This window comes from Protopterus annectens, chromosome 1.part0 (genome assembly GCF_019279795.1).
Source record: "Protopterus annectens isolate FY-2018-M chromosome 1.part0, PAN1.0, whole genome shotgun sequence".
In the NCBI taxonomy this organism is placed as follows: domain Eukaryota; kingdom Metazoa; phylum Chordata; order Ceratodontiformes; family Protopteridae; genus Protopterus; species Protopterus annectens.
This window is the reverse complement of record NC_056725.1, coordinates 144,337,123-144,625,480: the sequence shown is the minus strand read 5'-3', so window position 1 is coordinate 144,625,480 and position 288,358 is coordinate 144,337,123.

The following is a 288,358-nucleotide window of genomic DNA, read 5'->3' as shown; positions in this document are numbered from 1 at the left end:
CTTTTTCAAGGTTAGTATACTGTGTCTCTCTCTAACAGTGACACAGAAGTGATACCCGGGGTAAACCTATGATCTCCCATCCACTCATCAAGATTCCTCTTGAAGAGAGTCAATGAGGGACTCTGCCTAACCTGGACTGGGATTTTATTCCAGAGTGAAGGGAGCCTCTGGGTTATGAATCTGTCGCTCCAGCATGTCCTATTTATTTCAGTGCTGAGGTTCAAGTCTCTCGAGCGCATAGCTCAATGGGATTTGGATTTTCTGAGGTGCAGCATGTCCATTAATTCCGGGTTGGACATGGCTTTATACATCAGGCACAGATCGCCTCTGAGCAGGCAGTATGCCACTGAGTAGAGCTGGAGTTTCTTTAACCGGGCAGCATATGGCATCTGTTTGAGCCCTTTGATCCTCTTGGTGAGGTACTTTTGGGGTCTTTCCAGTTGCTGGAGGTGTCTGGTAAGGTACATTCCAAAAGGGGCATTGTACTCAATTATGGGCCTGATGAGGGATGAGTAAAGAGGCACGATGACCTCCCTTGATCTAGATGTGAATCCCTTCATGATTAGGTGGGCTATATAAAATGTTTTTCTAACCACTTTGGCCACGTGGTTGTCAAATGAGAGATTGCTATCAACTTGGGTCCCCAGGTCCCTAATTACTTCTTCTGTACTTAATGGATTACCACCTATGTGGTAATTTGTGGGCACTTTGTTTTTGCCAAAGGGATGACTATACACTTTTTGGCATTTAGCTTGAGGCCATGGCTCTGGCACCAGTTGTCTGTTTCTATGAGACCCTTTTGGAGGATGCTTGTGTCGGCTGGAGAGTCGATTATGGCACCCAGTTTGCAGTCATCTGCAAACTTGGTCAGCCACAGTCCTTCCGTGTTGGCCTGTACCTCCGAGAAATATATACCAAACAAGAGAGGTCCCAGGACTGAGCCTTGTGGGATGCCACTTGTAACTGGTTTGGAGTCTGACATGGCTCCAGCAATTCTAACCATGTGGGTTCTGTCCTTGAGCCAGTTTGCAACCCATCTAGTGACATAGGGGTTTATATTTAAGCTGGTGAGCTTATCTATAATGCCCAAGTGGGGTATTGTATCGAAGGCTTTTGCGGGGTCCAGGTAGACTGTGTGGACCACCTTCCCCTCGTCAATGGCCTTGGTGACTGTTTCAAAGAAATCGAACAGGTTTAAGAGGCAGGATCTGCCCTTAACGAAGCCAAACTGGGTAGGATCCAGTGTCTGTAGGTTCCCAATATATTTATTTATGAGGTCCATGATGATCCTTTCCATAGCTTTGCAGACCAAGCTAGTCAGGCATATGGGGTAATAGTTTCCAGGATCCGTTGAGGCACCACCTTTGTGGATAGGAACCACTGTTGCTGTACACCACTCTTTGGGTACATATCCTGTAGTAAGGCTGAGATTGAACAGTAGTTTTATGTTTGGGTTTAGCTCTTCTTGGAGTTCATGTAGGACGCAGCCCGAGACACCGTCTGGTCCCATTGATGCTGTGTTTTTTGCTTTGGAGAGGGCGGCTCTTACCTGAGCATCTGAGATGTCAGGGGGGGCAGCACTCTGCTGGGATAGATATTTGCCCTTTTGGTGGGGGCAGAAGTTTGCGCTGAACCTGTCAGCTAGGATGTTGGCAATGTCTGTGGGTTCGGTGTATTTTTCGTCATTTTGGACTAATTCTGAGCATATCTGGGAATTCCCACGAGGTTCCTGACATAACTAAAGAAAGCCTTGTGATTATCCTTAGTGTTCTGTGCAATTTTTCTCTCAAAGCTGGCCTTAGATGATTTTATGAGTGCCCGTAGTTTTTTGCTAATACTGATCAGAGATGCCTTCCCTTTCTGGGATTTTGCTCTATCATGTAGTAGCTTCCTCCTTCTATTATATAGTTTGTTTATGGCTGGGGTCCACCAGACAGGACGTCTGCCTTTGGAAGATTGGGTCTTGGTTTTATTTGGGATTGCATGATCCATGCATTCCTGAAGGTGTTCATAGAAAGCGTTTATAAAGGATTCTGTGGTCTGGGCCATATTTTCCACAGGCCCGGGGGCTTTGAAGGATTCCACCTCAGTTTTGAGGAGTGTTAAATTTGCTTTAGAGAAGTTTTTCACTGTGGTTTTCTGGGCAGGGGGTGGGGTCGGGATGTGAATATCCAGTGAGATTAGTTTATGGTCTGATCTTACCAGTGAGGGATACACTTCTGGTCTGGAGCATAGAGTCCCCATGTTGGTGATGATCAGGTCCAGTATGTTTTCCCCTCTTGTGGGAGTGGTAACAAGTTGTTCCATAGCATTTGAGTTTATAAATTCTAGGAACCTTTGGGCTAGAGTGTTGGAGCTAGATTAATGCTCCCAGTCTATGTTTGGGTAGTTGAAGTCACCCAATATAATGGTTTTTGGAGAGACCTTCATATTTTCCAGTGTTCTCAGGAAGGCTGAGTGGGGTTCCTGGGTTTGGGAGGGTGGTCTATAGCAGGCTTCAAAACTGGAAGGCAGTTTTACCCACTGTTAGTTGCACATGGATAGTCTCTGATGCTTCGTGCTGTGCCACCAACCTGGAGGTGTGGGTATCTTTGACGAATATTGATACTCCCCTCCTTTTGTGGTTCGGTCCAAGTTTTGGGGCCGAAAAGCATGGTATGAGGTATAACCTGGTAGTGCTGGGGTGCTCTCGGGAGCCTTGAACCAGGTTTCTGTTACTGCACAGATATCGATGTTTTCCATGCTAAGGAGAGCTTCGTGTGCGTGCATCTTGAGGTTTAGACTTTTGGTGTTGAGTAGCATTACTCTTAGTTTCTTATCCCTTGTGATACCTATGGAGGTGGGTTTGTCTTTTGAGCCTTGCCTAAAAAAGGCACTATGGGGGTAGCAAGAGCCTTTGCCAATATCCGAAAGCCCAGGGGTGACAGGTGCAAGCCATCCCTAGCAAAGCATTGTCACTTGTCGAGCATGTCATCCCAGGCTGACAGGCATTGGATCCCCCTTGAATGACACCAATACTTAAGCCAATTGTTGAAATTGATCATCTTGTCTTCATATTATGGCATCATTCTTAGTGAGGGTAAAATGCTACTCAAGGTCAGGGTCATACCGGCCTGGGCTACATGCTCAGAGAGCTCCTCTATGTCTCTTTTCATGTAGTCCAGGGAGGTACGTCTCAGGTCATTCACACCAGCATGGACAATGACTGTCATATTTGTATTTGCCTTGGAGTTACCTGAGTGCTTGTGTTATGTGACGGATCCTAGTGCCCAACAGGCAGCTCACCATGACCTTCTCCTTGTTCAGCCTGGTGAGCGGGATGGCAGTGTGCCTGATGATAGAGTCACCTATTACAAGTGTATCAGGTGTGTTGTTTAGCCTTAAGGGCTGTGACTGTTTGGCACATTGGTTTTGTGAGCTATGTGTTGCACGTGTTTTGTTTTGGGATAGCGGTTGCTTGGGTGTCTGCTTTGGAGGTCTCTGCTGCTTAGGCAGATTTTTATTTAGAGCCTCCAAGTATGTTTTTGTGTGTTTATGTGTTTGGTTTGCTGTCGTGGTAGGTCTATGTGAGACTGGAATTGTAGTAAGTGTGGTTTCCTTCTCCTCCTGACTGGTTACGCCAGTACTGAGTTGGGAGAGCTTAGCCTCCAGTTTGGCTATATGGTTGCATCTCTCACATGTGTTGGAATTTGTTGGGAGGAGGAGAGGGTTGTCTGTATACATGAGGCAGTTGTAACATTGCCTCAAGATTCCAGATTCACCAGCTGGACCGAGAGGAGATTGACAACTGACCTTTGGACATGCTAGAATAGTATTGGGAATTCCTTTATAATTGAAAAAAGGGCCAATGGGGAACAAGGTACTCAAGGGGAGTTTGTGAGGGTGTAGTGCTTTTAATTTTTTAGTGCTGACTTAGTGAGCAAGTGCCAGGTAACTTAAATGCAATGTGTTACAGGTAACTTAAATGCAAAAATGACAAACAGTAACTTTCTTTCAAGTGAAACAAGGAAATAAGTACAGTAAGCAATGCAGATTTCACTAGGGATCCACAGAAGCGCTGAAAAGCCGGGTTTTAGGTGGAATTAGCATTTCAGGGAAATAACAAGCAAACAAACAACAAGCATACAAACAAAGCTAGATTCAGCAGGCCTGGATCTAGTCTATGCTACAGCAAACAAGGTGTACCAATTTCAGTAAGAAACAGTTCAAATATGCAGGCACTATAAGCCTTTAACCATAAATTCCCAGCTCAGAAGGGCAGAGTCCAGCCTCTCCTCCCACAAGAGTGCAGACCACAAATCTTCTTAATGTAACATAACTGGCCTGTAGCCCAAGTGCTTAAACCAGAACTAATAAACTTTTAGAATAACAGACACTGAGCCCTCAATCAGCAGTTCCCAACTTAGAAGGATGTAAGCTACCTGTTCTGCCACTACAGTGCAGACCACAAACCTTCTTAATGTAAAACAACTGGTCCGAAGCCCAAGTGCTTAAACTAAAAGGCTTAGAATGAGTTACACCAAGCAGTAATAAATACAATTGAGTACTTTTAAGATGACAGAAAAGCAAAATAAAGTACGAATAAACACAAATACTAAACTAAAAGGCTTAGAATGAGTTACACCAAGCAGTAATAAATACAATTGAGTACTTTTAAGATGACAGAAAAGCAAAATAAAGTACGAATAAACACAAATACAGTAAAAGCAGATACATTTTTTTTTTTTTTTTTTTTAAGGACCACTATGGGCAAACAATCTTGCCATGATTTACTGCACTTCCTAAAGCTGCCTGCAGCAAAATAAGTGCTCATTCCTAATTTTATTTTTTTTACTCTTGTCTGCCCTCATGGGGGCAGACATTGCGATTCCTTTGGAAAGCTAAATCTGTCTCAATGCAAAGACTGTGAGAACAACTAGCCCTACAATTTGTTGTCAGACTAAACTTCCATTGACTTAGAATGGACCACCTGAAAAAAAAATGCCAAGTTTGAGAGTCTGCAGCTTATGTGTCATTGACTGGTATGTGCTGAGTTTTACAAATGTTGTTCCTATTGAATACTACACATTTTCTGAAAGAAACTTGCAAAAGTGTCAACAAATTACTGAAGTAAAAAAGACTTTTCATAAGGAGCAGTTTTGCAAGTTTCAGTTCCTGGCCAAGTTACTCCTCCCATCTCCCTTCCTTCAGTGGGCTATAGTCTCACATTTCAGGCTTGGGTAGATTCAACTATTTTGTCAGCTTTGCATGACAATAAACATAAAAAAACACAGCCTGGTGTGCCACTAAAACTGTTCTCTTATATGTCTCTTCACTTCTGAATAGCATTTCCCCAGGAATAAAAAAAAGCACACACATCAGTCCAGAATTTGGGCCAATCTATCCATTTCTTATTGTGCACAGTAAAACATTCAATTTATAATGCATTCTGGCTGCTGACATGGTTATCTTTACATAGTTCTCTTATAGCATAACCTGAACTTATGGTATTCCATGCCAAGCTTTACAGCAGTTCTCAGTTTCTTAACAATGACCTCCCAAGCCTCTGATGTTACCCAGTACTTTGTCAATATACTGTAAATACATAGATTAATACAAATATTTGTGCACATATGACATGTACAATAATACACACATACCATCATTAAAACAAGATAAATGCAATATAAATCATATCAATATAGTTATGATTTCTAGTTTATGACCCTGTTTGTCTATGGAAACTTCTTTTTGAATTTATGTTCAAGCAGTTGTATATTTGTTGTATATTATCTTGTTTGTTTTTCAATATTCTAACCACTGTGTATGCTGCATCAATTGTAAAACTCTGATTTTACTCCTTTTATATTTTCTATGCTCTTTGTACAAAACAGCTATGTTTGTATAATTTATTTTTATTATTTTTTATAATTGTTTACTATGTATCTGGAGCTTTTCTCCCCCAGCCTCCACTGAAAATGGTCATCTTGAGTCCAGTCAGACTAACCTGGTAAACAAATGGAAAATAAATAAAATATACTAAGAAAATCAATCAATATACCAAGAAAAATCCAAAACTTAAGAAAAAAAAACACAGAAGGAAGGAAAATGTTTCCTTGATGCTGTCATGAAAATTTCACTCGCTTATTCAGATATTATGGGCAAACATGTGTATATATATATATATATATATATATATATATATATATATATATATATATATATATATATATATATAACATATATATTATAACATATATAGTATATTAGGCAAACCAACGTACCCAACACACTAGTCATAGGTGACTCTATAGTCAGGCACACTGATGTCCCACTTACCAGGCTAAACAAGGAGAAGGTTACTGTCAGCTGCCTGTCAGGTGCCAGGATCTGCCACATAACCCATGCACTCAGGTCATTGTCCATGTTGGTATGAATGACCTGAGACATGCCTCCCTGGACTACATGAAACGAGACATGGAAGAGCTCTCCAATTTTGTAGCCCAGGGAGGTATGACCCTAACCCTCAGTAGCATTCTGCCATCCCCAGAATGATACCGCAGTACAAGGACAAAATTATTAACTTCAACAATTGGCTAAGCTTCTGGTGTCATTCTAAGGGGATCCAGCATCTGTCTGCCTGGGACGACATGGTCGACAGACCATGATGCTTTGCCAGAGATGGCCTGCACCTGTCGCCTATGGGATTCCGGATACTGGCTAAGGCTCTTGCCCCTATAGTGCCTTTTTTAGACAAGTTTCAAATGTAAGTGGAACAGGCAAGCAAAAACTGAGGGTAATGCTACTCAATGCTAGAAGTCTAAATCTCAAAATGCACTCACTCAAGGCACTCCTTAAAATGGAGAACATCGATACCTGTGCAGTGAGTGAAACCTGGTTCAAGGCTCCAAAGAGCACCCCTGCACTACCAGGCTATAACTCATACCACACTTTTCGGCCACGTAACCTGGACCAGAACACCAAAGGCGGAGGTGTGCCCATATTCATTAAGGATATCCACACCTCCAGGCTAGTTGCTCAGCATAATGCATCCGAGGTTATCCAAATGCAACTAACTCTGGGCAAAACTGCAATCCAAATTGTAGCTTGCTACAGATCCCCCATCATACTCTAGGATTCCCACTCCTCTTTTCTTGATATACTGGAAAATATTAGGGTTCAAACACCCTAATAATGGGCGATTTCAACTACCCCACCAAGGGCAACAATATCCTAGACCTAGTCATTACCAACATGAATGACCAGTGTTCCACACCCGAAGTCAACTCCTTGTTGGTCAGATCTGACCATAAGCTAATCACCCTAGATATCCACATCCCACCCCCACCCCACATTAAGGAAACCATGGTAAAAAATTATTCCATAGCCAACTTCATGCTTCTTAAGACAGAAGTGGCGAACTTCATGACACCCATGCAGATGGCCAATACAGTTACGACTGCTGAATCCTACACAAATGCACTCTAAGCACTTACATGAGTGCATGGATTGTGCTGTCCCAAACAGAACCAAGAAGGTATACTCCAAAAAAAGGAAGCCAATCTGGTGGTCCTATGCCATAAACAAACTGTACAACAGAAGGAAGAAACTGTTGCAAAAGAGAGTAAAATCCCATGAGTGGTGGAGCTCCCTAGTCAGCCTCAGTAAGATGCTGGGATCCCTTATAAGAGCATCCAAAGCTAGCTATGAAAATAAAATTGCCACTGATTCGCCACAAAGCATTCTATACCTATGTCAAGAATCTCAATGGCAACATCCAAATCTGCTCTGAATTACAGCACAACGTCATGAAAATTACAGAACCAACTGATATTGCCAACATTCTGGCAGATAGGTTCAGTGCTAACTTTACCACCCTCTCACACCCTAAAGAGCCCATATCTATACAGGAAGAATGCAGAGTCCCTGTAATCACAACGACACAGGTAAAAGCTGCACTCTCTAAAGCCAAAAACACAGCATCCATGGGACTAGACAACATCCCAGGCTGCGTTTTACATGAACTTCAGAATGAACTGGCTCCCCACCTAAGCACCATGTTCAATCATAGCCTCACATTAGGCTTTGTGCCCACTGAATGGCACACAGCAACAGTTTTTCCACTCCACAAAGGGGAAGCCACCACTGATCCCAGGAACTATCGTCCTATTAGTCTGATGAGCTTGGTATGCAAGGTCATGGAATGTATAGGTTCATAGGTAGGTACTAGGCTATCAGCCCTGGGGGCCTATACAAGCCCAACCAAAAAGGTAACCTGGCTTTTGCACCCAAGAAAATTATTTTCCTGTGCCACTGTCGAGTAGAGCCACAGAAGTGATCTCCAGGGTGAATTTCCTATTACCCATCCAATCATCAAGATTTTTCTTGAAGAGTGCTAATGAGGAGCTCTGTTTGACATAGATAGGCAGTCTGTTCCAGAGTATGGGAAATCTCTGGGACAGGAATCTATCCCTCCAGCATGTTCTGTTTATTGTGGTGACAAGGTTTAAGTCCCTAGAGCATGTAGCTCGAAGGGATTGGGATTTCTTTAAGTGGAGAATGTCCAAAAGTTCTGGGTTTGACATAGCTTTGTATGTTAGGCAGAGATCACCTCTGAGTAGGCGATATGCGACGGAGTAAAGCTGGAGTTTTTTAAGACCGTCTGCATAGGGCATCTGTTTGAGGCCGGTAATCCTTTTTGTGAGGTATTTCTGTGGCCCAGTTGTTATAGATGTCTTGTGAGGTACATACCAAAAGGGGCGTTGTACTCTATAATGGGTCTAATGAGTGATGAGTAGAGGGGAACAATGACCTCTTTTTTCTGGATGAGAAACCTTTTGTGATGAGGTGTGCCATGTAGAAGGATTTCCTGACTACTGTGGCGATGTGATTATCAAAGGAGAGAATACTGTCCACCTGTGTCCCAAGGTCTCTTATCACACTTTTGGTCTTAAGTATACTACTGCCTATGTTGTAGTTCATGAGTACAGAGTTTTTACCAAAGGGGATGACAATGCACTTTTTGGCATTGAGCTTGAGGCCAAGACTAACCAGGCATCTGTCTCAGTGAGACCCTTTTGTAGGATGTCCACATCATTAGGAGTTTTGATTATGGCTCCTAGTTTGCAGTCATCTGCAAACTTCATTATCCAAAGACCTTCTGTGTTAGCCTGTACTTCAGAGAAGTAGATATCAAACAGGAGAGGACCCAGGACTGAATCCTGTAGTACTCCACTTGTCACTGGTCTGAAGTCAAATTTGGAGTCTGCTACTTTCACAGTGTGGGTTTTGTCAGTGAGCCAGTTGCCAACCCATCTTGTGACATAGGAATTTATACCTAGTTTAATGAGTTTATCTATAATTCCAGAGTGGGGGATGGTGTCGAAAGCCTTGGCAAGATCTAGATAGGCTGTGTGAACCACCTTACCCTTGTCTATGGCTTTGGTGACTGCTTCAAAGAAGTCTATCAGGTTTAGGAGACATGATTTGCCTTTTACAAACCCAAACTGGGTGGAGTCCAGAGTTTGGAGATTACCAATGTGTTTGTTTATAGTTCCATGGCCTTGCAGACCAGGCTCGTCAGGCTAATGGGGCGGTAGTTCCCAGGCTCCATGGTGGCTCCCCCCTTGTGGAGTGGGATAACCATCACTGTGTGCCATTCAGCAGGCACAAAGCCTGAGGTGAGGCTATGATTGAAAAAAAGTAAACAGCCTCTGCAAGGCTCGAACCCAGGACCCTGCACACCATAGTCAAAGTGATTTACCACTAAGCCCTGTCAGATATCATCATGGAACTCAAACAAAGACATTGGTAACCTCCAAACTCTGGACCCTACCCAGTTCGGGTTTGTGAAAGGCAGATCATGCATCCTGAACCTAATCAACTTCTCTGAGGCGGTCATTGAGGCTAAGGTGGTTCACACAGCCTATCTTGACCTCACCAAAGCTTTTTACACCATCCCCCATTCTGGAATTATAGCTAAACTCACCAAACTAGGTATAAAACCCTACGTCACAAGATGGGTTGCCAACTGACTCACTGACAGAACTTACACTGTAAAAGTTGCAGACTCCAAATCTGACATTAAACCAGTGATAAGGGACCTCTCCTGTTTGGTATCTAATTCCCTGAAGTACAGGCTAACACAGAAGGCCTCTGCCTATCGAAGTTCGCAGATGACTGCAAACTAGGAGCCATAGTAGAGTCCCCAAATGATGTGGACATACTACAGAAGAGCCTCACTAAGACAGATGCCTGGTGTTAGAGCCATGGCCTAAAGCTCGATGCCAAAAAGTGCATTGTCATCCCCTTTGGTAAAAACTCTGTACCCGTGAGCTACCACATAGGTGGTAGTCTACTTAACAAAGAATGTGTGATGAGACCTTGGGACCCAGGTGGACAGTAGTCTCTCCTTTGATAATTACATTGCCACAGTAGTCAGGAAGTCCTTCTACATGTCACACCTCATCACAAAAGGGTTCTCATCCTGGAAAAAGAGAGGTCATTGTTCCCCTTTACTTGACACTCATTAGACCCATTATAAAGTACAACACCTCTTTTGGAATGTACCTCACAAGACATTTGCTGCAGCTGGAAAGGCCGCATAAGTACCTCACAAAGAGGATTACTGGCCTCAAACAGATGCCCTACACTGACCATCTAAAAAAACTCCAGCTTTACTCCACAGCATATCGCCTACTCCGAGGTGATTTCTGCCTAACATATAAAGCTATGTCAAACCCAGAGCTGTTGGACATGCTACACCTAAAGAAATCCCAATCCCTCTGAGCTACACACTCTGGGGACCTAAACCTTGTCACCACAATAAACAGGACATGCTGGAGAGATAGATTCCTGTCCCAGAGACTTCCCATACTCTGGAACAAGCTACCCATCTATGTCAAGCAAAGTTCCTCACTAGCACTTTTCAAGAAAAATCTTTGAGTGGATGGGAGATAGGAAAATATATACCGGGAATCATTTCTGTGGCTTTGCTCGAGAGTGGCACAGGAAAATAACTTTCCAGGGTGGCATAAGCCAGGGAAACTTGTTGGCTAGGCTTACTTAAGCCCTTAGGCCGATAGCCTAGTACCTACCTATGAACCTATTATTAGACTAAATACAATATTATGTAGCATTGAAATGTGCTGACATAAGGGTGACAGTTCATTATTTACCCATAAAGCAAATGTCAGAGTGGAAAAGTTCAAATAGTGGATATAGAGGAGGAGGGGAAGAGAAAAAAGAGTGTGAAAAAGTATTTGTTAGAAGTAATAATTAGGGTAGATATGGGAGGCAGGAGAAAAAATGAGTAAAAGCAACATTACAAGTAAGAGAAACGAAACCAAGCAAAAAAAGAAATAACATGGACAACAAGATTTACTGTGTGTGTGTGTGTGTGTGTGTGTGTGTGTGTGTGTGTGTGTGTGTGTGTATGTATGTGTGTGTGTGTGTGTGTGTGTGTGTGTGTGTGTGTGTGTCTGTGGTGTAAAAGAACTATAAAGCAAATCTGCACTGATACCTGCTTGCTGCCCTGCTGAGGGGGACATTTGTGCATGTGCAGTGGACTGGCTCCAGTAGGAAAGGATGGCAGCATAACTCTCAGCATTATAGAACAAGAAATCTGGACAAGGCCATAAATAATAGGGGACAAAGGCCCAAAAATGGGACAATTTATAAGTATTGCACTTACAAACTTAGAAAGTTGATAAACAGGTTTTACATTAGAGTGAACTTTCTTAAGGATATGAAATCTGAAAATCAAATGCCTATCAACTTTCTGACTTCAGTGTTTAATGATTTGCCAGTGATTTGACAGAAAACTGCAGTTTTATGAAAAACAAAAAATCTTGACTTTCTGCAAAAATCTGTGCTGTTGAGAGATATGGATGGGAGTCTTGAACCAACACCCATCAATCATTTTCATTTGTTTGCCAAAGCCATTACAGCAGTGTTTTGCAGAGAGGTGGTAAAAGCCTTAAATTTGACTGGTATGTTGTGTGGGTGTGGGTAGCTGTGTTTGTGGAAGGTGGAAGTGTGCCTTTGTAAGCGTGGTGTGAATGTTATGGATTATGAAATGGAGAGATTAAGAGTAAAATTGTGCTCAGTGAAGTCCCTAGGAATTCCATCACTGCTTGATTCAGACATATACATTCCCCTGTGCTTGTCAGTAATATGTTTGAGTGCATTGTTTTGGAGTGTAGTTTCACTGCTACAGCTGCTGCTACTCTTTCAATACAAGTATCTGCTTTGGAAGTTTCTCCAGGAGTCTGTTGCTGAGAGGATGAGAGACATGCTACAGGTATACAACTAAGACAAACTAGATAAAGCAATAGTAAGAAAAAGTACTAGGTCACATCAGAGGCTTGGGAGGTCATTGTTAAGAAACTGAGAACTGTTGTAAAATGTATCATTAAATACCATAAGTTCAGGTTATACTATAAGAGAATAACTATGTAAAGATAACCATGTCAGCAGCCAAAATGCATTATAAGTTGAATATTTTACTGTGCACATTTTAAATGGGTGGTGGTCAAGCCAGCATGTAAAACTCTACTGCCAATCATTAGCGGACCGGAGTTAAAGCCGAAAGACACACACACACACAGACTGGCCTAAACTCTGGACTGATGCGTTTGTTTTTTTTTTATTCCTGGGAAATGCTATTCAGAAGTGAAGAGGCATAGAGACATACAAGGGAACAGATTTAGTGGCACACCAGGCTGTGATTTATTTATTTTTTTTGACGTCTATTGTCATGCAAAGCTGACTAAATAGTTGAATCTAGTAAAGCTGGAAATGTGAGACTGTAGCCCACTGAAGGAGGGCAGATAGGAGGAATAACCTGGCCAGGAACTGAAACTTGCAAAACTGCTCCTTGTGAAAAGTCTTTTTTATCTCAGTAATTTGTTAACACTTTTGCAAGTTTCTTTCAGAGAATGTGTAGTACATCAGTAGGAACAACATTTGTAAAACTCAGCGCATACCAGCTAATAACATATGAGCTGCAGACTCTCAAACTTGGCAGTTTTTTTCAGGTGTTCCATTGGTCTAGTCTGACAACAAATGGTAGGGCTATTTGTTCTCAGTCTGTGCATTATGGGACAGATTTAGCTTTCCAAAGGAATCACAATGTCTGCCCCCATGAGGGCAGACAAGAGTAAAAACAAAATAAAATTAGGAATGAATACTTATTTTGCTGCAGGCAGCTTTGGGATGTGTAGTAAACCATGGCAAGATAAAAAAATATATGTTTTCTTCATCATTTGCCCGTAGTAGTCCTTTAAGTGGAAAGAGAGAAAGGAGTAGCAGAAACTAAGCTGATTGTCCTTCTCAAATGTTCTCCCTGTACTGGGTAGAATGAGGTAATGACACTAGACTGGGAGGAGGGTCCCAGATCATATTTACACTAGGGGCGGGCAACTGCAAAGCCACCAACTATAACACTATACCAACAGGGAGGGAGGGTGGGAAACAAACTGCAGAAATGTTTCTCACACCTGAAAAGCAGCAGTGAGCCTTTAAATGAAAGTTTTAAACAGCTAAAGGAGCCTCTAGAAAAAAAAGAGTTTAACTGCAACAAGTTATCAGAAACAAACAACCCAACAAATGCTTAATAAAAGTGGACAATTTCCATCTGTTCCACAATTCATTCCTACCCGGGATTCCTGATAAGACATTCCATTCTAAACAAGGGAGAGCAGGCCAGATTGCTGGCCATAGGGTTGGCCTACATTCTCCCCATTAGTAGACTCCATCCACCTCAGCAGATCCTCTTAGCCTGCTATTGCTATTTCCCAAGGGAAAGTCTGTCTCTGCATGTTTCATGTCCTCAGATTTACTGGTGCTAAGCCACACAGATAATGATATGCTATCAATGGAAAAGTGACTACAGGGAAATATGAAAGAACTGGAGATCAATATCTCTCACTGTCTCAAACTCCACTGAGAAACATGCCCTGCCAAGTGTCACCCTTGTGCTGAGTCAGAGTTGTCTGCCTTCTCCTATTGGTTGGGCAGCTGATAATAGCCACTCACTACAATCCTCCCCAGTCAGCTCCTGCAGGTTTCCAACCCACTACTTGAACTCAGGTCACCTGTGACCAAAAACATGATATGTTTGTACTTTCATTCATTTACTTGAATCACTCTTATAATAATATCATCAGCATATGTTTTATTAATTTATTTATCTATCTATATATTTATATTTGTTTACTGGGGTAGTGCACAGATCAATACTGACCAATTTTAAACTCATTCTGAAAACATGCAGAGACATGCTTTCCCTTCGGAGCTGGCAATACTAAAATACTTTGTTAAACTTCCCCTCAATTAACTGCCCCCTATCAACATCTAACATCTGCATAAAAATACTTACTATCCAGTTACTCAAGGGACAGCAATATACCTATCTGCATCATGCCCTCTTCCCCAAATTCCCCGTTCACCAATGGTATTATTCCTGCAGCTCTAAGTACTGTTTTTGCAAATGTAACTTGTTTTTTTTTCCCAAAAACTTTTAAGCATCTACCATTTTTTCTAAGGACTAGTGTAATACTGTATCAAAAGCTTTAAGCATATCACATACCAAAAATTTCCCATAACCACACCTATCCTTTTTGTACAATCTACTCTTTCTCTTACTAGAATGTCTTTGGTATCTTTCGTATGACATCTATGAACCTGTTCTTCCATAATATTTTTAGTAGTCTAGTTAATCTCAGCTTGAATCATTTTCATTATGTTCTTATAATCTGGGTAACAGACTGACAGTGATATTGATTCCGATTCTTTAATATTTCCCTGTTATCTTTTTCCCATAGATATTGTTGTTATCTGTGTGGTACTAGTGTATATTTTACTCCCAGACCTTTACATCTGCTATCCCAACATAAGAGTAATATCTAGTCCCAATCATGCCAGGAGTACTATTTTTCTTCAAGTTTCTCAAACTCATATCTGATCTGCTTTTGTACAATTTCACTTCATCAGACCTCTTTTTTCTTAGTTGAGCTGCTTTTCCTCCAATTGTTTTGTCCTAAGCATGGCTTCACTTGTTTCAGATGTATTTCTTCCACATAGTTTGGTATTTTTTACTCATTATGTCACTTTGTAAAAAACATACTTTTACTTCCAAATCATGCAAACATGGAATCGTTTCATCTTGATTCTTAAGAAAAGTAGCTACTAAAGGATGTATTGCCTCTTTTTCCCCTTGACAATAAGCCTTTGTCTTCACATAATGTCCTTCATTTCCTTTACATTTCTCAATCTCAATAATTTTTCTAACAACAGCCACTTCTGTTCTTCTCTGCCTATTATTATACCTGATATTAACCTGATATTCTCATTTCTGTTTCATTTTAAATATTTGATTATACCAAAAACACCTTTTTCCTTAGATACAATCCACTACTCTATTCAATTATTTTAACAAATTCTTATTTCCTTCAGAAATAGTTCAGCTTTAATCAGATAAACATATTAAATGAACACTGTAGCTCAAGTTAGAAAAAAACTCTATAGCCATAAGTAATTTACAAAGCATTATAGCTGAAAACTAACTTGTAAAGCACAGCATATTACATAAGGGATTTGGCTAGCTTCAAACCTAGAATTTTCATAAGAAATTTAGCCGAGCAATAAAGTGAGTGATACTTACCACTGCAAGGTGTACTAAAGTATGGGGCAGGTTGCAATTTATCAGTCTTCTACACTGCATCAGTAATATCATCTGTTCAAAAATATGTCGTCAGTTTTACCTGCTACATTTGGTCTGTCAGTTACTGCACATGCAGGGGTTAACATGATTCTTAAATTATCTGCTTCCATTGTTTAAAAGTTTTAAAGTTTATCATATATTAAGACTTAAATCATCTCTTATTACCAGTTTCACTTTTCTGACTGTATGAATATTTTGTTTACCATTCAAGCTCTGTAGCTGTGACTTTGAATCCATACTAACATTCCTACCACATTGTGTTCAGGTTGGCCTCTGACTCTAGCCTGAAGCATTAAGACTATATGCTCTGCAATAGTTATATGAAAGGTAAAGTCTTTATAAAAATTAAATGTTCACAGTACTTGAAACATCAGAAAATGGGGCCATTCTACACAACCTACTGTTATCAGCTTCACTCTCATACCACAGCAAGCCCAGCTAGCAAGACCAAATGGAAATTGTCTTGTTTAATACTCTGACAGCATCTGCTGTCAAAGGTAAAATTCAGTTATATAACTGTTCTATTGGATTATTTTATGCAGAAGCTGTATTGTCTGGTTAACTACCATGCATCATTAACAAGGTAAATCAGTAATTAAATTCTATAACTCTGCAATTACTATACAGACACACAGATAGCTTATAAATTATCTTCATGTATTAACTGCAAATAGTTCTGAACTTTTATAAAAAAATGCCATGTCAGAAAAGCTGTGAATTTAAGAATATATTTTGACTTCAACGCTGGTTTAAATCTCTTCTGTTTTGCTAATCAATGTGCATTTTCTGTATGTGCACTTTTCATCACTTATAGTGACATACTGCAGTTGCAAACTTTTTTGAGATCACCAAAAAATGCAAAAGTGCTTGGGAGGGCTTTCTTTGCCCCTACTCACCTGAACTACGCACACACACACACACACACACATATATTTATATATATATATATATATATATATATATATATATATATATATATTTTATATATATATATATATATATATATATATATATATATATAGATAGAGAGAGAGAGAGATACAGATATATATCTTTTCTACAATTGTCCGCATTTGCAGGAATCTGCAGTTATACCCAGGAGTTGTCAATTATTTTGCACATATTATCTATGGATTCTCTCCCTGACTTTGTCTCTCAGCCTCTCTCTCTCTCTCTCTCTCTCTCTCTCTCTCTCTCTGATCCTTTATGCTGATGGTTTTCTCTTTACAAAAGCAAATCCCTCACTTAATACCATCTCTAATGAACTTCAAGCTGATGTCATCTAGGTTCTGAAATGGGTGAGGTGGAGATAACTGTCAGTATGAATAACATTAAGTGAATGATGTTTGGTGTTGCTCAGAAATGCATTTTGCATTGAATAGCTGACAAGGTGCTGACCTGCAGATGCAATTATTAAGAGACAGCAAATATCTGGGATCTCAAATTTCATGTCTATAACCTTTTGAGTAAGACAATTTAGTAATAGGGGAATGCTAAAAGCTAGTAGTTTCCTCTGTTCTGGCCTTCGGTACTAAAGAAAGGTGTATTGTGGCACTTGGTGGGTGGTCTCTGTCTTACGGCTGCTACCTCCACGTCTGACGAAGGACTGTAAATCTAACCTATGGAATAAAACCATCAGGCTCACTGTCCATCTAGACCTAATAGCATATTACTCTTTTTTCCAAAATACATTACTAAAACTTCTTAGAACAGAAAGGACTGAGCCAGCAGTTGGATTCAGTGTTTATAATAAACCATAGTTTCTTGACAGATTATCTGCTAAACTAACCATTATTTGGCTGTATTTCTCTCTGTATCTAATACCTTGGTCTTCTTAAACAAACACCTTAAAACTACTGATACCATCTGCGACTAAGAACATCACGTAACTGAGCATAGGTTAGGTACAGGCTGATAACATTTCTGAGTCTATGTATGAATGGAGAGACAGTTAAACAATTAATCATAACTAATTATTAATTAGACTGTTAGGACAGAACACATAATAATGCTCGGCATTATGTTTTTATCATGACTCTGACTTGAACATTGTATGTATTTGTCCTTTTATTAAGCACCAATAGTCCTCCTGTTTGGCATCAGAGATATCTACCAGCTACATGTGTGCTTCATTTGATTAGCTTTGCCTTTCAACTGCTCCTTAGTATCATTATTATTATTATTATTATTATTATTATTATTATTATTATTATTATTATTATTATACTGCACACAATTTATCTATTAGCTGTTTTTTACAGAGGGGGCCTTTCTAAGTTAATATATCATTTGCCAAAAGAAGTAATTACTAAAGATTCATGTACAACAACATATACAGAGACAGATAGGGAAACACACACACACACACACACACACACACACACACACACACACACACACACACACACACACACACACACACATTCACAGACATACATATAAAAATACATACGCGTACACTCACATAAACCACATGTAAGTCATGCCCCCAGGTACTGACCTGCAGATGCACACTTATGTATGCACATAAACTGTAAATTACATGCACACAGAAAACCCAAAAACAGACACATTTGTGCACACACACACACACACACACACACACACACACACACACACACACACACACACACACACACACACATATATATGTATACGTATTTTTCTTTGAAATCAGACCTGTCCTACTATATTATTTAAGTTTCTGCGTGATCTCTGAGCTCTTAGATATCTCTGTGGTGTAGTAATTTTCTGTTGTGTTTTAATTATTTATTATTAAATATTTTTAAAAAGCCATCTACCTGTGACTGATTTGTGTAGAGATAAGCTCTAGAGTACATTGCATATTTATAGAGGTTATTGTAATAGACCACTCTAAAGTAAGCCTTGATTGTTAGTCATACTACCATTGGATATTAATATTGCACAGTAATAATTAGACACCCTTTTAAGGGCCTTTTAGTAGCTGATATTATTAACTGGGTGGTGGCAGTAATTACTACCATATAGTCTGGGTAAAGGGGCACAGTTGGAGAATCTGTGTCAGTCTTTCCAAGGAGTGTCTGTGAAGTTGTATAAATACTTATCTCAAAGTGTGTGTGTGTTGTGTCAGCTACTTGGCAGGGACACAAAGCTCTGGTTGGACAGAGAGGGTACTGGAGGTTTTAGCTTGCCCAGTTAGGCTGAGACCTGGACCCTATAGCTGTGCCAGTGGAGAGTCTTATTGGGGACCTGGTGAGTAAGGGAGCAACAAGCCCCAGACTGACTGTGATCTCTGTGTGCACTTAAGGGAAATTGTATTTTACTGTGTGTATTGGTTATCTTTTTTCTCTTCTATGAGACAACCTTCCTGGTGTTAGTGGTGAGGATTGAGGCTCCTTGATTGCTGGCCAGGGCATGGTCTTCACAAGTGTTTGGCAGTGGTGGGATCTACTTCACATACTAATTGGACTGTAGCAGTGTGGGTAGAGCGAATTCCTGTAGCTTATGTACAGTGATCTCTAAAAGTGTTTTGTACTCTAAAATAGCCATGCAGTGTATTCTCAGAGTTCAGATCACACTTGTTTTATTTCTTTTGTCAGCTTAGTGTTATTCAGGGTGAGCCAGCAGCATGTCAGCAGAAGAGTATGGAAAGCTGACAAGGAGCCAGCTGCCGGAGATGTGCCAGGCTAGGGGGCTAATGCATGGAAACCTGACTAAGGCAGACCTGATTATAGCCTTGGTTACAGCTGCATCATAAAACAGCAGCCTGGAGGACAATCAGACTGACAGTGGAGATACAATATCCTCAGAGAATGAATAGCTCAACCTTACTGCAGTGGACTTAAGAATCCAGATGGAGCTAAAGAGACTTCAGTTGGAAGCCAGGCGTATGGAACTAGAAGCAGCCGAGAAAACGAGGAGTCTACAAGCTGAGGAAAATGAACAGCAGAGGAGGCATGAGAGGGAAATGCTGACTCTTCACCAGAGTCATGGAGGTAATGGGGAAGGGAGTAACCCGACCCCAGAAGCACAAGAGGTCAGTAAATTTCTTCCACAATTTAAAGAGGAGGATAATTTTGATAGCTTCATTCATAAGTTTGAGTGGGTATGTAAGCAGTATGAAATTGACCAAAGGCTCTGGGTACGGTTCCTGACCCCCTTACTCCATGGTAAAGCTGTAACCTCTTTAGCAAAAATGCATGACACTGACTGTTTTGATTATACTGCTGTAAAAAGATATTTATTAGAATGTTTTAAGCTAACACCTGAAATGTATAGGAAAAAGTTTCGTGAGCATAGACACAAGGCAGATGAAAATGTATGTGAATATGTTGCTGAACTGAGCACTTACTTTCGTAGCTGGGTGAGTGGATGTCAGGTCACCACTTCTGAAGGGCTGGCAGACCTTTTGTTAAGGGAACAAGCCCTTAGCACTTTGCCTGAGGACATGAGGATCTGGTTGGCTGATAGTGTGCTACTTCAGAGGAGTTGGGGAAGAAGGGAGACCTATACCTAGCAAGCAGGGCAGCCCTGCACAGGAAAGGGACCCCCAGTACTGCTCATGGGTCTAAAGGAACCCATGGTGGGCAGCACAGACTGCCCCAACAGAATCTGCCAGTAGCAGGGGAAGCTAGTAGTCCAGGTACATGTCCAGGACCTATGGTGAAATGTTTTGAATGCAACCAGTGGGGCCATGTGGCATACAGGTGTCCACGGAGGCAAGGTGGGGAACTAAAGGTGAGGGAGCCAGTAAGTGGGAAAGACAAAATGCCAATAGTAGGTTGTCTTGAGACAACAGGGGTATGAAACTACCATCCTGCAGATGTCCTGAGAGGGAAGGATTTGGATGATGCAGTACTATGTACTTATGCAGTTACATGCAGTGAAGCTAGGAGACAAGCATGTGGGTCTGATAGCCTGGGTGAGACCCAGACAGACTGCATAATTGCAGCCAGGACTGCTGAGGTGGTTACTTCAGGGAGTGAGCTATGCTGTAGCAGTGAGACTGAATGTGAGCCAAAGCTGCTTGTGGGTACTGATGTTCCCTTGGACAGGGTAACTGCAAAGGTAGAGGTGAGTAGTAGTACCCAGGCTGACAGTGAGGCATCGCTGTCAGAGGATGCCAGATTTCCTGTGGAAGGGGAGCTGGGAAGGGTTACAAGGAGAGACTTGAGAAAGGCTCAGCTGTCAGACCCTACATTGCAAGGCCTGAGGCAGGTAGCTAGGGAGGCACCTGATTCTCAAGGGAAGGGGGAATCTGTATACTGCAAGAAAGGGTTACTGTACAGAGAGTGGACCCTCGAGGGAGGACTAGAAGGTGAGAAAGTACAACAGTTGGTAGTTCCTAGAGCTTACTGTCTGGCACTTGTAGCCATAGCCCATGATATTCCCTTTGCAGGTCATATGGGCATAAAATGTACAAAGAGGCGTATTATGAAGAACTTCTATTAGCCTGGAATTTCCAGAGATGTAACAGAGTACTGCAGGACCTGTGGGCAGTGCCAAAAGGTAGGCAAGGCAGGAGACAAGGTGAGAGCTCCTTTGATGCCTTTGCCTGTGATTGAGGAGCCATTTCAGAGGGTAGCTATGGATATTGTGGGTCCACTGAGTACCCCAAGTTCCACAGGGAAAAAGTATATCCTAGTGATTGTAGATTATGCTACAGAATACCCTGAGGCAGTGTCTTTGTCCTCCATTGAGGCTGAGAAGGTGGCAAATGCTTTGCTAGAGAATTTCAGCAGGGTAGGTTTCCCAAAGGAAATACTGTCTGACAGAGGTGCCAATTTTATATCAGACCTGCTGGCTGGTCTGTGGAAGTCCTGTGGGGTGAAGCACATGAAGACCACCCCCTACTATCCCCAGACTAATGGTCTTGTTGAGAGGATAAACTCTATAATCAAGTCCATGCTACGGGCATTTGCAGATCAGTTTAAGAGGGAGTGGGATAAATATTTGCCCCATCTGTTGTTTGCTTACAGAGAGGTTCCCCAGGAATCCATGGGTTTTTCACCCTTTGAGTTACTGTATGGGCTTAGGGTGAGGGGGCCTCTAGATTTAATTTGAGATGAGTGGGAAGGTGAGTGTGAGTCTCACAAGCAGTCTGTTGTGGCATATGTCCTGAACCTCAGGACAAGGCTCAGGGAACTCAGGGGCCTGGCCCAGGAGAACCTGGCAGATGCCCAACAACAGAAAAAGGTTTGGTATGACAGGAATGCTCAAGCTAGAGAGTACGCTATAGGGCAGCAGGTGATGGTTCTCATTCCTGTCAGACACAAGCTGCAAGCAGCTTGGGAGGGACCCTACAAGGTGGTAAGAAAGGTATGTGACATTAACTACATGGTGGGAGTGCTAGGCAGATGGCAGGGGCACAAATTGTACCAAGTTAACATGATGAAACCTTACCATGATAGGGGGGCCCTTGTGCTGAGCATTTGCAGTGGGTTGCAGGAGGAGTCTGAGAGGGATCTGGGGACTGATCTCCTCAGTGAGGCTCGGGCTGACACCTCAGTGAAAGGGGTAGCAATATCCCAGCAGCTATCTCCTACCCAGGTTCCAGAAATCTGAGCAGTGTTGCTGTTTGGGGGCATGTTCACCAGGAAACCAGGGAGCACCCACCTGGTGCAGTATCAGGTGGATACAGGACCCCAAAGGCCTATCAGGCAGGGCCCTTATAGGGTGCCTGAGTGAGTCAAACAGACTCTGAGGGAGGAGGTACAGGAGATGTTGGAACTAGGGTTGATTCAAGAGTCCAACAGTCCCTGGGCCTCACCAGTGGTGTTGATGCCAAAGAAGGATGGCAGGACCAGGTTATGTGTGGATTACAGGAAATTTAATAGTCACACAGAGTCAGATGCTTACCCCATGCCTAGGACAGATGAGGCCCTAGAGCAGCTGGGTGGGGCTAAGTATCTTACAACCATTGATCTTACCAAGGGGTACTGGCAGGTGCCCTTGACTCCCAGTGCTAGAGAAAAGTCAGACTTTGTGACCCCTTTTGGCTTGTATGAGTTCACAAAGATGCCCTTTGGGATGAAGAATGCCCCAGCGACTTTTCAGAGGCTGGTAGATCATATCTTAGCAGGAGCAGGAGGGTTTGCCCTTGCTTACATGGATGATATTGCTATCTACAGCCATTCCTGGCAAGAGCACCTTCATCATGTCAGGGAGGTGCTGGGCAGACTACAGTGGGCAGGGTTGACCATTAAGCCGAGCAAATGTCAGGTGGGTATGGCAAAGGTCTCCTACCTAGGACATGGAGTGGGGAGTGGTAAGATAAGGCCAGAACCTGCCAAAGTGGAAGCTATTCAGGCATGGCCTGCACCTGTTACCAAAAAGCAGGTGAGGGCATTCTTGGGGACAGCAGGGTACTACAGAAAGTTTGTTCCCAATTATAGTACCATAGCTGCTCCCCTTACAGACCTGAAAAGGAAGAACAGGCCAGATAAGGTAGTGTGGACCCCAGTATGTGAGCAGGCATTTTAGAAGCTTAAGGAAGATTTTGGAGGACCTCCTGTGTTAGTCAGTCCAGACTATACCAAATAATTTGTTGTGCAGGTGGATGCTTCAAACTATGGGGTGGGGGCTGTACCTTGCCAGATTTCTTCAGAGGGAGAAGAGCACCCACTGGTTTATCTCAGTTGTAGGCTCCAACCCAGGGAGGAATGTTATGCAGCAGTAGAAAAGGAATGTCTAGCCATAGTGTGGGCACTACAAAACCTTCAGCCTTATCTGTATGGAAGAAAATTCACTGTGATGATAGATCACAACCCTCTAACATGGTTAAACAGAGCCAGTCAGCAAAATGCCAAGTTGCTAAGATGGAGTCTAGGGTTGCAAGCATATGATATGTCAGTGCAGCACCACAGTTTGAGTAGCAATGCCAATGCAGATGGGCTCTTAAGACAGGGAATGGGGTGAGGTACACCCAGATAGACCTAACACTCTCAAGCGATGTTTCTCAAGAGGCACTTGAAAAACATGCTTGAGCTCCCAGGTGGAGAAGAGATGCGATGATTGGGGAGAGATGGGTGAAGGCTGCCAGCCTAGTCAAATAGAATTTGATACATAATTCTATCAACTGTATAAATAAATGTAAAATACAGGCTTGTGTTTTGAAATGTAAGAAAACACTGTAAAATGTGAACTTTAAGATTGTTGCAACCAACATTACTATCTGCTGTAAGGAAAACTAAGCCAAGTATTTCAAATGTGTCTTTTTAAGTTGAAAAGATCGTATTAATGTTTTACAAGTCAGTTCCAGTGAGGCTGGATGAAGGTTTCATGTCCATTGTTTTAAGGCTAAAGTTTATGACCAGAATTGAGATGTGGAATGTGTTTTATTTCTCTGGTTTCTGCTAGAATGTATATATGAAATGCCTTGTATTTTTGTAAGTTTCTGAGGAGGTGTTAGATTATAGCAATAACCCATGCCTGGGTGTGGGTAATGCTGGATTTACCCACGGTTGGTGTGGTTTGGTCACGAGGGTGAAGCCCGAGTGGCCAAACAAAGCCAACCGTGGGTAAATCCAGCATTACCCACACCCAGAAGTGGTTATTGCTATTAGAATGACATTATTTAAGAAAAAAAATAATTACTTTTCTTAAATAATGGCGTTGTATAATGCCTCCTTGCTGCCCTTCCGCAGCTGTCCGGTATTCTGCGGCAGTTCTGATGTACTGCGCATGCGCATGCCTATGCAGTACATCAGAGCTGTGGGCAAAAGCAATGGAGAAAGCAAGATCTCTGTTGCTTTTTAAAAACTGTTTTGCTATGTTAAATGAGTTTAACACAGCGAGACATCTTTAGAAAAAGCAACAGAGAATATCCGTTGCTTTTTTAAAGCTGTCTCGCTATGTTAAACCCATTTAACATAGCGAGACAGTTTTGAAAAAAGCAATGGAGAAAGCAAGAGCTCTGTTGCTTTTTAAAAACGGTTTTGCTATGTTAAATGAGTTTAACATAGCGAGACAACTTTAAAAAAAGCAATGGAAAATATCCATTGCTTTTTTAAAGCTGTCTGGCTATGTTAAACCCATTTAACATAATGAGACAGTTTTGAAAAAAGCAACGGAGAAAGCAAGATCTCCGTTGCTTTTTAAAAACTGTTTTGCTATGTTAAACTCGTTTAACATAGCGAGACAGTGTGAAGCAACGGAGATCTTGCATTCTCCGTTGCTGTAAAAAAAAAGAGTTATAATAATGGAAAAAGTCCAGGCGACTGGACCTTTTTCCATAACTCTGATTTACAACGTGCACGCTGACCAGTCAGCGTCCACGTTTTTGAATATTTAATGGGGGGGTCGTTGTATAATGCTAAATAATGCAGTTTGTGACCTGAGAACTCAAACCAGGTGTTAAGATGATGCAATATGAATACTGGGAAAACCTAAGTGTCACAAATGATGTAATTTGGGGAGGGCCTTAGAGACATGTTTGTTAGTAATGTTTAAATACTATTTCTTACAAGAGACCAAAAAGGCATTTTGACTTTGGACATCTAACTTATCAGCACTCTGCCTTGTGCTCACACATAAGGTTTAGCACTGCGATTTCTTGTAGGAATAGTTAAAGCTAGTAAAGATTAATTAGGTATTTTTCTTTGTAATCAGACCTGTCCTACTGTATTATTTTACGTTTTTGTGTGATCTCTGAACTCTTAGATATCTCTGTGGTGTAGTAGTTTTGTCTTGTGTTTTAATTATCTATTATTAAATATTTTTAAAAAACCTTCTACCTGTGTCTAATTTGTGTAGAGATAAGCTCTAGAGTACATTGCATATTTATAGAGGTTATTGTAATAGGCCACTCTAAAGTAAGCCTTGACTGTTAGTCATACTATCATTGGATAATAATATTGCACAGTAATAATTGGACACCCTTTTAAGGGCCTTTTAGTAGCTGATATTATTAACTGGGTAGTGGCAGCAATTACTACCGTATAGTCTGGGTAAAGGGGCACAGTTGGAGAATCTGTGTCATCCTTTCCCAGGAGTGTCTGTGAAGTTGTATAAATTCTTATCTCAAAGTGTGTGTGTGTAGTGTCAACTACTTGGCAGGGACACAAAGTACTGGTTGGACAGAGAGGGTACTGGAGGTTTTAGCTTGGCCAGTTAGGCTGAGACCTGGACCCTATAGCTGTGCCAATGGGGAGTCTTATTGGGGACCTGGTGAGTAAGGGAGCAACCAGCCCCAGACTGACTGTGATCTCTGTGTGCACTTAAGGGAAATTGTAGTTTACTGTGTGTATTGGTTATCCTTTTCTCTTCTATGAGACAACCTCCCTGGTGTTAGTGGTGAGGATTGAGGCTCCTTGATTGCTCGGCCAGGGCACAGTCTTCACAGTTATAATTCTGATTTTTTTTGTTACGTTTTATTCAGTTTAATTTCTGTACATGAATTAAAGGTTTTATTTTTCCTGATATGGTATCCACACCTTATAATTCCAGTACAGGGTTTGATATAGTACCGACACCTTGTAATTCCAGTACAGGGTTTGATATGGTACCCACACCTTATAATTCCAGTACAGGGTTTGATATGGTACTAACAGCTTATAATTACAGTACAAAGTTTGATAGGGTACCCATACTTTATAATTCTAGTACATAGTTTGATATGGTACCCCCACCTTATAACTCCAGTCCAGAGTTTGATATGGTACCCACACCTTATAATTCCAGAAGAGGGTTTGATATGCTACCCGCACCTTATAATTCCAGTACAGTGTTTGATATGGCACCAAAGCCTTATACAGTAATTCCAGTGCAGGTTTTGATGTGGCATTCGCACCTTATAATTCCAGTACAGAGATTGATATAGTGCCTGCACCTTATAATTCCAGTACAGGGTTTGATATGGTAGCTGAACCTTATAATTCCAGTAGAGGGTGTGATATGCTACCCACACCTTATAATTCCAGTAAAAGGTTTGATATGGTGCCAACACCTTATTCTAGTACAGGGTTTGATATGGGACTCATACCTTATAATTCCAGTACAGGGTTTGATATGGTACCCGCACTTTATAATTCCAGTACAGGGTTTGATATAGTACTGCACCTTTTAATTCCAGTACAGAGTTTAATATGATACCAACACCTTATAATTCCAGTATAGGGTGCGATATGGTACCCGCACTTTATAATTCCAGTACAGGGTTTGATATGGTACTGACACCTTTGTCTAGTACAGGGTTTGATATGGTACCCATACCTTATAATTCCAGTACAGGGTTTGATATAGTACTGGCACCTTATAATTCCAGTACAAGGTTTGATATGGTACCGACATCTTATTCTAGGACAGTGTTTGATATGGTACCCATACCTTATAATTCCAGTACAGGGTTTGATATAGTACTGGCACCTTTTAATTCCAGTACATGGCTTATTATATCTGAAAAGATCAATAAATCTAGCTTTCATGTTATACTCTTTAAAATAGAATATGGAAAGCATTTTCATTGTTAAGGGAATGTTAAATGTTTATGTTATCCTGTTTATAGTTTACAAATATTCTAACAGGCATAAATGAGCACATGAATAAAAGACTATGATAAGGTTTCCGTGGTTAAGTGGCCTCTGCATACAGAATGTTATTCTAAGCGGTTTTCACAGAACTATTAGCTGCAGGAAAAATGTATATTTGTTAACACATGTTCAAGGCATGACAACAATGCCTTGTTCCAGAGGTCAGAAAACAGCTTTCTTAGTAGATCACATCTTACAAACATAGGAACAAGGAGACTTGGACAGCAGAACTCAACTATACCGTTCACTTCCAGATTAATACCAGATGTATTCCCATTATGTAACTTTAACAAGAAAACAAGGGTTTTACAAAGGCCTAGTTATATCTCGTTGATCATGCATTAAGAAAATAACATGCACATGTGCGTATCAGTACAGTCTACATGTTCCGCTTAGCCCTCCTTACAAATCTGCAGTTAGACAGCATGACTGAAAAATGACAGAAATCAAAACATCAAATAGATACCTTCATACTACAGATTTTTTTTCTCTTGGGTTATGTTAGTTTGGGAGATACCTTTAATGTAGAGATTGTGTCTTATCGACTAGATTCACTCCAGTGGAAAATAACAATTTTTTATGTACACAAGGTCGATATAGTGTTTACAGAAACAAATAACAAGTCTGATGACAAAGTGAATCTAAGACAGTATCCAGATAATGTGGAGTCAAAGTATGATGTCATTCCAATAATGCCAAATGCCTGCTAATGAAAATTCAATATGCTACCACCCACTGGTGTTTGCTATTTTAAGAATGAACCAGGAGTAATGTTACAAAAATGATGCCATGGTAGAAAGCAATTAGATAACATATTAAGTCCATAAAGATAATATCATAGTGCCGTATGATTTGCAAATGCATGAATATTTGCCTTTAACTATTAATGTTGAGGTAGGTAAATGCCCTGAAATGGTTTACAGTTCTATACAACGGATTATCTGTAAGCAAACTTCACAGAGAGACAATAAACCAAAATGTTACAGTAAATTAATCAAGGTAATGGGGGACAACATGGCTATCGCATAGATGAATAGGGACAGAATAAACAAATAAGCACCATTATATATATAAGACACTAGGGCAGAAGGTTTTCATGAGTTATTTGTAATAGTACAATACAAAACTGCCACTAGAACAACTAAAAATGAAAATAAAATTACACACACAGTTTTATTTAATGAACTACAGCTACATCTTTCATCATGTTACACTGTATTACACACTGACAAAGACAGACAAGAGGGCTTTAAATTGTCTTTCAAAATGAACCAAATTTCCAATTAGACACTTGTCTGTAGCTGTTAAATTAGCTGAAAACCCCTACTAGAGTTTAAAAATTGAAAGCAAACATTTAGAATATATGAACTTTTTAATACAGATACCTACCTATGTTGGAAGTGTTGGAAAATATTGTTTAAATATATTGAAATATAGAGCCGGTATTAAAAAAGGTATGAAATGTTTGTGGTGTGTCTGTATGTGAATGTGTGGGTGAGTATGTGTAATTACACTACCATTATTTTTTTCACATTCCATGAAAAGTATTGTAGAAAAAGCAGGTGTTCAAACTGTAGATGTTCATTCAGTCAGTTGTGAAGATGTTAGAAGGTTACAGCCAAAAAGATCAAAATCACTGAAGGTCGTTAGATTAAAGTAAAAAGGGAACAACTTTAAAATTATTGAGCAGATTTCAAATGAGGAATCTATAACATTCAGTATAAACAACAGACAATAGAATTTTCTTCAGCATAAGAAATACTAGGTTGTGATGTTTGTCTGAATTCACTTAAGACACTGGCTAGCACTGCCAGTTTTTCTATGTTAAGGGTTATCAAACATTTTCCTTTCTTCTTTATGTGTCACCTGTTTATTGCACTGTATTCTTTTGATCTAAACATGTTAAAATGAATCTGTTTCTGTGCTGCTCTAACAAAATATGCCTAGCGACATACAAAATCAGACAAGGAAGCAGGAAACAAAGGGTTAAATGTGGTTCTTCTTATTGCTGATAAATAATCAGGTCTGAATTGCTGTTATCTGATATGCAGCTCTGACCTGTAGTTGTGCATGGCAGAGCGCCTTTGTCACACGAATGCTGGGGAATCCCCACAAGAGTACATGCCCTGACACAGACCAGTCATCCTTTCTATGGTGCTTTCATATCTATACATTGTATTACTTTACAGCTTAAATGCCATGCAAATTATACAGTTATTACTGCAAAAACAACAACATATTCTCTTCCCACCTGAAAATCTACATTGTAATCCATAATTTGCGAAGCTTTTTGTTTGTGGTTTTGCTTGCACTTGCTGAAGTAGTCATAAAGGGTAAAATAAAGCTGAGGAAGACTATGAGTGCTGAAGAATTATACAGATTTGGGGTAAGGAAGATACTGCACTTACTGTACCAAGAAATCAAGATGAGTGCTTTAAGCAGACAAGCATCATGTGACTGTGTGGGATATTGCAACAGTTAAAGTACACCAAAATAACATGTATAAGCAGACACTGACTTAAAATGCAAGCATTACTATTGCAGAACTGTTCATTGCATGCCTTTTGTTCAAATTACATTTTAAAGATGGGTACAAAGAGAAAGAGATAAAGTATTGCCTTATCACACAAGAAAAATGTATGAGATTATTAGACTGTAAAATAAACCTAACAGAAACATTTTACTAAGACTCAAGTGAAACATTACATTTATCAGCAGTGGGGTGATGTGTTTGTCATTTGGAGTGGAGATAGGGGTGTGGCCTGCAGAGGATTTGAGCAATGAAACACAGCAGATTAATTTCCAAAACTCCTGCATGAAAAATATTTTCCAGGGCATTCAGACAGCTCTACAAAGTTTAGAGCAAAACTTTTATTTTCTGTCCTTGCTGAATTATCAGCCAATATTTGGAAATGGGGGTGCTGCAGAGTCACCGTGTTATGTTTGCAGGAACTCTTTATTCTACTGGCAAGATCCATGCTCCATTTAATAGTATTGCACTATCTCCTCATCTCACTGTAAGTCATAAGTAGACATTGCCCAACAGCTGAGCCTTTGACTCAACAGAAGCAAAGTAGAAGACTGGATCAGCTTGATGTTCTTACTCAAAGTCAAGAGATTTTGTAAAATTCTCTAAATGTATTTTAGGGATTTAGAGAATACATCTGACTGTGTACCTTGAAATGTTTTGTGGGAAAAACTTTGACAGTTTGGGGTCCTAGGGCCACTGCTGTATGCTGGTTGGTGACAGCATTTGTGGTGAGAGTGCCTGCATTCTTGGCACTAAGCTGACTATGTTCAAGGTGGACTTTAAACTCTACCAAGTGTTTGTCTTGTCTCTCTTCCTGCTTGTAATTTTCATGGACAGGATATCAAGGCAGCAACAAGGTCTGGACGGTACCTTGTTAGGGGAATATGAGAGAGGTATCCTTGTTGCTTTTAGATGATACTATCTTTAGCCTCACATGGCATCTCCCGCATGGACTAGACACCTCTACATATGAGGCTTTGAGAATCTATAAGTATCACGGCATGTGACAACACCTGTGAAGGCTGGAAAGTTTAAGGGCATATGTAAATGCATGTTACCATTAAGTGATATGAATGAATTCCTAAAGGGAATAATACACCTGCCCAATGTCTATGAGAGGCAGAGAGCTTCCAGGCTAACTACAGAATTAATATAGATGGTTTATCACTGCTAACAGGTTGCTGAGTATTTCTGAGTTCCTCTTTGCCAAGGCTGAAAAAATGGTGATATAATGTCCTGATTAGTGTGGAGCTAACTTTTCAATCAAAACCTAGCTACTTTAGCTGTTCCAACCTCCAGCATGATATCACAATATGTTCTCCTTCTACATTTCCTACTCTTTACATAAACATTTCCTATTGCTGTGTCTGAAAATTGCCATACTATCTACTTTGCTATGGCTTAAGTCTCAGTACTGTAATTAGGTTTCATTGTTCACAGCTATGAACCGCTGTGGTCTGCATTCTACGAGTTTAACTCCATCTCAGGTGTAAAAACTGCAAAAGCAATTTAACAATTTCGGATAACAGAATTGCACAAAACTGTTTCTCAGTTTCTTTCACTTCTGCAGATTGTTCATCCCATTTTATATTATGACAGCTGCTTAAAGGTGTACCTACCAGTCTGAATAATCTACAGCCTCTCATATAAAGACATGTTTTGGTCAGATCCCAAATTGTTCTAAACGTGAGTCACTGAACCTTGAGAAAAGGCTTTAACGTGGGACCTGTAGGGAAGGCAAGCCCATGTTTCCCCAGTCCCTTGTGGTCGACAAATCAAGATTTAATGGATAGATGCATTGACATAATGTGATTCATATTCATTTCAACTACAATTTGCTCAAAGAAAGAAACTGCTTAAGGTCACATATACTCATTGGGGATGCAGCATATCACAGATGAGCAAGTGTTTTGAAAGAAAAACTATAGAGAATGCTCACTAAACTGATTGTTCACTTTACTGAAACTAAATACATATGCACTAAATACATATGTAAAAAGCTATGTACAGCTAAAGCAAAAGGACAACTTAAACATCTACAAATAAGTTTTGTAGGAAGTAAAGGGTTCCTGCATCCCCACATGCCTTCCATTCAAACACAAATGTTGCAGTGTTTCAGAGAAAGGAGAGCAGCTGACATGTGTGTGTGTGTCTTTCTGCTTTTCCCGGTTAGGGGTCGCCACAGCGGAACTCCGGTCCACTAATGATTGGCAGTAGAGTTTTATGTGCTGGCTTGCCGGACGTAATGGACAACCTTCAACGAAGGAACGCCCATTCACGCATGTCGTCACACAGTAGACTCTCTAACTGAGAATGGAACGGGCAACGTCTAACTGTAAAGAGACAACGCTACCACAGCACCACCACCGCATATGAAACTAATTGCTCTTTATTTCCACAAGGTTGCTAGTCTCAAGATCAGTATAATTAACTGCTATGGCTCTGTTACTCATTTGCCTTATGTAAAATCATTGAAATCATCTTGTCAATGTATGTATATTTTAGCAAGTTGGGCGATTGGCAAGCTGAATTCAGTAAATCAGGACTGCACAAGCTACTGAAAATTGCCATACTATCTAGTATTTCTCTGGCATTTTGTGAATTTGTTATCCAAAGCTGACATAGTTATAAAATATATGCCGATATTCTTTAAAGTATGCATCTTATAAGTGGTTATTACATGGGATGATAATAAATATTTACAGTGGTACTGTTTTCTCCCAAAAGTGAACCCTTTATTCATAAATAAATAAATAAATAAATAATGGTTAATAATAAGAATAAGGCGTTCCCTTTTATTCCCTCACAAAGAGCGAATATTACCAATGTTTTATTAGACTTAAGATTATTTTTAAGAAAACTGAATTTTAAACTGTATTTTCATGAGGAAGAATCTACTGAAGATGTCACTCAAATAGATGTTACTTGTTACTAGCTATACTCCAGGATTCAAAAAGAAGAGTCTTTTTAATCCAGTTTTAAACAGCACCTTACACACTTTTTTAAGAGTTTCCGAATATAACATAAGGGAGCTTTTAACACTACTGAGTTACAACAAATGGTTTAACTTGACACCACAGGAAAGATAAGCACTAACTGATTTTAAACATGACAGGAAATTACGGATAATGAAAGCAGATACAGGCACGGGGTTAGTGCTAATGGAACAGAATTTTTACATACAAAAAACTGAAAACATGCTAGAGAACAATAACTTTTACAGAAAAGTCACCTTGGATTACATTTATTCCCATTTTGCTTCCATTGACCATTTATTGAATAACTTAGAAACTAACCAACACATTTCTCTGGAGGAATTCTAATACCAGTAAGTTATGAATCCTAATCTAGGGAAACTTTTTGGTATTCCAAAAATTCACAAAAATGACACTAACCCACCATTCAGACTTATCATCTCTAATAAATGCACTAAATCTGAAAATATGTCTGAATATATTGATAGAGCTTTTGAACCCGCTAGTACAGTCTACTCGGTTTTATAGTAAAGACTCTTGGGGTTTCCTGGATGAACTTTATAAATCTAGGACTGATTTCTCCAAACGCACCCTAGTTACGATGGATATTGTTGCACTATACACTAGCATACCCCATTGAGAAGGACTTAAAGCCTTGGTGTTTTTTCTTCTTAAGTATGCAGGGTTCCCAAAGAGCAGAGTTAACACTCTGTTTAATTGAACAACAGCAGTTTTGAAAAACATTTTTTTTATTTTAATAAAAAGGCATACCAACAAGTCAAAGGTGTAGCAATGGGGTCTAAAATGGCCCAAGCTTTTGCTAACCTGGTGTTAAGCACATGGGAGTTGGAGACTCTCATTTTTCTTCCCAGCTTCAGCAGTATTCACCTCTATAGGCATTTTATTGATGACATTTATTTTGTATGGGAAGGGTCTAAACTGATCTGGACATTTTATTGATGTTCTTTCCAACGACATTTCAAGTAATCTCTGTGGTATCCCCGAAGTCTCAAAACAACCCACTAAACAAGTTTAGTGGGTCCAAAAACAAAACAGTGTAAGAGACTTCTCTTCATGGAAGATTTTCAGTCCGTATATCTCTAGTTAATCACTGCATATTAATCAGATCAGACAATAGTAGTAGAAGTAGTGAACTTAAACTCATCTTAAGTCAAAACAAAACAAAAATAATAATAGAAAATATATAATTGTACAGCATTACTAAGTATTCGAAAGTAATCCAAGCAAGGCAAGCAGCCTGTTTCCAGTCGAAAATCCTTTATTAAGTACACAGACAAGCGAACCAAGTAAACCAAAAATAGCATAATCATTTCCTCACAAGCTTTCTAAATATATATATATATATATATATATATATATATATATATATATATATATATATATACTTTTTATCAGGCATGGAAGTGGTTTATTGTGCTGTAAAACAAAGTGTTATTGGTACACATGTTAAATTCACATCCCTTCCCCCATCAGTGTGACATTCGAGCTGGTCCTGCCCTACCTAGTAGCTGTCATAATAATATAACCCTTATGTACTTTAAATAAAATTTATAATGATGTGGTACCTCTTATTTAACCAGATTATTAAGTAGATTATTAAGTCTGTGATTTTATCCAAGACAATATACTACATGCCTGGAAATATATCAACCTTAGTTCATTTGGCAATCAAAAATATATATATAAATATATACATATACATTTTGCATGTAAAAATCAAATTCTATTTTCATTAGTTCATGAACTTAGGTTGATATATTTCCAGCCATGTAGTATATTGTCTTGGATAAAATCACAGACTTAATAATCTGGTTAAATAAGAGGTACCACATCATTATACATTTTATTTAAAGTACATAAGGGTTATATTACTATGACAGCTACTAAGTAGGGCAGGACCAGCTCGAATGTCACACTGATGGGGGAAGGGATGTGAATTTAACATATGTACTAATAACACTTTGTTTTACAGCACAATAAACCACTCCCATGCCTGATAAAAAGTATATATATATTTAGAAAGCTTGTGAGGAAATTATTACTCTATTTTTGTTTTACTTGGATTGCTTGTCTGTATACTTAATAAAGGATTTTCGACTGGAAACAGAATGCCTGCCTTGCTTGGATTACTTTCAAATACTTAGTAATGCTGTACAATTATATATTTTCTATTATTATTTTGTGTTTTGTTTTGACTTAAGATGAGTTTAAGTTCACTACTTCTATTACTATTGTATTATCTGATTAATATACAGTGATTAACTAGAGATATATGGACTGAAAATCTTCCACACAGAGAAGTTTCTTACACTGTTTTGTTTTTCCAACAGAATTTCCTATCTGGACTTTGCAGTTTCTGCCTGCAGATCAGAAGTTTTTTCTTAGACACCACTTTATCAGTGAATGAAAATATTGGCACATTCAATTCCAACGTTTAGAAAAAACACCTACAGAAACAACTTCTTAAGCTGTAATAGTCAACATCCTTTTTTGTTAAGAAAGATGTCAAGGGACAGTTTATCTGACTTTCCAGAATTATCAATGATGAAGAGATCTTTTGTACAGAATATGAAATTCTGTCTCAAATGTTCTTCAATAGACATTACCCACGACAGCTTGTACAATACATTTACAGTGAAGTGTAACATAGGTTTGAAAACAAGCATAAAATAGACCATATTGGGCAAAATACTGATAGAAACTGCAGCTTTCCTTTACCCATCTCCAGGGACACGGCAGCCATCAGGAAGGCTATCTGCAAGAACTGGAATATTATTAAAGCCCACAATTCTTTGAGCAACCCTTTAGGGACAGAACCTGTGTTTACATATAAAAAAACACCACTTTGAAAGCTTCCTTTGAAAATAATGATCCTCACTATTTATTAAGCTAACCCATTAAAGGAAGTGATTGTGGCCTGTTTAATTGTGGCAAATGTATAGTATGCTCTGTAATGTACATAGGAAATGTATATAAATTTGTACACTGTAATTTCCTTGTCTCTTTTAAAAGACGTTTTGATTGCCATTCTTCCATGGTAGTTTACGCAGCAGTCTGTAACACCTGTCCTGCATTTTACATTGGGAAAATGATCAGAAGGCTTTCTGATCAAGTTAAGGAACATGGCTGCTATTTGGAAAAAAGATGAAACCAACACGTTAGGATGGCACAGTATTAAATGTCATGACTTTACTGGTTTCAAATTTCTAGTTTTAGAACAGATTGATCAGTTTTTTTTTGGTAACTTTGACGCTTTTCTGCAGCTAAAGAACTCCATTGGCAGTTACTTTTAAATGCTGAGATGGATCCGGGACTGAATGAGAACTTGAATCTCAAATGTGCATTATGTTGGTCTGTATGAGCTTATTTGGACATGGTCCACTCTTTTTGATTAGCTACTGTATTTTCAGCTGGTTGTTTCTAGATTGCTGATCAGCTAATTTCTGTTTTGATATGTTTCTATTGGATATTGATGATGTCAACCATTTTTAAACAGTGTGCACTTGTTATATTACTTATTACACAGTTTTACTCTACAGTATTAGTTCTGATGAAGTTCTGACAACGTTACAGTATGAAAGCGCTTAACAACAGTTTCACCTCAGTGTCATTTCTCTTTTTTTTATTTTTTGATATTTACAAAGTCATTTTCGCATATAAGGTCTTTTCTTCATATTTAATAGTCTGGTTGTTATACATTTGTTTATATTTGTTTACTGGGCATGGTAGTGCACTGACCTCAATGGACCTATGCAGGCATAGCCCAGGTAAATAAGATCACATGAGAAATGTAAAAACATGTTTACAGATAATAGGATATTCTATGAAACAAATATACATACATAGTTACAGATGCAAGAATATGCTGCAACATTTATTTCATAACATGATACTGAGAGTCAAAGTCATAGCTGTTTTTACTTTCATATGAGTTTTTCATTCATTAGATTATGCCAAATAAGCCATACACAAAATAATCCTGAGCAGTTTATGTCTCAAGTGACCCACACGCTGCACCTAGTATGAGCTCATGTGCTTCATGGGGCTCTCCTATAGGCATTATCACTGATGAGACACACCCTGGTTCTTCTTAATGGTATGTGGCAAACTGGTAAAGAAATGCCATGTTTGTCCAGTAAATGAAAACACAACGTATGTGGAAAACTGGCAAGGTATTATTTTAAGCAAATTGCATAAAGGTGCTTATAACAGAATTGGGGAGGTAAGATGCAGAATTACTTTATTACCTTTTGGACCACCACTATTCTACTTGTATGCTGGGAAAACCAAACTGAGTCTGAGAAGCTTTGCTTTTTCCTGAGGTTTAGGAAATGGGTAAGGCTGTACCCTCGGAGTCTTGCCAAGTGATGTTTAAAGGGGTAGTATTGACTGACATGTTTGATTCCTGTTTGCCATCTAAACATGTTATAAAGACTGATTCATATAATATTTTATTTACCAAGTAGTTCATCAAAGTGAAAACCTTTCTGAAAATAGAACAGAGGATAATAATATAGCTAATAAATAAAATGTCATGCCAATAGTTATCTGCAGTTCTGGTGCTCTATTCCATCCATCCATCCATCCATCCATCCATCCATCCATCCATCCATCCATCCATCCATCCATCCATCTATCAGTCCATCCATCGATCGTTACATCCATACATCCACCAAACTACTGCTCATTTTCTTCACTTCCTTAATGAATTACTTAATTTTCTGGCACACAAATACATGGCATCACTAGGTGATTATAATTTCATGTCAATAATCAAAGAGAATTTATATTCAGAGGGGAGTTCAATAATATTCTAAGGTTAAATAAGGGACAGCTGAGATAAGCAGGTATACCTTTTCATTTGCTTTCCTTTTAAGACTTTGATTAACCAATGCAATTAACTATCAGTATAACATGAGGTGATGATGTGAGGTATTGCGAGCTACACCAGGAGAAGAAGGGCAGTGGATATGTAACATATGCCAGCATATCTAACTGGAGTTTTATAAAGAATTATTTGTCATTTGTGTATCAAACTGATTTGTATAGGTGCTTATGTTGAAAATGCATTTGTAAAGCTACTTGTGTTAACAAAATGTACAAATTGTGGGTCCTGTTGGACAGAAAAGGAATACACCTGTATGCCAGACTGTATTGTAACTGTTGAAATGAATATATTGTAACAGAGGATACTGGAAGAGAAGAGGCTAATTTCAGTCCAGCTAACTTTGAAAAATAGTCCGAAATTAAATTATCTGGTTTAGGCCAAAAAGATTGTATCTTACAGTTCTGATTGCAGACAGAGACAAATTTCCTGGGAAAAAACAGGACCAGGAATCCTAATGTATTGTCCTTAGACATGAACTAATTGCTACCCTGGAAGGGTGGAAGTCTTTAAATGGTTTTATAGCTTCCAGGTGCTATAACACATCTTAGCAAAACACTATGTGTGTGTATTATGACATATACGTGCTAGATTCTGGGTTAGTTGCTAGTAAAGGGGTAGTGTGGAAATCAGACGTCAGATGAACAGATGTGTGTGATGCCATTCTGTAAGCCAGCACCAAAATGATCCTTTAATACTAGATGAGACAGAAGTCTCAGGGCAGTCTGTTTGTGAAACCTGACAAAGAAGGACCACTCATCCACGTCATCTTGCCTTGTTCTAGTAAATGAACTAGTGGACATTAATTCTTTAGATCAGTCAAGAAAATATAGTGAGATTAGTTAAGTATTGATTTTCTGAATCTGTATGAACATCTTCATCTGTGTTATTTCTAATATTTCCTGTGATCAAAATGCTGGTGCATATTCAGTATTTTCATATTCTTTTTTATTTATTATTAAATATATTTAAACGTTTCATTGTAGCTGGTCTTTTAGGGAATATTTTAACATTTGAGAGTACTTGTATACATTTGGTGACACTATGGCCACTCCTGAAAGCATTGCTGCATTGGTCAAACACTACCATTTGTATTAGTATTAATTTTACTAAGTATAATTGGATACCCTGGTAAAATCCTTAGAGTAGCTAGCTTTGGAGTGTTCTGGTGGCAGCATCTACCTTATAGTCCGGGGCAGAAGAATCATAGCTGGTAAATCTGTGCCTTCTTTTCCCAGGTGTGTGTGTGTGTGTGTGTGTGTGTGTGTGTGTGTGTGTGTGTGTGTGTGTGTGTTTGTGTGTGAAAATCAGACTTTAAAGAGTGTGTGTGTCAGCTACTTGGAGCAGGTACCCAGAGCACTGGTTTCACAGAGAGGGTGGTGGAGGACTTGGCTTGGACTAGGTTGAGGACTCAACTCTACTGCTGTAGTCAGTGAGGCATCTTATTTTGGGCATGGTGAGAGAGAGGGAAACCCAGCATCAGGCTATGAGTGTGTTCCCTGTGTGCTTTTAAGGGAAATTGTGCTTGGTGCAGAAAGCTGCATCTGGAAATACTGTGTGTATCTATTTTTTTTCCAAGTGAACGTCTCTCACTGCTATCCGTGGGAAGGATTGAGGCTTCTTGATTACCAGCCCAGAGGAGGGATGTCACAAAAGTTATAGGATAAAACTTCATTTTTGTAGATAAATGAGAACAAACTATGTCCATTGTAAGAAGAGTTGTAGCTAAAAATATGATGCCTGAAATACATTTCTGGGCTGTTGTGGTCATTTGTAATCTGGAGATTCCTGATCCAAAATGTTTTTTTTTTTGCCTTGACTACATAAATGCTCAGAAATAAATGATAAAATTAGTTAGAACTATCAAACTGATCCTTAATATCTGATTATAGGCAGGTGTTGATATATATATATATATATATATATATATATATATATATATATATATATATATATATATATATATTCATATAAACATAGCCATCAGTATTTTCTAAACTAATGAAAACGGTCTAGGTGATGATCACATTAGAAAATGAATCTCCCGTTGCAAATTTGTTGAGGTGAATATTCTTGAGGTTTTAAAATTCAGAGCAAAGGTAAACTCAATCAAGAGCTACTATTCCCATGAATCACTAAAACATCAGGAAAGAAAAACTTTCCAATCAGTTCAATAAGAAATAAAATGACCACTTACTTGGAGGCATACTGTATTAGAATAATGGCACTTTTAGGGAAAGGGCGTTTAGGACCCTAATATGAAGGGCTAAGTTTAGCACACAAGAATACCACTAAACAAGAAATGCACATGCATGTGCACATGCACACTCACACACACACACACACACACACACACACACACACACACACACACACACACACACACACACGCACATATACACACAAAACACACTAGTACATAACCAAACCATTAAAGTTATCCCTTTCCCAATCCTTCCTCTAACCCTTACCTGCCAAATACCACAGTGTTTATCTGTGGGCATACTACTCAACCTTTTAGCAAAAAATGTGGACAAAAGCCAAAAAAAAGGGTAGGCAAAACCCATAAAATAGGGACAGATTTTAAATTTTGCACTTGTAGATTTTAAAAAGTTTCTAGAATAACAGTTTTAGTTATCAAGCATTTTCTGAAGGATAGGAAGTCAGAAAGTCAAATGCCTTTTATTATTTCATGAGTTCAGTCCTCAATGGTTTGCCAGGAAAACACTGATTTTATAAGTATCAGTCAAAAATATAAGGCATAAATCTAGACATTCTACAAAAATCTGGACAGCTGAGAGGTAGGTGGGACTGAAACATCAGGGACTGATTAGAGACACCACATCTGGAACCATGCATGAACAATCTTGGTACCTTCCCTTATGTTCCACCTCAGTTCATGTCCTGCAGCCTTATGAGACAGAAGGGCTATTATTGCTGTCTCATCACTGACAAGAAATGTTACAGTAAGGAACAGAGTGACTTCAATACCCCTGTGTTGTATATTTTGCTAAACGTGATGAATGTCAGGAGGTATTTTACATTGGAAAGACCAAAAACCCTACATCTATCATTATATCCTGTAATTATACAATGCACGTATATAAAACACGTGTTTTTATCTTTGCTTCATGGTTTAGCTATGTTGTTCCTTTTAAATATGCACTGCTGTTATCATGACTCTGTCACAGTAAGAAAGCCTCTTAGATTCAATGATGCAAGCACTTAGTAGTTAAGCTGAGACTATATCTGGCAATGGTCATGATATACAGTCAACAAGAAAAGACCATGCAGAGATTTGCAAAAACGTACCAGTGAGAGAATAGTAAAGAAGACACAAGTGTATTTGTTGGGCGCTTTATTTTTGGACAATGCATAATGGTCTATTTTTTTCTCAAAAATTTTTTTTATTTTTCAAATATATTTTAATGAATTCTATAATATTTATACATAACATCTTAAATAACTATGTACACTATTTACATTAGCCTGACACTGTAACAGATCTTAATGTATACAGTTACTTTATAAGTATGTCCAATCTATTATCAGAGTGTCTGATCAATTATTGTATAATGTCAATTAATGATAAGACTTTTCCCCAAGGGTTGTTGATAAATGGCTTTGGATAAATTCTTAGTTCTTTAGTTTTAACTTTCAATAATGCTGTGGTCTTCAGTAGGCTGTAGAAGTCTTTAAACTTGGTATTGTGTTTGTATTCCATCTTCTTGTTATACACTTCATTGAAATTGCAAGTATAGTCCATACTAGATACATGTTTGATGTATTCAAATGAGGACCATCGTTCACATTTAATAATACAAGAGCTTTAGTTAAATAAAATGATTCATTAAATAAAGCTTGTAGGAAGTTATTAATACTATTCCAAAATGGCTTAATTTTAACACAGTCAAAGAAAATGTGGTTCCAATCTACATTGTATACTTGCTCATATCTCCAACATATTCCTTTTATGGAAGAACTAATTTTACTGATTCTGTCAGTGGTTAAGAATGCTATGTACAAGCATTTCCAATTAAAAACTTTCCAGCACTGTGTAAAGGATGCACATTTTATTGATAATTAGATATTTTTTCAATATCTTCAGTTAAGTGTATTGAGTGTCCTTTTGTTATATATTTCCAATATGAGGTTTTGGGTGCTGTTTTATAGTTTATCAGTATTTTGTAAAATTATGAAATACTGTTTCCCATGTCAAAGTCATTATATATGATTTCATATATGTATTTCTTTAAATGAAGAATTGTTAATTATTCTACTTAAATCTCGCGAAAATGACAGAATAATCTGTAAAGTTAGCCAGTCCTGTTGTGGAATTTTGTATGTTGTTTTTATTGCTTGCATATCTAAAACTTTTAGTTCTTTCATGCATTGGAGCCAACAAACAAATCATTTCTGTTCCCAGGAATTAATAATTTCTCTATATATTTTATATGGAAAGTTCTTTGTGACTATAAATGGTGTTAAAAGATCAAACAAGATTTTTAAATCTATATTTGCATAAATAAACTTCCAAAATGAGTTAATGTAATAATTAATCATACAAGTTTTAGTGGGTTTAATTATGTTATATTACATATTAATACATAATATGTGCCATGGCAAATTGTTTTTATCTGTTATTTGAATTTTTTTGTAAATCAAATTCATTTACTGATATTACAGTTAGTAATTCTTTCCAATTTTCAGAGTAATTTGGACTTATCCAATCTGACATTGCTTTAGATATTGATGCTTTTATATATGTTTCTATATCAGGAAAGTTTAATCCTCCCTGTTTTCATTGTCTGATAAGATGTATTAAAGCTATTCTGTTTCTTTTGGGAAACCATAAAAAGTTTATTAGGCATGAATTTATTTCTTGAAGTATATTCCTCTGGTAACAGCTGTATTGCCAAGGCTATATATATATATGATCTTGGGCAGTAAAACCATTTTTATTAACTGTAGTTTATCTTTAAATGTTAATACTATATTGTTCCATTTTTCCACAGAGATTTTAATTGTATTGATGATATTATTGTAGTTTTTGAGACTAATTCATTACTATCCTTGCATAACTCAATTCCTAGATATTTTAAGGTAGATTCTTGTTTCCCTATGATGTGATCCCCCTTTGTCTGCAGTTCTTTTTTTATTTAAAAATAAACATTTTGATTTTGATTTATTGAAATGGAGTCCTGAAGTCATGTGAAATTTGTCAATTAATATATCAAATGCTTCTAATGTCTCTTTTGTATTAGATATTGTTAGTAATATGTCATCAGCAAATAGCATTATTTTAGAATTGTATTGTTTATAAACATCTATTCCTTTGATTTTTATATTGTTATGAATTGAATCTGCCAATGTTTCAATAGCCAGAGCAAATAGAATCAATGACATGGAACATCATTTTTAGTGCCTTTTGTTATATGTATAGATTCAAAGGTAAAAGGACCTAATTTGACATACGCTAAATTGTTTGTATATATATTCTTTAGGAGATGAACAAAGGATGCAGGAAATTCAAATAGTCTTAGGATTTTGAATAAATAGTCCCAATTTACGGAATGAAAGGCTTTCTCTATATCTAAGCCAATTATGAGTGTTTCTTTATTTGCTTTATTAACATAATCTATAAGAGAACTGATCCTTTTAATATTGTCATGTGTGTGTCTATGATATATAAATCCAGTTTGATCATTATTTATTGTTTTGTATAGTGGTATTTTCATTCTGTTAGTTAATATTCTTAGATAGAAAACTCAACTTATGATTATAACCAGTTCTAACAAAAACACTAACAGTCAATTCACTATCTACTCCACAAATGCTACTCCAATCGCTCCATTGGCACAGGCTAAGCTATTGGGAATAACCATAGACTCTCACCTAAAATTTGATAGACATTTCAACTTAACTATTAAAAAAGTACATGCCAAACTGGGGTCACTCTACCGTATCAAACCATTTCTTACCAACAACACAAGATCAGCCATTGCTCGCTCCCAACTTCTGTCCACTCGACTCTATGCATCTCCCATTCTGACTTATCTCAACAAAACTGAACTAAGCAAAATGGAAGCCTACTATAACAGAATAGCTGCTTTGCTGCAAATTGCTCATATAGAACTCATCACTTTACTGCTTTGAGACAGCTCCACAGGTTTGAACTGCCCAACCTCCTAACCTACAATCAGCTCTGCCTCTGTCATTCTATCTATTACCTCCCCAATAAGTGTCCTTCCCTCAAAAACCTAGTAAACATCACTCATCCAAAAGGCCTCTTAGTTCATCAAACAAACTACTACTAGAAGTCACCAACAGCAGATGCACTATATAGTAGTTCAGTGGCTACAAAATGGAACTCTGTCCCTACTAGCATTCAAAACATATCATCCAAAGCCTCCTTTAAAGACCTCATCAGGCAAATTCTCAAGCAAAGTCAGCAGTGCCATGATTGCTCCCCAGGCTAGTGAAAGCGGATAACGTATACATACTAAATCTAGAGTACTTAATAATAGTTTTCAATCTTACTTACAAACACTGGGTAATCTACAATGTATGTACTGTACCTGTGTACTATGTGTGTATTCTACCTATGTTCCAAATTTCAGCTGTACACCACAAATCTATTAAGTACCTTTATTTTTTAAATTAATATTTTTTTGTTTGTTCTCTCCACTGTAACTGTTGATGTGCCGCATACCACTGTAAACACATGTCTCTTGTAATTTGTGTGTATATTGATCATGTCTAAATAACTAAATGTGTCTGTAATTTTTCTTTGTGGAGCTTTTCTCCCTGGGCCTCTGCTGAAAAAGGGCCTTTTCGGCTCAGTCAGACACCCCCGGTTAACAAATCTAAAATAAATAAATAAATAAATAAATAAATAAATATTGTCATAAATATCTTATAGTCATTATTTAATAAAGATATAGGTCTATATGAGGTACAGAGGTTTGGGGATTTGTTTTCCTTTAGGACTGGTGTGATTAAGGAATATCTCCAAGAGAGTGGTATTAAAGCTTGTGACTGAATTTCCAATATAGTTTTATGAAAGAGGGATAGTATATTTGAAGGAAAAAGTTTATACATTTCCATAATTATGCCATCTATACCTGGACCTTTATTATTATTACCCTCTTTTACTGTATCTGCAATTTCTTTGTAGGATATGGGTGCTTGCAAATCTAGTTTTAATTTTTCTGGTATTTTTTTTTTATATTAGAACATTTTTCATCTAGATTTAATTGAATGATATGTATATTTTCTTTTTGAAAATGTTCCATATAGTGCTTTCTATAGGCATCAAGAATGTCACCTATATCCGAGACATTTTTCCCTTTCTTTTCATGGAAGATACTTTTAACGTTATTAGCTTTGGATTGTATTTAGATTCTTGTGGATAAATTATGTAGATATTTGGGAGAAGTGGCCAAAGTATTAATTATTAGTTTTTCTAAAGCTAAACTAGTTTTATGTGTTAAAATTTCATTGAATTTATTGTTTAATACTTCTACTTTCTTTTTCATCTCCAAATGATATTGATTTTTTTTCAGCTTTTACTGACAAAATTTTGAATTGTAGATCTAATAATTTAGAATCCCATTCTCTGATTTTTTTATACCAAGTTAGGGTTTTACCATATATGTAAGCTTTTAATGAGTCCCATATCATTACTTTATGTATCTCTGTGGTGTAATTAATATCTAAGAAGAACTGTAATTCAGATAATAACCAGGTTTTGAACTCTTTAATTTTAGTTATATATGCTGGAATTCTGGAGTTAAAGATTAATGGTTTGTACCCATTTTGAAGTTTTAGTATCAATGAATTGTGGTCTGAAAAGGGGCAGGAAGTGATTGAGAAATTAATGATTTTAGAGTATAAGTCATGGGCAGCAAATATTTTATCTATTCTAGTTTTGGTACCAAATCTGTGATCTTGATTGGGAAAACAACAAAGATTTATCTTCTTAAAATTTGGAAGTATCTACAAGATGAAATGATTCTACCCACTTGTTTACAGCTTTTGATACAGCAGATGTACACAGCGGTCTTTTATTTGTAGATTCAGAAATATCAAATATACAGTTAAAATCTCCTCTTAATATTAAGATGCCTTTTTAGTTATTGGAAATGACATCCAAGTGTTTTTAGCAGTTCCTGTTCCAATGCCTGGGAACCAGTATAGATTGGGTAGGGTCCATATTCTGTTATTATATTTAGGCGACCCCTAACCAGGAAAAGCTGAAAGATACAACAACTAATGCCATAAGGCCTTTTTTATTTTCATACTTTTAAATGATTTCGGAGTTAATCACATTTGTTTTCCATAAAATTGTTATCTCTTTTGTCTTTGTCTTTGTCTTATAAATGGATTGTACCAATATCGTATATTCCTTAGGATTCCATTTGTAATTGTCATATGTTTTTAAATGAGTTTCTTGAAGGAAGACAATTTGTGCTTTGTTCAGTTTTAAATATTTCAGTAGATTTGATCTCTTGCTAGGATTGTTTAAGCCATTGGTTTTTAAAGATAAAGTTAAATCCATCTTAGGTTATTTTAGACTATATATTTTTTTGTTTTATTGTGACTATTATTCATTTTCCTCTGATAACTATAAAGTATATGTTTGAGCTTTTAAAGGAAATTATCAGTTGTATACTTTGAGTGCTTACCAATAAAGTAGTGTTTTGGTCAGGCATACTAAAAATGTTTATGTGAAATAACAAATTTAAACTAATAAATGTTAACAAAACTAAGATCCACACTAGCCATGAAATGAAAATCATTCCTAATCTGATGGATAAACCTAAGTCCATCAGATTATCACTCATACCTTGACAATCCAGAACATCTGAGCTCCAAAAATTGAATGATCATATGGAGAATATTTGTAATAGGAATATGCAATATTTATATTATTTTGAACAGATACAGTACTATTGTAGATTAGATAGAATTCTAATACAATATAAATGTCTACTTATTGTATAAGCAATTCATATTTACATGAAAGATAGATGACAAGCAATTCAATCATAGTAAAGTAGGATGTATCATATATAAAACCTCAGTAAAAGATTATAGCACACCATTATTTAACATATTCACCCTTATTGATGAAGTCTTTCAAAACCTATTACTTAATATAAATAGATGGTAGTAATATTTATACCTAATGTTTATAATGCAATGTCTTTTACTGCATATATCAGAAGTTATATTTCATTGTTTGCTAGCATTTAAATAATCATTTTGTTTGTTGCTAACTTACTTAAAGCATCAAGTTTGTTTCATGTGAACATTGATGAAAGTTAGTGCATTTTAATTATCAGTTCATCCCTCTTCCCCCATTTCCTATACCTAAAGATTTTCATATCTGTCATTTCTTGTTATAAAATGAGCAACATTATAGGTTAAAATAACAAGTTCCCTTTCCGTATTCATAAATTGCCATTCTATGGCATATACTGAAAGTTTTTAGATTTAAATGGCAACATTCTATTTTGTATAATCAGCAAAGGTTAAACTGAGTGGTTATTGTCAATTTAATACTATTTGTTCAGAATGTGATTGTTACATTCTATGACATTCCTAGTTCAGGCTTCTATTGTTTCCCTTGAACAAACTTGTCAGTTTGATGTCATGTATAAAACATTAGTTACCTTGGTAACCTCTTAAGTATTTTAGGTTCATAGGTAGGTATTAGGCTATCGGCCCAAGGGCCTAAGTAAGCCTAGCCAACAAGGTTCCCTGGCTTACGCCACCCAAGAAAGTTATGTTCCTGTGCCACTGTCGAGCAGAGCCACAGAAGTAATCCCCAGGTGTATTTCCTATTTTCCATCCACTCATCAAGATTTTTCTTGAAGAGTGCTAATGAGGAACTTTGCTTGACATAGATGGCTAGCTTGTTCCAGTGTATGGGAAGTCTCTGGGACAGGAATCTATCCCTCCAGCATGTCCTGTTTATTGTGGTGACAAGGTTTAGGTCCCTAGAGTGTGTAGCTCATAGGGATTGGGATTTCTTTAGGTGCAGCATGTCCAACAGCTCTGGGTTTGACATAGATTTGTATGTTAGGCAGAGATCACCATGGAGTAGGCGATATGTATGGTCAAGATGGGTTACAAAAACTACAGTTCAAGTTAAAGCAATTACATGACTTGTTATGCATATTTACTTATATAAGAAAATCATCATGCTTCCCCTTGATGTTCAATGTATTGTATGTCATTTATGACAAGTTAAGACAGTAGTGTTATTATACACAAGCCCATGTTATTAAATCCTGTCTTTAATATCTAAATTCAGCAGACTGCTTCATCTTATATGATGATTGTATATTTTATGACTAGATGTACTAAAATTATACATTACATAATTATTGTGTTTTTTTTTTTGGCTGTTGCTTAGTTATTTGAGAGACCACAAGCTGTGATGCTTATTCTTATTATTAGCTCCTTCCAAGCATGTTTATAAAGTCCATAGACTTTAAATTATTAAACCCTTCTAGTTTCTTATTTGTTATATTTCCATCCTTACATGCACAAATATCAGTACTTCAAGCACGGACAAAAATGCCCATCCAGTTTTACCAGAATACCATTCACTAGTTCATGTGGTGTGTTTCCAGTCTGTTCTTAAAATATCCAAACCAATATTTGTCCTGTTCCACTTTACCAGCCTGTTTCATGCAGTGGCCACTCTGCCAGTGAACCACTCAACACACCTTCCATTCCCACAGATATTTCCACAAAGGAAATCTGATGACTCTCTAGCACTTCCTGGCAATCCCAAACACCTCTAGAATCAGCTATTCCCATATGCCCAACACATCCGAGCAAGGTCACTTCCCAGACCTTTGCAAAGGGTACTGCACAAGACCAAGTGCTCTTAGTCTTTCCCAATTACTCAGACTTCCACTCTTATGTAAGTCCTTAATGTGTTTGGACCAAAATACATTTTAAATATAAAATTGTGCTTATTATTTTTTTTTTCAAGAATCAACTTAATGAGCTAAACAAAGTACTGAGAGATCATAAGCATGTGTACATGTGGTTTAAAACAGCCGTTTTATTATATATATTTTTTAAAACCAAAAACTTCATTGCCAAAAATCATCTCAGAGGCTCCTCAGAGCCGTTAAGCATTATCATCACTCTGTCTCTGTTACCATAGCAAACTGGGAGTGTATGTTTCTGTTAGCATGTCTGTGTACTGCGTAGCAGAGGCTCACGATGCACCTGAAGCAAAGCTTCACTTCACTGCAACTTCAAGCCTAAACTCCCTCCTTTTCAGCAAGGCAGCAGCCAGGAAAAGAACTGAGAGCAAACAGATAAAAAAAAATCTCCCAACAAGCCACCACAACAAGAGACAACACACTATTCCAGCCTTCCCACCCCTCACCCAGCAGATGTACAAACTATTCTCTGCCAAAATACCCCAAATCACAGCTTTATCCACCCCTTCTCCTGGATCCAGGCCAAAATACCAAATGTCTCTTCCCAATACACAAGCATCGGAAAACCTCAATCACAAGCCGCAACCCACAGCCTCCTGCAGATGAAAACAGCAACATAGAACAGCTTCCAGACACAGCTGCATCCACACACACTATGTCAGGATTAATCAAACAGCACTCAAAGCTATGATACCTGCCATAACCAACACTAGCCATGTTTAGACAGAATAATAATGGCATCTGTACCTGCTAACAGACACAGCTGCATCCACGCACACCATATCAGAATTGATCAAACAGCACTCATTGCAGTGATACCTGCCATAATTAACATCAACTATATTTAGACAGAATAATGATGACATTTGTACTAAGAGCTTGCTACTATTATTTAACCAGGATATACATGACATTTCTAAATCACACTTTAACTGAAGAAAGCATTAGTCTCCATGACAGCATTTTCTTTTCAAAACACTACTGTTACTGCTATTCTATATGATGTTAATTTGTTACATTTGAGTCTGAACTCTGATAAATGGTACCTTTTTGAATTAGTTAATTACTTAAATTATTATAAGTAAAATCAATGAAAAATGAACAATATAAGTGTTCATTGAGTTCAAGTAGGGGAATAGAAACTTCTATGTTTGTATTATATGTTGCTTTGTTTGGCTTATATATAATGTAAATAGTAACCCATCTTGACCTACCTTCGTTTGTGAAGAATTATTGGACTCTTTGAACATTCTGAATAAATCATTACTGTTTCTCAGTTGTTTAAGAAACCCTTCTTTTTTTTTTAAATAAAAGCAGATGACAAGTCATGTACCACATCAGTTGATACTTTCAGAGATTTAGTTATTTTTTTGGGACAGAGATCTTGGAATCAGTTTTTTGTTTCTTCTTTCTAGCATCAGTCCAAGGATTTGTTTCTTTTATTCTTTTAAGAGTAGGGGCCACCCATTCCATTTCTTCTGGGATAGAAACTATGTTGTTGTTTTTGATGAATATAGTAGCTTCTTCTAAGTCATTAAAGGTTCTCATCTCATTGGTAAAAAGTATTTTTATCTTGGCTGGAAAGGCCAGCTGTGCTTTAATGTTGTTTTGTTTCAACAGTTTTATTATTGACCAGACTTTTTTCCTTGTTCTAGTATTCTGGAAGAATAATCATTGTCAACCCTTATCAGGCTTTGATTGTATTTTAAGGGTGATTTTCTCCAAGCAGATTTTAATATTAGTTCCTTGTCCAGAAATGAAAGACATTTTATAACTATGGATCTAGGTGGAGTATTTGTTGAGTTAGAAGCAGGTTTCCTCAGTGTTCTATGCGCAATTTCAATTCCAAATGAAAGTCCCTCTTTCAAGTCTAAAAATTCAGGAATCCAGGTTAAGAATGAAATAATGTTTTATTCAGTGTTTTCAGGCAGACCAAATATCCTTATGTTGTTTTTCTTTTCCCTGTTTTCTAAGTCACCTATTTTGTTAAGCAACCATTTATTCTGTTTAAGCAGAAATTCTTTTTGGAATTCTTCCTCTTTGAGTCTCCCTTCAATGTCATTTAGAAAAGTCTCTATATTTGTTATTTTTGTATGGTGTTGCTGTAATAGTACCTTAAGAGTATCGGTCTGTTTTTGAGAATTTAATTTGAGGTTTTCTAAGTCATTTTTAAAGTCATCCATCTTCAAAGATAGTTCCTGTAAGGTAGATGTCATCAATTGCAGCTCTTTTTTTCAAAGCAGCATCTGGATGAGAGTTTCTTGAGCTGTTCATATTCAGTGACTTAATATATCTCCAAGTTACTTGACAAGAAAATTGTATATCTCCACCAAAATAGATATTTATGTAGTTTAGTAGTTTATCTATATATTTCTGATGTTTTAAACTTGAAAATAATAAAATGTTCCTATATTACTATACTAGTTTATGGAGGTCTCAAAATTCACTGCTCTCAGTTGGCCATCTAGGCTCCACCCCTGGCCTATTTTTTGCACTTGACTAGGTCACACACTCAGATGCAAAATGTAGAACATGTGGTTCATCTTCCTGTTATGGAATTATATATATTTGTTTGATATAGATCTATGCTACTTCAGTGCTGAAATATATCTACTATTTTACCACACTGTCCTAATGCTTTTTTGTTTTTATTTTTTTTTTCTTGAGGAGCTGTCCTAATTTTGTCAGCAGGTAGAAGTCCACAACCATTGCATCTGATATTGTGGACAGAACCGTTAAGCCGACTGCAAATTGTGCTGTCTGCTTATTGCTTGTTTCAACTGTCTAGCCACATCAAAATGTGAGATTCTTTTTCCCCACTCATTTGCAGAACACTGCACCTAATTCTGCTCCTTTCTGAGTACCTTCTAGTACTAGCTGTCTGTGCAAAGCATCAGGAATCATTTTGTTCTTAGAAATGTCTACAGCCAGGTTATCGTAATAACATCTGATATATCAACATCAGCCATCACCAATACCTTCCCTTTGTCTGCTGAGCTAGGAGTGCTTCTATCATTTCATGAATCCTGTCTCTCTCTCTCTCTCTCTCTCCTTAAAAGTAGGGGTTCTTTATACAATACTGAGCAGATTGTATTGTCATCTGCAGTCTCCAGTATGATACACAATGCGTCCTCTCCTCCTTGCTTGCTGTATCAATTACTTCTTTTACATAGTGAACTGCACACCATTATATTATATCCACCTTGTGTCTCAAAAATACAACTTATTCACCTATGTTTCTATTCCTGTCATGGTTGTTGTATTCCATGTTTATACTACAGTCATAATATCAGTGCACTGCCATTCATTCAAAGACATTAGTTCAGCTATCCTTTTGTGCAACTATAATATATGGTAATCATTACCGCTGATGTTTTTTTTAACTTGCTTCTTGTTACCTCTTCCTTGTATCTATTACCTTTGATTTTTATCACCTTGCTCACTTGTAGTCTACTGATCTCATTTCCACTGCTGATATTGCTCTGATGTCTTCTCTAGACAGGCCATGATTTGCAGGATGTTTATGCGTGTCCCCTGCTTTAACCCTCAATGAAATTTAAAAGATTTCCATGGAAAAATTAAAATTAGTATTTAATGAATTGGCTCTCTTCAATGCAGATGTAGACCATCACAAAAATATGAGGCTTAATGTATAACATGTCTGTTGTCCCGTATGGGGGTGGGGTTTTCTTTACTTCCATTTCTTCATAATCCCTTTTTTTCCTAATATCGTTGCTAATCGTATTCTTCATTCCCTTTTGGGACTTTATCCTTGCATCTTAATGTGAATAGTTTTTGGGGTACTTCCCCCACCTCTGGCTAGCTGTCTTTAACTAATCTCGCCTAAATCCTTCCAGGATCTTGCAGGTGTGAAATATTTGTCACCATGTGCTCATTCCTTCCTCACATCTCCAACAAATTTACTTTCTCTGCATGCATCTTAGTTAATTGTGCTGAGGTGCAAAAATATCTATGAAAACATTTCTATGCAAAAATTCTAAATTCTCGGGCTATAGTACTATATCTTGGAAGCCTTATTAGCTTTTCCCGTTTGGGTATGTAATTTCATCTCCCATTGCCTGTTTTGCTTTTCTTTTTCCTGCTTATTATCCCTTCTTACCCAGTTCTTCACTACTGTAAACAGTTCTACAGTCCTTCATCTCTCCATTCTTCTCATCTCTATCTCTTGGACTAATCCTGCTTCACCTACTTTTGACCTTCTGATATTCCCATTCAAGCCCATTTTCCAGTTGAAACTCCTATTTTATTTCTTTCCATGATTTAAGTTTATTCCCTCTGTTTTGTTTTGCATGTCATCTCCATATCACATTCTTCTGAGTGCAGTGAAAATTTGTCCCCTATCCCCCACTGGGTAACTCTGTTTTTTCTATTGCGGGTCCCCTCCATCTCCTGAAAAATAATCTCTGAGCTTCTCTTGTCCAGACTAGTTGCATTTGTCTTGCCAATGTCTCTAGTAATACCTGCATTATGTCATCGCTTCTTCTCCAGCCCTCTTCCCCATCTCTCATGATTTGTTTCCAGTCTGCACTATAAGCCTTACAAAATTCAACACTAAATATGCCTGCAGATTAGTCAGTAAATCTGGAACATCCAGTCCTCCATTTTCAAGTGTATCTACCAGTTTGTGCCAGGCTACTCTGGGGTGTTCTACCTCCCAAATTAATTCCTTACATATTTGTTTCACTCTTTTCAATAGTTCTTCACTTGGGAGTGCCTAGAATGCCTTTCCTGCATAGTCAGACTGAAGCATGATGACATCCGCAGTACTCTTTGCACTGTGTCAGTGGCATAAACAGGTTGCACATTTGCCTTTGGTGCAGTAGGCTCTGGGTTCTGTCCCCACACCAAGAAGATGGATTCCTGACATAGTACAGCATAAGAGGGGTGATGTACTCCTGAGTGTGCTGTCCTTTGAATGAGATGTTAAACCAAGCCTCCATCAACCTGAGTTGATAGTAGCTCTGGTGGATGTAAAATATCTCATAACACCTATTGAACAGACTAGAGAAAGTACTTTAATGCCATAGCCAGATTTCCCCTAGGAGTATAAGTGCCATATATTGTCTCTCTTGAAAGTAGGCTTCTAGCCTAATGGGACCGAGTTGGTCAACAACAGATAAATAAATAAAAGTCTGATCTTCTTCCATTTTTATTGCTTTCCAGCTCACCAGCTATTCCCTTATTTTGGACCACACTTTTCATATACTACTTTAGAGATTCTTAATATGTACTTGCTGTCCATATGCCCTAGTATTTTATCTGCTTCTCCCCAAATCTCTTCACTGTCTTGTCCATCTTTGTCTATTTCTTTCCCTGTGACTATCACTACTTTGGTTTTATCCCTATTCACTTTGTATCCTGAGATTTTTCCATAGTCTTCTAATATCCTCTAATATCTTCCATATCTTCTCTAGATCTTCCTTGTGGGTAGTCAAAGTTGTCTCCACTCATATTCTTTAATATCTGAGTTTCTAAATGTCTGAGTTCCTAAATGTCTCCACCAGCGGTTCTATAAAGAGAGCAAATAACAATGGGTACAGAAGGCCATCCTGCCCTGTCCCTCTCTAAACCCTTACTCTCTCTGGTATCATTGATCTAACTTTTTCTCTTGCAGACACTCTTCTATCTATTTCTGAAGTGTTTTAATGACGAAAAAGGGGCAAAACACAATAGGAAGGTAGCAATATTGAATCAGGATTGGGTATCATCGGAGATGACTGCTGAGAAAATGGCAGACCCCAAGACACAAATTACAATGCCATTCCTCATGATACTGAATCCACAGTATCTCTGGCTTCTATTTTAAGGGAGATAGGAGATACAAGGGAAATGATTCAAACTGAGTAAACTTTCAAGAGATAGCATTCACCCTCAATGCCCAGTCAGATGCCTTACAACAGCTAGAGAAGAGGGGGAAGAATTAACCACTGTTATGGAAGCTTCCAAACAAGGCAGGGTTATCTAAAAGTAAGACTTATAGAACATGTTAGGCCTCATAGAATGAATATCAGGTTAATTGGAGTTCCCAGGCAGAGGGAAAAGTGGAGCTACGCTGTTTTTTTCTAACAATGTTGGCTAAATGGACAAGGTTGACTGCAACTGATATTCTGATAGAGATGGCTTATATTATACCATGGAAGCTACAGATGGCCAATCAGGACATATTATAGTAAGATTTGAGACATATGTACTTAAAGAAGGAATCATTCACAGCCTTGGAAACTTAATAGCAAGTGCTTTTGTGCAGAAAGGAGAGTATTAGCAGAACAGGATTATTTGTTAACAATTAGGAGACAGTAGACAAGTTTTGTACCTGTTATGAAGGTATATAGAGCTTTAAACATAAAGTATAAATACCTTTACTCTGCCTCATTAAAATCCCTTATCCAGGCATGATGAAAACATTCACAGATCCAGAAGTGAGAAAGGAGTTAAGACAGTCATCAAGTCAAACAGCTGGCCAGTCAAATCCAGCAAAAAAAATGCTGGGGAGAGAAGTTCATCTGTGAATCAGCAAGGGAGGGAATCAATTCAAATGTGAGAAAGAAATGACATCTTTCCCCATTTTCAAACTCCAATGTATATTAAGAGAAAGGCTGCATTGTTATCTGATTGTGCCACCTTAAGAGAAACTGTGAGTTAAAGGGCTCATGCATCGTTAGTAAAAGGTTAATAATTCCTTGAACATCTGTGCGACTTTTACACTTCTATGTTGGGATGAGCAATCTAGTCCACAGTAATGACTGTGGGGTTGAGGGGGATTGTTTATTGTCCAAAGTTAAATAAAGCAGGGGTTTGTTTATATAGTTTGAAAGGACAAGACATGATTAATACTTAATATGCAAAATGAAGCCACAAGGAAGTGTTGAGCAGGCCATTCTATGTCTCTGATGCGTATGAGATAACATAGTTCTCTTGGACTGAGATGCAGTGACATGCATGGGTTATTGTCAGAAAGGAGCCTGTGCTCCCTCATTGGAAGTTTTGGCAATAATGTATATATATATATATATATATATTTATATATATATATATATATATTTTTTTTTTCTTCTTCTTCTTTTTTTCAGTATTTCTAGTTTATCAGTTTCATTTGTTATTATATTTAATAATATCTGGAGGACGTAGACTTTTACTAGATGTTATATACAAGTGTGGACCAAATGGACAATTCCAGATGGCTCAATGTTTCTGTCAGAGCACCATAGGATTGGAATGGTGGCTACATAGAGAGACTAGGGTGAGATTCTACAGGGAAGGGATAATAATACATGATGATTACTTGAGCAGCAGGTTTGGGTTGCTCTCTCCTCTCATGGAATGCTAATAGCCTATGAAACCCCATTAAAAGGGAGAGGGCCTTTACGGTAGTCCAGATGTTATGGCCTTACAGGAAACCCACTTAGATGAAGTAGAGCAAAGGGCAGGCTTTATACTGGATGAGCATTCTGCCTATCCCAGCGGGCATATAAGGGCAGTAACTGTCTTGCTCACTAGAAGTGTTAACTTTGTTATTGAGTCTCAAATTAGTGACAGGTTTGGCAGTTTGCAGTTATAGAAGGATGTAAGAGTAGAGAGTTGCTTACTTTGGTCATGTTATATTTGCCATCAGGAATACAAGTTGTGGAACTGAAAACAATATTAGCTACTATTGTGGATTTTGCAGAAGCTACTACTTTAATTCTGGGTGACTGTAATGTACTGTGTTCTCCATCATCTGAAGTATTGGGGCTCTAAGCAACTGCACTTAACTACTCAAGGTAAATACATAAAGAAGATTTTTTGAACAAATGGGGCTAGTGGATGCATGGATTTATTGCAACCCAAGGATGGATGATTTGGGTTTTACTTTCTTTTCAGGAAGACACCAACAGTGGTCTGGGAAAGACAAAATTGCTATTTTTAAAGAATGACAGCATGTCCTTGAGGCAGTATTTGTTGACCCCACAACCTTTTTCAGACCATACCATACTGTACTGTAGAATCTCCTTTGACTGGCATGAATCTGGATATAAACAGTGGAGATTCACTACACATATGTCAGACAACATTAGCTTCAGGCAAGAATTAGTTAAACAACTGAGAGATGTCCTGCAGGATTCTCAAACATTGAGCCCTCAAAGCTGGGACAATTTTAAAGAAATGGTTTAACACTTTCTCCAGAAATATTTTAGGGATAATAAAGCAGGGGACAATCTTGTATACAAAAGTGTTTTATAGGAATTGAGGCACTTACAGCAATCCCTTGCTCCTTTATCTAAAGAAAACAGAGAGGAAGAGAGATAAGGCCTTAAGAAGACAGCTCCAAGGATAAATAGATCAGTTGCTTTTTAGAAAAAAACAAGCCCTAAATACTTTTCATTTTTCAAATAATAATACAAGGACTTTACTCTATCTGGTCTTGAAACGTAGACAGCAGAGGGTGGGGTGTATGATTATTAAGATGAGACACAATGAGGGTGGTAGCTGGCAAATAACACCTTTGGGGATCTTAAGCGTGATGTGAAAATATTATGTGGACTTGTATGCTCCATATCAATATGAGGGAACTCAGTTCAGAGACATACAACACTATCTTATGAGTATTAATTTACCCAAGATTAATCCTGGACATATACACTAAATAAGCTCTCATATGTCAAAGGAAGAACTAGGGATAGCACTAAAATCTCAGCAAAGAAGAAGGTCTCCAGGGCTTGATGGCAACCCATTGGAGGCTTGGACATTGCTGGGTCAGGAATTAGAAAAAGCTTGGGTAGGCTTGATGAACCAAATTCTACAGGGGTGGATTCATCTGGCTCATGGAAACAAGCAGTAGTCACTGTTTTTTTTTTTTTTTTGACGGAGGGCAAACATCCAGTTAATCTGGTTTCCTATCCACCTATTTCAGTCCTTAACCATGATTATAAAGTTTTGATGTCTATCATAGCCAAGAGAGTGGCCCACTGTGTGCCCTTGTTGGTTCACTAAGATCACTGTGGTTTTATAAAAGAAAGGAGCATGTCTGATAATACTTTGAGGACATTGTTGATTATTAACAATGCTCACCAGGTAGGGCGTATATGTGGTGCAATAATGAACTGAAGTACATTGAAACAGAAATTGGCTTTCAACTATAATAATGAATGGGAGAGGCTACTCTCAATGCAAATTCCCGAGAGACATTGGATTTGTTATCTTTCTCAGTTAAGTAAAGTCACTCAAATTAGAAACTTCAAGATTTTTGGTTGGAACTGCTTTCATAAATATTTTTAGACTTTATTAGGGCTAGGCAGAATGTTCCCTAACACCAATTCTAATGGCTGGAGATGCTTAAGGTAGAGGAGATTGGGTGCATATTTTTTATTCTTGTCCTAAGCTGAATGATTTTAAAATCAAAAAATTCAAACTCTTCTGACTGAACTTGTGTGGGAACATATACAGCTTCCCCCCTCACTTATGCTTCTCAATTGGCAGGAACAGAGTGCTCTTCTGAGACGTAAACGTCTATTCTTAACTTTGGTCATGTTACTTGCTAAGAAGTGTATTACAATCTTGTGGACGAAGTTGGAAGGCCTGACCCTTACCCAGTTAACAAATTTACTAGATGAAGTAATGCTGCTAGAAATCTCAAGTTTCCCCTCTGAGTTCAAAATCTGCTACTATATTAAAATGAATACCTCAGTCCACATATAGATCCAGAATTAATTCTGTTCTTTAGCCATACATGTAAGGGAAATAATTATTTTTTTTTGTTCTTCCAACACTTATGACTCCAGATAACTGTTTGCTCATGATTATTAAATCTATTTCATCTCTCTTTTTAATGATAAAGCTTGTATTTTATCAAGTGTTTGTTGATGCAGGTTACCAAAATGTTATATAGTAAAAAGACATAGTGATTGGACAGTGATATGGATTGTCAACACTAACAAACCTGTGGGGGAAAAAAATAAAGCATTTATAATCATGATTCAAAACTGAAATGAGTCTGTAGGAAGAAGGTGCTAACAGAGCTTTCCCTTTCTTTGGTATTACTGCAACTATAGCTTCTGTCCATGAGTTCGGTGTGGGTTTCCCCATCTAATATTCTGCTAAATATTTTTAACCATATTTTCAATTATTTTATAGGTTTATACTGCATTTATTTACTGTGTACTAAACTACACTGTTATACTGCAATTGTCTGCTACACTGTGCTTGCAAAATTGAATTTTATTTCTATTTTCACTGTTTAGCAAGCTTTCTTGTTGTTTCCACTGTTAAATATTTCTTGATATTTTTCGCTGTTTTAAAGCTATCTGTTCTGCTTACTCTGGTTTCCCCACCAAGCAGTACTTAATTAACTGATCTGTTAACTGTTTATATCATTGTTTAGTGCTTCCTGGCTGATTTTCTGCTGTTTTAAACATTTTTTCAATGTCTCTCTGCTATATTTCTTCTGTATTAAATATTCTCTAGTGTTTCCCACTAAAACTAGGGTAGCTAATAGCTGTAGCACAGTCCATATCCAGGCCTGCTGCTTCTGGAACTGTTTGTAGTGGTTTGCTTGTTCAGAGCATGTTTTCCAGGCCATCTTGGATTGGAAGGGGCATATCTGTACTTTTGTGAGAAAATTGTGTTTGACTGGCACCTGACTGGTAAACGGAGGCTGGTCAAGATCTTGGAATAAGCATCCTCATTCCTTTTTAATTTTGTTAGAGTTTTTTTTTAACTTTTAGTTTCTGGTATTTAGGCCCTGCATCTGAGCAGATTTCTGCTTGTTTGCTCTTCGTGCAGTACCACGTACTTTCACATAATTGTATGTCAAAGCCAGACTATTAAATTCAACAAATTTTCCCTTAAAACCCAGACAGAAATATCCATTCACCAAGCTCCTCCGTGATTGTTTCTGAAAAGCTACCCCTAGTGACAACAGCCTTCAACCTAGCATTATGGATAGTTGGCCTACCCTTGTTTCTCCTGCCAACCTTGTTGACTTGGGACCCTTGAAGCAATGTAGCAATTGCCTCATGTACACAGACAGCCCTCTACTAATAACACAGTCTAGTACAGAGTGCAAGAGATGTATTTACACCAAAAATCTAGAATCCATGCTCTATCTCACTAAAAACTGTAACATGGAAAAGGTTGTCAACTCACCCACCACTACATATTCACATAGTACCATTACTCAAACACATACCACTACTCATACACATAGTACACATCAAACGCATAAATCCAGATACATGGAGGTTCTCTCAAAAAAATGAACGAAACACCAGAGACCTCCAAAATACAAGTTTGCTACAGCTAACACAGTCTCCACAGCACCCATGACACATAGCAAAACCAGTGTCTCACCCACCAAGCCCATAAGGTGTAATACTAAAAAACCAAGTGTTCTTATCATTGGAGGCACAATAGTGAGACACATGGATGTTACACTCAACAGGGTGGGCAAGGAGAAAGTCATAGTCAGCTGCTTGTCCGGTGCTGGGATTCGGCAAATCATGCATGCAGTCAGGTCTCTCAGTAAGAAGTACCATTATGACTCTGTCATAGTTCATGTTGGCGTGAATGACCTGAGATGTACCTCACTAGACTATATAAAGAGAGACACGGGGCATTTCAATTATTTCACCATCAACTGGGAAACCTAGTCTAGCCCTAACTCACTAGCACAAAGGTTCTCTGACTTTGTTAACTTAAATACCCTGTAACAAATTGTTCAAACCCCAACAAGAGGAATAAACATACTAGATCTTGTCCTCACTAACATGACAAATAGATGCACCACTACAACTTTCGGACCCTCATTAGTTAAATCTGACCACAAATCAGATGCTTTTGAACTGGCAATAACACCAGAACTCACAAAGGGTGAAGTCAGACTAAAGAACTTCACTAAAGCAAACTATACCCTCCTAGGTGAAGGTATAAATGCATTCCAAGCCCCACCCCCAGCTGGAAGTGGTAACTAGACTTAAGCTTAAATTAAAACCCTGTACAATCAGTTGTATACGTGTATAGACTTGGCTGTTCTAGAGAGAATCAAAGCCAGAGTCCCAAGTAAAAAAGCCACCCTGGTGAACATCCAGCATCAACAAATTTTGCAACAAATGCAAAAAAGTCATTGTCTAAGAAAACTAAGCTGAGATCCAAACAACAGAAAAGCACCCCACTCAGCCACAGCAGGCAAATAAAACAACATGCTGAATCCTCTAAGGGAAACTTTGAGGAAAAACTTTACAATCACAGCCAAGAATAATCATAAAGCCTTTTACAGCTACGTATGTAGCTTAAAATGTAGGACCCAAGCATATGCCAAACTAGTGACTAACGGTATCATACACACTGATCTTGCAGGGATAACAAACCTGCTAGCAGACAGATTTGGCAAACATTTTACTTCCTTATCCCCTCCAAACCTATTAAAAACCTTGCTCCCAACTTCTCCCCCACCCTATATATCTGAAAAGCAGATCATTAAAGCCTTTTATTAAGGCAAAAAACATCCTCTATGGGACCAGACGGCATCCCAGGCTGTCTTCTAAACAAACTAAAACATCAGTTAGCATCACCATTAAGTACCCCATTCAATCACAGGCTAACCACTGGCTTTGTTCTTGCAGAAAGGTGGCTTAGCACAGATCCATGGAATTATAGACCCGTATGTCTGACCAGCCTCATCTGTAAAGACATGTAACGTATCATCATGGACCTCATAAATCAAGACAAAGGTTACCTCCAAACCCTAGCTCGGACCCAATTTGGCTTCATCAAGGGCATATCCTGCCTGTTAAACCTGTTAGATTTCTTCAAAAATCTGACCAGGGCCATTGCAAGGGCAAATCTGTGCACACAGCATACTTCGACTTGGCAAAGGCCTTTGACACAATACCACACTCAGGCATTACCAGTAAACTTAACAAACTGAATGTAAACTCCTTTGTTGTAAGATGGGTTGCCAACTGGCTCACAAACCAGTCACACAGTATCAAAGTGGGTGACTTCACATCAACCGGCAGACCTGTCACCAGTGGGGTGCCACAAGGGTCAGTGCTGGACCCCTTACTGTTTGGTATATACTTTCCAGAAGTTCAGGCCAAAATTAAGGGGCTGCAGCTGACCAAGTTTGCAGATGACTGAAACTGGAACAATTATTGAATCCCCAAATGGTGTCAGTATACTTCAGGAGGGTCTTACATAGACTGACAACTCGTGTATTAGTCATGGTCTCAAACTGAATGCAAAAAAATGTATCATCATTCCCTTCGGTAAAAACAATGTCCCTTCATACTATCAAATTAACAACAATTCCCTCTGTACCTATGAAGTGGTAAGAAATTTGGGATCATAAGCAGACTGCAAAATTAACTTTGACCACTATGTGTCTACTGTAGTAAGTAAGCCTTTCTACATAGCACACTTGATTAGCAAAGGCATCACCTCTAGAGCAAAGGAGGTTATAACCCATCTATACTCCAATCAGGCCATAATTGAGTATAACACCCCTTTTGACATGTACCATACAAAGCACCTGTAGCAACTGGAGATACCTCAGAGGTTTCTAACTAACTAACTAACTAACTAACTAACTAACTAACTAACTAACTAACTAACTAAATAGCTAACTAACTAACTAACAGAACGAGTGAAGCCCTGTCACTATACTCAGCATTGTATAGACTTCTTACGGGAGACTTATGTCTAGCTTACAGAGCAATCTCCTACTCAGTCCTAATGAATTTGCTGCATATCTGTAAATCAAACAGGACGAGAGCTACCCGTTCCAGAGACCTAAATATGGCCTGTGACTTGAATAGGACATGCTGGAGAGACAGATTTATCTGCCAGCTACTGCCATTTCTTTGGAACAGGCTGCCAATTCATGTGAAGCAGATCACCTCTATGACACTTTTCAAAAGGAACCTGGATGAAGGGATGGGTCACTGAAAATTCTTACTGGGGTTAGTGCCCACACCCCTCCAGGACATGGGCAGTCATTAATAAATACAGTTCTGGGTATTGACTCAAGTGTCTATGGCATTACATTGGGATGAAATAGCTAGACCTGAAACGACCTCCATGTCAATAGCCTATTAACCTTTTATGATCCTATAATCCTATATGGTACAGGGTATATCTTTTTTTTCTTCTCTGTGGAGAAACCCAGATTATGTTTTGATATCTGTGTGACATCCAGGGATTTTTCTTTGGTTTGAGAAAAGGCTCACTGTTGAGCACTAAAAAATAAGCCATCTTCATTAAACTATATAAAATAAAACAATAATAAAATCATTTGTAGTCTTAATAATCTGCATGTGCCCTTAGAAGCCTAAACATATTCTGAAAATTTAAGAGAAAAAAAAACGTAAACCAAATTAGTATAATCGGTCACTAAGAAGAGCTACTTTTTTTACAAAGTGTGTAAAGTATAGTAATGATATGCTGTCTCTTCAAATTTTGTAAAAGACTTTCAAATTGTAAACACTGTATAACTGGTGAGATCATCAGTTTAATTAAATATAAATATAGTTTAATCAAAAGGTGAGACAAGCTGATCTGTGCCTTATAAGTTGTACAGGCAAGTTTGCAAGTACTAAAGAAACAGAAGGTCATTTTCAAGACAATAGGAATTAGTTTAGTTATCCACAAGACAGTTTGCCATGCACAAGAAAACGTATTCTGATAAAGCACTATCAACAATATACAGCATCAGGGTGAAAAAAAATATATGACATGCTCTGTGGAACTTGCCTGATAATTCATAAACGAGCTTTTACTGAATCAGCAGAGGGGGATGGGTATCATGAATATTTTGAGAACAAAGCTGAAGTTCAACACTCAAATGTTCAGCACATGTAAGTGCAAACACAAAACAGAGATTAATTAAATATATACTAATGCTGACATTGCACTATATTGGAAGAATCCCCTTTCACTAAGGTATGGTGATCTTGAAGTTAATATATATAAGTAGCAGAGGTGTGGGTCTCAATCCCCCAAATCATGAATGAAAGGACATGTCTCCAGGAAAAAAACACCTAATTCTCTTGTGGAGATTTTTGAGTTTCATTACTTTTTTCTGCATTTGCACTTTACTTTTCCAAGTTATGAGTGCAACATCAGTGTCACATTTTAGCCATGCAACTGAAAATTCCTTTAAAGAAATCTGGTTTTGAATTAATACTATTAGAGCCATAGAGGCGAGATTACGTTGGTTTGGACATGTGCTGGGGAGCAATGCTCGGTATATTGGGAAAAGGATGCTAAGGATGGAGCTACAAGGTAAGAGGAAAAGATGAAGGCCTAAGATAAGGTTTATGGATGTGGTGAGAGAGGATATGCATGTGGTTGTTGTGACAGAGCAAGATGCAGAGGACAGGAAGAAATGGAAACAGATGATCCACTGTGGTGACCCCTAAAGGAAACAGCCGAAAGAAAAAGAAGAAGAACATGATATCAATATTTTATCTGAATATACTGACCCACTTAAACCCTCCATATTGGGACACTGCTACATTTGATAGTAGATTAATTAGATTATATCATCATTTTTGTCTCATCAGACTGCTTCTAAACATTTTCAATTCCTCCATTCTTCAGAAGTGTTATCCTGCTAACTTTAACTTTTATAACATTATACCTGTTTCTAAGAAAGAGAAACATGAGGTAGTTAAGGATTTTCATAACATTTCCTTGCCCCCTCCCCTTCTCAAAAAAATTGAAAGGCTCATCTATTTGCAGGTTAGCAATTGTTTAAGTTAGGGCAATCTTCTGTAAGAAAGCCAACATGAGTTCTAACCTTCTTATGGCAATCATACCCTTTTGGTTAAATTTTCAAACTGTCTGTGATGCCTTAGACAATGACAATATGGCATTGTTATCATTTGCAATTGTCCAAGGCTTTTGATGTAGTCTGTGTGCCCCTATTGACCAGTGTGTGCCTGACATAAAGACCAGCAGTCCAGGAACAATAAGCTACTGGTCGGCTGGGGTCTAGTTGTCCCATTTGAGTTACCTGAAATAGCTCTGTCGAGCAAAAGCTGCACATAAAACCAATCAACCTGTCTAATGTAAACTAAGGATTGGTCACTTAATATAGTTTCACAGATAGAACCAAGCTTGGAAATGGATGACATGTTGGTAAGAAGGAGGCTGTAGCAAATACACTTGGCTTGAGATCCAGAGTCTACCACGCAGGAAGAGGGCAGGCTAGAAATGGTATGGGAATTGTGGTAAAAGACAGGCTTCAGAAGACAGTGAGGGATGTCATTAGAATTAGTGACAGACTCGTGGCAATTGGATTCCATTGTAAGGATACAGGTGTATTCATAATCTCAGCCTATGCCCCACAGCAGGGTTGTAATAGTAAGGAAAGGAGTGCATTCAAGCAACAGTTGCAGGAGGTACTAGATAAATCAGGACAACATGAGTTGGTGTTGATCATTGTTGGTGGCCAGCACATGGTTCAGCAAGAGAAACAGTCACAAGGTCACATAAGAGTGGTCACAATGCAACTCAGACAGAATTAACCCTAATAAAGAAAGGACACTGGGGTAGAATCAGTTATTGCAAAGTCATCCCCAGTGAAACAGTCAACCCACAAACTAAACCACTGGTTGTCACAATCAGTTGCAAGTGGAGATCAGAGAAGTCTTTAAGATCAACAGAAACTAGGCCGAAGACCTGTAAGTTGACTGGAGAGACAGCAAATATTCAGGGTTCTAGCACCTCAGGAAGAAAATGAATTAAACAGAGATGAATAAGAATGGCAGGGCCTCAAAACAGAGTGTGTGAGGACTATTTAACAGATGTGTGGCTGAGCCAGGTATGGAAATAAGGTACATAAAGAAAGCTACTGGTGGACTATAGAAGTCCAGGAAGTCATCAAAAGAAAAACAGAATGCAGAAAAAAATGTGAGATAAAAAAGGTGGATCAAGCTAAGAAGGAATACTGGTTGGTTAACAAACAAACTAAAAGAGCAGTTGCAATAGCAAAGCACAAGGCATTAGAGGCACTGTACCAGCTTCTGGAAAGTGACTCAGTAGATGACTCAAAGAAACACTATCAGATTGCAAGACAGAAAGATAAAGAAGGCAGTCATCAGACACCTTTCATAAGGGATAGAATAATCTGTTAACCAGTCCCCAGGACATCAAAGGCAGATGGAAGGAGTACTGAAGAAAACTGCACAGAAGCTCTACTACCCCAGACACAGTCTACTATGAAAGAAGAAGAGGAGCCCACCCTAGAAGAAATAAGAACAGCACTTAGGAAAATGAAGTCAGAGAAAACAACAGGCTCAGATGAGGTCACAGCAGATATGATCAAGATGTTGGATTTAGGGGAGAAATGGTTCCTGAAGATACTCATAGTAGTATGAAGAGAAAGGGGTATCACAGATGATTGAAGAATAAGCATACAAGTGCCAGTGTACAGGAACAAAGGGGACGTTCACAACTGTGACAGTATAGAGATATCTGACTCCTTTCACACTGCATGAAAGTTTTGGACAGGGTCATTGATAAACAAATAAGCAGAATAGTGGAAAGTAACATGGGGGTGAGCAATTTGCATTCAGATCAGGATGCAGCACAGGTGACCCAATCTTTGCAGAGAGATGATAATTGAGAAGAAGGTAAAGATGAGAAAAGAGTCTAACCGGGCATTCCTAGACTTGGAGAAAGCATGTGACAAGGTCTCAAGAAAGCTGATTTGGGCAGGTCTGTGATGGTTTGAAGTCTCAGAAACATTAGCAGAATTACTGGAGTCTATGTACAAGGACCCAATGGCATAAGTACGAACACTGTACAGACTCACAGAGCGGTTTCCAGTGGGAGTGGGTGGGCATCAAAGTTCAGCTCTGAACCCCCCGCTGTTCATCCTGCTGATGGACTACATTAGCAAATAGGTAGGAAGGAACAGATCAACAAAGTTGTTGCATACAGGTGACATGGCTTTGCAGGCAGACTCTGAAGAAGACTTCAGTAAAGGCTAATGGAATGGATTGCCAAACTGAAGGCACATGGGATAAACCTGAGTACAGATAAGACAGTTGTAATGACAGCAAATGGGGTAAATCAGAAAAAGCTGAGAATTGAGATAGAAGGGAAAATATAAGAACAGGTTAACAACTTGAAATACCTGGGAAGGGCGGTTGTGGGGAAGGAAAGTCTAAATGAGGAGGTCAAACCTAGAATCAGAAGGGCTGCAGCCAACTGGCACAGGGTGTCAGAGCTAGTGTATCACAGAAGAATGTTTGACAAGCTGAAAAGAAAGGTGTACAAAACAGTGGTGTGACCAGTAGTACTGTATGGCACAGAAACCTGGGCAGTGAAGGCAGAGCTGTTGAGGAAGCTAGAGATAATGGAGATAAAGTGCCTGAGACAGGTGCTAGAATACACAAGGTGAGATAGATGAAGAAATTATGACATTAGAGCAGGCTATAGTAGCTCCAGTTGTAGAGAAGGTCATTGAGAGCAGATTACAATGGTTTGGGCACATGTAGGAAAGCAGAAGTCAATCTAGTGAAGACAATATGGGAGAGACAGGAAGAATACAAGTGGAAGCTAGGGCATCTAGCAAAGAGGTGGAGGGATTTTGTGAGAGAAGACCTGTGACAGACAGCCATGACAGTCGAAGAAGGTAGTAGAGTAGCATTGCATTGAGAAAGATGGTGACAATTGACACTACATCCTAACCCCTTGTAGAAAATGGGAATAAGGGGGTTGATGATGATGATGATTTGATTTTGTACACCATAGATCAAAACTAGATAAAATGTTTGTGTAAGATTTCAGACACAAGTCATATCAAAATTATTTCACTGGTAAAACAGATTGGCTTGACCTTAATCACTTTAATACAAGACATATTCCTTCTCTTCCAGTGTTGCACAAGGTGAAGAATTCCAACATGGCAAAGCAATTCAGAGACATATAAGTGCATTGATTTTATGACTACTAGGATTGCTGTCAGTGCACATGAGCTTTAGTCATTCTGTGGATAGCAACAGCCTTAGCTGAGAAGTTAGTGTTAGTGGCTACTCCCATAGCCAGTGTCCATGGTGCTGTGGTCCATTGCCCTCCACAACACAGATGTATTCACTAATTGCCAACTTACCATCATCTCCAGGACTAGGACTTTGTTGAGCAATACCATGTAAACAGATACATGAAGCAAGAGTAAATAGATATGTGCCAACCACATATGGAATCAAGGGGGCATCCACTGACTTCCTATACAGGTCAATAAAAAGGTTTCTATAGTACTGACCATACTTACTTCAGGGTCCATTAAGTGTCTTACAGGGGATAAGTTATGAGTTTCACGTGGCCAGACTTATGGATCATACAAAATTTCCTTTACATGTGTTGCAGCATGTAGACGATCTTATGCAATTTTCATAGACAGCAGAACTGACACCACTGTGTCGGCATTTTGCAACAAAGCTGAATATCCTGAGGTTCTCAGAGCAATTGATTGTACCTAAGTTGCCATAAAGCCCTGCCTGTGCTACATAGTATCAGGCTACGATCCATCAGCTGCCAGGTGGTATGCAAGGCACATTGTGTGTGTCTGTGTGTACACACACACACACACACACATATATATATATATATATATATATATATGTGTGTGTGTGTGTGTGTGTGTGTATTTATCTATTTAGACATATATATATATATATATATGTGTGTGTGTGTGTGTGTGTGTGTGTGTGTGTGTGTGTGTGTGTATATATATATATATATATATATATATATATAGAGAGAGAGAGAGAGAAAGAGATAGAGAGAGATAGATATATATTTATATACATATATTTATCTAGACATACACACACACACACACACACACACACACACACACACACACACACACACACACACACACACACACACACACAGATGTATATGAAGCATGGGTCTGTGTACTACCCAGGCAGTGCCAATGGTTTCCATATCTTATCAGCATTTTCTATGAAGTGACTTTCCCTAGGAAATCTAGTTGGTGAGTACATACATTGCCAGTTATATAGTCTCCTACATTCTGTTTCTATTTAAGTAGACAACAAGACACTTGAAATAGTGTTCACTGATGTTAGATACACCTTGAAAACATAGAAAATGACTTCTATCTGTGACTGCCAGCTCATGGCTGAGATGACCTATAATACATCACATTTGTTAAGACATAAAGTTGTCAAACATATTCAGATTCCTGAAGGTATGCTTCTATTGCTTGGATACATCTGTTAGTATGCACAGAATTCACCTGAGACCTGCAGTCGTTATTCATGGTGTGCACCATGTTACACATTATGGTAATATGGACGCACCTGAAATTTCAGAACATTGCAATACTGCCTATCAGACCTGTTGCAAAGTGGAAGAGGTTGGAGTCATCAATAGAACTTGCTGTAGCAGTACCATCATGCAAGGCAAATACAGGAGTAATACAATGACCCACTGGTAAAGAGGCAGTAGCTGGTTCAAAGTTATGAGCCATGATACGGACAATAAAACAAACTTGGTACATGCATTATTGCACCCAGGCTATGCATAGCAGTGCACTTAAGGACATGTAGTACATCAGATATTACCTTACCCACACAGTCAAAATGGGTAGGCAAAGAGCAGTTATCAACATTTGCACAGATGGAGTGAGCCACAGTGACAGCAGACAGTAATAGTATCATATGAATAAGCATCACAGGAAGTGAATGCAGTAGCCACTCAGGTTGGAAAGAACCAGTAACTGTATTCTCTTGTGTTGGAGTGCAGTTACCATGTCATGAATATTTCTAGGAGTACCATGTGTCCTTATAGTGTCAGGGTTGGACGTCTTCTTCTTGATGAATGGTGTAGTACTTCAGGAGTATGTAGAGAATGCTAACATGGCTTTTGATGTTGGAAGACAATCAATGGATGTCATCCATGACCATTGATGGTCCACCTGTTATAGTGGACTTGTGTTTTGTGATGTCTTGTGCCTTGGGTTTGGCATACATTGTGATATTAGTTACTCTGCAATGCACATGAACTACTATATGATTATGGCTACTCTCAGCACTGATGTCCTGGAGTACTTCCTACCACTCCTGGTCACATAAAGCTTTCTTTTTTTTTTTTTCATTTTCCAAGATACACATGACACGTGTGTGAAGAGATTGCAGTATAACTTTAATCTCATGAGTAGTGAATTTTTCCAGCCATCATCATTCTCCCACACTCATGACAGGATCTGTAGACGTGTAGATTGCACATATGGGTCAATGTGTACATGCCTCAGCAATGCCTCCTACCTCTGCTATTGCACTCTGATCATTCACCCCTTGTCCCATACTGGAACTACCAACAGACATGTCAGTGCTATCTACAAGAGCTGTGACTGCAAATGATCTGTTGTGATCAGTGTAAAATAAAGAGATTCTTGCAACACTATGCTGAGGGTCAGTTATTCTGTGGTCATCCCTGTGCTTCTCACCTCACTATACCTGGTTGTGTATTGACATTAGTACAGAGGCTAGTGCTTCCTATGTGCTTCTCATCTCTCTATGCATGGTTATGTGTAGACATAAGTACAGAGGCCAGTGCTTCCTCTATAACATGTCTTGCAGTCTGTGCACACAGGCCACAGAGTGCCCCTCCCCCAGAGACATTCACCTGTCATGCCATTGTGCTATGTTCTCTATCACGGTGGGTTTTGCCCACCAGATGAACTGTAAACAGCCTTTTCCTTACTCTTTACTGTCTGTCCCTGATGCTGCCCTACACCATGGGTGCTCAGCGCAGTGCAGGGGGACATTGTCACTTGTGTTATCTTCTTTCACTATACCTTATCACAAAAAAAGTCTTGCCCACTGAATACCTCTTCTTGACTTGCTCATCTTTTTTGGTCTCCTGCAAGGTAGTAAGCATGCTGTGCACTGCAGTATAATGGGCCTCATAGTGCAGATATCATGGTAATGAGGTAACACCACATGACTGTCTCTGAACCACCGCCATAAGACATTGTGATATCACAACCAGGCAGCATTGCCATTCGCTTTCCTGCCTGTCCCTGAGCTAGTGAGACAAGTACACACTCACTGTATTCATTCCTGGAGACTGGGAAGCCTCTAGCACTATGATCTGCACTAGAGATGTTATCACTAGTGTCCTGACACTGCCCAAAAATATATGTCCATAATGTGTGGCTGTCTGCATGGAGCTGCAATTTCATTCCTCATAAAGACCTATAGACTTGACATGGCCTTTCCAGTTGTTGGGCTCAGTGGCCACTTGCCTCATACAGCCAGGAGCCTAGGATCTCTTTGTATCTGCTGCACAGGGACTAACAGGAACACATGTGTAGCCATTGTGATGACATAAGCCAGATACCTATAACAAGCTTCCTTTGGAAGTGAGTGATGTCAGTGGTACCCCCTGCTCTAGTAAGGGAAACAAAGCTCAAAGGACTCACTTTGAAAATGAAGCCTGTTGCTAATCTGACCAATTTCCAGACTCGGGGGGGGGGGGGGGGTGATGAAAATAAAACTTCTAAAGGGAATAGCCAGAGACTCCTACAATTAACTTATGCTAGGTGACCAGTGGATATGGAAGTATACCACTAAAAATCCCATAAACAAAGTTTCTGCTCCCATAATGCTAAGTTTCAGAAATAATTCAGACTAAAATCTGGTGGTGTTCAACTTTTTATTCAGATGAGATAAGAGCTTTTGTCTTACAGCTGACTTCATCATATCTTCAGCTTATCTCATCTGAATACAAAGTTGAATAGCACCAGTTTGTAGTCTTGAGTATTTTTGAAATTTAGCATTATATGAACTGAAACTTTGTTTTTACATGATTTCTCTAGTGGTAGACCACCATGTTCAAAGGTCATCGGGCACCAGTTAATTGTAGTACTCTCTGGCTATCCCTTTAGAAGCTTAATGCTCTGATAAGTGGTACAGACAGCATGACTCTGACCTGTGGAGGCACCATACAAACCTACTGTGACATTTGAAGGCAGAGGTTAATAACAGTGTACCAACGTTTTACATTAAGATCTGTAAATAGTTTTTCTTATTTTTTAAACACCTTTATTGAATTGCCACTTGTGTCATAGGTTAAATTATATTTATATAAAAGTAAACAAACCATATTGACAAATGTATGAACATTATGCATCCCATATATTGTTCTATACAATACAATCATACCAATATCTCACAAATTGCTCAATTTCTGCCTTCTCTTAAACCTAGTTCCTCCTCTAAAACATGTTTCTGTATCTATTGTTCTCACAATTCCTATGTTTTTCTACGTAATTTACTCCTACCCTTTTATAAACATCCCACTTCCCATTCTTTTATCTCTGTTCCAGTATTCACAACTTCAAGTATGGTTGGTTTAGACTGTGATTTTCATTTTGTACTAATTGCTTTTTCTGCAGCCACCAGACATAAACTTAACAAGGACAATTTAGATCCTGTATTCCAGCACAAAAAATATTTTCCTTAGTTACACTCATTTGCTTGCCCAGTATTGCTGACAGAGTACTCTGTAGGGAATTTTTTAAGTTTGCCAACTCATTGCACTCCCAGCACATATGGTCCCAGGTATCTCTTTCTTTCCCATTACACTTCCAACATTTGCCATCTACCTGAAGGGAAGTTCTTTCGGGTCTGCTTGAGGTATAAAAGAACCTGTGCAAACACTTCTAGGCAAAAATCCTAAATCTTCTAGATTTTGTTGCATATTTCAGAGCAATGCATATGTCATCCCATTGTTTCTCTGGGAATTGCTTACCTAATCTCTCTTACCAATGTTTTCTGACCTGCTCTGATTGATTTCTATTGTTATTGTGCAATATTTTATATGCCCTACTGATTATCCATTTTTCAAAAGTAGTTTGGTTCTAGATTCAACTAAAAACTCAGTCAGTGTAGGACTTTAATTTAAGATTCCACTATCCCTTTCTCTTTATCTGTACTCTAATATCAATCAGTGATAGTGAAGGCAATCTCTAGCTTGCAGTCCATATGTTTTATTGGCCTCTTCACATTCTATTCCATTTCCCTCTCAAATTATTTGTTCCCAATCCAGGAACCACAAAAAAAAAACAATAAAAAATCTACAATGAATAGCCAGTACAAAATAGGTTTAATAAGCAAAAACTCAGAACTCTAGCGCCTCGGCTTACAAGCCTCCCAGGAGATAACACACACACAAAACTAAAACCATTATATATTATAAACAATTAGTAACTATCATTAATTATCCAATAAAAAGACAAACAATCAAGTGATACACTTATAAAAGATTTGCTACTTTATGAATATAATACTTCTTTTCTCTTTTTTTAATTTCTCCAAGCCCTTGGGGTTACTACTACCATGAAGGGAATGGACCACATTCCTAAGTCAAAGTATGATTAAAGTTCATGAAATTAGTATTGCTTCAATCATTGATGTCAGCCAGAAGTGCTCTTTGCAGCACCCATAATGTGTCCAGTAATGACTCCTTCTGCAATTTGTATGGTGTTACATGTATTGGTAACATATCTAAGTACAATTGTAGATTTTTTTTATAAGACCTATCGCTCCTACTACTATTGGAACTGTCTGGGTATCTTTCTTCCACATTACTCTCATTTCTGCCTGCAGATCCTGATATTTTATGACTTTGTGTCTCTCTGTACACAAGACACTGTAGTCACTGGATGTGGCAATTTCAATGATCAGTGCTGTTTTTGTCTTCTTTTCATGGACTACTATATCCAGTTTTCTAGCATCTAGCTTTTGAACTGTTGGTAATGGGTGATGCAATGTGATGTAAACTTCATCATTTTTTATGATGCTTTGTGGCTTATGTTTCCAATGTTTTTCAGCCACTTCAGTACCATAATGTTTGCACATTCCCCAGTGTAACAGTCTTACCACACTATTATGCCTTTTAGTATACAGTCCTTCTGCCATTAGTATGTCACAGACAGCAATGAGGTGTTCAACTGTTTCCAATTCAATTTTACAAAACCTACATTTGTCTATTTCTCCCACATGTTCAATGGACTTTGTAAACCAGTGTGTATGTAGCCCACTATCTTGGGCCATTGATAGTAACCTTTCATCTCTTGCTTTGAATCTTAACCATTCCTGCTTTTATTCATGATCAACATGAGGTTCTTCCAGAAGTTATCTATACTTGCAACAATATTTATGCATTTTCCACATTTCTTGTCGTCTCATCTGGTCCATCACCTTATATTCTTTCTTTTGTTTTTTGGCACATCCAGTTGCTGCCTAATTTTTATCTGCTTCTGGTTTTATTCCCATTCCTGCTTGATGCCAATATGCTTCTGCTAAATTAAGCACAGAAATTGTCTTAGATTTAGTTTCCTCATGTTTCAAAACTTTCACTATGTTTGGGTCTTGTGAGGTCAGCAGATATGTGTGCAGTCCCACGATTGCAGATCTATATATGCAATCAATTTCAAGGAGGCCCATCTCTCCTTTGGAAAAGGGAATATATAATCTTGGTATGCACTGATTTTTATAAATCATTTGGTGAGCATGAAGCATCCTTCTTGTTTTCCTATGTAATCTATCCAACAAGTTTTCGGGCCAGTCATTCACTCCAAAACTATAAGTTAGTACAAGAAGAGCAAATTAGTTTATAGCTTGGATTTTGTTTCTAGATGTCAATGCTGTTTTCAGGATTAATTTAAGTTTTCTAAAGTATTCCTTACTATGTGCCCCTACTGTTTGGAAAATACGTCTCAGAGGTCCAGGCAAAGACAAAGGGCCTGTGGCTGACCAAGTTTGCAGATGACTGTAAGTTGGGTGCTGTCATTATAGGTTCATAGGTTCATAGGTTCATGCTAGGCTATCTGCCCTGAGGCAATTATAAGCCTAGCCCGATTCTGTATGCAATTGATGTTAACATACTGCAAGAGGGTCTCACAGCTACAAATGACTGGTGCCAAAGTCATGGCCTTAAGATAAATGCAAAAAATGTATTATCATACCATTAGGCAATAACACAGCCCCTACTGGTCACCACATCAACGACAACTCCCTAAGCACACAACCTGTGATGAGATACCTGGGTACTCAGGTTGACAACAATCTCACATTCAACCATCATGTAGTGGCAGTGGTCAGAAAAGCCTTTTATTTGGTTCATCTCATAAGTAAAGGGATTGCATCCAGAAAAATGAGGTTATTACCTCCCTTATTAGACCTATAATTGAGTATAATGCCCCATTTGGTATGTACCTCTCCAAACAGCTGCACCAACTGGAAAGGCCACAGAAACACCTCACAAAGAGAATCAATGGCCTCCAACACCTATCCTATGTGGGCAGGCTTAAATCACTATCACTCTACTCGGTATCGTACAGATTGCTCAGAGGGATCTGTGTCTCACCTACAAGGCAATGTCAGACCCTGCCCTACTGAAGATGCTCCATAGCCGTAAGTCTAACTCATTGCAATTTACATACTCAGTAGGCCTAAATCTAATATGTGACATTAACAAAACCTGCTGGAGAGATAATTTTGTCTCCCAGAGGCTGCCCCCTCTCCGGAATAGACTTCCGATACATGTCAAACAGAGTAGCTCACTGACCTTATTCAAATGCAACCTTGATGAGTGTATGGGAAACCATACTATTTGTCCCAGGGATTCCACCTTTGTCCCTCAGTGACAGGGGTGACAGGTGCTGACTGAGGTTTCTTTTTTTGGGATAAACTAATGGCTAGGCTTGTAAGAACTCCAGGGCCATTAGCGTAGTAATCCCTATGATCCTATGATCCTATGATTTGTTCATGTTTTGTTGTTGATCCTTCATCCATTACCTAATATTTATACACTCCTTCTTGCTCAAGTTCTTTTATGTCACATTTGTGTCCCAAACTGATGTTTCCTGGTGTTGCAGCTTTTCTGCTTTAAAGGTTGCTTTAGCACATTTGTCAAGACAAAATGGCATTCTTATACCATCTGAAGAAGATTTTAAAAACAAAATGACATTCTTATATCATCTGAAAAAGTTTTTACAACTTGCAGTTGTGTTTTCAGTTCCTCATCTGATGAGCTATATGGTTTTAAATCATTGACAAAGAGGATGAGAAGTCTTTACACTTTGTTGTTTTCTAGGAGGCAAATTATAGCCATAGCCTAAGCTGTCAAGTAGACAGCTTAATCAGTTAAGGACAAGGCAGAATAGTAGTGGTGACAGAGTCACCCTGGAGTATCTCCCTTTGAATTTTTATCCCTGGGATAAACATTTGTCCTTTATCATGGCTTAATTGCAAAATGGCCTGCCACTGTACATATTTAAGCATTCTTTTATCCATGATTGTGGGATACTATCAAATTTTTTTTTGTAGTCAATCCATGCCATACTTAGATTCTTCCCCTTTTTACAGCACTCCACTATTACTTTATTTAACAACAAATGATCCTTTGTTCCATATGACTTTCTTTTAGTGTCCTTTTGTTCTACTGCTATATGTGAAGGCTGCCAGCCTAGCCAGATAGAATTTTATAGATAATTCTGTCATCTGTAAATATTAATGTAAACCACAGGCTTGTTGTCTTAAATGGCAAAAATAGTGTTACATGTGGAATTGGAAAAAATGTAACAACAGTGCACTCTGCTGTAAGGAAGCTAACTCAAGCATTTTATGACTGCCTTTGATCTTTAAAGTTGGCTCCAGCCAGTCTAGGTGAAGAAATTCTTGCTATTGTTTTAATGGCCAGAATTTGCATGTATATATGTCCTTTATCGCTGTGGTTTCTGCCCAGAGGTGAAGAATGTAAATGTATTTTCTGTTAGACTGGGAACCCAGGGAAGTGTAAAGAATGATGCAATGTGAACCAGGAATGTGATTTTTAAAAACAGAAAGAATCAGAGAGCATTAAGCATTTTTGTCTTGACCATCCAACTCAGCACTGTCTTGCTCTATATGTAAGTTTATCTTAGATTTGTGTTTTCTCTTAGAAATAGCTAGAAACTAGAAAGATTAAATTAAGTGTTTTTCTGTGATGTCAGAACTGTACTGCTGAATTATGTTAAGTATTTCTCTGTGATTTCTGAACTTTTGACTAGCAGTGTGTGGTAAAAAGTATTGTCTTGTGTTCTGACTATTTATTATTAAATATTTTTAAACCCTTTCAACTGTAGCTGTTTTTGTACATATAATTTAAGCTCTTTAGAGTACTTGCACACCTTGGGTAAAATTGTACAAATCCACTCCAATAGCTTTAGCCATGGGCTATACTACCAATTGGATAATAATATTGCACAGTAATAATTGGACATCCTTTTAAGAGCCTTTGAGTAGCTGATAAATATTTGCTGGGTGGTGGCAGTGATTTCTACTGTATAGTCTGGGTAAAAGGGGCACAGCTGGAGAACCTGTGCCAGCCTTCCCCAGGAGTGTCTGTGTGGTTGTATAAACTCTTCTCAAAGTGTTTGTGTGTGTGTGTGTGTGTGTGTGTGTGTGTGTGTGTGTGTGTGTGTGTGTGTGTGTGTGTGTGTGTGTGTGTGTGTGTGTGTGTGTGTGTGTGTGTGTGAGTGTGTGTGCATGTGTGTGTGTCAGCTACTTGGGCAGGGACACAAAACATTGTTTGAACAGAGAGGGTGCTGGAGGTATTAGCTTGCCCACTAGGCTGAGATCTGGACCCTATATCTGTGCCAGTGGGGAGTTTTATTAAAGACCTGGTGAGCAAGGTAGCAACCAGCCCTGGATTGACTGTGATCTGTGTGTGCTCTTAAGGGAAATTGCACTTTACTGTTTCTATTTGTTATCCTTTCCCCCTATATGAGACACCCCTCAGTGGTGTTAGTGGTGAGGATTGAGGCTCCTTGATTGCTGGGCCACAAGCGTCTCATATTCATTGTTTGGCAGTGGTGGGATATCCACATCACATATTAATTGGAGGCAAATACAATTGGCTAGACAGAGGGACCGAGCAAGTAAAGATGTGCAGCATGTAAGGGTGATAAAGGATAATGAGGGAAACGTACTCAGAAGCGAGGAGAGTGTGTTGAGCAGATGGAAAGAGTACTTTGAGGGGCTGATGAATGAAGAGAATGAGAGAGAGAAAGTTGGATGATGTGGTGATAGTGAATCAGGAAGTGCAATGGATTAGCAAGCAGGAAGTAAGGACAGCTATGAGGAGGATGAAGGATGGAAAGGCTGTTGGTCCAGATGACATACCTGTGGAAGCATGGAGGTGCATAGGTGAACTGGCAGTGGAGTTTATAACTAGATTGTTTAATGAAATCTTGGAAAGTGAGGGAATGCCTGAGGAATGGAGGAACAAGTGTTTTGGTACTGATTTTTAAGAATAAGGGTGATGTGCAGAGCTGTAGTAACTACAGAGGGATTAAATTGATCAGTCACAGTATGAAGTTATGGAAAAGAGTAGTGGAAGCTAGGTTAAGAAGGGAGGTGATGATTAGTGATCAGCAGTATGGTTTCATGCCAGGAAAGAGTACTACAGATGTGATTTTTGCTCCGAGAGTGTTGATGGGGAAGTACAGAAAAGGTCTGAAGGAGTTGCATTGTGTCTTTGTGGACTTAGAGAAAGCATATGACAGGTTGCCTAGAGAGGAGTTGTGGTATTGTATGAGGAAGTCGGGAGTGTCAGAGAAGTATGTAAGAGTGGTACAGGATATGTATGAAGGTAGTGTGACAGCGGTGAGGTCTGCAGTGGGAGTAATGGATGCGTTTAAGGTGGAGGTGGGATTACATCAAGGATCAGCTCTGAGCCCTTTCTTATTTGCAATGGTAATGGACAGGTTAACAGATGAGATCAGACAGGAGTCCCCGTGGACTATGATGTTTGCAGATGACACTGTGATCGGAGTGAGAGTAGGAGACCCTGGAGAGGTGGAGATATGTTTTAGAGAGAAGAGGAATGAAGGTCAGCAGGACTAAGACAGAATATATGTATGTGAATGAGAGGAAGGATAGAGGAATGGTGAGGATGCAGGGAGTAGAGGTGGTGAAGGTGGATGAGTTTAAATACTTGAGATCAACAGTTCAGAGTAATGGTGAGTGTGGAAGAGAGGTGAAGAAGAGAGTACAGGCAGGATGGACTGGGTGGAGAAGAGTGTCAGGAGTGATTTGTGACAGATGAGTACCAGTAAGAGTGAAAGGGAAGGTCTACAAGAGAGTAGTGAGACCAGCTATGTTATATGGGTTGGAGACAGTGGCATTGACAAAAAGGCAGGAGTCAGAGCTGGACGTGGCAGAGTTAAAGATGTTAAGATTTGCAGTGAGTGTGATGAGGGTGGACAGGATTAGTAATAAGTATATTAGAGGGTCAGCTCAGGTTGGAAGGTTTGGAGACAAAGCCAGAGAGGCAAGATTGTGTTGGTTTGAACATGTGCTGAGGAGGGATGCAGAGCATATTGGGAAACAGATGCTAAGGATGAAGCTGCCAGGTAACAGGAAAAGAGGAAGACCTAAGATAAGGTTTATGAATGTGGTGAGAGAGGACATGCAGGTGGTTGGCGTGACAGAGCAAGATGCAGAGGAGAGGAAGAAATGGAAACTGATGATCTGCTGTAGTGACCCCTAATGGGAGCAGCTGAAAGAAAAAGACTAATTGGCTTGTAGTGGTGTGGGTAGAGTGAATTCCTGCAGCTTGTGTACAGTGAGCTTTGAGGGTGTTTTGTACTCTAAAGCAGCCACACAATGAATACTCAGAGTTCAGATCCCAATTGTTTTATTTCTTTTGTTAGCTTAGTTAGTCAGGGTGAGCAGGCAGCATGTCAGCAGAGGAGTATGGAAAGCTGACAAAGAGCCAGCTAGCTGAGATGTGCCAGGCTAGGGGACTGGTTCATGGAAACCTAACTAAGGCAGACCTGATTGCAGCCTTGGTTACAGCTGCATCAGAAAACAGTACCAGGAGGACAATCAGACTGGCAGTGGAGATATAATACCCACGGAGAATGAACAGCTCAACCTTTCTGCAGAAAACTTAAAAATCCATCTGGAGCTAAAGAGACTTGAGTTGGATGCCAGGTGTTGGGAGATAGAAGCACCTGAGAGACTGAGGAGTCTACAGGCTGAGAAGAATGAGAAACTGCTATGCCTGGAAGCCGAGGAAAAGGATCAGCAAAGGAAGCAAGAGAGGGAAATGATGACTCTTCACCAGAGTCATAGAGGTAATGGGGAAGGGAGTAACTGGACCCCAGAAGCACAACAGGTCAGTACATTTCTTCCAAAGTTTAAAGAGGGGGATAATTTTGATAGTTTCATTCATATGTTTGAGAGGGTATGCAAACAGTATGGTGTTGCCAAAAGGCTCTGGGTATGGTTCCTGACCCCCCTTACTCCATGGTAAAGCTGTAACTGTTTTCTCAAAAATGTCTAATGTTGCATGTTTTGATTATACTGCTGTTAAAAATCACTTGTTAGAATTGTTTAAGCTAACACCTGAAACGTATAGGAAAATGTTTCGTGAGCATAGACGCAAGGCAGATGAAAGTGTGTGTGAATATGTTGCTGAACTGAGCACTTATTTTCATAGGTGGGTGAGTGGATGTGAGGTCACCACTTCTGAAGGGCTGGCAGACATTTTGGTGAGGGAACAAGCCCTTAGCACTTTGCCTGAGGACATGAGGATCTGATAGACAATGCGATACTTCAGATGATTTGGGGAAGAAGGGAGACCTATATCTGGCAAGCAGGGCAGCCCTGCCCAGGAAAAGGACATCCAGTACTGCTCATGGGTCTAAAGGAACCGATGGTGGGCACCACAGACTGCCCCAACAGAATTTGCCAGTAGCAGGGGAAGCCACTAGTCCAGGTACAAGTACAGGAGCTAAGGTTAAATATTTAGAATTCAACCATTGGGGCCATGTTGCACACAGGTGTCCACAGAGGCAAGTTGGGGAACAAAAGGTGAGGGAGACAGTAAGTGGGAGAGACAAAATGCCAATAGTAGGTTGTCCTGAGACAACAGGGGTACCAAACTACCATCCTGCAGATGTCCTGATAGGGAAGGATTTGGATTAGGCAGTACCATGTGCTTATGCAGTTACACGCAGTCAGGCTAGGAGGCAAGCATGTGGGTCTGGTAGCTTGGGGGAGACCCAGACAGACTGCATACTTGCAGCCAGGACTGGTGAGGTGGTTACTTCAGGGAGGGAGCTACCCTGTAGCAGTGAGACTGAATGTGAGCCACAGCTGCTTAGGGGTACTGATGGTCCCGTGGACAGAGTGATTGCAAAGGTAGAGGTGAGTAGTAGTACCCAGGCTGACAGTGAGGTACCACTGCCTGAGGATTCCAGACTTCCTGTGGAAGGGGAGCTGGGGAGGATTACATGGAGAGAGTTGAGACAGGCTCAGCTCTCAGAACCTACATTGCAAGGCCTGAGGCAGATAGCTAGGGAGGCACCAGATTCTCAAGGAAAGGGGGAATCTGTATACTGGGACAAAGGGTTACTATCCAGAAAGTGGACCCCTGAGGGAGGGCTAGAAGGGGAGAGAGTACAGAAGTCAGTAGTGCCTAGAGCCTACCATCTGGCACTTATAGCCATAGCCCATGATATTCCATATGCAGGTCATATAGCATAAAATATACAAAGAGGCGTATTATGTAGAACTTCTATTGGGCTGGAATTTCCAGAGATGTAACAGGGTACTGCAGGACCTGTGAGCAGTGCCAAAAGGTAGGCAAGGCAGGAGACAAGGTGAGAGCTCCTTTTCATGCCTTTGCCTGTGATTGAGGAGCCATTTCAGAGGGTAGCTATGGATATTGCGGGTCCTCTGAGTACCCCAAGTTCCACAGGGAAAAAGTATATCCTAGTGGTAGTGGATTATGCTACACAATACCCTGAGGCAGTGGCTTTGTCCTCCATTGAGGCAGAAAAAGTGGCAAATGCTTTGTTAGAGATTTTCAGCAGGGTAGGTTTCCCAAAAGAAATACTGACTGACAGAGGTGCCAATTTCATGTCAGACCTGCTGGCTTTTCTGTGGAAGTCCTGTGGGGTGAAGCACATGAAGACCTCCCCCCCTACTATCCCCAGACTAATGGTCTTATTGAGAGGTTAAACTCTACAATAAAGTCCATGCTATGGGTATTTGCAGATCAGATTAAGAGGGAGTGGGACAAATATTTGCCCCATCTGCATACAGAGAGGTTCCCCAGGAATCCACAGATTTTTCACCGTCTGAGTTGCTGTATGGGCATAGGGTGAGGGGACATCTAGATTTAATTTGAGATGCGTGGGAAGGTGAGTGCGAGTCTCACAAGGAGTCTGTTGTGGCATACATCCTAAACCTCAGGAAAAGGCTCAGGGAGCTCATGGGCTTGGCCCAGGAGAACCTGTCAGAAGCCCAACAAAGAATAAGGTGTGGTATGACAGGAATGCTCAAGCTAGAGAGTATGCTGTGGGGCAGCAGGTAATGGTTCTCATTCCTGTCAGACACAACAAGCTGCAAGCAGCTTGGGAGGGACCCTACAAGGTGGTAAGAAAGGTAAGTGATGTTAACTACATGGTGGAATTGCTAGGCAGAAGGCCAGGGCACAAACTGTACCATGTTAACATAATGAAACCTTACCATGATAGGGAGGCCCCTGTGCTGAGCGTTTGCAGTAGATTGCAGGAGGAGAGTGTGGGAGATCTGGGAACTGATCTCCTCAGTGAGGCTCAGGCTGACACCTCAGTGGAAAGGGTAGCAATGTTCCAGCAGCTATCTCCTACCCAGGTTCAAGAAATCTGAGCAGTGCTGCAGGAATTTGGGGACAAGTTCACTGGGAAACCAGGGTGCACCCACCTGGGGCAGCACCAGGAGGACACAGGACCCCAAAGGCCTATTAGGCAGGCCCCTTATAGAGTGCCTGAGAGAGTCAAACAGACTCTGAGGGAGGAAGTACAGGAGATGTTGGAACTAGGGGTGATTCAAGAGTCCAACAGCCCCTGGGCCTCCCTGGTGATGCTGGTGCCAAGGAAGGATGGTAGCACCAGGTTCTGTGTGGACTACAGGAAATTAAATAGTCACACAGAGTCGGATGCTTACCCCATGCCTAGGACAGATGAGGCCCTAGAGCAGCTGGGTGGGGCTAACCATTGATCTTACCAAGGGTTACTGGCAGGTGTCTTTGACTCCCAGTGCTAGAGATAAGTCAGCCTTTGTGACTCATTTTGGCTTATATGAGTTCACAAAGATTTCCTTTGGGATGAAGAATGCCCCAGCAACTTTCCAGAGGCTGGCAGATCATATCCTGGCAGGGGCAGGAGGGTTTTCCCTTGCTTACTTGGATGATATTGCCATCTACAGCCATTCCTGGCCAGAGCACTTTCAGCATGTCAGGGAGGTGCTGGGCAGACTACAGAGGGCAGTATTGAACATTAAACCAAGCAAATGTCAGGTAGGTATGACAGAGGTCTCCTACCTAGGACATAGAGTTGGGGAGTGGTAAGATAAGGCCAGAATCTGCCAAATTTGAAGCCATTCAGGCATGGCCTGCACCTGTTACTAAAAAGCAGGTGAAGGCATTTTTAGGGACAGCAGGATACTACAGAAAGTTTGTCCCCAGTTATAGTACCAAAGCTGCTCCCCTCATAGACCTGACAAGGAAGAACAGAGCCAGCCAGCAAAATGCCAAGTTGCTAAGATAGAGCCTAGGGTTGCAAGCATATGATATGTCAGTGCAGCACCGCAGTGGGATTAGCAATGCCAATGCAGATGGCTCTCAAGACAGGTAATGGGCTAAGGTATACTCAGATATACCTAACCCTCTCAAGCAGCATTTCTCGAGGGTCACTTGAAAATTTAGCTTGAGTTCTCTGAGGGGGGATGTGAAGGCTGCCAGCCTAGCCAGATAGAATTGTATAGATAATACTGTCATCTGTAAATATTAATGTAACCCACAGGCATGTTGTCTTAAACGGTAAAAATAGTGTTACATGTGGAACTGGAAAAAATGTAACAACAGTACACTCTGCTGTAAGGAAGCTAAGTCAAGCATTTTATGACTGTCTTTGATCTTTAAAGTTGGCTCCAGCCTGTATAGGTGAAGGAATTCTTGCTATAGTTTTAATGGCCAGAATTTAATTTACATACATACATGTCATTTATTGCTCTGGTTTCTGCCCAGAGCTGAAGAATATAAATGCAGTTTCTGTTAGCCTGGGAACCCAGGGAAGTGTGAATAATGATGTAATGTGAACCAGGAATGTAATTTTAAAAACAGAAAGAATCAGAGAGCATTAAGCATTTTTGTCTTGACCATCCAACTCAGCACTGTCTTGCTCTATATGTAAGTTTATGTTATATTTGTGTTTTCTCTTAGAAATAGCTAGAAACTAGAAAGATTAGACTAAGTGTTTTTTGTCATGTTAGGACTGTACTGCTGAATTATTTTAAGTATTTCTCTGTGATCTCTGAACTCTTGACTAGCACTGTGTAGTAAAAAGTATTATCTTGTGTTTTGGCTTTTATTATTAAATATTTTAAACTGTGGCTGTTTTTGTAGAGATAATGTAAGCTCTTTAGAGTACTTGCACACCTTGAGTAAAATTGTACAAAGCCACTCCAATAGCTATAGCCGTGGGTTATACTACCAATTGGATAATAATATTGCACAGTAATAATTGGACACCCTTTTAAGGGCCTTTGAGTAGCTGATAAATATTATCTGGGTAGTGGCAGTGATTTCTACTATATAGTCTGGGTAAGGGGCACAGCTGGAGAACCTGTGCCAGCCTTCCCCAGGAGTCTCTGTGTGGTTGTATAAACTCATCTCAAAATGTGTGTGTGTGTGTGTGTGTGTGTGTGTGTGTGTGTGTGTGTGTGTGTGTGTGTGTGTGTGTGTGTGTGTGTGTGTGTGTGTGTGTGTGTTTGTCAGCTACTTGGGCTGGGACATGAAGCACTGGTTGGACAGAGAGTGTGCTGGAGGTTTTAGCTTGTCCACTAGGCTGAGATCTGGACCCTATAGCTGTGCCAGTGGGGAGTCTTATTGGAGACCTGGAGAACAAGGGAACGATCAGCTCTGGACTGACTGTGATCTCTGTGTGCTTTTAAGAAAAAGTCCACTTTACCATGTGTATTTGTTATCCTTTCCTCCTATATGAGATGCCCCTCACTGGTGTTAGTAGTGAGGATTGAGGCTCCTTGATTGCTGGGCCAGGGCATGGCTGTCACACTATTATTGAGTTTTCTTCTAAATGACTATAAACTCTGTCTGCATCAGTTTCCATGTATAGTTTATATGTCGTCAGATGGCAGGCTATTGGTCTATAATTGTTACGATAGCTTGCAGGTTCACTCTTAAGTAGGAGCATTGTTTTTCCTGTTGTTAGCCAGGTTGGTGTCTGTTCAGGGTGTGGATATAAATAGTTCTTACTCATGTCTAAATCTTTGTGCAAAGATGTTAATACTATTAACCAGAAGTTAGGTACTGCATCTGGGCTGGGGTTTTCCTATTAGAGGGTTTTCTTAACTTTATTTCAATCTCTATGGCTGTTACTTTATCCCATTTATATCCTGTACCTTTAAACTTCTTATTCTTTCTTTTACTTCTTCTATCCATTTAGCATCTTTTTATGTTCCATGGGATCTTCATAAATACTTCTCCAAAATTATCTATTTCTTCTTTTTTGGCAGTTTTTCAATTCCTTTTACCTTGTTTCCCAATTCTCTATAAAACTTTTTAGGTCATCAATAAATTGCTTATTTTTTAAGTTTTTCGACATGTGCTGAGATATTTAGCTTGTTATTTGTGATAGTGCTTAGTATACTTAGTATACTTTCTGCTACTTTATGAATATAATACTCTGTATGACTTTCATTATTTACCTTAAGGATTTGCATCGAAATACAACTTTTTCTTTATTTCTTGACTTACCCTCCTGCTTCATTGTCCACCTTTTCTACTTGAAATTGTAGCTTTCTACTTGTGTTATATATAAGAGACTTAACTGTGTAGCTCTAAAATATCACTCCAAATCAGGTAATCCTAAACCTCCTTGTTCTGTTGGGAGGCTCAACTTTTCCCACTTCACTCTTGCCCTCTTCTCCTCCAAGATATAATCCATCAACTCTTTTATTAATAGGTCTATATCACATAGTCAAAGTTATGTAACTTCAAACACCTAATGGTTAAACCATTATGTTCGAAGTTACATAACTTTGACTACCTAAAAATAAAAAAACACAATGGACAACAGAATAAACTGTTGTAAGCAGGGGAGAAGGCCACCCTTCACCCTACACTCCCCCGCTACTTAAATATAACAACTCCGAGATCGCACCACATTAAAGTGAATGGAAACCTCCGCCTATGGAGATTTCCATTCATACAATTGAACATTTACAAATTCGAACATATGGTCTCGTCCATATGTGGTTTAAACTTGTAAAAGTTCGATGACATGATAGGAACCCTTTATTAACTACTATCCATGACTTCTCCTCTGGTTGATAAAAATATGCCTGACCTATATATAAAACTAAAGAGACTAAAACATTTTTACTGCTTGTATCTTTATAGCCATAGATAACAGCTTCCAGTTTCTCAGTTTTTTTTTATTATCTTATGTTTAGTCTCTTTCCACAAATCTTTAGCTGTCATAACAGAATCCTTTGCAATCCATACTCCTAAATATTTCATTTTATCAAGCCCCTATAAATATGAAATTGCTGAACCAATTTGTATGTTTGTACATAGTTTTCAGCAATAGCCTTTGTCTTATCTTCATTAATCTTGTATCAAGAAAAAACCCAGAACTGTCTCAGAGATGTCATTTTCTGGTTCCATTGGGTACAAAATAATATCTGCAAATAATTATAGCCTTGAATTTCTTAGTCTGTTATTTTTTTTGCCAATGGTTATAGATGTAATGCAAATAACAAAGGGGAAAGAGGACACTCCTGCCTGGTTCTTCTGTTCAGATGTAACTTATCAGAGTAAAACCCTCCAACTTTGATTTTTGCCTCCGATCCCTCATATATCCTCCTAATTAACCATTCTATTGTTTCAGGAAAAGCAAAATGTTTCCACTGTTCTACCCATAAAGTCCCTGCTTACTCTGTTGAATGCTTTCTCTGCATCAAGACCCACCCACAACAGTAGCATTTTCTTGCATTCTGCTTCCCTCTAGATCATCATTGTTCTGTTAACATTGTCAAATGTTGTCTTCCCACCACAAAACCCCACTGATCCCTATGTATCAATTTTGGCAGCACTTTTTGCCATTCTTTTAGCCATTACAGGCATAAACACTTTATAATCAGGGTTTGCATTTTAAATGGGTCTATATGAAGCTAGATAAGATGGGTCTTTACTGGCTTTAGGTTTTTCATCTACTGCACAGCCTTTTTCCAGTATGTTACTGCTACCTCTCCTATTAAAATACTGTTAAAGAAAACCATCCAGGTCATTATCACTTTCTTCCCTCTTAGTTTCTAAACTTCTGCTGGAACGCCATCTATTCCTGAAGGCTTTCCTGTGGGTCGGTTATACATCACCATTATTATCTCAGCTTCTCCTATCTTAGCTGTTAGTTGTTGAGCCTCATCTATACCTACATCTAACCTTGGCATATTTAAGTCTTCCATAAATATTTCCACTTGTGTTTTTTCTTAATTTCCCTACTTCTCTGCCTTATACAAATTTCCATAAAATTTCTGAAACATCTAATACCCCTATAAGATTTCTGGTTATTTTTCTTGTTATAGGCTCCCTAAGTTTGGCAACAACTAACTCTACTTTCTGTTGCCTAAGTTGTTGTGCCAGAAGTTTTTGTGCTCCAAAGTTATTATCAAAAAACAGTTTCGTAACATCGATCTTTCTAAACTCATGCATATTATCCAAGTACTTCCTTATTTTTTAGCACTCTGCAATTGTGCCTCTTCTTGTTCTGTGTGCAACCCCTTATTCTGTAATACTCTAACCTTTGTTAGGTCCTCTAAATAATTTGCGTTACTTCTTAACCATATCTCTTTTTATTTTATTTCTACCCTATTTTAAGCCCCACTTTTATTTCATCCCACTAGTTATAACATCTGGAGTACTTTCTATCTTTCCTAATAAATCCCAAATAATTTCCACTAAGAATTCCTTAAATTCCTATCTTTTTAACAGATAGGTGGAGAAGCACCAGTGTCTCATCACTGCATCATTACCTTGCATTTTTATAATAGTAATTATTGATGGATGATCTGAAATGGTTATGGGATGTGTGTCAAAATTCTCAATGAAATGTATATGTTCATGTGAAATATAACTTATTTCTAATCTAGCCCAGTTATTGTACCTTGGGGAATAATATGTAAATTTTCTCTGAGTTCCTACCACTGAATTCATGTCTTCCATACCCAATATTTAAAAAAAAAATCTTCAGAAATCTACCATCATTTGCTATAATGACCTTCTAGGCCCCCAGATGCATCCTCATTGTTGCAAGTCAAATTCCTGTCCCCACCTGTAAGTAATATTGCCTACTGAAAACTGAATATTTCTCAAAAAATGTTTTAAGCTCCATAATAGCAGTTTTAGGTGGAACATAATGCATGCCAGTATAATTTTCATCCCTTGCTAGTAGCCCTTTACTACCATAAATTTGCCACTATTATTGTTTTCCCTAGTCTACTACTATTGGAGATTTCCAAGCAATTAATAAGTGTTCCTGTTTTTCATTGTCCCTGATATTCTGCTGAATATCCATCTTGAAATCTATTCTTTATCAAATTCACATGCTCTGTTATTTCCAAATGTGTCTCTTGCATCACTACTATTTGCACTCTGTATTTCTGAATATAATTGTTTTTTCCTTTTTGTCTATACCTGTGAGATTCACGTTCCAAGGTATTATAGAACATTTACCATTATAATAATGTCATTATTTTCACCTATTAAATTTGAGAGCTTTTTCAAATGTCTATTTCCAGTTTTTGTTATACATGCACCCATGCTTAGGATTTCCCTCTCTCTACCCCCCTTGGCTGACCTGGTGTGACTCAGTTTGAACTCTACAGTTCCCTACAAAATGGAGTCTACAGGACTGCAATTGGTCACATAACAAAATCAGTTTCTTTCAGCATTTAAGCAGATTGAACTCTACAGTTCCCTACAAAATGGAGTCTACAGGACTGCAATTGGTCACATAACAAAATCAGTTTCTCTCAGCATTTAAGTAGAGTAGGTTGCACACAAAAAGCATTTGTTAAGCTTTCACTTACAGTGCTGTGTAAATAAACAGGTCACCATTTTGGTCAGCCATAGGGCTCTTTTTTCTACTTGAGTGTTTGCCTCCTTCCACTGTAACTTAAGTAAACTGACTATTACATTAAGAACTATAATACTTACCTTATAGCTTTAGGACATCTTAGGAAACCTTGTAAACTGCAATAGCCTGACATTTGAACAAGTAACCCTTGTAAAAATTCCCATAATTGTATACTGTTGGTCTGTCTTTCCTGCTAAACATAAGTGAAATTACAGTGCTGAGTGCAAGTAACATTAAAATTAAAGTACTGAGTGCAAATAACATTATAGTGCTGAGTGCAGATTTTAGGCCCTTACATTCAACTTACCTCTGGTGTGGTGTCTTGAGTCAATCAGGGTATTCCCTGTAACCACCCCTACTGCCTTCTCTTTTCCCCCACCCCCCTCTTTCCTCAAACAGGTTAAACTGCTACAATTCAGTACAGGCATCATTTTCAAATCTAGGTGCTTAGGATTTCCCTCTCTCTTCCCCCCTTGGCTGACCTGGTGTGACTCAGTGTAAGTTTCTTCATTGTATGAATCTTTCTGTTTTTGTGCAACTGAATGACCTGCTGCTAAATTCTGATTTTGCACAGACTGCTCTATTTTTTGCAGAGGCTCTATAAGTAGCTAGTGACTTTACTGAATTTCTGCGTAAATATTTGTGTTTAAATGAAACTGTACCTAGAGAAAGTGTATAATTAGAGCTCCTACTTGCTGCATGTGTTTTTATTGTTTAAATTGCACACGCACATTGAAAAAGTGTTTTTATGACTTGAATAACTTGGGCTAGCTATATCTGAAGTGCTTTTACTGGCAATTTTCTAGTTGTACAATTGTGAACAATTGATTTAGTTTTTCTGGTATATCTTTAAAATCTGGCAAGTGTTTATTTACTGCATTGCTCTCTTGCTTAGGTTTCTTAGCTATAAATCTTAGTTCATTCTGAAGTGTGCTACTTTACCCCTCTGCCCTCAAACCTTTCTGAATGTATTATTATAAAATAACTGCCTGTTGTTGCCTTCATGCTTACCTTAGAATCTCTGCTTTTCTCTTTTCCTAGTTGAACTCTACACTTCCCTACAAAACGGAGTCTACAGGGCTGCAATTGGTCACATAACAAAATCAGTTTTTCTCAGCATTTAAGCAGAGTAGGTTGCACACAAAAAGCATTTGTTAAGCTTTCACTTACAGTGCTGTGTAAGTAAACAGGTCACCATTTTGGTCAGCTATAGGCTCTTTTTTCTACTTGAGTGTTTGCCTCCTTCCCCTGTAACTTAAGTAAACTGACTCTTACACTAAAAACTATGATACTTACCTTACAGCTTTAGGACACCTTAGGAAACCTTGTAAATTGCAATAGCCCTGCTACGTTCGCCCTCGCTATGCTCGGGCTCTCTTCGCTCCCCTGCCTGTCCCCAATTTCCTCCCACCCCCAGTACCTCTAAATCTATAGTACTGTAGCCACTCCCCCACTTTCTAGATCCTATCTGCTTTCATCTGGGATAATCCCTCCCACTCCCATTCTTCTACCTATATTTTAATAGCACCTATTGGCTTTCATCTGGCATTTTCCCATCCCCCTTCCAGTACCTTTACCTCACCACTCTATCTTCTGGTGTTGCATCATCAGGTAAAACAGTTCCTTAACTAACTTGCTGAATCACAGATAATGATATACTCCTCTTTACTACCCCTCTTGTTTGCAGCGTACCTCCTTACCTTGTATGAAAACCAGTTTCTCACGGTATTTCAGGTCCTGAAAGGCCATACTATCACCCCAGCTGTAAATCCTCCCACCTTCAAGCATACATACAGTACCAGGTCCTATCCAACATCTTGTTCAGTCTATCAACATCTCAACCCCAGGCACATTAGCTCTAGATCTAAACACTACCACAGACTAATAAACAAATTCCTGAAGTTCATCACCAAGTATAGACTTAACCTAATACTTGGTGGTGATATTCACCCCAACCCTGGCCCACCCACTTCAGATACACATACCCCCTCTACTTGCAATCTAAGCTACAAACCTACAATTAATAGGCCAGCTAACTCTCTCCTAGCCTATCATCTCAATATTAGAAGCATTAATAACAAGATACATGAATTGCATGCACTTCTGGATGTCCACTCCCCTGAGATTATCTGTTTATCTGAAACCTGGTTAAAACCTAACACTACAGACAATGACGTGTTACCACCTGGGTACAACATACACAGGCTGGATCGTGCTTCCAGGAAGGGGGGTGGGGTAGCTGTACTCTATAAATCTGAGTTAAATGTCACCATAGATGTAATACAGCCACCTCAGATTAATAACTCAGAGATTCTTGCCACCAAATTGCAACTTAATAAAAATAAATGCATTAATATCATCTGTATGTACATTCCCCCAGGTAACAATATATCTACACTTGAATATATCCTGCACTGGCTATCATGTCATTACCCCAAGAAAACCTACTACTTGGAGACTTTAACATAGACTGGGGCACCTGTTCCTCAGAATCCCCAACCACCCATATTAACCTGCATGCATTTACACAAATCATATCCATCCCTACCAGGATAGGTAAACCCAACCAAAAAGAAAGCATACTTGACTGGGTACTCATAAATAGTCACCCCCAACTGTATACCTCTGGTACCCTCCTTGATGGCCAAAGCGATCACCTTCTCACATATGTAATTAAGCACAAAGCCATTAATTCCCAACAACCTTTACTCAGAAAGGTTAGAAACCATCAAAACTTTGACCCTGCCAAATTCCATCAAGAACTAAACTCATGCAATTGGTCTATTCTAAAACACCTCCCCTTAGAGGAAGCAGTAGCATACTTTAACAACAAATTCCTTGAGATCCTTGATTTGCATGCACCTGTTCATTCAAAGAGAACAAAGGCAAAAACTGTGCCATGGCTTTCTAAAGAGTCTAAACTCAAAATTACCCTTAGAAATAAAGCATGGGCTTTATGGCGTTCTTCTAAAGACCCCCAAGATCACATTAAATACATGCAATCCAGGAACGAAACTAAAAAATCCATTTTACAAGACAAAAAAAATACTACTGCAATTTACAGACAGTAAATCAAAATAACCCTCAGAAGTTTTGGGCAGGTTTAAATAATCTACTACATCCTGGACAAACTTCAACCCCAATCCCTGCTGCTACTATTGATAAAACCCCTGAAGATGTTTCTGACAGTTTTAACTGACTCTTTACTGAGACAATTCAAGCCCTAGCTAGCCAACTACCTCCTAGCTCCCCTGGTCCTGAAGGTTGCACCCCTAGAAACCTACGCACGTTCAGCTTCCAACCAGTTGCCACTTCACTTATCCGTACCTTGATCAAAAAATTAAAACCCACTACACTTTCTGCTGATCAACTCCCTGCCAAGTACCTACAAAAATCAGCTGATGCTATTGCTTACCCCGTCTCAACACTAATCAATCGAACCATAGTAGAAGCTAAAATTCCCTCCATATGGAAAATATCCTATGTAATCTCACTTCACAAAGGAGGCAGCTCTACTGAATTCTCCAGTTATAGGCCAATAGCTATACTCTCTCCACTTGCAAAGATTATGGAAAAATGTATTCATAGACAACTCATGCACCACCTAATCCAGAATCACCTTATGGCAGACACTCAGCATGGCTTCCGTCCTCATCACAGCACTACTTTAGCCGTCCTAGCTTTTACCAACACCATAAACCATAATCGTAACAATAATTATATATCCTCAGCCCTCTTCTTGGATCTTTCCAAGGCATTTGGTATGGTTGATCACCAACTTTTAATCCACACACTGCAAACTTTCTGTCTAGATACTAGAGCCCTTCAATGGTTTCAATCCTACCTGAATGGTCGACAGCAGTCTGTCTTCTGGCGGAACAAACTCTCTAACCTTCTACCTAACACCATTGGAGTACCACAAGGCTCTATACTAGGGCCCTTGCTGTTCTCCATCTTCATTAACGACCTTTATACTGTCATCCCAAAAGTCAGCTGTATCCAATATGCTGATGACTCTACTCTGATCTGCTCAGCCACATCTCCAATAGAGTTATGGTCAGCTACCCAGACCACCTTTAATACAATAGAAAACTGGCTTTCTGAATGTCGTCTGATCCTAAATTCCAAAAAACTAAAATGCTGTTATTTTCACCAACACATAAGTCTACCGCTTTCACCTTTACCATAAATTCAGATAATGGCACAATAATCTCCCCTGATCCCTCTACAAAACTATTAGGTGTCATCATAGATAATAATCTAAAATTCGACCTACATGTTAACCAAACTATCAAAACCATCAATAAAAAACTAGGGTTACTTTACAGAATAAAAGCCTTCCTAACCCCTCCAGCTAAAATTACCATAGCTCACTCTCACCTTCTTTCAACCCTTCTATATGCATCCCCTCTACTCTCAAATTTAAACAAGACTGTCCTTAATAAACTCTCAATTTGCTACAACCACATTGCCAGGTTTGCCACTGGGCTACCTTTTAGGACACATCATTGCATCAATCTAAATCAACTTGGGTGGCTTGAACTACCCAGCGTAATCCAATATAACCAACTGATTATGGCCTATAAAATCCTCTATAATCCCAGACAATACTCCTGCTCTTAAAAATATTATCACCCCCTATAACAATTCTAGACCGCTTCGATCCTCTAACAAACTACTAATTCAGACAAGCAAAATTAATAACACAGTCAGTGACTCTCTCTTTGCAAACTCTGTAAGTAGATCCTGGAACTCTCTTCCACTGATATTACCTTACTTTCCACCTTAGGTCACTTTAAAACTAGACTCAAACAACATTTGTCACTTAACTGGCTATGTCAATGTATCAAGCCTGGCTAACTCTCTCTAGAATGTGTATAAATCTGTTAACCAGCTTACTGTGTAATTTAATTTAATCCTGACTTGCGCTCAGGATTAACTCTAACATGTGGAACTTGTTTAACTTGCTTACTTATGTTTGTTTGTGTCTTTCGGCTTTTCCCGGTTAGGGGTCGCCACAGCAGAACTCCAGTCCGCTAATGATTCTCTGTAAATAGTCTGTTTGTAATATGTAATGCTGGTATTATATAATGCTGTATCTGCTTACCCTTGGAGCTTTTCTTCCTGGGGCTCCGCTGAAAATGGACATGCATCCAGTCGGACTATCCCGGTCAACAAATGTAAAATAAAATAAAAATAAAAATAAATTAATGTTTGGTAGGTTAAACTTTATATTATAGAGTTTTTCTTATCAGCAACATTGGAATCTATGTCACATTTAACAAGACTTTTTGTCTTAATGAAAACCCACAAATTAGAAAACAAGCACAACACAGAACACCCCCTTTTAACTTAATACAAACACACAAAACTATGTACATCTTCAAATAATGAAGTTTAACCATCCTAACAGGAACAATTGTCTGAAATAGATAGCTGCAAACACTGGCCTTAATTAACCTAAAATGGAGGTTAGCCATACTAAGACACATTATTGCTTGTGTTTCTACTTACACTAATTGGTGTCTGTTTTTTTTTTTCTTAATCTTTATTCCTCTCTTACATGCTTTCAGAAAACATTAACATTTGGTCTTGAAGAAACAAGTGTTCTGGCTTTTTATTGCCCTATTATCAGTTTGTCTCCATGGAAACATAAGAGAAAAAATGTAGTCTCCAGCTGCAGGCTTCTAAAAAGTAGCTGAAACATTTATTGCTAAAGGAAAACTTTTAATTATATTCAGTGTTCTCTTGTTTACTTGTTTCCATTTAAAACTTGTTTTAGATTAAGCCAAGGGTCTTAATCCAGACCTTTACCTAAGCAAAAGTAAGAGAGAAAATGTCAACTCTACATTTATTGTGATCTGTGCACTTTTGCACCCCTATCTTCCACATCAGCAACCCAAGATTGCAGCTTATTAGCTTAAATATGCTTCTGCTTATATTTTTTTCTCTTTTTTTCATTATAATGCCTACATTTCTTAATACTAAAAAAGAAGAAAGAAAGAGGGGAAAACATTATCTGTTTACTTTAGTATGTTTGTCACATACAAGAACAACTAAGAATGCTTTACTATGAAACCTGAAATTCATATTGTGAAAAGTTTCATAGAAATGCTGTTGAAATTGTTTTCCTTAGAGTTACCTTGCTCTTTCCTCTTCACCTGTCCTCAGTGTCCTTCCAAACATTAATGACATGAAGTGAGTCAAATGCCTTTCAGTTCTCCACAAGTTTAACTAAAGCAACAAATGTCCACTATTTCTACTTTTTCTTATATAGCCATATTTCACAAACGTGATTGCTGCTTTGCAGTGTCACATTTATTCACTAATTTTCATGTTGTTGGTCTTCCTGTTCATGTCCATCTCCAGATTCCAGTTTAATTCCAAGGTACTCCCAGTTCTTCTAGTCAACTCTTGTGTTCTTCTATCTCTCAAGCATTTTTTTGTAGAACAGTGAAAAAGGTTTCGCTGGCAAAGTCTCTATGTGTGTTTTATTATCTGCTTGATGACACTCTTTTTGTTGGGCAAACTTTTGTATTCCTTTCTTAGCCTGTTCTGCATTAAAAGAAAATGACGTTGAGCCTCCAGGAAAAAAATACTCTAAAGACAGTTGGATACAACACCTCGGATCTCACTCTGCCTCTCAGCATTCTCTGATTGCTAGAGTAAATTTGTTTTTCTTCTGCCTGGTGTACGATGAATAACCATTATCCACAAACATTTTACTGTCTCTAGGTTTGAATACATTGCCCTTTTACCACACTTCTGTCAGGATCAAATCTTTCTGCTGGTAAGTTTATATCTTTACTAAAACAGATCTTGGCTGCTTTGTCATAGCCAGGTTTGGAGCACATTCATGATATACCCTTTCAATTAACAGTTTCTGCTGTGGAATACCAGTCCAGTTGCTTATTTGTGCCTTCATAAAATTAATAACAAACTGTTACTTCTAGTTCCTCTGCTATAGAAGAAAATCTCAGATTTTTCCTACATGTTCTGTTCTGTAATTCTATCATTTTTGGAAAAACCTCATCTTGAACAGCCTTGTACTCAGCCAGCCTTTTTGACATTTTGACATCTGATGTTTGCAGTTTTATCATCTCATCTGAATATCTGTTTAAAGCTTCATCCATTTTTTCTTGCCTTTCCTTATTTGACTTGATGTACTCATTCAGTGTTTCATTTATTTTAATTAGCTCTTAGCATATTCAAATTTTTTTCCACCAGATTGCTGGAAGCCATGTATTGTGCCAAAACTGGAGTTTTGATGGACAGCTGCAAGATTCTTCCCAGTCAGTGTTTTCTCTTCACATTTTCTAGTTGATTTTCTTTTGGACTCTCTTAGTTTCTTCTTTGATGGCATCCCAGGCAGTGTACTTACTAGCCAGTAACTGAATTTAACAAAAGTGACAGTGTTCCAGTTTATTTTTTCACACTGGGAGTACTGAAGCTCTTAATCAGTGTGCAGCCATCTTGGAAAGTAAATAGATTTTCTTATTTTTTATGGCTATTGTCTGTTTGTATCATTGCCTTGTTTTATAGTGGTCAAGGGAAAAGATTAAATTATAAATTCCTGTCTAAGGAGATTAGTGCACCTGCCTAGGCAGTAGGAAATGCATATTATGTCCAGGGCTGTACTGGGCAATTGAAATCCCATCTCTCACAGACAGAATAACTGATATGTTGCATTTATTCTCTTTCTCCTATTGTCATCTCCTTCTATAGGGTCAGCTGTGGTACAAGATGTTGAGCAGTAGTGCCACCTTGGCCTGTTCCAGCTAATGAACCAGGTGATGGACACAGACAGTCACAAGATCTTTATCTTAGCAAAGGACTAAGGTCATCCTTGATCTGGAGGGCTTGCTGATTTCATCTGTGGCCACATTTCTGGGCATGAGGTGAACACTTCTCTTCTAAGAATGTCCTGGAGGGGGCTCCCCTTGGTTACTTGGCATCCAATGTGATGGCTGGTCATTTCCAATCTGTATTAGCAGCATTAGTTGTGCATTTTGTAATGGTGCACCTTCTGGTTTAGCTGATAGAGTTGCATGACTTACTGGTCAAACTTACTGGCATTCCAGAGGCAGAATTTGCCCATGACATCAGCCACAGAGGTGATTGAAATCTGGGGTGATCTCCTCTGGGCTGGTCAGTCAGGCCACCTGTATTCTGCCTTGTACCTCAGCACAGAGTTCTCTTTACTCTCATATCTTACTTGTATTCCAATCCTCCCAATCACCAGATGCTCTCCCTTTCTATTTCTGCATTCCTCCTCTGTTGTCTCCACTTCTTGTGTTCATATCACCCCTGTCTGTCTCTGGCTGTGTTGTATTTTGATTTTGATTTTTCTGCCATTGTTACCCTCTCATTCCTCCCCACACATGCTCCTGATTACCTTTCTCATCTACCCTTCTTCTGAAAAAAAAACATAAAATGGACTCCTGTCCCCACCAAAATGCCTTTCCTTCCTACCTATCATCACCTAAAGTTACCCTTGTATGTGTGTATTCACCTGCTTGCTATTCCACCATTTTTGCCATTCTGATCTCCCTCTTCCTTCCCCATTTACATGATGAACTGTGCTGACCTGCTATGGCCTGCTTACAGTGCCTGTGATTTAGCTAAAAGGTTCTTCATTCCACATATCAATCTGCAAACCTCTGGCATGAAGACTTATTGGTCATCTTGTATTGGTCACATGACAGTCCATAATTTGATTATTTTACTACAGTTCAGTAGAGTAACTACTGCCTCTAATATAGCTTTTCAAATTTACTCCAAAGCCCCTTTCTCAGAATGCCAGAGCTGTGCTGGTCCTACTATATACTTAAGCAGCACTGGGCTACATCATGCTCTGAGGTTCTTGATACTTAGTGTTGTATCATAGCATCGTGGATGTTTCAGAACACCTCCAATAGTAAATTAATATAGTAAAGTTACAGTGAAAGTGTCATTAACAATTTCCTCAAACATAGTGATGTAACAGTTCCTCGGGTATAATGATTTAGGTTTTAACTGATTCCATGTAATTATTTTAAGTCACTTATTTTAGCATTGCTAACATAAATGCCTTATAAACTGTATTTTCTATAATGACTGGCATACAACTAACAACAAGCTCAGTGTAGTGCATCAGCCCTTGACTGAGATAAGTGTAGTTTTTGTCTCCTGCAATAACAATTCATGATTCTTTTCAATAGTATGTATTTCACTCAGCATTTGGAAATAGAAACAAAATCTTAAACCTAGCAAAGTAACAGTGGTGGCTATCTCCACTGCAGCAGATTCTAGGTAAGCAGTCATGGAGTTAGTTTTCTTCTCATGCCATACCATTTAGATAGTTCCCATCATTAGTTTAATGAAGTCAGAAAAGAATAATGCCTTCAAGTGATAGGGCGATGTTGCTAGAAAGTAGAAATACATTAACAAGGCTCCGTAGGTATTATTGAGATGATCACCCATCACATGGGTCTAGATTTACTGATGGCGACCCCTAACCGGGAAAAAGCCAAAAGAAGAAGATGTTTTTCATGTTATTCTCTCGAGTACTGGAAAAAATTTAGTATCTTAAACATTCTGTAAAATAACAACTATGAAAATCTCAACTCTAACATTTTATAAAATTTTATTGTGAAATCCAGTTGTATAAGACCCTGAACACAAAATAAATAAAATAAAAAATGTGCTCAGATAATATGAAATAAATAGGAGTGTCTACTTTGTGAATTGACATTAACTGAAAGTGAATGGAGCAGGTATTATGTTAAATGTCTGGAATGAGGGTATGTAGCTGGTGTATTCTTTAGATTTTTGATTGCTTGTTAAGAGTAAGACAGTAAGTGATGTATAGTGACTGTACATTTGTAAAGATGTTTTACACTGACAGTTCTTATAGAAGAGATGTACTCCAGTGTAAAAGGTAAACTCATGGAATATGTCTTGCTTTCTCCTTTCTTTAATAGAAGAGGCAACCTCTGCTTTGGAATAAATATGCAGGAGAATAACCACAACATCAAGGTATCAGGGCGTATCTGCCATGGTACCAGGAATCTGGGTACATCTATTAAACCGTCTTCAGTATGACTTAGTGAAGGCTTAAAGCAGCCACCATTGCACTTCTCTTTATTTATTGTTTACTGACATGGTGCTTGCACTAAATACTGGGACAAACACATATAATGTGAAAAGGGCTGCAGTCACTGCTTTAGTATCAAGAATCTAACTTCTCAAATTTAGACAGACACCCAGCAACCATGGTTATCAATGGACAAGTTCTCAATAAACATAGTGAACAGGTAAGTGATGATGACAACAGCAACCATGCAGGATAAATGATGGGTTTCCTGGATGGAAAAGAAGCAGATAATGAACTGCTGTTGCCCTCTGCTTCCCAATAATATGGATTAAACTTGAATGCATTACTTGGTATGGTTAATTCAGTTATTAATATAAGTCAAGAATATTCTTCTTCTTCTTTCGGCTTTTTCCCCAGTTAGGGGTCGTCACAGCGGATCACTTGTCTGCTCATGATTGGCAGTGGAGTTTTACGGTGTTGAGTTGCCAGCCCAGCACCCAACCTTCCACAGAAGGCACACACACACACACACACACACACACACACACACACACACACACACACACACACACACACACACACACACACCTAGGGCCAATTTAGAGTGTCCAATCCACCTACAGCATGTCTTTGGGATGTGTGGGAGGAAACCGAAGCACTCAGAGGAAACCCACGTGACCACAGGGTGGACATGCAGACTCCGCACAGAAGGCACCCCAGCCGAGGATCGAACTGGAGAAGCTCTTGCTGTGAGGTGGATTCTAATATGATAAAATGTTTCATAGTAGGTAAAAGGAAGTCTTGAATTCAGCAGATGTTACTTAAACAAATACTATAGTAACCATCAAACAAAAGATTGAGAATTAATTATAAAAAGCAATGTCAAGAGAGAATAAAAACTGAATAACAGAACAAAAGAGAGGGAGAAATAGGCTCAACCAACAGAGTACTACAACACAGAAAAACATTCCATGTGACAGTAACTGTCATCAAAATATTTACTTGCTTAAGGAGTTTGTTGATCACAAGGATTTAGGATACAGAGCTAGTCCTCTTTACAAATGATGGATTAATAACTCTGAGCTGCCCTACTAACTAACTATTAATCATGTAAAGGAATGCATGGGCTGGTGTCTGAACATGAAGTAGATTAATCCTTTTGTGAGTTTTTCATGAATGTAGGATCTCTAACTGAAACTTAATTAAAAACTACCCTGTTGCAATGCAGTGGTTTAGTTCTGGTATACAGAATTATGGTATATCTACAAGCCATCTTCATTTATTATTAGTAATAGTTCTGATAACACTGTGCTAACAGCAGAAATTTCTGACCATAAACATTTTTTTCATATTTTAAAATAGCACATTGAAATGGTCAACTCTCCCTCGATTTTTTTGTGTTGGAATGGTAAAGCAGAAACTAGCTCTTATCTTTAACCCACTAACATTCTTTAGGTTTAATTACTTAACGAGATAAAAATAGAAATTCCTCACCTTACAAAGACATGTTACAATGATAAGTAGCACTAAAATTGTTTTCTTCTATCATGTTTGAGTAAGGGTGATATGAAAAAAATGCTATTCTTGGAACTGCGTCAGCAAAGGAGGGAGAAAAAAAACATACTATTCTTGGAAGAGCAAACGACTCATGTTAACTTCCTTTAAAACACTGACCATTGACTCTTAAGATAACAGCAGTTAAACATTTGACTAAAAGCAGTGTTACAGAAATCTCTGAAATTAATCATTTTAGCTTAACTTTTAGGGAATGACTGTTTTCAGCAAAGACACTTTAGCAACGCAGTTTTCAGTCAAAGTTAAAAGAAAGTAAAGCAACCACTGCAGTTGCTCAAGGCAGTCACAATGTTAGAAGAAATGTCACATTTCCCAGCAATCAGCTGTCTTATAGATTATTACAAAATATAAGGGTTGAACGAATACAGTCATCTGTATAGAGGGTATGAGACATCATCTATGGAAAACAAAGGTTGATTAATGGTAGACTGTTTCTTGCATTGTGCATTTACCTGTTTTGAGTTTGTTAGAAATGTTGGCGAGCTTTTACTTGTATTCTTTGATTTTCAACTAATTGACTTTTTTATTTTGCTACCATTTAGATAGCCACCCCTCAGCTGAACTTCAATGTTTCATGAAACAATGCAGTTACATAAGGTGATGATAAAAAATGTAAGAAACCTGTCATTTCCAATTTCACTTTTTTTTTAACACTTTGCTTAGACAAAGGAGGTTTTATGATTGCAGAGATTTTTTTTTTCTTTTTTATTGGCAGGCTTAAAATAACAGAATAAAAAAATAAGAGAAAGGGTATTTTTGTGCTCATATGGACATAGGATTCACTCCTGCTGGCAGATAGACATTTAATGTTTTGTGTTGTATTAGAGTTAGTCTCCATTTAGAAGTTTCCAATGAACCTATCCTTTTAAAACTGAATTTCTCTGAGGTTTTCTTGTTCATGCTATCACTTATGAAGCGATGTAACAGTAACTTCTTTTATTTCTTCATGTATGATCTCTGTATGCCAAGACTGCAAAGTTTACACAGATTTTATATATATATATATATATATATATATATATATATATATATATATATATATATATATATATATTTTTTTTTTTAATTCAGTATGAAACATCCATACTTTCATGTCTTGATTTAGAAAGTGGTCTTAGCCAGCTCTCATCTCTTCCTTGGAGAAGTTTATTAAGACTGTAGCACACATTTATTTCTTTATAAACACTTGCATAAATTCTGACTGGTGAACCAGTGTAAAGTGTACAACAGTATAATGACTAATGCAATAACAAGGAAAATCCAAATAAGTTAATGATTTACTATCAGCAATGGGTCCATGACAAAGACCATTATTTGTTCACCTTCATACAAACATCTTTTATGATCATATTACTAACTGATTGCTCCACCCATAAAGCCAACATCATATCATTGTAGCACAGTTAATAATTTCTGGACTGAACATTATTCATTATTTTGGTGATATCTCACAGCACTATGACTAACTACTACAAAACATCTACAGAATCAGTTGAAAGACAGTGCTGCTTTGTAAGTTGCTTTCTTTTTTACCTATGCAATAGATTCTTGGCTACTTCTTATAGGTAGGCTTATTTATTTCCTTGAAGAAGTGATGGGGGGGTGGAGGATTGAGATCATGTGACAGAGGTAACAAATATTACTTTCATGTGGAGACAAAACCACAAGATGTTTCAGTCAATACTAACAAAGTTTAAAACTACTTTTCAAAATTGATTTATATTATTAGGTCTAGATGTCATTAAAATAGTGCCTTGACAAAAGTGTAACATGTCCTAATTAAGTTTTTCAAAGCAAGGTCTAAGTGTTTTGTAAGTTTGGTTTGCAGTGGTCTCAGAAATGGTGACACTAACAGCACTGACTGCATAAAGAGTGTTTGAATGCTAATCAGTTACTTTATATGAGATGAGGATGGAATGCCCAAATCAGGTATACAAGGAACAAGGGTGCCAAAGGAGAAGGAACATATGAGACAAAGACAAAACACTGTGAAAGACATTAAAACCATGTTACAACACAATAGTAAATAGAATGAGAAGTTAGAAGCTGAAAAGGCAACTCATAAATAGTTTCACATTTCAGTGAATTAGTACTGAGTGAGAGAAAAGCAGATGAATCAGTTCTGGATTCTTCTGGGAGGACAGAAGAGAAGTCAAGCAGGTAAGTAGCTTATCATTAACAGAAGTGCCTTTTGGAGGTCTGTTATAAAGAATGAGTACAACTTTGATTTATGTATGAATATGTTGAGAGAACCCCAGGGCTACACTTATTGGCACCCAAGTTAGACACTTTTCAAACAACTATGCTAAGTTACTTGAATGGAGAAAAAGGGTGGATCATTTAGAAGACACCTATCTATAGTTACAACAAAATTTTATACAAATTATAAACTTACTGTAGATTCACTAAAATGTACGACGTGAAAGAGTTTATAAACTGAAATAATAATGTAGAAAATGAGTCAGAATTAAGGGCTAAGAAAAAAACATTAGGTTTTATGAGGTGTTGGAGATTTGGGACTGGCTTTTATTATTTATTATTTATTTATTTTACATTTGTTAACCGGGATCGTTCACTGGACACAGGTCCATTTTCAGTGGAGGCCAGGGAGAAAAGCTCCACACATATGAATAACATGTAACAAAAAAAAAATGCAAAGTTAACAAAGTATATTTAGATACAAAATGCAATGAGTCTTAATTAATAGTAGTATATTCATACACAGCAGTCATAATTAGTGAAAACAGAGAAATCTCACAGCTTAATAGTTTCATTAGCCTAAAGAGATACATATAATGACCTCAATCATTGCTGGAGGGAGTCATGTGTAAACCAACAACTTCTTAAAGGCTATTGGGGTCTAAACCATAACAATCTATTTTATTATATTGTATTTATTTCTACAGTAATAGAATATAGACCTATCTGTTCCTCGTGAGGTGTGAGATAGTTATGGTATTGTAGTGTCTAACATAGTGGAGGGTCTAGCCTGGTGAAATGCAAGAGCATAGCCAGTTATTAGTGAGATGCAATTTTAATGCTTTTTTGAACTGTATGAAGGATGTCATGGTAGTTATGTTCAATGGCAGCTGGTGACTTCAAATTAAAGGGGGGGCTGCAGGAGACAGCTGAATGGGTGGGGTCTATTGGAAGGCGTGTGGCCAACTAGAAAGGGGTGGAGCTATGCTCAAAACCACAACTGGAACTTTAATTAAATATGCTGCCCTGGGTGCCAAACCATCATTACGAAAGTCCAATCAAGACAAAATGAAGTGTAGAAGAAAAACATATCTCAATGCATTGGCTGCATGACAACTTACTTAATATCTAGATGGAAACACAAAGGTTGTGATGCATGAAAAAATAAATTACTTTTTAAATACATTACTGGAATGCCAGTCAGAATCAAGTATAAAAAAACAAGCAGCACTCAACTCAAACCACTTCTCCTTGCACTGCAGTTCTAATTATAATTTATATTCAGCTTTATAAAATTACCAAGTAACATGCTGAAAGTAGCAATCTATGTGTGATACCCCCACTTGTAAAAATGTTTCTTATCCAAAAAAGTCCTGCTGCCTGACAGCAACTATTTACTTGTTTCATGGGGAAGACATGATCAAAGTAAAAAATGAACAGCAAACAAGAAACAAGCTCAAGATAAACTGCTTAAAGGATTACTGCACAAGTTATGGACCACACATGATAGATTGGCATTCTGTTTAGTTTATGGGTAAAGCCTGCAAAGATGATTGCAAGTCTCTAACAAATGTAATGAGCTTCTGAAAATACTGTAATCCTGTCCTTTATTACAAATACTGTCATATGCATTTCAATACCTAAGGCTTATATGTTATCTAGTTATGTAAATATTCTCTGCATGGCAACAACGAAAATGCTTTCAATGTCGGTAATTCTTTAACAGTATGCTTACTTGCATCTTACAATCTCCGACAAGCTTACCTGATGGTCATTAAAGCATTGCTACTTAAACACAGAGCAACAGGGCACTGCGACAGCATGCATTTTCTGAATAATAAGAAGCATAAATCAACAGTGGATGGGGAATACTCTGCACACTTACACTGCCTAACTGCTCCTTGCCTTGCCTGGATACATCCAGAGCCACTACAATGGGGAGTGGGGTGCAACAAGTATGTCACAATTTGAAATGTCTCTGGCTGACAGTGATGGCTCTGACATTCATACCTCACAGCAAGAAATCTGGACAAAGCCATACATAGAAGTGGGACACAGGCCCAAAAATAAGGACAATTTTTAAATATCGCTCTTATAAACTTAGAAAGTAGTAGGTCTTGCATTAGTATGAATTTTCTGAAGGGTATGAAATCTGAAACTCAAATGTCTGCCATTATTTTCTAACTTCAATCTTTAATGATCTGCCATTAATTTGCCATAAAAATGCAATTTTATGAAAAACAGACCAAAAATGAGATGCAAAAATATAAAATTGCCACACAATACAGCTGGGAACCTGTCAAAGAAGGGACACCTTTTTAATATTAGTACTGTTATCTTGAGCAGCTGACAAAATAAGAGCATCTACATGCATTTCTGAAATAAAAGTAATCTATAACTCTGATCATTACAGCTATTTATAATTGTAAACCCTCCACATTTTCTTCCAAAATTGCCATTTTGCAGAGTGATTATTAGGGGGTAGAGCAACATTTTGAGCCAAAATTGGGGACAGTTGAGAGGTTTGGATATTCCTAATTCTGTAAAGCGATTTATTTGCATGTACCTCTCAACCTCTTAATGCAGGAAATATGGACAAGGCCAAATATATTGGGGGAACATACAAACAGTACTAAAAAGTGCTCTTGTATAAACTTAAGACAGTTAGTAGAATAACAGGTCTTGCTTTAGCATGCATTTTTCTGAATGCTATGACGTTTGAAACTCAATGTCTGTCATTATTTAGTGACTTCATTCCTAAATGATTTGCCAGAAAACCACAAATTTTATGAGGAACAAACCAAAAGTAAGAAACAAAAATCTATTCATTCTTCAAAAATCCGGACAGTTGAGAGGTATAGTTCAGCTGGGGCCGTCTTTGAGTTTGCTGCTTTTCCCCCCTCACAAAATCATGGTTGAACTGAGCCTCCCCCCTGCAGCCATTCCAATGTCCCATTCCTTGGTTATTTCACCCCATTTACCATAAACACTGTAATGTGCATACTGCTTTACTTCTATAATGATTTGGATTCCATTTGAAAGTTTTATTTTGCATTTTACAGCTCAAACCCTAGTAGATATCTGCTGAACAAAGCAATGCAGTCTCACAATGAAAATAGACTTAACATTAAAACTTCTCTGCCCTTGAAACTCATATTCATTGAAACAGCATTGAAACCCACATTCAAAGAAAATACATTTTGCCAGTGGCAGATAAAGATTAACTTTGGGTTGTTTTCAAAATCATAGGCCCCTTGAACACGAAACATACATGTGCTCTTTGATACACCTTCCTGATTGTATTAAATTATATTCCTGTACAATACAGTACAGTTGCTAGAGGGCATTTTAAATGTATTGTTTTGAACATTTTTCCAGTAAACAATGAAACAAAATGCATGCACCATTAATGACAAAACTGTCAAATTCAGAACATTTCCATCATAAAAAAGTCTACTCAAACTTCTACAGTCCACCAGTATCAGTAAATATGCACACTCTGAAGAAGTAAAAGTCATCTAAATAATTCCACATTAAAGAAATCTGTAACTAATGAAGAGGTTGCTGCTAGCAAACAACTTTATATGTCATTATTTCATCTACAAATAAAGTGCCTGTTGCCCTTGTGGAATAAATTGCCTATGTTGCATTAAAAAAATGATAAGCTAGTAATATCACAATAGGGAATGGATGGCAAACTGATAACAGGTTCATAGGTATCTTTGCCAAAAACGACTGCAACATCCACCCCCTTTACAACACAGTACAGTATCAGCAATGCATCTACCTACTGTGGGAGTAGAACCCACAGCCTTCTGCATCAAAAGCAAGTACACTACCTGTTATGCTATTAACAACACAAGTAAACTCAGCATAAGCAGCACTAAACTTTTGTTCCTCTGCAGCTCTCAGCTCCTTGTAAAATCTACTCGACACTCAGCTGTATCTCTGAACTTTGCAGCACAAGAAATCTGGAAGAAGCTGACATTTATGGGGGGACAAAAGCCCAAAAACCAGGGACACATTTTAAACATTGCTTGTATAATGTTGGAAAGTTGCTAGAATAAATTGTTATGTTACCACCATACATTTCACTGCCAAGTTTTGAACCCAGGGGACCCTGTGCAAAACAGTCAGAGCAACAAACCACTATGCCAAATCATTTGTTTTGTGAAAGAGAGGAAGACCAAAACTTAAATGGCTACCATTTAGTGAATTCAGTTCTCACCATAGCTATCAACCTCTTAGCACAAAACACCTGAACAAAGACAATAATGGGGGAATACAGCCCCCAAACATATTCATTGAATTCAATTCTCACCATAGCTCTCAACCTTAGCACAAAATACCTGGACAAAGCCAATAATGGGGGAATACAGTCCCAAAAATAGAGACAAATTTCAAATATCCATGTTATAAACTTAGAAAATTGCTAGAATAAAAGGTTTTGTGTTACCATGTACGTTCTGAAGAATATGAAGTCTGAAATTCAAATGCCTGTTATTTTTATTTAACATTTGTTAACCAGGAAAGTCTGACTTGGAATAAAAGCCAATTTTCAGCAGAGCAGGGAGAAACACTCCAGTCATGTGTTCATTGCAAGATGGGAGGACATGCAGACTTCACACCAAAGGCACCCCAGCCAAGAATCAAATCAAAGAACCTGTAGCTGTCAGACAACAATGCTACCAGTACACCACAGCACTGACTTGGCAAGGAAAAACAAACACAGAGAAACCACAGATTTTATGAGGAACAGAACAAATATGAGGCAAACATCTGCAATTTTTTTACAAATGGTGGTGGGTAGGGAATTCAGGCCCTTGCCACCTGCACCCAAGGTACAGGGTTCAAGCCTGAGTATTCTCTACCCACCACCATGTGTTCTCTCTAACCACCAGTATATAGCAACTGGGGCATTTCACACAACACACACACACCTGAAGCATCCAGTCTTCTGTTCCACACTGCAGCAGCTAATCCAGTCACTCCCCCTGAAAGCAAGCTCCTTTGTAGTCCTGACTGCAGCAGCTAATCCAAGCGCAAGCTAACAGCTGATTTAGCTCCCGTGTGGTTTCCGGCTTGGCTCTGTGAGAATAGGCTGGAGGCTCCAGCCTGCCGATGACGCAGTCTGGTTTCCTTCTCATCTGTGTGATCATCACCGCACAGACATCTGGGCTGGCAGGGCAGAGATGCCTTTCTCCTCTATCTAGACTGCCTAACCTAGTAGTCTGGAGTTCTGTGAGTACCAGGAACTCCAAGCACGCATGTGTGGAGTTCCGGGACTTGCATTTTTTTTTTTTATTTTCTTGTAGAGGTAGGGGGATTTTCTTCTTTCTTTTGTACAGGTGGGGGATTTTCTTCTTGTACAGGTGACTGGGCTGCAGTCCTGCAGTCCTATAGCATGCGCCACCCCCTCGTTATGTTATAGGGTATAGCATTCCATATTATGGATACATAATTAGAAATGAAGGCATCACCTGCTGTATTATTTGACTTAGTTACTGTGAGATTAAGTTTGTTACTGGAGTGAAGAGTTTTGTTATTGGTGTGGAGGTGAAGTAGGCTTTTCAATGCAGTTTTTTTTCTGGTTGATATAAAATTGTATGGGCTATAGAGAGTTGGTTGTAACGCAAGAGATGAAAAAGTTCCAGCCAGTTGAGCAGCTTCAGGGATGAGCAGTAGTGAGATCTAAATGGGGAGTCAGAGGCAAATCTAGCTATTTTGTTATAGCAGGAGTCAAGCTTAGCTAGGTCTGCTTTTCTAAGATTGGTGAGAATAGGTGAGGCATAGAGGAGGGTAGAAATAAGGCGAGTGTGAGATATAGTAGCTTTTGTTTGTTGGGTAAGGAATTGTCTATTTCTATAGAGGGTACCTATTTTTTTGTGAAGTTTCTTGATGGTATGGGAAATATGAATATCAAATCTTAGATTGTTATCAATCTCAATGCCCAGGAGGTTGGAGTGCTCTGTGGGAGAGATAGTAGTTGTATTAGTGGACATGATATTAAAGGTAGAAGTTGATGAGGTCGACCTAGTGTATTTAAAGAGTAGTAGTTTGGTTTTAGCAGGGTTTAGGATGAGTTGGATATTGGATAGCCATGTTTCTATAGTGAGAAAAGATTCCTGAGTTAATGTGTGAAGTTCCTGTAGTGAGGAAGCTGCACAAATTAACATAGAATCATCAGCATATTGGATGACAGATGCTTTGGGAGTGAAGGAATGAAGCTTATTGGTATGGAAGGTAAACAGCAGAGGGCCTAAAACAGAACCTTGAGGAACACCAAGATTAACTGGGAGGGGGGGGAGACTTCATTTTTCCACAAAATTGCTTGCTGATGGCCAGCTAAATAGCTCTGAAACCAGGCTATGGCGGGTAGAGAGAGTCATAATTCGACAGTTCTTTGATAAGAATGTCATGTCTAACCATATCAAAGTCCTTTGAGAGGTCAAGAAAAGTGGTGAAACAAATTTACCAGCATTTCTATGAGAGTTTACTGTATTGGAGAAGGACAATAAGACAGTGGTGGTACTATGGAAGTGTTGGAAGCTATTCTGGGTGTTTGATAAGAGCCTGTGTGTGTACAAGTAGTGAATAATTTGGAAGTGTATGCAATTTTCAAGGATTTTTGCTAGAGGGATAGAATTGCTATAAGTCGGTAGTTTGTAAGCTCTGTGGAGTTACCTCCTTTATGTAGGGGGATTATGTGAGATATTTTCCATATCTCTGGGATGGTGGCTTCTGAGAAGGATCTGTTAATTAGAATGGCTATAGGATAGGCCACTGCATTGGCAGCAAGTTTTAAGAATTCCCCTGGTAATTTGTCAGCAGCCAGAGTAGTAGGCTAAAGTTTTTTGAGATACTTTTTCATCCTATCTATAGAGACTGACTGAAAATTGAAGGAGCTATTCCTTATGGAAGTAGTGATGGTTTCAGAGGAAGGGTGTGTGTGTTGATTTTTCTGTTGGTTGGCTAGAGTCAGTATTGTTTCAGTATAGAATTTATTAAATTGAGTGGGAATGCTGTCAGAGTTATTTACTAAGGTGGGAGAAAGGTACCAGTTTTGCCTGGTAGTAGTAATTTGTTAATTGCTGCCCAAAAATGTTGAGGGCAATTTTGGTGCTTGATTTGAAGATTGGAGCCATAATTAATTTTGTCAAGTTTTAGGTTCATAGGTTCATAGGTAGGTACTAGGCTATTGTACCAAGGGCCTATGTAAGCCTAGCCAACAAGGTTCCCTGGCTTATGCCATCCAAGAAAGTTATTTTCCTGTGCCACTGTCAAGCAGAGACACAGAAGTGATCCCCTAAGTATTCCTAAGCTCCTCATATTTTTGTTTTGTAGCTGGGGACTTAACAGTTTTCCAGCGATCCTATGCTTTATCTCTAGCTTTGAGGAGGGCTTTGGTTTCTTTGGTAAGCCATGGAGTGGGATTAGATCTGGTTCTTATGGTTCTAGGAGGGGCATGAAGATCTAATATATTTAAGAAGGCGTTATTAAAGTAAGTAACTGCCTCATTTAATTCCAGGTATTTCAGGAGTGCCCAATTGCAATGTTTTAGTTCTACTGTGAAATGGATGGGGTTAAAGTTCTTTTTTTTCCTAAGAAAATGATAGACTGTACCTTTGGGATCATGGTTGCATTGTTGTAGAAGGAAGGTTGACAGATGGTCACTTAGACCATCAGGGAGGCAACCTGCAAGAGAGGTGTGGCTAGGTTTATTAGCTAGAATCCAGTCAAGGATTGATTCCCTGTAAATTGTCTAATCAATTCTTGTTGGAGTTTGGATAGCTTGGATAAAGCCATGGAGATTAATATGATTTGTTGGGGTGGAATAGTTAAAGGACAGCCAATCTATATTAAAATCACCTAGAATGATGGTTTCATTTTGGAGAGATAAACAGGACCAATGGAGCAGATTTTCTAGAGTGGGTATATTGTTGCCGGGAGGTATATAGCATCCAATTTTGTTTATTAGTTTTTTGGAGTTGAGTTGCAGTTGGGTGAATAATATTTCTGCATTGTCAACAGAGGGATACTGTATACTTAGTATTTGCACTGTGAGATGGTTCTTAAATAATATAGCAATGCCACCACCTTTTTTGTCCTTTCTATCCTTCCTTAGTATATTGTATCCTGGGGGAATAATTTCATTGTTGTTGATATGTGGCTTTAGCTAAGTCTCAGTTATAACCATTATGTCTGGCAGGTATAGAGAAGGACAGGTGTGCAGGTCATGGATTTTGTTGGGGATACTTCTACAGTTTATATTTAGAAACAGTAGGTCTGTAGTTTTCCTAGGAAGTTGATGTAGACTATTGGGGAGAAGGGGAATTTGCAGAGATGGTAGATTTGTAGTAGTTGTTGGTCCATGGCTGGGATGAATATCCCCAGAGCAAAATAATTTAGAGGCAATATAGAGAATGGACTGCAGGAGTTTTGTGATTTCTCTGTTGACTTTTAGGGAGAGTTGATGATATTTGGGGTGAGGTAGTATTTTAAACCATGAGTAGTCGGTGGGTGAAAGAGTAAGGATAGAGGAAGAGATAGAAAAGTAAGAAGTGTATCCCTCACTGGTAAGATCAGACCATAAACTAATCTCACTGGATATTCACATCCCAATCCCACCCCCTGCCCAGAAAACCACAGTGAAAAACTTCTCTAAAGCAAATTTCACACTCCTCAAAACCGAGGTGGAATCCTTCAAAGCCCCCGGGCCTGTGGAAAATACGGCCCAGACCGCAGAATCCTTTATAAATGCATTCTATGAACACCTTCAGGAATGCATGGATCATGCGATCCCAAATAAAACCAAGACCCAATCCTCCAAAGGCAGACGTCCTGTCTGGTGGACCCCAGCCATAAACAAACTATACAATAGAAGGAGGAAGCTACTAAATGATAGAGCAAAATCCCAAAAAGGGAAGGCATCACTGATCAGTATTAGCAAAAAACTACGGGCACTCATAAAATTGTCTAAGGCCAGCTTTGAGAGAAAAATTGCACAGGACACTAAGGATAATCGCAAGGCTTTCTTTAGATATGTTAGGAACCTGGGTGGTAATTCCCAGATATGCTTAGAATTAGTCCAAAATGACTAAAAAATACACTGAACCCACAGACATTGCCAACATCCTAGCTGACAGGTTCAGCACAAACTCCCCCCCTCCCCACCGAAAGGGCAAATATCTATCCCAGCAGAGTGCTGCCCCCCTGACATCTCAGATGTGATGTTCAGGTAAGAGCCGCCCTCTCCAAAGCAAAAAACACAGCATCAATGGGACCAGACGGTGTCCCGGGCTGCATCCTACATGAACTCCAAGAAGAGCTAAACCCAAATATAAAACTACTGTTCAATCTCAGCCTTACTACAGGATATGTGCCCAAACAGTGGCGTACAGCAACAGTGGTCCCTCTCCATAAAGGTGGTGCCTCAATGGATCCTGGAAACTATTGCCCCATAAGCCTGACTAGCTTGGTCTGCAAAGCTATGGAAAGGATCATCATGGACCTCATAAATAAAGATATTGGGGACCTACAGACACTGGATCCTACCCAGTTTGGCTTTGTTAAGGGCAGATCCTGCCTCTTAAACCTGGTTGATTTCTTTGAAACAGTCACCAAGGCCATTGACGAGAGGAAGGTGGTCCACACAGCCTACCTGGACCTCGCAAAAGCCTTCGATACAATACCACACTCGGGCATTATAGATAAGCTCACCAGCTTAAATATAAACCCCTATATCACTAGATGGCTCAAGGACAGAACCCACATGGTTAGAATTGCTGGAGCCATGTCAGACTCCAAACCAGTTACAAGTGGTGTCCCACAAGGCTCAGTCCTGGGACCTCTCTTGTTCGGTATATATTTCTCGGAGGTACAGGCCAACACGGAAGGACTGTGGCTGACCAAGTTCGCAGATGACTGCAAACTGGGTGCCATAATCGACTCTCCAGCCGACACAAGCATCCTCCAAAAGGGCCTCATAGAAACAGACAACTGGTGCCAGAGCCATGGCCTCAAGCTAAATGCCAAGAAGTGTATAGTCATCCCCTTTGGCAAAACAAAGTGCCACAAATTACCACATAGGTGGTAATCCATTAAGTACAGAAGAAGTAATTAGGGACCTGGGTACCCAAGTTGATAGCAATCTCTCATTTGACAACCACGTGGCCAAAGTGGTTAGAAAACATTTTATATAGCCCACCTAATCATGAAGGGATTCACATCTAGATCAGAGGAGGTCATCGTGCCTCTTTACTCATCCCTCATCAGGCCCATAATTGAGTACAATGCCCCTTTTGGGATGTACCTTACCAGACACCTGCAGCAACTGGAAAGACCCCAAAAGTACCTCACCAAGAGGATCAAAGGGCTCAAACAGATGCCATATGCTGCCCGGTTAAAGAAACTCCAGCTCTACTCAGTGGCATACCGCCTGTTCAGAGGCGATCTGTGCCTGACGATAAAGCCATGTCCAACCCGGAATTAATGGACATGCTGCACCTCAGAAAATCCAAATCCCATCGAGCTACGTGCTCGAGAGACTTGAACCTCAGCACTGAAATAAATAGGACATGCTGGAGGGACAGATTCATAACCCAGAGGCTCCCTTCACTCTGGAATAAAATCCCAGTCCAGGTTAGGCAGAGTCCCCCATTGACTCTCTTCAAGAGGAATCTTGATGAGTGGATGGGAGATCATAGGTTTACCCCGGGTATCACTTCTGTGTCACTGTTAGACAGAGGCACAGTATACTAACCTCAAAAAAGGGCATAGCAAAATAAATTTAAAATGGGTGGCGAAAGCCAAACACATTCTGGCTAGGCTTATAAATGCCCTAGGGCAGATAGCCTAGTATGAACCTATGAACCTAAGACTGAATGTACTTATGATGACAGGCAACAGTACCTGCATAATGTGGGGTTGCCTGTAGGTGGGTATGATAAGAGGTGAGAAGAGAAAGTGTAAGTAGTACAATTATGGAAGTAATATGTACTAATAACATGTTAATAAGGTGAGTGGATTGTAGTCTTTGTGCAGGGTAGTGTTTGGGAGTGATAATTGGTGTATCACTGATAGGAGTAGTAGTAGAGTGGAGTTAATTAAGTGATGGGCTTAGGTGGAGAGTTGGATGATATGGGTAGATATACATGATTGGGTAATGAAGTGGAGGTGTGGTTATTTGTAATGATAAATGTAGATGTAGTGAGGGTGGGAATTGGGGGTAGGGTAGGGGAGCAAAGTTACCCCGAGTGTAGCAAGGGCGAACGGAGCAGGGTTACACCAGCTGGCTGGATAAGCAAAGAGAGGAATGCACACAAAAAATAATCAGTGGAGTAGGTAGGTGTAGAGAAGTGTTAGGATAGTTAGAAGATATGGGCAGAGAAGGTAGGGAAAGCTTAGGGGTGGTAGCAACTATAAATAGTGAAAGAGTTTTAATAGAAAAAGCAGTAAGATTATTATGAGAAAGAGAGATGTAAGGCAGGTTCTGGTTGGTTACCAACTACAGCGCTAATGGTAGGTAAGAAATACAAGATTTATTTTCAGTCTCAAGGTATAGTTAGAGTCAGTGAGACCTGTGGTTATCCTTTGTGGTAGATGCCTGCTATTAATGAGTGAACTGGTGGTGAACCATGAAGTGAGCTGCTGAGTTGGGTATTTCCAGGCTCTTTTCCAGGGACCCTGAGTGTCATGGCTGGGTAAGGACCTGTAAAGGAAAGATATGTGTTAACTGGATATTTACAGAGATGCAGTACATGTGGATTGGGGGGGGGGTAAAGAGAGTGGTAAGTACAGGAGATATAGGCAGCAGGTTAATATTCTCATAAGAATCAGCAGAGAATACAATAAAATGTGCAGTAGTTAAGACAGAGTATTTCAGATAGCAATTTACCTTTGCTAATACTTCAACAATAAAATGTAAATTAAAATCTGTATAGGGATGATATCATTTTTATATGTATTGATGTCAAAGACTTATATTCCAGCATTCCCCATGACATTGGTATTGATTGTTTTTTTTTCAATTTTTAGCCCTTCATTCGGCTTTGGGTCATGAGAAAAGTGTCTTATTGAGTAGCCTTATGGAAATTGTTTTACAAAACAATTTCATTAGTTTTGAGGGCCATTTATTCAAGCAAACTCATGGAGTTGCCATGGGTTCTGCTTGTGCACCTGTTTTTGCCAATGTCGTAATGGCATTCTGGGAAATTAATACTGTTTTTATTTCTGAATACAAGGATAGTTGGTGTCTTTATAGGCGCTTTATTGTTGACATTATTATTTTTTGGCATGACATTATGGAAAGACTAGAGGAATTCTTTGAATTTATTAATAATTCAACAGAATTTTTACAGTTCACTATGTCATTTGATAATGTACAATTTAACTTCCTTGACGTCACCTTAGTCAAAAATACTTTACTACACAGGTTTGAGTCTACCGTATTTGGGAAGCCTACTCATTCAAATTCGTATCTCCATTTTCAAAGTTGGCATCCCATTCATCAAAAGAAGGCTATTGTCAAGGGCTAATGTGTCCGACTATCCAGAATGGTTAGTAATGAACAGCAATTCTTTGATGAATGTAATAAATTATTGGACATGTTTTTAAAGAGGGGTTACCCACAAGATTTTTTAACAAGAATTTTTTATGAAGTTCAGACGAAGAGGTTGAATTGTTTTTATACCCCTTTATTGGGTAACCTCACAGTCCAAAATTTGAATTTGGGATGTGATTCTTCTAAGACTTTATATAGTAAGGCCCTCATTTTACCTTTTAATTTACAATTTATGGAAATTAATCACATTGTCAGACAGTTTTGGGGAATTTTCAAATGTGACCATGACATCTTTAACAAACTGAGTGAACAACCTGTTATAGTGTATCGAAAAGATATGTGTTTGAAAAACCTTACTGAAAGGCATTTGTCATCATTACCCACTGGCAGAATGTCCAAATGTGGACGTTGCTCACAGTGTTGATTTATTCTTGAAGGTACTGATTGTTTTGTATATTATTTTGAGCAAATTAAGCACAGAAGGAGATTCAGTTGTGACAGTAAAGGTATTGTTTATGTTGCTCTATGCCAATGTTGCAATTGTTTTTACACTGGCAAAACTATTAGGCAATTTAGATACAGGATCTATCAACATAATTATGACATCTCTGAAAAGGATGAACGTAATGCACTTTATATGCACATAAAGCATTTTTCTACTCGTACTTTTAAATTTTCAGTCATTTACAATGCAGTTGTAAATCCCAGAGGGGGTCCTTGTGATATTTTTCTTGAATTTTTGGAACTCAGATGGCAGTTAAAATTAATGCTTCTTGTTTTCCTGGGCTTAATGATGTTATTTCCATTGCCAGTTTACTGAAACTCAAATCTATGTATGCTATCTAAATTTATAAATGCTATTCAGTCTGTTCCCTTTTTATATGTGTTCCACATCATTTTAAGGTTCTGTGCATTATTTGTATTGTGATTATTTATTATACATTAATCTGTACATATTTACATTTATTTTTTGATACATACATTTTGCACATTTTTACATCTTTCACTTTAACTGACCAATTGGTCAATTAATTTATGTGATGTTTTTGGTTTCATGGGTATTGATGCTGACTGTTTGATTGATTTTTTTATTGTTCTGGTGAAGTCCTGCTATATCAGCGGATGAAAGCGCTCAACAATTAAATTGCTTGGTTCAATGCTGTTGTTGTCTTTTTCAACATATTGGTCAACAATAAAATGTCCTACACATTGACTTAGTCAGTTAACAATATCCCTTATGATAATTAGGTCCAGAATTATACTTAGAGTTGAGTGCAGCTGTAAAGACTGATTAGTACTTTTAGTCAAATTAGTATGTAATAAACCCATAATATAGCCACCGCTTTTGCTAGACTTTAACTATACCTTTCTGTGAGATAGCTGACCACTATACACCATGCATTAGATTGTCTTGGTAGTGGTAATAAGCTTTGAAATGAATACAGTAGCATACACCATGGAGCAATATACAATAATTAAGCCCTGGTTATGCCCTTCACATAGGTAGCTGCAGCATATATTGTAAATACAAGTGTTGAGAATAGCATTTGTATATAGTACTAGCAGCCAGTGATTATTTCCTTGACAATATTTGCAGCGGTAGTTTTTCCACATTTTACATTTTCTACTGCGTTCAGTCACTATTCACAGTATTATAGTCACTATTGTGACAGTGCTGATATTTTCTAATTAGGCCGTGGGAAGACTTAAGTGGTATAAACTTCAGTTTCTAGTCCTGTAGATGAAAATGCTATGATATATGGTCACAGAAGGCAATCACTCTAACTCCTTCAAACTAAAGTCTTATCCTATAATGTCCACCAGTTCATTTAAGTTATATTAGCATCAGTCACCAAGAATTTGCTTCGTAATGCACAACAGCTCCAATAAAAATTGTATTAGCAGCAGTCTCTAATAAACTTGGTTACAAACAGAAAGAGACACAATTAATACACTTTAAATTAGCAGCAGTCACTACAATTTTTAAAGCACACAGAAGAGATACAATATTCCACTGCAGCAAGGAGTGCTAGGAAGATGCTCTTATGGTTGTTTGATTGCTTTAATTATGAAAGGGTAGCCAAAAATGTGCTAAATGCATACCTCTGACATCTGTTCACAAATATACAAAATGATACTGTTAGCATTTTGTTGTTCTGCTGTAGTAAACACCAGAAGCCTTGTAGCAGGGGGTAAACAGATCATAGTGCTGCGATAGAGTGGAAAGAAATGACGCCTTTTCCTGCAGTGAGGATTTGAATGGCACAAAGGCTTATGGGAGGGAACAGTGGAGTCCTAGAGAAGTATGGGAAATGGAGTTCTAAGCTATCATGAGGCAGATATAGAGAGTTTATGGCAGAGATGGAGATAGGTTAGAGAGATAGTATTAAAAATACAAAAGCTCAACACCTGCTGGCTGGATGAGCAAAGAGAGGAATGCACACAAAAAAGAATCAGTGGAGAAGGCAGGTGTGTAGAGAATTGTTAGGATAGTTAGAAGATATGGGCAGAGAAGGTAGGGAGAGCTTAGGGGTGGTAGTAACTATAAGTACTGAAAGAGTTTTAATAGAAAAGCCAGTAAGATTATTATGAGAAAGAGAGGTGTAAAGCAGGTTCTGGTTGGTTATCAACAACAACGCTAATGGCAGTTAAGAAATACAAGATTTATTTGCAATCTCAAGGTATAGTTAGAGTCAATGAGACTTGTGGTTATCCTTTGTGGTAGATGCCTGCTGTTAAAGAGTAAACTGGTGGGGAACCATGAAGTGGGCTGCTGAGTTGGGTATTTCCAGGCTGTTTTCCAGGGACCCTGAGTGTCTCGGCCGGGTAATGACCTGTGGTTATCCTTTGTGATAGATGACTGCTGTTAACAAGTGGGCTGGTGGGGAACCATGAAGTGGGCTCCTGAGTTGGGTATTTCCAGGCTCTTTTCCAGGGATCAGGAGTGTCACAGCCTGGTTATGACCTCCAACCTCTGTTCAAAAATATACAAAATGATACTGTTCACATTTTGTTTTTCTGCTGTAGTAAACACCAGAAGCCTTGCATCAGGGGAAAACAGATCATAGTGGAGAGATAGAGTGGAAAGAAATGGCACCTTTTCCTGCAGTGAGGATTTAAGAAATCAAGACATAAATTATGACTAAGATAATATACATACCTTTACAAGAAGAAGAGCAAATTCATAGGTATGAGAACTGATAGAAGGTGTCTGTTTACTTGAAACCTAATGCAAAAAATATAAAATATCAAAAGTCTAAACAAAAAAAAAGTTGTTTTTTTCAGGGCATGAAAAAATGTAGAAATGGATGGTCAGAAGATATCTGTGCATCACATTTGCTACTGGATTTATTGCAGAAAAGGCAGGATTTTTACCTCAAGGAAAATGTGTGGAATAAGCAAATTAAGAATTCTAGACAGCTGAACTGAAAATAATGGGCAATGATCATTATTTGACCTTTGAAAAGTAAGTAGTGTCAAAGGTGGCAATTCATGCCTTGGAGATAGATGACTGCTCTAAAATCTAACTGTATTGCTCTAAAAGCACACACACATTGTTATTCTTTAAGCTAAAGATGTTTTTCTAAAGAATGGAGCTCTTATCCATAGGGATATTGTTGAAGAAACATTCTCTACAGCTTAACTGTAAGATTCTATCATTGTTTTGATTTTCTTTTTCTACATGGCATTATTTGTTTATTTTATTTTACATTTGTTAACCAGGAAAGTCAACTGGACACACGTCCTTTTTCAGCTGAGGCCCAGGGAGAAAAGCTCCAAGTAAATGAAAAGTTAATTCAGTTACATAAAAAGTTGAAACATTTAAATGAGTGGGAAAAAGTATATATGCAAATGTACACAATACAAAGCTGTGATTAAAGCAAAGTTTTCAATAAATTCACTAATTTCCTTTCATATTACAAATACAATTGATTCCAGTCAGAATGTAACAGCTGACAAGTATTAAAGTTCAACAATGATGTGACAGTTGTATTTAGTTTTATAGCCAAGGAGACAGAGAATGAGTGTGTTTTATGAAGTGTTTTGGGGCCATTGCTTTTAACCAGGGGTATTACATGAGCACAGCCAAGATCTGAGTAGATGTGCCTTGAGTATTTTTTTAAAGTGGAGTGGATTACTAGTTATATCAGTATTGAGTGTATTCCAGATTTTGGCTATGTAGCATGGGTAGAGGAATTTCCCAGCAGAATTATTGACTTTAATTGTAGACAGGAAGGTTTTATGTTGTGAACACAGATCTCGGTCAGGGGAGTATGGGAGTAGGAGATTTTGGAGGGAAGGGATCTTATTTGAGCAGCTTAGAATTATATGGGCTGTGGAGAGTTGGTTGTAGAGTAGAAGTGTTGTGGAAGTTCTATCCAGTTTAGTTTCTTAAGTGCCGTGCAGTGGTGTGATCTATATGAGCAATCTGTGGCAAACCAGGCAATTTTGTTATAGCATGCTTGTAGTTTGGATAAGTCAGCTTTTTTTAGGTTAGTAAGAATTGGTGATGCATAGAGCAGAGCTGCGATGATGTGAGTTTGAGCAATAGTTACTTTTGTATTTTTAGTGAGGTATTGTTTGTTTTTGTAAGTAGTACCTTGCTTTTTGTGTACTTTTCTCATTGTTTGTGCAATATGAATATGCTCCCAGAAGTTTGGTGTGGGTTCTAGGTGAGATGACAGTGTTGTTGGAGGATATAATATTGAAGTTAGGGGGTGGCAGAGTATGCTTTGTAGGTTGGAATATTATAAATTGAGTTTTGTCAGGTTAGGGTTTAGGATTAATTGGGAATTAGACAGCCATCACTCCATCTTTCAAAAAGTGTCTTATTATTTGTAGTTGTTGAGGAGATGAAGCTGCGGTTATCAGAGTGGAATCATCAGTGTACTGTATGACAGAGGCATGCAGAGTTGCAGTGTGTAGTTTGTTAGTAAATATTGAGAGTAGTAGAGGACCCAGGATAGAGCCTTGAGGTACCCCTAATGTAACATGCAGGAGAGAGGAGAGGTCTTGCTGCCATTGCAGTTTGTTGATGGTTAGTTAGATAGTCTTGAAACCATGCAATGGTAGCAGGACTTAGATTTAGTTCAATTAGTGCATTAATCAGTGTGTTGTGTGAGACCATGTGAAAAGCTTTTGAGAGATCAAGGAATATAGCTGAGACAAATTTACAATTATTTCCCTGAACATTAACAGTATTAGTAAAGGATAGAAGAGGTGTTGCGGTGTGTGGCAAGGACGGAAACCATGCTGAGTGTTAGTCACCAGTTTGTTAGTTAGTAAATAGTGCATGGTTTGTGCATGTATACATCTTTCAAGAATTTTAGACGGGAGTTAGTAAGGCGATTGGGTGATAATTTGACAATTTTGTTGATGTACCTCCTTTATGTAATGAAATAATACGGGAAGTTTTCCGTAAAGCAGGAATCTGATGTTCAGATATTGATCTATTAATAAGTATGGATACAGGGTAAGCAATGGCATTTGCAGCAACTCTAAGGAAGTCTGCAGGTAGTTTATTGGCTCCTAGGGTTAACAATCTGCATGATACATGTCAAAGAGTTTCTATGTGAGTATTTATACTGTTGGATTTTTTGCATTTTTAAAGTTTTTTTTTATTATTTTATTATATTTTGTAATTTTCCTCAAGGAAATATTGGGTGAATTCTTCAAAAAAAATTAGAGAATTATGTATCAATATGTTAAAAAGAGGAGTTTAAAGGTAAGCAAGGTTTATACAATAAATATATTTTATTATGTCTTCACCATCAGGTTAATTTTGATTGAAGATGAATTTTTAATTTGTGCATTGCTTCATGTAAAGCATAAGTATAAACCTTATATCGAAGATGGCAAGTGTTAAGTTGCCAGTGTGGTGAATAATCTATAAATAAAAATGGCATGCTTATGCCTTAAAAACAGACAAGAAATTTGAGCTGTATTAAGGAATATCAGGCTTCTTTATTTTATTTGCAGAAAGCACACTGGACTGAGGGGCAGGAAAAATATTTGGAATAATTATTTGTTATAGCAATAACTGATGATGTGGGTGTGGTAAATTAAAGATTTACCCATGGGTGGTGTGTTTAATTACCAGGAGTTTATATGATTGCTAACATATTTCACTTATTTCCAGAATGACAATATAGATCATCTTAATTATCTAGAGTATTCCAGGAGATAAATAAAAATAATAAACATACTGTGACTTTAATATAGAGACCTGGCATTTGTCAATCAAAATACTAGATTTACAGGCCTTCCTTTGGAATCATTGGGCATGAAAATGAGAATTAAACATGTTTTTCTGTCATCAAGAATCAAAGTTTTAAGTTTGGGATAATGTATTTCCCAGAGTGAAGATACATCAAATCCAAATTATGTGTGAATACATCTAAATAAGGCTAATTGAACCACTTAGAATTATACACTATGATGACTCTGGGTTAATATTAATGATAATGAGACTGAATCTTCCTCTCTTGTTTTTGAATATGGAATAAAATAATAAGGGAAATGGCTGATTTTGCAAATGGTTTACAAAAAAACACTTTTTAAGTTTACATGCATTTATGGTAGCCAAATCATCACGTACGCTCAAATTGATGGAATAAATCTTTGTTTTTCATCTGGCCAGCTTGATTTTGAAATGGTAGCATCAAGTTTTCATCTGGAAAATAATATAACCTTTCCTTAGCCTGCTTTTTGTGCCTGAGACTGCATATCTGAGCTTACCTAATTTTTCAGGAATATTGGCATTTTGTTATATTTAATTTACTTTAGTGATTTAAAGATGTTGAAATTTAGATTGCTGTTTTGGGGATTTGACTGTGATACTATTGCTTATGCACACCTGTTGAAAAATACTTCTAAAATTCAAATCAGCAGTTTACATTGTCCTGACACATTTTTTCATTGTCAAATACATGGCAGTACTTTAAACAAATTATATTTTCAAGGCATATGCTTTCTTCCAAATGCCTAAATGGACATAATTTTACATGACTAGGTCCATATCATTTTGAGGGTTGACTGTCCACTTGCACATCTCAAAATACACAAATACTTACAAGTACCTGGAATGCAGACGTTTCTACCAGCCATGAGGTGGAACACTTGACCCACGAAATGTCACATTGTAATTGCAAAATTAATACCGTGATAGTGGCCTCTTCCTCTATGACACTGTAGACATCAGAGCATAAATGAGTAATGTAGTAGGTACAGTAAAAGAACAACTTGCAGATGATCGGGTGAGAGTTACTCTTTCATGGGCATGAACTGACTAAAATAAATAGTAAAAGCAGTAAATGTATGTGAAGAAGCAGGCAAGCATCCATCTCCTCTTGTCTGAAATCTCCTTTGCTCAAAAAATATGTGCTTCTCCTGCAAGGAAAAAAGTTGCATTTTGTTTAATTTAAAACAAGAACAACCCCCAGATTTAAAAAATTCCATGTAGGCATAGTATAGAGCCTACACACAAGTTACCGTATCGGTGTATGCGGTTCCCCCTCAGTAGCACGCTATGCATATTAATGATGACGCATTGCTGAGGGAGAGCTGTGGAACACGGTTATTGAATCAGTGTAGGGAGTGTGTCACTAACTGTGTCCGCAGATGAGTAACACACCCCCTGCACTGTCCAAGTGCATGATATCAATGTATTTATTTATTTATTTATTTTTAAGTTTGCACAGCACAGGGCTCAGCAATTGACACATGCCAGACATCTAAAAATAGAAACAGGATGCATTTCATTTCTAATTCAAAGGTCAAGTTTAATCATAGCTTGGCAGGTTTGCACTGTGCAGTGAGGTACTTGGCAGTGCTTAAACTTGTCTCAAAGGAATATGTAAAAGTATAGCAAAATTCCACATATCCACATATCCATGATCTGCTGCTAAGCCATGATAAGCACTGCTTAAACAACCTTTGTGTAGGAACTGCTTGGCAGTGCTTGCATGGCTTTGCTGTGTTTAGCTGGCCTGCACACTGCTAAACACTGCTAAGCACTGCCAGTTTAAGCAATGCTCAGCTTAGCTGCACTGGTTTGTGTGGCGCCAAGTGACGCACCACATTTTAAAATTTGCCCAATGGCATGTAAGGGTGGGAAAACAGATTATATTAAGTGCAACAGGTGGGAATGCAGCAGAACCAGTTGGAGTATGAACTGTGCAGGAACTATGGCAGGGTTAGAGAGGGTGTGTGCTTCCAGGCACAGATGTGGGGCATTCTGGAGTTCAGAGTCATGGTTGGACTCCTGGTGAAACATCATGAAGACCAGCTGCTGCAGGGGTAGTTCCAGGGCTCAGAGTGCAAGGCTGAGGCCTAGGACTGGCTGGCACATGATCTCACCAGTACTACAGCTATCCCTTGTCACAGGTGAGCAGGTCCATCACCACTATGATGACCTGAAGCTTCAGAAGGGGGATCTTCTGAACACCTGGGTCTGGGAAGCTCGGGCTTGGAATGCTCCACATGTTTGTAAGTACTATTAGAATTGTTTTACCATAATGCACACACACAGCTACAGTTAAGTTGACATCCCGATTATATACTGTCTATATAAGTGTGTATATATATATATATATATATATATATATATATATATATATATATATATAAATATATATATATGTGTGTATATGTGTGGGGATGTAAGAATGTCCCCACTCACATGTATAATGCTGGGGTGTGCACCTACACACACAACAGTTGTCTGATGGTAATGAACCAAGGCTGCATAATGACAGAACACACTCACCCACAGAACCCTGTGCCTCTGCAATGTCACCATGTAGACAGACAACAGTAAGAAGGTGCTATGATATGTAGTCACAGAGCCTAAGGACACTAAAGATAACCACAAAGCCTTCTTCAGCTATGTTAGAAACCTGGGCAGAAACCCTCAGATATGCTCAGAGTTGGTTCACAACAACAAAAAATACACTGAACCCACAGATATTGCTAACATTCTGGCTGACAGGTTCAGTGCAAATTTCTCGACTCCTTCACCCACAAAAGAAGAAATACTTATCCCAGCTGAATGTAATCTCCCTGTCATCTCAGATGTCCAAGTGAGAACCGTCCTAAACAAAGCAAAAAACACAGCATCAATGGGACCTGACGGTATCCCGGGGTGCGTGTTACGTGAACTCCAAGAGGAGCTAAACCCACACATAAAATGCTATTTAACTTTAGCCTTACTTCGGGATATGTACCTGAACACTGGCGTACAGCAACAGTGGTCCCACTCCACAAGGGGGGTGCCTCTACAGACCCTGGAAACTACCGCCCCATAAGCTTGACTAGCCTGGTCTGCAAAGCTATGGAAAGAATCATTATGGAACTCATAAACGGAGACATAAGGGACCTACAGACGCTTGACCCCACCCAGTTCGGCTTTGTAAAGGGCAGATCCTGCCTTTTAAACCTGGTTGACTTTTTCGAAACAGTCACTAGAGCCATTGATGAGGGCAAAGCAGTCCATACAGCATACCTGGACTTGGCTAAGGCCTTCGACACAATACCGCACTCAGGCATCATAGATAAGCTAAACAGCTTAAAAGTAAACCCTTATGTCACTAGATGGGTTGCAAACTGGCTAAAGGACAGAACCCATAAAGTTAAAATCGCTGGAGCAATGTCAGACTCAAAGCCAGTCACAAGTGGTGTCCCACAGGGATCTGTGCTGGGACCCCTCTTGTTTGGCATTTATTTCTCAGATGTTAAAGCAAACATGGGAGGGCTGTGGCTGACAAAGTTTGCAGATGACTGCAAACTAGGCGCCATAGTCGATACACCAGCAGATACACACATCCTACAAAAGGCCTCACTGAAACGGACAACTGGTGCCGTAGTCACGGCCTTAAACTAAATGCCAAAAATGTATAGTCATCCCTTTTGGAAAAAACAAAGTACCCACAAATTATCACATAGACAGCAACCCACTGAGTATGGAAAAAGTAATCAGAGACCTAGGGACCCAAGTAGACAGCGACCTCTCATTTGACACCCACGTTGCCAAAGTGGTTAGAAAAACATTCTACCTTGCACACCTCATCATGAAGGGTTTCACATCCAGATCCAAGGATGTCATTGTACCCCTATATTCCTCCCTCATCAGGCCCATGATGGAGTACAATGCCCCATTTGGTATGTACCTCACCCGGCACTTGCAACAGCTGGAGAGACCAAAAAAGTACCTCACCAAAAGAATCAAGGGTCTCCAACATATGTCTTATTCTGCCAGACTAAAGAAACTTCAGCTCTATTCAGTAGCATACCGCTTGCTCAGAGGTGATCTCTGCCTGACGTACAAGGCCATGTCCAATCAGGATCTGATGGACATGCTCCACCTCAAAAAATCCAAATCCATCAGGACCACGAGAGCTAAAGACTTAAACCTCAGCACAAGTATGAATAGGACATGCTGGAGGGATAGATTCATAACCCAGAGGCTTCCCATGCTTTGGAACAGGATCCCAGTTCATATTAGGCAGAGCCCCTCACTGACTCTCTTCAAGAGAAATCTTGATGAGTGGATGGGAGATCGTAAGTTTACCCCAGGGGTCACATCTGTGTCACTGCTAGACAGGGGCACAGTAAACTAATTCTATTATATAAGGGGACCTTCACTGTGTCACTACTAGACAGAGGCACAGTATTCTAGATTTATTCTGTACATTTTTGTACCATTTCATGGGGTGGCAAAAGCCACATCACTATGGCTAGGCTTACAAATGCCCCAGGGCAGATAGCCTAGTACTATACTATGAAACTATGAAACTATGTTTACAATGCAGGACTTGGACAGGCCATGTTGTTACTGGCCAGTTGTCCACCTACCAAATTGCAACTAGCCAGACATGGCAATACTGGTAACTGTAAACACATGACAGGGGTATTAGCAGTATCCCACTGCTAGGATGCTAGATACAATAACAGCATCAAGCAGGGGCACTCAGCAGGCCACACATGCTGAGTAATATAAGACCACTTTGCGTAGTCCACAAGTACTGTGGCTGCATCCACATGTACAGCAGATATAAACTGTGGCTCATGCAATAAGTACTGTGAGCTAAAGTGTGTAATAGCAGGTTGGCAGGGGTGCTAATCTCACATCAGCCACATTGGGTATATGTGTAGATATATCCCCTGCTGCAGTACAGGCATATCCATTTAGCCTATGTCTGTGCAATGGTTATTCATTTTATGAGCCTGTGAGTACTTGCCAGGTTCTCCATTGTCCTCATTTACAAGGCCTGCTGATGTCATCCACCTTAACAGCACTGGCTGACAATCTATTACTTGATATGCTCTGTGGTGCCAACAATACGACCTTTGTGCTTTAGTGTATGCCAGTATGTAGGTAGGGGTTCTAATCTCACAACAGACAGCTGTGTGTGTGTGTGTGTGTGTGTGTGTGTGTGTGTGTGTGTGTGTGTGTGTGTGTGTGTGTGTGTGTGTGTGTGTGTGTAAATATATTCCCTTATAGCAGTGATGACATGCCTGTATAGCCTATCTCTGTGCAACGGTTATGCATTTTAAGGCTCTGTGACTACTTGCCAGGTTCTCCATTGTCCTCCTTTACAAGGCTTGCTGATGTCATCCACCTTAACAGCACTGGCTGACAATCTATTACTAGATAAGCTCTGTGGTGCACGCAATAAGACCTTTGTGCTTTAGTGTATGCTAGTAGGTAGGTAGGGGTTCTAATCTCACAACAGGCAAGTGTGTGTGTGTGTGTGTGTGTGTGTGTAGGTGTGTAGAAATATATTCTCTTGTAGCAGTGAGGACATGCCTTTATGGCCTATCTCTGTGCAATGGTTATACATTTTAAGGCCCTGTGACTACTTGCCAGCCTCTCCATTGTCCTTCTTTACAAGGCCTGCTGATGTCATCCACCTTAACAGCACTGGCTGACAGTCTAATAATAGATAAGCTCCGTGGTGCATGGGATAAGCACTTTGTGCTATAGTGTATACTTCCAGATAGGTAGGGGTTCTAATCTCACATAAACCAAGTGTGTGTGTGTGTGTGTGTGTGTGTGTGTGTGTGTGTGTGTGTGTGTGTGTGTGTGTGTATACAAATATATTTCCTTGCAGCAGTATGCATATGGACTATTTATGTGCAATGGTCATACGTTTTCGCTGATGACACAGCCCTAATCACCCAAACAACTAACACTTAACAAATATATATATATATATATATATATATATATATATATATATATATATATATATATATATCCCTAACTATATCCAAAGCACACAAAAAGCTAGGGACCCTATACCACTGCAAAAAGTACCTTACTTCCAAATCTAGAACTGCTATAGCCAGAACACATCTCTTAGCTATAAACCAAAAGAACACACCACATAGCCAATATCCTCCAACCTCAAACCACACTTTAATATATACAACAACATACATAGTTAAGCGCTTTCGTCAGTTGACTTCATCAGAACAAAAGTAAAAGGCAAACCAACTCTTATATATAGCAAAAATCCTCATTAGTCCTACAATTCCATCAATTATACAATTAATTCTTAAAAGGGAAATTTATGCAAAAAATATATATTTTTAAAAATACTTTAAAAATATGTGTATATGTTATATATATAATGAATTAACCATCATAGATAAAAACTGAAAAAATATATGTACATTGAACATGGTAATTATAAAAATAAAATAAAAATAAAATTGAGGGTAACCTCTGAAACATGATGTTTATCATAATTTGTAGGCTCTATACTTGGGCTCAGGTTTAATACTGGTATGATCGTTTAATCCAGGGTAAACTGTGGCATTCAGTTCTAATTGCCACTTTACCTCTGCCCTTAGAAGTTTGTTAGTCCAATCCCCACCTCTAACATCCTTACCTACCACTTCCAGAATACCAAACTGAAATTTGTGCTCAGGAAATGTTTGAATATGTTTAAACAATGCATTTTTATCATCCTTCTTGGAAATACTGTATAGATGTTCATATATCCTCCTGCGTAACTTTCTTTCTGTTTTTCCCACATAATAATTCTTACACAGTTGGCACAAAGCTAAGTAAACAACTCCTGGAGTGTTACAAGTCCCTGCACTGAGCTTCACCTCCACATTGTGGGGTCCCAGCACCAATGTAGGGTTTTTTAATATGTATTTACAATAATCACAGTTACCACATGCTGTAGTCCCTCTGTTATTATCTTTCCCAACTTTACCATGATTCTCAAATAAACTTTTCAAATTTCTATTAACTTTGTAAATAAAAGAGGGTTGATTACCAACTGTAGACCATATTTCCTGATTGGACTTGAGAATTGACCAATTGCTCATAATAACATTCCTAACTTGAGAAGATGTTTCACCCTCAATTAACACCATAGATTTGGTGTAATCAGTATTAGTACTACTACTTTCTACCAAAGGAAAATCAGTGGTCCCGAGTAAAGGTTTGAACCTCAAACCCCATTCCCTAATCTCTTAGCTATCTTACTTTATATATGTCCAGTACTAAGAATTTTAAATAAGACCAACCTCAACAAACTGTCTACATGTTACAACAAAATTGCCAGATTTGCTACCAGTGCCAAATCTTGTTCCCACCACTGTCAATCCCTACTTACTTTACATTGGCTCAAGCTCCCCATCCTATCACACTTCCAGCAAATCAACCTAGCACACCAAATACTATACTCTCCAGAAAAAAAACCTGCCCTATCTGGATTACTAAACGTCTATACTTCAAATAGATATTTACGCTCCACCAGTAAAGCCCTGATAGAAAAAAATCCCATATAGAAATAGCTCTGGGGAATCCCTCTTCCCTAACGAAGCTGCTAACACCTGGAATAGTCTTCCTCCTGATATTAGATTACAAATTAAAACACCTACTTTCAAAAGACTACTGAAAACACACCTTCTCACCAACCAACTATGCAACTACAATGGCCCACTTTAAATCCTCAATACTCAGCAGCAGTACTGCTTCCTTATGCCTCATATTCTTAGTGACGTGCTCACCATTGCTCTGTCTCTCAAACATCTTGTGAAGGCTATTAAATGCTTATTGTAAATATGTAAATATGTAATAATTATATTTATTTTCTTCCATTGTTGCCTTACACTAACCTCAATATAATCTACTTGTCATGTATCTCCTGAGTTCTAATACCTCCTTTCACAATTGTTATACCTTTGTAGTATGATGTTAACTGAGTCTACATTTGTAATCTCTGTAACTTGTTACTATTATCTCTAAATGCAGTAACTATTGTACTTATTGGGGCTTTTCTCCCCAGACCTCCACTGAAAATGGACACCAGCTGTCCAGTCAGAAACCCCTGGTAAACAAATGTCAAATAAATAAATAATGTTACTGCTCCATGACTAGCTGCTGGCTCTAAATTGCCCACATTTACCTAGGCATATCTGCTATCTTCCAGCACCTAAATTTCTATGTATGGAACACACAGGTGACATGTATCAAGGGTAGCAGACCTTATCACAGGGTATGCATGCATAATTACACTGGCTGACTTCATTGTCCTGAAATACTGTTCGCCATATAGGAACCTAGGTAACCATGCACATATGCAGCCATACCTTGCTGATGTTATATTTCTGCTGTGCTGCCATGCCATCCTGTGCTGCTGCATTTCTTCTAAGTCTCCACAGCTTAGGCACTCAGACCCTAGAATAGAAACATTCACTGGTCTGAGGGACACCTGCCATTCTGTAACACTACCACCAGTCTAACATCATACAACAAAGATGCACAAAGTTTGATGTGTAGTAATGACACTTACCAGCATGCAGCACCTGTCACGGCCCACAACAACTGCCATGGCATAAGAATATAGCACTACATAACTACATGTAAAGTAATATAGTCACCCTGTGCATCAGACACATATTTGCATGTCCCTGTATTGATGGCATGGATGGCAGGGATGTGGCACATGTATCATCACATGCACAGAGTGTGGTGTAACACACAATAACATACACAAACAAGAGAGGCCCTTTATAACATGCACTGCAGTTACATCTGATTAATGTTGCCAGTAAAAAACACCTCTGGTATAAGCAATATGACAGTATCTGATAGACCTACACCTAAAACCCAGTCCACCTTTCCTGAGCATAATATGCAAGTTGTAGTATCAGTGTCTCATCTATATATATATATATATATATATATATATATATATGTATGTATATATATATGTATGTATGTATATATATATATATATATATATATATATATATATATATATATATATATGTGTGTGTGTGTGTGTGTGTGTGTGCCACATACTGATCAATAGGGTAATTATGTGTGAGGGAGATACGGAGAGACAGATATGTATACATAGCTGTCTGTATGCATAGACATATTTCCACACAGCAGTTCTTTGGAAAGATGAGGCATCAGACATGGGCTCAAGTTAACTTAGTGTAGGAGCATGCCCAGTGTGACTGTCAGTACTTACATGGTGACTCCAAGCCAGACCTACCTGTACTCCAGTCCGGGATTTTGTGTGCTGCAGCCAATTGGCTGCTATACCTGATTCAACAGTCCAGCACCTCCCTGATATTTTGTCCAAGGGATTCCCCAGCTATTTGCTCTACATAATATATGACACATACCTATCAACTGTTCAGATTTTAATCGCATGTACAGAGTTATGAGTCATATTTTGTATACAACTTACATAGCATTGTGATTTTCTGGTACATTAGTGGCACATCATTATAGATTGAACATTAAGAAATGATGTCAGCCATTTGAGTTACTGACTCCATATACATCAAGGCATTCATGCTAATGCACGGCCTGTTATTTTCTGTACTTTCAACATTTCTCTGGCCAGTAGTTAATCATTTTCCTTATATTTGAGCCTTTGTCCCACTATTGTTCATGGCTTTGTCCAGATTTCCTGCTCTAAGTGGTTGAGCGGTATGGTGTGACTGGGGTACATAATGTAACACCACACACAGGGTGACTGTCTTCACATCTCTCACTATATATGTTTTTGCAGAATGTCCAGCATTCTGCCCCATATGTCTGCTCTATTCTCATAGAGTTGTGTTTATCTGGTAATATACCACTAAATGCAGTCCACTGAATTGTTGTAAGTATTGACACAGTTAAGTGATGGCCTTTACATCCTGCTACTAATCTGACCTGTTGCAACCTGCTGCTATTCTAGCCACTTTCTAGGTTACTCAGAGCATAGATAATGTCTGTAGGTTTGGCCCGCTCTCCCCCCATTTTCTCTGGCTTTGTCCAGCTTTCTTCCAATAACAGATTGTGGCATTTTTACAGTCTGTGGGACTCCTACCATACATGTAACGCACATGCAGAAGTTGTAGGTATGGCTAGTTTTAAAACAGCACTACCAGTGAGCCACACCAGCCACCAAAAAGTGAGGTTTAATTTGTCACACTATCAACAGCATAAAGACATACACTGTGACCTTTGTTGTGACCCCTGAGTTTTGTGGGAAATAGAACATGTGGCCAGCTTCTTTGTGACAGCCCTGGAACCATGCAGTATGCTACTATATTCTTGCAAACATACTGTTATTGCAGTTGTATGGGAACACTGATGTTTTGGTGGTAGAGGACTCTGGCATTGACAGTTTTGAGTATGTCCTATGACCCCACTGTTTGGCATTTCCCTTGCATAAAGCAGTGAGGTTTCCAGCCCTGTTGCCTAATGCATATTATGGGGCACTCATTATTGGACAGAGTACCTGTTGTCCCAAGTAGCTGTTAGTTCTCTGCAAGTTGCCCGGTAGCCCACTCTATTCCCTTGAATACATGCAGCAGATAAATACATATGCTACCATAGTCTAGTACCTCAAAAATTTGTTGTATAGGAGAGTGACTTACCTTGTGAATGCAATGGTTGAGGGACCTCTGTTTCAGTGCTGACTCTGTCTGATACACGCAGTACACAGCCACTACATGGTTAGGTACAGGTTGTGTGGTCTGGCTGGCATCCTTTTTACTATGTATGCTAGTCGGAGTAAGGTGTCAGTCCCTAGGACCCTAGGTTGTCAGTGCATGTGCTATGCATTGCCTCTTGGCCAAGGCCAGGGCATATCTAATCTAACAATTACTGCAGATATGCAACAACCACCCCAAGTTAATAACACTGAAACTCTCATTAACAAACTTCAAATTAACAAAAACAAATGTAGATACATTCTCTATGTCTACATTCCCCCAGGTAAAAATATTGGTGCACTAGAAGACACCCTGCAATGGTTATCTAGTAACTACCCCCAAGAAACCATTGTTCTTGGAGATTTTAGCATTGATTGGTGCTTCTGCTCCTCTGAATCTCCTACTAACCACATTAACCTATACGGATTTTCACAGGTCATTTCCACACCCACCAGTCTCAATAAATCTAATAACAAAGAAAGTACCCTAGATTGGATACTTATCAATGGCCATCCCCAGATGTACAAGTCTGCATCTCTGCCCTATGATCTAAATGACCACTGCCTCACCTATATAATTAACCTTAAAGCTGATAACCCCCAATTACCCACATACAAAACAATTAGAACCAGTAAAAACTTTAACCTTACTAACTTCCAAAATGAGCTCAGGGCATGCAAGTGGTCTCTCCTAAAATAACTTCCACTGGATGATGCAGTGGAATACTTCAATACTAAATTCCTTACCATCCTCAACTGTCATGCCCTTACATGCTCCATCAGAACCAAAACAAAAACAGCACCTTGGCTTTCAAAAGACACAAAATCTAAAATCATACTTAGAAAGAAAGCATGGGCCATTTGGTGCACCACAAAAGACCCACAAGACCAACTTAGATATAGACAATTAAGGAAGAATACCAAAATTATCTGTTATACTTGACAAGAAAAACTTCTATTACCATCTGCAAAAAAAAACAAAAAACATAACAACCCCCAAAAGTTCTACGCTGGTATAAACAAGCTCCTCCACCCAGGACATACTTCTACTCCCACCCCCTCAAATCAACAGTAGATACTGCAAATACCTTCAATAACAGAAACTATCCAACCCCTTGCCAGCCAACTCACTCCCACCTGCTCTGTCTTAGATAATGGTACACCCAATACTCCACCCTCCTTTAGCTTTCAACCTGTTCCTACCACATTAATCCAAAGTGTTGTCAAGAAATTAAAGCCTACCGTCTAGCTGCTGACCTCCCTGCAGAGTATTTGCAAAAAGCTGCTGATGTCATAGACTACCCTATCTCAATCTTGATCAATAGAACCTTATCCAAAGCTTCCATCCCCTCAATTTGGAAAGCATCCCATGTTATACCTTTACATAAAGTAGGCAGCTCCATCGAACTATCAAACCTCAGACTCATAGCCATTCTATCTCCACTAGCTAAATAATGGAAAAATGTGTCCAAAAACAACTTATGCACCATCTCATTCAAGGTAAGCTGCTGGCTGACTTTCAGCACGGCTTTAGACCATACCACAGTACCACCTCAACTCTTCTCTCTTTCTCTAATGTCATTAACCACATCTGTAATAACAACCTCTGCACTGTTTCTTGAACTATCCAAGGCTTTTGATATGGTTAACCATCAGCTTCTCATTCATACCCTGAAAGCCTTTTCCTTAGATTACCACTCTCTCTCTCCACTGGTTTCAATCCTACCTATCTGGACATCAACAAGCAGTCCTATGGATGGATAAGCTACCATCCTGCCTATCACCTTAGGGGTCCCACAGGGCTCTATACTTGGACCCATTCTGTTCTACATCTTTATTAATGTCCTCTACACCATTATCCCTAAGGCAACATGTATTCAATATGCAGACAACTCCACGTTGATCTGCTTGGCCACCTCACAAGCAGATCTACTAACCCAGAGTACTTTCAACACTGTTGAAAAGTGGCTCACTAATCGCCATCTGATATTAAACCCAAAAAAAACTAAGTTGCTCCTTTTCACTCCCGCTCTCAGGTCCAGCCCTCCAACTATTACCATAATATCTAATAATGGGACCAATATCTTCCCTGAAGCCCAAACCAAACTATTGGGAGTTATAGTAGACAATAACCTAACATTGGATACACATGTCAATCAAGCCATCAAAAGCATAAACAAAAACTTGGATCCCTTTACAAGCTCAAACCTTTCCTCACTCCTCTTGCAAGAACTGCTATTGCCCATTCTCATCTCCTATCCATCCTCCTTTATGACTCTCTTCTACTCACAAACTTGCACAAAACAGAAATTAACAAACTATCCTGCTGTTACAACCACATCACTAGATTTGCCACTAGTTCAGCCTATAGGACACACCACTGTCGTAATCTAAATCTTTAAGGGAGGCTTGAACTACCTTCGCTGCTACAGTTTAGCCAGCTCATAGCAGCTCATAAAGCACTCTACCAACTTGATAATACACCAGCACTCAAAAATATTGTCAGCCTATATAGTAACCTCAGACAACTTCACACAGCCAGTAGACTAATGGTTCATACATTCAAATCCAACAACTTGACGGGTGATGCCTTGTTTGCCAACTCAGTCGGCAAAACCTGGAATCAACTCCCCGCTGACCTTACTCTAGAATCCTCACGTACGATATTCAAAGAAAGTCTGAAAAAATACTTTAAATCACACTGGCTATGCACATGCTCTAATCCTAACTAGCATTATCTCTATAATTCAAGAATTATACCACAATTGTATTATGCACACTAAATGTGCTAATGTAGAATTTCATATTTCTAGCTTCTATCTTGTGTCCCACATTTGCATAGTGCTCATTTCTGATTAAAAAAATTGTATAAACAGTGTGTTTTATGCATTGTATAACTGTCCGTCTGTTGTTTTATATCACATTTCTGTGTGGAGCTTTTCTCCCTGGGCCTCCACTGAAAATGGACATGTATCCAGTTGGACTATCCCTGTCAAGAAATGTAAAATAAATAAAAATAAATAAATAAAGGTGTGTATCAGATTTGCAGAGTATTTTGCATCCACCAGATTAGCAAGATGGCCAGCTTGTGAAAGAAGTGGAACTAGATGATTCCATAGTTTTCCATGGCAGACAAGAAGATTAAAGAGTTATAGCACTCTTCTAAATGAACTGAAGATAAAAACGCATCATAATATTACACTGAAAAATTGGCAAGAAATAAAAGTCTATTGTAAAAAACAAACAAACGCATGCTTAGTTATGAAGAAATCAAAAAGATATAAGGTCTGGTATTCAAACCTAGATAAAATAATAGTGCCTAATCATCTAAAGGAAAACAACAGCAATACTATACAAGTCAAATTTAGGAATTTTGAAGTGTAAAGAAAAGATATATGATAGGTAATGGTTTACCATGGGAATGCAAAGTATACAAGATGACTATTCTGTATACAATATACATCACAGCCATAAACCAAGAGGCATGTGAGCTGATGTTTGAAATGTTAATTGTACTATGGTCAAATATAGTAACTATTTCATGAGGAAAATTCGAAGGACAAACAGTAAGTGATACTTAAATGTACATTCAACTTTACTGAAATATAAAAATACTCCCTTAAAAGGTATATGTCTTTTGCCATCTCTTTTATTAATGTCTCATAGACTGGAGAATGGAAAAATCTATACATTTGCTTCCTTAAGTCAGTCTAAAAACTTTATTTCAGTAAAAGATATATTGAAGGAATTACCATTTTAGACATAAATAATATGATGAAAGAGCATGGAGCCATTTTCTTTAAGAGAGCAAATAGAGTGAGTGAGTGTGCAGCAGAGCTCCACAGGAAAAAACAGCAAAAAGGAGTGGTTGTGAGTGTTGTCAACCATGATCTTTTATTGTGCATACTGAAGATGGAAAGTCACTGAGATTAAACTACAGACAGTTGTTGTTTATTTATTTACTGCTTTAGTTGACTAGGGTGGTCCAACTGGTCTGGTGTAGCCCCTTTTCAGCAGTGGCCCAGAGAGAAAACCTCCAGTTACAAGATAGGCAGTTTTATACAACAAAGAAAACTGTAAAGGTTAAGTTATAATATGGGTATCCACTAACCAAAAGGCAGCTATGCTAGAGAAACTCTACAATCAGTAAAATATAGTGTCATTACATATTAGTATATGACTCACTGGCATACATGTTGAGGTTTAAGAAGTTATTTACAATTCTGCATTTATGGGTAGGAGAAATATGAGAGAGGAAGAATGGGAGAGAAGAGAAGGAAGAAAGCAGGGGGGGGTGAGGAATAAGTGAGTAGCATGTCAGCTGATACAGAGATAAAGAAAGTTCTAGTGAAGTTAAGGAAGATGTAGAAGGTAATGAGAATAAGTCAGAATTTTGCTGGAGGGAAACATTTTTTGGAGTGAGGGGAGACAGAAGAAGTAGCAGTAAGGGCATATGCATAGAAGACAGGAGATTTATGTTAGAATTTTGCTTTGTTGAGGTATACAGAGGTAATGTAAGGGTGTAAGAGCCAAGGTAGTCTAACCTGGGATGGTAGAAGAACTGAGTTGTTTTAGCAAGTTTTTGAATTTGGAGGGATTGGTTTGTTGTCTGATGTTGGTAGAAATAGAAATAAAGATTGTGAAGACATCATTTGAGTACAGAGACAGATCATCAGAGCTCTGGATTTTACTCATGGTTAACAGGAACTTACCCAATGGAGCAAAGTGATCATGTAGGGTTGTAAGGTTCCACTAAGGCTTGCAGTGCAGCACAGTTTTGTGACTTGTAAATTATATTGTGAACAGCTGCTAGCTGACTGGTAGAAAAATAGTGAGGAAGTTCTTGATAGCCTAATTGTTTTAAGGCTGGGCAGTGGTGGGATTTTGCAGATTGGTTAGTGGCAAATTTAGCGGGTCTGTGTTTGGCTACCAAATTTATAAAAGTGAGCTGCAAAATACAGAAAGATATACGGCAAACGGGGCAATCAGCAAATTACAAAATCATCAAAAAATGACAATGAATGGTCATAGTCAGCCAACATCACACACAACCAACCAAGGTGGGGGGCTGTGCCCCGCACACCCCTGCAATTTGGGGGGTTGTGCCCCATCACCCCCTAACTATATATACCAACTCTGAGATCACACTACAGTGGGGAAAAGGGAAAATTTAAAAGGTTTCCCTTCGCTTATCTTACATATCTCATTACTTCCTGGTTGTTAGCCAACTGTGGCCACTCAATGTAGCTTTTTTCAATGCTGCTTTTATTCACTGATTGTCCCGTTTGCTCTTTCCATTTGGTGTTTCACGGTTCTCTTTTTTTTAATTCAGTAGCCGAACATAGACCCAAATTTGGTTACTTTTTCTGTGTTTTCTACATAGATTGTTGTACTTGAATATCAGCCTTAGGTAATTATGTATAATGACACCAAGAAGCTTTGCATGGGACACAAGTTTGATGGGAATGTTGTTTGATGAGGTGATGGAGAAGTTATTTTTTTGTATAAGATTCAAATTTTGGTGTGAAAATCAATAACTTGGTTTTCTTAGCATTCAGCAGGATGTGAAAATTTTTTAGCCAGGTTTCTATAGAAGAAAAAGCTTTTTGTTTTTTGCTTTGTTTTCTGAAGTTATGGGAGGGTCTTTGCATCTTTAGTAGCAGAGTAGGCCATTAATAAAAATGATAAAGTATGAGGACCATTAATGACCTTGTGGCACTCCAACTGATGTGGGCAAAAATAGTGATTAATGCCTATATGCTGTTAGAAAGGTAGCTATGGAACCAGGAGATGAATGGGGTTTCAAGGCCTAGTTAGGATAATCTATGTAGCAGAATCTGATGGGATACAGTGTCAAATGCCTTAGAAAAGTCAAGTAATAGAGAGAAAAAAAATTTTCCAGAGTCCCTTAGAAGGTTGAAATGATGGATGAAATTAAAGAAAGCTGTGGTAGTACTGTCGTGTGGGCTAAAGCCCTGCTGGGCATAAGACAGGAAGTTATCTATTAAGTATTTGATAAGTTGGGACTGTATACACTTTGAAGGATTTTTGATAGTAGAGAAAGAATGGCTATAAGGTGACAATTACAGAATTCATCTTGGATGGATCGGTTTATAAGACACAGTATGTTAAAGGTTCAGCAGAGATGATAATGTATTCTAAGGGAAGATTGTGAGCAGTGAGTGTAGTGAGATTTAGCTCATGAAGTACTTTTTGATGGGAATTAGGTTGATGTGGAAGACATCGATTTTAAAGGATAGTTTGTGGGGATGAAGATGGGGAGTTGATGGATGGTGGTATATGAGGAAGGTGACTGAATATATGAACTGAGAGTAGAGATTATTAATAAAAGCTTCAGTGTGGTCAGTGGCAGTAGGGGGTTGGATGAGGTTGACAGTCTGGATATAGCAATTTGTTAATGAAGGAACAGAATTGTTTAAGGTACTTAGTGTGGGTGTCTTGCATTAAGGTGTATTGATTTTTTTTATCAGATCTGATTGATTTTTGGTGCATATTTCTGTGACATTTGGAATACTGCTTCTGCATTATTATGAAGACAAGATTTCCAGCCTTTATCTCTGGCTCTTGTAAGTTGTTTTTCTGAGCGAAAGGGTAGGGTTGGGTTTCACTGTTTTGTGCCTTGCTAGGGCTAACTTGTTTAATATAGTGAGAAAGATGTCATTAAAATATACAACTGCTTCATCCAGTGGAAGAGTTTTAAGTAGATGCCATTTGAAATCTTCCACTGCTTCTATGAAGCATTATTAAGCCATGGAATATGTCAAAGCAGTGTTCTTTTTGAGGTTAAGTTGGCGATCTTTTAAGAAAGATTAGGGACTGATCAACTCAAAGAGCTTGGGAAGGTACCAAAGGAAGTAATTTTACTTAAGTCAGATGTGAGGAACCAGTCTAGAATACAAGATTATTAGAGTGTTTGAGCATTTGCAGTATCTAGCTAAAGAGGTGCAGACTTGCTTGAAGTTGTATTGATTTATGACAGAAGTAGAGTTAGGAGTGGATTGCCAGTCAATACATACATTACATAGAATGATGGTTTCTTGGTTGATATTGGCAGATAGATACGATGGAAGGTATTCTAAAGTTGAGTTGTCACCTGGGGGAATGGTAACACTGACAATACAGATATTTTTGTGAGCATTTATTTTTAATAGGGAAAGAAGAATTTCACCACTGCTGAAGGAGGGTGGGCAAACTGGCTATAGCAGGAGTACCAATGAGTTGTATAGAACTGCTATGCCCCCGGCTATTTTGTGTGTGATCTCTCTAGTTGCAAGATGCTGCAGCCTGGGAGAAGTATTTCATCATTCATAATGTTTGGCTTTAGCCAGATTTTGGATTAAAATAAAATATTGGGGCTGTACTATTTAATTCAAGTATGTATCTCATTCATTTTACTGCATATGCCCTAACACTTTATATGACGAAAGTCCAGGGATAAGATGTTTGTTTGAATAAAAGTTATTAATCTGGTGCTGGGGTGATTGCAGAAAAAAATGGAGTTATGAGTAATGGCACTGTGTTTGGTGGATAACACCCAAGGGTGTTAAAGGTTTGGTAGAGGTTGGGTAAGGGATGGAATATTTGGGACTGCATTCATGTTTAAAACCAAAGTTTAATAGTTAGGGGTTATGTAGTTTGTAAGAGATTTTGTGTAGGAGGATATGAGTTTGGAAAGAGGTGAGGTATACGGTATGAAAAATGTATTTTTTGGGAGTAGAGGTCCTTAGTGCAGGAATTATGTATGCTAGAGTGGGGAATGCTTGTTTTGGTAAGAAGGAGTGGTATGTGGTCAGGGGAGAAAGAGACAGGAGTGACACAGACAAGATGATGCTACTGACCAGCAAGGTAGTTTGTAGTAATGAGGACAGAGTGGAAGGAGATCAGACAGTAGATGTAGTTTTTGTGGAAATGCAATAACTGTATCAGTAAGGGGGTGGAGTATAAAAGAAGAGAGTGCTTTCTAAGAAGTTAGGGCTAGATTGTGGTGACGAGAAAGAAGTTGGAGTACAGACCAGTTATGTATGAGGATTTCAGATGCAATGATATAACAGGAAGTATAATGATGGAATTTAGGAAGGGTTTTATATTAGACATAAAGGTGTGTGAGTCAAGAGAACCAGAGTTTTGAGTGGTTCAAGAAATGTAGTTCTTGAGAGAAGCGTGGATGGATTTGGTAAGACATGGGACTAAGGAGATAATATTGTGAAGTGGAGTTTCCTATTAGGTGTGAAGGGAAAAGTGATTTGGTAGTGAGGGTACTGGCTGTTAGCAATGACAGAATAGTAATGGTGTAAAGGGAAAAGTATAATTTGTGGAGGCTAATTAATACTGTTTTGATTGGTTGTGAGGTAATTGTGGGAGTAACTTGTGAAGGGTGGTGTGAGACGGATTGGTGGTAGGGGACTGAAGTGAGCTCAAGTCATATTAAGGGTGAACGGAATGGGTATTGCCCACTTCATAAATATATTGGGGGAGGGGGCATTAAGTGGATGCAATTCCGCTATCTAGAAACAATCTGTGATCTGGTAGGTCACTGTACCACCTTGGGCCTGTTTTCCAAATGTAGGTAAGAGCTTAGATTTTACTCAAAGTCTAAGGTGTTTGTTCATTAAGTATTAGTAAGTCATCTTTAGGACATGGAAGAGAAGAGTAAAAGAAAAAAAAAACAAAACAAATAAATAGCACAGAAGTGCCTATACAGAAAAGACAGACATTTGTTAATGCAATAGCTAGAAAGAAAAATGTAGGAAGTGCAGGCTGCTAGGTAGAGCAGGTTGTAGCTCTTTAGTTATAGAGGGGATCAGGAGGGAATCTGAAGCTGCAGAGGTGTATTGGATGCTATCTGTGGTTCTAGTGATATAAAAAAAACAAGCACAAGTCAGGCAGAAAAGCATTAAATTTTACATGTACTATTATGAACACAGCATGAATGAAATGATAAAATAAATAAAAGAGTTAATTATTTTGGTCATTAAGACCTTGCAGAGCTGCTTGTTTTAGTTGTTTTTGCTCTGATAAACTTACTAGTAAAGGTTTGTCTTATAGAAATCACAACTCTGCACCTTCTAGGGGATGCAGTCCATGACTCTCTGGAAACAAACTCTCTTATACTTAAAAGAATGCCTTAAACTAAAGATTTTGCCTAAGGGTCTCCACCTGTGGCGGTTTCCTACAGGCTTGATTAGTAACTCTGCATCCCATAAAGAATTGTTGCATTTATTTGACCAGCATGGGTTTGAATACATGGAACTGGTTATAAGGCATAATGACAAAACTATACAAAGTTTAACATCGGAAGCTACAGAACCTGATATACTATTGACTTCTAATACTGCACACTCTGCTAATAACTTTGAATATGTGCATATTTTTAAAAGCAATGAGCAACAGGTAAACACCATTAAAAACAGGAAATTAAATAAAACTGAGCGTGACAAATCTGAATATGAATGAAATGTTGCATACCCTGAACCCCTGAAATCCCAAGGTTGGGGTGACCATGCACAACCTAGAAAGGATATGGTCCCCACTGAGACTGTTTAGGGGAGGAAGAATTTCCAACACTGAGATGGTTGGAAGAACTGAGGGAGCGGAATTACAGAGAGAACAACCCACAGGTCCCCCATTATGCCAACAGGGCCCGGGGGTATGCTTTCAACCAGAGGGGCAACAGGAGGGGTGCCTACATGAGGTACTAGCTGTGTCTGATGATGTTGATATGGCTCCCCCTGGTTTGTCCATTTCTTTAAATCATGATGGTGACTTCAAAGTTTTCAATTATTCTAGTGTACCTATTGACAGTACAGACTGATATTTTTGCTAGAGGTTTGACTTTTGTTCCTGATAAAAGTACCAATATTGAAACAGCATTATTGGATTTGAAGTTGTATACTAGAAAATTGAATCTGAATGTTTTATTTAAGGATTGTAGGTCAATTGTGGATCCCATTAGGTTATCCAGTACCTTTAAACCTCCCCATTCATCCCTCACTACAGCTTTTTGAAAAAAATTGTGAACTAGATATGAGAAATGTTAAAATGGCAAAAAAATCAAAAATGGAATTTGAAACAGGATGAAATGAATAAGTTAAGACAACTGTCTGATAATAAGGACTTCCTGGTAATGAAACCGAACAAGGGGGTTGGGATTGTCATGATGAACATGGTGGACTACAACAATAAAATGGGGTGTTTGCTAGCAGGTAAAACTTGCATGCAATCTTCGTTTAATGAACTACATGGTGCATATAAGAAAGTGAGAAGTGTTTTACAGGATTTATTCATTGAAGGTAGTCTCTCTCTGGATGAATTAAATCTTTTAATCATAGCACAGCCTAGGATCCCTGTCATTTTTGGGTTACCCAAGATGCATAAAGATTTAGACCAACCACCTATGTGACCCATAGTTGATGCAAGGGGCTCCATTACCCACCCTATAGCCAAATTCTTGGACATCAGATTAAAGGACTTTGTGCAACATGAACCTTTACTATGTAAGGACTCAGGGGACTTTTTGAAAATGATTAATGTGTTAAAATTTGATGAAACAGTCAGTTTCACCACAATCGATGTCAAGATTTATATACGGTAATACCGCATAACATAGGCATGGAATAGTTTTGTGAATTTTTGGTGGGTAAGGGTCTCTCCCAGCCACTGGTTAACACCTATGAGACTTTATTAGAACTAGTACTCACAAATAATTTCATTCTATTCAATAATGAACTGTTTTTACAAATTGAAGGTGTGACAATGGGGTCAACGTGCAGTGGTTTGTATGCCAACATAATTATGTTGGAATGGGAAAGGAGATTTTTAATGAATACCCCATGGTTTAAGTTCTGTACATTGTATACACGGTTCCTGGACAATGTCTTCATTTGTAGGAATGGTCCGAGAGAAGAGATCTCCCTATTTTTAGAATATATCAATGGCACAATCAATTTTTTAAAGTTCACACATGAGGTTAACAGTGAACAAATAACATATCTGGATGTCTTACTGAAGAAAGAGTGTCAGTTGAAATCTTTTGTAGCACAAATTCATAGGATGCAATCTATTCAAACAGCTTTTTACATTTTGATAGTGCACACCCATTTAAACAAAAAAGAGGGGTAGTAAAGGGCCAGTTTTTAAGGGCAGCCCGGATGTTTAGTTTGTTTGATAACTTATTAGATGAGTGCGACCATCTGAAAGCTATGTTTTGCAAGAGGGTTACCCATTAGGACTCCTTAATGAAGTCATGATTGAGGTGGTCAACAAAAGAGAAAGAGTTTTTTTTAAACCCTTGTTAGGTCACCATGAGGTGATACCTGCCCTGACTTGACTCAATCCAATGTTGAACAGAATTCAAATTTTAAATATGCTTTTATTACTACTTTTCACAGTAACAATAAGGATGTGTTGGATATTTTATTCAAAAATTGGGCTATATTGCTTAATGATAGGGATATCAGAGAATGTGTTGGAACTAAACCAAATATTATTTTAAGAGAGTGATGAACCTGAAATGCATTTTAGAGTCTAACAGAAATGTTGTACTTTTACCGCTCCTAAAGTGTTTTGCAGCCATTTACTACAAGGATTTACTTGAGTTGCTGAAGTGTGTAGTTCCAGGAGTGCTGACTTTGTTTTCCTACAATTTGTGGACTTTTGTGCTTTTTTGGTCGGTTCTCTGGAAACTTAACAACAATACAACAGTTAACTGTGGAGGAAAAAGAAAAGACTTGTATAATTATAAACGCAAACAGGACATTTAATGAAAATATATCACTTTACTTGTTCTCCCACAGAGAATGTGTCGAATACAACCACAATATCTAAGATGCCTACAGGAAAAAGGAAGATTGAGCCGGGCTAAGAAAGTTGTTCAATAAGGTGATCTCAGAGACATATCCCAAAGTAGCACTGGATACATAGACACTGTTCATCTGAGTCTAAAGCAACCTACAGAAGTGTCTGAAGAGTGGGGTATATCAGCATCACAAGTGCAGACCTGAAACTTTCCCCTAAATACTTTGAATATGGAGGCTTGTTAAGAAAGCTAGAAAGATACTCGGACAGTATCAATACATGAAAATAAGTACTGAATTGCATTTGCTAATGGTCCTGCTGCTGTACTAATAGAGTACATTGGCTTTAAAGATAGAATGAAACTGAAAGCGCTGACAATTTGAATATCAATGTAATTTGAAACAAATAACATAGCTGTAGCATTAGCATTGGTAATGCATTTTATAAAGAGAGAGTACCCTGAAATACAGTGTTGAAAAGTATAGTGATATCCTATAATCAAAGTTCTGATATTTATATGCATAGCTCTATCTCAGAGTAATGTGCAAATGTCTGACTTTTAAAAAAAGAGGAATGTAACATATGTGGACAAGTCTAAATTATATGGCACCTCTGCAATTTGTAGTAGCTCGGTATGTATATAATAATAGATTGCTATCCACACCATACATCATTGTTGTTGTATCTTTCAGCTTTTCCCGGTTAGGGGTCGCCACTGCGGAACTCCGGTCCGCTAATGATTCGCAGTTGATTTTTATGTACTGAGTTGCTAGCCCTGACGTACAACCTTCAACGAAGGTACGCCCATTCATGCATGTCTCCACACAGAAGACGCTTTAGCTGAGAATCGAACAGGACAACGTCTTATTGTGAGGCGACAACGCTACAGCAGCACCACCATGAAGTCTAAAATGTATGCAGATAATGTTATGTGTATGTAGTTGGCATCTGGTTCATTATTTCCTAGGTATGTAAATGTTACAGTTTTTACCTGATCAGCAGGATAAAAGTAGAAGAATCTTGTTATGTTCTGAAATACTTACCATTAATAAGAAGCATATATGTATTAATCTTATGTGTGACTTCCAAATAAGGAAGAATTGAAAGTAAACAGTCTGAAAGCAGATACATTTAAAACCCAAGCAGAGAACAATCTCTGCAAAGATATTTACAAACATCCCTTTATAAAAGTATCATATATTACATGTATATTTCCCCCTGAAAACTTGTAATTTTTCAGCATGTTGTGTCATGAAAGCAAACTATTTCATGGGTGTTTAATAATGAAGACTGACTCTACTAGCTGTAAATGTGTTTTGTCCTTATTTGGGCTCATTAACTGGATATGGGTAGTTAATAGACATGTGGACAAGGAGAGCGTTGAGGAGACTATCACAGTTTCTACAGAGCATTGTCTGGTTAAACTCATACCGCCGGCAAATGAAGACTGAAGGAACCAAATATAAGACTACAGGAAAGAGCTCATGAACAGATTGTACATGTACTCTTCTGCACTGACAGCTTCAGGTTGAAAAGTAGGTGTTCTACTGGGAGAAGAAACATATTGTGGCTCCTAGATATTGCTTAATGTTTTGAGGATTAAGGAAGACTGATTACATTAAATTATATTTACAACAGGAAGACTTATCTGCTTAGATGTGAGAGCAATTTAATTATTCATCAACATGAGAAGGCCAGAGTGAAGGAGAAAGGGAGAACTAAAGATATTTGATGGTATAAAGTTGATTTTCAGATCACTGATTTGCAAGCAAACTACCATCACCTTTCTGTTATTCTAATTCAAGTACACTTTCATCCCACATAGTAAAATTCTTCTTCAGTCAAATGTTTTCTTTCACTAATTCATTTATTCTTTTCAATAGCTTTTTTCTTTTTTTTTTTCAATTTCTAGTGAGTACAGTCAGAGCATCGCCATCATAACCATATGTGTTGTACTGCAAAACATTCATATGGTGGATTTTTTCTAAGCATTTTATTTTATTTTTAAATGGTTTCACAGTAATTATTTAGGAAATTGATTGATACGACAGGGGCTAACATGACTTAAACAGAAATGACTGGCTGAATTCAAAAATCAGTAGAAGGAAGCACTTCCAAGATGGCTGCACATGGATCAAAAAGTTGATTAGAACTCTTCCCAACATGAAAACAGTTTTTGGAAAAACACCAAAAGCCATTTATTTGAGTAAAATTCAGCTACTGGCTAGTTATTATACTACCTGGATGTTAACAAAGAAGAAATATGGAGAAAGTAAGAGAACCTCAAACTGAAAATAAAAATAAAAAACTCTGGTGGGGAACATCCTTGCAGTTGTTAAAAAAAGAGCAGTTTATATTTCAGCCTTATTACAGGAGGTGGTCTCTTGTAATTTACAGGAAAAGCAAATCAACTGCATTCAGAAGTATTTCAGGTAAGTGAGACAATCAAAAGATTCATATAGTCAAATGGCAATAGGCTTGAAAGAATAGAAGTAGCTTTAATTAACTGTTCGGATGAAATGATAAAACTTAAGAAATCAGCGGTTGAGATGAAAAAAAGACTCACTGAATATGAGGCTTTGCAAGAAGAACTTTCAAAAAATATTACAGCTAGAATATAGAGCATGTAGAAATAACCTGAGATTTTCTGCTGTACTGGTAAGACTGGTAGGAACAGATTGCATTCATTTTAGGAAAGTACAAATAACCCACTGGACTGGTATTCCACAGCAGATGTTGTTAATTGAAAGGGCACACAGTGTATATGCTCCAAAGTTGGCCACAAGGAAGAAACCAAATCCTATTGTAGTAATGATGCAGTTATATCAGTAAAATGAGCTGGTCCTGATAACATTCTGGAAGAAAGGTAAACTATTATTATTTGGGGACCCAGTGTGTTCGTGGAAAAAAGATTTATTGTAGATTAGGAGGAAGAGAAGCAAGTTTATCCATGCAATCAGTGATTCAAGTTGCTATATCGAGCTGTCTTCAGAATATTTTTTTCTGCAGGAGCAGACATTTTGTATATAGAACAAGTGATGGAGGAAATAAAAACGTTTACCCAGCAAAAAGAGAGCCAACAAGTTGAAGGTGCTTCTGCTTTACATTCCTATAACAATGGCACAGCCCATAGACAGAAATTGCCAGTAAGACCTTTTCAACTGTTCCAAAGAAAATTATTGAGAAACAGAGAAGAGCTCAGGACCTGACTTAGGAAAAAAAAAACAGGAGTGCATCGGACTTAAACAACAGACCACTGTTCAGTGGTCAATATAATGAAGAACTCACTAAATGAAACTAACAGATGGCTAACTATAAAAATAAAAGTGAAGTCAAGGCTACCTGATGTGTAAAAAACAAAACAAAAAAAAACTAAACAAAACAAAAAAAAAATCTACTAAGCCCTTTCATCACCAAGTGGATTTCATCAAAGTCAAAAACATAGCAGTTTGCACAGGATTTTAAAACTTTACATCAGCCAGTCACAGTCACTTCCCCATTGACTGCTTTCAAACCATCCAAAGGAACAGAACTAATATATATATATATATATATATATATATATATATATATATATATATATATGTGTGTGTGTGTGTGTGTGTGTGTGTGTGAAATCCAACATTTTCACTATGCTACCACCAAAAATTAAACCAAAAAATTATAAAGGTATGCATAATAATGTAAATAAATATATACATATATAAATGTGTATATGTAAAGAGGCTGTTAAATAAAGCCCTGTCTAGGTATGCAATCAAACATCAACTGCCCTGTGTTTTAAAATAGTAGATAATGCAGTGTCATTAATGCAGTGCTATTAGAGTGGTTGCTCTTTTGGGAGAAGCATTATATACTCACTTCAAACTATTTTGATCTATTGTATACTTATTTTAGATTTTTGGAAAATATACTCATTTTGTGAAAAGGAGTTGTTATTTTTTAATTTGTTGAATTTTTGAATGGTACTATGAACTTTTTAAGATTTACCTTCCACTTTGATTTTATTAAGATTAACTTTGTAGATTTAACAATAGACAATGATTTGACAAACCAGGGGTTCACCTACACCATTTATCATAAGCAAATGTTTTCCAATTCCTATCTGCATTTTGACAGCTGTCACTCTTACCTTCAGGAAAAAAAAGTGTAGTTAAGGGACAACGGGTACAGCTGACGTGATTGAAATTGCTTTGCTTGGTTGATATAAAGTTTTAAAATCCATTGAAAACTGTTGTTTTTAACTCTGATGAAGTCTCAGCTTAGTAAGGAGGTGGAAGTTCTTAGTGAATTAAAGATTTTTATTTTCTACACATTGGGTAGCCGTTATAATGAAGAAGAATGCCAGAAAATATCAAACTAGGAAATAAACAGATGAACTGCTAAGCATCATTTTTATAACATGCAGTTTGGACATGAGAGCTGCCCTTCTACAAATAGTATAAAGAGAAAAAGATTGAAATGTTGTGGTCTGTGTTAAACAGGTGGGAGGACTACTCTGGAGTATAATTGCTACTTTGTCATAAATGTTTAGAAGAATAATGAAGGAAATGGAGATGTAGCTGTAAGTAAACAATTTATTTCTTCTTTTCCTGGTAATGTTTGCATAATAAATTTCTTAAAGTCATGGGCATATTACACTGTAAAGTAGTTCTGTACAGTCTTCAGAGGTGCTTGTAATGTGAGCTGGTGGAGTCAATTAATGCCACTGATGTAAATGTAGGAAAGTACTTTTTTAATTGCAATATATCTGGGGTTTATACTGTAGCAAGATAAGGGCTAGATATAAACAAAATAATGTTATGATCTTGGGCCTCAAAGGGGCAGAGATGGAGTTGAATTGATCATTTGTGTATTAAATTATGATATTTCCACTGGTGTTATGCATACAGCTGGAAGTGTACAATAAAACCATGTAAAATAATGGCATTCAGGTATTTCAAATGAGCTATGCCATACAGTTGCAAAGCCATTAGCTGGTATTTTTTTTTTGTCTAGCAGCAGAACTCTGCAGTTCTGTGAGTGGAGACAATTAATCAGGAAATCACTAACCTGTGAACTTTGAATCAGCTGTATGGGAAACCTTAAACTTAGTCCTCAAAGAAGAAGTACAAGCCAAATCAGTGAAAATAAATTAAGGTTGTTACACTGAAAGGAATACAAGCAGATGGAGTCCTAGTAACACAGATCACTTCAGTATAAATCATACAATGCAAAGTCTATTCATTTAGTGCTATCCCGTGCACTCTTTCTTAAGACTAAAATCAATTTTTTCTAATAGTATGTAAGTTGTTTTTCATGTCTCGGAGGGAAGTTGAGATGGAACAAGGATGAATGGTGTATGTACAAGAAGGAATACAGACTGAAATATGCATTTCCAGCATGATTAAACCTAAATTTTGAATGTATAAAGCCTGTGGGTATAGCTGTCTAATTGGGCATCTACACATATATGGAGGGGTAACTTCCCCTTTAGGAAAGTATGTATAGTTCTGTGTGTTTCCTGTGAGTTAAATTAAAATGTATACACATTTTGTGGTTTCTTGAGTGCTTTTACTGAAATGAAAAGTCATGGAAAATGTGAATTGGGTACAGATAGAAATAAGAAGCTGCAATTTCATTAGATCAGCCATGTGCATGCATGATGCAAGTTGGAAGCATAAATTTGAAAAGAAAACCTGCCATATAGCATATATGAAAGCAAGTAAAATGGCTGTCTCAGTAATCATACCATGGAATGTGAATGGAATTGCAGGTATGGACAAGAACAAAAAGTAACGAATTATATTAGGAAGTATAGGAAAAGGTATAAATAGCAATGTCAGAAGAGACGTACCTCACTAGAAATGAGCATGTGAATTTGGCAAAGAAAGAATTTCAAAATAAGTATTTGTCAGAGTATCAGGGACAAAGAAAATGAAAGTCTTCTTCTCCTTTCAGCTTTTTCTTGGTTAGGGGTCACCACAGTGGATCATCTGTCTGCTCATGATTGGCAGTGGAGTTTTATTGTGTTGAGTTGCCAGCCCGGCGCCCAACATTCCACAGAAGGTACACACATGCACACACTCATGCCTAGGTCCAATTTAGAGTATCAAATCCACCTATAGCATGTCTTTGGGATGTGGGAGGAAACCGGAGGAAACCCACGCAACCAGAGGGAGGACATGCAGACTCTGCACAGAAGGCACCCCAGCCAAGGATCAAACAGGAGAACCTCTTGCTGTGAGGTGGCAATGCAACCACTGCACCACTGCTGCTGCCCACAAAGGAAAATGAAAGTAATAATATTAACTATGAGAGGTGCTCAAATAGTGATAGAAGATGGGGAAACAGTGATAGTAGACTTGTGAATGTAAGTAGTTACTGGCAGTGAAGGAAGATTGCACTGGCATGTGTTTATATTCCATCTAAAATTACTACTGAGTTTAACAAAATTATGAGAAAGTCAATTAGCTTCCAGAAGAGAATATTATTTGGGAGTAGGGATTGGAACTTGGCATGCAACAGTGGAGTTGTATTAGGATGACCTTGAAGGGGAATATAACAAATAGTGTAGATTTCAGAAGAAATATATGAAAATATTTCCAATGGAAGATGTGAAATTACTAATAAGAACCCCTAATATAATTTACATATTATTCCCCAAGGATCGCTAACTGGTTAAATTTGATAAAAAATATATTTCAAAGGAGCATGGGTTTTAATAGACAGCTTTGAAACATATCCAATAAGTACTGAAATAAAGATGCATGGTAATCGTATCAAAGTAAAGCACCTGTTCTTTCTTACTTATTGATTACAAAGAGAGGAACTTAAGGGATGAGTAGTGGAAGCAATTCAAGAGTTGTTAGGGAACAAGCACATTTCTTTAGAAGAGATAGCTGAGGAGAGGAATAAAATTAAGTTGGAATTTACAAATATGGCTGAAATGAGAGAGAATGGGAATGGGAAAGAAATGATAGGAACTATTTAGATTATCAAAGGAAAACTTGTGCAGACAAAGGGGAATCTTATAGAACTAGAAGAACAACAACAATTGTTAAGTGCTAAAGGAAAAATAATGTAGTATTTAGATAATATGCATAAGTTCAAAAAGGTTTAGAACATTTGCTGTTAAACAAGTATTTCTGATTGCAATACTAGTGTACAAAAACTATTAACACATTAACAGGCAATAGAAAAAATAAAGAGATGCCAGATTTAGGGAGCCTATGACTAGGAAAAATAACCAGAGACCCTACAGAGGTATTAGAGATATTTTGAAATTTATCTGAAAATCTGTTTATCACAAGGGAATGGGGAAACAAAGAGAAGGCAGAAATGCAAATAATTATAGAAGTCTTAACTATGCCAAATTCAGAGGAAAAAGAAGAAGCTCAAGAACTAATAGCTAAGATGGGAGGTGATAAGATAAAATGGTGATGTATAGTCAATCAGAAAGGAAGTCTCCAGGAACAGATTGTATTATTCTGGAAGTCTGGAGGTTAGGAGAAAAGACAATGATAAAGATCTGCAAGATTTTGTTTAACAATATTTTAAAGGAGGGACAGTATCAGCATCTTGCAAGAAAGCTGTGATAGCTGTACTACCCAAAGACGGCAATGGCCCTTTAAACCCAACTCCATATATACCAATTTCAGTTATAAGCCATGATTATACAGCAATTATGGCTAATGTATTGCCAAAACTGACAGATATTGATGAATGTAGTTTTGTGCTAGGGAAGCAAACCTTTGACAACATTAACAGAGGAATGGCAATCCAGAGACAAGCAGAGTATAATAAGACCCTGCCATTGTTGATGGGACTTGATGCAGAGAAGGCATTTGATAAAGTTATCAGCGATTAATAGGTCAAGGCAACATTTCCATTTCCTGATAGACTAATGGGGTTAACTAGGAAGAAATATGAAGGGTCAGAGGTAAGAATGAAGGCTAGAGAGTTCCTCTCTGACAAGTTGTGCTTGAACAAAGGAACCAGGCAGGGGTGTCTTCTTTCCCTTTTGTTATGTTTCTTATATTTAGAGTCATTGGGAAAAAATAAGGGGTCATAAATTCAAGGGTATAACTGGTATGATAATCAAGACAAATTTTGTACTTGATAAATCCACAATGGGCACGTTGGTGTTTTGGAACATTTTGAAACAGTTTCATGTTTTGTTTTTCATTTTTTTTTTTTTTTTAGTTTTTTTTTTTTTTTTAGTTTTTAAAATAAATGATTATAGAATGAAAGCTACAGTACTTAACTATGTTCCTACACATGAGTTGGTTCAGCAATAACCATACTGGGGACATGATAAAATGAAGTACTTAAGTATATGGATTAAAAAGGATTATATTTTGGCAGCTAAGGGTATGTAGGAAGAGACTAAACAAAAGATAATACAAAAATGGAGGCGTTGGAAGCTCTTAACTATGGATATACAGTAGATAGTAACATACAAGCAGTGAAAATGATTTTAGACCTTTGAATATTAGATACAGGTCAGGCATATTTTATCAACCAGTAAAGAAGCTATGGACTTTAGCAAAGAATCAACAGAATTTATTTGGCAGAAAAAGAAGATAAGATTTAAGTAGGATACATTGCTTTCCCTTACAGCAAGGTTGTTTAAGATTACTAGATTTGAAGAATATCTTCTTCAGACTACTTATAACTTCAGAAAACTTTTGGACTACTAGTTGATCACCTCCACAGCCTCTTTGGTTCTATCCAGTGTCTGTACATTGTGACTACATAATGGGTCCGATTTGTGCACCCCATCCCGTACTTGAGAGCATGGACACTCCAAACAATTATAAACTTCAGAAAACTTTTGGACTACTAGTTGATCACCTCCACAACCTCTCTGCTTCTATGCAGGTGTTTACAATGACTATTTTTAACTACACACCACTGAATTTTGTCTTGTAATACTTTCAGTAGCACTAGCTATTGCTTTGTTAAGCAAACAGGTATTTTGTAGTGCTTTTTGGTTGAACTCTGCAATGACAGAGCCCACAGCTGCACTGTATCCCCCCATGACTTCCAAGTTATTCTTACCTTTTTTCTCTCTTCCCCTATCATAGTGTTTAAATTAGGCTGCATGTAAACTTATTTTAAGTCTATCTAGTGGAGTATCTCCCTAGTCGAAATTCTCCTAATTTCTATATGCTTCTTTTGACTTTTGTATTTCTTCTAATTTCTGCCTGTTCCATTTGACTGTAGGACTCACTCATATTTTACTTACCTATCCTCCTATTCCCAGGTCTTTGCTTTTGTAGACTTTTTCATTGCTTACAATGCATTCCCTGGTCTAGGTCTGATTACACTGTATTAGTTGGCCATCCCCTCACACCTGACTGTTATTGACCCCCCCTCCCTAACCTGTAAAAGTTTTTTTTTAAATCCAGGAAGCCATCTTTAAATTTCTCTAAGCAGCTGCAGTCCCTGGTGTTGTGAGCTCCCATGTAAGCACTCAAATTTTGCTTCTTTTAATTGTTTTTGTTTTTTATTTGGCAATGTAAACCCTTATTTTTCCTTTTTTACTGCTATATTTGACAGTTTAAACATTTATCAAACTATCATAGTGTCTGGAACTATGTTTTTGTGTACTGCATGTAATTATTTCACATACTACTACTGCTTTACTTAACTGCATACTATCCTTGTCATACATATTGTTAATTTTCTGCTGCTATTTTGTGGCTGGAACTCTATGTTTACTGTGTACTCTATGCTATGGTTTCATCTACTATTACTGCTTTACTAGGTGAATATTAGCCTTGTCATAGATATTGTTAATTTTCTGCTGGAATTTCAGTTCAACCTGAGAGGTCTAACACTGTGTCAGGAGCTGCACATGGGTTTTTAAACTGAACCCATGCATTCTGTTCTTATATTGATTTTGTTTGCTGTTCCTGTTAAGACCAGGGCTATATATATATATATATATATATATATAAATATATATATATATATATATATATATATATATATATATATATATATATATATAAACCAAGTTACTTGGCTGCATGTGATTTTACAGTTAGTGTTTCTATTTTTATTTTGCAGTTAATTTATATATTTTCACTGTTTTTGTACAAACTGGAATTATGTCTACTGATTGTAGCTGAGGCATAAGTGATCTATTAGAATGCTATTGCTAAGTAATTCTGCTGCTTTGTGTTTGCTATACAACCTGAAAGACATTAATATTAGGTTTGTTTCACTGAGGTTGTCTAACTCCTTTACTATTTCTTCCTTATCTATTTTTCTTTAGTGTCTGTACATCATGATTACATAGTGGGTCTGATTTGTCCCCCCCCCCCATACTTGAGAGCATGGACACTCCAAACAATTATAAATTTCAGAAAACTTTTGGACTACTAGTTGATCACCTCCACAGCCTCTCAACCTCTATCCAGGTGCTTACAATGGTTATTTTCAACTCCAATCCATTGAATTTTGTCTTGTAATCCTTTCAGTAGCACTAGCTCTTGCTTTGTTAAGCAAACAGGTATTTGTAGTGCCTTTTGGTTGAGCTCTGCATCTGTACTGACAGCTGCACTGTATCCTCCCATGACTTCCAAGTTATTCTTTCTGTTTTTCCTCTCTTCCCCTACCATAATGTTTAAATTAGGCTGCATGTAAACTTATTTTAAGTCTAGTGGAGTATCTCCTAAGTCTAAATTCTCCTAATTTCTACCCTTTTTCTTTTGACTTTTGTATTTCTCCTAATTTCTGCCTGTTCCTTTTGACTGTAGAACTCATTCATGTTTTACTTACCTATCCTGTTCTCAAGTTTCCCTGATACCTACTGAGTAAATTTTAACATAATAAAAAGAAAATATAAAACAGAAAATCTACTCTCTGGCTGTAGCTCTATCCCAGCTTCAGAGTCTCAGTCACTGATTCTTTTTTCTGGACAATCACTCCATCTTGGCTCTACCCAGTTTGCCCTGCGGGCTCACTTCGCTCCCCTACCCTACCCCCAAATTCCACCCACCCCCACTACATGTACTTTTATACGTACCCAAACTTTTCCCCACCCCACCCCAATCCGATCACTATTCGCCTCAGCCAAACTTCACGCACCTATTAAACCTTACATTAACCAAACTCTCTACAACCCCTCCTACAATGCTCTACTCATCAACATTCACAATTACTCCATTAGACCTACTAATCTCTCTTCTGTCTGACCTATCTCACACAGGTTCCCAACCCTTAACATACCTCACTTACACACTCCACTACTTCATACCATCATTATTAGTCCCCCTCTTACTCATCCATCTCACATGAACTCTTTAGCTCCAACACTACATATCTATTAAAACCTTAGCTACTCCACTCCCCATCCCCCCTACACTCATCTCCTAAATGTCATACCAAAAAATCACTAGTCTTACTCAACCCATACTACCCATCCCCACCATACTACCACAGTCTACTCTTCCACCAATACTCTCTCTCACTTGCCAGTGACATCAACCCTAACCCCGGACCCAGCTCTAAAATTAATGTCTCTAATCCCTTTTCTCAACCCACAAAACCTAAGCCCATTTGCCTCACTACACTTAATGCCCAAAGCCTTAGAAACAAAATCCCTAACCTCCATGCCTGGCTCTCCCATAACCACCCCAACATAACTGCCATTTCTGAAACCTGGCTAAAATCCTACATAAAAGATCACAAAATTCTACCACCAGGTTACCAAATCATTTGCAATGACAGAGCCCACAAAAAAAGGAGGTGGAGTAGCTATAATCTACTCCTCCTCCCATACCATAACTCCCTACACCAATAAAATTCCAACCTTTGCCAATGCTGAAATTGCAATAGGCTTATTAAATATAAACAACCACAAATCCATATGTATCACTGCCCTCTATATCCCCCCAAGTGTTAACATCAAAACACTTGAGAACATCCTATCCTGGTTCTAATCCCACATAAATAATGAAACCTATATCCTTGGTGATACCAACATCAACTGGAGTCCCTTCCCACACTATCAACCTATACAATTTCTCCCAACTAATTAATTCAACCATCATTTACTGGATCCTAACAACTCATTGAAATCCAATAACCAAAACTGGAATAATACCAGATTCTCTCAGCAATCACTTAACTGTCTTTGCTGACTGGCTCCCATCTCTTCGATAAAAACAACACCATTACATTCAAACACGCAACATCTCATCTTTTAATCCCCAAACTTTCTCAGAATGTCTAAAGTGCATTGACTGGTCCCCTCTAAAAACCCTCCCACTAGATGATGCTGTATCCTACTTTAACCACTCATTCCTGTCCCTCCTCAACCAGAAAGCCCTCTCGAGAACCAAATGCATCAAAACCAATCCCTGTCCATGGTTATCAAAAGAAACTAAACTAGCCATGCAACAAAAGGAAAAAAATGGAAACAGCATCAAAAACATAAAAACCCAAACTCGCTCGCAGAATTTAAGCATCTCCGAAACTCCACAAAAAAGCTAATAACTACAGATCACAAAGCTCATTACTCCAAACTCCAGTTCTTGCACTCAACAAACCCCTAAAAATTCTGGGACTCCATCTCAACAATTCTGTACCCTGGTAATAAAGAAAACCTCTGTCCTAATCCCGCCCTCTCTGACTTTGACACAGACTCCCAGTTCAACTCATTCTTCATAGATTGCATAGCCAAACTATCCACCTCCTTCCCACCCCTGTCCTCCAACCCCAGCCCCTCCCAACAGAACCTCCACCCCAATCACCTACCCCCCTCCATACCCTTTTGACTTACTCCCATTCCCACAAGAACTATAAAAAGACACCTCCTCAAACTCAAACCCTGTCACAATGCACCATGCACCTGACAATCTTCCACCTACCTTCCTCAAACTATCTGCAGACAGCATCACCTATCCCATCTCTATTCTTATAAATAGAGCCATACAAGAATCATACATCCCTTCCATCTGCTGCCATGCCTACATCATCCACCTACACAAAGGTGGCAAGAATACTGACACCACTAACTTCAGGCCTATTGTCATCCTTTCCCCTCTTTCTAAAATTCTAGAGAAAAACATCCAAGTACAACTAATGAGACACCTAACCCAAAGCAATCTCCTCTCCCCTACCCAACAGGGCTTCCACCCTGGCCACTCCACCATAACTGCCCTTCTTTCCTTTCTGGAAACCATTAACATTGAAAGACACTCAGGCAAATTTTTATCTATGCTATTACTAGATTTGTCAAAAGCCTTTGACACCATCTCCCACGCCCTACTCCTATCCCAACTTTCCACCCTACATCTCTCTCCCTCCACCATAGCCTGGTTTTCCAGGTACCTGTTCAACTGCCAACAAACTGTCCAATGGAAAATGTCAACCTCCCCCTTCCTTCCTACACCCACAGGTGTCCCTCAAGGTTCCATTCTTGGCCCTCTACTTTTAACCTGTTTATTAACAACTTTCACCACTCCATCCCAGAGTCATCTGTCATCCAATATACAGATGAATTGACTATCATCTGCTCAGCCTTTTCACCTTCTGAGCTCCTTGCAGAAACCCATTATCCTTCTCCACAGCCAACACCTGGATGCAGTCCAACCACTTAGCTCTAAATGCAAATAAAACCAAACTAATGATCTTTTCCCCCTACCAAAAACTCTATTATTGACAAAACCTCATTCACCATACAGAGTCAGAACAATGCCCCCCCCCCCTTTGAAATCATTCCCACCACCAAGCTTCTCGGCATCATCATTGATGATGAACTAAAATGTGATACCCACATCTACTCTGCAATAAAAAAAACCACCAAAAGATAGGTCTCCTCTACAGACACAATCACTTCCTAAGCCCCTCTACCCATCAAACCCTGGCATCCACCTTTTTGCTCCCCTCCCTGATGTATGGTGCCCCTCTGTTCACAAATCTCCACCTCAGCTTACAATCCAAACTTGAATCTTGCTATCACAAGATCTGCAAATTTGCAACCAATTCAAAAAACTCATCCCACCACTGCCACTCCTTCCTCACCCTCAACTGGCTTGAACTCCCCAACTACCTCAGTTACCTACAACTCACCATTGCCTACAAGCTCATCTTTAAACCCTCAAATGGCCCATCTCTCACTACATCCTTAAAACCCTATATACCCACCGCCAACTCAGATCCACAAACCAAAATCTCCTTCAGGTCCACAAACCAGCATGACCTCCTGGCCACCTACTACTGTGCTACTCCTTAGCCAAGCAGTGGAACCCCCCCCCCCCACCTTCGCAACCTTCCAAACCATACCAATTTCAAATCTCAGCTATTCCCTCATCTATCAGCCAAATGGGAATGCCCATGTTATGCTCCAGCATAAACCCCTCTCCACCCCATTTCTTTCTACCCTGCACGGAAATCATTACCATTTACCAATTATATTGCTTCATCTCAACCTAAAACAGTCTCGTCTTACCAGGGACTGATTTTCTCTTTGCTGTCTAATGTACTATACTTTCCATAATCCAATTTTCTTGTACTCTCTCCATGCAAAATGGTCCACCTAACCTGCAATAGGCTTATAGCTACTTGTTTAATGTTTACTTGCAAAGACCTTATTTGACAAAAATGTCTTTTTCTGCAAATGTTTAGTTTACCTAACCTCCAAAAGGGCTAGTAACCTTCTGTTTAAATGTTAACTCACTAATGTGTTATATTTCTGTAAATGTTTTAATTGTTCTGTACAAATCTTTGTTATTCTTTTGTAACATGTAACATGTAATATCTAACTTGCAATATTTGGAGCTTTTCTCTCCAGGCCTCCACTGAAAATGGGCTCTTTATGGCACAGTGGACTTCCCCGGTCATCAAACTTAAATAAATAAATCTAGAACTACACAGGTAAGGATTGCACATATAACACAGACAGAAGACTATAAATAGAACTGAAAATAAATTATGATGAAATGGGTTAGGGTCATAAAAGAATGAGAAAGTAGGATTTTTAACACATAAGGAGGACCATACAAAATACATATACAAATTAGCAGGAAATTTTGATTACAAACATCCATATAATAACGTCTTTAGTTATCATCATAACCATTATCATTAAACTACTTTTCCCTTTTCTACCTGTCGCTGGGGTACTGTGTTAACTGTTACCACCTCTATCTGTTCTTACCAGCTCTCCTATAGGTATATTTATTGCATTTGTTAACCAGGAATGTCTGACTGGGAGCTGGACTGCTTTTCAGTAGAAGCCTGGAAAGGGACTAAAGCTCCAGTAGTGCACATAAGATAACAACTCTCCAAATGACAATGCTTCAGATACAAAGTTTGTAGAAACACACACAGCATAAAACACACAAAATAGCATATAATACAAAATGTTAGCAGTATGTTATAATGTATTCAATGTGAATTGGATTTTATACACAGGAAAAACAGTGAGTGCAGAATTAATACAAACTTAGCAAATTGAAAGTGACATTAAAATCTGAGAGGTGAAACAGAGAAGCAATAGAGGACTGGGGGGATATAGGTAGTGTTGAAGAAAAGGGTTAGTGTTGCAGGGAATTAAAAAGAATAAGTGCAATATAAAGTAGCAGCAGGGAAAGATATAAATTAAATCCCATTGTGAAAAGAGCAAAACTTAGAGATTTAATGCCAAGATGAGAAGGGCAGTTACAATGGAGAGTGGCAGTAGAAAGAGTTGTAGAATAATAACCATCTGAGAGTGGAACGTAGGCAATGCCAAGATCTGAATACATATGACTTTAGTTGAGACTTGATATGCATGTGGTATTGTTCTTATTTTAGTAAGAAAGGGATGTCAGTTGACATTTTCTTTTTAGCAGAGATTTTTGTAACTTTATTTGATAGAAAAGGAAGAATGTCTTTGGTACAACTATATTATAACACCAAAAATTTCCCATTAGAAAAACATAATTGCTCAGTTTAGAAATGTTATAACTGAGCAGGAGGATTTAAATACTTTAGAGAATAATTTTATGACTTCTGTGAGGTAAAGCTAGCTATAGATGAAAGAAAAGTATGGACTAGGATATAAGAAGTATGGCTACCACTGGAAAGTAGTAAAATGAAAATTGTGCACTTGTGCAGAGTGGTGATTCTTAATGGTTAATTAACTCCCTGTGGTATTGGTGTGAGCTCAAGGCATGCTATTATTGTCAATGATGTGAACATTTAATTAGTGACTATACAAGAAGATATTGTGTGCATTGTTGAGAGATTGGATATACAATAAAACAGTGTAAACCAAATTGTACTACATACAACAAGGAGAGACATTTATGTGCCAACAGTGATAAAGGAAGTAAGCAAGAATGAACAGAAACAAGATCATAAAAACAATGACAGAAATGTTACATGAAAAAGACAATATCTATGTTTTGATATAGATGCAAATAGTTTACAATGGGAAAATGAAACTGATTATACTACTACTGATGAAAAATGCAGATTAATGTAGTTAAAGATGAAAGATTGCTGTCAGAAAATACATAATCTGTGTTGTCAATTTGAGAAGGGGTGAGAGGCTGTAGTGATCAAAGAAGGGGCATGGGATATAACTAATGATAGGGCTTGAAGAAGAAAACTTAAAGCAGCAATAATAGGATATAAAGAAAGGGAACGACAGCATAAATATATTAACATTGAATGGTAGCAGTATAAATGAGCATTTAATAAGAATGGTGACAATGAACTGGTGCAAAAAGCTGGACGTTGGTGTGTGTGTGTGTGTGTGTGTGTGTGTGTGTGTGTGTGTGTGTGTGTGTGTGTGTGTGTCTGCGGTCAAGATCAGACTTTTGAATCAGGTACAAAAGGAGCACTTTGAAGGGTTATGGAAGAATGATGTAAAGCAGACCTTTATGTATGAACAATGTACAAGAACTGTTGGGAGGATGGCCTTATGGTTAAGGTGTATGCCTTACAAACACAAGGTACAGGGTTTGACTCTCACAAGGGATAATTGGCTAGGCTTAAAATGGCTCTCAAGGGCAGTTAGCCTAGTACTAATATATGAACCTAATACTAGTTAAAATAAAGAATGCAGCATTTTAGATATGGTGATGGAGAAGTAGGGAGATTGATGATATTAGATGATATGTAAAAGGGAACAATAGTATGAATTACAATTATATATGTGCCTACCAATGTTTCAAAAAGAGTGCAGTCATTTGAATATGTAAAACATTTGAGATAGTAAGTGGAAACTGTAATTGTGTTGTCTGTAGATTTTAACTGTAACATACAAGATAAAAGTAAATGAAATGTTGCACCAGGTTGGATGAGGAAACAGTCATGGTCAGCTGTCTGTCAGGTTCCAGGATCTGCCACATCACATGCTCACTCAGGTCTCTCAACAACAAGCACTGTTATGACTCCATCATAGTCCATGTTGGTGTGAACAACCTGAGACATGCCTCACTGGACTATATGACGAGGGACATGACTGAGATCTCTGATTATGTGTCTCAAGCAGGTATGACCCTAGCCTTAAGCAGCATTTTACCTTCACCTAGGGTTATACCTCAATACAAACAAAAAAATGATTGACTTCAGCAATTGGGGAATCCAGTATCTTTCAGCCTGGAATGACATGGTCGACAGACCTCAATGCTTTGCCAGAGATGGGCTTCATCTGTCACCTGTGGGATTTTTGTTACTGACTAAGGCTCTTGCCACCCCCATAGTGCCTTTTTTAGGCAATGTCACAACAAGAAAATTCCTGATATAAAAATACCCTCTATAAACAGCCTCAAAGTTATGCTGTTAAATCCTAGGAGCCTAAACCAGAAACTGCACTCATTGGAAGCAGTCCTCACCTTGGAAGATGCTGACATTTGTGCAGTCACTGAGACTTGGTTTAAGGCTGTAGAGAGCACCCCAGCTATACCAGGTTACATTTCCTTTCACATGTTCAGCCCACAAACTGAAGGCATGAGAACTAAAGGAGGTGGTGTGTCAATATTCATTAAAGATAAATACACCTTTAAATTGGTTAAACAGCATGAGTCTCTTGAATTACTTCAGATGTAAGTGACTGTAGGTAAGAACCCTCTTCAGGTCATTGCCAGCTACAGGACCTCCTTCATGAATCAGGACATTCACTCAGCCTACTTGCATCTACTTGTTCAATCAAGATGCAACCAAACACCCTGGGTTTGGATAACATTAATTACCCATCCATTTACTGGGTAAATTATACGTGTTCTAACTCACTTGCCCAAAGGTTCCTGGACTCTATTAACTCCAATGGCTTGGACCAGCTGGTTGACACACCCACAAGGGTCTCAAACATCTTGGTTCTGGTGCTCACCAACATGGGGCACCGCTGCACCACTCCCAGTGTGTGGCCATCCCTGGTGAGATCTGACCACAAATCAGTCTTGTTAGAAATAACACACAAGATCTCCTTTAGCAATAACTAGAATAAAACACTTCTCTAAGGCCAATTACAACCTCTTATGTCATCATCATCATCATCTTTCGGCTTTTCCCGTTAGGGGTCACCACAGCGGATCATCTCTTTCCATTTCTTCCTATCTTCTGCATCTTGTTCTGTCACACCAACCGCCTGCATGTCCTCTCTCACCACGTCCATAAACCTTATATTAGGTCTTCCTCTTTTCCTCTTACCTGGCAGCTCCATCCTTGGCATCTTTTTCCCAATATACCCATCATTCCTCCTCAGCACATGTCCAAACCAACGCAATCTCGTCTCTCTTGCTTTGTCTCCAAACTGTCCAACATGAGCTGACCCTCCAATGTACTGATTCCTAATCCTATCCATCCTAGTCACACCAAGTGCAAATCTTAACATCTTTAACTCTGCCACATCCAGCTCTGACTCCTGCCTTTTTGTCAATGCCACTGTCTCCAACCCATATAACATAGCTGGCCTCACTACCCTCTTGTAGACCTTCCCTTTCACTCTTACTGGTACCTGTCTGTCACAAATCACTCCTGACACTCTTCTCCACCCATTCCACCCTGCCTGCACTCTCTTTTTCACCTCTCTTCCACATTCACCATTACTCTGAACTGTTGATCCCAAGTACTTAAACTCATCCACCTTTACCAACTCTACTCCCTGCATCCTCACCATTCCTCTACCCTCCCTCTTATTTACACACATATATTCTGTCTTAGCCATGCTGACCTTCATTCCTCTGCTCTCTAGAGCATATCTCCACCTCTCCAGTCTACTCAACCTGATTCCTACTCTCACTACAGATCACAATATCATCTGCAAACAGCATAGTTTACAGGGCCTCCTGTCTGATCTCATCTATCAACCTGTCCATCACCACTGCAAATATGAAAGGACTCAGAGCTGATCCTTGATGTAATCCCACCTCCACCTTAAACTGGTCTGTCACTCACACTGCAGTCCTCACCACTGTCACACTACCCTCGTACATATCCTGTACCACTCTTACATACTTCTCTGCCACTCCCGACGTCCTCATACAATACCACAACTCTTCTCTAGGCACCCTGTCATATGCTTTCTCCAAGTCTACAAAAGCACAATGCAACTCCTTCTGACCTTCTCTGTATTTCTCCAATAACACTCTCAGAGCAAACATTGCATCTGTAGTGCTCTTTCCTGGCATGAAACCATACTGCTGATCACTAATCATCACCTCCCTTCTTAACCTAGCTTCTACTACTCTTTCCCATAACTACAATTACAACCTCTTATGTGACAGCATAAATAGCTTCATAGCCACTCCCACCACTAATGGAACAACCACCTATGCTGAGTTATAAACCAATGCTTTATATGAGCACCTGTACAATTGTATTATCTCTGTCATACCTGATAGAACCAAAGCAAGATCTGCCTGATGGACAGCTGCCATTAATAGGCTACACAATAAGAGAAAGAAATTACTGTCTAAGAGTAGGAAGGAATGGCCTCAAAACTGGTAACACTCCCTCCTCAACTTACACAAGCAAAGCCTACAAGTGAAGTCCTCCAGAACTAACTACAAATCCAAATTAGCTTCCCTAACTAAGGATAACCACAAGGCATTCTTTAGTTACATCTGTAACCTCAAAGGTAAGGCCCAGATTTGTGCTGAACTCATAGTTAGTGGTATTACATACAGACCAACAAACAAAAAATCCCAAAAGGGAAAAACGAAGAAGTAGCAGGTAATAAACATCCACTGAGAACGAATCAAATGAACAGTGAGAAAAACGATCAGACAAATGGCTTTAATAACAAATGACTTAGCGCTTTCACCAGAACAATACTGGCTTCTTCTGAAAACAGGAATTAGCATGACCATTGGGCACACTTTTCAATTACAGCCTAAGCACCAGCTTCATCCCAGTAGAATGGAAAACAGCTACCGTCATCCCTTTGCACAAAGGGGGTGCATCCATGGACCCTGGGAACTATAGGCCCATTAGCCTGACCAGCCTTATCTCCAAGGCCATGGAATGAATCATCATGGACCTTATTAACAAAGATATAAGAAATCTTCAAATGCTTGACCCCACCCATTTTGGCTTTGTCAAGAGGAGGTCACGCCTGTTAAACCTGGTGGGGTTCTTTGAGACAGTCACCAAAATCCTGGATGAGGAAAATCTGTGCATATGGCCTTCCTAGACAGAGCCAAGGACTTTGATACAATCCCCCACTCAGGCATCATTGATAAGCCCACCCAGCTGGATATCACCTCATAGTTTTCAGGTGGTTTGCAAACTGGCTCACTGACAAAACTCATATGGTGAAAACAGGGAACCCCACCTCCTCCAGCAGACCCATAACCAGTGGTGTTCCACAGGGATGTGTTCCAGGACCCCTACTGTTCGGAATCTACTTCTCCAAAGTACAGACTAAAGCTAAAGGATTATGGCTGACAAAGTTTACTGATGACTGCAAGGTGGAAGTGATCATTGAAACCCCTAGCAATGTCAACATCCTGCATGAAGGTCTTACACAGACTAATGACTGGTGCCAAAGTCATGCTCTTAAACTTAATTAAAAAAAATGCATTATCTCCTTTGGCAAGGGTGATATTCCTGCAAACTACCACATCAATAGCAATACCCTAAGCATACATTGGTGACAGATGTGGGTACACAGTTAAACAGCAACCTTAACTTCAATCACCTTGTGTCCGCAGTGGTAAGAAGGGCATGTTTTATTCCTTAGCTCATAAGTAAGGGCAGTGCCTTCAGAAAAAAATGAGGTTATAACCCACCTGTACTCTTCCCTCATCAGGGCAATAATTGAGTACAGTGCTCCCTTTGGTATGTTCCTTTCCAAACAGCTGCAGTAATTTGAGAAACCACAAAGGTTCCTTGCAAAGAAGATTCAGGGTCTTCAATATCTGTCTTATGCGGACAGATGGAAATCATTGTCACTTTACTCTGTGTCATACAGACTGCTCAGAGGCGACCTGTGCCTTTCATATAGAGCAATCTCTGAACCAACTTTAATGGAAATGCTGTACATTCACAAATCAAATGGCACGAGTAACTCTCTTAAAGGACCTTAACATGGTATGTAACATCAACAGTACTTGGAGAAAGAGATTTGTCTTACAGAGGTTGCCCCACCTATGGAACAAGCTTCCTATTCATGTCAAACATAGCCCCTTTTTGGCCCTGTTTAAGTGTAATTTGGACGGTTGGATGAGTAACCAGAAATTTACCCTGGGGTTCCAACTGTGTCGCTCTTGGACAAGGGCAATAGGTGCTGATTTTAGTGTCTGCTTGAACCAGACACCCTTGGGAACATGGGTTGAACTTGGCTTGGCATGTAAGGACCCTGAATCCATTAGCCTAGTAACCTCCTATGATCCTATTATCCTATGATAAGATATTACGATTTTGAGAGAGAACTGAAGTATGGTAATTTAGTATTAAGTAAGGAAGGGAATTTGCTTACATAAGAGGGAAAATCAAGGACTGAAATAAACTATTTTATTTTTTCAGAGGTAGTGAAAGAAGCTTAAAGAGGAGAAAAATAATTACATTTACTGATCATTTGGTTATCTGGGCAGAATTTGATGAGAACTCTAATTTGATGAAGAAAGAAATGGAAATATTTGAGAGATTAACTAGACTGGGTAGAAACCCATTTTCAAAGGAGGCTTGGGGATGAAAACTGCAAACTATTCCAAAACATTTTAAGAACAATAATTTTACAATCTTCAAAAAAATCTGCAGTTTAAATAATTATAATAAATTAGACAATATAAAAATATTGGTTAAAAATCAATACAAGGTATATGATCATTTAATATTTAAAAAACTCCATCATAGAAAGAGAACCTTTTGACTACAACACTTAATACTAGCAGTGGGGTTCTTTCTGAATCCTCATATATATTTGGGACACAGCTAAGAAATAGCAGTTGCAAAGTTCATGAGATGTGGACTCACTGACAGCATGCTGAAAAGTTTGGTGAAAAAGTTAAAAATTGTAATGTTTGTAGGCATTAGTTTAACTTAATGTTAAAATGGATTGTCAGTATTTTCCAATATACATTTAGTAAAATAAGTACCAATCAGTCTACCATTTCCTAAAATGTTTACAGCAAATTTTCAGAATACCTTGCATTAAATCATTGTGCAATTCTGTCCTAAGGTATTACTTCATAAAACGGATTAGAGAATGGCACTCTTACTTAGAATTATCTCTTTAAAGCTGCAGAGCTCAGGAGGTGAGAACTCAGTTTCATGAAAATGTAATATATTTCTAAGCATTGACGGGTTACTATTTCACCATCAGAGTAAGCTATGGCATTCTTTCATATCTTCATTCTTAACTTCCTTCCTTCTGTCATTTGTTCATTCTAAGACACAAGGCAGGAAATTAACAGACAGCTATTTGTAGCAGAAGTATTTTGTTTTATTTTATATGAGAAGATCCATTTGTGACAGAGTTTGTGTGTAAATGTAATAGCAGTACAGTTTGCATGAAATATTAAAACTAATTTCACTGAAAGATTACTGTTTGTAATAATATACTGCACACAACTCTATTAGTCTTTCTATTTTTTAATGCAGTAAAGAATGCTGTACTATAGAAATAATGCTTCAGAATTTAATGCATTGACAAAATAATGCTTGAATACAGCATTTTATTTTACTGCTAAACTTCTAGGTTTATTCTACTGTAATGACAGAAGGATTACTAGCTACCACTTGCACACAGGTTCATAAATTAATAGGAAGTAAGTAGTAGGCAATCATTCTGCAGGGCATTATAAGTCCATCCAAAAATACCTATTTGAAACTTCTCTCCAGCCTCAAGGAGGATAAGACAATATTGACCATGGGAGAATTTAAGGGTGCCAATACAATCATCTCGGTTCACCTTGAAGGTGCAAGGTGCTACTCTACTCCAAATATAGTGGAACTTGCTCCAAAGGTAATGGTTGCATTGGAATATGAACTTATCACATGTTTATGAAGGTGTAGCTCCCTTAACCAGGCACTTGGGACATAATTTATTTACTGAAGGAATAGGTTGTAAAAGCAAATAAGATTTTCATTGCTCAAAAGTCGAGATACATATACCCTTAGAAAAGTGAATGAGAGTGAGTACAGTGAAAGGACTGCCACTCTGTCCTAATACCTAAGATTTTTGAGGACATTTATCCTTTTAGTTATGAATTTCTGGTGCCTTCTGGCACTTCTGTTGACTCACAGAGACTTGGGACTTATTCTTGTAGGGGATGCTCTGCATGTAGTCACATACATGTGGGACCCAGCTATAGGCACTCTAGTGAGGGTTTCCAAATTGAGTGTAAGTTTTATGCCAATTGCAGGACGTGCAATGTAGTCTATTTTAGCTACTGTGTGTTCTGCCATGTGTACTATATTGGAAAGACCAATCACTCTTTTAAAGCGTGTATTTTAGAACATATTAGATATAATAGGAATGGGAAAGAAAGTAGTGCCTTAGCAAAACACGTTACAGAATTTGGTCCACAACATAAGTTTAGATTCTTTGTGTTAGAAGTAGTGACTGAAAACTTCAGAGGGGGTGACATAAAGAATAGGACAGAGCCAATTGAACAGAAGTGGATTCCTCAGTTTGGGGCTGATAAAATACCAAGGAATAAATGATGCAGTTACATTGAAACCTTTCCTATGGGCACGTAGGCTGAAGCATTGATTTATAAATGCCCCCCCCCCCCCCATTTTTCTGTTTTTTATCTCTTTTTCATCTTTTTAATGAGTGATGTTGCTTTTACATGGCTTGATTGACTGTAAGATTTCATTGGCTGTTACTAATTGGATAGGGTTGATAGGTTGTTCAGCACTATATCTACTTGGTGTATTTTGTTAATGGCAGTCTGATGAAGCAATTTTATTGCGAAAGCACTTACTACTGTTTTACTACTTCCAATTAAATATTTTTAAGATTTTGGCCATATCTATCTATGCATCTGTCTATCTATGTATCTGTACATATATGTATATATACATATATACAGACTGAAGTGTCTTTCAAATGTCCCTGTTTTTTGAGAGATGTCCATAATTTTGCCACCATAAATTTTCTTCTTGCCCCCTATTAAAATTATTTTGTAACTGTGAAGTTTAAAGTTATGAAATAATTCATACATTACAGTCACATTCCTCTTCAGAAAATACATATTAATATAAATCCTATACTGTCAACTTTATAAGCAAATACTGTCCATACTTAAAAAGTTTCCCTGATTTTTTATTTCTTATCGTTTTTGCTTTGGGCAGCACACTGGCGCAGTGATAACACTGTCACCTCACAATAAGCTATTGTCCCATATGGTTCTAGGCTGGGTAGGTATGTTTGTGACTTCGAAATTGTTGATAGGTTTGTATATGTGCATGTGTGATATAGAAGCAAGGCCTGATAATCTACTTCCATTTTTCTCCATTGACTACTAAGCCCCATATATGCAGTACCTGTACATGGAGTCACTATAGGATTTGGTTCCAATTCAAAAGTGTGGACAGATTAAATTATTTTGGTTTTGCTCTTGGTTTTCAAGAAAAGCTATTCAAAGTGGCTTGTATCACAATATGATTGTTTTGTTAAGCTGTTTTAATTATATAATGTCATAGGTTCATAGGTTCATAGGTTTATACTAGGCTATCTGCCCGAGGGCATTTACAAGCCTAGCCCATAGTTTTGTGGCTTACGCCACCCCTTTAGTTTGGAGAAACTATGCCCATTATTTTGCAGTGCCTCTGTTGAGCAGAGACACTGAGGTAATCCCTGGGGTATATCTGCGATCTCTCATCCATTGGTCAAGATTCCTCTTGAACAAAGCCAGCGAGGTGCTCTGCCTCACATATACTGGGATTTTGTTCCACAGCATAGGGAGTCTTTGGGTGATGAATCTATCCCTCCAGCACGTCCTATTAATAGCTGTGTCTAGGTTTAGGTCTCCTGCCCTTGTGGCTCTAAGAGATTTCGATTTTTTGAGGTGAAGCATGTTCATCAAATCTGGGTTTGACATGGCCTTGTATGTCAGGCACAGGTCACCTCTGAGCAGGCGGTAAGCGACTGAATAGAGCTGGAGTTCTTTCAGCCGGGCAGCATAAGACATATCTTTGAGACCTCTTATCCTTTTGGTGAGGAACTTTTGGGGCCTCTCCAGCTGCTGCAAGTGTCGGGTCAGATACATTCCGAATGGGGCATTGTACTCAATCATTGGTCTGATGAGTGATGAGTACAGGGAGACTATGACCTCCCTTGATCTAGATGTGAATCTCTTCATGATCAGGTGGGCAATGTAGAAGGTCTTCCTAACTATTTTAGCAACATGAGTGTCGAATGAAAGGTTACTGTCAACCTGGGTCCCCAGGTCCCTGATAACTTCTTCTGTGCTCAGTGGATTGCCTCTTATATGGTAGCTAGGGGTAACCTTGATTTTCCCGAAGGGTATGACTATGCATTTTTTGGCATTTAACTTTAGGCCATGGCTCTGGCACCAGTTATCCATTTCTGTGAGGCCCTTCTGAAGGATATCTGTGTCAGATGTGTTTTCGACTATGGCGCCCAGTTTGCAGTCATCTGCAAACTTGGTCAGCCATAACCCTCCTGTGTTTGCTTGTACTTTGGAGAAGTAGATGCCGAACAAGAGTGGGCCCAGGACTGAGCCCTGTGGGACACCACTTGTGACAGGCATTGAGTCTGACATGGCGCCAGCAACTCTGACCCTGTGGGTTCTGTCACTCAGCCAGTTTGCAACCCATCTTGTGACGTATGGGTTTACCTTTAGGCTGATGAGTTTTTCAATGATACCCGAGTGGGGTATTGTATCAAGGCCTTTGCTAGGTCCAGGTAGGCTGTATGGACTGCCTTACCCTCATCAATGGCCTTGGTGACCGTTTCAAAGAAGTCAACCAAGTTTAGAAGGCATGATCTGCCTTTGACAAAGCCAAACTGGGTTTGATCCAGAGTCTGCAAATTCCCTATGTCTTTATTTATGAGATCCATTATGATCCTTTCCATGGCTTTGCAGATAAGGCTTGTCAAGCTAATGGGACGATAATTTCCAGGGTCGGTGGAGGCACCGCCTTTGTGAAGTGGGACCACAGTTGCTGTGCGCCACTCCCTGGGTACGTATCCAGAGGTGAGACTGAGATTAAACAGCTGTCCTAACTGTGGGTTTAATTCCTCATTGAGTTTGTGGACTACACATCCGGGGACACCATCATGTCCCATGGATGCAGTGTTTTTTGCCTTGGAGAGAGCAGTTTTCACCTGGGCATTTGAGATGTTTGGGGGGCTACTATCATTTGGTATAGATATATCTCCTTTTGCGGGGGTGGGGTGAAGTTTGCACTGAACCTGTCAGCCAGTATATTGGCAATGTCTGTAGGATCAGTAATCTTCACATCGTTTTGAACTAATTCTGAGCATATCTGGGAGCTTCCTCCCAGGTTTCTAACATAGCTAAAGAAGGCCTTATGATTGTCTTTTGAGTCCTTAGCTATTTTTTTTCTCAAAATTTGCTTTGGATGATTTTATGAGAGCTCTTAGCTTTTTACTTATAATGATCAAAGGTGTCTTACCTCTTAAGGATTTAGCTCTATCTTGTAGTAGCTTCCTCCTTTTGTTGTAGAGTTTGTTTATGGCTGGGGTCCACCAGACTGGACGCCTGTCTTTGGTACAGAGAGTCTTTGTTTTGTTTGGGATTGCCTGATCCATGCAGTCCTGCAGGTGCTGGTAGAAGGCATTTGTAAGTGATTCAGCGGCTTGCATAGTGTTTACCGCAGGCTCGGGGGCCTTAAAGGAGACCACACTAGTCTTTAGAAGTGTGAAGTCAGCTTTTGAGAAGTTCTTTACTGTGTTTTTTTTTGTTTCAGGTGGGGGTGGGATGAGGACCTCCAGCAAGATTAGCTTGTGATCTGATCTCACCAGTGAGGGGTATACTTCAGGTGTTGAACATTGTGCTCCCATGTTCGTGATGATGAGATCAAGTATGTTTTCTCCTCTTGTGGGGATGGTGACTAGTTGTTCCATGGCATTTGAGTTTATGAATTCCAGGAACTTTTGGGCCAGAGTGTTTGGGCTTGAGTAGTGTTCCCAGTCTATATTTGGGTAATTGAAGTCACCTAGTATAATGGTGTTTGGAGATACATTTATCCCTCCAGTGTTTTCAGGAAAGCCATGTGAGGTTCCTGGGTTTGCGAGGGTGGCCTGTAACATGCTACAAATTGCAGAGCAGTCTTGCCTATGGTTAATTGCACCTGGATGGTCTCCGATGCATCGTGTTGCCACCAATCTTGAGGTGTGGGTGTCCTTGATGAATATGGACACCCCCCCCTCCTTTCTTGGTATTGTCCGAATTTTGGGGCCGGAACGCATGATATGAGGTAAAACCTGATAGTGCTGGGGTGCTCTCAGGAGCCTTGAACCAGGTTTCTGTCACAGCACAGACATCGATGTTCTCCATACTGAGAAGGGCCTTGAGTGCGTGCATTTTGAGATTGAGACTTCTGGCATTGAGCAGCATTACCCTTAGTTTTTTTTCCATTATTGAGTTCTAGGGTGGTAGGTTTAGAATTTGAGCCTTGCCTAAAAAGGCACTATGGGGTGGCAATAGCCTTTGCCAATATCCGAATCCCAGGGTGACAGGTGCAAGCCATCCCTTGAAGCGCGGCTTGTCCAGCATGTCATCCCAGGCAGACAGACATTGGATCCCCTTTGAATGACACCAGAATTTAAGCCAATTGTTAAAGCTGATCATCTTATCTCTGTATTGTGGCATCATTTTTGGTGAAGGTAGGATACTGCTCAATGTCAGGGCCATACCTGCCTGGGCTACATAATCAGAGAGCTCCTCAATGTCTCTTTTCATGTAGTCCAAGGAGGTACGTCTCAGGTCGTTTACACCAGCGTGGACAATGACTGAGTCGTACTTGCACCTGCTGTTGAGAGACCTGAGTGCTTGCGTTATGTGGCAGATTCTAGCGCCCGACAGGCAGCTTACTGTGACCTTCTCCTTATTCAATCTGGTGAGCGGGACGTCAGTGTGTCTGACTATTGAGTCACCAATGACGAGTATGTTTGGCATTGTGTTTGTCCTTGAGGGCTGTGACTGTTTGACACTCTGACTATGTGGTCTATGTGTTGCAGGTGTTGTGTTCTGAGGTGGTAGTTGTTTGGGTGTCTGCTTTGGTGGCCTCTGCTGTTTTGGTAGATTTTTGGTCAGAGCCTCTGAGTATGTCTTTGTGTGATTATGTGTATGATTTGAAGTTGTGATGGTACTATCTGTGACTGGGTATGTAATGTGTGTGGTTACCTTCTCCTCCTGTCTGGTCTTGCCAGTCCTATGTTGAGAGAGCTCAGCCTCCAGTTTGGCCGTATAAGTGCATCTCTCGCATGTATTTGTGTTTGGTGGGAGGAGGAGAGGGTTGTCTGTGTACATGAGGCAATTGTAACATTGCCTCAATATTCCCAGGTTCACCAGCTGACCAGGAGAGGACACTAGCAACTGTTCCCACGTCATACTAGAATATATTTTAGGTCAGCATTTTCTCTTGAGGTGAAGGATGCCTCTGGCATTCAATGTTATCCTCTGTAGTTTAACTGAAATATGGACTGGTTGGAAGGGTCTTTTAGTTTTAAATTTAACTTATTTGTTTTTTACACAAAGGTTCTATTATAGTATAGCAATGTGACTGATTGTTTTGTTATACAGAGACATTCAAAATAACATTTTAGTGCTTGTTGATTTGCTTTATTTAAATCAGGTTACATTTTTACACACCATATAAAATATCCCATGATAAAATGTCTTGCTTATAGCTGTGGCCAGCCATGTAAAGCTGCCCAGATGTCATAAATAATACATCTTCAAACAAACTAGTGATCTCATTTTGGGCATCAGCCACTGTTATCTCATTATACCAACAGCATTCATATAGTGTCAATGACAACTATAGAACCATGTGAAGCCTATATTAAATGTCCATGAGAAAGTGGTATATAAAGAATTCTGCTTATTTATGGCTCTGATCCTCATAACAAAGTATAAGCAATGTAACTTCTATCGGGCTCATAGTTTGGACACCACACTAATCTTCCAAGATATACCTGTGGGAAAAGAAATTTGTAAGACACAAATAATAGGACTAATGTCAAGCTTTTGACACTGAATACAATTTTTCCTTCTGAGAAAGCTTGCATTAAGTATTTATGTTTTGTTAACCATGTTAGTCCCAGTAGACTAATGGCCTCTTTTCAAAGGAGACCTAAGGTGGTATTTTATACTACTAGAGGAAATTTGGTCAAGGCACCGGGAAACTTCCCCTACTTGCTTAGAAATGCTCAATTTGTGAAGGGAGATGATTCTACAGCATTGCACTTCTGGTTTCTGTTCCATGCACATAGGTGGCCCAGAGAAACCAGGAAGAAGATGGACAACAAAGAGAATGGAGCAAGGGACAGCAAAATGAGAGACAAATCCTCTATTAATGTGGATATTATGGAAATGAACATGTCGGAAGAAAGAGTCGAGAAAGAGAAAAGCAGTCACGCTATCTAAAAATAATAATGTTGCAGCAAGGGATTCAGAAGACATCTTTCAGGAGAATCTCTTCAGAAATTATCTGTCGGTACAAGAATGTGTTGTTTCAATATTCTAGTCAGGAGGGTTGCAGGATGATTTACTATAGCAATAACCCACGCCTGGGTGTGGGTAATGCGGGATTTAACCACGGTTGGCATGGTTTGGTCCCGAGGGCGAAGCCCGAGGGACCAAACAAAGACAACCGTGGTTAAATCCCACATTACCCACACCCAGAAGTGGGTTATTGCTATTATACAATGACATTATTTAAGAAAAGAAATAATTACTTTTCTTAAATAATGGCATTGTATAATGCCTCTTTGCTGCCCTTTCACAGCTGTCTGGTATTCCGCGGCAGTTCTGATGTACTGCGCATGCCTATGTAGTACATCAGAGCTGTGGGCAAAAGCAATGGAGAACGCAAGATCTCCGTTGCTTTTTACTGTTTCGCTATGTTAAATGGGTTTAACATAGTGAGACAGCTTTAAAATAAGCAACAGAGATCTCCGTTACTTATTTTAAAGCTGTCTCGCTATGTTAAACCCATTTAATATAGCGAGACAGGTTTTAAAGCAACGGAGATCGCAAGATCTCCGTTGCTTTTTACACACTGTGTCGCTATGTTAAAGGAGTTTAACATAGCGAGACAGCTTTAAAAAAAGCAACGGAGATCTGCGTTGCTTTTTTTAAACCTATGTCGCTATGTTAAACTCTTTTAACATAGCGAGACAGTGTTTTATACTAACGGAAAAGTCCGGGCGACCGGACCTTTTTCCGTTAGTATATTGAGGGATTTACAACGGGCACGTTGGTTGGGCTGGCCAATCAGCGTGCACGTTTTAGAGGAAGAATTGTATAATAAAAGACATTATTAATCACAGCAAACCAGAGAGTGAAGTAGCAGCTTCATGGGGAGAAATTATGCAAAAAAATACAAGAAGAGGTGGATGAAGAAGATAGTACAAAAAGAAAGTTGTATGCACAGAAAGTTAGAAAGTTAAAGAAGGAGAAAAGAGGAGTAAAGAGGTGAAATAAGTGAAGAGGAAATTCATAGTAAGACTAAGCAGTAAGAAAGAAACACAAATGGACAGATACGAGGTATGGGACAGTATTGTTGCACCACTTTGTATTTCACCAAAGGAGGTATGAGCATTTATTCTTATCAACAAATAGAAACATTGTGATATCATTTTTAAATCAGGACAATACTTGGAAACCTTTTTGGAAAAAATATGAACATAAAAATAGCTGTTATCCTTGGACTGGGTATGTGGTACATGCTTTTCATAGAGAGACTAAAAAAATAGTCATGATACGATTTAGAACAGAGGTTGAGAAAGATGAACTGAAGAATATTTAAAGTCAGTATGTAAAGACATGATGGACACAACAAAAATATTGCCAAGTCAAGATGTCCCATGCTGATAGACTCCTCCCCAAGAAGACTGAATGCTGTAATTAAATCAATAGGTGCTCCAACAAAGTATTTGTTTAAGGGTGTGCACACACAACAAAGTATTAGTTTAAGGGTGTACACACTTATGCAACCAGCGTATTGTATGTTTTTTATTTTTTATATTTTTCCCCTAACAGATTTGTTTGTTTTTCAATTGAATTGTGCAGGTTATAAGTCACATTAAAGGTGGGGAAAGTTTTGAAAAGTTTTATTGTGGTCTCATTTTTTATATCACAAAAACCTGATATTTTAACAGGGGTGTGTAAACTTTTTATATCCACTGTAGCTATATGGATAGAGGTATTTGAGAAAGAAGGATACATAAAAATAGCAAAAGGTGTTAAAAGACTTAATGAAAAAGACTTACATAAAGATGATAGAAAACAAATTATGGAAAGATCGTACAGGTATGAGAACATTTTATAAAAACTGGACAAGTTGGTGGCTAAGCTTTAAAGAAAAGTATAAAAAATGCTTTTTGGAATGTCAAATGAAAAACGAAGAGAAAAATTAAGATACAAACAACTGAGGCAAGAAGTATTTAAGGAAATAATTGATACAAGGCATCGTTCTGAGAAAGAAGAAGAAATATATGATTTAAATCAAGGAAAGAGTAAAGATTGTTTTAAAAGCAAAGATATTGTGTACTTCAGTAAATTAGTAAATGAGAATAAAAGAATAATAAGAGAACTAAAGAATAATGAAGAAAAATAAGAACACAAGAAGGAATATGTAAGGTAATTAAAAAGCATATTGAACAGAATTTTGTTAAAAAGATGCAAAAGTAAAGCAGAAATGGATAGTTAAGAAGCTAAAAGAAAAGGATAATGAGAATCTAGAAAAGAATGTGTCAAAGAAATAAATGATGTATTCAAAGGGATTCACTTCATAACATTGAAATATCAAAACACTGAAACTCAAAACACTGAAACCAAAACACTGAAACTTCAAAACACCGAAACTCAAAACACTGAAACTCAAAACACTGAAACCAAAACACCGAAACTTCAAAACACTGAAACTCAAAACACTGAAACTCAAAACACTGAAACCAAAACACTGAAACTCAAAACACTGAAACTCAAAACACTGAAACTCAAAACACTGAAACCAAAACACTGAAGCTTCAAAACACTGAAACTCAAAACACTGAAACTCAAAACACTGAAATTCAAAACACTGAAAATCAAAACATTGAAAACACATATCATACATATACTGAGTTTAAACAACATAAATCATAGCACTTTCCACCAAGTGTAAGCAGGGGGAAAGCCCCCCTGCACCCACCATGTGGGGGGCTGCGCTATCCATACCCACTGCTACTTAAATATATCAACTCTAAGATTGCACTTAGGGGGGGTGCAGGGGGGCTTGCCCCCCTGCTTACACTTGGTAGAAAGTACTATTAAACTCAGTATATGTATGATATGTGTTTTCAGTGTTTTGAGTTTCAGTGTTTTGAATTTCAGTATTTTGAGTTTCAGTGTTTTGAGTTTTCAGTGATTTGAAGTTTCAGTGTTTTGGTCTTCTATATTATAAAGTTTTCTCATTTTCAGTGTTTTGAGCTTTTAGTGTTATGAAGTGAATCCATTAAAAGACATTAATATGGAAACAGCCACAGGATTGGATAGTAGTGAACAGCCACAGGATTGGATGGTAGTGTTAGTGTTAGCCTGGGTGTTTCTGCTATCAATAAAATCTGTGTTGGTTACACTTCTAGTAATCATTTTAATCAGAGTTGCTGGCTACTGAGACTTGTCTGCATATATCAACTGGACACAAGCTGATTTAAGTATACTTTTCTCTGCACTTATTTAAAATTTGAGTCAGTAAATATTGTGTGTCTTTGATTCAGTAAATATTGTGTGTCTCTGTCTATCTGCAGTTAAGTTGCCTGAAGTCTGAAAAAGTGTAGGCATCTGGGCTCACTGAAAGTTGTTAGACTGCTTTGAAATTCCTGTGTTAGTGTTAGCCTGGGTGTTTCTGCTATCAATAAAATCTGTGTTGGTTACACTTCTAGTAATCATTTTAATCGGAGTTGCTGGCTACTGAGACTTGTCTACATATATCAACTGGACACGAGCTGATTTAAGTATACTTTTCTCTGCACTTATTTAAGATTTGAGTCAGTAAATATTGTGTGTATTTGATTCAGTAAATTTTGTGTATCTCTGCCTATCTGCAGTTAGTTCCCCACTCCTCCTGTTTCCTGTTGTGGTGTTAATCTTGGTGGCTTTGGAATTGCCCGCCCCTGCTGTAAATCTGTTTTTGCATACTCCTTCTGGACCCATCTCATTTGCTCACTCAGCTGAGTACAGTGAGATCATATTTTGATTTCAGATACTCCTACCAGTCCCATCTCCTCTGCGGTGTACAGAGAGAGCACTTGGGAAGGACATTCCCCTATAGTATCTTAATCTGCTCTGTTTCCTCCCTCTCCAAAAAATAAATAAATAAATAAATAAATAAAAATTTGCACTTCATCTGCTTTACTGTATTTGTGTTTCCTCCTGCTTTATTACCTTATTTTGCTTTTGCCTCTTCTTAAAAGTACTCAATTGAATTTATTCTTCTGCCTTTATTACTGCTTCTTAGTAGCCTGATAAATTGTAACTGTTATTCTAAGGCCCTTGGTTTAAGCACTTTGGCTTCAAACCAGTTATTTTACATTAAGAAGGTTTGTGGTCTGCACTGTTGTGGCAGGACAGGTAGTGTACATCCTTCTGAGTTGGGAACTGCTGATTGAAGGCTCATTGTCTGTTATTCTAAAAGTGTATTAGTTCTGGGTTAAGCACTTGGGCTTCAGCCCAGTTATTTTACATTAAGAAGGTTTGTGGTCTGCACTCTTGTGGGAGGAGAGGCTAGTTTCTGCCCTTCTGAGCTGGGAATTTCTGGTTTAAGGCTTATTACACATGCTTACTTGAACTGTTTTTTTTTCTGAAATCAGTACGCCTTGTTTGCTGTAGCATTGACTAGATTCAGGCAGGCTGGATCTAGCTTTGTTTGTATAACTTGTGCACTGATCCAGGCTGTCTTTTTTGGAGAAGGTTTCTCTGTACCCTAGTGGCTGGACTGTGCAGTTAGAACTTGTCTAATTGAAGAGTGCTGGAACAGGGCTTAGTTTTGAGCATTTTAACTGGTTAATTGGGTAGTGTTGTTTTGATTGTATCTGCTCTATTTTTCTAAAAAAATATATTAATATATATATATATATATATATATATATATATATATATATATATATATATATACTTGTTTCCCACCTTTCTGAACTAGTATAGTCCAGTTTTCAGGTCACTGCTGAATCCAGTGCTGTGTTACAAGTTTCAGTGTTGCCCATACCTTACTTGGATAGAAGGAAGTTTCTCTGTTCACCTGTGAGAGAGAGGAGCTTTGAGCAGCCTATCTGTCCCTGGAGGAGTGGTTTCAGCCCAGAAGTTAGTAGTTTATTAGCCATTTTGGGCTAATTTCTATCTCTTTCACTTCCCTCCTACAAAAATTGCATTTGCGCAGTGTTTGCGCTTGTATTCTGCTCAGCAAGTGCCTTCCAGGTGTTCTGCACAGTCTACAGCAGCACAGAGACAAAACAGAGTTTGGAGTGATTAAGTATCATTTTTCTGCTTTTCTTGCTGTCTTAACTAATTCCGCCTAAAACACCAGTTTTTTTAGTGTTTCTGTGATTTAAAAAGTTTGTTATTGCTACATATTGTACTTATTTGTTGCCTGCACTTGAATTAAGTCATTTTTGTGTTTAAATAATCTGTTTAACTGTTGTAGGCTACACATTAAAGTGTAATAGCCTTTTCTGAGCATTTAAAGTGTTGTTTTGATTGTATCTTTTCTATTTTCTGAAAAAAAAACAAAAAAACAAAACAAATACTTGTTTCCCGCCTTTCTGAACTAGTATAGTCCAGTTTTCAGGTTATTGCTGAATCCAGGGCTATGTTACAAGTTTCTGTGTTGCCCATACCGTACTTGGATAGAAAGAAGTTTCTTTGTTCACCTGTGAGAGAGGAGAGCTTTGAGCAGCCTATCTATCCCTGGAGGAGTGGTTTCAGCCCAGAAGTTAGTAGTTTATTGGCCATTTTGGGCTAATTTCTATCTCTTTCACTTCCCTCCTACAAAAATTGCATTTGCACAGTTTTTGCACTTGTATTCCACTCAGCAAGTGCCTTCCAGGTGTTCTGCACAGTCTACAGCAGCACAGAGACAAAACAGAGTTTGGAGTGATTAAGTATAATTTTTTCTGCTTTTCTTGCTGTCTTAACTAATTCCGCCTAAAACACCAGTTCTTTTAGTGTTTCTGTGATTTAAAAAGTTTGTTATTGCTACATATTGTACTTATTTGTTGCCTGCACTTGAATTAAGTATTTTTTGTGTTTAAATAATCTGTTTAACTGTTGTAGGCTACACACTAAAGTGTAATAGCCTTTTCTGAGCATTTAAAGTGTTGTTTTGATTGTATCTTTTCTATTTTCTGAAAAAAAAAAAAAACAAAACAAATACTTGTTTCCTGCCTTTCTGAACTAGTATAGTCCAGTTTTCAGGTTATTGCTGAATCCAGGGCTGTGTTACAAGTTTCTGTGTTGCCCATACCTTACTTGGATAGAAAGAAGTTTCTCTGTTCACCTGTGAGAGAGGAGAGCTTTGAGCAGCCTATCGGTCCCTGGAGGAGTGGTTTCAGCCCAGAAGTTAGTAGTTTATTGGCCATTTTGGACTAATTTCTATCTCTTTCACTTCCCTGCTATAAAAAATGCATTTGAGCAGTTTTTGTGCTTATATTCTGCTCAGCAAGTGTCTTCTAGGTGTTCTGCGGAGTCTACAGCAGCAGAGAGACAAAAGAGTGACTTTGGAATGATTAAGTATCATTTTTCTGCTTTTCTTGTTGTCTTAACTAATTCCACCTAAAACGCCAGTTTTTTAGCAAATCTGTAATTTAAAAAGTTTGTTATTGCTACATATTGTACTTATTTGCTGCCTGCACTTGTATTGTCATTTTTGTATTTAAATAATCTGTTTAACTGTTGTAGGCTACACACTAAAGTACGATAGCCTTTTCTGTGCATTTAAAGTGTTGTTTTGATTGTATCTACTCTATTTTCTGAAAAAAAAAACAAAAAAAAACAAAACAAAAATATACTTGTTACCCGCCTTCCTGAACTAGTATAGTACAGTTTTCAGGTTATTGCTGAATCCAGGGCTGAGTTACAAGTTTTTGTGTTGCTCGTACCTTACTTGGATAGAAGGAAATTTCTCTGTTCACCTGTGAGAGAAGGGAGCTTTGAGCAGCCTATCTGTTCCTGGAGGAGTGATTTCAACCCAGAAGTTAGTAGTTTATTGGCTATTTTGGGCTAATTTTGATTGTATCTGCTCTATTTTCTGAAAAAAAAAACAAAAAAACAAAAAATATATACTTTTTCCTGCCTTTCTGAACTAGTATAGTCCAGTTTTCAGGTTATTGCTGAATCCAGGGCTGTGTTACAAGTTTAAGTGTTGCCCATAACTTACTTGGATAGAAGGAAGTTTCTCTGTTCACCTTTGAGAGAGGGGAGCTTTGAGCAGCCTATCTGTCCCTGGAGGAGTGGTTTCAGCACAGAAGTTAGTAGTTTATCGGCCATTTTGGGATAATTTCTATCTCTTTCACTTCCGTGCTATAAAAAACACATTTGTGCGGTTCTGCGCACCAGGCAGTGCCATTTAGCTAGAGTTAAACTATACTCGGCTCCACGAAGTCTACTCTTCAATTTTTTCCCTTGGAACTAGACAAACCTTCAACTTTAACACTCAAACCATTCATTTCAGAGTCAAGCACTTGCTTAAAACTCATGGCAAGCACTAATTAACCCTAGCACTAGACCAACCCCATACTGTACAGAAGGACAAGGCTCTCTATTCGTCCCCACCAGCCAATCAGAAAACAGCTTACTCTACCTATTCAGACATGTCCAAAGTGCAGTTTCCGGTGTACTTTCCAGTCCAACTGGTGAATCTAGGCATTTTGAGGCAATGTTACAGCTGCCTCATGTACACAGACAACCCTCTCCTCCTACCACCAAACACTAATATATGCGAGAGATGCAATTATACAGCCAAACTGGAACTGACAGTCAAGAGGAGAAGGGTAATACTTGCAACACACCACCAGTCTCACATAGACCTAATAAACCAACACCGGCAAATAACACACATGAATGCATGAAAACATACTCAGATGATCTAAATAAAAATCTGCAAAAGCAACAGAGACCTCCAAAGCAGACATCCAAACAACCTCCACACCCCATCACCAACCATGAAACACATACTTCACATAATCAGTGTGCTATGCAATTACAGCCCTTAACGCAAAATAACATACCCAACACACTAGTAATAGGCGATTCTATAGTCAGGCACACTGATGTCCCACTAACTAGGCTGGACAAGGAGAAGGTTACAGTTAGCTGCCTGTCAGGTGCCAGGATCCGCCACATAACACAAGCACTCAGGTCACTCCAGAACAAGTATAAATACGACTCTGTCATTGTCCATGTAGGTGTGAATGACCTGAGATGTACCCCCCTGGACTACATGAAAAGAGACATAGAAGAGCTCTCTGATCATGTAGCCCAGGCCGGTATGACCCTGACTAGCATCCTGCCCTCATCAAGAATGATGCCACAGTATAAAGAAAAAATGATCAATTTCAACAATTGGCTAAGTTTCTGGTGTCATTCAAAGGGGATCCAGTATCTGTCTGCCTGGGATGACATGCTCGACAAGCCAAGTTGCTTCGCAAGAGATGGCTTGCACCTGTCACCCTTAGGCTTTCAAATACTGGCCAAGGATCTTGCCATCGCCATAGTGCCTTTTTTAGGCAAGGCTCAAAAGACAAACCCACCACTATAAATAGCACAAGTAACCAAAAACTGAGGGTAATGCTACTCAATGCCAGAAGTCTAAACCTCAAAATGCACACACTCAAGGCACTCCTCAGTATGGAGAACACCGACATCTGTGCAGTAAGAGAAACCTGGTTTAAGGCTCCTGAGAGCACCCCAGCACTACTAGGCTATAACTCATACCATACTTTTCGGCCACAAAACCAGGACCGAAACACAAAAGGCAGGGGTGTATCCATATTTATCAAGGATACCCACACCTTCAGGTTAGTGGTGCAGCACAATGCATCAGAGATCATCCATGTACAACTGACAATGGGCAAAATTGCAATCCAAAATGTAGCTTGCTACAGATCACCCACCATGGCCCAGGACCCCATTCCACATTTCTGGAGACAGTGGGAAATATGAAGGTCCTACCAAACACCCTAATACTGGGTGATTTCAATTACCCAAACATAAACTGAGAGAACTACTCAAGTACTAACTCCCTTGCCCAACACTTCCTAGAATGTATAAACTCGAATGCCCTGGATTAACTGGTCAACACCCCCACCAGAGGGAACAACATATTGGACCTGGTCATCACCAACATGGGTGACCAGTGTTCCACACCGGAGGTCAACCCCTCACTGGTTAGATCAGACCATAGACTAATCACTCTGGATATCCACATTCCACCCCCACCCCCAATCAAGGAAACCACCATGAAAAACCTTTCAAAAGCAAACTTCACATTACTTAAGACCGAGGTGGAAAGGTTCACAGCCCCCATGCTAAAGTACAATGCTGTCCAAGCTGCTGAAACCTTTACAAAGGTACTCTATGAGCATCTGCCGGAATGCATGGATCATGCTATCCCAAGTAAAACCAAGACTCACTCCTCCAATAAAAGGAAACCAGTCTGGTGGACCCCTGCCATAAACAAGCTATACAACAGAAGGAGGAAACTAGTACAGAAAAGAGTAAAATCCCAAGAAGGAAAGACATCCCTGATCAGTGTCAGCAAGAAACTACGATCCCTCATTAAATTATCTGAGGTTAGTTTAGAAAGAAAAATTGCCAATGACTCTAAAGATAACCACAAAGTGTTCTTTAGCTATGTCAAGAACCTAAGTGGAAACTCTCAGATCTGCTCTGAGTTAGTGCAGAATGGCACAAAATACACTGAACCGACTGATATTGCCAACATTCTGGCAGACAGGTTTAGTGCAAACTTCACCCCCCGTCTCACCCCCTAAAGGGCCCATAACCATACCAGAAGAATGTAGGGCCCCATCAGTCACTGACACACAGGTTAAAACAGCCCTATCCAAAGCCAAAAACACAGCCTCAATGGGACCGGACGGTGTCCCAGGCTGTCTTACAAGAGCTCCAAAATGAACTAACCCCTCACCTAAACACACTGTTCAAACTCAGCCTCTCTACAGTCTACTTACCCACAGAGTGGTGCACAGCAACAGTTATCCCGCTCCACAAAGGTGGAGGCACAACGGACCCCAAGAACTATCGCCCTATAAGCCTGACTAGCCTGGTCTGCAAGGCTATGGAATGCATCATTATGGAACTCATTAACAGAGACATTGGGAACCTCCAAACCTTGGACCCTACCCAGTTTGGCTTTGTTAAGGGCAGATCCTTTGAGACAGTTGCCAAGGCATTAGATGAGGGAAAAGAGGGCCACACAGCCCACCTAGACCTCGCAAAGGCTTTTAACACCATTCTGCATTCTAGTATTATGGACAAGCTGACCAGTTTGAACATAAACCCCTACATCACGAGATAGGTTGCCAACTGGCTCATGGATAGAACCCACATGGTGAGAGTGGCAGGCTCTATGTCCAACTCTAAACCAGTTACAAGAGGTGTCCACCAGGGATCAGTCCTAGGGCCCCTACTGTTCGGTATATACTTCTCAGAGGTACAGGCGAGCATAGGAGGACTATGGCTGACCAAGTTCGCAGACAACTGCAAACTAGGGGCCATAATTGATTCTCCGGCTGTTACAGACACCCTCCAGATGGGTCTCACTGAGAAGGGATACCTGGTGTCAAAATCATGGCCTCAAACTAAATGCCAAAAAGTGCATAGTCATCCCCTTTTGAAAAAACAAAGTACCCATGAACTACCACATAGGTGGTAGTCCCCTAAATACAGAAAATGTAATAAGGGATATGGGGACCCAAGTAGATAGTAATCTCTCCTTTGATAATCATATTGCCAAGGTGGTTAGAAAATCCTTCTATGTGGCCCACCTAATCACAAAAGGGTTCACATCTAGAACAAAAGAGGTTATTGTGCCTCTCTACTCATCACTTATTAGACCCATCATAGAATGCAGCACCCCATTTGGTATGTACCTTACAAGACACATGCAACAGCTGGAAAGACCAGAAAAGTACCTCACCAAGAGGATTACTGGCCTCAAACAGATGCCCTATGCAACCCGACTCAAGAAACTCCAGCTGTACTTGCTTGCATACCGCTTAATCAGAGGTGATCTCTGCCTGACATACAAGGCCATGTCCAACCCAGAATTGATGGACATGCTCCACCTAAAAAAACACAAATCCCAGAGAGCCACATGCTCTAGAGATATAAACCTCACTACAGCGATAAATAGGACATGCTGGAGGGATTGATTCTTGTCCCGGAGTCTCCCCATGCTTTGGAACAGGATTCCAATATACATCAGGCAGAGACCCTCACTAACACTCTTCAAGAGAAACCTTGACGGGTGGATGGGAAACAGAAAATTTACCATGGGGATCACTGCAGTGGCTCTGCAGGACAGTGGCATGGGGAACTAATGGCTCTGCTGGGCAGAAGGACAGGGAACTAATTTAAGGGGGTGGCAAATGCCAACACATTTTGGCTAGGCTTATAAATGCCCTTGGGCAGATAGCCTAGTACTTACCTATGAACCTATGAACCTATATGTATAATGATATAGAAAACTGGCAAAAATCCTTACTGTATTTAATGAATGGCTAAAGAAAGTATAACAGATAAACAGATATGTATGGGAATTATTAATTTTTTATGGAAAAAAGGAGACAAGATTTAAAAAATTTGAGAGCAATATTCTTAAATAATACAGATTATAAGATATTTATGAGAATAACAATAACAAAAAGATTAACAAATAAATTAGATAAATTACTTGAACAAACAGTGTTTGGTAGAAAAGTAAAAGGAAGTCAAGAATTATTATGGATAGTAAGAGAAGTAATAGACAATATTGGAAATGAAAAGGTAGAAGCCAAAATCATGGTAGGAGACTTAAGTAAAACATTTGATAAAATATAATATGAAGGATTATGGGACATATTAGGAGCTTAAAACATAAGTGATAGAAATATTAAAGTAAAAGTAATCAAGTTTATATATGAAAGAAATAATATTAGAATAATTATAAATGGATGGCTGAGTGAAGAATTCAAAATGGAATGCAGAATAAAACAATGATGCCCAGTCAGTTGTATATTTGCTTTAGTATCGAATGTAATCATCAGTAAAATAAACAGAATACTAGATATGGCAGGATATAAGATAACAGAAGAAATGCCACTACCAATAATAATTACATATGCAGATGACATGGTATAAAGAATGAATAATGGAGGCAATCAAGAAATTAAAGAGAGCTAAAGGCAATTAGATTATGGATAAATAAAGAAAAAAGTAAAGGATATGGATTCACAGGTAATATAGGAGATATACAGGTTAATAGAGAGACTATATATATATATATATATATATATATATATATATATATATATATATATATATATATATATATATACTAGGGACAGTATTTGGAAAAATGGAATATATTAAAAACAATGGGAGAAAATTATTCAAGATGCAATAGACGTGTATTTTGGAAATGTTATACATTAGCATATAAGAAAAAAGTGTACTTGATTCTATCTTAATAGGTAAGTTGGCATATGTAGCAAGTACATACATGATACCAAATTATTAAAAAGAAATAATGTCTATAATATTTTCATACATATGGGGATGCAGAATGAATACAGTGAAAAGGGAAATTTTGTATGGGTTCCTATTATATGATTGAATACACATTCTTTCAAATGCATCTTGATCGAACTTGAAAGTACAAAAAGGCAAAATAGCGAAACGGCATATAAGCGAATTCTTTCCCTGGGAAAGAAATCACTTGGCCGCTTCCGTTACTTTGCCGTTTTCGTGACTGTATTGCAATTTTGGAGTTGGTATATTTATTTTCCCTTGGAAAAAAATCATTGTTCTAAGCTTTCGAGATTGTAAGCTTTCACTTACATGGGTTTGATAAATCATCATTCGCTTTTTTTAATCATTCAATGATTTAACATAGAACCTTTTATATATAAAGGAAGAAGGAGGATCGGGGTTAATAAACCCAGTTGTTCATACAGCATCATTGAACCTGTATAAAGCTTTAACAAGTTACAAAAATGAGAAAAGAATCTTATAGAACATATGTTGTGTGATAAATATAAGTACTTTTGGGAAAAATGGAGATAGGAAAAATATTGAAAAATTATATAAATGAAGAAATAAAGGAATATCAAAACAAGATAATCTTATGGAAATTAAAAGCAAATACAATTGAAAAAATAGGAAAGAATGGTATTTAAATATTATGAAAGCAATTATGAGAGAACACTATTTGATTTTTCCTTGGAAATATGTAGAGATCAAAAAGAAAAAAGCTATTAGAATGAGATACATATGGTGTAAATAGATACAAGAAAGTAAAGATTTTCTGTGGAGATTATCATTAGGTAAATTACCTGTCAAGGCTGATATGCCTTAGTAAACATGAAAGGACATGTATTCATTGTGGAGTACTTGAAACAATGGAACATGTTTTTTGAAATGTATTAGAGCGGTGGTGGTGCTGCGGTAGCATTGTCGCCTCACAGTAAGACGCTGTCCAGTTCAATTCTCAACTAGAGTGTCTTCTGCGTGGAGACATGTGTGAATGGGCGTACCTTCGTTGAAGGCTGTACGTCAGGCCTGGCAAGCCGGTATGTAAAAATCAACTGCCAATCATTAGTGGACCGGAGTTCTGCTCTGGTGACCCCTAACCGAGAAAAGCCGAAAGACACAAACACAAATTAGAGTGAAGAAGCTATGGGGAGAAATATATAAAAATAAAATGTTGGCAAGTTTTAATAAGATAGAACATATAAATATGGATATGTTGGAGTATTATTTATTTTATTTTACATTTGTTGACTGGGTTTGTCCGACTGAGCTGAACAGACATTTTTCAGCAGAGGCCCGGGGAGAAAAGCTCCGACATATTGTGCGATTTTTATTATAAATTAGCATTAAACAGCAATGTTACATGATTATTACAAGACATTAAGTAGCAATACAATGTTATACAGTGTCAATAATCAGGAATATAGCAAAGCTCTTTTAAGATGTATAAAAATAAATATGTCATTAAGATTAATATAGTTTTTGGGGTAAGTGGTTACAAAAACCCAGTTTTATCATAATGTAGTTGCATGAAGGCAAGACAATTACTATAGAATGTTTCTCTGGGGAGATTAGCTTAATAGGTTTTAGAAGACAGTAGAAAGAGTAGTCAAGGAAGATTAGAGAGAGCTAGTGAGAAGAGTGAGTTAAGGACAAAAAGTAGATTAAGTTATGGGAAGTAGGGGATGTTTAAGGAGGGAGAGTGCAGTGGCAATTCGAATGACTTTTAAAGTGCTAAAAAATGTCCCTCAGTAGAAGCAGAGGTAAGTCCCAAAGATGAAATAAGAAATCCAAATCAATGCATAGCTAGACAAAATGATCCTTTAATGACACATAAAAAATCAACTTGCACAAAGCACCTCAGACTGAACACTTTTGCCTGCTAACAGTCAGGCATCATCAGAGTCATATTGGTGCAGTTCAACATACATTTAAATAAGAAACCAAGCACTGACATCATATCATGCTAGTTTAACATGTAAAAAAGACTTGGTATTTAAATCCTTAGCATAGAGAAAGGTTTTCTTTTTTAAAAATGTTAACTGTTAAAGTACACATAAAATACTTTGAATAAGATAAAATTAGCTATGTTGATGCACAACCATAATGCCCTAAAAACACAATTCTTACTGTTGAGGCACTTATGAATTAAAATAAAAGCTGATGTTGAAATACATAGCATGTATCCTATATACATTTCCAAAAATATTTTGTGATGTCTTTCAGATATTTTGCAAATACTTTAAGCATGCTAAAACACACTTAAAGTTATACACACTTATACACATCGGGCTCTCATTTTTAATACCCCAGCCATGGAAATGGGCTCATTAATGCCCGGTTTAACCTTGGCATTTAACCTTAGTTGCCATTCCATTTCCTTCACCTGCAAACACAAATCCTGGTCACCTCCCCTAGCATTGATGTGCACTCTATTACAAAGAGAATAAACTTTTTGAAATTCTCACAAACAAGACTGTGTGTGTATAAAGCACTAATTGTTTTTGCATTTCTAATGTCTCTATTGTGCTCCATAATTCTCACATGCAGCTTCCTAACTGTCTTCATTTTGAACTGCACCAATATGACTCTGATGATGCCTTACTGTTAGAAGGTGAAAGCACTCAGTCTGAGGTGTTTTGTGCATGTTGATTTTTTTATGTGTCATTAAGGGATCATTTTGTCTATGCGTTGGTTTGGATTTTTATTTCATTTTTAAAGTGCTGTTTGGTGGCTGTCAAATTGTTTAGGATGTGCAAGAGTCTTGATTTCTAGTGGGAGCCTATTCCAGGCAATAGTGGGGTGATAGCTGTACATGTTATGTCCAAATTTAGACTTGGGTTTGTAGATTTGTAGTAGGTCTTGGTTAGAGCTTCAGAGAGGTCTGGAGGTAAAATAATTGGAGATGAGAGGGGATAGTGCTGGGCAGTAGGAAGGCTGGTATAGGATAGACTGGATGATCTGGAGCTGAGTGAGAAGAAGCTGGTGGGGTAATTCAAGCCAGTTTAACTGTTTTAGAGAGAGACAATGATAGGATTTGTAGGTTTGTTGGGCAGCAAATGTAGCTACCTTATTGTAGGTAGTTTGGTCAGGAGTGTTGAGTTAAGATCTGTGAGAATTTGAGAGTTGTACATTAGACTGGTAAAAGGTAGGTAAGAAGGGAGTAGCCTTGGCTTCAGTGGTAAGAAATTTCTTGTTACGGTAAAGGAGCCTTAGTTTTGAGTGAGTTTTTTTGATAGTTATTAACATGCAAGTCAAATTTAAGCTAATCGTCGATGGTGATGTCTAAGACCTTAGTGCTGGATTCTACCTGTATGGGAGTGTTATTAAGGGACTGTATGGAGAAGGAGGGTTTAATATTGTTGAATTCTTTAGGTAGGAAAATTAACAGCTTTGTTTTTTTAGGGTTAAGGATGAGCTGGTTGTTGGAGAGCCATGTTTCAACTAAGTTAAAAGATGCCTGAGTGGCTGAGAAGACCTTAGAGGGATAGTTAGCTGTGGTGATGACTGTAGAGTCATCTGTGTATTTCACTAAAGATGACTGAGGACAGGAGGTATAGAGATGATTAGTAAAGATATTAAAAAGTAAAGGCCCTAGGATAGACCCTTGAGGTACACCCATTTTTACAGGGAGAGGAGGAGAGAGTGCAGAGTGCCATCTCACTGATTGAGATCTATCAGTGAGGTAGCTGGAGAACCATGCAACAGTATCAGAGGAGAAGTTGATGTTATGCAGTTTGTGCAGCAGAATAGTGTTTGAGACAGTGTCAAAAGCTTCTGAGCGTTCCAAGAATAGGCAAGAAATAAGTTTATGGTCATCCATGGCTATAGAAACAGTATTGAGGAAGGATAATAGAGCTGTAGTGGTGCTATGGGTATTATGAAAAATTAAGACAAGAAGAAGCAAAGAAAATTGATAGAATAATATTTTATATTCTATGGACAATATGGATGAAAAGATTTAATAAAGTTAAATTTAATGGGAAATGGATACTAGCAGAAATCCTAAAGAAAATACATTATTGTTTTGGAAAAAAGGGTGGTGGAGTGTTTAATAATATAATACTGTTTTATATTCTATAAAGCTGTAAATAATTGTAATTAATGTAAATAATGTACATAATATTAATCATGTGAATTAATAATAAAACACCTCTACTCTTTTCTTGTACAGGGATGCTAATTGAGGCAGCACTTCTGGTTTCCATTCCAAGCACAGAGGTGGCTCAGAGAAACCAAGAAGAATATGCAGAACAAGGAGAATGGAGCGGTGCACAGAGGTAAATCCTCAATCAATGAGGATGTTATGGCAGTGGTAGTGCTGGAAGAAAGAGTCAAAACAGGGCAGGCAGGCGAGCCTGCTGATGGAGATGTGGAGAAAGTGGTTGAGCTTTCTCAAAAAGAGAATGTAGTGGTGACAGATTTGGAAGAGATCTTTCAGAAGAATCTCTTCAGAGATGAGGTGCCAGTGCAGGAATGTGTTGTTACAACCCTACAGTTGGGGGGGGGGGGCTGCTGGATGATGTACTACTGGATTTAGTAAATGAATATGAACTGAGTCATGCTTTGGGGAGACTTAATGGAGAAGATACGACAGGAGGAAGAGACAGGTGTGAAAGGTAAATCATATTCAGAGATGGTGAAGTCAGGAGCCAAGAAAAAGGAGGAAGTAACAGGTGTCAAAAAAGAGACTTTTCCAAGACACTGAAATGGATAGATATAAGGTATGAGATGAAGTTATTACACCTTTGTGAATCAAAGCAAGCAAGGTAAGAGCCTTTATACAAATTAAAGAGTGACATTTTGCGACATTATATTTGAGACTGGTCAAATAATGGAGAAATGTTTTTAAGAATACGAGAAGAAGAAAAATGCACCATTGAATTTGTATAAATTTAAAACTTCTTACGGAGAGATGAAGAAAAAAATTAATATACAATTTAGGACTGAAGTAGATAAAGAGACTTTAAAAGGAGATTTATTGAAGTTATGTAAAAATGTATTAGATATGTAAAAAGTTTATGATAATAGAGGTTTATGGACTGAGGTGCAACATTGTAATGTGATTTTGAAAATTGAAAATGAAAGCGTACATTTATCAAGTGACCATCTAATCAGTAATTGTGATAAAAGAAGAGGTTTTTCATGTTGAAAAATAGGACATGATGCAATGGATTCTGAATTAAGGTGTTATAAATGTAATAAAAAGGCCATTTGGGGGGATTGTGAAGAAAAAGGGGAAAAGGATGGAGACTGATATTATAGAAATATTAACAAGGCAAGAACAAAAGGGTGAGGCTGGGAAAAAGACTTAGAATCAGAAACATAAATAGAAAATATGGATAAAGAATAAATTATACAAACAATTAGTATGCAGGAAGAATTTAATACAGGAAGAAAGGAAGAAGAATCAGGTTTAAGTGACAGTGATGTTAAATGGCATATAGTAAAGCAAAAAATAAATTAAATCGGTAAAAGAGTGTGGGAGAGCAAAAGGAGAAATACCGATGGATTTATAAAAGAGAAAAAGAAAGGGAAAGGTTGAATACATATTACGTAATATAGACTTACATGCAAAGTATCAGCATTAAATGTTAATAGTTTTAAGAAGTTAGAGAGAAGAATAGGGATTGTAGCATAGTGTAAAAAGCAAGACAGTGATGTTGTTATACTAGAAGACATAAGATTGTTGTCTCAAATAGAAATATATGAAACTAAAGTGTGATAGGGAAAAATGTTGTATGGAATTTCTGGAGGGAGACCTGTTCGGGAGTACTTATATAAAGATACAATTAAAGTGTTAGATGTTACTTTTGTTATAACTGGTAGAATGACTATTATTGATGTAAGATGGATGGACCATGTTATTAGAATTATCGCAATATATGCATATATACCAAAAAGGAGAAAGAAGAGCTGTTTAGAAATATAATTCAATATATAGCAGTTAATATGGAGATTATCATAGCAGGAGATTTTAATTATAACATACGACAACAGAAAAAGAAGGCATAGAGTGGGATGGGATATTATAAAATATAGACAGTTAAAACATTGGAATTTAGAGACATGGACATATAGAAGAGGAATTAAAACAACAGAACTAGATTATTTTTCTCAGAAAGTTTAGCAATAGTAAAAATAAGGAGTGTTATTGATGGGCTTCTCAGACCATGTGGCATTTTGGATTATGATAAAAGGAAATGCTGAGTATATAAAAATAAGGAAAGGTTTAAAAAGAATAAATGAGGTGACATGGGATGTTTCAAAGAAAGAAGTTATGAGATTATGGCAAGACCATGTAGAGATGAGATAATTTTATAAAGGTTGGTCAGAATGGTGGTTACATTCTAAACTGAAATACACAAAGTGTTATGTGACATGGGAGAAAGAGAATATATAGGGGAAAAATAAAGTATAAGAATTTAAGTAATGATACAATCGATTGTCTAGAGAAAAATTATGACAATTTCTTTATCAAGGAACAGGAATTATATGATCTGCATAAGAACAAATAGAACAGCTATTGTATAAATCAGGATACTTTCTGAAAGAAAAACAAAGAAGAAATCACACCATACTTAAAATAGTTAGAGAATTGTGATGGAAGAAATGAAAGATTCAGCAGGTAAAATATACAATACACAGGAGGAGATTATGAATACAGTAAAAGAACATTATGGACATTATTTAAGGAGCAGAGGACTAAGATGAGGAAGGAATAAAAGCTACTTGCATTTTCTGACAAGTATAATGAGGATTTGAGAAATAAATAAAAATAGACAAATTAGAACAGGTATTAAAAGTAATGAATTTAGATTCAGCAGCAGGACCAGACCAAATAGAATATAGGATGTATAAAAATTTGGAGAGCAAAAAATTGTTTGTAAAGGTACTAAATGAATGGCTAAATAAAGGTTTTATGTATAAAGAGTTATGCAGGTGTGTTATTAGATTTAAGTGGGAAAAAAGTGAGAAGAGAGATAGACAGAATTGAAGACCATTTGTATTAAATAGTACCGATTATAAGTTTTTTATGAAATTTTGCAAAAAAGGATAGAAGAGAAACTGAGAAAATTTGTAAATGAAAATGTGTTTGTTATATAAAGGTAAAAGGGTTCAAGATTTATTTAATAATTAGGGAATTAGTAGAAAATATATTACTTAGAAAAGTTCAGGTGAAAGTAATAAGATTTAAGTAAAGCTTTTGCTTCAGTTCATCATTTGGTATTATGGGATATATCTAAAATCTGTAATATAAGCAAGAAGATTAAAATGTTTGTATCTCAGCATATACGTTTAATATAGTAAAGGTTATGATAAATTGACAGTTAAGTGAAGACGTACAGTTAGTGAAGGGTATTAGATAAGGTTGTCTACTGAGTGGCACATTATTTGTTTTAGTAATGAATGTACAATCTATGTATATGAATAGAGAGATGGATGCAATGAGTTATATTTCCAATGAAGGGATAAAAATGCCTATTTCGTTAAATTATGCAGATGATATTATTATTACAAAAGATGGAGCAAACATAACTGCAGTGATAAAACAAATGCAGGAGATTATTCATGTCATAGGTAAAGACAAACTCCAAGGGTTAGGATTTGAGGGAAGGATTGATGTAGTTAGGTTTAATATGGAAAAAAAAATATTGGAATTAATTTTGGAAAACAAGAAAATATAGAAACAATATGGAAAGAGAAAATAGAGGAAATGGAACATATGTGTATGTTTTGAAAGTTTTTTAGGCTTTTGCTTAATAAAACAGTACATTTAATTAATTACATACTATTATCCAAGATTATTTATTTAGCAGGTGTTTTCAGTGTCCCTTTAAAGTTAGAGAAAGAAATGTATAATATAATATTTTCTTTTATTTGGGGATCAAGATTGAACTTGGTGAAAAGAGGGGTCCTATATGTGAGAAAAGAAAAAAGGGGGATTGGGGCTAATAAACCTTATAGTGTATACAGTGTCATTTATATAGAGTAACAAAATGTTTAAAGGACAATGTGAGTTCTTTATTAACAGAAATATTAAGTTTGAGGTATAAAACAGAATGGTTATTTTTTCAGTATAAAAAAGGACACTGCTGCAATAAAGAAATGGAGAATTATCAAGATAAAATTATTTTGTGGAAAATAAATGCAAAAGAAATTACAAATGAAAGAAAATAATGGTATAATAGAATTATAGAAAAGTATTATCGAATATGTCTATGGAAGGATTTAAATATAGAAAGAAGAATCCTGTCACTGCAAGAATGGAAAGATGTAAGGGAACTATAGAGTGTTGTGATTTTCTATGGAGGATGACTATACAAAAATTTCTGGTAAAGGTGGCTATGCCTTACAAAAGTAAAAACGAGAGTCTGTTTGCATTGTGGTGATTTTAAAACCAGGGAACATGCTTTTCTACAATGTAAAAGAAGTAAAATGTTATGGAAAAAGATTGTAAATATGAATTATGTGGAAGGAGTTAAAGAAGTGAGAAATTTAAATATGGTTATGATTAAATTTGGGTATTACAGAAACAAAAGAGAAAGAGGTTGAAAGAATTGGTAAAAAATGTTCTGTATACTATGGTTAATTTGGAACCAGAGAGTGAAGGAAGTCATGTTTAATGAAAATGGGATTTGCCTATGATATTAAAAAAGATAAGGTTTGGGTTGTTGAAATTGGAGTAGGGGGTTAAAAAAGTAGTAAATAACTGTTGTATGTATATGATAAAGGAAATGTAGAAGGAAGATGTGATATGTGTTTTTTTAATATTGTATATAGTCTAATTAAGGAAAACAATTTTATACATAATGTAAATAAACAGGAATGTAAATAATTATGATTGTTTTAATAAAGGAATCCTACTCTTTCCAATAGGTGCCATGGAAGCAGTATTGAGCTTAAGATGATGGTGTCTTGTGTTGCAGTGTCCACTCCAGCTCTTAATGTACCTTTTTGTTTTTTATGTTGATTTTTTTGTAAATTTTGTAAATTGTAGTTCGATTTGTGGTTCGATGGGTGTTCTTTTGACCTGATGAGTGCAGTGATGTCTTTGATATCCACAGTGTCGTATTGAATTGGGTTGCTTTTTTTGCTCTGGGTGTCGCTGAACTGGACAAGGAAGTTTTGGGGCCTTCAGTGGTAAATTTGTGAGAGTGTTAAATATGGAAGAAGGGAGCAAAGACAACACTTGGCGGCTAAGGTTTGATTTTAAAAGGACTTGATTAAATCATTGGTCAGTGATGGAATGGTGACTGTCGCAGTGTGGATGGCTGGATTACTGGAAGTCTGCTGCACTGGCTGTGGCCATTCAGGCCTTTGGGTAGTGGTGGTTGCTTCGTATACAGTAGTGAATGCCTGGTTTCCATCTGTTGGGTTTCTGTTTGCACTGGACGTGGGTCTGTGGTGCTGAAGGGGACCAGATTGGACTTGGAATATGCTGGAGTTGGACAGGGAGATGGTGGTAATGTGGATGGATTGGATTGTTGGAATTGTGGTTGCTGGGGCTTGAGCTTTCTGTGCCTTTCACTCGCACTGTCACTGATGTTGTTGTGTATCTGTGTGTTTATCTGTTGCTGTGTTTTTGTACTTGTGCTCGGATAAATGAAATTTCATTCAGCTGTGCATTATGTATGGTCTGAATGACAATAAAATTACTTTTGATTGATTGATTAATTTACATCCACCTTAGCTACAACTGACTCAGTCAGATTTACTCCTTGGTTTAACATCTCATTTGATGGACAATAGACTCAGGAGTGCAGCATTGCAATGTCAACAATTAATTTATCTAGTGTAGGAGTAAAACCCACAACATTTTTCATCAAAGGTGTGTGTGCTACCTGTTGTACAACTGACACCGAGTAACATCCATTCTGATGACCTTCTATTCTTCTCTTCTCTTCTCTCTTTTTTGTCTGCCTAATGCACTGCTCAAAGAATAAAGGGCTTCTTCTTCACAATCAAGACCAGTGTTAATGGTTCCAATCATCCCCTCAGCACTCAGTCTGTAAACCCTTCTTATTCACAATTTATTTTAACAATTATCTCATTAACTCCTACAAAGAATAATATGCCAGAGTAAGCAGTCAACATAACAGTATTTATAACACTTCCCAATTAGCACTTCAACAAACCTTTCCTTCTCTCTAGTCAATGCTCAACATCTGTTTGTCTCAGACTGAGCAACTTATTACAGAACTAACACAGACAAACCAAACTTACATATAATGTCAATGGAAATATGTCATTCATTAAGTATCTTAATGCAAAACAGGAACACTGGCAGGAGTTTTGGAATTATATGGAAGTTTGTACACCAAAGACTACAATATAGTGTTCCAAAAATTAGCCTCTTCCTCCCCAGCTCATCCCACATTGATTAGGGCATGCTTCTTGACAATGTCATTTTTCAGTACTGAACACAAATCCTGAAATGACACACTTGACAAAAATGCATCTAAACAGCAATTCTGAAAAAAAATTTGACCTAATAAAATAAAAGCATCACTGAATGCAAACTATGAATATATAACTAATTTATAACTAACAAAACAAGTGCTCTGCTGGTCCATATATATCAACTAAGGAATTTTCTTACAGAAAAAATACATTTCCAGGTAGTAAAATCTGTTTTTTTCTTACCTACCTGTATGGAGTCAACTTCTATGCAATAAAGCAGATAATCAAGTTTTACGACAGCAAAACATGATTGTACAGGTCTGGTACTTTATCTACTACTGTTCAGTCTAAACATTTCTGGCTGGCTTGAGCACTGAATAAAATAAATAAATAATAAAATAAATGCATTACTTACATGAGAATACGGAATGTGGTACACATCTAGTACGGCCATCCCTGCTAGAATACAGCTGGGCAGCTGTCTGTAAGAATCTCCACCAGTAGAAATATTTCTGTGCTAGGTTACAGCAGCAGCGGCTATGCTATTCAGCTGTATTGCTCTACGGCAAATTGCTGCTGCAGCCATTTGGTATCAGCGATGCAGCTCACAGGGAAATGTCTTGCGAGCTACACACCGGAACCCTAGGGGGGTGTGGGGGCACTTAATTTCATATTATATTGTGCGGTTTTGCTTTAATATTGCTTAGTAAAACAAAAGTAAGTGGGGAGCTTCACCCTCCCCCGTGCCCCCCCCCCATTGTGGGGGACTGTGCACCCCACACCCCCAACTATATATTCTAACTCCAGGGTCGCACTACAGTGGGAAGGGGACATATTCTGGAGACTGCCAGTAATATTTGTCAGTCAAATGAAGTGTCAGTCAAATGAAATTTCAGTCATTTGGTCTCAGTCAAACGGGTGTCACTCAATTGGAAGTTAGGGCAAATGAAGTAGACCCATATATATATATATATATATATATATATATATATATATATATATATATATATATATATATATATATATATAATATGTGTGGGTATAAATAATATATTATATATTATATATATAGTTATATTTTATTAATTTACATTTGTTTATATATACTGTTTTTAATATATGTTTTTGTTGGTTTTGTTTTTTTTGTATGGGAAGACTCCAATGCTACTTATATACCAACTCCAGGATTGTAAAATAGTGGGGGAAAAAAACAAGATGTCTCCATGAATGGCAGCTTCAGTTCAGTGCACTCTAGTATTCTGTTTGTTTTTGTTTATTTATCCTGTTTGTTGTTCAGCTGTAATTAAGTATACTAGTGAAGAATTGTTGAATATTTGTCAATTCATTTCCTGTAATTTGACACCAGATTTTTCTCAATTAAGAAGTTTTCTGGACATTCTAGCTGGATAAGCAGCAGCTCTCAGCAGCAGAAGTAGAGGCATCGCAAAGGGGGGAATCATGCTGTTACACTTGTTAGCCTAAGACAGAGAGGCTTTTGAAGGGTACTCCCAAGTTTACATCTGACAAACCTCCACTCCCTATGCATGAGATGGATGAACTATTACTTCTCAATGAAACCCTTAAGGAATTTTCACTTTCTTCTGTACTGTGTTTCACAGAAACTTGGCTAAATTAATCCATTCCAGAATCCACATTAAATCTGTCCGGTTTTCAACTTTACAGAATGGACAGAGTATTGGAGACTTCAGGAAAGAGCAAAGGAGGTGGAATTTGCTTTTATATCAATGAAGGTTGGTGTACTGATGTCACAATGTTAAGCCAAATGTACTGCCCTGACTTAGAAATTTTTTTTTAATTATAGACTTTATATTCACTTCAGGAGTTCTGTTCATTTATTCTGCTCAGTGTTTACATTCCAACTCAAGAACTGTGTGAGGGTGGCACTACAAAACCTTTCTGATCAGATAATGTGCTTGGAGCAGAATTATCCAAACTCCCTTCTGATTATTCTAGAGGATTTTAATAAGGCAAATCTCAGCCATGAACTTTCTAAATTTACACAGCATATAACGTGTACTACCAGAGACAGGAACACACTGGATCATTGTTATACAGTGTTAGAACATGGTTACCGTGCTGCCCCCCCCCCCCCTTGCAGCTTTGGGCTTTTCTGACCACTGTCTGATTAATTAGCTTCTTGTCTATAAGATCAAGTTAAAATCAATTAAACCTGTGATCAATACGATGAGAAGGTGGACTACTGAGGCAAAGCTGAAGCTGCATTGTACTGCCTGGATTGTCTTTAAAGATTCTGCTGCTAACTTGCATGAACTGACAAACACAGTAACATATTATTTTAGCTTCTGTGAAGATATGTGTCTCCACTAAAATTTGGTTAAAATTTAACAACAGAAAACCCTGGTTTACTGCTAAACATAAGCAACTTCGTCAAGCCAAGGAAGATGCCTGTAGAAGTGGCAATAGAACACTTTTTAGACAGGGAAGGAACACACTGACAAAAGAAATCAAAGTGACTAAAAAGAACTATTCTTAAAAGCTGAAAAAAGTTTTTAGCCTTTGGTCCTGCATCAGTGTGGAAAGGTCTACAAAACATTACAAACTAGAGGAAACCATCCCCCTACACTGCAGCTAATCACCAGCTATGGTTAAATCTTATAATAGCATTGCTAGATTTGCCACTGGACGACCATTTAGAACACACCATTGCCAGAATCTATCTCAACTAGGTTGACTTGAATTTCAAAATCTACTTGAGTTTAACCAAATTACATTGGCCCACAAAATACTTTACCAACCAAAGAAGACCCCAAGTCTATCTACCCTTATTACTCCCTACCTGAATCTTAACTCCCTGCGCTCCTCAAATAAACTACTTATCTCCTCCAGCAAATCCAACAACAGAGCAGGCAATGCTCTCTTCTCTAATATAGTTGGGAAAAAAATGGAACCTTCTTCCGCCTGATCTTACCTCTAATTCCTCTCTAACTAACTTCAAACCAAAACTTAAAATATACCTAAAAAAACACTGGCTTTGCCCTAGTTGTAATCCTGACTAACTTCTGCCTTAAGCAATTTATGTTATACCCACTTTTTTCTTTTATCCTTCAACTTCAGACTCTATGTCAGTGAAATCCTTAATAAACTCAGTCTTTCGAATTTTAGTAGATAATTAGATTTCACAAAGTCTACTCTCGCTGGTATTTTTTTTCCTCACAATATATGAACAAGGGTCTTTTTTATAATTTTACTACTCCTAGTTCTGCTTTTTTTTCTTTCTTTCTTTTTCTTTTCCTTGCTTTCTACCTATTCAAGTTTTGAAAAATGTTAAAAAAGATTTCTCTTATTTTTTGTCAATGTTATGCTTAGATGTTTAAGTTAGTATTAACAAATTGTACAAATTGGAGCTTATCTCCCCGGGCCTCTACTGAAAATGGATATTCATCCAGTTGGACTAGCCCAGTTAACAAATGTAAAATAAATAAATAAAATAAAAATAAAATGACTTGAATGCTTTTTACTATTGGTTTGATAAGCCTATGGCTACAAATGACACTGTTGCCAGCTCTGTCAGTGTTCAGACATATATGATTCTCTTCCACACATTCTCACATTCAGCCTGCATTAATTATCTCTGAAGAGGATGTATGCCATTTTTTTAAAAGACAGCAAATTAAGAAAGCAGGTAGTCCAGATGGGTTTTCCACCTCCTGTTTAAAAACCTGTGCTGATCAACTGGCTCCTGTTTTTACTCTATGTTTAATAAATCATTAGAGCTGGATGAAGTTCCCTTATGTTATCATTCTAGTCCCTAAAATATCTGGTATAACAGGCCTAAATGACTACAGGCCTTTGCTTTGACATCAGTGGTCATGAAGAATTTTGAGTCTCCCTCATTTTACCCCCTTCAGTTTGCTTATTGAGAGAATTGGTCAGTGAATGATGCAGTTAATATTGGCCTGCACTATATCTTGCAACATCTTGACAACCCAGGGACATATGCAAAGATTCTGTTTGTGGACTTCAGCTCTGCATTTAATACAATAATTCCAGAACTTCTTCACTTAAAACTCTCCCAGCTTTCTGTTCTTGTCTCCACCTGTCAATGGATCACCAATTTTCTGACCAATAGGAAACAGCAGGTGAAACTGGGGAAATTTACACATAGCTATCTCACAATCAATACAGGTGCCCCCCAGGGATGTGTGCTCTCCCCACTGCTATTCCCCCCTACACTAATGACTCCACCTCTAAAGATCCCTCTGTCAAAATCATTAAATATGCAGATGATACAACTATCATCAGGCTCAGGAATGGTGATGAGTCTGTATACAGACGAAAGTTTGAGCAGCTGGCCCTTTGGTGAAGCCAGAACAATCTAGAGCTGAACACTCAAAACTGTGGAGGTGACAGTTGACTTTATCAGTGGTAGTACAATATTATTCCCCCTCTTTATATTTAATACTGCTGTGTCAATTGTGGAATCCTTCAAGTTTTTGGGATCTGTAATCTCCTGGGACTTGAAGTGGGAGACCAATGTAGGGTCCATCATAAAAAAAGGCACAACAGCGAATGTACTTTCTGCGACAGTTGAGGATGTTAAACTTCCATAGGAACTGTTGATTCAATTCTATACAGTAGTCATTGAGTCTGTTCTCAGCTCACCTGTAACAGTATGGTTTGTAACTCTGTCTAATCATGACAAAAATAGGTTACATCGAATAGTCAGGTCTGCTGAAACTATTATTGGTGCTAGTTTGACATCCTTAAAGGACCTGTACTATTCCAGAGACATGAAAAGGGCAGGGAAAAATCATCATGACCCTTCAAATCCAGGCCACCATCTTTTTCAACCATTACCATTGGCCAGGTGATATAGATTAATATGCAGCAAAACAAGCAGATATAAGAACAGTTTTTTTTCCCACAGGCCATCAAGCTCATAAACAGTTAACTCAGCTTTTAGGCTGGAATATTCTTTTTCCCAAGCTTCTGAGTACTGTTAATATTCGTTCCTTTCAGAGTTTATTTCAGTATTTCTTGCACTGAGTTGCACTTTGCACCTTGTATGTATATGTATATGCATATTTACAATTTTTATTTGCTTGTTCTTAATGGTTGAATGTATGTCATTTATATAATTCCTATTTGGGGAGTCATTGAAACTGGAGTCAAATTCTTTGTATGTGCACATACTTGGCCAGTAAATGTCATTCTGATTCTGAAAGGGCACATTTCCCACCTGTACTAGCTCTTTAAATCAGCTAATCTGGGAACTGAGCATTAACATTTTGCTCCCCATCTCCAAGTGACCCATGATAGCACTCAGGGATAAGTTCTAGTGCTGCTCCTTTTGCTATCTTGTGAATGACATGATCTATCATTTTGTAGACACAAAACTGATCTGATAAGCTGAACAATTTGCAGTCCTTTTGCACATAATTTAGTGACCAAAGGCAGTGCCAAACTGCAGTCTTGCTTTGTTTCCCTGCAGTTAATATTTAAAATACAGAGACCAGATTCATGAATGGCTACTCTAAGTGTTGCTATCGGGTATGTCTTGCGTAATGCTGTGCACATGACAGAGTGCTATTTCTTATTCATTAAATAGCTTTACACAAGGGTAAATGACAGAATATGTTAATCAAAGCATAAACAGCCAAATTACACGTTAATTAACCAATCCAACATGGAGGGGCTATTCAGGAAAGTATAAAGTAATCATGTACACAGTGTAGCCATTTACCCTGAAATCCAAACATTCTTTGGATTACAGCCACCATTGCACTTAGAAAAACATGTTAAGAGTTGCTGCTGCCATCATTAACCTGTATGTGCAACAGGCTTCAATTCAAGGTACTGATGCTGCCAGACCCTGGCTAAGAAGAAGAAGATGAGTGTTTAGACCCTGCTTGATTTATCACGGACTACATGACACAATAATCGTAGAGTGATACTTGGTGGACAAGGAAACAGTAGAGGAAATATGCCACCTCTGCTGCCATCACCTGAGGCCCCAAAGAAATCATCCAGAACCTATCCCAGTTAAAACAACGGTATGTGTAGCATTTTCAGAGATCTGCAAGGGATGTTTTAGGGGTATCATTGGCCTTAGCTTCAAGAATATTACATAATTTTCTAAATGCAATGCTACAAAATGCAAGGCAGCATATCTGTTTCCCTTGCACTCCAGAAGAGACAGCAAGAACCATGCAGGAATTGTATGCAATATCACACTTCCCTGAAATTGTTGGTGGCCATAGATTCCACACACATAGAAATAGAAGCCATACCCAATCACTAGGGAAGGAAGTACATTAACAGGAAACGGTACCATTGTATTAGGTGTCGGGTTGTCTGTAATGCCCAAGGGCTCATCAAAAATGTCTTTGCAGGTAACCCAGATAGTTTACACAACTCAAACATATGGCACACCTGTGAGCTGTACACAAGATTTGCTAGGAGTTTCTTTCCACAAAGGCATCTAGTGGGAGATGCAGTCCATGCACTGGAACCTTTGCTCCTGACACCCATAAGACACCCACACAACCCCACTGAATGACTATATAATGATCCCCACACTAAAATTAAGAATATCATAAAACATGTTTTGGGGTTGCACAAATTGAAGTTCAGGTGTCTAGACACATCAAGAGGTACTCTGCAGTATGATCCAGCTATCTCTACCAAAATACCAACAAAATGTGCCATGTTGCACAATATCATTTCAGAAAACAGCTTCAACAAGAACAACAAGGGGCAGGACAACTGTTTGCAGGACAAGCAGCTCCAGCAGATACAGATAAGGAGTCTGAGAGAGAACCAGCAGATGCAGATGGTACAGAACAATATAGCACATACAATATGCCATGGTTCTGGCTAAGAGGCAAAGGATAGTACACACACACACACACACACACACACACACACACACACACACACACACACACACATGCACACTTACCACTAAAGTTAAAATATAAGATCCTAAGCACATACAAATATTAAAACTTGTGCCTACAAAAGTTCAGCCTTTACTTAACCATGTAATGGTTGTATTCTGTTAGCATCAGACAGAGACAATCCCCAATAACACATCCTGTATCAGCAGTGTTAAGAAAAGTTTAGAAAAGAGTTATATAGCTGTTTATTCCCATATGCAAATACTTTTATATGTCTAAGATGAAACATGTCTCAGGGGTACAGTAACATCAGTATTGACCTCTGACTGATGTCTTCAATATATGGCTATGGACTTTGTCCAATAATGTACATCAAGCATTTCAGTTGCCCACTCTTATACGCAACTGTAAGTGAAAAAAATGTGCAAAGGACAGGGTACTGTTATCCTCATTTACATAGGGTGTGGGGAGATATAAGAGGGCAAGCCTGACACCAAAGAAGTGAGTGCAAATTGCTTAATTGCATTGCATATGTGGAAGTTCTGTAGTTTAAACACTTGGGCTGTCCTCCACATCAGAACCAACATTAATGATTCTATTTGATTCTTCTGCTGAAGTGTCACCATTTATTCGGTAGCAAAACCACCTGCTCACAGCCATATGTTCCCAGGCAATTGCTACCCTACATATCACTGACATTATCATGTCACTGGGCCTGTGTTAGATTTTTTCAAATGTACAGCCATGGCTTCATACACCATTTACATCATTGACTACCTGTTCCTAGATACAGTCACAGGAGGACTTGTCACCTCTACCTCTTTTTAAGATGAATGAGCCATATTGATGTATTGCCTGGATGATAACTTCATTCTCCACATCAATGTATTGCAATTTATGGGATGTAAATCTCTTGGCTGCCATAGTCCTGTATGAGATGAAACAGCAGAATAAAAAAAATAGAAAATTAAGACAGAAGTTATTGTTAACAAAACAAATATGTATGAATATATGCATCCATCATGCACAAAGTAATTGAAAATGTAGAGCTCCCAATGAGCACACACAAGTTAATACAGAGCCACCACCCCCAAAAATAAAGGAAATGAACATCAGGTTCATAGTTAAAAACTAAGCTAACTGTCTTAATGGACTATTCTAAACCTAGCTAATATCCTGAGGTTAGAGTCAAGCCCTGTATTTTGTGTTAATAAGGGAAAGACCTTAACAATTATACCAAGCCCATCTCTAAAGAGCACATTTTGTATATTCAGTCATTGATGCATCATTCTCACTACTGTCCACACATGAGGATTACTGTAGACAAACAGGCAGAAGCTTGATTCAAGCCTATGATTGTCATCTATGTTCACACTAGAAACCAAAACCCTTCCTGCTTAGCTAATCAGTCTTGGTGTAGAGCTATGTAAGTAGGACAGCGGTTGTGTAACTCTATAGTACATTTCAGCATTAACAAAAACAATGTACCCTTTTATATTACAAATGGCTAAAACTGTTATTGGATGTCCACTTCTGTAGGAAGGCAGGCAGGTATACATCACAGACTTAACACATTTTGCGGGCTACAAATGTAAAACCCCTGGCCTTGTTACTAAGTGATACAATACTCTTCTGAAATAATTGTTCAAATGACCAGAGAAAGGTTTCCATAATGTCATGTTACATTCTTTGCAAACATTTGTAAAGGAAAAAAAAGGAAACAATCATGCTGAAGGAAAAAGGACTACAAAATCATTATTTCCACGGTGCCTGTAAACAGGTTTCTCAGCCGTTCCCCTTCTACTGGTCCATGGCTGTTTTTACCTGCTCTAGCAACTTCCTGAACATGGCCACTAAACAATAAAAGGAAACAATCACCCTGAAAGAAAAAAGACTACACAAGCATTGTAGGTGCACCTGAATTCCACAATATTTTGGGCTTATCACTATAATAAGTGCATAGTGTACTTTAACTGTAGGCCAGGGATGCCAGCTGCCCCCCCCCCCCCATTCACAAGCTAGCATTTCTTGTAATCTTTAATTACAAAACTCTTTAACATACAGTCACATAATCTTTTAGTAGTTGTTCCTTACTCCCAGCTAAGCTAAACACACTAAAGTTAACATAAGTGCAAATACACAGCACAAGGTTTCCGAATTGATTAAACAGCACATTGTAGGCAATAAAGATATCACTTTTGTTCTGTAAGGTCCTGCATATATTCAAAAGAAAACACAGAAAGGCAAGGTACCTTTTCACCAGACAGACATACCTACAACCAGTCTGTGGATTGAGTGATTGTTTTTTGTCTGATTCATTCCTACCCAAGGCCAGCCCCTGCTCCAGTTAGTCATTACAATTTACAACCCCCCCCATCCAACATGGTCTTAGCAAAGGTTATTTAAACCTTCCTCGCCTCCTCCAATATGGTCTCAGCAAAATTGATTTAAACCTGTTGTGCCATCTTGGATTCCCAAAGCAGCTGTCCGTACCCCTCCAGCCTTCAGTATACCTTGCTTATTCTTTCTGAAACAACAGTTGCAAAGTTATTATAATATTTCAAGTAGTTCTCCTTTTTGTCTTTTAAGATAAACCCACAGAAATTCATCTATAAGCCCACAGACACTCATAAGTGTATTATCACCTGGACTGCTTCGTCATGCACTAGTGTACAGTGTTGTGAAGTTAGAACCTAAATTAGCTCAGCTAGGACAAATATATCACCCATCTAGCTACAAAACAATGGCAGTGTACGTTATTCTCCTATATTGTGTACACTGTTTTAAAAGGTATTGACTGTAAGGCAAGAGGCTAGCACATTACAGAACCTCCCGATCACAGCTCACAGCCAACTCAACAATTATCCAGCTTCCCTGCACTTTATCAGACTCTGTAGGAACTCTGCTTACTCCACTGTACAGGGTATCTAACATACTGACCTAGATGAGCTGCAATCCACTGATTTTTTTTGTGCTTGCAGTCAGTCATCCCACTCCATTTGCCCTGTGGGCTCACTCCGCTTTCCTACCCCCATTCCCACCCACCCCTCCTTTCACTAGATTTATAACTATCAAGGCCTGCCCACATTTGCCATAACCAATCTGAACCCGCATTTTAACTAATTAGGCTAGTTCACCACACCCACTCAGGTATCACCCACTAGCCTTTATCTACATTCACACACCTCCTTCCCCTTTCTAAAATATCATGCCCTAATAAAATGTCTCTTCTTAATATCAAACACCTAACCCAAACAGCCATGTATATCATCTCTGCATCACCTCTAGTAGTTTTCTACTCCTTCACATCATACTACACACCATTACCAGGCAATCATTCACCTCCTTCCCAAACCTCCTCTTTGGGGCATCACAATAGCCCACTTTATCTCCAAATCTCTTCAATACCAGCCACACAGACTGCTACACTAAGAAAGCCCTACCTCTATCGACATCATCCCACACCTATCAAAAACACACTAAACTACTTCACAAAGTTACCAAGTTAATCTCACATCTTATCAATCAGTTAAACCTCTCCGGTGACATACATCCAAATCCTGGTCCCAATACCCCCATAATCACGTAAACAACTCCACCACCATTGACCCAGGCATATTACACCAGAAACATAACAATTATGTTCTCCTCCTTAACATAAATGCAAGATGTATTGAAAACAAAGTCCATGACCTGCATGCCCTGCCCTCCCACCATTCCCCAGATATAGTAATACTTACAGAAACTTGGCTCAAACCCAGCAATAACAACTATGAAATCATAGCTCCCAGATTCAACATTCTATGAAAAGACAGAGTATCCAAAAGGGGATGGAGGGGTAGCTATCCTATTCAAAGACCACCTACTGGTTGACTGCCTACACCTAAGCATCCCCAACTTTGACAATGCAGAACTTATCTGTACCAAATTGACACAACCCCCCCCCCAAAAAAAACAAATTAACATCATAAGTTGTTATATCCCACCTGGGAACAACATTTCCACACTAGAGAATATTCTATACTGGGCCTGTAATTCCCTCCCACAGGAAACTATCCTAATGTGAGACTTCAATATTGACTGGCTCAACTGTTCCTCTCAAACCCCAACATCACATATCAACCTACATGGGTTCATCCAACTTATCACATCTCCTACCAGGAGTAACAAATCCTCCAACTGACACTCTATCCTAGACTGGATCTTAGTAAACAACCCATCCCTGTCAACCCAATCAGGTTGCCTCCCTGATGGTCTGAGTGACCATCTGTTTCAACTAAGATCCTGTACTTCCCATACCAGTCAATCAACCTAACGGCTAATTAGAAGTAAAAAAACCTTCAACCCAAACAAGTTCCTCTCTGCATTAAATAGCTGCAACTGGGAATCACTCAGATAGCTACCCCTTGAAGATGCAGTCATCTCTTCAACACCACCTTCCTTGACATACTAAACTGCCATGCACCCTCTAGAATAATCAGAGTCATATCTAACTATGCACCCTGGCTTAGTAAGGAATGCAGATTCTTACTCAAGGCTAGAGGTAAGGCATGGGAACAGTTCCAAAAACACAAAACCCCATCAACAAGACAAAGATTCCTAGAACTGCAAAATAAAGCCAAGAAATTAGTAAGATCAGACAAAACCAACTACTACTATAATATCCAGAAAAATACCATAATACCCCTTAAAAATTCTGGGCTGCAATTAATAATATACTTCTGCCAGGCAAATCAGCTATTTCTACCCCATCAGCCATCAATCCTGACAGCATAAAATCCAGTTCAATAAATACTTTACTGCAACTATCTAAACCTTTGCTAATTCTCACACTGTCTCCACCACCCCAACCACACCCACAGCCCAACAAAGCACCAACCCCAAATAGTTGCAACCTCTTTATATTCCACCCAGTGTCTGTTGATACCACAAGAAAACTACTAAGAAAACTAAAACCTACCACATTAGCTGCCGACAAACTCTCGACAGAATTTCTGCAAATTTCAGTTGCTTTAGCATACCTAGTAGCCATGCTCATAAACAGATCATTATCAGAAAAAATCTCACGCATAATAACCTTACATAAAGGAGGTAACTCAACTAAACTTACTAATTATAGGCCACTTGCCATCTGTCCCCCTTATCTAAAATCCTAGAGAGGACTATACACACTCAATTAATGACTTACCTTTACACAAATAAACTATTGTCAAACACTCAACATGGTTTCTGCCCCTCTCACAACACTTCCACAGCCATTATGTCCTTCACAAATGCAATGGACCACTACAGAAACAGAGGACTGTTTCTATCTGCTACATTTTTAGACTTGTCAAAGGCCTTTGACATGGTCAATCATGACAAACTCATCAGCATTCTTTCTGCCCTAAATCTCAGTAACTCTACTATCACATGGTTCAGAAGTTACCTATCGGGATGACAGCAGGCCATCCAATGGCAACAACTTTCTCCTCTTCTCTCTGTTACCTTAGGGGTTCCACAAGGCTCCATCCTTGGACCTCTACTTTTTACCAACCAACTCCACACCACCACACTACAAGCCACTGTCATACAGTATGCAGATGACTCTATGCTAATCTGCACAGCTTCCTCCTTTCATGACCTCCACACCACAACCCAAGACACCTTCCTGTCCATAGAACTATGGCTAGGCAACTCCCAACTCATACTAAACCCCAAGAAAACAAAGCTCCTTCTCCCCAACAAAAGTGACCCCTTCCTCCTAAATTTCATCATCCTATCCAAAAATAAAACCATCATCACCCCTACAACTCATACCAATCTGGGTGCAGACATCGGCAACAACTTGAAGTTCAATATACACATAGCACAAACCATTAAGAAGGTCCAAAAGAAGCTAGGTTTACTTTACAGAAACAAACAATTCCTAACTAGACACTCAAAAGCTACTATTGCTCACACGCATCTCCTATCGTCCCTCCTATATGCCTCCCAATCCTAACCCACCTCCACAAATCTGAACTAACCAAACACGAAGCTTGTTATAATAAAATTGCCAAGTTTGCAACTGATGCCCCATACAGAACACATCAATGTACAGCTCTTAAACAACTAGAATGGCTAGAACTTCTTCACCTACTACACTTTAATAAGTTAACCTTTTCCCACAAAATATTGCATCAACCAGACAAACCCCTGCCCTCCAAAAAAATATTAACAGCCATACATCACTTCCAGACCCCTCCACTCTAATAATAAATTCCTACCAGACACCACCAAAGTGAATAACACAGCTGGAGAATCACTCTTCTCAAACTACATCCCTAACATATGGAACAAACTGCACACCCAAATTACTACCTGCTGCTCATTAACACAGTTTAAAAACTCCTAAAACTATACCTGAAAGACTCCTGGCTCTGTTCTTGTAACTGCTCTGGATAAACCTCTACCTTCTCAGCTCTACATCTCTAACTAACTTTGTATCTCATTGCCCTCCCAATAAATCTTAACTGAGGCATCTGTCATCTCTTTCTCTCAGGGGTCTCTTTTTCTATCCAAGCATGACAAATGACGTATATACACATGTACATACTCATACTGTGATGTCTATTGTACACATTTATCTAAGACATTTTATATTTATATTTTTGTAATTTTTATGTTTGACACTTTGAGCTTGCTTGCAGACAATCCTTTTTCTTTTGCAGTGTAAACAAATTTTATGTTTTTGTGTAAGTCTTATATTACCTGTAACTGTAACTCAAACTTGTAAGTTTGCTTAACTGGAGCTTTTTTTCCCATGCCTCAACTGAAAAAGGACCTGTGTCCAGTCAGACTTTCCCAGTAAACAAATCTTAAATAAAAATATATACATGGCTGTAACAACAGCAAGGGAAAACAATACAGACAGTAAAGCAATGAGTGTATTGTGAATTGCAATGCATAGATAAGATTGAAATACAGCATTTTGTAAAAATAAAGACAGCAACATACTTTGCACAAAATGTGGAACTAGAAACACATTTACAAGCAAATAGCAGTGTGGAGCTCTCTGGATCCAGACAGCCATCTATACCATGATATGAGTTCCTTTTTTACACCTTACTATTACAATAATATAGTACAGAATCAGCCTTCTGAACACTGGGAATATTCAAGTGCTGTGTAAATTCATTAGCATTCATGAATTACACAATTTACACTAAATGCAGAGTAGGTAAAGATGGTGTAAGGATCTACACAAATGCATGTACACACCCTACCACTGGAAGGATGATCACTGAGCAATATTACTTGCTAAGGGCTTGCAAATGTGAATGCTTAGTTTGACTGCAGGAACAATTAATGTTTCATAGTCTGTCCTCTTTTAGGTATACTTACTGAGGGTGTGTCAGAGAGAAAAGACTTACACTGAATTCAGGGATTACATTGAGTTAGGGCTTGGATATTCCTAATGCTTTTATGAATTTGTTTGTGGACACACTTTGTGTCTCTACGCAACAATTCTTCTGCAACTCTAAGGATATACTTTACTTAAACACATATCAATAGCTATGCAAGTGAGATAGCATTGTTGTTAGAAAGTCATAGATGAAGGAATGCTGTTCACAAATAAAGAGAAGAAAACAGCGGCAGTATTGCAGATATGTGTTTTATACTTTTTATGGAACTATCAGCTTAACTCTTGCTAAGATCACATTCATCCACACATCTACTGGCAAATTACAAAGGACAGCTTTCAGAATCTGTTGTTACAATCTCACATCTTTATTATACATAATCTAGAACATAAACTGTTTTTAAGGACAGAATATATGAGCACTTGTATGACATAAGGACTGGAAAAGACACCAGTGCCTTGTTTAAACATTCAGTTTCATGTCTGTCTTTTAGTGGTTTTAAATTTGGCATAATTGATGTTGTTAAATATAACATTAGGGATGGGGATATGAAAAATGTATTGTTGAATATGGAATTGAAATGGCAATTGAGGTTGAAGGCTAACATCCCCCCTGGCCTCAACGAATATGTGAGTATCAAACCAGTACTAACAGCTAAGGCTGTAAGGGTTTGATTCACACTTTTTACATTCATTAATATATACATATATATATATATATATATATATATATATATATATATATATATTTGTTTGGGGACACCAATACTTATTACAAACCTTCATAATTAACCTTCATCATTTGTTTCTCCTTGTATTATTGTTTAGTATGTTTTTACACACAAATGTATTACAGTATGAGGATTTTTACATGTCTTAAATTTGTGTATTTGGAGTGTGGTGCTTTAAATTCTAATTTAAAGTAATTATGACAGTTATATATAGTATGTGTAGCACTTGTGCAGTTTTATCTGAAGAAGTCTTGTTGAGAGACGAAAGTGCTCATCTGTGGATTTGTGAATTTGTATAAACGTTTTTTGCTTTTACTGGTAGCCTGGACATTAGTTTATTTTTATTTTTTGTTTTGGTGAACTTCTACATTTGTGCAAGTATTAATTTAGAATACCTTCAGTAGTACAATTGAGACTGGCACTGGGGTGCTTTCATCAGCAGTCTGGACAGTGCTAGGTGAAGAAACTCCACATGTCACCTAGCTATCTCTGTGGCACAAGGTGTAAATGAAGTGAGCTTAAAGAAATAAGCCATATAATGCAGGTTCTAATCCAGTTTACAGATGCTTCTGTGAATGGATTCAGAATAAATATTGACATCCAATATTGTATATGAAAAGAACAGGCTAACATATGTAATAAGTGCTAAATATCTTAATTGTAGACTATATGAATTAATGTTATAAAGATGTTTCTGTTGTAAACTCACCTCGTCTCATTATTAATAACAATATGTGCCATGGCTGTTGTAATATATGACATTCTGTGATGTGAACATATGTGTCATATATGCTGAAGAACTTCTTCATATATCATAATTATTCCTTATGACAATAATACATTAAACTTTTATGTCATGAGTATATATGTGGCAAGAATGACCTTCTGTCATTATCTGTGGTTCCCTTTCAGGACAATTGCCATGACATGAAATCCTGATGATGTGTCACTTAAATGCTATATGTGATGTGGCAAACAGATGTGAAAAGGATGAATGTTCCATGCTAATGCTATAACTGCTGTCTCCCTTGCTGCATATGTTCATCAAATGTGTTACTCTACAATGCAAGATATATTTTATATTTTTTGCATTTGAGTTCTGCTTGACAGCATGCAACCTGAGTTAATGGTCAAAGCAAAAAAAGTAAAAATTTGAATTTGGACTGCCTTCTAAAGTACAAATGAGCCTGGCACCAGTGCAAGGCTGGCAACACTCTAGATAGTATTCACTGAAGAAAATGCACCTGACAGCTATCTTGTTCTGCAACAGGTGTAAGTAATGCAATCTTAGAGAAAGAAAATAGGTGATACAGGGTTCAAATCTCATTTACAGATAATCTTACTGGAGGAGTGTGATAACATAATGACACATATTTTGTTATATCATCATGTTGCTTGAAACCCAACTATTCTTAGTATTTCTAACAGTATGTGAAATGTTGCCTATCCCCCTTCTCATTATTTGGCATTACCTAAACTTTTGAAAATGAGTGCCAGAAATTAAAGTTCTGATGTAGCAAAGAGATGTGAGAAGGATGAATGTGTCACTGTAATGCACTTCTTTCTCTGGTCATTGCTAGATATACTCTTTGATTGTTGTAATTTTCCTTTGAATTGTTTTCTATTTTTTTCTGTTTTTTTATAATACTTTTTTCATTCCTACTCTGCTCAACAGTGCAGAAACACAGTTCATGGCAGAAGGAAAAAAATGAAAATGTAATTTTGGACTGCCTTCTGTAGCAGAATAGAGCATAGCAGTTGTGTGGCTGCCAGCACTCCGGATAGTACTGAATAAAGAAAATGCAACTATCATGTAACTTTCCCTGTGGCAGAAGATGTAAGTGCAGTGAGCTTTGAAAATGAGGATATATGATAGAGGGTTCAAATCCAGTTTATCCCCAGCTTTACAAAGGTTGTTAGAATGCTGTTTGTCAAAAAATATTGATTATTAAAGTAACACTAATTACAAATGAGTATCATAATGATGTTTATTGCAACACATGTCATTAATGCTTGCTGTGTAAGGCTAATATGTGTGAAAATTATGTTAAACAGGACAGTGGTGATTTTTAATTTTAAATGCATTTGCATAGGTATGTTGTTCACACTAGGTTTGTTATCATTATTATGACTCATAACATATCATAAGTATGTGTTTAGGACAGTATGTTTTGTAAAGTATGTATGTAACACAATACACCAAACAACAGGCACCATACAGGTGTACATAAAGCTTCTTCCAAATCAGCCAAAGGTTCCAAACAAAATAATAAAGTTAATAGTAAAAAACTCCACAAAGCAAAAATAAAATGCTTAACATGATCATCACATTTTTTGTCCTTTCTTAGGACTTCTTCAGATATCTTTTAAATCAGACACACTTCCTGTTTTATATATTAAGCCTGCTAATTCAGTATTGTTAAGTCATAATTAAATAATACTTAAAAACTCAATTTACCAATAAGAAGCTGCTCTGTAATATCCTACTCTGAACTAACTGATTATATTAAACTACCGTAAAATGTTCATATCAGTACTTAAATTACCATTAAATATTTTGCATGCCCTTTTCAGAAAAGTAACCTTAAGAATGTGTGTATAAATAAATGTTAATAAGTAGCTTAAAAATGCTTTATTATATTTTAATAAGCAAAACCCATTAGAAAGCACTGCTCTCTAGAGTGCAATTCTATAAGCAAAGACACTTAAAACTTTATTAAAACATGTTTCAAAACATTGGTTAATTTAAATATATTTAAAAATATTAAAAGTAATAAAAATATTTATAAATATATTTAGAAATATGTGCTAACACTGAAAAAAGTATATTAAAAAGTGTTAAAATTGGTATAGAACAAAAGAAAATAAAATCACAAAGCAAAAACATCTTGTGATTTCTATTACATCTTATAATCTAGCAGCCCAAAGTTTTGAAACCAGAACCAGAGAGATGTTTTCATTCAACCCTGGAGGTTTGTTGGCTTCCAGAATAAGCTGCCAGTAAATCTCCTGGTATTCTAATCTTGACTCCCATTGTCCACCTCTAACATCTTGCAAAATTTCTTCCAAAATAAAAAAATAAAAAAAACTAGCTTCTCTACATTTTATAGTGTGCTTATTTAATGCAAGAAAGACATAATGAATGTATTCATATTTATTATGCTACTGGATGTAATGTACACATTATGGGATTTTACAATTGTCATAAGTGTAATGAACAATGATACATATATTCTCATTTGCTTCAATCTGTTGTCAATTTTGAACTTTGCAAACTAGTATATCTTGTTTGGTGTAGTTAGATAATATCAGTTCTGAAGATTTGTTTTGGAATACTGTCAAGGTTCAAATCCAGATGGATGCCAAAGTGCTTTGAATGTTTTGTATGACTCCCTTAGGTATAAGTATCAGCTACACATTTTATTAACACAACATTGTCCTGATGCTGTATTAAACTGCTTGGTCCCTATTGGGAACACTATATTGTATAAATCTTGCCTGAATGACTATGATGACAAACCAAAGAGTAACACAATACAAAGATGTGCATAAACAGACTATAAGAAAATCTCTTCCTATGTCTCTATCCTTGTCTCCCATTCACTCTTCCCTAGTTAGTGTTCTCAGCTTTTGTGCAGAGCGTGGCATTGCACTCCAGTTTGTGTCACATCTTACAGCAAAATCTGAAGATTTTAATTTTGACCACACCAGCATGCTTCACTTAGTGCATATGTGCCTATCCCACGCTGATAGTACTATTGTTATACAGTTTGTGTAGCATATGCATGAGGATGATAGATGTCATATATACCTTATGGGATATTACACCTGTGCTAACAGTGATGAAGGCTAATGCCTACATTTTTCCTTGCTTCTATCTGTTGTTCATGTCCCTTCAAATTTGTCAATTAAACTTAACAATTCTTGAGTTCATATGTGTTAAGCTGAGATAATCCTCATGTCTGTGCAATCATATTTTGTACTGTCAAGGAATAGAATCCAAGTACGTCATAATTTATTTAATGTTTTCACATATTAATATTATGTGTATACATGTGTTGTACGGTATCCCGTTATGTCCTCATCGTATTTTTACTCTCTTAGATCATTTGCAGCCAAATTGGAAGCACTTCATTGGTTCATAAGTTCATAGGTTCTCAGGTAGGTACTAGGCTATCTGCCAGAGGACATTTATAAGCCTAGCCAGAGTGTGCCGGTTTTCACCTCTCCATTGATTAATTAACTGATCCTCTGTCAAGCAGAGCTAATGAAGTGATCCCAGGGTGTATTTTCTGTTACCCATCCACTCGTCAAGGTTTCTCTTGAAGAGTGTTAGTGAGGAGCTCTGCTGATGTAATTTGGAATTTTGTTCCAAAGCATGGGGAGTCTCTGTGACAGGAATCTATCCCTCCAGCATGTTCTATTTATTGTTGTGGTGAGGTTTAGCTCACTAGAGCATGTGACACGCAGTGACTTGGATTTCTTTAGATGAGGCATATCCATCAATTCTGAGTTGGACATGACTTTGTAAGTCTGGCAGAGATCAACTCTGAGTAAGCGATATGCCACTAAGTACAGCCGGAGTTTTTTCAGTCAGGCTGCATAGGACATATGTTTAAGACCAGTAATCCTCTTGGTGAGGGACTTTAGTGGTCTTTCCAGCTGTTAGAAGTGTCTTGTGAGGTACATCCCAAATGGGGTATTGTACTCTATGATGGGTCTAATGAATGATGAGTAGAGGGGCACTATAACTTCTTTATTTCTAGATGCGAACCCTTTAGTAATTAAATGGGCCACATAGAAGTATTTCCTAACTACCTTGGTAATATGATTGTCAAAGGAGAAATTATTATCTACCGGGGTCCCCAGATCTCTTATTACCTCTTCTGTATTAAGGGGGCTGCCACCAATGTGGTAATTTGTGGGTGTTCTGTTTTTCCCAAACGGGATGTCTATGCATTTTTTGGCATTTAGCTTGAGGACATAACTTTGACAAAAGGTGTCCGTCTCAGTAAGGCCCTTTTGGAGGATGTCCATGTCAGCCGAAGAGTCAATTATGGCTCCCAGTTTGCAGTCATTGGCGAATGTGGTTAGCCATAGTCCTCCTGTGTTTGCCTGTACTTCTGAGAAGTATATGCCGAACAGTAGGGGTCCCAGGACCAAGCCTTGTGGGACACCACTTGTGACTGGTTTAGAGTCGGACCTGGAGCCCACTATTGTTACCATGTGAGTTCTGTCTGTAAGCCAGTTGGCAACCCATCTTGTGACGTATGGGTTTATGTTCAGGCTGGTGAGTTTTTCTGTAATACCCAAGTGGGGAATGGTGTTGAAAGCCTTGGTGAGGTCAAGGTAGACTGTGTGAACCACCTTTCCCTCGTCTATGGCATTGGTGACTGTCTCAAATAAGTCAACCAGGTTTAGTAGGCATGATCTGCCCTTAACAAAGCCGAACTGGGTCAGGTCAAGTGTTTGGTGGTTCCCAATGTCTTTGTTAATGAGTTCCATGATGATGCGCGCCATAGCCTTGCAAACCAGGCTAGTCAGGCTTATGGGGCGATAGTTACCACGGTCAGTTGTGGCCCCTCCTTTGTGGAGAGGAATAACAGTTGCTGTGTGCCATTCAATGGGCAGATAGCCTGTGGAGAGGCTGAGGTTGAACAGCGTGTTTAGGTGGAGGGTTTGCTCTTTCTGTAGTTTGTGCAAGACACAGCCTGGGACACTATCTGGTCCTATTGATGCTGTGTTTTTGGCTTTTGAAAGGGCTGTTTTCACCTGTGCATCTGTGATTTTTGAGACACTACACTTTTCTGGTATTGTTGTGGACCCTTTTGGAGGTGAGAGGGGGGTGAAGTTTGCACTGAATCTATCTGCCAGGATGTTGGCAATATCAGTAGGTTCAGTATATTTTTTGCTATTTTGCAGTAGTTCAGTGCATATCTGCAAGTTGCCACTTAGATTCTTAACATAGCTAAAGAAGGCTTTGTGGTTATCTTTTCAAACCTTGGCTATTTTCTTTCAAAGTTAGCCTTGGATGATTTCACGAGGGACCTCAGTTTCTTACTGATACTGATCAGAGATGTCTTTCCTTCTTGGAATTTGCTTTTTTTCTGAACTAGTTTCCTCCTTCTATTGTATAGCTTGTTTATTGCAGGGGTCCACCAAACTGGTTTCTTTCTCTTAGAGGAATGAGTCTTGGTTTTGCTAGGGATGGCACCATCCATGCCTCCTTGTAGGTGCTCATAGAGTGCATTTGTAAAGGTTTCTGCATCTTGGGCAGCGTTATCCTTTAGTGTGGGGGCTGTGAAATGTACCACCTCTGTCTTAAGTAAGGTGAAGTTTGCTTTAGAAAAGTTTTTTACTGTGGTTTCCTTAGTTGGGGGTGGGGGGTGGACATCCAGAGTGACTAGTTTATGGTCTGATCTAACCAGTGATGGGTTGACCTCTGGTGTGGAACACCTGTCACCCATGTTGGTGGTGACCAGGTCCAATATGTTTTCACTTCTGGTAGGGGAGTTTACCAGCTGATCCAGGGTGTTTGAGTTGATGAATTCCAGGAAGTGCTGGGCCTGGGAATTTGTACTCAAGTAGTTTTCCCAGTGAATGGTAGGGTAATTGAAGTCACCCAATATCAGGGTGTTTGGTAGGACCTTCATGTTTTCCAGTGTCTCCAGAAAGGTGGAGTAGTGGTCCTGGGTCATGGAGGGTGATCTGTAGCAGGCCACAATTTGCATTGCAGATTTACCCGATGTTATTTGCACATGGATGATCTCAGAGGTATCATGCTGCTCCACTAAACTGGAGGTGTAGGTATCCTTGATGAAGATGGATACACCCCCTCCTTTTGTGTTTCGGTCCGTGATCTGTGACCGAAACATTTGGTATGAGTTGAAGCCCGGTATTGCTGGGGTGCTCTCTGGAGCCTTGAACCAGGTTTCAGTTACTGCACAGATGTCGACGTTCTCCATACTGAGGAGTGCTTCGAGCGTGTGCATTTTGAGATTTAAACTCGTGGCGTTGAGTAGCATAACCCTCAGTTTTTTGTTCATTGTGCTGTTTACAGAGGTGGGTTTGACTTTTGAGCCTTGCCTAAAAAAGGCACTATGGGGGCAGCAACAGCCTTGGACAGTATTCAAAAGCCTAGGGGTGACAGGTGCAAGCCATTTCTTGCAAAGCAACACGGCTTGTCGAGCATGTCGGCCCAGGCTGACAGACACTGGATCCCTTTGAATGACACCAGAAGCTTAGCCAATTGTTGAAATTGATATTTTTTTCTTTATACTGAGGTATCATTCTTAGTGAGGGCAGGATGCTACTCAGGGTCAGGGTCATACAGCCTGGGCTACATGATCAGAGAGCTCTTCCATGTCTGTTTTCATGTAGTCCAAGGAGGTACATCAGGTAATTCACACCAACATGAACAATGACAATTCTTTTAGTGTGCAATGAACATTGCACACTAAAATACATCTAAAGTGTACACAGTTTGAAATGACATACACATTTAAACATCCTAATATTTGTTTTAATCATCCTTACCCTTGAGAATATCTTGACAATCATTTATAATTGGAGGCATTAGTAAAATAATAGATTTGATTTTGTAAATTTATATAGGTAAGTAAAAGCAGGATATCACAACACAGCCAAATATATGCAGAAACGAACCTTAAACTAATATCTTAGTATGCCTGTATGTGTATCCCTGTCTCTAAATATCCCCCTCTTCCCACCTCTTTTGTATCCTTAAATAAACCCTCATTCAATATTGTTTCCATAAGCCATGTTTCCATCAACATTAACATGCTTGGTCCCTCATGTGTTTCATAATATACCTGTAGGAGTGAAGGACTGCAACTGTCATAACAAATGTGCAAATCATGACTATAACACATATCCATTCTGTATGCCATCAGATTCAAACATGGTTGTATGTGTATACTGCTTATTTGCACAAAAGCCAGCACAGAGCACCATAAACTACTGTTAATTCCATTTCAAAGTTCAACACCTCAAGATATAATTGCAAGTGTTAATACTTTGCATCAGACACACAAATCATCTTGGCAGCAGTGTATTTCAGAGAGAGAGTTAAAAAAATTACAACAAAGATTTATATGAGTAGGTTGTACAATTCCTGTATATGTTAATGGAATTTCCCAGTAATGCTGACTCAGTTAATTCAGTCACTTAATATATGTCTGCACGCAAATGGTTGCACTTGCAACTTTGTTACAATGGTGTGTAACCTTTTCACATATAATCCATTACTGTTATTCAAATGTGCAATCTCATATTTAGGAATGGTCTGTATTGTCAATGTACATTGTACAAGCATGAGCCAAGCCAAATGACAGTGATATAATAAATGATTACTATTTGCATGTAGTCATCGCAGTATGAAAAGTCATGAATGCTTGCTTGACAATCCACTGTTTTACAGTTTGAATTGCCATTGACACCCCATACTGTGAAACAGGAACATGTCACTCACAGCAATAAAATGTGCATGAATGATACTATGTATATGTTATCAGAGACAAGCACAGTGATGTTAAGTTGGCCTGTCAAGACACATTCATTATTCCCAAAACCTATAATGCACAGTAGCTGATGTTCAAACTGTGAAGTTTTAATACTTGCAAATATGCATTTTCAGTGTTTAAAGCCAGACTTTTCCTGTGGTACTTGTGATTCATATAGTGGTCTCTAGATTGTGTAAATAGTTAGGCAGGTGGTTCAAATCTGACATTGGTGAACTTATGTGTGTGGTTTCAGTATCAGGTAAGTAAAGCTTCAACAACAGATGCACTGTGTCCAGCTCCACTAAGGAGAAAACTTTAACTTTGGTCACAACTCCCTCTGCACTTTATTCCAATTTAAACATAAACATATTCTCCGCAGCACACTGATAAGGTCTTTACATCTACTGTTGAGGATCAGACTTCTCCTGTGGTACTTGCAATTCATACTGTGTTCTGTAAATCACGTAACTAGTTATGTTGGTAGTTCATATGTGACATTGATGAAATTGTGTGACGTGCAGCTGTAGTGTCAGGTAAGTAAATCTTCAAAAACAGATGTGATGTGTCCACTTCCACTCAGCAGAAACCTTTAACTTTGGGCACAGCTCCCTCTGCACTCTATCCCACTTTTAACACAAAAAAATATTCTCTGCAACACACAGAAGAGGTCATCCTGTCTAAAGTGCAGTCTCTCTGCCTTTAAGCATCAGACTTCTCCTGTGGTACATACAATTCATACTGTTTACTCTGTATTGCGAAACTAATTAGGTAGTAGCTCAAATCAGATAGTGATGAACTTGTCTGTGTGTGGTTCTAGTGTCAGGTAAGTAAAGCTTCAACAACAGATGTGCTGTGTCCACTTCCACTCAGGAAAAACATTTTACTTTGGACACAGCTCCCTCTGCACCTTATCCCACATTTAACACAAATGTATTATCTACAATACAGTGATAGTCATTCTGTCTAAAGTGCACTTTTTCCTCTTAAGCATCAGATTTTTCTTGTGGTGCTTGCAGTTAATACTGTGTTCTCTAAATTTTGTAATTAGATAAACAAGAGGCTCAAATCTCACAGTCTTAAACTTGTGTTTGTGTGTGGGGATACATGTCAGCTACATATAGCTTCCATGACAGACATGCTGTACCTACTTCCACTCAGGAGAAGCATTTAAACTAGGACAGAAATCCCTTATTCCACTTTTGCCACAAACATCTTCTCTGCAACATACTGATGAGGTCATTGTTTCATAACTGCACTCTCTTACTACAAAATTCAGAATTCTCCTGTGATGCTTGTGGTTAATAATGTCTTCTCTAGTTTCTATAACCTAGATGGGTAAAGGGTCCAAATCCAAAAATGCTGAATTTGTATATACATATGTGTGTGTGTGTGTGTGTGTGTGTGTGTGTGTGTGTGTGTGTGTGTGTGTGTGTGTGTGTATGTATATATGTATATATATATATATATATATATATATATATATATATATATATATATATATATATATATATATACATATAAAATGTATGCGGGGCTCAAGAGTCAGATACATATAGCTTCACCAACAGAAGTATTGTGTCTAGTTCAACTCAGGAGGAACAGTTATACCACAGAAGGACTCCCACTATCCCACTTTTACCACAAACATCTTTAACTCGCTGATGAGATCATCCTTTAAAAGTGCACCTTCTCACTATAAAAGTCAGACTTGTTAATACTGTATTCTCTAGAATGTATAACTAGGTAGGTAGTAGGTTCAAATCTCACAGTGGTGAACTTGTGTGTGTGTGTGTGTGTGTGTGTGTGTGTGTGTGTGTGTGTGTGTGTGTGTGTGTGTGTGTGTGTGTGTGTGTGTGTGACTTAAATATCAGGTATGTATATCTTTTTCAACAGACATGCTGTATCTACTTCCCCTCAGGTGAAGCATTTAAACTGGGAGAGGAGTTCGCCTTCCCCTTTTTTCACTTTTTACACAATCATCCTCTCTGCAACATACTGATGTGGTCATCCTTTCATAAGTTCACTGTCTAACTATAGAAGCCAGATTTCTCCTGTGGCACTTGCTGTCAATACTTTGTTCCCTAGCTTCTGTAACTAGGTAGTGAAAGGCTTAAAATCCAACATTGCTTAAATTGTGAGACTGTGTACTGTCATGTAAAATCGGTTCACTGACAACACCCCTTATATAAACTTCCACTTGAGACATATTTTCACTAACAGAGGGCTAGCCTATAAATTAGTGTCCTCGGGCAGAACTCAATTTGAGAACCGCAATGAAACACAAAGATTACATCATGCTTGCAAAAATGAACTACCTCACAGTTGTATTATGACTTATCCTGTGGTACTGGCTGTTGACACTGTGTTCTCTAGACTGCATAACTAAATAGGTTGATAGTCTGAATCCAGCAATGACTGACTACTGTGAGTGTATGTTTGTTAGTCATGCTATGTAGAGAAGGCTTCTAATGCATACTGAATGTGTAGCTGTGTATTGTTATTCTGCTCTTTAATCACTTTCTTTCCATTTTAGCAGAAACATCACCCCATTAAACAATGGTGATGTCATCATTTAAATGTGCACTGTCACAACTGTAAACCAACATCTCACGTGACATATGTGATTCAGGCAATGTTCTGTACCTTGTAATCTTAGGTAGTCAGTTCAAACCCAGCCATTATTCATTTGACTCAGTTGTGTCAGTATGAGTGTCAATGTGCAAGTACAAAGCAATATCACCCAGCTAGCTGCTGTGTATATGTATAGCTGGAGATTCCTCTTGCAGGAATGTCTGCTCATTTTTCACAGAGAAATGCTTTATGTGATATTGATAATGTTATTTGATGAAATCTGGCTTTCCTAATTGAATTGCTAAAGCTTTTCCTGTGGCATGAAGAAATGAGACAATGATCTGTATGTTTTGCCTTAGTAAGGCATGTGTTTGAATCTGTGATTATCTATATATTGTACAGGACTGCCACTCTACCATCACAGTAACAACCACATTACACATCATGTGTTTGGAGATACCTAGTATCAGGGAATATTATGTGACAAATAGACATATAGCAACAGTCTTCTAAAGACATTACAGGCACATATATCCCTTCTTGAAGCAATAACACGATGCTATGCTTTCAAATAACCAAATATCTCACATTTGTAACAACAATTGTGCCATTGCACATTAATTCTTCAAAATATCATGTAGTCAAGTGTTCAAAACTTACAAATAACTGACTAAGCATCGTGTGCTCTTATGCTATGTATGAATGACATCCACCACAGTTATACCATATACAATTACAGTAGGAGAGGCCTCCCTTTCACTTTTATCTCATACAAATTGCTTGCAACACAATCATATGATGTAATGACATCACATAGATGGAGTCTCACAGTTGTGTTTGGCTTTCCACTGTAGTACATGTGAATCATACAGATGTTGTTAGTAGATGACTTACAGAGCTTGCTGTTCAATACCAGAAAAGGGAAATTTTATATGAATGTATAGACATTACACAAATAATACTGCATCAAGTTATTGTGGAAATATTAATATAAACTCATTTTGTAATTTCATGGCATTGAAATGGTTGAATGTCATGGTGTGAGTGCTCCTGTGTCAAATGCATTGACTACTGAGTTGTATAGCATATCTACAGAGAAAGAATGTGGTTTAACTCTGCAACAGTGTGTGTACAAAACAAGGGAAAAAGCTTCCATGCCCAAGAAACAAACATTGTATGAACAATAATATTGATACCTCCTTGTTATCCTTCTGACAAATTAATAGTGTACAAATTATTATCAAAAGTCCTTTTTTACTTCACACATTAATTTCAGTAATTTTTGTGACAAGCTCTATCGCTATCTCCTGTGTCAGACAAAGGCAGAATATGCCTTGGTACAGTACAAAATATGATAGGCAGGGTTTGAATCTGGTAACATCTGTCTCTTAGATCCTTTGTCAGATAGACATGGCTTAGACAAAGGAAATAGCTATGGCACAATCAGATGGACATATTTTTAAGGCCACACATTCCAAGTTAGAGAATTCATACTGATCACAATAAGAAATTTCTATAAGCTAAACCACTTCACTTGCTCTGCTACTAATTCATACATATGCTAATACCTCTATCTATGTAAAATTATTTATGATATCTGAATGCAACATTTTTGTAATGTTTGAGATATCAGCTAGAGTTTTTCTCCCCATGCCTCTGCTGAAAATGTGTTCTGTCCAGTTGAGCTTTTCAAGTCAATAAATAAAAATAACAAAATAATAAATAAATCCATACATACAGTCATGCTTATATGTGTTACTATTTCTGAAAGGTAGCTTGAACATAGATTCACAGGATCTAATGTAAGTAGTAAGCTAGCTGCCCTTGTGGGTAATATTAAGCTTAGCCAATTTCCCTTTTGGTGTTTGAATTAACCTATCCCATATGGTGTTAGTTTGGCCTTACCTATCCCATGGTAATAATTATATATTATCCCTAGTGATAACTGGGATCACATCATAAATAATTTGAGGGGACCCATGCATTGAACTAAGCATTTAGGAGTTGCCTCTATCCATTAGTAATACGGGGGGATCTTAAAATTTGTTTCTCAAACAGATTTGCACTTGAATATAGACGTGGATTAGATTTGTTTTATCTGGTGAGGAGTCTGCTCCAGAGCAGTGGAATCTTCTGCAAGATAAACCTGTCCCTAAAAATCATTCTGTTGATGTTGCAGAAGGAGTTTGGATCCCTTGACTGAGTATTTTAGATGGCATTTGACTTTCTGATGTGCATTAAATCCATCAGTATTGGGTCAGAGGATGTCTTGTATGCTAGACACAGGTCACCTCTTAGCAGTCTGTAGGATACCAAATATAGTGAGAGGACTTTGAGTTGGTCCATGTAGGACATATTGTTTAGGCCTTGTATCCTTTAAGTAGTGGATGTTGCAGTTCTTATATATGTCTGGACAGAAATGTGCCAAAGGTGGAATTATACGTAAGGATTGGCCTAATAATGTTTAAGTAAAAGGGGACAATGTCATCTCTACGTATAGACACAGTCCCCTTGGTTATAAGCTGTGCAGTACAGAAGAACTTTAGGTCACTGTCCACACAAGTTCTCAAATCCTGAACAACTGGCTCAGCTCTTAGGGGTGTATTGTTAATGTGGTAGTTCCCAAGGGTAGATGACTTCCCAGAGGATATGATAATGCATCTTTTGGTATTTTATTTCACTCCATGATTTTGGCACCACTTATTTGAGACATGATAAATCTCTCCATCACTTTGCAAATGAGACTGACTGGACTCAAAGGTCTGTAATTGTCTGTGTCTGTGGAAGCTCCTTCCTTTTGCAGGGGAATGACTGCAGCTATTCTCCATTCACTTGGTTACAAAACCTATATGGAGACTGAGGTTCACCAAAATTGTTGGGGGGGGGCTAAATGATGCTTTATGCTATTTAAGATGCATATAGGGACAGTGTCTGGTACTACTGATGCAGTTTTTTAGATTTTGATAGTGCTTTTTGGACTTGATCTTATGTAATAGTTAGAGGTGAACCAGTTTCATACATATCTTAAGGGACAGACGGAGGGGAGAAAGTAAAGTTAGAGCTGAATTTATCAGCCAGTACGTTGACCATATCTTAAGCTTCAGTGTAGATAACATCATTCACAATCAGCCCAGTGCATTGCTGCACTGTGGTTTTCAGATTCTGAACCTAACTAAAAGGCCTTCTGACTCGGTAGCTATTTTAGTCTTAAACCTGGCCTTGGTGGATTTTAATAAGCTCATGAGTTTTTTTTTTTTTTTTTTTTATTTCAGTGACAAAGGTTCTAGCAGTCTGGGAATTACTGTTATTACTTTTGGTCAAAATGCTGTTCCTTTTATTGTAAAGCTTGCTGATATTTTGGTTCCACTATGGATTTGCTTTTGGAGATTGCCCTGCGATTGTTTCTACAGGGTCCAGCTTGATCTATGCAGTTGATTACATGCTGGTATAGTGCAGTTGTGTATGTTTCCATCTATAGAGTTGAAGTAACTGGGATTGGTGGAGATTTGAAGCTTGCCAATGTATCACTTAAGAGTAAGCATGTTATCTTAAAAGGTACCTGAGTAGAAGGGATCTCTGATTTAAATTTTATTTCAAAGGAAATGGCTTTATGGTAAGACCTAACAAGTGATGAAGACACAAGGAATGATGCAAGATGCTGCCACATTAGTAAGGAGAAGATCCAAAATGTTGTTCCCCCCAGTGAGTACTCTTAACTAATCATTTCATGGTGCTTGTATTGAGAACATCTTGGCTTCTCTGTGCTTGTGCACTGAGGATTGTGTAGGTTTCCTCATCTACAGATGCATAGTTTAGATTGCCAGGGAAAATGGCATTGGGTTTATTACTGAGTGATTCCAGAGCCTGTTGATATGTATTGTGGCTTTTTCACAGAGGGAATTATATAGCTAGCTAATATATGGTATGAGACCTTTCTGATAGTTACTTGGGCGTGAAGAAGCTCTAGTGCATCATGCTGCTTTACCAGCCTTGATGTGAGTCTCTTTTGGTTAAGATTAAGACACATCCTCCTTTTTTCCCCTCCTACATAGTAGCTGGTCTAAATGTGTGGAAGGCATTATAACCTTGCATAGTGGGAGTGTTGCCCACCATTTTAAACCATGTCACTGCACAGATGTCAACTTCCTCCAGTGTAAGACAGGCTTGTAAGTATTGGAATTTCTTGTTTAGGCTCTGAGAATTTATTAGTAAAACCTAATTATTTTCCTTTGCTTGTTTTGTTATGTTAATAAGTTTATCAGATTGTCATTGCCTAAAAAGACCAAATTCAACCAACAATCCAGAAAATTGCCAGAAAGTACTAGGACAATACTCCAAAAAAGACTTTATTAGTATGGTAATCGCTTTCGGTTAGACCTTCCAAGCTTCAGGCAAATAATCATAGTAAAAGCACTCATTAAATACACCTATAATGGCACTTAGTCAATTATCTAATTACTTCCTATTTCCCATCCACTCATCAAGTTTCTCTTGAAGAGAGTTAGTGAGGAGCTATGCCTAATGTAGATTGGAATCTTGTTCCAGAGCATGGGAAGTCTCAGGGACAGGAATCTATCCCTCCGGCAAGTCCTATTTATTTTTGTGTTGAGGTTTACATCCCTGGAGCATGTGGCTTGAGGGGATATGGTTTTCTTTAGGTGGAGCATGTCCATCAATTCTGGGTTGGACATGGCTTTGTATGTCAGGCAGAGATCCCCTCTGAGTAGGCGGTATGCAACCAAGTACAGCTGGAATTTCTTCAGTCGAGCTGCATAGGGCATCTGCTTGAGACTAGTGATCCTCTTGGTAAGGTACTTCTGTAGTCTTTCCAATTGTTGCAGGTGTCTTGTAAGGTACATCACAAATGGGGCATTGTACTCTATGTTGGGTCTGATGAGTGATGCGTAGAGGAGCCCAATGACCTCTTTCGATCTGGATGCAAACCCTTTTGTGAATAGATGGGCCACACAGAAGGATTTTCTAACCACTTTGGCAATGTGATTATCAAAGGAGAGGTTACTATTGACTTGGTTCCCCAGATCCCTTATCACGTCTGCCGTATTTAGGGGGCTACCACCAATGTGGTAGTTTGTGGATACTTTGTTTTTTCCAAAGGGGGTGACTATGCACTTTTTGGTATTTAGCTTGAGGCCATGTTTTTTTTCACCAGCTATCTGTCTCAGTGAGACCCATTTGGAGGATGTCTGTGTCAGCCAGGGAGTCAAGTATAGCCCCTAGTTTGCAGTCGTCTGTGAACTTGGTCAGCCATAGTCCTCTTGTGCTTGCCTGTACCTCTGAGAAGTATATGCCGAACAGGAGGGGTCCTAGGACTGAGCCCTCGGGAATGCCACTTGTAACCGGTTAAGAGTCAGACCTAGCTCCCGCAACTCTTACCATGTGGGTTCTGTCCATGAGCCAGTTGGCAGCCCATCTCATGATGTAGGGGTTTCTGTTCAGGCTGGTGAGCTTGTCTATAATACCTGAGTGGGGAATGGTGTCAAAGGCCTTTGTGACATCTAGGTAGGCTGTGTGGACCACCTTTCCCTCATCTATAGCCTTGGTAACTGTCTTAAAGAAGTCCAACAGGTTTAGGAGGCATGATCTGCCCTTAACAAAGCCGAACTGGGTAGGGTCCAGTGTTTGGAGGGTCCCAATGTCTCTGTTAATGATATCCATGATGATTCACTCCATAGCTTTGCAGACCAAGCTAATCAGACTTATAGGGCAATAGTTCCTGGGGTCTGTTGTGGCTCCACCTTTGTGGAGCAGAATAACTGTTGTTGTGTGCCACTCTGTGGGCACGTAGCCTGTGGAGAGGCTGAGTTTAAACAGTGTGTTTAGGTGAGGGGTTAGTTCATCTTTGAGCTTATGTAGGACCCAGCCTGGGACACCATCCAGTCCCATTGATGCTGTGTTTTTGGCTTTGGAGAGGGCTGTTTTAACCTGAGTGTCTGTGATTTCATTGGCACTACATTCTTCTGGTATAGTTATGGACACTTTTAGGGGTGAGAGGAGGGTGAAGTTTGCACTGAACCTGTCTGACAGAATGTTGGCTATATCGGTTGGTTCAGTGTATTTTGTGCCATTCTGCACTAACCCCGAGCCAATCTGAGAATTGCCACTTTGATTCTTGACATAGCTAAAGAATGCCTTGTGGTTATCTTTGGAGTCTATGGCAATTTTTCTTTCGAAGCTAGCCTTGGATGATTTTATGAGGGAACATAGTTTCTTGCTGATACTGATCAGGGATGTCTTCCCTTCTTGGGATTTTACTCTTTTCTGTACTAATTTCCTCCTTCTGTTGTATAGCTTGTTTATGGCAGGGGTCCACCAGACTGGTTTCCTTTTCTTGAAGGAGTGAGTCTTGGTTTTGTTTGGGATAGAATGATCCATGCATTCTTGTAGTTTCCCATAGAGTGCATTAGTAAAGGATTTTGCAGCTTGGACGGTGTTATCCTTTAGCATGGGGGCTTTGAAACTTCCCACCTTGGCCTTAAGCAATGTGACTTTAGCTTTTGAAAAGTTTTTTATGGTGGTTTCTTTGACTGGGGGTGGTGGCAGAATGTGGATATCCAGAGTGATTAGTTTATGGTCAGATCTAACCAGCAAGGGGTTGACCTCCGGTGTGGAACACTGATCACCCATGTTGGTGATGACCAGGTCCAGTATGTTGTCACCTCTGGTGGGGCTTTTGACCAGTTGATCCAGGGCATTTGAGTTTATAAATTCTAGGAAATGTTGGGCAAGGGAGTTTGTACTTGCGTAGTTTTCCCAGTCAATGTTTGGGTAATTGAAATCACCCAATATCAGGGTGTTTGGTAGGACCTTTATGTTTCCCAGTGTTTCCAGGAATGCGGACTGGGGGTCCTGGGACATGGTGGGTGATCTGTAGCAAACTATAATTTGAATAGCAGTTTTGCCCGTTGTTAGTTGCACGTGGATGATCTCTGAAGCATCGTGCTGTGCCACTAACCTGGAGGTGTGGGTATCCTTGATGAATATTTATACTCTCCCGCCTTTTGTATTTCAGTCCAGGTTTTCTGGCCGAACTGTATGGTATAAGTTGTAACTGGTAATGCTGGGGTGCGCTCTGGAGTCTTAAACCAGGTTTCTTTTACTGCACATATATCAATTTTCTCCATACTGAGGAGTGCCTCCAGTGCGTGCATTTTGGGGTTTAGACTTCTGGCATTGAGTAGCATTACCCTCAGTTTTTTGTTACTTGTGCTATTTATGGTGGTGGGTTTGTCTTTTGAGCCTTGCCTAAAAAAGGCACTATGGGGGTGGTAAGAGCCTTGGCCAGTATTTGAAAGCCTAAGGGTGACAGATGCAAGCCATCTCTAGCGAAGCAGCATGGCTTGTTGAGCATGTCATCCCAGGCTGACAGACACGGAATCCCCTTTGAATGACACCAGAAGCTTAGCCAATTGTTGAAATTGATAATTTTTTTCTCTATACAGTGGTATCATTCTTGGTGAAGGCAGGATGCTACTCAGGGTCATACCGGTCTGGGCTACGTGATTAGAGAGCTTCTCCATGTCTCTTTTCATGTAGTCCAGGGAGGTACGGCTCAGGTCATTCACACCAACATGGACAATGACAGAGTCATATCTGTGCTTGTTCTGGAGTGACGTGAGTGCTTGTGTTATGTGGCAAATCCTGGCACCCGACAAGCAGCTAACAGTAACCTTCTCCTTGTTCAGTCTAGCTTGTGGGACATCAGTGTGCCTGATTATAGAGTTACCTATCACTAGTGGGTTGGGTATGTTATTTTGGCTTAAGGGCTGGGATTGGGTGGCACAGTGGTTTTGTGAAGTCTATGTTTCATGGTTTGTGTTGGGGGGTGGAGGTTGCTTGGATGTCTGCTTTGGAGGTCTCTGTTGCTTTTGCAGATTTTCATTTAGAGCCTCTGAGTATGTTTTCATGTATTTATGTGTGTTTTTTGCCAGTGCTGGTTTCATAGGTCTATGTGAGACTGGTGGTGTGATGCAAGTAATTCCCTTCTCCTCTTGACTGCCTGGTCCAGTCTTGGGTTGAGAGAGCTTAGTCCCCAGTTTGGCTGTATAATTGCATCTCTTGCATGTATGAGCATTCGGTGGAAGGAGGAGTGGGTTGTCTGTGTACATGAGGCAATTCTAACATTGCCTCAAAATGCCCAGATTCACCAGTTGGACCAGAGAGTACACCTGAAACTGCCCTTTGGACATGCCTGGATAGTTACAGTGAACTGTTCAAACAGAGAGCCTTGTCCTTCTCTACAATATAGGGTGATCTAGAGCTAAGGTTATTAGTGCTTGTCTCCCATCCACAATTGGTCACAAAGGTGGATTTTCAAGGTCCTTGTGTATTTTGGGAACCACAAATATAGTAGCAACTTTGGGTGTATGAATATACATATACTCATATTCTTCTTCATTGATCTGACCCTGAAATAACAAATAATTTAACCAATAATCAATTCTACTATAAGAAATATTGACTTCATTAATAGATGCTTCCACATAACTTTCATCATATAACAAACATAACATTTTTTGATGATAGTCAACACAATCCATAACTATAAGGCTGCTGCCCTTATCAGGTTGCATTAATCTAATGTCACCTTTTTCTTTTAATTCTTGCATTAAACTCTTCTGGGCAAAAGTAAGATTCACATTTTTATTATTGTCACCTCTGCCTTTTAGTAAGTGTCTTATAACCATTTCACAGACACGGTCAAAAATTTTTAATGTAGGGTGTAATTCAGGGTTAAATACACTTGGTATATGTAAAGGATTCTTAATTACTTTATCTGTCCCATCAAATACTGTTGCTAAGTTAAGTTTCCTTACAAATAGCTTCAATTCAGTAATAGACTCAGTAACATTAGCTCTTCTTGATGGTACAAATTTTAACTCCTTACTAAACAAATCCGAGTGTACTGCTGTAAACGGGATGCTGCTATAATTAAATATATTAAAGTCACCTGTACTGTTCACAACACACTGGTAGGATAGACCCAAAATTTTGTCTACCGATTCTAGCGTTGCTGGTTTCTCAAAGCAGAACCCTTTCTGTTGTAATTGTAGTTCATATTGTAGTTCATTTGTGATGCAGAGTTCCTCCTGTTCCGTATCCTCTCTGACCATCATAAATTGCCCGGCTCTAAAGGGTACTTGTGGAAGCCTTGATTCATCCCTGCACCTTCTTCATGCTGGTTGAATTCCCTACTAGGTCGTGGATCACCATTTTGCAAGTGTTGCTGAGCTCCCAGTGGTTTTGGATACACCTTGCCGTTTGCACAATCCAAACAGTCCCTTTCTAGCTTCCGGTTCTTATGTTCAGTGATAGCTTTGCTGACATTTTCCACTTCTGAGAAAATATTTAGATACTGTGTTTTTAGAGAATTGAAGCATAAAACTTTCTTAATATTCTCCTCCATGGACCTTATCTGCTGGTATAAGTTGTCCATTTGTAGGGAATTGTGTTTTATTAAGATGTCAAGCAATTTGCAGCCCTGTTTATCAAAGAGCTGCAGTAATTCACAATGCAATGGGCTGTTCTCTATAAGTCCAGTGGGAAACTTCCAATATCTTAAATCTTTTGATATCTGCTTTCTTTTAACACATTCTTTAAAGTATGTATTCTCATGCACCAATCTAGGATATTTCAACACTGTGCCATGAAATGAGTCAAGTGCATTATGCAGAGAAGAAGTAGTATTATTGTTCATAGTCAATGATTTACCTGGCTGGTTTAGCCACTGTTCTAGGTCCACACTTACATCTCTATTCCAGTCAGGTTCTCCTAGACCTTTAGTACACTCTTGTTGGTTTAAGTGTACTTGACCTGGGGGAATACTATCACAAAATACTTCACTTTGAAAATGTCCATGATTGGTGTTAGTTCCATTAACTTCCTGGAAATTCTAAAGCAATTGCTGCACCAGTGTAGTCAAATTCTGAACCGATTGTTGCAGAACTTCAAATTCCCTCCGGGGAATAAATGAAATATCATCCTGTGTACTTCCAGCAGCCATACTATTACACCAAATTCAGCCAACAATCCAGAAAATTGCCAGAAAGTACTAGGACAATACTCCAAAAAGACTTTATTAGTATGGTAAGCGCTTTTGGTTAGACCTTCCAACCTTCTTCAGACAAATAATCATAGTAAAAGCACTCATTAAATACACCTCTAATAGCAATTAGTCAATTATCTAATTACTGCCTTAAAGGCAAAAGTACATAACATAGGGAAATAAATATTGTGGGAAGAAATATCCAGGAAATTGTTATGGCTAGGCTTGTATAGGCCCTAGGGACGATAACCTAGTACCAACCTATGAACCTATGAAACATAGCATAAACCATAAAGCATAAAACATAATATAAAATGTGTAAAACATATAAACCATGTAACCCCCCCTATATAATTTAATACAATAATGATAAAATAATTATCTATAAAACTTTTTGAGATTTAAAACACTTGATAAAGCTACTACATCATTAATACTAGGTAATACAGTTGCATTTAAATAAATCTGCCACCAATATTCTCTATTTTATCTTTATTGTATTAAATTATATAGGGGGGGGGTTACATGGTTTATATGTTTTACACATTTTATATTATGTTTTATGCTTTATGGTTTAAGCTATGGTTATGTTATGTCCTTTTGCCTTTAAGGCGGTAATTAGATAATTGACTAATTGCCATTATAGGTGTATTTAATGAGTGTTTTTACTATGATTATTTGTCTGAAGAAGATTGGAAGGTCTAACCAAAAGTGCTTACCATACTAATAAAGTCTTTTTTGGAGTATTATTCTAGTACTTTCTGGCAATTTTCTGGATTGTTGGAATGAAGTGGATGACGTCAGCAAAGCTATCATTAAACGTAAGAACCGGAAGTTAGAAAGTGACCGTTTGGATTATGCAAACGGCAAGGTGTATCCAAAACCACTGGGAGCTCAACAACACTCTGAAAATGGTGATCCATGACCTAGTAGGGAATTCAACTAGCATGAAGAAGGTGCAGGGATGAATCAAGGCTTCCACGAGTACCCTTTAGAGCTGGGCAATTTACAATGGTCAGAGAGGATATGGAACAGAAGGGGGAACTCTGCATTAAAAATGAACTACAATATGAACTACAATTACAACAGGTAGGGTTCTGCTTTGAGAACCCAGCAATGCCAGAATCGCTAGGCAAAATTTTGGGTCTATCCTACCAGTGTGTTGTGAACAGTACAGGTGACTTTAATATATTTAATTATAGCAGCGTCCTGTTTACAACAGTACATGCTGATTTGTTTACTAAGGGGTTAACATTTGTCCCATCAAGAAGAGCTAATGTTACTGAGGCTATTACTGAACTGAAGCTATTTGTAAGGAAACTTAACTTAGCAACAGTATTTGATGGGACAGATAAAGTAATTAAGAATCCTTTACATATACCAAGTGTATTTAACCCTGAATTACACCCTACATTAAAAATTTTTGACCGTGTCTATGAAATGGATATAAGACACTTACTAAAAGGCCGAGGTGACACTAATAAAAATGTGAATCTTACTTTTGCCCAGAAGAGATTAATGCAAGAATTAAAAGAAAAAGGTGACATTAGATTAATGCAACCTGATAACGGCAGCGGCCTTATAGTTATGGATTGTGTTGACCATTATCAAAAAATGCTATGTTTGTTATATGATGAAAGTTATGTGGAAGCATCAATTAATGAAGTGAATGTTTGTTATATGATGAAAGTTATGTGGAAGCATCAATTAATGAAGTGAATATTTCTTATAGTAGAATTGATTATTGGTTATATTATTTGTTATTTCAGGGTCAGATCAATGAAGAAGAATATGAGTATATGTATATTCGTACACCCAAAGTTGCTGCTATATTTGAGGTCCCAAAATACACAAGGACCTTGAAAATACACCTTTGTAATCAATTTTGGATAGGGAACATTCAAAAACATATTATATAGCAAAGTATATTGATAATCAATTAAAAAATAAGTTAGCAACTTTGGAATATTTAAGCCGTGATTCATGGGATTTTTTGACCAAGTGTAATCAACTAAATGCTTGTCAACTGAATGATTTGATATTAGTTACAGTGGGCGTGAAGGATTTATATACTTGCATCCCACATGATTTAGGCTTAGAATGGTTTATGGAATTTTTTACAAGTGCTTTACATGTAGGTCAGAATAAAATTAACACACTATCCCAGCTGATGGAATTGGTATTAGATAATAATTATATTTTTTATGAGAGCCACTATTTTAAGCAAGTTAGAGGGGTAGCTATAGGCTTCCCAGTAGGCCCATTATATGCTGATGCAGTAATGACCTACTGGGAAATGAAATGCTTGTTTAATTCAAAGTATATGGAATTTATAAAGCTTTATACTCGATTTTTGGATGATTTGTTCCTAGCTTGGTGTGGTCCATAGCAATTATTATATGAATTTTTTTTGATTTTTTGAATGATTCAACAGAATTTTTATCTTTTTCTTATACTGTAAAGGAAAATAGTGTTGCATATTTGGATGTTTGCTTAACCAAGGATGTATTGGGGGGGCTATGTAAAATCTTCCATTTATAGGAAGAAAACTTATTCAAATAAGTTTCTTCATTTTTCTAGTAATCTCCCTATTTATATTAAAAAGGCAGTCATTAAAAGCCAAATGGTAAGGGCTGCTAGGATGATTACTTTAGATAATGAATTTTTGGAAGAGATTAAGTTCATAGGAACTATGTTTTTGAATAGAGATTATTCAAAAACTTTAGTGGATGCCATTTCAGGGGGAGTTATAATAAAGAGATTATTAGGTACCTATAGTCCATTATTAAAGGAAGAAAATCACGGTGATGAGATATGTATGAATTTAGAAGGTGATGAAATACCAGTATGAATAAACCCAAATGGTATTTGTAATAATATTAGTACACATGGGCCAAAGGTAAAGAAGGATATATATTCATGTAATAGTTTTATTAAAACTTTTACAGAAGATAATACCAGTATAGCCAATATTATGTATAAAAATTGGGAAATAATTTCCATGGATAAGGATATAAGCCATCAGGTGGGTATCCATCCGAATAGTGTATATAAAAGGGATAAAAACTTGAAGGATTGGTGTAATTCCTTTACAAAGTTAGAAAAATGGAAATCTGGGAATATGAAAAAATGTGGTATGTGCAATCAGTGTAGATATATCTTGGAATGTGATAATGTTATACTAGGTAGTAAAAATGTCTCTATAAAAGGCCACTTTAACTGTAATACAAGAGGGGTAGTTTATGCTGCTAACTGCTTGGATTGAACAGCTAATTACATTGGTAAAATGGAACAGAAATTAAGGCAGCGTATCTATAAACATTAGTATGACATTGGGAAGGTTAAGTGTACCAATGCTTTGTCTAGACACATTCAGGAAAATGATGGCCATAAATTTGGATTTGTAATTTTTAGAACAGGTAAAAAATGGTCCAAGGGGTGGCCCTTGGAAAATATTATTAGAAAATAGAGAATATTGGTGGCAGATTTATTTAAATGCCACCATATTACCTGGTATTAATGATGTAGTAGCTTTATCAAGTGTTTTAAATCTCAAAAAGTTTTATAGATACATATATATTATCATTATTGTATTAAATTATATTGGGGGTTACATCGTTTATATGTTTTACACATTTTATATTATGTTTTATGCTTTATGGTTTATGCTATGGTTATATGTCCTTTTGCCTTTAAGGCAGTAATTAGATATTTGACTAATTGCCATTATAGGTATATTTAATGAGTGCTTTTACTATGATTACTTGTCTGAAGAAGGTTGAAAGGTCTAACTGAAAGCGCTTACCATACTAATAAAGTCTTTTTTGGAGTATTGTCCTAGTACTTTCTGGCAATTTTCTGGATTGCCTAAAAAGACATTGTGGAGTGGAAAATGTCTTTACCAATAGTCAAAACCCAAGAATAGACAGTCGTAGACCATCCTTGGTGAAGCAGTATGCTCTGTTGATCATATCTTCCCTAGTAGACAAATAATGGATTCCCCTCAAAACTAAGCCAATTATTGAAGTCAATTAGTTTTTGCTGATATTGTGGCATCATAGGATGCTAGGCTCATACTTGCCTTAGACACATAGTCTGTGAACTCCATCATGTGTCTCTTCATATAGACCAGGGATGTACACCTCAAGTTATTGGCACTAATATGAACTATGAAGGAATCATAATGGCACTTGTTTTTCAAGGACTTAAGTGTGTGCATGATCTCATGGATCCAGGCCCCAGATATGAAACTAACAATTCCTCTTTCCTCGATCAGCCTGGTAAGAGTAACATCTGTTTGGCTTCAATGGAGTCACATTTGACAAGAATATTTGGTTGGGAAAATGCCTGCTTTACAGGCTCAGCATCCATGACTTTGAAACTCTTTGTGCTGTTCTTGGAGGTAGGATTAACTTGCTGAGTGTACTTTGTGTCTGTGTTGTGTCTTGGAGGTCTTTGAGGTTTGGGCAAGTAAACCTTTAGAACATCAGCATATGATGAATTATATGTACTGTGATGGCCTTGGAGAGGTATGATGTGTGGTGCACTGCTGATGATTTTGGTGTAGGAGTTTATTGTATGTGAGATTTCTACCTCCAAGGACATTATGTATGTAGATCTCTTAAATGCTGCATTATTTGAGTAATATATGATCATCAGACAGCATGAGACAATTCTTACATTAGGGTTACAGAAGTTATGGGAAGTACTGGTCTATGATTCCAATAGTAATTATTAAGAGGCAAAGGTGACTATATCTACTTGGAGTTTTGTATGTTTAGGAAAATGTTTGGATGGACTTGCTACTGAGAATTTAAAATTTAAAACAAAATAAGTAGCCTGGAAGCATGCCTGTATAACTCTGCAGTAACTCTACTGTGTTTATTAGGTTTATAGTAATTAGCTCTTTCAAAGTCAATGACATATGGTGCAATTTTTTTAATGCCGTTAAATGACTGTTTATTAACGCTATTAGCCATAGCTATGACTGAGGGCAGATTTTCCCTTTTCTTATTGTCTGAGAGTGATGCATAGATTGCATATTTTTGTTCTCATATAGCCTTTACAATCAACATGGTTTCAGCTTCCATTGTCTAACTGTGTGATTCTAAGTCCCTTAGTCAGACACCGCTTGCGAGCTGAGTTTGAAAAAGAGCCATGGAGATCAGTGCTGTACCTCAGAAAACAAACACAAATAAATATATAATTGTGTATTAACTGTGTATGTATGATTTATATTATCATCTCAGTTCATATAGCTCTGAATCATATTACATTTCATCTCACAATATCTCAAAGAAGTTCTTGATATGTATTGCTCCATGCATTTAATATTTCTGGAGATGTTTTCCCTGTGGCTTCAATGAAGGTCAGAACTTTCCAGCTGGACATTTCAGGGTAGAAAATGTACATAAATAATAGGTAAATTAACATGAGTAAGAAACAGTGCACAGCTAGAGAATATAAATACCCAGATATAAAATGACCAGGCCAGCAGAATACAATGAACACTGGTATGTCAATACAAGCATGAATAATAGAAAAATGACAACATGAAATACATATAAAGGGTAAAACAAATTAGCTATAGCCACATAATTCATATGAGTTACAGCTGTGTTCACTGCAAAAACTACCATTGACAAGTGATACTGGTACTTTCTTGTACTACCAAAGGGGGAAGACCTCTCAGTTGTCTCTACTTTTAGGGGTGCATACCTATTTTCAGGTCTGATTTACAACTGCACATGATGTACCTACTGTTGGGGATGTGTCTCTTTTTCAGGCTTGGTTTACCCATTCACAAAATTTTCTGAATCTCTGCTCATCACACATGACTTTTGAAGCTGTCTAATACCCAAAAAAACACACTACATGGCCAACATACTTGTGGAACCAATAATTTAAAGAAAGAGGATATACATTATACATTTCCTTTTTCCAGAAGCAAAAAAAAAAAAAAGACTTGTGTAATAGAATTTTGCAATACACTTCATTAAAGTCTAGAGAGTTTACACTGTCTATTTGATAATGTACTTATATTTTTTCTGTCATTTTTGTCACCCTAATTTATAAACATGTTTCAATGTAGTATTCCATATAGCTACTGGAAATGGGAAGAATTGTATGATATTTGGTGCACAAATGTTATACTAATTACATATTCTGATTTTTGGCTGGATGCACCTACTTTTCAAGAGCCTTTGTACCTATTTTCAACGTCTGCAGGATGATATGCATGAACAAAGGTGGTCTGAAAATAACTGTGACAGCTAGTCTAATCCTCACAGAAATGTATTATAGCATAAGACAGCAGCAGGGTTAATAGTATATACTATATAGATTGTTTTCTGGATGTCATGTAGACTGCACATGTAGATGCATGGGAATAAAAATGCAAGGTTATACAATGGTGTCAACATAGATGCATAAATTATCACTCATTTGCATATGACAAGGGTTAATATGAGTATGAGCTCTTCCAGGAAACCTTAGTTGCAATGCCACCTTATGAAGAGACTCAAACATATTCAGTCTGGGTAAGCCTCAATAACTATGAATGACAGCATTCAAACAAAAAAAGCACTGGAAATTGATATACCTCTCAACCTCTTAGCACAAGAAATTTGGACAAAGCCAGAAATAATGTTTAGATAAATGTCTAAAAATAGGAACAGCTTTTAAATATTACTTCTGTAAACTTAGACATTCACTAGAATAACAGGTTTTGAATTAGCATGCATTTTCTGAAGGATATGAAGTTTAAAACTCAAATGTCTGTCATTATTTTGCGACTCCATCCTTCACTGATTTGCCCAAAAACACAAATTTTATGAGGAACTGATAAAAAATGCGAGGCAAAGATCTGGACATTTGAGAGGTATGGAAATTGGTCATAACTCATGTTGTATTACCAAAAGTAAAACTTTATTTTACAAGGTGGCTTAGTACTATGGTTTGCACTGTCTGTAGTTTACGTACTACTGTCGATATGTATGAATTCTCACTTGTGCAGGTGATAGATAACCAACCTAACACTCTTCTATTTGCATTGCTTTTGGTGACATCTGATATAGAATGCAAACAGACCATACATTTCATCACATAGACTGTACAGTTTTCATCACAGAAACTATTGTGCTGTATATTTCAATTTGTTCTGTGTGACTCTTCTACTATTAGGTTGCCAAGTACATTATTTTGTACCAGATGTTACCACTTTTGTGCTCTAATCTGTATTGGTCTCAATGTCCATTGACGACTTCTCCATCTGCACCACTCCACAGGTCACTGTTGATCTCACATCTGCAGACAAAAGTTATTCAGTTTTTGGTAGCTTGGGTGAGATTGGTTGCTGGGCACTAGTTGGGAGCTCTCCTCCTGATAGTCAGGGTGTGCAGCATGGCACACACAACAAATGCCTTGCTAATCTTGCCGGGTCCATATTGCAGGGTTCTCATGATTTGTCAATTAATCTGACATATGTCTTGAGTAGCACAAATGCATGTTCCACAACACAATTAGTCTTGTTATAAATATTATAATGATGCTTTATTAAGGCTAATTATTGATGTCATCAGCCATGGCTCAAGAGGGTACCCCACATCCCCTGCAATACATACTGTAACATTTTTCTTGGAAGGGGGAAGATAACCCATACTTACATATAGAATGAGTTAAGCATTTTTATGTACAATAATTCCTACACTATCCATGTAGTTTCTTCTCTGGACATTAATCCTGGCAAAAGTAGCTGTGGGGATCACATATATTCCATATATTGGTATGCACAGTACCAGCCTACCTAAGGCTCTCATTAAGAGCTCTAATATATTGCAAACCATCTGACAACTGCAAGAATGGCTGCCCTTCCTGTTTATCTAGATATACTTATGTATAGTGTCCGATGCCTTAACTGTAACATCTGTGCAACTAGCAACACCCAGGAAAGGAGAGTGAGGAGGGTGATGTCATAGAAGTGAAGGCTGTGTGTGACAGCCCACCACTGGCAACAGTAATCAAGGAGCCTCAGTCCTCACCACTAGCACCTATGGGGGACATACACTGGCTGGATATTAGGTACACACACAGTTTTTCCAGATGCAGCTCTCTGCATCAAGTGCAATTTCCCTTAAGAACACACAGAGACCGCAGTCAGTGTGGGGCTCATTTCTCCCTCTTTCTCAAGGTCCCCAATAAGACTCCATACTGGTGCAGCTATAGAGTTGAGTCTTTAGCCAGGTTCCAAGCCAAGACCTCCAACAATCTTTCTGTCCAAACAGTGCTTTGTGTCCCTGCCCAAGTAACTGACATACACACTCTTGGAGATATGTTTTACATATACACACACCTGGGAAATGTCAGCACAGGTTTACTAGCTATGTCCCCTTCTACCCAGACTATAAAGTAGTTATCACTGCCACCAGAACTCTTATCAGATCCTTTAAGGCCCTTAACAAAGGGTGACCAACCTTACTGTGTAATGTTACTGTCAATAAAATGGTAGTTTGACCAAGAGCAAGGCTATTCGGAGTAGCCCACAGTGTCACCAAATAAATATGCAGTACTCTCCAAACTTAAATATCTCTACCAAGGTCAGCCATAATGAAAGGTTTAAATATATTTAATAATTAATAATAAAAGAACAAGAAAATACTCAGTATATAATTACAGTGACATCAGAATTAAAAATTACAGGAAATATTTAAACTAACATTGCAGGACAGTCTCAAATAAATAAAGAAAAACATGTAAATTATGCTTTGCTATATTTCTGACTGTATGTAAGAGAATTATACTGTTCCCTAGACTTACTCAGATCAAGCCAGAGGTGTGATGAATAGATCTTATCTGGTGCAAGACAGAATACAAAATGCTGAGTCTCTCTCAGAGAGTTCTCAAATGAATATCTCAAATGCTACTGCTGGGATAGCTTGCAGAATGACATAATTTCTTGTCATCCAACACTATCCCAGGTGAAAACCCCCACTGCTGGAATCAGGCAGTATTTAGCATCTACCTGTGAAAATACATAGACATGCTTTTCCCTCAGATCTTTGGCAAATGGTGGCAGTCATAAAACAATAAAATCCCTCCAAGGCAATACAGAAGGCTTCTTAGTTTTAGACATTGTGTCTCCTTGCTGCACTGAAACTGAAAGACAGCATCTTTTTATGGCCTAATCATAAAGTAATTTAATTTAAGCTATTTTTCTGAAGTTTTGCAAGTCAGCCTCCTGTATTCCTGTTTCCCTGTTAAAATATATACATTTAAACAGTTACACTACTGAATGTACATTTCTGTTCTATTCCAGTAGAGTACTCTGTGGATACATTTCAAACAGCACTTTGTAAAATACCTCTTCAGCGCACATGTCTGTACAGACCATCTTATATAGCATACAGCTCTAATATATTTGTAACACAAACATCTTATATGAATCATGTTGATATTCACAAATTACATACATTTATTTAGAAAATTCCAGATAGTTGTGCTGGCAGTATTTCCTTAAGTTACACTTCTATATAAATCATGTTAATATTCACAAATGACATATTATTATTTACAAAAGTCCAGCCAGCTGTGCTGGCAGTACCTCCTTTGTCACATTTCTTCCCCCCTTGAAGACTCAAGTTAGTTTTTTAAGTGACCCTTGAGAAATGTTGTTTGAGAGGGATGAGTCTATCTGAAAATATATTACTCCATACCCTGTCTTGAGATCCCAGCTGCCTTGGTACTTCAGACCCCTTTATAGTGCTGCAATGTCATACCATATGCCTGCAACCCTAGGCTCCACCATGGTTGCTTGGCATTTTGCTGGCTGGCTCCCTGTAGCATAGGTACTATGCTATCAGTACTTCTCTTGTCACACTGTGTAAACGTGAAGCAATTTTTTTACAGGGAGATATCAACAGGACCAGTGAGATACATTCTGAGGAAGGAGTAAATGATGCTTCCCTCTTATTCTCTTAAGAGTTATAAAATAAATTACCTGATTCAAACATATGCAGGAATGTCTCATTACTTATATTACCTTTTTGCAACATTGTAATCATGATGTCATCTCATTCACATATTGAAACAGCTTGTGCATTCTCCATAAGTGTTTCTCCATTCTCCAACATATCATTTATAAACTCCTCCTCCTTCATGAGTGTTTCATTGTAAAGAGTAGTTATGCATATTTGCAAAAACAAAATAAGAAATTAAATCAATAATTCAATCAAAATGAAATAAATAATGAACAAATAATAATTTACCAATTCAATATGAAGTAACCATTTTCAGTTACATATAACTTTTTACTCTATTTTCATTCTCTCAAACTGTATTTATCAATACATCACAGTATCTTCCTTTCCATATAACCCATGAACTATAAACCAAAATGTTATTTATCTTATCTGTAGTTTCACCTTTGAAATTATCGTAAATTCCATAATGTTATTGGAAGATAAGCTTATTTCCCGAAAATGTATTTTATTCTGAAACAAATTCGATATATGGTGTCTTCAACATTATATCCCTGAAACTTATCTTCTCCTCCTCCTCTGCTTTATATTGCATCTGTTCTTTTTCCTTCAAATTTGGTGAAACTACCTCAAGAATAAAACTCTAGTCTTAGAAAAAAAATTAAACCTAGACCTTCTTTCATGAGTGGCTGTTTTAACCTATCATCTAAATGTCCCTAGCTCTGCTTTATAATAACACTTAAATACCTACCTCTTTCTATTACCTATTTTTTCTGCAATAATGCTGTAGCACTAGCTTTCCATAATACTCATAATGTCAAGTCCCTTTCCTTTCTCATTTATTTTATTTTCAACCAATTCCACAAGAAAATACAGGAAATTCTTTTTAAATAATTTACCTAGAACTGATATGCTATTAAAACAAATTATAAATTATCTTTCTTAAGTGAACAAAAGCCATAAAAACAGAAGTGTGTAGTATATTTAATCCCCTTCATTATACATGTGGTGATATGGGCTATTGCCAGCATAGCCAGCTGGAGGTCTATAAAGAATGATATGTCCTTAGAATATCAAACTGATTTGCACAAATTCTTATGTTACAAATGTATTAGAACTGTATGGCATTTGAGTATCAAACAGATTTGTACAGATGTCTATGTTACAAATATATTAGAACTGTATGGTATTTGAAAATCAAATAGTTTTTGTAAGATTGCTAGTGTTAAAAAAAAAAAATATATATATATATATATATATATATATATATATATATATATATATATATATATATATATATATATATATATATATTTATCAATAGTGGGGCCTGCTGGTTTGGAAAGGAATATACGTGTGAGACAGGTCTATATCAGAACATCGAAGTATTACTACATCGAATGTTTTAATATCGAACCATTTCACTCGAAACACCATAACATCGAACACTCAGAACAGTGAAATTTTTCCCAGAGAAAAATGTTGCTGTTCCAACAAACATACATACAACACAAGCACACCAAAATACATAATCCACACACATACACTTCACAAAAACCTACACTAAACCATACATACACTACTAGCTATCCACTTACCTTAACCCTAACCCTAAGGTCCGTAACTACTGCACACTCATCTTACCCACTCCCTAACCCTAAAGTCTCTATTGCACACTCACCTTACCTGTTCCCTAACCCTAAAGTCCCTATCGCACACTCACCTTACCCACTCCCTAACCCTAAAGTCCCTATCACACACTCACATTACCCGCTCCCTAACCCTAAACTCCCTATCGCACACTTACCTTACCTGCTCCCAAACCCTAAAGTCCCTATCGCACACTCAACTTTCCCGCTGCCTAACCCTAAGGTCCCTATCGCATACTCACCTTCGTTTGCACACTTACCTTAACCCGGTCCATAACCTTCGCTCCACAGTCAAAGAAATAGCAAAGCTGCAGAAACGGCCTAACGAATACTTTCCCTAGGAAAGTATTCGATATTCTGCAGCTTTGCTATTTTCAGCATTCTATGCAAAGGGTTCGATATTAGCACATTCAAAGTAGTAATACTTTGATGTTCTAATACAGACCCTGTGAGACTGTATGTATATATGTTAGCAATGGACACTGAAAGAGAAGGGGTTAAACTGCTAGCTTACTTCCTACTTTAAGAAAAATACTGTTAATTGGACCACATGTTGGGCCATGGAAGTCCCTATATCACAGCTCTGAATAGGACTGGAGATGGCACATCTGGATGAAGCCTTTGCTCATTAGCTCCATAAAAAGAGTGGACACCTCAGGCACTGCCATAAACATTAGCAAAACTTTAGATATGCATCTTATCACATCTATACTAATATCCTGTCTCAAGCTTCAAAGGGGAATAGTGTGAGAAGCTACACTCAGATGACCAGATGAGGCCATTCTGCCAGCCATCTTGGAAATTTTAAATATTACAAATATAAGCTTCTCAGTGCTGAGTATTCTGTCTTGGGCCTAACAACAAGAAGGACGATTCACCACATCATTTGCCTTGCTCCATTAAGTAAGTAAGGAATAGTAATTCTCCTAGATTCAGTCATGAAAATATGGTGAAGCTTAGTTTAGATATTGTTTTTTTATTTATTCATCTGAATCTGTCCATCAATGTTATTTTCAACATTTTCTGTGATTTGAACTCTGTGGTTTACTGTAAATATATATTCAGCATTTTCATGTTATTTTATTATTTATTATTAAATATATTTAAAACTTTTCTTGTTGCTGGTCCTTTTAGAAAGTATTTAACCTTTGAAAGTGCTTATATTTAGTTGGTGACACTGTGTGGACCACTCCTTAAGGCCTAGCTACCTTGTTTAATTACTACAATTTGTGTTAGTATTAATATTACACAGTATAATTAGACACCCTTCCTTAGGGGCCTTAGAGTAGCTGATTGTGGAGTGTCTGGTGGCAGTGATAACTACCTTATACTCTGGGTAGAATGTGACAGAGCAGGTAAATTTGTGCTAACATTTCCCAGGTGTGTGTGTGTGTGTGTGTGTGTGTGTGTGTGTGTGTGTATGTGTGTGTGTGTGTGTGTGTGTGTGTGTGTGTGTGTGTGTGTGTGTGTGTGTGTGTGTGTGTGTGTGTGTGTGAAAAATCAAATCTCACAGTGTCTGTGTGCCAGCTACTTGGAACAGGGACACAAAGTTCTGGTTTCACAGAGAGGGTGCTGGAGGGCTTGGCTTGGAAACTCAGCTGACGACTTAACCCTGTAGCTAGCTGTGCTAATGGGGAGGCTTATTGGGGCCCTGAAGGGAGACAGATATAAAGAAATCCAGACCCTGGGCTGATTGTGTTCCCTGTGTGCTCCTAAGGGAAATTGTATTTGGTGTAGATGGTTGCATCTGGAAATACTGAGTGTACCTATTTCTCAGAAAGTGAACATTCCCCCAGGTGTCAGTGGTGAGCATTGAGGCTCCTTGATCACTGGCCCAGAGAGGGGTTGTCACAATATATACAACCTCTCTCTCTCTCCTTAGGGCATTTATCCAAAAAAATGCAAAAATCACTGAAAACTACCCTTCTGTTATTTCTTCTACCACATGTTCTACGGATGGAAAAACAATCTCAAAATAACATAACTTACCAAACAAAACATCTTTTACTATATATTATATACACTTTTTCTTAAAAAGAAAGTGAAGTGAAAAAGCACTTTTTCTTTGTTATTTTTTTAAACTATGTCCCCAAACAAGTTTTATAACATACATGCTACCAAACTATGTCCCCTAATAATTCTATTTGTTATAAGTGAAATAAATTTCTTGAACCCTACATGAACCACAAAACCCCTTGCATTTATTTCTGTTAAGAGTTAGCTGAACTCTATGTAATAAATTACCCAACATCTACAGCATACATTTTATCAGCTGCCTTTCTTGTAATACAAAACAAAACCATTTTCATAATTATACAAAAATTGAATTAATACATTTATTTTTACTTTGTATCCCCAGTCTTTTGTTAGTTCATCAGCATCTTCTACTACTATGCATCTTAGCTAACCCAAAAGAGAAGTGGACTAAGACCAGTCCTTGCTCACCCCATTCCCCATAACTATATTTTCTTCATGAAGCCATTCATCTGTGGGACATATGATGTCAAGTAATATATTTTTGATAAAATATAGGAATCGTTTGCCAAAATCATTGTTTTCAAAAACTCTAATCATGTAATTATGGATTACGTTAATAAATGTTTTGGTACACTTCCCACCACTGGCTATACTTTACCAGACATATTCATTTTATTAATAATCAACATTATTTGCAACAATGAATCCTTAAAAGCCCTACCATTCAACAAACCTATTTTTCATTGTTAATTTCAAAAATAAATTTAGCAGATCTCGTAGGAATAATTGTGCTATTGACCTATAGGCTGCATGTATTAGTACAGCCCATGATCACCAATTACATTTATTCTGCTTATCCTGCCCTTTCTGTAGGATTTTTTTCACACTAGCATAATATTCATCACGTTGCCTCCTCACTTCCCACTAGTCCTGTTATGTTTTCAAAATCATCTGCATCTGCCATTGTTAAAAAAATTATAAAAAGCAGATTGAAGAAGATTTCTGCACTCTGGTATATTATCTTTCCTTACTGATTTCAAAACATTATGCAAATCTCCCAAAGTAATATCAGCATTTAACTTTAACATGTTGTTTTACCTTCTTGGGTTGCATTACACTGTAAATATAATCACCCTTAGTACTCTAGAGATTTGTCAAATGTTTTGCCATCACACTCATAACATCATGCTGTGGATTACCTTTAAGACTATCCATATAAGATGTATCTTTCTAACTTATCACACCAGCAGAGGATTCACTTATTCTTTTTCCCCGTTTACTAAAAATGTTACCATACTAAAATCTTTATTTGTTCTTCATTTATTTTATAAATATCCTTTCCTTCACTGTACCGCTTTAACATTTAGTTTCTATTAAATTATAAAATCCATCATCAGTCCCCTCATTCTTTTCCTTTCGTAATCAAATAAATATACCACAACTTATCTTTAGTTATAAAGCCTTTGACCACGCATTCCAATCATCACACAGCAATTCTACAACCATATGATCTTGCTATAACCTGTGAAAATAGGATTTTATGTCATCCTTACTCATACATTCTTTATCATACCTTTACATTATTTTCTTATTATTCTACTAATTTCTTTGATATCAGAAATAATAAATACAGTCTTAGGATATAAAAAACACACTATCACCCACCACATTCCTATATAAAACATAAGTTTTGTAAGTACATAGCCTTAGTACCTTCTGCTTGCTGATTAACAAACATTTGCTTTCTGAATATTTTTTTGAATTTGCTCCTACTAATACTGGTCTTCTTTTTAGATTTATCCATTAATGAGCAGTTGAAATCATGTGCATACAATTTTGAATTAATCAACATATACTGTTCTACTTTCTCAGGTGTGTATGCATAAATATGTATTGATGTTCATCTGCCTTCAAATATGCAGTCCCAAAAAAGCAAATGTCCTGAAACTACCAAAATAAAAAATAAGATATTTTGCATTATTCCTTTATCATAAGTACTACTACCAAACACTCATCTACTTTAATTAACAGAAAATTGCTCCATACCACAGACTGTTAAACTTTTTCTTTTCAAATTTTTTTAGAGGTCAGACATCTTGTAAGAAATGCTTAGCAACATTCTTACATTGTGCATTAAATCTTTTTTAGAATTTTTTTAAAATATTGTTAACATTAATAGTAATACATTTTAAATATATTTATTTAATGTACCTTTACTGATTGGCTTCATATTTCTCTAGAACACACCTTTTCCTTTATGCAAGTACTGGATAGACAGATATGTGTGCACGTGTGTGTGTCTGTGTGTATGTGTGTGTGTGTGTGTGTGTGTGTGTGTGTGTGTGTGTGTGTGTGTGTGTGTGTGTTTTTACATATATATAGATCGATATCAATAATGCCGCGGTGGTAAGGGGTTAGCGTTGTTACCTCACAGCAAGAGGTTTTCCCGTTCGATTCTTGGCTTGGCTTGGGAGTGCCTACTGTGTGGAGTCTGCATGTCCACCCCGCGGTTGGGTAGTGTTCGAAAGACAGGTGTGCGTAAATGGGCGTGCCTTCGTTGAAGGTTGGTCGTCGAGCTGGCACCTTGGTGTTTCATAAAAAAAAATCTACTGCCAATCATTAGCGGACCAGAGTTCCGCTGTGGCGACCCCCTACCGGGAAAAAGCCGAAAGACAAACATAGATCAGTATCAATATACATATAGCTGTGGTTAAAGATACAGATATGTGTTCAAACAAACTAAAGTAAAATATTCTGGATGCATAACACAACAGACAGCATTGCCACTCTTGGTGTGTGTGTGTGTGTGTGTGTGTGTGTGTGTGTGTGTGTGTGTGTGTGTGTGTGTGTGTGTGTGTGTGTGTGTGTGTGTGTGTGTGTGTGTGTGTGTGTGTGTGTGTGTGTGCACAGCTCACATTTTGTGAGTCTGAGTGTGTATGTGTGTGTATCATACTCTACACAAAAAAGTACTATCCTTCTGGTTTTCTAAGCCGTTGCCACTTTAAATCACACACATTGTTATTTTGTGCTTCTACTATAAATTGGTATAACAGTGATTTCCTTTATGAAGAGTCACAATGAAGAAACATAGGCCTGCCCCCATGGGAGCTCCAATGATTTTGCTTCAAGTATGCATCCCATTGCTCTATGGCTGGAGAACTAGTGTTGGCAGTGAGTGGCTAACCTCAGTATAAACAATTACAGTCTGTAAATAGATGGCTCTGATACTGCAGTCATGTGTTTGCCCTGCCCCCTTCATCTATCCTGTGTGTATTTCTCTTTTTTTTTTATTTTCCAAAGTACACTTGGATAGAAACACTCATGCTCTTACAGACAAAGCTGCTGACAGAGTAGATTACTAGGTCAAAGTAAACTTTACTGTCTTTTAAAACTACACTTGTAGCCTAAACGAAATTTCATGCATCAGCTCAATTCTTGAGATTATAAAGGAAAGTGAAACGACATATACAATTAGAGGAATAAACATAACCAAGAAATAAAATACTACTTCCAGTACATGCAAGAAAGAGCAGAGGCATTTACCAGCACTCATATATGAAAAGAATACCCTCCCCTGAGTTAAATTAAATACCTTATTTAAAGTAAAACAAAACACACTACAGGTTGAAATGCCTAAGTTTTTTGTCTAATATTGCACTTGAGTGAGTTAAATAATACTGACTATGGATGTAATAAATAAATATTGCACTTACTTGGAATATATGTAAGTATATATTGCACAAATAAATAAAAATTGTCTTAATATGTGTCCATAACCCTGGGATTAGTGCCCAAGTTCAGAAGTCTAATCACTGTAGGGTAGAAACTGTTACTGGATCTGATATCTCTTGCCTAATGCCAGATGCTTAAACAGTCTATGCTAAGGGTGTGTGGCATCCTATCTTATTCTGGTGGCCTTTCAGATGCTTCTTGCAGAATAAAGATGCATTGCTGAAAGGCTGGAATGTGTTATCTTGTCTGCAAGCCTCACAACTCTTTGTAGCACCTTCCTTTCTGTAACTGTGCAGCTTCCAAACCACACTGTGAAGTTGCAGGTGAGGATGCCCTCTATTGCACCTCTGTAGAAGGTGGAAAAAATATGAGGAGTGAGCTTCGCTTTTTTATCCTTCTTAAAAAGTGGAGGCATTGGTGTGCTTTCTTGACCAGTTGGCTGGTGTTTCCCAACCACGAGAGATCCTCTGATATGTGTACACGCAGGAATTTCGTACTCTTAACCCTCTCCACACTCTAACTATTGATCCTGAGCACTGGGTGGTTTGTTCTCCTTTTTCTGAAGTCAGTGATAATCTCTTTGGTCTTGCTTACATTCAGGTCAAGGTTTTTCCCTTTGCATCAACTGATCAGAGGTGCCACCTCCTTTCTGTATGCCCTTTCATCCTCGTTTGTGATGAGCCCCACAATTGAGGTGTCATCAGCAAACTTGATAATATGATTGGACTTGTGCTTAGCATAGTCGGTCAAGATTGTGAATAGCAGTGGGCTGAGAACACATCCCTGTGGAACCCTGGTGTCAATCGTGATGCACTTTGATGCGTTCATACCTGAACACACCCTCTGTGGTCTTCCAGTCAGGAAGTCCAGGATCCTGTTAGAGAGATTTTTACTGATTCATAAATGTGCCAGTTTATCTATCAGCTGCATTGGTACCACAGTATTAAATGCAGAGCTGAAGTCTTTGAACAACATCCTCACATAGTTTTCTTTGCCCTCTAAATGCTCAAGGGAGATGTGTAGTGCCACTGATATGGCATCAGCCGTGGAACGGTTAGCTCTGTACGCAAACTGCAGAGGGTCAAAATCAGGAGGTAGGCATGATGAAAGATGCTTTTTGATCAGCTGCTCAAAACATTTCATAACAGTGGATGTCAGAGCAACTGGTATGTTGCTGTTTGGGCTGGAGAGTGTGGTTTTCTTAGGTAGTGGAATGATGTTAGTTTCCTTGTAGCATGAAGGTATCTTTGCCATGGCAAGAGAGGTGTTAAATATTTCCTTGAGCACTGTGCATAATTGATCAGCACAGCCTTTTAATACCTTGCCCAGTATGTTGTCTGGGCCAGCAGCCTTCCTAGGGTCACTCTCTTTAGCTCTCTTCTTACTTCCCCTGTGCTGAGGCTGAGTATTGCATTCTTCTCAACAGTGGGTAACTTTAGTGCCAACCTGTTATTTCTTTTCACAAATCTACCAAAGAAGATGTTCATACTGTCCAGGAATTCAATGCTGTCCTCACACTGTGCTGACCTGATTTTGTAGTCAGTGATCTCCTGTATGCCTTGCCATAGTCTCCTTGCATCCTTCACGTCTTCAAAGTGTCTCTTTACCTTTCTGCCATACTCCCTATAAGCCTCCTTTATATCCATCCTCAGATTACCTCTTGCTACACTTAGGGTTGCTTTGTCCTTAGCCCTGTAAGCTACGTTTCTCACCTTGCAAAGCTCATATACCTTAGGGATGAGCCATGGCTCCTGGTTACCTCTAATAGTGATACTCTTGGTATCTGTTACCCCATCAACACAGTTTGAAATGTATGCCATCACTACCTCAGTGTATTAATCAATGTTCAGATGCTGATTCACTGTAGCTGCTTCCTTGAGCATATCCCAGTTGGTTCTTTCAAAGAAGTCTTGGAGGGCCTCCATAGCCCCCTCAGGCCATACCCTGATTTGTTTATTTGTGGGTTTCTCTCTAACCAGTGCATGTTTGTAAGCTGGCGATAGCAAGATGGTATAATGGTCAGCGTTTCCCATTTGTGGATGTTGCTTATAAACTAGCTAAAGTAACATCTGTTTGTCACTTCAGGTTGCAGTTTAAAATTCCAGTCTTTCTAGACAGCAAACAAAGCAACAGAAATATCACACACTAGTGCACATGCACATACACTCCATCCACACACCCACAAAAACACACACACTCATGCAAGCAGAAGCAGCATAGGACACCCCCCTCCCCCACACTCCAAGTACAGTTACTACAGTTAATCTCAAGCTTGTACTGAAATAACAAATGCATGTCACACATGTTCATAATAGCAAGCTACTAATGAAGCAGTACATAGAAATGTATTCTGTTTACATTCATAAGGGTGCAACATAATTTCCTATAATTAAAATCCAGACTATCACAGCACTCTTCATTTATGTAATTCACTCAAACTAAAATATAGTTCTCTACATGAACAAAACTAGAGTTTTAGTACCTGAAAAGTCATCTCCTTTGCTTTACAGTGCTGTAGTTTGGTATGAAACAAGAATGACTTTCATGTCAACTGAAATTATGGCACCAGCAATTTGGCATTGAATAATTTTGTACTGCATGGTACCATTAAGCCATCATTTTATTTACTGGGTAGAAATGTCAACAGTGATTTGTTTCTACTAACACAGTTCGATATCAGGAGGCCTTCCCATATTATGAATTTAAGCCATTAACTGATTACTTTAATCAGCACTCTGCTATCTACTGCTATCTACTGCCATCTAGTCCATTGATACTGTCTGCATCACTCCTCACAGAGCTGCAGTTTAAGACAACACGAACACTAACTTTTGTACAGAGAAGAAACAAAATAACAAACTCCAGAAACCCCAAAATGTAATAACTCAACAAAAATCTAATTCAAATCAAAAATAAGTAAAGCTGTTGAGACTAGCTAAGTATGCCCACAGAGGTTTTTCACCAGGGGAATTCAGAGCAGATACCCTGTCCTACACTGATTGCCTAAAGACTAGGTCTCTATATTCAGTCTTCCATGGGCTTCTGAGAGGGGACCTTTGCCTGGCTTACATGGCTTCCTCAGATGCAGCCCTGATAGACTTGGTGCACATGAGCAAAAGAAACAGAACCTGAAATACTAGATGCAGGGATCTGACATGTGACATAAACAGAATGGGCTGGAGAGACAGATATGTGTCCCAAAGGATCCCTGCACTATGCAGTAGTCTCCTCATTCATGTAAAACAGAATTCATCCCTGGCCCTATTCCAATAAAACCTTGTCAATTGGTTGGGAAATTGTAAATTTACCCCAGGTCTGGTCTCCATGTCCCTTACGGTCATCAGTAAGAAAAATATTATCCTAACTAACATCTCCCTTACAAATTCTTAGCTGCCTGTCTAGTAACATGCCCCCCCCCCCCATATTATATTTAGGACCAAAATGGTTTGGAGTGCATGGCTAGGCTTAAAAGGGCCCTAGTGGTTGTTAGCCTAGTAATAAGCTATGAGTCTGTGAACATTTAGAACAAACGAAAAAGTGTCCATAATTAAGCAAGTAGTTAATTAATTAAGAAGTTACATTTTATATAGATAAAGAGAGCATTATTTTTTGGTTCCTCTTCTGCTTCATTCTTTCCAGCTAAACACAATGCCCTTATCCATCTGCAGTTCTACAAGGCTCTCTTACAACCCTAGACATGTCTTTGTTCTAAGGTCGGGCACAATGCAGCACCTAAGGGTGTCATGGTGGACAGTTGTGCCAATGACAGCTTCCTCTTGCTTTTTTTTTTTTCATTTATGTTATTAAAATAATATTTCAGATGCATGAAGTTTTTACACAATTACTTTTTTGCCTGAATGTCTTTCATATGAATCATAGTACCATTCTGCCAAAAAACAGTTCCATCCAAATATTTAATGCTCCTCATAGAGCAATGCATTTTAAAATATAAAAAATCCATTGTATTCTTGAAAAGTTTTATGAAATCATTTAGTACCTCAAAGCTATCTATCCATATTAGAAAAATATCCATAATACATTTGTAAAACTTAACATTCTGGATAAACAATGCATCACATTTACTATATATAGATATATATAACTATTGTAGATATATATATATATAAATATATATATATATACATATATATATATATATATATATATATATATATATATATATATATAAATATGTGTGTGTGTATATATATATATATATATATATATAAATATGTGTATATCTATATATATATATATATATATATATATATATATATATATATATATATGGGTCTACCTGAAAATGACAAAATCTCAAAACGCCGCCGCCGAGAACACCAACACCGGAACATCGACAACGGAGAAGACCGACAGTGAGAATCCCGACGCTAAGAACACTGACATGTAAAAGTAAGTGTGCGATAGGGATGGACGTTAGTGTCAGGGTGTGGGTAAGGTAAGTGTGTGATAGCGATGGTCTGTAGGGTTAGGGGCGGTTTAAGTGAGTTAGGGTTAGGGTGCAGGTCAGGTGAGTGTACGATAGTGACAGACATTAGGGATAGGGGCGGTTTAAGTCAGTTAGGGTTAGGGCACGGGTTAGGTGAGTGTGTGATAATGATGGACCTTAGGGTTAGGGTTTGGGTTAAGGTTAGTGCATAGATAGTTGTGTATGTAAGGTTCAGTGTAGGTTTGTAAGGTTTTTGGTGTGCTTGAGTTGTGTGTGTGCTTTTTGGACAGGGGATTTGCTTTGTTTGTTGAGTGTCGGGATTGTGGTTTGTTGGGTATGTGACGTTTTGTGTTTCTGAACTTTCGGTTTTGTGGTGTCGGTGATTTCGTTGTCGGTGTTTTAGCACATTGGTGTTGTTGGTGTTGTCAGGAATACCTATATATATATATATATATATATATATATATGTATATATATATATATATATATATATATATATATATATATATATATATATATATATATATATATATATATATATATATATATATATATATAGGTATATAGCATATTTATTCATCCTCCAAAGTTAATAAAGCAATTCTAGCATCACACTCAATACATTGAATACATTATTGCACAAGGCAATGTCCAGTAGGGCACAGTTGTTTCACTTTTATGCATTGACATATTACTGTATTTGCAGACATGTTCCCTAATGTCTTGTACCCCATAACAATTAGAAATAACTGTGAATAATACAGTTACAAAAATTAGATTGTCCAAATGTGTGTCTTGCTGTCATGCATATTGTGCCTTCAGAAATCCTTGGTATCTTTATTACAACTTCTAACATAGCATAAATAAAGTTTTAAAATATCTTCTAAGCATACAAAGATGTGTTCAGTTACCCATTCCTAACCTTACTCTGAAGGTCACATAGAAGGACAAAATAAACTTTTATGAATCTAAGGCAAACCATATAAAATTGGTATCACTGACATTGTGATACACAAAGCATTTATATAAATCTAACAAAATATCATTTTTCCAATTGCATCTCATGAAAAAACTTTTAACCTTATAAATAATCTCTCCTATAAACATTTTATTTACTTCAAGAAACATATGAACATGAAAGGCTTAACAGTACTGATACATACTCATTCTTACTTACTAACATTTATTTATTTAACATTTGTTGATTGGGAAAGTCTGACTAGGACAGAGCCTATTTTCAGTGGAGGTCCAGGGAGAAATGCTCCAGACGCATGTCTTTGGAATCTGGTAGGAAACCAGAGTACCTGGAGGAAACCCATGTGAATGCAGGGAGGACATGCAGACTCTGTACAGAAGGCACTCCAGCTAAGAATTGAACCAGAGAACCTCTTGCTGTGAGGCAACAATATCAACCGCTACATCACGGCACCACCCAACATTCTAGCTCTGTCATTGTCTGCTTGTTTAATAACTAAATCTTTATTCTCACATTTTTTTATTTAACGCTAACTGTCCTTCAGAAAGATTATGGTAACTATTTACAGACATATTCATAAACAATTTGTAAATCTGTTCTTTACACAAACTATAAAATACTGTAATAACAAGTTGACACATTGAAATAAATGCTAGAATGTTCTGAAGCATAGTCAATGCAATGTGAAGGATGTTGTAATGGATGACAGAATCAATAAATATTCTGCAGCCCTGACGCAGTCACCTGTTATAATCAATCTCTTTATATCAGACACTGTAGATGCAGACACTCATAACACTTGCCCTGCTGAGATGGGGAAACAGAGCTAGTAGAACTGCTTTGAAATATTACATTAAGCATTTTGGTATAACAGAAGACTCTTTTACCCCTTTGCTCTCTCAAAGGCAAAAAATACAACCTCCATGGGATCCAATAACATACCAGGCTGCATCCTATGTGAACTCAGGCAGGAACTTGCAGCACCCTATTCAGCCAAAGCCTGAGTACTGGCTTCATCACAGCTGAGTGGAGGACAGCCACTGTCATCCCTCTACACAAAGGTGGAGTATCCACCATTCTGGGCAACTATAGACCCATCAGTCTAACTAGCCTGATCTGCAAGGCCATGGAACAGATTATCATGGACCTCATTAACAAGGACATTGGCAACCTCCAAACACTCAATCCCACACAGTTTGGCTTCGTCGAGGGGAGGTCATGTCTGCTAAATTTGGTTGACTTCTTTGAGACAGTCACCAAAGCCATGGACAAGTGGAAGATGGTGCACACCGCCTACCTTGACCTGGCCAAAGCCTTTGACACTATTCCCCACTCGGGCATAATAGATAAACTATCTCAACTAGGCATCAATCCATATGTTACCAGATGGGTAGCAAACTGGCTTATTGATAGAACCCACCTAGTCAAAATAGAGGAAGCCACCTCAAGCAGCAGACCTGTAACAAGCAGTGTACCCCAGGGTTTGGTCTTGGGGTCTCTGCTATTTTTGATATACTTTTCTGAGGTGCAGGCCAAAACCAGTGGGCTATGGCTGACCATCTTTGCAGATAACTGCAAGCTGGGTGCTGTCATCAATTTCTCTAGTGATGTAGACATCCTCCAAGAGGGTCTCACTAAGACAAATGACTGGTGCCAGAAACATGGCCTCAAGCTGAATACCAAAAAATGTGATACCATCCTCTTTGGGCAGAGTGATGTCCCCACAAATTATCACATTAATAACAATGTCCTAAGCATGAAATCAGTCGTGAGGGGTTTGGGCACTCAGGTTGACTACTTTTGACCACCATGTTGCTTCTGTTGTATGGAAAGCCTTCTACATGACCCATCTCATAAGTAAGGGTATCTCATCCAGGGACATGGAGGTCATAACATCCCTGTATTCCTCCCTTATAAGGTCCATTGTTGAGTACAATGCCCCTGTCAGCATGTACCCCACAAAGCATATGCAGCAGCTGGAGAGACCACAGAGGTTCCTTACCAGGAGAATCCAGCACCTCAAACATCTACCATGCTCAGGTAGACTAAAAGCCCTATCCCTCTGCTCAGCTTCATACATACTCCTTGGAGGTGACCTCTGTCTGGAATACAAGGCTATCACGGACCCCACCTTGATAGGACTGCTGCATATCTGCAAGTCAAGCTCCACTCAAGTAACTCGCACGCGCGACCTCAACCTGGTCTGTGACATCAAAAGGATTTGTTGGCGGGACAGTTTTGTGTCCCAGAGACTCCCCCATCTATGGAATAGACTCTCTCTCCACATCAAGTAGAGTACCTCTTTACCCCTTTTTAAGTGTAACCTGGATAACTGGATGGGAAACAGAAAATATACCCCTGGGATTTCACCCGTGTCCCCGCTGGATAGGGCATTGGGGTCTGACTTGTCTAAACATGGGCTAAACTCTTGGCTAGGCTTATAAGGGCCTCAGGGCCAATAGCCTAGTACCCTCCTATGATCCTATGAACTTCTAAATGACTAAAGGCTCAATTTCTAAGTCTGTACCCATGCACATAGATCGGTTTCTAAGCTAAAACATGGTGCTTAGTCAATGGAAAAACAGCATAATCTCAGTTTTTGAAACTGAGATGGGAATGTGAATACCCTAGAGTTATGTAGCCCCGGAATCATGGTTACATTTTTAGTTTTACAAATAATCTTGAGTACAGTGATATATGGACAATTTAATGTATAGATTCTGAAGGAAGCATAACACAGAAAAACATTAACCCAATATACAGCAATCTTGAACATACAGTCTTGGAAATTATCGCACTAAAATTGCTCTTTTACCTCTCAAAACCTTTTGGTATTATGGAGCCTAAGTTTCTAGAATCTATATCATATGAGTCCTAATCTGACTCACTGTGCAAAGGGATTATATATTTTCTGTTAAAAGGAATTTAAAGAGACATGTTTAGAGTAAAACCATCCGGACTACTACCAATAACAGCAGGAATGTAAGAACACATTTTCTCTTAGTGTAGGATTTGCATGATACAGCTTTGATCTCACAAGCTTCGTTCTTCAGAGGTCATCATGAATTTACTAATATGCAAGCTTGGTGGTGTACTGGAGTCCTGCAGCATTTATTCCACCTATCTATGCTAAGCAGAATGTGTGGGGAAAGCTTTGTTGTATAACTATTCCAGGTGGGCTTACAGCAGCAATCACTATATGGAAAGACCACCAGTAATGTCTGTTTTGTGTAGTAATAGCTGTATAGCACCTGGAGGCTACATACCTGTCTAGCAGTCCTAGCTGGCAATCTCAATTTTTATACCAAAATTAAGTGCTTCTTCATTACAGTGGACTGATGTTTATGCAAGGCATAAACCTGTTGAGACAGTGACTCATAGGTAAAGCTGCTTATTCATTTCATTAGCATATTACTGTGGTAGTGTAGCTGTACTATGTAGCATAAACAGTGTGTCTATGCACAACTCTTGCAGTAATGCTTGCACACAACACTGATAAGCTGGTGATGAATGAAAGCTGTCATGCTACTTTGTCACTGACATTATAGTACCTGACCCTCTCTCCTACAGATCCTTTTTGAGTTCTGTGGGTACCTCAGATTATAGGGCTATAGTAATTAAATTTGCTGATGTTATTAGTACCTCATGTACATCATTTTGGGATATAACTAGCAGCTGTATTAAGCTGACTGTTAGCCTTTTTAATTTGATTGAGCAGACTTTGACATGTGTGGAGGTAATGATTGCAGACATCCTTTGGTGATCACAGAAAGCAGTACAGAAGTTCATGACAATTTGTCATGACCCTGAGTGCTCCAAGAAGTTCTTATCTGTCAAGGACAGTCATGTATTTTCTCCTTACATACTGTGCAAATCCACCTGTACTACAAGCAAGGGGATTATGAGTCCAAATCATGATGTTAGGGAGCAAATTGATGCAAGAAAATGAATCAGTTTTTATGAAATGAATAATAGTTTTATTAAAATGGTCTCATACCAAAAGAATCTGTACTTTATTCTGGACCAGTAACTCTCAACTATAAATATGTCATATCTGTTAGAAATGCTTGGGGGGGGGGGGAGTCTCCATATTCTCAACCACTGTTTGCGTTGATCTGCTAGATGTAGTCAAGTCTTACTGACTACTATTTCTCCTTTGATTTATAGTTCTATAATTATATATGACCTTTCAGATTAATTTCCTGAAGTACTTGAATGTTCATATCATTGTAAGGACAAATTAGGGCTCCCTAGCAGACATGCGAGACACAATTCTGTGATTTTTAACACTTTGAAATAAATCATGATTAAAAAATTGAATTCTGAATCCTTTCATCCCTATATGTATGTCTAGGGGGGGGTCTTCTATACCCTACTACAGGTGTGTATGTATATATATATATATATATATATATATATATATATATATATATATATATAGATATGTAGAAAGAGAGATTGATAGTTATATTAAAACTGCAATCATACATCTCAGACTTAGTACATTTAAATCCATATTCAAACTTTCTGTTGCATCTTCAAAAGGATCCCAAAACATGGGCCTCAGAATTTCAACAAACACCCTTGTGTTAGTGTGTCGTTAATAGAATATCTAGCTTTGTCTCATATTCAGGTCAGTCTATGTGCAAAACTGTAAGCATCTGCCCAAGCATTATAAATAAATAAATGCTGCTGAGCAGACATTTAGGAATGAAAGTTTGCTCCAAGAATTTTACTGAATATCCATCTTGATTTACATGTCAGCATGTTTCCTTTGTCAGTTAAGATGGTACATAATGTTTAGACTTCCCTTTATATGCAGTAATAGAAGTGCAGTCATGACTGGTGAATTATTCATGGCTTTTATTTAGCTATAATTAGAATTTACTGTACATATTTTCTGGGCATTACCTTCATCAGGTTTTTGAGCTGAGGCCAAATATTAACCCCAAAGGAAACCTCTTATAATATCAGACTGACACCAGAAGGCCTGTGAAACACTATCTTTGTTAGTTGCGTATAAGGGACCTTGTCTCAGTTCCCCTACCTTAGTTCATAATAAGATAAATCAGTGAGTACTAATAAGATACCTTGGTACAAATCACACTTGAGAACACCAGTATTCCCACAAAGATGTTATCACATCTCAAGTCTGCTTTATATGACACTTATTTTGTCAGTGCATGGAGTTTAGGCCCTCAGCATATATGTAATGACAGATGTTTTCCCTTGCCTCATTAAATATTTTTGGATTGTTGCTTCTAATATAATAATAACTTTATACTCTTATATTCTGCACGTTATTTTCGTCCTGCCTTTTTAGAAGGTGTCATATATTCCTTCCAATGGAAATTAAGTATAATGCCAAACCATGGTAACAAAATTTTTTTTCGAAAAAATTATATTTGGAAAAGTATGAAGACATATGTCAGATCCTCATCATAGTGCATAATGAAAAATATCCGGGAATTCTAATAAGGTACTTGAGTACAAAATCTCAAGAATGGCATTTATCTGTGTAATTTGACTGTATCTCATTTTTGATTTACACAACAGCATGCCACTCCTGTTAATACATGTATATTATCCCTCATCTTCTGTGCAGTAATATGTTGCCTTGTTCATGGAAAGTTTGTTTCTTCATGTCTGGTATAATGACAGCTTAGCACACATATGCCCTGTAGTCTCCCTTTTGGGCAGAGGTCATTTAGTCCCCAGTGGTAAAAGATCACACTATCATATCAAAAGCCCTCTGCAAAACTGCATTTGGAACCTGTGTATGAAGCCATATGTCAGCGCCCCTATGACATTTATTAATAAAAAGTATTAAGAAATTATAACTATGTAAGAAATCAGAGTTCTGTTGCCAAAGATTGCTTAATAATAGTTTATTGTAGTGTGTAACATACAATATAAAAGCAGCAAATATAAATGTCATAGGAGCACTTCCAAATGGTATATAGCAGCATAATATATCAATCATTAGCGGACTGGAGTTCCGCTGTGGTGACCCCTAACTGGGAAAAGCCGAAAGACAACAACAACATGAAAGTAGTAGAGTAACAATATCTGAACAAGTCTTGTATCAGACTTCAACGGATTTCCCTGTCCTAAACATACATATTATATTACTTCAGTCCAGTATCATATCTCTGGGAGCCATATTCACCCCTCCCCCGTTAACTTTGGTTCTCAGGCCTTGTTTTGCAGGTTACAGACAGTGCCTAACTGTCTATTCTTTATCTAGCATTCCATTTCAAGTATACATATCTTTCCCTTAAGAAAGGAACTTTCTGTAGTGTTCCTTGAGAACTGTTATTTCTGCATATCTCATACTTAGCCAACAAGATTATCTTTTCCCTTTTACTGAACTGTATTTCCCTGAAACTGCATGCATAAATGAAAACACAAATCTGACTTTATATTCTGTCTTATGCCTAGATAAGTGAAGAACCTCAATCTAACAAACTATTCACCTGATGCTGTTATATCTAGGATAAAGCTCTGACTATGAACTAGATAACTGAAGTTCCATTAATGGCTTGAGGAGGGTAGGGGTGATTGGTAAATGTTTGTTCACCTATCCATGGATGGTGGAAGTAGACATGATGTAAGTGAGGGAGGAGTTAGAAGATGCATCCACTAGAAAAGCACTTACAGTCAGATTTTTGATGGAGGTATCTTTTCAGTTGTGCTCTGAAAGGTGGGTGATAGGAGATTTAGTTTAGGTGAGGAGGGAGACATTGCCAGAGTCTGAGTACAAGAATGGAAAAGAGTAGTTGGTACGGTGCAGAATGGTTTGGGGGTTCTGAAGTGAGGGAGTAAATTGGGAGAAGTTGTGAAGGTTATAAGGGATGGTTTAATTATGGAGTTCAGCAAGAAGGTACCTGGTTGAAGTAGTCAGAAAAGAAAAAACCCTAGGAGTAGCTCAACTCTGTAGGTGACAGTGAGACATCTGGCTTTGGAGAGGGTGGTGCACTTGTGTTCCTGATGGGGGTGTCGGAAATGAATTAGCAGATTTTGTTTTCAATGGATTGTTGAGTGGATAAGTTCATTTTGTAGGCTGTGACTATGATGCAAAGTCCATATTCAAGTTGAGCAAGGATGACTCTTTTGCTGATTCCAGCTCTAGCTAGTCTAGAGAGAAAGAGAAATATTTTTCTGGACCAGAATAAAAGAGAGTTTTTCCTGGCATTTAAAATATGGTTAAATAACTGGTCCAGCCATTGACCTAGGTATTTAAAAGACATTATTGTTACTCTTGCAATACAACTGAAATACAGAATGTTGAGATTTTTTTATGAGTTTTTTTTCAGCTTTTCTGAGGTTGCAAATATCATACTTTTTTTGTTTTGGTGGTTTTAGGAGTAGTTTATGGTTGTTTAGTCAAGAATGAAGATAATGGAAATCTGATTAATGCTGGGTTTGTGTAGCTGAATGTGAAGGACTGTACTGAGGGCTAACCATGCCATCTGCATAAAGTGAGATCAGAGGGTTAGGGAGGTTGGGAGGAATAGTTTGTTAGTAAGGATTATAAACAACAATAGAGTGAGTATGGAGCCCTGGAGCATTCCTTTGGTAAAGGGTATTGCAGGCAATAGGGATGAGTTGGTTTTGATTCTGAAATACCTATTTCTTAAGAAATCTTGGAACAGGGTGACAATATTGGAGCTAACTCTGATTTCTTAAAAGGAGTAAAAAAGGTGGAGGCAGCAGTCAGTAAGATCAAAAGCTTTGCATAGGTCAATGAATAGTGCCTCTAAAAGATTTCCTTTATCCATATTGAGAAGGGTCTCATCTGTAATGACCATAATTCTGTCATTGTGTTCCAAGCATCACAGAATGCATGCTGTTTAAGATAGAGAATATGGTACTGTAGATATAAGTGAACAGTTGGTTATAGATTAGTTTTTCAAGCACTTTCCTAAGTGTTGAGAGGATGGATATGGGGCAGAAGTGAGAGCCATTCTCTGGCTGAGGCTGTTTGGGAAAGGGTTTGATAAGAGCAGTTTTTTATATGCCTGACATTGTGTTTTAACTTAAGCATAGATTATAAATGTGGAGAAGAGATGTTGTATGGAATTCTTTGTATAATCAGATGAACCAAGAGATTAGGCTGTCTGTACCAGGGAGAGCATCCATGGGTATGTTTTGTAGTAGGAGCTCAATGTCTTTGTGGGTGATTTCTTAAAATAGAAGTGGGGATTTAAGGTGGGGGGGTGTAAGAATTTGGGGAAGAGGTAGATGTTGTGGTATCAGGGATGTGTGTGAATTCATGTAGAAAGTCATAGGTTGAGAATCAGCTTTGACAGATCTGGATGTTGATAGTAGAGGAGGTGGGATGTGTGGATTTCCAGCCCATGAGAAGACTTACCTGCCAGAATTGTTTGAATTTGCCTAGCAAAGCAAGTTATTTGTGTCTGAAATATTTAATTTCATGTCTGCATATGGCTTGCTTAGCTAGTTTACCTAGAAAGGTAAAGACAGCAACATTTTCTGGTGAAGGGTTTTGTCTCCATGAAGACTACACACTGTCTCTAAATTTGGTTTACACAACAGCAAACAGCACATTGCCTTGTCAGTACAAAGTATACAGGACTCACCATATATACAGAAACAGAAATGTTACCTGGCCCAGTATAATATTTGTGCTGTTTTACTATTGTTGTAATACCAGTACAATAAAGGCATATTCTTGGTAAGTGCTGCAATCCACCACCCTGTATAAAAGATGTCTAATCAAGCTGGCAGTTAACACAGAGGATTAAGGCTATGTGCTGTTAACAGGTATCTTCCAGTGGTCCAGATGTTGATTTCCTCACCCTCCATTTACCTAGTGTAGGTCCTTCAGCAAGTCACTTAACAGGGTGAGTTGGGGAAACTAGGTTAGATTTCTCAATGGACTTCTGGACTTAATGCCTAGTGACTGCCTATGAATCTAACAGAAACTGTGTATAGTGCACCTAAGTATATTGCACCTTGGCTGCCTGGGCTTTTTTTAATGGACTTACAGGCTTATTGTAATTGTATCATGCCTCCCTATACCTAAAATATATTTACTTTCTGTCTTGCCCTCTGACATTAGCATATGTGAAAAGGACTAATAGCTGCAGTAATGCGCTGTAGCTTTTTGTTCTTGGACATATATGCATTGCCTCTACCATCATTACATCATATCAGTGATCACTTATTTGTGACCTTTGAACTGCTCTTTGCTTTTATCCACAGACTACTCACAAAAACATATAATCACTTATGATGCCTACCTGCAATCATTGATCACCGAGAAAGTGGAAGAAATACTGGCCACAGAAATGTTTCATTTTTCAACTTACTCCTACAGCAACCCCCTATACAATCAATATAATAAGAGTTAAAAAAAAAGAAATTGCTGTATCATGTTGTTGGCAGAGCATTCCACCATGATTGCCCACAGATATTTTGGGTCTATATTATAACATCGAAGTTCACAAACTTCAAATGTTATAATATCGAACCCAGTAGAGCAAACGCTTGAAATAGTGAAGCTGCAGAACACCGAATACTTTCCTAGGGAAAGTATTCAGTGGGCCATTTCTGCAGCTTCGCTATTTCCTCAACTGTGGAGTGAAGGTTATGGACCGGGTTAAGGTAAGTGTGCGAATGAAGGTGAGTGCGCGATTGGACATGGGTTTGGTGAGTTAGGGTTAGGGCGCAGGTCAGGTAAATGTGCGATTGTGTGGACATGAGGGTTAGGGTGGGGTAGGTGAGTTAGGGTTAGGGAGCGAGTGAGCGATAGTTAGGGACCTTAGGGTTAGGGTTGGGTTAAGGTAAGTGGATAGCTAGTGGTGTATGTCTGGTTTAGTGTAGGGTTTTGTGAAGTGTATGTGTGTGGATTATTTATTTTGGTGTGCTTGAGTTGTGTGTATATTTGTCGGAACAGCAAATGTTTTCCCTGGGAAAAAATTCGTTATTCTGACTGTTTGGTTTTCTGGTGTTTTGATTGAATGGAGTCGATATTATAACATTCGATGTTTTCAGACTTCGATGTTATAATATAGACACTTTTTCTGGTGTCCTGTTCATATGCAAGTTAAAAGACATACTTGCAAGAGAAAACCATGATAATTGAATAATTTGCTCCTTTTAGAATCTACACTCAGATGGTCAGAATTCAGAGGGTAACCATCATGATTAGTTGCTCTTTGCAATTAATGTAGTTTTATCAGTAGCAGGACATTGATTAGCTAGCCATGTTCTATTACTGTGTCAAATAGGTGGAAGTGAGAAATTATGTTATTAAATAACACCAACTTCTCATCCACAGATTCAATTTCTCACTCATTTTAATGGAAACAGTAGGATAATTATTGGGCAGCATAATTTCTGTGCTAACCAAGTAAGTACAAATAAGTGCCTCATTTATCCTGAAGATGATATTTTTGTAATTTTAAAATTGGGGTTGTATCAATTTTAAAATTAAAAAAATGCTATTAACTATAATGCTTCATACCTATAGGAGTGGGCACAAGGGGTTTTTGAATACTTACTCATTTGTAGCATACTTATATAAACTCTATACCCTCTTTTTTCTTTTTCTACATAATACTTTCCTCACATTCATTGACTCTCATTTCCTATTCTTCTTTCCACTCCATACACAACTCCCTTCTGTCTACGTCCCATTAAGATCTACAATCATTTTCAAATAGATGTCTGCAATTCCATTATTCCCAGCAAGGGTATTGCCCTGTCACTCAAGGCCATGTTGCCCATAGCATTCTGCTCATATTTAACTTCAGACATGCTGTGGTTCAGTTTATGTTGCAGTATCTGTAATCACTCATAAGACAAGCCTTTATTGAGTCCATTTGCTTTAACTGTCAATTAAATATTTCATGTTTAATCCTGACATCCCCAATAGTGGAGATTGTGGAGGGAATTCTCTTTTAAGCTGATTGTTTTGATTACAATGTTTTGGATGTTAAAATTTCAGCATTTTTATAAATGCACTACAATGAAATATGTCCTATGTCAGTTTGCTTTTACATACTAGTTGCTTTGTCCCTTGTGTTTTTGTATACTGGAGTTAAACAATGTAACTTGGAAATATAAAATCCTTTTTTAAGCAAATATGCTATTTGCCCATCCCGCTCAATTGTCCAGATTTTCACAAATGGTCCAGATTTTGGCCTCATAATTTTTGATTTGTTCCTTATAAAATTTGTGTTTTTCTGGCAAATCACTGAAGGTTGAATTCACTAAATAATGACATACATTGCGTTTCCCACTTTGTATCCTTCATAAAATGCATGCAACAACAACAATAACAAAAAAACTGTTATTCTAGCAACTTTCTAAGTTTATCAAGGAAAAAAGACCATGTTGGATGATGAATCTGGTTAATTCTAAATCCAATAGAGCAACAATAAATAAATAAAATCATCTGAGCCACAATAGACCACAATAGACCTTTATTAAAATGCTTGTAAAATCTTTTGACCTGGGGCTTCATCAGGCAGTTGTCAGAACAAATGCACATTACTGAATATAAAGTAAGAAGTCAAGTCATATGACTCAATTAATTAACTCAATTCACTCGCTTATGTACTTCTTGCAGTAAAGGTTTTAAAGTTACCATTCCATTTAATCCTGGTGTGACAAGAGCTCTAAGTCTTAAAATCCACTTCAGTTCTTCACATTCATTAAAATGTACAATATCACCATCTTATAATGGTTCATAAACTGTGTTTAAAATCATAAATTTAAAACTATGTTATTCATCTGTATCTGCTATATGTTTATAAAGTGCATTGGTGACATTACCTTTGTTTATGTCTGAAATATGATTTCTAATTTTCTCTTTGAGTTTATGCTTTGTTATGCCTACATAGTATGCTGGATATATATATATATATATATATATATATATATATATATATACACACACACACACACACACACACACACACACACACACACACACACACACACACACACACATACTAAATGTTGAGTGTGATGATGTGAGGTAGTGCCAGCTATGCCAGAGAAAGTAGGGCAGTGCATGTAACATATGCCACCATAACTAGCTAGAGTTTTGTAAAGAATTTTTATGCGATTTGGATATCAAACTGGTTTGTACAGATGCTTGTGTTAAAAATGTATTTGTAAAGTTGCTTGTGGTAAAAATGTATTAACAGTGGGTCCTGCTGTACAGAAAAGACATATACATGTATGTCAGACTATATTGTAACTGATGAAATGTATATATGTTAACAGAGGATGCTGGAAGGGAAGTGGTTAAGTTCATCCCAGTTAGCCTTAATAAAAATAGCTTGAAATTAAATGACTTGGTTTAAACAATAAAGATTTTATCTCACAGGTCTGCATACAGCCAGAGATGCAATGTCTGGGCTGGGATCCTGCTCGTCCTTAGTGGTGAACTAATTGCTACCCTGGGGTACCAGAGAATGGCTGTTTAGTTTCTGCAGGAAGGATGAAAGGGTTAGGATTGTTTTATAGTTTCCACATGCTGGAATAAGCATTACCAAAGATCTAGGTGTATATTGTGACACATCTGTGCCAGATCCTGGCTCAAATCGCTAGTGAGGGGGTAGTGTTGGAACCACAGATTCAAGTGACCAGATGTGACTTCATTCTGTAGCCAGCACTGAAACCATACTACTGAAACATGCGACAGATGACACACAGCACTCTGTTACTGGAATTGATGACATAGACACTCACCCACTTCATCTTGCCTTGCTCTAGCTAGTAAGTAGAGAACAGTAATTCTTCAGTAAGTTAGAAAAATATAGTGAGATTAGTTATTGTTTTTTGTATCTGTCTGAACCTTTCCAGCTGTATTGGTTGCTTTTTTATATCTTCTGTGAACTGAAACTCTGGTGTTTATTATAAATAGATATCAGTATTTTCATTTACTATTTTATTATTTATTATTAAATATATTTATATCTTTCACTGTGGCTTGTCTTTTAGAAAATATTTTAACTTTTGAGAATGCTTGCATTTATTTAGTGGTACTTTGGCTACATGGTCCTTAAAATCTTGCTGCTTGGTTAATACTACCATTTGTGTAACTATTAACTTTACTAAGAGTAATGGGGTACCCTGGTGAAAGCATTATAGTAGCCGGCTTTGTGGGTGTTCTCATGGCAGAGTATCTAACTTTTAGTCTGGATGGAGGTGGTAGAGCGGGTAAGCTGTGCCAGTTCCCAGGTGTGGGTGTGCGTGAACACCAAATCTCAAAGATAGTATTTATTATTTATTTATTTATTTATTTATTTAAATTTGTTGACCGGGAGTGTCCGACTGGAAGTGGGTCCATTTTCAGCGGAGGCCCGGGGAGAAAAGCTCCACAGTAAAATAAACAGACAGTAGTTACATTGGATTACATAGCGATTAGCATAGAAATTACTTACAACATATTTACAGATGAAGAACATAGTACATCAGTAGACAACTAGAATCTTTAACTGTGAAGTACATAACAGGCATTAACAAATGTAACAATGAGAAGTTCCTGCTGTATAATAAGTTCTAGGCTTATGAGCATCTGAGCTTGCTATCATCAAGGTAGTTAGTGGAGGTGAAAGAAAGGTAGTAGTTGGATGGGGTGGATGATATTAGAGTGGGAGTTGCAAGGGCATAGCCAGCATGTTTTTAGGTGCGCTTTTAATAAAGTTTTGAAGTTGGTGCATGATGGTACGGAGGTAATTGTGGGTGGGAGTGAGTTCCATAATTTGGCTATGGCGCAAGAGAATAGTGCTTCACCAGCAGAGTTATTGGCTTTAGTGATCTGCAAGTGATTTTTGTTGCTGGATCTTAGTGGTCTGGTGGTGCGATAGGGTTGGAGTAGATTCTGGAATGATGGGACATTTAGTGGATGATTTACTAGTTTGTGGGCGAGTGAGAGTTGATACCACTGAAGGAGGTGAGAGAGTTCAAGCCAGCCCAGTTCAGCAAGTGAGAGACAGTGGTGACTACGGTAGGATGCCCCTGTGGCGAATTTGGCGATTTTGTTGTAGCAGGTCTCTAGCTTGTTTAGATCACATTGCCTTAGGTTGGTATATACTGGAGAGGCATAAAGTAGGGTGGAGATAAGGTGGGAATTTGCTATTGAAATCTTTGCTGCTTTGGTGAGAAATTGTTTATTTCTGTATAATGCTCCTAGTTTTTTGTGGACTTTTTTTATGGTCATGGATATGTGAATGTCAAATTTTAGTTTATTGTCTATTTCCACTCCTAGCAATTTGGTGTGTTCAGTTGGGTATATAGTGGTGTTGTCTTTTGCTGTGATGTTAAAGTGAGAGTTGTTTTGAGTATGTTTGGTGGGTTGGAAGATGAGTAGTTTAGTTTTGTTTGGGTTGAGTATTAATTGGGCATCGGATAACCATGTTTCAACAGAGGAAAAGGCTTCCTGTGTGACTTTTTGCAGTTTGGGTAGGGACTGGGCTGAGCAGATGAAGGTCGAGTCATCTGCGTATTGGATGAGTGTGCCATGTTTGGTGGCAGAGGCTAGATTATTGGTGTAAACAGAGAAAAGTAGGGGTCCAAGGATGGATCCTTGGGGAACCCCTATGGAGACAGGTAGTTGGGGAGATATGTCATTCTGCCATAAAACGGATTGTTGGCGGTCAGACAGGTAACTCTGAAACCAGTTGGTGACTGATTGTGAGAAGGATAGGTTATTGAGGACAGAGATAAGTTGTTTGTGTGGGACCATGTCAAATGCTTTAGATAGGTCTAGGAAAGTAGCAGAGGAGAGATAGCCATTGTTTTTATGCTGAAGGATAGTGTTAGTAAAGGAGAGTAAGGCAGTGGTGGTGCTATGGTTTGGTTGGAAACCATGCTGAGTACTGGAAAGGAGGTTGTTAGTAAGGAGGTAGTGTGAGACCTGAGAGTGTATGCATCTCTCTAGTATTTTGGAGAGTGGAGAGAGAATAGCTATGGGGCGGTAATTGGTTAGTTCTGCAGAGGGTCTGCCTTTGTGGAGGGGAATTATATGTGAGACTTTCCACAATGTGGGAACGTAACTTTCTGACAGAGATCGGTTAATCAAGATGGATACTGGGTAGGCCAGAGCATCAGCTGCGATTTGTAGGTATTCACTTGGGAGGTTGTCTGCTGCTAATTTGGTGGGTTTAAGTTTAGTTAAGAGTTTTTTTTTATTTTGGAGGTAGGTACAGTAGAAGAAGAGAAGGCAGTGGGGAGATTACTAGTTGAAGGTGTGGGTTGGAGGGGAGGGGTTGTGTTGTTTAGCTAGTGATAGTATGGTTTGGGTGAAGTGTGTGTTGAATGAGGTAGCAATATTTTCTGAGGAGTGAGGGATGTTAGGAGGAGGGGTACTGACTTTACCTGGGTGGAGGATGGAGTTTATGGAGGACCAGAATTGTTTGGGGCTGTGTTGTGAGGAGTCTAGGGCAGACTGGTAGTATTGGAATTTGTCCCGTTTTATTAGCTTTTTGACTCTATTGCATAGTTCTAGGAATTTCTGTCTAGCTGCAGGGGTTTTGGTTTTGCGCCAGTGCTCCCAGGCTTTATCCCTGTTTTTCATTTCTGACTTAGTGGTTTTCTGTAGCCATGGGGAGGGTTGTGCTTTGGTTCTGGAAAATCTTATGGGGGCATGGTAATTAAGGATGTTCAGGAAGGTAGTATTAAAAGATTCAACTGTGTCATCTAGACTGAGGTACTTTAGAGCATGTCAGTTACATTCTTTGAGGGATGAGATGAATGTGAGTGGGTTAAAGTTTATTTTTTTACGTATTTGATGATAGATGACAGGTTTAGCTTGGTACAGGTATTTTTTGAGTAGGAATGTTGGGGAGTGATCACTGAGGCTATCTGATAAGCAGCCTGTTATATATGACTGGGGGTTCTTACTGACTAGTATCCAATCCAGGGTAGTGTGCTTGCTGGAGTTTTTATTTATCCTTGTTGGTGACTGGACTAGTTGGGTGAAGCCATGAAGGTGTACATGATGGGTTGGATTGTTGCCAGAACAGGATTGCCAGTCAATATTGAAATCACCTAAGATGATAGTTTCTTGGGGAGATGGTGGGTAGACCAGCTGAGGAGGTTTTCTAGTGGAGGGATGTTTTGGCCAGGTGGGAAGTAGCATCCAATTATGTTGATGGTTTTGTTTTGGTTAATTTTGAGGTTGGTATATATTATTTCTTCATTGCCTATTTGTGGAGCTGATGATTTTAAGATCTGGATGTTTAGATGCTGTTTAAATATTATAGCTACACCACCTCCTTTTGTTTAGCCGGTCTACTCTTAGTATGCCGTAACCTGTAGGGAGTATTTGCTCACTGGTAATGTGAGGTTTTAGCCAGGTTTCTGTCAGGATGACAATATCTGGGGAGTATAAGTCAATGGTGGCATGGAGTTCATGGACTTTGTTGGATATACTTCTAATATTTAGGCATAGTAGAAGGAAGTCACTTGGCTTTCTATTGGCTGTAATATGGGAGAAGTTGTGGCTTCTAGTCTGATTATGAGGATTGGGGTTGGAGATGGTAGGGCCAGGGTTGGGGTGGACGTCTCCACTTAGGGCTAGTTTTGATATGCATGAGATTATTAGTTTTCTCAGTTTTTGAATGTGTTTGTTTATAAGGGAAACTTTATGATTGTGCTCTGTGGGTAATAGGTATGGTGGGAGGGTTACTATGTTAAGTTGTAGGGATGCTTTACGCTTGAGTAATATAGTTGGTAGAATATGTGGGGGTTCATAGGGATGGTTCTTGAGCTGGTGGGAGGGGAGCTGATTATGGGTTGGACATGGGTGGTGGTGTGAGTAGCAGTACAGTGGTAGAGGTTAAGTGGGGGAATGATGGAGCTTTGGTAGGATGTAAGATATGCAAGGAGAGTGCATGCAGTGAGCAAAGGAAAGGTATGCTTGTACATGTCAGTTGAGGAGGTGTGAAAGTAGAGGGAATATGGAGGAGGTAGTGTTGGGTTAGCGCTGTGGTTGGCTATTGGAAAGATGGGAGGGGTTTGAGTGCAATAAAGGATATATAGTATACGCCAGCTACTCTGAACAGGGATTCTGAGAGCACTGATTTCACAGATTGTGGTGGAGGACTTGGCTTGGAATACCAGACTATCAACTTAACTCTGTATCTGTGTCAGTGTGGAGTCTTATTTGGGGCCTGGAGAGAAATAACAGCCCAAGGACTGCAGTGTGCTCTTTGTGTGCTCTTAAGGGAAAAATGTGCTTGGTGCAGAGAGCTGCATCTGAAAATGTTGTGTGTGTGTGTATCCATTTTTGTTATAAGTGAACATTCCCCATCATCATCAATGGTGAGGACTGAGGATCCTTGATTACTGGCCCAGAGGATGGATGTCAAATATTGGTGGCAGTGGTGGGATATTAATTGAACTTCTATAGCCTGTAAGCAGTTGCCACTAAATATGTGTGTACTCTCAGCAGCCAGAATGTAAACATACAGAGTTTCATTTTTCACAACAGTTTTATTTATTTTTGTTAGTTTAGTTTAGTTTAGTTTAGGTTAGACAGGGAAAGCAGGCAAAGATGTCAGCAGAGGAGTATGGCAAGGAACCAGTTGACTAGGGTGTGCAAATCCAAAGGACTGGTGCATGCAACCTGACTAAAGAGGAAATGATTTCCACCTTAATTACAGCTGCAGCACAAAACAGCAACCAGGAGGACAACCAGTCAGGCAATAGAGATGTGAGGCCCTCAGAAACAGGGCAGTTCACCTTTTCTTCAGAGGATTTAAAAACCCATCTGGAGTTAAAGAGACTTGAATTGGAGGCAAAATGCATGGAATTAGAATTGGCAGAGAGACTACGGCATTTGGGGGTTGAAGAAAATGAAAGACTGCAGCATTTGGAGGCCAAAGTAAATGAGAAGCAGCATCACCATAAGAAGAACATGCTGACTGTTGGCCAGGGTCATGAGGGTAATGGAGAAGGGAATAACAATCCCAGATGTAAGAAAGGTCTGTAAATGTCTTCCACAGTATAAAGAAGGTGATCATTTTGATAGATTTATTCATATATTTGAAAGAGTATGTACAGAATATGATGTTGGCCAAGGGCTCTGGGTAAGGTTCCTGATCCTCTTACTCCATAGTAAAGCTGTAACTACTGTTTTTAAATCATCTGATACTGATTGTCTAAACTATGACAAGGTTAAGCAATGTTTATTGGAATGATGTAAGTTAACACCTGAAGCTTACAGAAAAAAAGTTTTGTGAGAGTAGACCTAATGCAGATGAAAGTGCATGTGATTATATGGCTCAGCTAAGCACTTATTTTCAGAGTTGGGTGAATGGGTGTCAGGTCACCACTTTTGAAAGTCTGGTAGACCTTTTGGTGAAGAACAAGCCCTTAGCACTTTGCTTGAGGACATGAGAATCTGGTCTGTAGACCAGGAGTGTAACTCTGGAGATGAGCTGGGGAGAAAACGGGATATCTACTTAGCAAGCTGAGCACCACTGCACAAGAAGGGGATACCCAGTGTTGCACATGGATATAATGGAACCCATGGTGGGCAGCCTAAACCACCCCAATGGAGTCCACCATTAACAAAGGAAGTGACTAGTTTAGGTGCATGGCCAGGATCAAGATTTAGATGTTGTAAATGTAACCAGAGGGGCCATGTAGCATACAAATGTCCACTGAAGCAAGGTAGGGAACAATAGGTGGGGCAGCTTGCAAGTGGGAATAAGAGTATGCCAGTGGTAAGTTGTATGTAGACAAGAGGGGTACAAAAATATCACCAGAGTTTGAATCTTATCTTAGTGGATGGAAAACAGGCCACAGCTAAGACAGAGAGAGACTCAGCCTCTGGCATAACCATTGTGAAGATACAGTGGTTAAAGAGGAACAGTACTTGCTTGGGCAGTTCACCTTGACTGGGAAGGTGGAAAAGGAAGCAGGAAAGTAGGTTCAAAGCTGTGGAGAGCACCAGCCTTACCAGGTTACTTGTCCTACCATATTTTCAGACCCCAAATGGAGGGCTGCAAAGCCAAAGGAGGTGGAGTTTCAATATTTATCAGAGATATACACACCTCTAGGCTGGTCAAATGATGCACAGGAGACACTCCAGGTGCAGTTAACTGTTGACAAAATACCTATTCAAATCAGAGCTAGCTACAGACCCCCAACCATGACCCAGGAGGCCCACTCCATCTATCTGGACTTACTTGAATCCGTCAAGATTCAACCCTCTACCCTGATCCTGGGTGATTTTAACTACCCATCCATAGAGTGGAAGACCAATTCTAGCTCAAACATTGAATGCCCAGAGATTGCTCAACTTTGCTGATGCCAATGCATTGGATCAGCTGGTCGACACCCCCACAAGAAGTGAAAATATCCTGGACCTGGTACTAACCAACATGAGTAGCCACTGTAGCACACCTACAGTGTCATCCACCTTGGTAAGATCTGACCACAAAGCAATCACTTTTGAAGTTACCATCTCCCCGGACCCCACCCCCTTTCCAGGGTCAAAGAAAAAATTTCCAAAGCTGACTACAACCTCCTGATAGCAGGTATAAGCAGCTTTACAGCCACCATCCCTTCAGTTGGAACAAGCACTAATGTCCAAACCTACACCAAAAAACTATATGAGCACCTATATAGCTGCATGGACTCAGCAATACCTGACAGGACCAAATAATCTTCCTCAAGGAAGAGTAAACCTGTCTGGTGGGCATCAGCAATAAACAGACTCTATAATAAAAGGAAAAAATTGCTGTCCAGGACCAAGAAAGAGCAAGTGCCAAGTTGGAAGCAATTTCTCCTTTGTCTGGTGAGATCCTCTAAGGCTAACTTCAAGTCCAAATTGGCCACATCCACTAACTTTCTTCACATACATCCACAATCTCATAGGTAACTCCCAAATATGCTCTAAATTGGTGGTTAAGAATACCACATACACAAATACCATAGGTATAGCCGACCTGCTGGCAGACAGATTCAGTGAAAACTTCACCCCCTGTCCCCCACCAGTAAACCAGGACATCCCCAGCACCTGCCCTCCTCCCCTCATCATCAGGGAGCAGGTCACTAATGCCCTCTCAAAGGAAAAAAATACAGCCTCCATGGGACCCGACAACATCCCTGGCTGTGTCCTAAATGAACTCAGGCAAGACCTCTCAGCACCACTAGGCACCCTATTTAACCAAAGTCTGTGCACCAGCTTCATCCCAGCAGAATAGAGGGCAGCTACTGTCATTCCTCTACACAAAGGTGGAGCATCTAATGACCTAGGAAATTATAGGCTCATCAGCCTAACTAGCCTGAACTGCAAGGCCATGGAATGCATTATCTTGGACCTTATAAACAAGGACTATGGCAACCTCAAATGCTTGATCCCACACAGTTTGGTTTTGTCAAAGGGAGATCATGCCAGTTAAACTTGGTTGCCTTCTTCAAAACAGTCACCAAAGCAATGGATGAGGGGAAGACAGTGCACACCACCTACCTTGACCTAGCCAAAGCCTTCAACACTATTCCCCACTCAGGCATAATAGATAAACTCTCCCAGCTAGGCATCAACCCATATGTTATCAGATGGGTAGCTAACTGGCTCACTAATAGAACCCACTCAGTCAAAATAGGGGAAATCACCTCTAGTAGTAGACCCGTAACAAGCAGAGTACCCCAAGGATCAGTCTTGGGGCCTCTACTGTTTGGGATATACTTTTCTGAGGTGCAAGCCAAAACCAGTGGTCTGTGGCTGACCAAGTTTGCAGATGACTGCAAGATGGGCATTGTCATAAATTCCCCTAGTGATGTGAACATTCTCCATGAGGGCCTTACTCAAACTAATGACTGGTGCCAGAAGCATGGCCTCAAACTGAATGCCAAAAAATCCGTCATAATCCTCTTCAGGGAAAATATCATCCCCACTAATTAGCACATTAATAACAACATACTATGCATACAATCAATCGTGAGGGACTTGGGGACCCAGGTTGATAACCTGACTTTTGACCACTACATTGCCTCCATTGTATGAAAGGCTTTCTACATGGCCCACCTCATAAGTAAGCGTATTTCATCTAGGAACAAGGAGTCATAACATCATCATCATCATAACATCCCTGTACTCTTCCCTTATCAGACTCATTATCAAGTACAATGCCCCCTTCGGCATGTACCTTACCAAGCACATGCAGCAGTTTGAGAGACCACAGAGGTTCCTGACCAGAAATCCAGGGTCTCAAACACTTATCCTTTACAAATAGGCTAAAAGCCCTGTCCCTCTACTCAGTCTCATACAGACTGCTCAGAGGTGACCTGTGTCTGGCATGTGTCAGACTCAGCCTTAATGGAGTTGCTGCATATCTGTAAGTCAAACTCTACTCATGCAACTTGTTGGTAGGATAGATTTGTGTCGCAGTGACTCCCCCATCTGTGGAATAGACTCACTGTCCATGTCAAGCAAAGTACCTCACTAGCCCTCTTTAACAGTAACCTGGAGGACTGGATTGTAAACAGAACATATACCCCTAAGATCCCACCTGTGTCCCTGCTGGACAGGGAAAACAGGTGCTGACTTTATGGGAACATGAGTGAATAGTTTGGCTAGGCTTATAAGGGCCTCCAGGCCAATAGCCTAGTATTGTCCTATGAACCTATGTGTGTTTGAGGGTATTCTTGCAGATGTCCTGATAGGGAATGATTTTGGTAGTGCAGTACCTTGTGTGCATACAGTTACATGCTGTCAGGCTTGGAGATGGGCCTGTGGATCTGGTAGCCTGAGGGAGACCAAGATAGACCACACACCTGAAGTTGGGGCTGGTGATGTGGCTATTTCAGGGAGGGAGCTACCCTGTAGCAGTGAAGGTGAGCCACAGCTGCTGATAGGTACTGATGTTCCCTTGAACAGGGTGACTGCAAGGTTAGAGGTGAGTGGTAGTACCCAGGCTGAGTGAGGCACCACTGTCAGAAATTACCAGACTTCCTTGGGAAGGAGAGCTGGGAAGTGTCATAAAGGTAGAGTTGAGACAGGCTCAGCTCCTGGACCCTATATTATGATGCTTGAGGGAAGTAGCTAATGAAGCACCTGATTCTCAAAGAAAAGGGGAGTCTGTACACTGAAACAAAGGGTTACTATATATACAGAGTGGACCCCTGAGGGAGGAGTAGAGGATGAGGTAATAGAGCAGTTGGCAGTGCCTAGAGCATACCATCTGGCACTTCTAGCCATAGTCCATGATCTCTTCCTATTAATGTTTGATCTCTAGAAAAAAATGTAGGTTTAGTAAGTGTATTGCACATGTCAGTGACATAACATTTAGTTTTTAAAACATCATTTGACTTACAGCCTCTTGTTATAAATTCTTGGGTGGCTTTATTTAATTCTTCATTCATCTTATTTTCTTGTGTATTGAGTTTAGCAATTCTTAATATTTGATTCTTTACTACATTCTTAAATACGAATGGTGGATGAATGCTCCTTCTATGAAGATAAGTATTTCTTTTAACTGGTTATATAAACGTGTCAATGTGTCCATCTACATTTTTAATTAGTGTTATGTCCAAAAAAGTTAATTTGCTAACTTGATATTTCCTTCTTAAATTTTAAAAACTGAGTAGTATGTGAAATGGGGTCTATATTAAAAACACGAACGTTTACTTACCCGAATATCTAAACGCCGACACGTCTTCATCAAACCACGAAAACATCGATTGTCCTGAAGCATGAAATCTGAAACGCCGAATCATCATGGTTGGCCCTTCTATGGTATAGCTCCATAAGGTAAGTGTGCGATAGTTACGGACCTTAGGGTTAGGGTGCGGGTTAAGGTAAGTGCATAGATGCTAATGTATGTTAGATTTAGTGTAGGGTTAGAAGTAGGGTTTTATTAGGTGTATGTGTGTGGATTATTTAGTTTGCTTGGGTATAGCTTTTTAAGGTAAGTGTGCGATAGCTACGGACCTTAGGGTTAGGGTGCGGGTTAAGTTAAGTGCATACATGGTATATGCAAGATTTAGTGTAGGGTTAGAAGTAGGGTTTAGTTTAAGGATAGAAGTTGGGTTTTGGTTAGTGTATGTATGTGGTTTATTTAGTTTGTTTTTGTAGGTAGTATGTAGCGGGTGGTGGGATGGGGCAACTATGACATTTCGAGTTTTTGAATTTTGCAGTTTAGGGCATTCGATGTATTTGCGGTTCATGGAATATGTGTCTGCGTTTAGGTGTTTGGGTAAGTAAACGTTCATGTTTTTAATATAGACCCTGTGAAATGTACTCAAAGAAATATTCAAAAGTGATTGGTGTACCATTCCAGACTAAAAAAAAAGGTCATCTACAAATCTTTTATAGAACATGACATTATTTTGGTGTGGATTTTCATTTGATAGAACATACTGCCTTTTCCATACATACATCACAATATTGGCATATGTGTTCACAACACAGGGTTATACTGGGATTTACATACGTGATTATACCAGATCTTCAGCCATATGGGACTTTGAAAAAATAGTGTTATATAAAAATTTTGGCAGATCTGTCTTACGTAGCATAAAATATAAAATTAGATATAAATATAAATTTAGATCATCATCAAAAGTTGTTAGAGATCTAGGAATATTACAGATGATTGGACTATAGTGGAAAGACTTTTGTATTATGCAAAGAAACAATGGTTCAACATAGAGATAAAAAATATGGTAAAAAGAGCATCCCTGTCTTGTGCCATTGATTATTTTGATTGGAGAGGAAAGAATTTTATTAATATATAAAGATGTGTGGGCATTAGCATAAAGAATCTTGATTCAATTAATGAAGGAGAGTAGAAAATCAAAGTATGACATGATTGTAAATAGGAAATCTATATTCATCCGATCAAAAGCTTTCAAAGCTTCTAACATAAGCAAGAAAAATGATAAGCTATAGTGTTTAGAAAGAGTCGTTAAGATATCTAGTGTAAATGTATTGTCACAAGTTTGTCTAACTTGCATAAAGCCTGGTTGGTAAGGAGAAATTATATTTGATAGATTGACTTTTAACCTATTTGCTATACTCAGGCAAATATTTTAATATCGACATTTATAAGAGATATTGGTCTATAATTTAAAAGATTCTAAAGGTCTGAGGGTTTTTCTGGAATAAAGATAACTTTAAGAGTTATTAAGATAAAGATCCAATATATCATTATCACCAACATATTTAAATATACACAGTAGAATTTTTTAGATAGTTTGAGCAAAGGTTTTATTATACTCAACAATAACGCCATCTGGTCCAGTTGATTTACCAGTTTTGAGATTTTTGATTATTTGTAAAATTTCTTGTTGGTTAAACAGCATAGTAAGCATATTCTGCTGATCCTGTGTAGTTTTTGGCAAAGTTAGACTGTTCAACTATTGATCCAGCTATTGTGTAGAATAGTTAAGGTTGTGTTCTACATACAGATTTGTGCGAATTTGAGCAAATATCTTCATAATTTCCTCTCTGGTTTTATAATGTTTGTCCTAAAACATGCTTTAGATTATTAAAGGAGCAGATTTATTTCAGTTTATGAGTCTTGCTAGAAATGGGCGGCACAGTGGTGCAGTGGTTAACATTGTCACCTCACAGCAAGAGGTTCTCTGGTTCGATTCTCGGCTGGGGTGCCTTCTGTGTGGAGTTTGCATGTTCTCCCTGTGTTCACATGGGTTTCCTCCGGGTACTCCGGTTTCCTCCCACATTCCAAAGACATGCATCTGGAGCATTTCTCCCCGAGCCTCTACTGAAAACAGGCTCTATGGAACCTGGTCGGACTTTCCCGGTCAACAAATGATAAATAAAAATAAAAAATAAATAAAATGTTGATGGGGTTTGGTCCCATTCTGAGTATTTTGCTATAGTTTTCATTTCATAAAATGAATTCTGCTTTATGTTGACTAAATAAAGTTCCTTTTGGAGGTCAGCTAGTTTTTTTTTTTTTTTTTGTTTGTTTTTTTGCTGTATCATTCCTATTACTATGGCAAAAATCTTGTTCCAACTTAATAATGCTCCCTTTTAAAATGGATTCTTTCAAATTATATGTTTTCTTATGATAACTTGCTTTATTTGCAAAAATGCCTTTGATCTGTGTTTTCAGGGCAGCCCGTTGGATATCAATTGGAATTTGAGATTCAGAGACATTCTCTATGAAAGTATCCAGTAGGTAATTCATTTAATTTTAATGTCCTATTTTTGAAGTAAATTAGGATTTAATGTTCAATTGTAGACCATATTACTTCTTATATTAATATTAGACCAGTTAATGATCAAAGTAATTTTAGAGTGATCATTGAAGCATCTAGGTTCTGTATTTAAAGCATATTAAATTTTTAGGAAGACTTCAGAAATCAGAAAAAAGTCTAACCAAGCCCAAGATTTATTGCAATATAAGTAATAGGTAAACGTTATTACAGGAAAATTAGTTTTTTGAAAATTAAATGGATCAAATAAAGAAAAGTCTGACTTCAGATCTGCAACTGCTATAGAAGCAAGATTGCCATAAAGGACATTAAAAGATTACTAGGCTAATAGTAGTGATTGGGAAAATCATTTAATAGTTTATATATTGTCATTATAAATTGGTGCTGCATGATACATGGTGCAAAAATATTTAGCAGCAGTACTGGTATATCTAAACAGGAGATTTGTATAATTACATAGCACCACCTTCCTTCAGACTCTGAGTTATAATGCATTATTGAATCATTGAAAGATTTTTTGATTATAATGGCTACACCCAAGCTATTTTATTTGCTACCTGATTCTACAATAGTGCCAATCCAATGTTTCTTTGAAACCTGAGCCCATTGTCTAGAAATCATATGTGTTGACTGTACAAAGACGTTTTCTGCATTTGATTAAAAAAATAGATGAAAAAATAAATTCCTATTTTTATTTGGATGGAAGCCCTTAACATTCCAACAGTCAATTATCCACATTTAGAATCTTGGATGTCATAAGAAAGCAGGACACCAGCACTAGATTTATCATGAACCTTAAATGGCTAAGTGATAAAATAAGCAGTATAGGCAAATGGCAGTTAACTCTTCCTGTCCACAAACTGTGCCTCACCAAGTCTATCCAACACCAGGAAGAGGTAAGGGCAAGATTATGTAAAGAGTAAAGTATAAAGGTTAACATAACACATTATAATAGAATATATCCTTTACACAATAACAAATTAATAATAACTGTCAACATAAAAAGTACTATTATTTGGAATAAGCAAAATATATCTGCTTGACATCATTACAATTTGCCCTACTCCACTACTATATTAATGCAGCTAGTGCTGCAGTTATCAAAAAGGAAAACTGAGTTATAACAAGTTGCTTAAAAAGTTAGGTAGTTATAGCCTTACCAAAAGGTCAAAATGGCTAGAACAGGCAAACAATTAGTATCAGTATATACCTTACAAGAACAAAATATATATTCACTACTTCACTTTATTCACAATTTTTTTTCAGGAGAACCATCACTGAAAATACTCCCTTAATAAAAGGGAAGTCAGCAACCTGAGCTACTTCTTGCAACTGAGAGCTGTCCTGTGGTAAATGCCTAGACCAGCAGTGGAAGTAAATAAATTATTTTGTTTGTATATTAGGCAAATACCATATCACTATTTAACATTTGTCATTCTTTGGTAATCTATTAGCACTGCATCTGATCCCTTCTTACACCTCTTACTATGTATGATCATTGACAGAAAGGGTGGTATATATACATGTTTGTTTCAAATACATCACTCATCCATTTGTACCAAGGGAGTAGTTAAAGACACCTATAACAGTCTGTTTTGCTTCTTTAAGTAAACCAATTGTATATTTAATCACTTTATTTTGAAAAGTCAGAGTTGCAGGGTATTTCATTTAGAATTTATTTTTGTTAGATATTAAGTAAGAGCAGAATGTTGCCAATTTTGTTGGTCTTGCTTAATTTGTACAGGTAAGTCTTGCACAAAGGTGATTTTATGATTATGCCACTTAAGGATACCTTTCTTCTTAGCTGTACAGAGAATCTTGTAAGCATCCTGATAATTCAAATGTTTAACATATATCTGTCATGGTAGAGCAGCAGTGGAAGTTGTTCAAGCTGCTTGGTGGGCTCTTTCAATAGTAATGCAGTTGGCTTCACCTTGATTTTCCAAGAGACATCTGAAGATTTGATGTAAAGTTTCCATTAACTTCAGCTGTTCATATTTTTCTGATAGTTCAGGAATCGGTATATTATAACATCTGCTTCTTGTTTCAAGATCAAGTACTTGTAAGTCCTGGATACTTCAGTTATTAGATTGACAGTCCTTTTGCAGATGTTTGATTTTTATTTCATTTTACATAGTCTTTGCTTCTGAGATTTCAAGTCTGGTCCAAATTTGATTTAATGTAGTACCGAATGCTTTCACATGGTCAGAATGCTGCTGAATAGCCAGCTGTAATGGTTGAAGTGTTTCAAGCCCTCTAAGGCATAAAAATGGTCTGTTTTATTCTTACTTGAAGATTTTTGTATTTTCTTGTTTTGAAGTTTGGGCATGCTTGGAGATGATTTCTTTCTCAGGATGCGCAACTGCCGAGAGGTTCATTTTGGTAGTTTGTGCATCCATTTGTTCTGTATCATTTGACATTTTTACACAGATGTCCTATATTATTTATTTATTTAGATTTAAGAATCCGGTTCTTCTTTTTTTACTTTGCAAATGATAGTTTAAGGTTTTGTGATCAAACTTACACCACTCTCAACTTTCAGACTGGAAATACCATTTCATATCCATGTAGCCCAGGTTGCTACACTCCAGTGATTTTAAACAGTGATTGTTTTATTTGTTTAAATGGATCATACAAAGGAAGAGCAAAACCCCACAGGGGTATAGAAGTCCAAAATTTCAAAATGTAATGCCAGAAAAGCCATGTTTTACTTGCTAAGGTTGTTGGCTGAGTTAAGTAATGCAGAGAACAGGTTGTATGGTATTTATGGTTCAGCTGCCATCTTGGTCCCCATAAGATTCAAATTCTTAAATAAACTATCCTTCTAGCCAATACAATAAAGGTACAACAAGACTTGCAACAGCAATTCCCAGCTGAGAATGGCATAGGCTATGTTCTCCTACCACAAAAGTGTATACCATAAATCTTCCTAATGTAAAATAACTGGATTGGAGTCCAAGTGCTTAAACCAGAAATAACAGGCATAATGAGCTTTCACCAGCAATTCCCAGCTTAGAAGGGTAGAGGCTACATTCTCTTCCCACAAGGATGTAGGCCACAAACCTTCTTAATGTAAAATGTAAAATAGCTGGTTTGGAGCCCAAGTCTTACACCAAATCTAAGACACTTTTAGAATAACAGACACAATAAGGCTTCAACCAACAATTCCACACTCAGAAGGTGGTAGGTTATCTTCTCCTGCCACAAGAGTGCAGACCACAAACCTTCCTTCTGTAAGATAACCAGTTTGGAGCCCAAGTGCTTAAATCAGAACTAAGAGGCTTGGAATAACAGTTACAATGTAATCACGCTACTAACAAGCAGTAATAAATGCAGCAGATTAAATGCAACTGAACACTTTAAGTATGTGCAGTAAAAAGCTAAATAAAATAGGAAGAAGCACAAATACAGTAAAAGTAGCTGAATAAAGTGCATCTTTTGTAAATGGGAAGGTAGGGAACAGAAGAGCATTCAAGTTTAAGAGACTAAGGAAGAGGACCTTCTCAGCTGATCTCTCAGTACTCAGTAGAATGCACTGATAAGATGAGACTGGGAGGAGTGTCCAAAATCAGATTTATAGTAGGGGTGAGCAACTCAAAAGCCACCATGTTTAAAAGCGCAATAGCAACAGAGTCGGTTGGTGGAAAAAATCAGATACAAACCCAGATCGGCAATAGTCAGGCAGAGAACAGGAAGTTAAGCAAGCACTACAGATGACTAAAAATGCCACTAAATATTTGTAGCTAAATTAGGAATGCTATTTTTCAGCTCCTACCACTAATTATCTGGATGTTATTCACTATCTGCTAAAGAATTCTTTTCAAACTGACCCTAGCTAAGATCGCTTAAAACTCCAAAAAGAACAAAAAAAAAAATCTTAAAATAAAAACAAGATTCTGGTGGCATGTAGGAGTGTATTTATACTATTGTTTTGCTACTTTTGTGGATAAACCAAAAAGGATCTCTGACCTGGCAAATTCAGCTATGCAGATCTCAAGCTTCACCAGCATACAGCTGAAACCTTAATATACCTCTCCTAATCAGACTCAGTGGTTCTACAAAAATTCAACTTTTGTAATGTATGTTAATATCATAAACATATTCCTAGTAAATATCTTAAAGTGTTACGCTGCTTGACACCACAGAGCTGAACTCCTGCTCTATTCCTTCCCCTTCTGTTCTCTCCAGTCTCCAACTAGCTTCTCTACCACACCATTACCTTCTATACTACTCTTGACTTCCAGAGTTACATTACTTCTGTGACTACTAGATACTTCTCCTCAGTAGCTGAGTTCTCTACCCTACATCCTTGTACCTTTAACACATTAGTTGCTGACTTACTCACATTCATTGCATGTGTTTAGCTCTATTTTTACTTGACCATACTTTCAACTTCACTGATTATTTTTTGTTGTATGCTGCTGTGATCTCTGGCTCAGTCTGCTCCGTTCATCCTTGCTATGCTCAGGCTCAATCCAATTCCCTACTCTACCCTCAATTCCCACCCACCCCACTATACCTATATTCATTTCTACTTAGCACCTCAAATTAATTAACTGCAACAAATAAAAAGCCACCACTTCACTATTTGTCTACTCATAGTTTCATAGTTTCATAGTTTCATAGTTTAGTACTAGGCTATCTGCCCTGGGGCATTTGTAAGCCTAGCCATAATGATGTGGCTTTCACCACCCCATGAAATGGTACAAAAAAGCACAGAATAGATTTAGAATACTGTGCCTGTCTAGTAGTGACACAGTGAAGGCCCCCTTATATAATAGAATTAGTTTACTGTGCCCCTGTTTAGTAGTGACACAGATGTGACCCCTGGGGTAAACTTACGATCTCCCATCCACTCATCAAGATTTCTCTTGAAGAAAGTCAGTGACAGGCTCTGTCTAACATGAACTGGGATCTTGTTCCAGAGCATGGGAAGCCTCTGGGTTATGAATCTATCCCTCCAGCATGTCCTATTCATACTTGTACCAAGGTTTAAGTCTTTAGCTCTCGTGGTTCTGATGGATTTGGATTTTTTGAGGTGGAGCATGTCCATCAGTTCCTGATTGGACATGGCCTTGTACGTCAGGCAGAGATAACCTCTGAGCAGGTGGTATGCTGCTGAATAGAGCTGGAGTTTCTTTAGTCTGGCAGAATAAGACATATGTTGGAGACCCTTGATCCTCTTGGTGAGGTACTTTTGTGGTCTCTCTAGCTGTTGCAAATGCCAGGTGAGGTACATACCAAATGGGGCATTATACTCAATCATGGGTCTGATGAGGGAGGAGTATAGGGGTACAATGGCATCCTTGGATCTGGATGTGAATCCCTTCATGATAAGGTGTGCAAGGTAGAATGTTTTTCTAACCACTTTGGCAACGTGGGTGTCAAATGAGAGGTCGCTGTTGACTTGGGTCCCTAGGTCTCTGATTACTTTTTCCATACTCAGTGGGTTGCTGTCTATGTGATAATTTGTGGGTACTTTGTTTTTCCCAAAGGGGATGACTATACATTTTTTGGCATTTAGTTTAAGGCCATGACTCCGGCACCAGTTGTCCGTTTCTGTGAGGCCTTTTTGTAGGATGTATGTGTCCGCTGGTGTATCGACTATGGCGCCTAGTTTGCAGTCATCTGCGAACTTTGTCAGCCACAACCCTCCCATGTTTGCTTTAACATCTAAGAAATAAATGCCGAACAAGAGGGGTCCCAGGACAGATCACTGTGGGACACCACTTGTGACTGGCTTTGAGTCTGACATTGCTCCAGTGATTTTAACTTTATGGGTTCTGTCCTTTAGCCAGTTTGCAACCCATCTAGTGACATAAGGGTTTACATTTAAGCTGTTGAGCTTATCTATGATGCCTGAGTGGGGTATTGTGTCGAAGGCCTTAGCCAAGTCCAGGTAGGCTGTATGGACTGCTTTGCCCTCATCAATGGCTCTAGTGACTGTTTTGAAAAAGTCAACCAGGTTCAAAAGGCAGGATCTGCCTTTCACAAAGCCGAACTGGGTGGAGTCAAGTGTCTGTAGGTCCCCAGTGTCTCTGTTTATGAGTTCCATGATGATTCTTTCCATAGCTTTGCAGACCAGGCTGGTTAAGCTTATGGGGCGGTAGTTCCCAGGGTCTGTAGAGGTACCCCCTTTGTGGAGTGGGACCACTGTTGCTGTGCGCCAGTGTTCAGGTACATATCCTGTAGTAAGGCTAAGGTTAAATAGCATTTTTATGTGCGGGTTTAGCTCCTCTTGGAGTTCACGTAGCACGCAACCCGGGATACCGTCAGGTCCTGTTGATGCTGTGTTTTTAGCTTTGTTGAGGGCGGCTCTCACTTGAACATCTGAGATGACAGGGAGATTACATTCAGCTGGGATAAGTATTTCTTCTTTTGGGGGTGAGGGAGGGGAGAAATTTGCACTGAACCTGTCAGCCAGAATGTTGGCAATATCTGTGGGTTCAGTGTATTTTTTGTTGTTGTGAACTAACTCTGAGCATATCTGAGGGTTTCCGCCCAGGTTTCTAACATAGCTGAAGAAGGCTTTGTGGTTATCTTTAGTGTCCTTAGCGATTTTTCTCTCAAAGTTGTCCTTGGATGTTTTTATAAAAGAACGTAGTTTTCTGCTAGTGTTGATCAGAGATGTTTTCCCTTTATGGGATTTTGTTCTGTCATGCAGTAGCTTCCTTCTTTTGTTATACAATTTGTTAATGGCTGAGGTCCACCAGACAGGACGCTTGCCTTTGGTGGAGAGGGATTTGGATTTATTTGGGATTGCATGATCCATGCATTCTTGGAGATGTCCATAGAAAGCATTTGTGAAGGATTCGGCATTGTGGGATGTGGTATCCACTGCCCAGTGGGCTTAAAGGATACCATCTCAGTCTTAAGAAGAGTGAAGTCTGCTTTTGAGAAGTTTTTCACTGTGGTCTTTTGTGCTGGGGGTGGAGGTGGGATATGTATATCCAGGGTGATTAGTTTGTGGTCAGATCTCACTAGTGAGGGGTATACCTCCAGTGTGGAGCATTTTGTCCCCATGTTTGTGATGATCAGGTCTAGTATATTATCTCCCCTAGTGGGAGAGGTGACTAGTTGTTCCAGTGCATTTGAATTTATGAATTCCAGGAACCTTTGGGCTAGAGTGTTAGGGCTAGAATAAATTACCCAATCTATGTTTGGGTAGTTGAAGTCTCCCAGTATGATGGTATTTTGTGATACATTCATATCCTCCAGTGTCTTCAGGAAGGTTGAGTGGGGTTCCTGAGATTGGGAGGGTGGTCTGTAACATGCTACCAGTTGTATAGCAGTTTTTCCTATGGTTAGTTGCACCTGTATGGTATCCGATGCTTAATGTGTTGCTACTAACCTGGAGGTGTGGGTGTCCTTGATGAATATGGACACTCCCCCTCCCTTTGTGGTTCGGCCCGGGTTTTGGGGCCGAAAAGCATGATACGAGGTATAGCTTGGTAGCACTGGGGTGCTCTCA